The 228,388-nt window shown below is 48.9% G+C and overlaps 4 protein-coding genes across 18 annotated transcripts; 2 read left to right on the forward strand and 2 right to left on the reverse strand.

The window, feature by feature from the left end:
- The first annotated feature begins 27,326 nt into the window (after positions 1-27,326).
- Positions 27,327-33,046, forward strand: EMILIN3 (elastin microfibril interfacer 3). The gene is made up of 4 exons (XM_055301510.1): positions 27,327-27,751; positions 28,999-29,121; positions 30,275-30,498; positions 30,779-33,046. Exons 1-4 carry the CDS (start codon positions 27,588-27,590, stop codon positions 32,569-32,571), a joined length of 2,304 nt encoding a protein of 767 aa, XP_055157485.1. The 5' UTR covers positions 27,327-27,587; the 3' UTR covers positions 32,572-33,046.
- Positions 33,047-33,151: 105 nt separating this feature from the next.
- On the reverse strand, positions 33,152-50,008 carry LPIN3 (lipin 3). 6 transcript variants are annotated; one of them, XM_055301487.1, is made up of 22 exons: positions 49,886-50,008; positions 48,904-48,954; positions 46,143-46,294; positions 45,844-46,043; positions 44,393-44,488; positions 43,121-43,386; positions 42,837-42,929; positions 42,366-42,486; positions 41,886-42,207; positions 40,986-41,085; positions 40,686-40,846; positions 40,170-40,263; positions 40,002-40,071; positions 38,384-38,476; positions 38,263-38,306; positions 37,374-37,512; positions 36,240-36,388; positions 35,974-36,060; positions 35,343-35,495; positions 35,035-35,149; positions 34,839-34,942; positions 33,152-34,661 (listed from the first exon to the last, which is right to left on the reverse strand). In XM_055301487.1, exons 4-22 carry the CDS (start codon positions 46,033-46,035, stop codon positions 34,517-34,519), a joined length of 2,544 nt encoding a protein of 847 aa, XP_055157462.1. In that variant the 5' UTR covers positions 46,036-46,043; positions 46,143-46,294; positions 48,904-48,954; positions 49,886-50,008; the 3' UTR covers positions 33,152-34,516. The 6 variants fall into 6 exon arrangements, with proteins under 6 accessions (XP_055157462.1, XP_055157474.1, XP_055157456.1 ...); XM_055301499.1 differs by lacking the exon at positions 48,904-48,954 and having other exon boundaries at positions 43,136-43,386; XM_055301481.1 differs by lacking the exon at positions 48,904-48,954.
- A 157-nt stretch (positions 50,009-50,165) lies between these two features.
- Positions 50,166-180,809, forward strand: ZHX3 (zinc fingers and homeoboxes 3). 9 transcript variants are annotated; one of them, XM_055300223.1, is made up of 6 exons: positions 50,166-50,317; positions 113,656-113,773; positions 155,025-155,144; positions 158,272-159,582; positions 166,387-169,410; positions 171,410-180,809. In XM_055300223.1, exons 5-6 carry the CDS (start codon positions 166,539-166,541, stop codon positions 171,418-171,420), a joined length of 2,883 nt encoding a protein of 960 aa, XP_055156198.1. In that variant the 5' UTR covers positions 50,166-50,317; positions 113,656-113,773; positions 155,025-155,144; positions 158,272-159,582; positions 166,387-166,538; the 3' UTR covers positions 171,421-180,809. The 9 variants fall into 9 exon arrangements, with proteins under 9 accessions (XP_055156198.1, XP_055156206.1, XP_055156148.1 ...); XM_055300231.1 differs by lacking the exon at positions 155,025-155,144; XM_055300173.1 differs by lacking the exons at positions 155,025-155,144; positions 158,272-159,582 and having other exon boundaries at positions 113,656-113,847.
- Positions 180,810-181,468: 659 nt separating this feature from the next.
- Positions 181,469-218,942, reverse strand: PLCG1 (phospholipase C gamma 1). Of its 2 annotated transcripts, none has more exons than XM_055299875.1 (33): positions 218,884-218,942; positions 218,099-218,437; positions 196,624-196,776; positions 196,429-196,522; positions 196,224-196,271; positions 193,928-194,012; positions 193,754-193,837; positions 193,487-193,521; positions 193,190-193,262; positions 192,990-193,091; positions 192,639-192,757; positions 192,468-192,553; positions 192,270-192,390; positions 191,685-191,853; positions 191,427-191,549; positions 191,243-191,344; positions 190,976-191,163; positions 190,556-190,756; positions 190,363-190,482; positions 190,093-190,273; positions 189,067-189,144; positions 188,177-188,280; positions 187,858-187,954; positions 187,544-187,613; positions 186,846-187,003; positions 185,422-185,518; positions 185,049-185,273; positions 184,821-184,969; positions 183,974-184,088; positions 183,708-183,869; positions 183,505-183,593; positions 183,242-183,423; positions 181,469-183,070 (listed from the first exon to the last, which is right to left on the reverse strand). In XM_055299875.1, exons 2-33 carry the CDS (start codon positions 218,313-218,315, stop codon positions 183,028-183,030), a joined length of 3,870 nt encoding a protein of 1,289 aa, XP_055155850.1. In that variant the 5' UTR covers positions 218,316-218,437; positions 218,884-218,942; the 3' UTR covers positions 181,469-183,027. The 2 variants fall into 2 exon arrangements, with proteins under 2 accessions (XP_055155850.1, XP_055155844.1); XM_055299869.1 differs by having other exon boundaries at positions 183,242-183,426; positions 218,884-218,941.
- Positions 218,943-228,388: the final 9,446 nt, after the last annotated feature.

The raw sequence follows: 228,388 nt of genomic DNA on the forward strand, positions 1-228,388 counted from the left end.
GGAGACAAGAGGGAGGAAGTGCTGACATTGTCAGGAAGCGAAGGTGGCCGATCCAGCTAACTCCAGCCTAGTGCATTTGACATCAACTCTAGTTGGGCACGATTGTTGAAAGGATTTTTACAGATGTGCCAAGGGCTCATCAAGAAATCAAGCCACACTCCCCTCCATCCCCTCTGTGTGAAGAGCAGCTTGGTGTGTTTTTCACAGTGACAGGCACGGGGCGCCTGGGTGGCTCAGTGGCTGAGCATCTGCCTTCAGCTCAGGTCATGACCTGGGGGGCCCTGGGATCGAGTCCCACTCAGTGGGGAGTCTGCTTCTCCCTCTCCCTCTGCCTGCTGTTCCCCCTGCTTGTGCTCTCTCTCTCTCTCTCTCTCTCTTCTCTCTCTCTCTCTCTCTCTCCTTTGTCAAATAAATAACATCAAAACAAAACAAAATTTTTAAAAACCCACAGGGACAGGCTAAATGCAGAGCTGTGGGCATTTCTGTCCCTCCCCGAATGGCCATAGCCAAAGAGAACTAAGGAACAGTCTGTGTCCAACTGAGGAGGCGTTAGTGGCTCGTGGGCCCATTTGTCAAACCCCGGCAGTGTTTGTAGACTCCCACACCTCCCGGGCGGGCCAGATGACATACGGAAGGGACATGGGCCAGATATAAGGCAATAGGAAGTGGTGGGGATCGTGGAATCTAGGAGCCTCTTGCCTTGACTAAAAGGGACAGCTGTGACCAGCGATGACCAAATGATGCCCTGTGTGGGAAGGTGGGCTCTGTGTTCCCCGATACCCTGACTGGTTGTTTTTTTTTTTGTTTTGTTTTTTGTTTAAAAAAAAAAAAAGCAGAAGATGGAAATTCAACTATCTAAAAAGCCCTGATTTTTAAATGTATGCAGCACATTCAATTTTCAAAACACAAGAGCCACCGAGCAGGCGGGTATCTGTCTGCAGGTGGGACCCAGTGCCCAGAGCCCGGGTTTGGCGCCTGAGCAGTTGCAGGGCCACGGGCACTGGCAGGCTCCCAGGACGACCGGCGGGTGGCCCGCCAGGATACAGAATCGGGATGCATTCTAGGGAGGTGACTGCCCGGTCTCCCACGGGGGTGTCCAGCTGGCTCTCAGAAGCAGGACACCAGGAGAGGCTCAGGAGTCCAGGTCACTGCAGTGCTGGCGGCGAGGCGCCCCCGGAGTGGGGAGTTCTGCACCTGGGGAGGGCCAGGAGATGCTGCAGTCCCAGGTCGGGGAGACACAGGGCACCTGCCAACAGCTGACAGAAGGCCCAACCGGAGCAGCCTCGCAAAACCTCCTTAATCATTAGGCCCCTTGACTCTGGTCCTCCTGGGTGTAGGCTCTGTTGTGCCACCCCCTCAGGATGACGCTTGGTCCTCACCATGTCTATCCCCAGTGTATCTGCATTCATCGAAAATCTGCAGGGACCTCCAAAGAGTGGGTGACGGCACCTAGGGCCACCCTGCAGGTGTGAGTGGAGTGAGGCAAGGGGTGAGGGTGGTCCAGGTTGAGTAAGGCGGGCAGTGACTCAGGACTGCTGAGGTGTTAAGCCTCTTTCCTGGCTCTGACCAAGAGGAGGCCAGACCAGGAAAACTCCAGACACCGTTCCCACCCACTGCCCTCACCCCCATTCCCACTCCAGCTCTGATCCAGGCTTTTCCATTCACAGATCCCAAACTTTCCAGGCCAGCGAAGAACCAGAGGGGCTGCCAAGCCTGGGTGTATGCTTTAGGGAGAGGAGGGGGGGACACACGTGCAGGCCTGTCAGGTGGATCACAGCGGCCTGAGCAAGGCCCCAACCCCGGCCCCTGGGACTCCCAGGTTGGAGGACCCTCCTACTCTGCCTCAGCCCTTTGTCCAAGGTCCCCGTCAGGAAGCAGGATATGTGTATATAAGGAAGAGGGCCTCAACTCTGCCGCCCTGGTACTGGTGTGCTCCTGAGAGGGACAAGGGCAGACGGACAGTGGCCCCTGCTGACCAAGCCCCTGCGGCCACCACCTTCCCTTCCGCAGACAAGTTGGAGAGGATTAGCATCCCATGGAGGAAGGGGATGGAGAGGCGGCCCCTCCCGTGGCATTCTCAGTGCACAGCCCAGCACCCCGAAACAAGCCCCGGCCGGGCACGGGGCCGTGCTCTGCTGCCTGGAGCCCACAGGCCCAGCCTCTGCAGCGGGACGAGAAGACACAAAATCTCCACCCAAAGCGCTTCTTTCTCAGCAGAGGGGACCAGGGATGCCCTGTGTTCTCGAACCCCTGACCTTGTCATTGACAGTTTTCAGCTATCCCCGTATCCCGGGGACCCCTCTCCCTGGGCGCGGAAGCCGGTCAGCCAGGCCGCGCTCGGCTCTCAGAGACCGGATGCGGCAACAGGGAGCGACAAATAACTGCCTGGCTTCCCAGTCGGCACAGCGGACCTGGCCCGGGCACGTGGTGAGAGCCAAGCTGCCCGGGACTGCCCGCCCCCTCTTCTGGAGGAAGATTCGGGAGGTAAGAGGAGGGCGGCCGCGGGGGGTGAGGGGCAGGGGAGCGGGTGAACGAGGGGAGCAGCCTCCTGCAGCCGAATCCACGGCCGGAGCTCTCCTGGGGGGCCCAGGCCTTGCCCGTGCTGCCACCCGTGCTCCGAACCTCACTCAGGACCAGATCTTACCCCATCTGACGACCCTCCTCCCAACACCCTAGGGCCCCCAGGACCCCTGTGCCACCAGAGGGTGGTGCCCCCCAAACCAGTGTGAGGAGAGCAGGGCAGACGCCAGCTGGGTGCTGCCGGGAGCCCCCCACCACAGCAGCGCTGTGCAAACACCGACTTCTGCCCTGGGGTCTGGAGGCTCCGCGGGCCACGAGCGGGGGCAGCAGGGCCTTGGAGCCTCCGCCTAAGGCTGCGAGAGATGGCAGCTCGCACCCCCCCCAAGGGTGGCCAGACCCAGGGTTCCCGCAGAAGGCCCAGCGGGCCATGCCCGAGAGATGCCTGGCACGGGCGGGCACTCAGCTCCCTGAATGGCCCGGGGCTCCGCTCTGGGCCCTACTGCCCCTGTGCTCAGGCCCTCCCGGCCCTGCCAGCCTGGGAATGAGACCCTGAGCCGCTGTGTCCCTTCCTTAATAGTGGGGTGTCCTCGGGCCAAGCTCAACCTCAGGACCTAGGTCCCCTCTCTAGCTGCAGCTCAGCTGACTGTTGCTCCCATTTCGTCTTGGGGGTAGGAGCGGGGGTCCTGAGCCCCCTCAGGAGGTCCCCACCTTCCTGTTGGGCTATTCCCCACAAGCCTTCTTATAAAGAGTCGGCTGGGAGCCAGGGAACTTTTGGAAAGTGTAGGGGCCAAGCCAAGCTGTGCAAACCTGTCTTCCTCCCAGAGCTGAAAGGGGCCAGGTTGTTCCCAGACAAATGCAGAGGCGGGGGCGGAGGGGAGGGGGGAGGAAGGGGCTATTTTAGGAGGCCTTGCACACCGCAGAGCAGCAGCCAGGGGCGGGGCAGGATGAGGAGGCACAGCCAGAAGCAGCAGCGGTGGGGGGAGCCCGGTACCAGGTGTCATGTAGACTCACACACGAGATGTGCACACGCCCGAGCGCAGACTCAGTTACGCAGGTGCATAAGGCTGGAAGCACATGCCGATGTATGCCGTGTGTACAGAAATGTGCAGGTGTGTATGCGTCGGCAGCCCCACATGGAGCTGCGTGCTCGAACATGCGCACACATATAGACCACCCCGAGCATCAGCGGGGGACACACCGCGGAAGCTGTACACGAGGGGCGCGTATGCACAAACACCAAGCCAGAGCCAGGGGGGCCGAGACAGGGCGTGCCACCCTAACAACCCTCGGACCCGGCACACCCGCACACCCGCGGCCGCGTGCACACACCCGGGGAGGGAATCACTCACTTCATAGGAACTTTTGGATTCGGGGCAGCGCACAATCAGGACCTCGTGCCGGGAAAGAAAGCGCCTTTGTCTGCCGGCCCGGGGCTGTGGGAGCAGCTGCAGCCTCCTCCAGGACGGGGGCCAGGCGGGTTCCTGGCTTCTGGGTAGGAAGGTCAGGCGGGGCCGGGGCTGGGGGAGGAGGCCCTGCCCGAACCCCAGGACCTTGGCTTCTGCTGGTGCACAGAGCGCAGAAGGCCAGTCTCTCCAGGCCCCGCTCTGGCCCCGGCCCCGGAGTGCCCCGTGGCTCTACCCTGGCCCCGGTGCTACCCTGACCCAGACGGAGGCCCGGCTCTGGCCCCCCGGCTCAGGGCCTGCCCCATGCCAGCGGCCTCATTTTTTCTTAGCAGACTGAGAAAAGGTCAGGCTCTGGAATTAGAAAGATGTGACATTGAATCCTGGCTCTGTCACTAGCTAGCTGGGTGACTTTGAGAACAGACCTGACCTTTCTGAGCCCCCCTGTGTCCACTCGAGCCCCGGAGACAGTGCTCGAAGCCCGGATGGAGGCACAGCCCCTCACTGAGCCCGCAGCGGCCTCCTCTCCGCGAGGACGCTCTCCGGGCCCTGTCAGGCTGGTAGAGTGTCCCGCTGTCTCCTGCTGCTCTGGCCACAGGGACGAGCGTGGGGCCCAACCCGACCCACTGGCCACCTCTGCAAGCCCCCTCCTCCCTTTGGTCCCTTGCCTCCCTGGGGGTCCTTGCCCCAGAGGCCGCGGCCGCCCTCTCCCCACCCGGGCCCTCCCTGCACCAGGCCCAGCCCACTCCTGGCTCCCTTGGAGCCATGTCTTCTGGCCAAACTACCAGTGAGAACAGTCCCCATTTTGTAGCTCAAGAGGATTCTGTCTGGGGAGACTCTCCAGAGGCGACTTCTGCACCATCCACAGACAGTTCCGGGACCGTCTCCAGTCATTCAGTGGACACATTTACTGAAGGCCTGCTGGGCATTAGACACTATTCCGGCTGCTGGAAGTTCAGCAGGGAACAAGTAGACCCAGGCTTGTGCCAGCCATGAGCCTTGTGGGCTCATGTCCCCGGGGCCACACTGCACGCTATTGGGGGCAGGGGGTGCGTCTTTCACATTCTTAGAGGTTTCCCCACATCAGCATCCTGCGAACACGGGCATCACTTCCTTCGTGGTGTCACCACAAAGCCTGTGAATGTCACTCTCATAGCTCTTCCTCTCCCCTTGGGCATCTCTCAAGGGCAGGACATAGCTGGGACAGGGCCTGGCACAGCGAGGCCATGACTGCCAGACTCGGTAGTGGCTTTCAGAAGTTCAAGTGCGTTCGGCTACCTCTGCGCTGCCCCTCAGCGGGTCTCTTTCTTTTGCTTTGCTATATCTTGGCACCTTTCTTTTCATGTATTTCTCATAATTGCATGACAGCCAAATAACTCATATCCTTATTGTTAATAAAATTACCATTTTAGGAAATAATCTGATTGACCCCAAAGCTCAACCAAGCCAGCGTGGGGAGTATCAGTTCAAGTGCTCTGCTCTGTCACTTATGCTACCGCCATTTGTGCATCTAATATTGGTTGCACACCTGCTCCCTGCTAGGCCTGGAGCCGTGGCGGGTGGTGGGGGGAGCGCATCTCCAGAGAGATCCAGAGGAAGAGTCCAGCAGGGGACCAGGACAGGTAAGCAGAAAAGTGTGGTTTGGTGGATAAAAGGCCGGGCAGGCCCTGCGGGAGCCTGAAGGGAGTTCCTTGGGACGCAGGTAGCTCAAAGATGGTTTTGTGCAACAAGGGACATTTGAGCTGAGCTTTCAAAGAGCAGTGGATTTTTTTTTTTTTTTTTTTTTTTTTTTGCTGGTGCAGATGAGAGAGGGTGAGCCAGGCAGAGGGATCAGCATTTATAAAAGTCATGGGAATGGGAAGTGTCTGATGTGTGTGAAAGAATGGGAAATGTTAGATGTGCTGGGGCGGGGTGTGTGTCAGGCTGGGCTGGAGAAGCTGGCAGCAGATGGGACTGTGGGTGCCAGGGAGACTGGGGAACCCCTGCCACATGGAGGGCACCCAACCCTGGCCCTGGAGCTGCCCCACTGAGCTATTCGCTCCCATTCTGAACCCTCTGGCTCAGCCCCGCCCGCCCCACCTGCAGTCTGCCCTAGGAAACTCGGCTTTCACTGTGGTCACATTCCCCTCTATTCTTGGCTTAGAAGAGAAAAATTATGGGCAGGAATTTTTGTAAGATCTTTTTATATATTGAAATTCTTGATTCTTTGTTACAGCTATCTTGACTTTCTCTTTCTCTCTCTCTTTTTCTCTCTCTTTTTGCAGTTTGACCTTAATTTTACTTTGTTTTTGTGGGAAGGAGACTTATATATTTTTGTCGTCCAATTCTATCCATCTGTTCATTTGATGCTTTCTTAGAAAATTACTGCTTATCATAAAATCATATAGGCATTAGGATTCTTTATGGTTTAACTCCTAACATGTAAATCTTTAAGCCGTCTTAGGTTTATTTTGGTGTAAGGTAGGAATCTTATTTTTTCCAAATTGTTAGCAGTTGTCCATGGTGTCTGCACCAGTTTATTTTGTTCAAACTTCATTCCTCATCTTTTTAATTTTTAAAGTCATACCTGCAACCTAAACAAAATAAGAAAAGAGAGAGAGTGAGAAAGAGAAAAGAAGGAGCAGGAGAAGTAATCCAATTGTCATAGAAATATATGACTCAGAAGGTGAAAGCCTTCCCCTGGGCCCACCTCTCTGAGATAACAACCACCAGCAGCTTGTTATATAACCATTTATTGTTAGTGTTATATAACATTTATTAGGTTTCCCTTAAATACAGAGATATACAAAAGGAAAAAAAAACTAAAAGGAATCAAGATCTCTAGAGAACACAATAACTGACATCAAAATATATTGACACTAAAAAAAAAAAAAAAGTACTACAGATCTAGGTTAGAAAAGTCAACAGTCCTGGAAGAGACAACATGAAAACCCAGCCCTCCTCCCTCTCGGCGCACTGCTCCCCGAAGGGAGCCAGCCAACACTTCCCACTGCCTTCGATCTGAAAGCATTTCTGCACCACATTCCACATTGGCGCCCGTAGATGGGCCTGTTTCTGGACTTTGCCTTCTCTCTCTGCTGTGCTGTGCTGGTACCAGGCACGGTCCTGGGGCTAGCACTGTGTGCAGTATTAGAGTTCGACCCTGGGCTGTCACAGCTGGCACAGTCCTCCCTTCCCATCCTTCTTTGGCAGAGATACCATGATGGTGTTCCTTGGGGCTGCCATGACCAAGCATCACAGATTGGGGTGGGGGAGGTTGTCTATCAACTTGAGAAATAGGGGCAGCCCGGTGGCGCAGGGGTTTAGCGCCGCCTGCAGCCCAGGGCGTGATCTAGAGACCCTGGATCGAGTCCCACGACCCTGGATCAAGTCCCACGACCCTGGATCGAGTCCCACGTCGGGCTCTCTGCATGGAGCCTGCTTCTCCCTCTGCCTGTGTCTCTGCCTCTCTCTCTCTCTCTCTGCATCTCTATGAATAAATAAATAAAATCTTAAAAAAAAAACATGAGAAATATGTTTCTCTCAGTTCTGGAGGTGGGAAGTGTGAGATCAGGGTGCCACCAGCACGGTTGGGTGCTGGGCAGGACCCTCTTTGGGGTGGCAGATTGCCTGCTGCCTGCTGTGTCCTCAGGGACAGAAGATGGGTGAGAGTGCTCTCTGGTCCCTTCCACGAGGGCTCTAGGGCCATGAGTGCAGGCCCTGCCCTCTGCCCTGATCACCTCCCAAAGGCCTCACTTCCTAATACCATCCCCTTGGGAGTGAGGATTCCAACATATGAATTTGGGAGGACCAAACATTCAGTCCATAGCAATTATTATTCTATACTTATTTTCCATTTCAACTTTATATTGTAACCAACCACCCCCCCCACACACACACACAGTTTGACTGGAATTTCACTGGACTCACATTATTTTTATGGATTTATTTAGGGATGATTATCTTTTTTTTTTAAGATTTTGTTTATTTATTTGAGAGAGAGAGAGAATGAGCGAGTGTGAGAGAGAGAGCATGCGCTTGGGGAGCAGGGGCAGCTGGGGGAGAGGGAGAAGCAGACTTCCCGCTGAGCAGGGAGCCCGACATGGGGCTCGATCCCAGGACCCCGGGCTCAGGACCTGAGCCGAAGGACCGAGCTCCCCAGGCTCCCCGGGGGATTGTCTTCTCCATAGTAGTGAGTTTTTCTCTTGTGGGTAAAGGCGTTATGTGTGTCTACTTCGGGGTTCTGTGATCGTCTGGTCCAGGATCTTAGACACCCCTCCTCAGGGCACCTAAACCTGAACCCATCTCATGTTCTAGCTGCACCCACGGGGGGCACAAGATGGGGGGAAGGCTTGGGGGTCTGAGTCGCCGTCCTCTGGCACCCATGGGCCCTCGGGTCCAAGAGGGAGTGGCGTGCCCAGTGAGGCTGCAGAGAGCCCACCTCACAGCTCTGGGTGCCCCCCGGGGCGGATGGAAGCAGAGCTGCAGGGCGGGAGAAGCCGCAGGGGGAGGCGGAGAGGGCTCCACCATGGGTACCTTCCCGGGTCCCCGGGGTGGGCTGGGGGGTGTCGCGGATGCTGGCCAGGGGGCAGTGCTGGGTCACAGGGGCCCACTTCTTCCACTGTGACCACGGGGAGAAGGCCCAAGGCTTCCCGATGTCTCCTCTGTGCCCTCCGCTCCCCTCCCCCGGTGACCCTTGGGGGTGGGGATGGAGGCCCGGGGACCTAAGCAGATCAGCCAGCAGCTCCGGTGCACCTCCGATGCCAAGGCCCCCACCCCTCCGGCTGCGTTCCTGTGACTGTCCCCTGGGCCGCTGCTCCGAGGCAGCCGGAGCGCCCCGTCCAGCCTCTGGTCAGGGGCAGCTGCCAGGCAGGTGAACGGCCCAGCGTGCAGCGGGGAGGCCCTGCCAGCTCCTCTCCCGGGCCTGGATCTGCACGTACGTCGGCCTCCCCCCCCCCCCCCCCCCCCCCCGCCCCTGGCGGCTCTCGGCTTGGCTCGCGGTGTCCTCAGGGGGCCAATGGGCTTCTTGATTCCAGGCTGCACATCTGGAAGTTGACGCTATTAAAACAAACCCCATTATATAACAAATGGACATCTGGAACCTGTTAGCACTGCGTTTTTAGAAAAAGAAATTGTTTGGGATGTGCGCTCTCCTAAGAATGTGGCAAGGCGCCCTCTCGCTGGCTGTCCAGGAACCCAGAGACCAGGCCACCTCTCCGGAGCCCAGTTCTCGAGGTAACTCAGGCCGGGCCAGAGGTGGGCCCGGGCAGAGACAGGGACAGACTCCCTCTACCAGTCAGGCGACTTCATCGTCCCCTGAGGCCCACGTGCTTAGCAGGCCCTTTCCAATTTCATTCAAATATTTATTCAACACTTGCAAGCCTACTGTGTGCTGGCAAGTCCTTATCATCCATATGCCCACCCCCAGCACCCATCATGGCTTAATGACTCCATTGTGGCTTAAGAAAACAGATCGGGGGACCCCTGGGTGGCTCAGCGGTTTAGCGCCTGCCTTTGGCCCAGGGCGCGATCCTGGAGACCCGGGATCGAGTCCCACGTCGGGCTCTCGGTGCATGGAGCCTGCTTCTCCCTCCTCCTGTGTCTCTGCCTCTCTCTCTCTCTCTCTCTCTCTCTCTCTCTCTCTGTCATAAATAAATAAAATAAAGAAATCTTTAAAAAAAAGAAAACAGATCATGGTCGGTCCTAGATTCTAAACGACAGAACTCGAACAGCTCTGCACCTCAGTTTCCTCTCACTTCTTAGTCCCTGGAACGCCCTAGGAAATTCCAACCTCTCTCTGAATTATCTTCCCACCCTTCCCCGCCCCCCCCTCCAGACACAGGCATATGGAGGCTAAAAACACTGGAGGTCACTGTCCCACCGATGACTTTGGCGTGGGGTCATGGTGGTTCTCTCTATGGGCAGACCTTGATCTAGCACTGAAGCGGCTGTAGGAGAAATGTCTGGCTAATATTTTGAAATGGAAATTTTATTTGTTTATTTAGATATTATTTATTTACTCATGAGAGACACACAGAGAGAGGCAGAGACATAGGCAGAGGGAGAAGCAGGCTCCCTGCAGAAGGGACCCTAGGATCATGCCCTGAGCTGAAGGCAGATGCCCAACCACTGAGCCACCCAGGTGCCTCTGGAAATTTAAAAAAAATATATACATTTCCTTCCCAACATTTTAGGATGAAAAATTTCAAGCATACGGAAAAGTTGAAAGAATTGTACAGTAAGCACCCATATAAATCCACCACCTAGATACTGCAGTTGTCAACATGCTGCTGTATCTATCCATCTATTCACCCATCAATTAGTTCAAAAGCAATTTGCAGACATCACTATATTTTACCCCTAAACACTGCAAATCCTTAGTTAGAGTTCGATATTTGTTTCTGATTTTTTTTTCAGGTGAAGTTGACATACAATGAAATGTGTATTTTACATGTACTATTCCAATAAGTCTGATACCTGGGTGACCCATACCCCTATTACCGGGTACAATTTACTGTCAACCCCAGAGAGTTCACCACACTCCTTCCTAGTCAACCCCCACCACCCACTCCTCCCAGAGGCAACCCACCATTCTGGTTATTTTCACCATGCACTAGGTGGTATGGGCTGAACTGTGTTCTGCCAAAATTCGTATCTTGAAGTCCTGACCCCAGGACCATAGAATGGTGACTGTATTTGGAGAGTTTCTTTGAGGAGGTAATTATGTTAAAATGAGGTCATATGGGTGGGCCCTAATCCAGTATGACCAGTGTCCTCATAAGAAGAGATTGGGACACAGATGTGCACACACATGGGAGGAAAGACCATGTAAAGACACAGAGAGAAGACAGCTGTCTACAAGCCAAGGAGAGAGACCTCACAAGACACCAGCCCTGCCGACACCTGGAGCTCAGAATTCTGGCCTCCAGAGCCATAGGAAGGCTAAGTTTCTCTTGCTTAAGCCACTTTACCTGTGGCAGCTGTAGCAAACTAATAGGCCAGTTTTACACTGTGTATTCATTCGTGTCTGGCTTACTGTGTCCAGCATAAGGGCTTTGGGATGTATTGCTACACGAATCAGTACTGTGGCCCTTTTCATAGCTGAGTAGTATTCCATGATATAAATATCCCACAGTGTGTTCAGCCAGGGCAAACTATATTTTAACAGAAGAATTGTTTCATAATATTTCCCTCTAATGTATGTCTTTTGTGTCATCCCGGCGACAGAGCAGACAGCCAGCCCTATTCAGCATGCAGTTTCACAACTATACTCGAGGGCCCCTGAGGGGCTCAGTCGGTTAAGCATCTGCCTTTGGCTCAGGTCATGATCTCAGAGTCCCGGGATTGAGCCCCATGGGGCTCCCTGCTCAGTGGGAGAGCGTGCTTCTCCCTCTCCCTCTGCTGTTCCCCCTGCTTGTGCTCTCTGACTCTCTCTGTTAAATGAATAAATAAAACCTTTAATTAAAAAATTAAAAAAAAAAACTAGGGATCCCTGGGTGGCGCAGCGGTTTGGCACCTGCCTTTGGCCCAGGGCGTGATCCTGGAGACCCGGGATCGAATCCCACGTCGGGCTCCCGGTGCATGGAGCCTGCTTCTCTCTCTGCCTGTGTCTCTGCCTCTCTCTCTCTCTGTGTGTGTGTGACTATCATAAATAAATAAAAATTAAAAAAAAAACTAGGGATCCCTGGGTGTCTCCGCAGTTTAGCACTGCCTTCAGCCCAGGGTGTGATCCTGGAGACCCTGGATTGAGTCCCACGTCAGGCTCCCTGCATGGAGCCTGCTTCTCCCTCTGCCTGTGTGTCTGCCTCTCTCTCTGTGTCTTTCATAAATAAATAAATTAAATCTTAAAAAAAACTATACTCGAATGTCTAATCATCCTAAAATGTATATAAAACACATTATACTTCGTGAAATGAGTTCTTAAATATGAGATTAAAGTAGTAGCACATTACTTTTATTGCAGTGGATGCAGACCAAGCCATGATGTCACAGGGATGTCATCTGTTTGGTTACGCGTAACATAGTGATTATACTAGCTTTGGTGTCAGTGACTCTGGATTTGAGTCTTACTTGCTGTGTGACCTTGGGCAAGTCACTAAAACTCTCTGCCTCATTTTCTTCACCCCGGAAGTTTGGCTAACCATCTCTTCTCTAAGGGTTGCTTGAAGACTGAATGAACTAGTGAGTTTACGGTGTTTCCAGCAGCTGGAAAGAAGGAGGACTCAGGACACATTTACAGCTATCAAAGCCAGAGCCTCTCTGGTGATAGGGCAGCAAAAGTGGATTTCTAGGCCACAAAGAGTAGAAAGTGAGCTTTCTGCACCGCCCTGTGTGAGAGCTGAGCCCGAAGAGCAGGGCGGTCAAGACTGTGTCAAATCAGCAAGCCGCCAAGATCAATTAGCCCAAAGGGATCCCAACAGAAAGGGTGTTTTGGGGGTTCATACGACTGCCAAAACGCTCTGAGTTGCGGGCCCCAAAGAGCTCCCAGGCTGCACAAGTCGGGCACATGTCTGATGACTTCTGTTTGTTATTTTGTTCCATCTGAATGGGAAAGTTCAAAAGTTTGTTTCACTTTGTCATCATCACTTCTAGGAGAGGGTACATTAAAATCTTCTAACCTAGGAAGCCCTCCTGTATCATAGATACTAATTTACTACTTTTCCTCTAAGGAAGCTGAAAAAATGCACAATCCAAATCGCTACCATTCCCTTCAATTCAGAGGTCCTTCCTTCTGAAAGAAGTCCTTTTCAACTTTGAAGTCCTTAGGAATTGTTTCTTGGCATAATGTATCCACTCTGTCCCAAGTGGCTTTGAAACGTTCCTAATTTCTCTCAGATGAAAATCTTTTTTGGATTTTAAAGACAAAGAAAGCATCTATAGTTTCACTTTGAAGCGTTTCAGAAAAAAGTTCCTAGGACACCATGTGATAAAGAACTTTAAAACACAAGATAAGTTCAAATTTGGAAGCAAGGCTATCATCACTGGGACCAGCGAGAGCCGTGGGACGAGGAGGGTCATTTCCTGCAACCGGCTGTGGCCTCGTGGCCTCTGAACAGCGATCCTCCCAGGCCCAGGAGTTTTAGAGGAGTCACCTCGCTCCTTGCACACTTCATCTGCACCTCACTTCCAAAGCTCTGGAAAATTCTTTCAGGAGGTACACCGCGTTGTGCCAAGAACATAACAGAGGCCATTTGAGGTCTTTCATTACAGAACTTCATTCTTACCAGAACCCAAAGATGTGCAGAACCCCTCAAACTTCCTTCAGTGCCATGGAGTGTTCTATACTTTCCAGATGCATTACCATCAACCTAGTAGTAGCCTCAAGTCAATTCCACTTTGCTGCCATTTTTTTTTTGCAGGTGCATTTTTATAATCCTGCACAAAATGATCAATCCCAGTCGGCCCATCAACATCCATGAGACCCAAGAATTTCTTTTTAATGAAACCTCCTGGAGGAGAGCTGTCCTGCTTCCCAAGTATAAGTACACTGCTACAACAAAGCTCTAGGGAAGGCTACAGCCAGGAATGGCTGGTGGGTAGAGCCCGAGACTGAGGGTGCTGGTCCCTTCCAACCACACAGTAGGGCCCAGTAGCAGAGAGAGTCTTGGGTGCAAATGAAATCTGCCCAATTCCAGGAGAGAGCTTGGTACAGGGAGCCACTAGAGAGTTGGGGCCAGCAGCCTGGGGTGGTCTGGAAGGATCTAGAGAATTATTCCCTGTCCCTGGGAGATGGGGACACAGAACACACCCTGCCGGGGCACCTGCCTGTCAACTAGACCTGAGCCTTGGGGCGGTTAGAGCTACAAGAATGTATAGGGACGGACTTCCCTCTTAGCACAGCTTTTGCTGCATCTCATAAGTTTTGGTATGTGGTGTTTTTGTTCTCATTTGTCTCAGGATGTTCTCAAAATTCCCTTCTGATTTCCTGTTCGACCCAGTGGTTGCTCAAGAGCGTACTATGTCATATCCACGTATTTGTGAATTTTCTCATTCTCTTAACATTACTGATTTCTAGTTCCATTCCACTATGATTGGAAAAGATACTGGGAATGATTCCAGGTAAACAGATAAAGAAAATGTGGTATATGTATATACAATGGAATATTATTCAGCCACGAGAAAGAAGGAAATCCTGCCATTTGCAACAACATGGATAAGCCTGGAAAGCATTATGCTGAGTGAAATAAGCCAGACACAGAAAGGCAAATATGACAGGATTTTACTTAAAAATCTAAAAAAAAGTTGAGAGGGGACCAGTGGTTTCCAGGGGCTGGGGGCAAGAGGGGCAGGGCAAGAGGGCGGTCAAGGGTACCCAGTTATGTAGGACCAATAAGCTCTGCAGACCTAAGGTACAGCGTGGTGGCCGTTATTAACAATGCCATATTGTGTACTTGACGTTTGCTCAGAGTGTTGATCCTGAGTGTTCTCACACACACACACACAAAACCCCCAAAACAATGATTTAGATGGGCGTGATCATCAGCCTGATTGCAGCAATCACACTGCAATGTATATTTACCCCAGAACGTCACCTCAGCCATCTTATGTACAATTTTTACCTGTCAGTTATATCTCAATAAAGCTGGGGTGAAATGGGAACTTTTTTGTTTCAAATATTTTATGTATTTATTCATGAGAGACACAGAGAGAGAGAGAGAGACAGAGACACAGGCAGAGGGAGAAGCAGGCTTTCTGCGAGGAGCCCCATGTGGGACTCAATCCCAGGACCCCGGGATCATGACTTGAGCCGAAGGCAGATGCTCAACTGACTGAGCCACCCAGGTGCCCTGGAAATGGGAACTTAACAAGATTTATACGATACCCTGGGGAGAAGAAAGGCAAAGAGAAGACAGTGAGCCCCTGAGGGAACTGGTGGTCAGGAGAAAGCTCACCACCTAGCCAGAGCCGTGGGAGGAGGCAGGCCATAGCCTGCACACAACAGCACAAAGAAAACAACAATAACAACATTAAAAAAAAAATCAGATGCAAAAGGAAATACTTTCCCAGGGGTGCCTGGGTGGCTCAGCCAGTTAAGCATCTGTCTTTGGCTCAGGTCATGATCTCGGGTCCTGAGATCCAGTCCTGCATTGGGTTCCCTCTCAGCAGGGAGCCTGCTTCTCCCTCTCCTTCTGCTCCTTCCCCTGCTTGTGCTCTCTCTCTTTTTTTCTCTCTCAAAGAAAGAAAATACTAAAAAAAAAAAAAAAAAAAAAAAAAAAAAAAAAAAAAAAAAAAAAACTTTCCTGAAAATACTTAAAAATTTTTTTGTAAAAAAAAAAAAAAAGGAAGCATGATTTTAAATTTAACATGAACTGGAGGAGAGGATGGGAGCAGGGTCCAGGTGAAAGAGATCATGCAAAACCCCAAGCAGAAGTGGAGGAAGATAGAACTCGTGTGGAGGAAAACCAGAGCCTCGCGGGGGAGAAGCCTAGGAGACATAATATGGGAAGCACAAGCCTCCAAGGGGAGAGAAAACCTAGGAAGTAGAGGAGAAGCAATAACTTTAAAACAAGAAAGAAAATTTTCCGTGGATCAAAGAAAGACTCTGGTTTGCAAGGGCTGTTGAGTTCCAGGCAGGAGTGATGGAAAAAAGCAGACATCTAGGCACGGCCTGGGAAGAGTCCTGAATTCCATGATTAAAGGGAAAACTCTTACAAGCTTCTTGAATGAGGGAAGAAGTTATACGGGAGGAAGAGAATCAGACTGAAATCACACATCTCCTTTCAAAGCTAGAAAAGAGAAAAGCATCCTATGCCAGCCAAGGGGCCATCCACCTAGCCGGGACACAAAAGATGCCAGGCTCCAGGGAGGCTCCTTGGACAGGATGGGGGCAAATAGCAGAGAAAGGAACCTAACTGGGCAATAACTGAATCTGTCTGCAGACAAGGGAAATGCAGAAAAGAGGAAGCCATCACCCATGGGAAGCCGAGATCCCACCAGTTTACATGTAGTCAACTCCCAATGGGTACGGAGAGATGAGATGGAGTTTGTAGTATAAGCACCAAATAAGCCTTAAAAACTAAAACAAAGGGCAGCCCGGGTGACTTAGCAGCTTAGTGCCGCCTTCGGCCCAGGGCCTGATCCTGGAGACCCGGGATCGAGTCCCACGTTGGGCTTCTCCCTCTGCCTGTGTCTCTGCCTCTTTCTCTTTCTCTCTCTCTCTCTCTCTCTCTCTCTCTCTCTCTCTCTCTCTCTCTGTCTCTCATGAATAAATACATAAAATCTTAAAAAAAAAAACTAAAACAAACAAAAACAAAAAACCAGAAAAGAGATGTATTAATACCAATTGGTAGCCTGAAGCTAAAAGTGCTAAATGATGCTGGCAAGGGGTAGCAGCTGACAGGTGAAAGCATTTTAATACCTCATACTGGTGGGAGGGGAGGTGGGGAAGTGAGATGGGAAGAGAAACCCTTAGTGGGAGGGATGGACTGGTACCTGGCTGACATGAAATAAAACTTTTTGAAATTCCTGGAAAACTGGGATGCCTGGGTGATTCAGCATTAAGCATCTGCCTTTGGCTCAGATCATGATCCCAGGGTCCTGGGATCAAGTCCCATATCAGGCTCCCCGCATGGAGCCTACTTCTCCCTCTGCCTGTGTCTCTGCCTCTCTCTCTCTCTCTCTCTCTCTCTCTCTCTCTGTCTCTCATGAATAAATAAATTTAAAATCTTAAAAAAAAAGAAAGAAATTCCAGGAAAACCAGAAGAAGAGAAGCTCAGCTCTAGTGGAGGACGACATATGGTAGAGCTTCCAAAATGAGAAGGGAAAAGAGGAATGACCAGCATCTATTGTCACGTGTTCCATCCTTTTTTTTTAATTCGAAAAAAATATTTTATTACGGAAACTTCTAAACACACACTGCAAGAGAGGGAACAACAAGCAATCTCTGTGGACCCAAAGTGAAGGTTTGTTACTCATTTTTTTTCCCTCCAAAAAAGCCAGGGAAGTCTTGATTGTCTCAAAACGCTGTGACGTTACAGTTTTTATTTTTCCTAGCAATTTATTTAGAACTGGAACACTTTTGTAGATCTCAGCACTCGTCCTAACTGATGAAAATTCGACTTCTCTCTTAGTTCTTCTTCTAATCTCCAGCAACCCCGGAATTATGCCTTCACAAAAAGACTGACGAGGCATGCTCTCTTCCTGGTACACTTTGCAGCTTTCCCACAGTTCTTTTTTTTTTTTTTTTTAATAGTCGACAAATGCAAAAGTCACAAGATGCAAAATCTCTCTAATTTCCAAGACTCTTAAAAATCCTATAATTTGAACAAAACTTGTGTTTTCTGATGAATTCTATCAGCCAGCATTTACCTTGACTCAAGAAGCGGCACCAGGGGGATCCCTGGGTGGCTCAGCGGTTTAGCGCCTGCCTTTGGCCCAGGGCACAATCCTAGAGTCCCGGGCTCGAGTCCCACGTCAGGCTCCCGGCATGGAGCCTGCTTCTCCCTCCTCCTGTGTCTCTGCCTCTCTCTCTCTCTCTATGTCTACCATAAATAAATAAATAAACCTTTTTTTTAAAAAAAGAAGCAGCACCAGGCTTGGAATGGTAGCACGCATTTGATGCCAGGTGTTGGTGATTCTGAAAAAGTCCCTACTATCATTGAATCTGCTGGGCAGCCTCTGGATTCCTGGGGGAAATGACAACAGGCTGTATTTATTTATTTATTTATTTATTTTTAATTTTAATTTATTTATGATAGTCACACAGATAGAGAGAGAGAGAGAGAGAGAGGCAGAGACATAGGCAGAGGGAGAAGCAGGCCCCATGCACCGGCAGCCCGACGTGGGATTCGATCCCAGGTCTCCAGGATCGCGCCCTGGGCCAAAGGCGGGCGCCAAACTGCTGTGCCACCCAGGGATCCCAACAGGCTGTATTTAAATAATCACAATTACTAAGAAAGAACCCCCCAGCCAGGGGCAGCCCTGGTGGCACAGAGGTTTAGCGCCACCTGCAACCCAGGGTGTGATCCTGGAGACCCGGGATCGAGTCCCACGTCGGGCTCCCTGCATGGAGCCTGCTTCTCCCTCTGCCTGTGTCTCTGCCTCTCTCTGTCTCTCATGAATAAATAAATAAAATATTAAAAAAAAAAACCCAGCCAGCTTTGGTCAGGACGTTGAAGACTGAAGTGTAGGAGATGTTTGCCAGCGTGGCAAGAACTAAGCGAGACAGGTGGACGGCTGGTGACACTGGCCAGGTAGGAAGGTCGCGGGGAAACGTCAGGTTGCTCCCAAACATTCATGTTTTCCTCCATTGTTTCTTTTCTTTCTCATTGAAAATGGGTGATTTTCTTTTCTTTCTTTTCTTTTTTCTTCTTTCTTCCTTTTTTTTTTTTTTTTTACAGTGCCACAAGACAAATAGGAGAGCCGTGTTTTATAATATATATAACCAGGTGAGGTAATTTTGGAAGGCACTGTCGTGCTTCTGCTGATCCTAAATTTCTTTTCCTCCAGGAACCTGGGTCCAAGAGCACCCAAGGCCCTAGTCTGCCAGCTGCCCACCTCCCTCCCCAGATCTATACTTCCAGCCCTGGATAAGTCCTCCGAGCCATGGTTTTGCCCCCACCTTCAAACTATGGTATCTCTGCCACAGACCCTGGGGTTGAGCCTCTGCATTTCTCCTTGGCGTCACCTAGCTGTCCTTCCATCCCCACCCCACATCTCACCTTACCTGCCACACAGAGGCCCAGACCATCAAGGGGAAGCTCTTTCTGCTTCCTGCCACTCCCTCTGCCCCCTGCCCCCATAGGTGCTCAGCGTCCAGGCCATCTCCCTCCTCTCATCCCTCCTCCCTTGATCCAGGGTCCCAGCCCCCCAGCCCTTTTTGGAAGTCACTCCTTCAGCTGCCTTTGCTTCCTCCCTGCCCTCCTCCAGCACCACCACCAGCACCACCACTGCCCCACTACTCCCTGCCACCCCTGTTTCAGCCCAGCTTGGTCCCAGTAAAGGGCCTCCTGCCTTCTCTCTGGGTCAGGAAAGCCAGGGTCTCACCTATGGCTTCCCTGAATCTCCTGGAGATTTTCTCTCCCTTGTCTCAGCTGGCATCTCTCTCCCCGACTCCCCCACTGCCCCCCCACCCAGCCCTGCTGCTTCTCTGAGCACATCTTTCTGCTCTCCTTTGCTGCCTCTTCTTCCTTGGGTTTCTACCTTAAATGTCTCCAGCTTCCTTTCTACACCGCACAAACTTCTTGGGATACCTCTTCATTCTCATGGCCTTACCTTTTGCCAGTGAAGTAACTTTTCTCTAAATTCAGATAAACTGGGATCCCTGGGTGGCTCCATCTGTCTGGCTTTGGCTCAAGTCGTGATCCCAGGGTCCTGGGATCGAGTCCCACATCAGGCTCCCCGCAGGGAGCCTGCTTCTCCCTCTGCCTATGTCTCTGCCTCTATGTCTCTCATGAATAAATAAATTTTTAAAAATCTTTAAAATTAATTAATTAATTAATTAATTAATTCAGATAAACCAGACAGGGCAGGTTTTGAACCTCCCGTTTATTTTTTCACAAAAACTTCTTTTTTGGTCTCTCTTTGCCCCTATGAATTAAGAGTCGTTCAGCCTATCCTGGGGAGGATGACCCTCCCCAGGGCAAAATGAAGCTGTCTCTCACCTCTTCCTGGGAGAGCCATGAGCCTGGCCCTGGAATGTCTAAGGTCCAAACTCTCAAGGTAGAAAAGGTTTGAGTCCCGGATACAGTGGGCCCTGTGGAGGCTCTTCCTAATTATGGGAAAAGGAAGACGAGGAGGCTTAGGGGAGGAGAGGGGCCGGGCACCTGGACAGGAAGCCTGGAGAGACCAGGGAGAGAGAAGGAAGGAGGAGGACACGTCAGGGACCCAAAGCTAAAAGTGGGGGTTGGTGGCAGAGCAGTTGCCGGGGAGGTGCCAGGCCGGGGAACACGGGGCAGCAGAGGCACTGTCCAGACGGAACCTGGGAGGAACGAGGTGACCAGGACCATGAGTCCCCACTTCCCTGTGGCTCTGGTGGGAACCCTAGACACCAGTGGAGCGATATGTGTGGGGAGACCTCCTGACCTTGCACTGGAGGGCCCATTGAGCACGGCTCAGCCCCCAAGCTGGGAAGGGCAGCGGACAGAGGGGACACCCCAGATACATGCACATCACAGACATCTGTCTCCTCCAGGGCACCTGTAGGCACCTCCAATTCAGGTGGCTTCCCTCCAAATGTGTGCCTCCCCTCTTTCCTTGTCTCAGCCCAGAGCCACCCCGCCCAGCCACAGGAAACCTAAAGGCATCCTGCAGCCCCTGGAAAGCCACCAGCCTTTCCCGGTTCTAGTGTTTCTGGATGCTTTTGGCTCCCTTCCCCCTTCACCTCCGAGGCTGTCCGGGCCTGGGCACGCATGGCACCAGCACAGCCTCCTAAACAGCACTACGGCCCCTGTTCTTGCCCCCATGCTCCCCAACACCCACCCGGGCACCTCACGAGGTGCCTGAAGGGACCGTGGGGCCCTGAGCCAGACAGAGACCCGGGAGGAGGGGGTGTGAGGGAAGGAGGTGATAGGCACCGGGGATGACACAGTGGGGGCAGAGTTTGCCCTCGTCCCAATGCAGCCCTGGGGCAGGGGAGGGAAGGGAGGGATAAAGTCCCACCGTGGGAGCCTCCCGCTTGCCCTTTCCCAAAGGGACGGAGGCCAACGCCAGTGTAGCCAGGAATGTCCCCGGCTGCAAAGGCTGGAACTGGAGAAGCCCCCATTGGTCACATGGTGGGTGGCAAGAGCAGGTGGGTGGGCTGCCGCTCTGGGGAGTCAGAGTCGTCAGGCTATGGCAGCGAGCCCTCTGAATACATGCCAAATACACGGTCTAGCACCAAGTGTGAGTCGGGCGGGGAGACGGGCGTGGGACCCTGCCCGGGTGTGAGTCCACACCGTGACCTTGGCCCTGACCCATCTTTCCAGCCAGCCAGGGGAAGCCTGGCAGCCCTCCTTCCAAACGCCTGCCCTCTCTCCTGGCCAGCAGCTCCTGCCTTGTTTCCTGCACCAGCGTCCCCAGTGCATTCCCCTCGTAGCTCGAGTGACTGTCTAAAACCTCCAGGTCACCGTTGAGCAAACACAGACAGGAGGCGGATGTCCCCTGCATCAGGGACTGTCGGCCTGGGACGGGAGCTCTGTGCAGACGCAGTGACGGGGCGTGCAGGTGGGTGGACTCACAGGGGCTGAGGTCCAAGCGTCTCTGCGCACACGTCCCAGGTCCTCAGCCTGCACGCGGTCCTCCCTCCCCACACGCCCCTCCCGGGCCGCGTCACTCTCCTTGCCCCTTTCCTGACCCCTCCCGGGACTTCTACCAACCGGCAGCCACCTCTGCGCCCCCAATCTCGGGTGCCTTGAGCACAGCCTGGGGCCCACCTGCCTGTGCTTCTAGCACGGAGCGGGTGCCCAGCCAACGTCCTGGAGAATTAAGGAATTAAGGCAGAGCAGGTCTGAGACAAGGGCATTGTCTGGGTGGAGGTCAGGTCTGCCCATCCAGGCGTGAGTTTGCCATGGCAACGACCTGCCCGCCCACCCCTGGCCCCTGCCCGGCGAGGGTAGCCCCCCGCCCCGGGCCCATCGCATGCCTGCCCCCTCTGTTTCCAGCCGGTAATCCTGTGTGGTTTTTACTCCTGTGCTTCTGAATAGAAGAGCTAGAGAAGAACAGGCGTGAACCCTTCCCAGGGCCCCGTGGGCCCCCCACCCTGGCAGGGAGCAGCTCCCAGCCTCCCCTGGAATCCGCCCGCTGTGCCACCCAGGGCCGTTAGCACCCGCCATCACGGATGCCTCCACCGCAGGGCTTGGCCTGACTGTGGCTGTCTTGTGGCAGGCACGGGGATTGCAGACCCCTGTCCTGGACAGCCGTCCTGCCTCCCACACTTGGTGGTCACCTCTGCCCCAGGCCTGATTTTGTCTCCCCTCTGCCTGGCACCTTCCAAACCCTTCCCATACCCATAGCCCTCCACTTAGCCATCAGGCCTGTCAGCCTTGTGTCCTGAAAGCTTCTGGAATCCACCCCCTGTCATCCCCACCAGATCCTCGTCAGCCTCATGGCTGATGGTTGCAGCTGTGGCCTCCCTGGCACCCTCCCTGCTTGCTCTGTGTGGTAGCAGCCAGGGGACATTTTTTCAAGTCTACTCTGTATGTGTTGTTACCCTGGTGTTTGGTCCAGACTCTTCCCTGGAGTTTCCAAGGCTCCTCTTGTCTGGCCTCTGCCAACCTTTCTTGGGGCCTGTGCCCCACCGCCGCCCGGAGTTCTTGATATTCCCTAAACACACCAGGCAATCTCCTGCCTCAATGCCCTGTATAGCCCTCACCTACCACTTGGGGTGCTTTCTCCTCACAGATGAGCTGCAGTGTTGCTTGACTGGGGAGACATCTCTGACCCTTTCTTCCTGCCCCAGACACATCTCCTTGGGCCTCAAGACCCCATGCCTCCTGAGGGTCCTTTGACTGTATTGGCCTCATGTGCATCATCCTTCTCTGTTTACAGGTCTGTTTCCTGTCTTGAACCAGGTTCCCCAGAAGCAGAGCTGGAGACAGGGATTCAGGACCCTGTGATTCACTGGGTCTCAGGAGACACACATCAGGGAGAAGGGAGGGGTGGGGAAGGGCAGAGCAAGACTGGGATCTCAAGTGGCGTCTAGATGTGGCCTGATCCAGGGGGCTCTAGAACCTGACTGCACTGCTGGGCTGTCCCCTTTAGGTGAGAAGACCAGACTTTTGTAACCCGTAGCAGCCAGTCATTGGCTATGAGGCTGGAGGGCGTGTAACGTCCCCGGGGAGCTAGCTGTCGTCAGCCAGGGGCAATTTGCAGCAGGGGTGGCCATGAGCATTAGCAGTCATCATCACGCCCACAGTGGGGAGATGATGGATACGCAGGCTGGGTAAAGGGGGGTCTGGCAGGGTCCCAACAGCATCTGCCACACCCCCTCATCAAGGGGGACTTCTGAAGATTTCTGAAGAAATGAAGAATATGTGGGTTCCTGGCCTATCCAGCACTGACCTTCCCAGAGCCCACAGCTGCTCGGTCCTGCCTGCGGCAATCTCAAGTCCAGTGAGTGGAAAGAAGCCCAGACATCCACCCCCACCCAGGGAGGGACTCTGAGTCCTACCCCCTCACTGCGGGTCCCGTGGATGCCTGACCTCGCAGAAGAGAGCTTTAGCCAGTGTTCCCATTTAGTCCTCAGAGTTACCATTTTACGGATGGGAAGACAGAGGCTCAAAGGAGTAAAGTGACTCCATGAAGGTCAAGCAACTCATGTGTGGAGGAGCTGGGATTCCAACCCAGATCTGAGTGAGTCCCCACCTCGTTTCTCCCCCCCCCCCCCGCTGCCTGCCCACCATAAGAGACTGGCAGGTCTAGGGCCATCTCTGTGCCCCACACCAGGGCTCAGCTAAAGTCAGGGTCCCCAGGGGGTGCATCTGGTGTTGGCAATCCTTGGGAGGCCCATGCATATGTTTTGCATATAATTTGCATAACGATTACATCTGGTTTGCATGTGTCCACATTGAGGCCCCATCAGTACAATTTTTAAGTTGCTTCTAAGCAACTCTGACTCAATAGATGTCCATCCGGGCTTTATAGAGTCCAATTTCCACGATATCTGGTGTCTCACGCAGGCCCTCGCCTTGAAGAGGCACAGCAACCCACCACCCACCCCAGGGGTCCTGGAGAAACCCTGCTTCCGCCTAGCTAGAAGGGGTCACTCCAAACCGCTGCCCCCAGAAACATGTGTGGACTTGACAGTAACTGTTTTGGATGGTGTGGATGTAATCAAAACACCGACTGGGCTTTGAGCATGCTGATGTTTATGTTGGGGAGAGAGTGAGCCCTGGGGAAAGATCCTGGCTACACAGGACTTCCAAAGGCGGCCGCTTGCAGGGAGGCTGTGGGGTGGTGGGCAGGAGCAAAGGGCTGATGGGTCAGGGGCCCTTATAATTTGGGCTGGTGCCCCCACCAGTTGCCTGGGGGGCGAGGTGTGCTTCTCCCAGTCACAGGGGGCTCATCTGTGGTGAAAGGGGCTGTGCCAGAATGCTGGTCATTCCAGTGCTTTCTGTTCCTGTCTCTTTTAGGGGAGCTACATTCCATAAAACTTGGTGAGGCTCTCAGAGACCTCACGTGGAGGGCCTGGATAAAGCAGAGAGGACATCCTGGGTGGGGTGCAAGGAGCCCTGGAGAGGAGAGAGGGAATTCCTTGGACTCCGAGAAACGCATGGAGGTAGGGCAGGGTTGCTCCAGGTGGGCTGGACGCCAAGTGCTGGAGTCACGGAGTCACGGAGTCACGCCTTGCCTTACCATCAGCCCCATCTGTGTCTCCCGCCTCCAGGGATGCACTCTCCCATCTTCTCCCCTCCCCAGACGCCAGTGCCTCCCCTCTGCCCCAGGAAGCTCAAGGACACACGAAGGAGGGAGGCTACAGCATCTGACAGAGGTTCCCACTCATGTTCACCTACTGTGCCACTCACTGATGGACCCTAAATGCAAGTCCAGGCATCTTGTCTTCCTGTTGGCATCCTCCATGATTCCTGAGGAGAATGGTGGCCCGTGGGTCACCAAAGGCTCGTGAAGGTTGGGAGAGTATGCTTCTCTGTGTATGGAAGTGGGGTGTGTGTGTGTCACAGAGACAGACAGACAGAATGTGTCTGCATAAGGGCATGCGTGTCCCTGTGAACAGTAATAGTGATCTTGTGTGTGACCCCTCAGCCTGCCTCCATCCAGGTGCAGAGACTCCAGGCTGAGTTGGCGGAGGGGTGATGGGGGGACACGACTCCCTCCCTCCCTCCCCTGCCTCTGGCTTCCCTAGGTTTCCTGTATGGCAGATGCAAAGTGGCCTTGTCATCTGCGGGGGAGACCCCAGCCTCTGGCAGGACTGGATCCCACCAAGACCCTGAGCATCTCCTCCGCTGACGGCCTCCCCTCCAGCCCCTCTACAAATGTCCTCTGCTCATTCCTCATCCCCGCCCCAGGATGGGGCCCTGGGGCTGGTTCCCGAAACTGTTCTGGCTAATGAGGTTGTTTGATGTCAGCCACCTGGGAAGGGGGGAAGTGGGGTCCAACTGTCCTTTCAGCCCCTTGTTATATAGACTTTCCAAGTTCAGACTGGGTCCAGCCTCCTCCCTCCAAGTCATGGGCCCAGCAGCTGAGCTGGGTAGGGAGTGAGAGGCAGGGCTGGGGCCCCCTGGAAAAGGATCACAGCTTCTGTAGCAAGTCAGGGGTAGGGGCTGGGAGCAGGGCAGCCAGGCAGTCGGAACCCAGCCCGGGGTGAGGGGCCTGGTTCTGTTCATGTCCCACCCAGATGTTTCTCACTTTCTGAGAAGTGGAAATCCAGTGGTTACAAGGTCAAGAGCATGTTATGGATCCCATGTACCCTCCCCCCAGCAGATGGACATCTCTATTAAAGGCTGGAGAATGGAAAAGCACATTCATTGGATTTGTGGCAGAGGATGAAAGGCTGTCTTAGACATCATTTGCAGGCATCAGAAACCCATTGGAGCTAGCTCAAGTGAGGTGGGTCATTGGAAGCAGACAGAGGAAGCCAAGTACCAAATGGCTCCACCTGAACCTCTCCCAGGGTACCATAGCCCCTGGACTCGGCCCTACTCTCCTCTGGCAAACTCTTGTGTAGACTTCGTGTAAGTCCCTCATAGCTATGGATACAGTAGGCCATGGTCTGTCCCTGCACCAGCCCTCAGGGACCCCATTGCGGACTGAATAATACTCCCCCCAAATTAATGTCCACCCTGAACCTTAGAATGTGACCTTACTCAGAGAAAGGGTCTCTGCAGATGTAACTAGTTAAGATGTGGTCATATTGGTTAGATTGGGCCCTAAATTCAATGACTGGTGTCCTTTTTTTTAAATTTTTATTTATTTATGATAGTCACAGAGAGAGAGAGAGGCAGAGACACAGGCAGAGGGAGAAGCAGAGACACAGGCAGAGGGAGAAGCAGAAGCAGGCTCCATGCGCTGGGAGCCCGATGTGGGATTCGATCCCGGGTCTCCAGGATCGCGCCCTGGGCCAAAGGCAGGCGCCAAACTGCTGCGCCACCCAGGGATCTCCTGACTGGTGTCCTTATAAGAAGAGGAGAGAACACAGAGACACAAGTTAGAAGGCCTTGTGAAGACAAAGCAGATGATGCAGTGATGTGGCTCCACGCCAAGGAATGCATGGAGCCAGAAGAAGCTGAAAAAGGCAAAGAATTCTCCTTAGAGTCTGGAGGGAGTGTGGCCCTGTTGACAATCTTGATTTCAGACTTCTAGACTCCAGACCTGGGGGAGAGTAAATTTCTGTTGTCTCAAGCCACCAAGTTTGGGATAATTTGGTACAGCAGCCCTAGGAAACAAATATACCAGGCAATTCCCCTCCTGGAAGCTGAGTCCCCTCAGCCTGTGTTCCAAGGGGAACACTCAGTCAGCCCACTTTGGTCAGGTGTCTGCTTCTCCCCTCAGGGACCCGCAAGCCACTATGGCTGGGAATGGGCAGGGGGCACAGATGTACATCTCAGAGCTGTCCCCCTCTGGCATCCTTATATCATCACTCTACCAAGAGTGTGTGGATTTACATCTCAGGTTGGAGGAAGGCCTCTCCAGGAGTCAAGAGTTCTTTGACTTCCACACACCAGTCACCTAGTTGGGTAAAGACAGAAGGCTTTGGTCACCTGTGCAGATGAGACAAAGCCAGGAAAAGATGCCACCCCGTGGGATAACAGAATCGGGATTCAAGAAGCTCTTTGCAGGTTAGAAAGCCAACAAGATGATGTCGAATGAGAATGACCCTCAAGGCCAGCTCTTGGGGTCCAAGAGTCAATGTCCCAAGCTTGGGAAACACAACTGAAGCCTTTCTCAACAGCACCTCCTGGTGAGAAACACCTGAAGGTTGTCTTTGACCATCTTGACGGGTGGCTAATACAAAGCCAGTGTGCCGTGGTCCAGCGGGCTAAGTGCTTTAGTTACACAAGGACGAGCAGAGCCTCTGCTGCGGGGCTGGAGAGGTGACGGACCGGTGACGGGTGTCTGGCGCTCCGGGCAGCCTGTACCTAAAAGAGACGGAGAACCAGAGGGACGGCCTGGCCACCGACGGAGGGCTGGTGAGCAGGGAGAGGTTGGGGGGCGCCCCCCACCCCGGGGAGGGCTCAGCACAGTTGGTTCTCAGCTGCCCTGGTCACCTCCGCCGGCGGTGCGAGCAGGCGCAGCTAGCCGACAGGGGCCCTCCGGGGCCTGTTCCAAGGCGGCGGCTGCAGAGGTGTGGCGCGGGCGCGCCCAAGCACGGTGGTGTCAACTCCAGAGCCCGGGCCTGGTCTCGCAGCTGGCACGGCTTGGAGCCCGCGTGCGCCGCGGGAGGGCCGTTCCGAGAGCGCCCCCTCTCGCGGCGGCCGGGTGGACCGGCTGCGCCCCGCCCCCCGGGGCTCTCCCTCCTGCACCTCCCGCTGGCGGGCGGCCCCTCGGGCGTCGGCGCCGAGCTGGGGCGGGGGCCGGCGGCCGGCAGGGGGCCGGCGGAGGCGAGCGGCGCGGCCCCAACTTTATGCTAATCCGCGCAGAGCCCGCCTCCCGCCTCCCTCGGCGGCCCCAGGCGCGAGCAGCGCCGGCCACTCCGCGGGACCAGCGGCCGCGAAGCGCCAGGCGGCCGGGCCAGCGAGCTCCGGGGAGCGCGCGCGGCGGCCGGACCGGGCACCCCCCCCGCCCGCGGGGCCAGGTGGACAGCCGCGGGCCGCGATGGGCCGCCGCCTGCCGGTGTGGCTGTGCGCCGTCGCCGCGCTGCTGTCGGGGGCGCAGGCCAAGGGCACCCCGCTGCTCGCGCGGCCCGCGCCGCCGGGCGCCCCCCGCTACAGCCTCTACACGACCGGATGGCGCCCGCGGCTGCGCCCGGGGCCGCACAAGTAAGCGCGGGCCGCGCCGGGGCGGGGGCGGGAGGCGGGAGGGCGGGGGCCCGGGCGGCGCTCCCACCTGCCCCGACCGCGCGCGGGCCCGCGGAGAGCACCGGCGCCCGGGGCCGAGCGCGGGCGCCCCACGCCCCGGGAGGCCGCGGGGCTGGCGAGAAAGGGGGCCTGGCGCGGCGGCTGGAACCTGGCAGTGCCCGCGGAAGCCTTTCCAGCGAGTAACATTTTCCAGCTGCGCTGTGTGCAGACGCCCGGCGCGGGGACCAGGTGGAGGGAGGGAGGGACGGAGGGAGGGAGGGAGGGCCGGCCGCCCCTCCTCGCCCCGGCCCCGCCAGGTAGGTGATGGAGCCCAGCGCCCGCAGCCTGATCCCAGCCCCCCCTTGGAAGCCCCGGCGCGTCTGGGCCACAGAACTGGTGGGGGTGCCTGGGTCCTGGGCCCGCGCTCGGCTCCAGAGCCCAACAGCAGCCCGCGAGTGGCTGGCTTATGCCAGGCGCCACCTCCCAGGCCCTTGTACCCTGTGAGTGTGGCTCCTGCCCTGGCCCCGGCCTCAGCCTCCGGCTTCCAGTAACAAGTGGCTGGGGAACGGCCGGGTCAGGTGAGTTAGGGGCTCCACCTCGGGTGCTGGCTGACTTCTACTGTAGGAGCGCGCTCAGCCCTTGGCTGACACTCAGTGGGCCTGGCATATCAGAGCAGGCTTCCTGGAGAAGGCCGCACAAGAAGTGATCAGAGAATGAGAAACCAGAGCAAAGATGCGGGCCGGGAGCTGCAAGGTGGCATGCGTTTCCCAGGGAGTCAGGGGATGGGGGGATGAGAAGTGTGGTCTCAAAGGTAGTCAAGCACAAAGTTGGGATCTCAGAAGCCTTAAATGCCAAGAAAGAGCTGAGAGCCAGTGAAGGAGTTGGAGGAGGGTGAGAATGTGCCAAGGCCCTTGTTGAGGAATCCAGGGTGGGCCTCTTTCTCCAGGTAAGAAGGGCGGAGGTCAGACCACAGGAAGGGCTGCTCCTGGCTCACTACGGTGCTTAGCCCAGTAACCAACCCACTGGGAAGCCTGGGATCAGACCAACCAGCCATGAGTCTAGACCCTAGGTCTGGTCCTAGCTCCCAGGAACAAGGAGAAGAGACACAAGAGAGATGCGGATCTGGGTGTCTGTCCCCTGGGGAGGCCCATAGATGGGGAAGGCAGATATAGGAGCCTCAATGGGCCTGGCTCAGGCCAGATATTCCAAGGATGCCGTTCCCCTTGCAGGGCCCTCTGTGCCTACGTGGTGCACAGGAATGTGACCTGTGTCCTACAGGAGGGAGCAGACAGCTACGTGAAGGCCGAATACCGACAGTGTGGATGGGGGCCGAAGTGCCCGGGGACAATCATGTGAGTGCATCCCCATCGCATCCACCCGGGACTGTTGGGCACAAGCCCCAGGCCTGCCTTCCTCCCAGGGCTGCAGCCAGTGCCACCCGGGGTTGTAACTCCTTGGACTCCGAAGAGCTTATTCCCTCAGCTTCCATGCAGGCTGATTGGAGGGGGCCAGGGAGGTGACACGGCAGGCTCAGATTAGGGCCCACAGGGGGACCAGGGGAGGGTGCCCAGAAGAGACCCAGACCAAGGCAAGGAAGAAGCAGCAGAGTCAAAGAGCGTTAGACGTGAACAGAGAGGGCAAGAGGGTCAGACTGACAATGGTGGATGCCAAAGGGACCCCAGGAAGACCCAGGGAGGGGTGTGGAGAAGGCAGGCCAAGGGTGTGGGGATGGCAGCCAGGTTGCAGGGGCTCAGGCCAGACAGACGGGGCTGCGCGAGGATACGTAGGATGCTGCACAGGTGTGATGCACAGGTCTGCACTTGGAGTGGTTCACATGTATGTCTGAAAACAATCACATTTGCTCCAGTGTGTCAGTGGGTGAATAAGCATGTGGCTGAGCAGGGGAAGGAGAGGCACTGGTGGGCCCTGCTCTGCGCCCCTGGGCCTTCCCACCTGTGCTTAGAATCTGAGGTGCTACCCCACCAGCCTGGGTGGCCAGAGCTGAGTTACCAGAGTAGGCTAGGGAGGAGGGGAGAGAACCAAGGGGACCGATGAGAGCCAAGAGTGGCCCCAGCTCACTGAGAAGGGCTGCCCACCCTGGCCCCGGGGCAGCATCCCCTCACACACCCATAGGGAAGGGGCTGAGGCTGTGTCCAGATTCTTTGACGTACCACCAAAGGCAGAGTGGAATTTCTGATGGCAGTATGAGCTACAGGGGGATCCAGTGGCTTGGGGACATTGGGGCTAAATCTCTGCTAGTGTTCTCTCCAAGCAAACAGGATGGGGTGGAGCTGCACCTGCACCTGCACCTGCTCCTGCTCCTTACCCTTTCTCTGACCCTCTGCAAGGCCTGCCTCCTCCCCACCGCCCTGTCACTTTGTGCACAGAAAAAAGAAAAGCTTTGGCGGCGGTGTGGAGGGGGGCAGATAATCCAGCTCTTACGCCAGGAGGCAGGAGCCTCAGTCCTCAGGTACAGGGCCCTGCCCTCTCCCCTCGCTGGCCCAGGTACCGAACAGTGCTCAGGCCCAGATACAAGGTTGGCTACAAGACAGTGACGGACCTTGCCTGGCGGTGCTGCCCTGGCCTCACTGGAGAAGGCTGCCCCGAGCACCTGACGGACCACGGGGCCACCCCAGCCCAGCCAGAGCCTGAGCCCCAGATTCCCTCAGGGCAACTGGGCCCAGGGCCCCAGGCCCCTTCTTCTAGCAGAGTGGCCCCCAGCCCCTATGGTGAGTTTGCCGGTGGAGACCCTACCAGGTGGTCAGGTTTCTTGGGGGTAGCGGGGGGGGGGGGGGCTGACCAAGGTGGGCTGAGCTCCAGCAGGGCTGGGAAGGGCGCATCTCATGCTGGGCTTGACGCAGAGCTCCCAGAGGCCTTCCCAAAGCTGAGAGAGCTATGCTCAGTGGGAAGGTCAGCTTAGAACAGAAACTCTCCAGTGGCCTGGCAACAGGACAGGCTGAGGGAGGCAGGCCAGTGATGCCCCTGGGGTTCTCTCCTCCTCTTTCCCAGGAAGGAAAGGCCCAGGGCTGTTCGGTGAGCGGCTGGAACGCCTAGAAGGTGATGTCCAGCGCCTGGCACAAGCATATGGTACCCTCAGTGGCCTGGTGGCCAGCCACGAGGACCCCAACAAGATGACTGGAGGTCCCAGGGCCCCAGTCACCCCCGTGGGCTTCGGGGTCATCTCTGAGGGGTTTGTGAAGCCCAGAGACAGAGCTGGAGGGCCGCTCCCACCCCCCCTCGACGAGATCTTGAGCAAGGTGACAGAGGTGAGCAACACGCTCCGGACCAAGGTGCAGCTGCTAGACGAGGTGCACGGGCTGGCCCTCGGCCACGAGGCTCACCTCCAGCGGCTGCGGGAGGCCCCTCCGTCTCCGCTCACTTCCCTGGCGCTGCTGGACGAGTACGTGGACCGGCGGCTGCAGCGCCTCTGGGGAAGCCTGCTGGATGGCTTCGAGCAGAGACTGCAGGGTGTCCAGAGCACGTGCGACCTGCGGGTGCAGGAGGTGCGGCAGCAGTGCGAGGAGGGCCAGGCGGCCAGCCAGCGGCTGCACCAGAGCCTGGACGGCCGGGAGCTGGCCCTGCGCCGGGAGCTGTCACAGCTCGGGACCAGGCTGCAGGGTCTGAGCGTGGCCGGCGGGAGCAGCTGCTGCAGCCGGCTGGCCTTGATCAGTGCCCGCGTGGACAACCTCGAGAGGAACCTACGGGCGGTCGCTGAGGCTCAGAGGGGCCATGGCCCCCTCGCCACGGATGAGCTCGAGCGGCTCTCTGCTGCCATGCTCGAGGGGGGTGTGGATGGGCTTCTGGAGGGCCTGGAGACCCTCAATGGGACGGAGGGCCGGGTGCGAGGCTGCTGCCTGGGGATGGAGGAGGGTGGCTGGGAGGCGGGGGGCTTCAGGACCACGCTGGAAGAGCGGGTGCGGAGCCTAGAGGAGCGCCTGGCGGCGCTGGCCGCGGAGCTCAGCCACCACGGCGCGCCACCCCCACCGGGCAGGCCAGCCCGGCCCCTGGTGCAGACGGAGCTGGCGGTGTTGGAGCAGCGGCTGGTTTCCCTGGAGACCTCGTGCGCCCCCAGCACCACCTCAGCCATCCTGGACAACCTGGCGGCGGAGGTGAAGGCCTGGCAGAGCCGGAGTGAGGCCCTCCTGCGCCAGGTGGCCGGCCACGCCGCCCTGCTCCGGCAGCTCAACGGCACCGTGGCCGAGGTCCAGGAGCAGCTGGCCGAAGCGACGGGCAGCTCACTTCAAGGCGAGATCACTCTGCTCAAGGTCAACCTGAACTCTGTGAGCAGGTCACTCACGGGCCTCAGCGACTCCGTCAGCCAGTACTCTGATGCCTTCTTGGCCGCCAACTCGTCCCTGGACGAGCGGGAACGCAAGGTGGAGGCCGAGGTTCACGCCATCCAGGAACAGGTCAGCAGCCAAGGCTCTCGGCTGCAGGCTGGCCACAGGCAGGTCCTGAGCCTGAGGGGGGAGCTGGAGCGGCTCAAGGCTGGCATGGCCGACGTGGCCGGCGGGCTGAGCCGCTGCCAGGACACGGCCCAGGAACTGCGGCACGTGGTGGGCCACTTTGACCAGCGGGTGGCTCAAGTGGAGGGTGCATGTGGGAGGCTGGGCCTACTGGCTGCGGGCCTGGACAGCTTGCCCACTGAGTCACTCGGGCCCAGGGAAGGCCTGTGGGGCTACGTGGACCAGCTGAATCGCACGCTGGCTCAGCACGCACAGGACATCGCCCGCCTCCGGGATGACCTCCTGGACTGCCGGGCCCAGCTGGCCGAGCAGGTGCGGCCCCGGCAAGCCGACTAGGCGGGTCAGAGAGGACCTAACCCTGGATCTCACCAACCCTGGGGGTGTCCCTCCAGAGCCCAGCCTTGCCCAACAGTGCCTCCCAGCCTCTCCCTGGCCGGCATGGATGCCACTTCAGAGGCCACGGAAAGACTAGCCTTGGTCCAGCTCCATAGGACTATCCCAGCCATGAAAATCAACACTCGTACCAACTGGACGATTCAGGATCACGGTCAAGGCAAGGACATCATGCCTGAAGGCCAGGGCGGACCTAAAGGACCTCACAGTCCGGTCTGCATTGCTCTTCTGCAGATATACAGGGTCATCACCTCTACAGAGGCCCGCAGGTCCAGTCCCACATGGCGGCCTATCCACATCTTCCTCTGTCCCTGGGCAATAGCCCCCAGCCTGGGGAGGCTTCCGGTTCCCTCGTCCCCTTGACCTCTCTCCCTAGCCATCCGGGCTCAGTTTCTGCAGGAAGGTGGCGCCCACTGGCACTGTCCTCACACCTGGCAGCTTTGTGGATACAGTTTCTGAACCAAGGACCAGAGATTTCCACCCCCCACCCCCGTCCTTCCAGACCGAACAGAAACACAAAGACTCAGCTGAGAGTTCTTTTTATTCCTTTGGACCCTCCCCTCAAGTGAGGGCTTAGGCAGCTGTAGATTCCCTGAGCAAAGGACAGGTCCAGACCATGTGTTTAGAGACCCTCCTCAATTTATCTTCTTTTTCCCAAAGATGCTTCATAGCCTCTGGTCCCCATACCCCCGACTCCTCTCTATTGGGGGAAAATCCTGCCTGCCCCTGTCCCCATCCCCAGGTCAGGGCCTCTCTCCGGAGTAGCCCTTGTAGACACCATGGCCCAATTGAGGCCAGACTCTGCACAGGAGGCCAGGGGAGAGAAGGGCCTAGTTTCCAGCATCCTAGCAAAACCCCAGCCCCACCTGGAAGTTCACTAGGTGGTGAGATATTCAAGTACGACGCCACTTGAACACGCAGGGTTCATCCAGCCTGCAGAGTTCCCAGAGACCCTGATGCCCAGCTCTGCTGAGGCTCCTGGCCTCAGTTTACCCACAGCAGCACAGGCCCTCCTGTGCTACATTCAGGTCTCTGTAGCCCTGCCTTCTGGTTTCATCCCTCCACTGTGGTGCTGTTGGGGGAGGGCCGGCCTGGATTAAAGCTTTTAGCTCGTCTAAAGGAATTTTATTCCCCAAGGACAGTAGGCTGGAAGGCTGCAGTGGGCTGCCAGCCCAGCTTCCTGCAGCCTCTTGGGCAAGAGCTCACTCCGCAGCCACAGGGGCCCTGAATCAACCAGCAAAGTCCAGGGAGAGTGGGCAGGTCACCACCACCCGTCCTGGCAAGGTTTGAGGCTGTGTCCTCAGGGGCGGTGCCCAGAGGAACAGGAGCAGCAGCCAGGTACAGGCTAGGCCAGGTGGGAGCCACAGTCATGCCCCCATCCCTTGATGTCTGAGAATCCAGGGTTGGGGTGTTGAGGTACTGGGGTACCGGGGAGAGCAGCGAAGTCTTGCTCAAGGGCTGCGGGAGGGGGGCCAGGGTTAGGGAAGGGTCTGGCTGCAGAGGGTATGGTCCACGCTGCCCCCATGCTGCTTAGCCAGCCTCTCCTGTACGTATAGATTCTAAGCCTCACAGACCTCTCTGTCCCATCAGGAGTCGAGGCAATGTACAGGGTGACAGGGACAGACAGGTCAAGAGCATGGAGAATCCTGCAAGGGCCCAAGTGACAATCATTTAATTGCTACAAGCCAGAGCCACGCTGAGGCCTGGGGCAGCTGCCCCACTCCTGCAGATCAGCTGGCAAAGGCAAGAGACAGGACAGGGAGGAGGAAGGGCATCTGTGGCTGCCAACTAGCTCTCAGCCCCCTCCTCCTCTTCAGGGGACTGGCTCCTGGTCCCTGGAACACCCCATCAGTTCTGGGCCAGGAAGGAGGGGGCGGCTGGGGCTGGTTCAGGCCAGGGCATCGAGGTCCACAGGAACCAGTGGCTCCCGCCAGTAGCAGAAGTTGCTGTATTCAGGGTGGGCCAGGTCTGTGCTGGGGCCACGGCCCACAGGAGGGAAGACGAGCTCAACCACCTCACCTAGGCGTTCGTACCTGTGGGCCAAACAGGGTCAGCGGTGAGCCTGCACTGCCACCAGGCCCCAGCCCCCAGCCCAGCAGGCAGAGACTGCATCCTGCCTGGGAGCCCTGGGTGCAATCAAGGCCCAGAGAGAGGCTGAGGCATGAAGACTTGGGAGGGTACGGGGGACACATGGCAGGGTCTGGCCTCACGTGGATTTGTGGTTCTTCACAAGTTCCTGAATGAGCTCTCCCCGGGGATTGACCGTGAAGATGCGAGATTCTGGGAGGCCCACCTGCCGGTAGGCAGTGACATCCTATGGAGAACAGGGAGGGACAGACAGGACATCCAGGTGGGCTGGGAGACAGGGAGGAGGCAGCCCAGCCGGTGGGGAGGGGACACACTCACGTTGGGCCTGTTTCCGAAGGCAGCATAGAAGGGCTGTCTGTTGGGCAGGAACAGCTGCTGGATGTCACTCAGGCAGGCAATTTTGAACACCTCTGGTTTCTTCTCAATCACCTCCCTGGAGCAGCCGGGGCCATGGGCAGGAAAGGGAACCGAGGAGGGGCAGCAATCAGAGGATGGTAGGGTCAGGTGACTCGGGGTCAGACTCAACTGACACCCCAGCAAGGCCTGATGTTGGCCAGGCCTGAGCCGCAGTGAGCCTGTCACTCCCCTCAAGGGCCCCTGGGCTTGTACCCCATAGGGGTGGTTACCTGTGAAGGGCAGAGAAGAGGCTGCTGGGAGACAGCAGGATGGGGCCCTTGGGGAGGCCAAAGCCCCGCTCGCTCACCCAGCGCAGGTAACCCTTGGTGAGGTCTGCCATGCCGATGGCCCGCGCCGAGCAGTACAGGAACTTGTACCCATTTCTAGGGGTGGGGGAGAGGAGTGGCACGGAGCCATCAGAGACCAGCCACTCCCCATCCCCGCCCTACTCCCCTTGGCTTCCACCAGCTCAGCCCAACCCCAGGGTTCTGGCCTTCAAACCCAGAGGTCTTTGCAAGGAGGGGACTTAGCGAGAACATCTGAGAGAGGTGGCCTCAGGAGCTGCTGTCCCAGAGAGGAGGGCCTTGGACAGCATCCCGAGGCCCAGGTGGACCAGGATGGCCAAAGGTTTGAGCCAGTCTGTAGGCCTCCCCTACAGCATGAAGACCAGCAGTTAGACTCAAATGCCAGATGACAGGAGACAAGTCTTTCACAGGAGAATGGAGGACCATCCAGGGATGTGCCCGGGGTTTATTCCCTTGTGGGTCCCCAAGCCTGGCTTCCTGGGGCAAAGGCCACGGTGGCCTAAGAAGACATCCTGTTGTTCCCTCCCTGGGGCCCTGCCCCAGCCCAGGCACTCACAGGTGGATTTTGTGGTAGAGACTGGTGATGCCCTGGTGTGTCCAGTCTTTCCCCAGCTGCGGCAAAATGTGGCCCAGAGCGTCTGACCTAGAGCCACAGAAGAGGGGTCACTCCGAGGCAGCCCCACGTAGCCCTCATGTTCCACGACCCCCAGCCCCCAGGATGGCACAGTGGGGTGGAGGGCCTTTCTTGATGTCCCCCTTCCCCCAGCACAGAGGAGGCCAGTCCCAGGCCCGCCCTCTCTCCCCTGGCCAACCAGGCCTCACTTGGTAATGGTCCCGTCGATGTCCGAGATGACCACCTTGTCGTCCCATTTCCACAGATAGATGGTGGCCCTGCAGCGGCAGGTGCCCTGGTACTGGGTGGTCACACTGAAGACCACATCATTGGCACCTTCTTGCAGGTTCAGGCGCCGCTGGGGCCAGGCAAAGGGGGAAAGCTGTGACCTGCCACAGCCTGGTGTGTCTGCCACCCACCACCCCAAACCGTGGTCTTTGATCCCCACAGGCCTCTCATTCCCCTCTTACCTCCCAACTCAGAGAGCCTGCCTGAATTCACCCAAGACAACCACACACAGACACATCCATACGGGTAGAGGGCGGCCTCTGGGAGTGAAGGAGTGAGAGGGCGCTGGCTGGGGCCTGCATAGGCCCAGACACAGGAGCCCTGACCTCCCTTCCTGCCTCTTTGGGATGAAGCTCACAGACAAAGTCTGGCCCACAAGTCCCACCCAGGTTTCTCAGGTCAGCCCTAAGGCTGGCACTGCTCCTGGCAGGGAGACACCCTACTCCCTAGAAGGGACCTTCTGGAGATCCTCACAGGTGGTCTCCTGCCTGGGGCCAGTGTACTTGTGATATCCCTCCAAAGAGAGACCTGGTCCTGTCCTTGTTCCATAGAGAAGAATCAGGGCAGCTCTCAGCCACTCACAGTGACCAAGGCTATTGGGCCCTGGTTGACCCCAAAGTGGGTATCACACAAGTATAGATGGTAGCTGCTCTGTACCAGGCTGGCCCCCCTGGGCACCTCCCCGACAGAGCCACACTTAAGGGCCAGTTACTAAGCTCCAAGACAGGACGTGGGGGCAGGGACTGCCAAAATCTGAGGGACTGTCATCAGCCTTTGATTCCTTCAGCGTGGTCTCCAAGGGCTGACCCAGAGCCAGCAACCCACCACAGGTAGATACTTTAGACAACAGAGAAGGCTTTTCCAGTAAGAGCATCCAACAGAGAAAGGGGTTGGCACTTAAAGAAGTAAGCCCCTGACCCTGGAGGTTGTCAAGGAGAGGCTATTAGGGAGGCTGCCGAGGGGATGGATTCTGGGCTTTGGTAAACTTAAGGCTCCAGGGAACCCATGATCTCAGCCTCACCCCCCTGCCCAAACGCACCTCCCCACACACTCACGATCTGATTGGAGGAGAGGCGCAGAGACTTCTTGTAGGTGGGAGTGTAGGCTGGAGGTGAGGGTGGCAGGGACGGGGCCTCCAGGATCACAGGGCTCTCTGGGGCATCATCCTCACTACTCAGGACATCAGTCTTCTCCCTGCAGGCAGCCCGGCTCTCAGGCCACTTTCCCCAGCCAACGCCCTACACTCCCAGTGGATGTTCAGCTCTGAGCCCAGGCCGCAAGGAACCTAGGGCTTGGCCGTGCCCCTCCAGAGACTACCCAGGGGATCAGAACCTCCCCCCCAACCCAGATCTGCCCATTTGGAGAGGGGTAGCAGGCATAAGGATGCAGGCCAGCAGTATACACCCAGCAAGAAGCCAGCAGAGCTGGAGCTGGTAAGACCCAGTGTTCCTGGCCCTCAGAGCATGGCCAAGATAGCCCTGGAGATGTTTATCTGTAAAACCGAGCAGTGCGTCTTAGGGTTCATTAACAATCAAAATCCCACCTGCTTTGGCTTTAGCTGACCTGCTCTTGGCCATCACCCACCCAAGCTTGGGTGTACTGATTTCTTGAGAGGTGAATAAGACAAAGTCAGCCTAACCTTGGCAAAAAGGGGAGGCCCCACCCCTCCTTAAGACAGCAGTCCCTTGTCTGGGCCAGGAGTCTGGACAACTGTTCTAGCTCCACCAGTTCCCAGCTGTGGAACTTTGGGTGTATCTCTAGGCCTCGGTTTTCCCCATCTGTGAAATGGGGACATTTCTCAAGAAAAAGGAAGGGTGCAGAAGTCACTGGGCAGTGACAAAGAACTATAGCTGGGGGAGAGGTGCTAGTGCCACCCTGCCCCCACAGGGATCTTCCCGAGGCTTGGCTCCAGCTGCAGAGCTCCAGCCAAGAGGTCCAGCTCACCCCTGCTGCTCCCTGGCTGTGGTTTTCTCTGTCTGGGCACTGCGCTGTAGGAAGAACATACATCCAGTGAGCCCCACCTCCTGCGTGGGCTTGACCATGCCCTTTGACCATGAGCCTTTACCTCCTGGGCCGAGAAGTCCCTGCGTCGCCAGGAAAACCACCACCGTCCACCCTTCCGGGGCATCTTCTCCTTTTCCAGTTTGTCCACGGTGCTCTGTGGGCAGATAAAGACCGTGGCATTTGTTTCCTGCACCACAAAAACCTACCTTTCATTGTCCCCATGAACCGGAGTCTGAGGCTGACGCTAGAGCAAGGTGCTGCCAACATTTGGAGGCTGAGGAAGCATCTTTGTCTCCATCCCGGGATTCCAAGCAATGATTCATGGAGCTAAGTGCAGAGACCAAGGGCCATTCTGGTCAACCCTCCCCCATCCCCACTCTACCCCAGCCTTGACCCCCTAGCTCTGGTCCAGCCTTGGCCTGGCCTCCAGATCCTGTAGGCCAGTATTCCTACTAGAGTAGCTGAAGACAGTGCTTTGGGAGTTTCTCAGGATCTAGGACTCTCTGCATGATACCACCAAGTAACAGGAAGAACAGTCTATAGCCAGTACTCCCCTCAATCTCCCAGACCAACATAGGCAACCCCAAAGGTCAGTGACTCTGTCCCATGGATGGCCTCCCTCTCCGTGTGTTACCACCACTGCCTGATGGGGGCAACACGACATTGGGAAGATGCTGATTAGATTCAAGTGAGGCAGTCCCTGGGGGAGGCCAGAAGAACCTAGGCCGAGGCCCACCCAGGAGATGTATCAGCTTCCTACAGACAGAATGGTGAACCCAAGTTGGGAGGACATGACCTGGAGGTGGGTCAGCCAGGATACCCCCTTGATCTGGAAACAGGCTGAGGGAGTCTCCCAGGGGCCTCAGATGGTAGATCCGTCTGGGAGAGGTGAGGAGAACCTAGCAAGAGAGTAACCCTCCTCCTTCCCACAGGCTCTGGTCCTAGCTCAGACCCAGGGCCAGCCAGAGGACAGAGCCTCACCAAAGGGAGGCACCAACTGTCAACAACATCTGGTTAGTGATGTTCTTGGGCAAGTCTAATTAATCCAAGAACAATGGGCCAGATTAGGGCCCTGTACCACTCCCAGTGGGGTAGGAGGGGAAGATGCAGGTTAGGGAGGGTGAAGTTCTGGGAGGGACTGAAGAGGCTGGGTTCCTTCCCAGCTCTGAGCACCAGCACATGTTGTTCCCTGCCCCTCATCTGCCTACAGATGGCTCATCCTTCAGATCTCTGCCCAGGGGGCACTTGCTCAGCAAACCCCTGTTTTTGCTTCTTAGAGCACCCCAGTCTCTCCCTCCCAATACTCATGGCTGAATTTTATATTCATCTGGCTGTCTTATGATTAACCGTCTTTCTAGGACGACATGACTGTCCCCAGCCTGTGCCCAGCACACAGTAGGTACTCAACAGATGCAGGCCAATAAAGCAAGCAAGGGCCCGCAGCCCAGCCCAGAGAGGGGCTCAGGGTAGGGTAAGGTCTCCCAAGCCTTGTCTCTCAGATCTAAAAGTCTCCTGCGGAAGCTTATTACCCTCTCTGGTTTGCCCTGAGCTCCTGGGAGTCAAGTCCAACCCTGATAGGATTCAGCAACACCAGGACGCCAGGGAAGGGCGGGGCTTCAGGGGACCTGGGTTGCCTCTGTCACAGTGGGTCTCATAGCCAGTCAGCCCCAGACCGTTACCTTGGGCAAGTTTCTCTGGAAGGCTTGCAGGGAGAGGATCATGGGAGCAGCTACAGCCCAGTTATAATGCCTGGAGAGACAGAACAGGGAGTCAGGGCTACAGCAGCCACGGGGCAGGGGAGGGCAGGGTGACCCCGGGGCTGCCAGCGGCTCAGTCTTGGTACTCACTTCTCATTGATTTTCACCACCAGGTTTGGGTGCTCCAGGAGGCCAGGGTTTTGGACGAGGTCTTGGTAGGAGACGATGTGCTGGTTGAACTTCTCTGGGCACAACAGCAGAGAGTACAGAGTGAGGCTGACACGTCTGACGTGACCTTTTGCCCCAGCCCCACCCGGCTCCCCCACATTCTATCACTGGGGGGCCTCCTGCAGGTTGAGTCTGGGAGCCAGCAGGGCTCCTCCCCACCTGTGTGTTTTGCACCTGTTGTGCCCACCCCAGGCACTCACCATCCCGGATTCACAGGGTAAGTCACAGCTGAGCGCTAAGTGTTTGCTTCTTAGTTGGGAAGGCCCTGCCCTCGCTGGCTGCATGGGACCCCACAAGGAGGAGAACAGCAAGGGTGCCCAGCCTAGCCTAACACCTCTGCTGCCCCCCGTCCCCCCACTCTTGGGGCCTCCTGCCCTCCCCAGGTCCCTGCGGCTCAGTGCCAACCCTTGGAAGGGCTCCAGCCTTGGTCAGACATACCCAGGGAAATGTCCCGGCTGTCAGCTAGGCCACCACACAGGGACAGCTCTATCATGTCTACCATGTCCAGAGTGGGTTCTGGCTCCTGTTCTGGGTTGGGGTCTCCTAGGTGCTTCTGGCTGTTGGGCGCACTCCACCGTCTGGGCCCCAGTCCACAGTCACTGGGAGCAGAGGGACCAACAGTGATATGAATATAACAAGGCTGGGAGGAGGGGCCCACCCCTCTCAGGACCTTGGGAGCCAGACCCTGGCACCACGGACCCTAATTCCAAGACACCCTGGCACCCAGTACCCAAGTACCTCCGGGGGAAGTAAAGGGCGGCATTCTCAGAATCCAGAGAGGGCAGGTCATCCAGATAGATGTCACTGGGGCCCAGGTGCTGGCTTCTCTTCATGGAGCCTGAGGGCAGAGGGGACACCTGTAGTGCCAACATGTGCTTAGTAGCATGGGCAGTAGGTGTCCCCTTGTCAGTGAACACCAAAAAGCAGCGCTGTCTGATAGAACTTTTTGGGATGCTAGACATGTCCCCTGTCTGTCCAGTACTGCTGGCCCCATGCCACTATTGCTGAAAATGTGGTATGATGGAGAAATGCAATTTTATATGTTATTTAATTTCAACTAATTTTAACCAAGTTTTCCATAGCCATATTTGGCCAGCAGCTACTGATTTGGACAGTGAGTCCTAGTACCTTCCCACACTCTTAGGATAAACCCCAGCTCCGACGCCAGGAATGATCCAGCATCTGCTCATCTTGCTGGCTTCCTCCCCCAACCCCGCCTTGCTCAAGACACACCAGCTGCCTCCCTTCCTAGACATACAACCTTCCTCCCACTTCATGGCCCTGACACATGCTCTTCCTTCTACCCAGGATTCTCTTCCCTTGATCCTCACTTGGCTGGGACTTTATCATCGTTCGCATCTCAGCTCGCGCATCCCCCACTCAGAGAGGCCTTCCCCGTCCATGTGATTTAAGTAGCCTCCGTCCCCACCAATGATTCTGTCCTGTGTCACCCGTGACATGCTCTTCCCTGTTTATGCATGCCTTCATCTCTCTCCCTTGCTCGACTGCGAGCCCGTGAGGCCTGGTGACATGCATGGTGCCAGGCACACAGTAGGTGCTCAAAACATGCTTGAAAGTCCACCCAGTGGGTAACATGAGGCCAGGGAAAAACCCTGGGAGGGTCCAACCATCACTCACCTTTCCTCCCAGCAGAAACTGGGTCCTCGAGGCTGGCCCAGCTCCATGATTTTGAAGGAAGAGGCAGGCCTGCCTCCCTGCGGCTCGGAGTCTTGGTTTCTTTGGTCTCAGGAATGGGGAGAGGGGAACCCAACAGAGCAGGAGGCTCCCCATCAGTAGGAGGAAGGTCAGCAGCAGTCCCTGCTGGCAGGATAAGGGGTCCCGAAGGATCCACGCCAGACACAGAAGTGGAGGGGGTGCTGGGCTTCCCCTGAAGAGGAGAGGCTGCCCCGGCACTGCCATCAGCCACCTTCGAGGACTCGGGCCACTCGGCTTTGGCCACCTTCAGTCAGACAAGTGAGAGGATGGGGGTGAGCCAGTGCAGGTCCTGCCTCCTACACCCCACAACCCCTTGGGGGTCCACATCTCAGGTCCCTGCAGAAGATCACAGAGCCCCTGAAAGGCAGGGATGGGAGGCCCACACAGAAACACCTCACTCACCTTCGGCAGCCTCCCCCAGGCCCACTGTATATGGGACTCAGCTCGTGGAGGGCTGGGCTCAGGGGTCCGCAGCTCCAGCTCTGAGTCACTCTTAGGGGATGTCATCCCACCTGGCAGGAGGCTGCAGGAAGCAAGGACTTAGAGACCCTCAAGCCAGCCTATCACCCACCACTGCCCAATGCCCCCAGCCTGGGGGGAAAGAAAATATTTGTAATACCTATTTATGCCTGTGTTGGACCCAGAAAGTATAAATATATGAAGGACTCCTACAAACCAACAATAATGAGGCAGGCTAGTTTAAAAAAAAAAAAAAGAGCAAAGACTTGAATAAACACTTGGCAAAGGAGACATAGAAATGGCTGGTAAACATGTTAAACATGTTCTATGTCACTATTCATCAGGAAAATGTAAATAGAAAACACTCTGAAATCTTGGACTTGAGTCCTGCCTATGGGCCACCTAGATTCTCACCTGGCCTGGGGACCCCACTCGCCATCAGAGTAGGGGTAGATGTCTTTGGCTTGCGGTGAGGACTCCCCTTCTGACTGGACACTGCTGGGGGGGCTGCAGGGAAATAGAGAGTCACCGATAAGTCAGGGCATCCCAGACAGGGCACGGGGTGGTCAGGGGCTTGGGGAGGTAAAGCCCAGAGAAATCAAGGCCCTTGCCCAGGGTCACACAGCATCAGCAGAAGTGGTGCTTGGGCCCTGGTTGGCATCCCCACAACCTTGGCCCCCTGCCTGGTGGGCACACACCCTGGGGGTTCTGGCCTTGGCTTTTCCAGCAGGGACAGCTCACTCTCAGCGCCTGTCTCCAGCTCCTCGGAACTAGAATTGGCTGCCACCGTGTCCTCCTTCCGCCTAGGTTTCCTCCTGCGAAGTTTCTTCTTCCGCCCTGTGGAGGGCACCTCCTCAGGGAGAGCCTCAGGCTCACTGGCTGTGCTCCGCTGGGAGTCTGAGGGGAACCCAGACAGGGCCCCACAAGGGATGGGTGATGTGCAGAGACGGGGAGGCACGTGTTCCTGTGGAAGAGACCAGGGGCGTACAGCCTGGGTGGGGGGCACCATCACCACCCAATCGTTCTGAGTCCTGCAGGGGTCCCAGAGCCCAGGTGTGAGCTCCTTTGGGGGCCCAGGAAACAGGCACGGAGGCTGGTCAGAGACAGCAGCAGCATGGCCTTGCAGCTGCCACTGGCATCCTCGTTCCCTCACAGAGATGAAGCAGCCCCAGTCCTAGGGCTGCATGTACCCCTGGCAGTTCACAGCAGCCCGAGGTGCTACACGAACCACACTGTCCAAGCAGAACCCTGGGCCTTGGCTACTCATCTCCTCTGCCCACACCTGCTTTCCCTTTACCACTCAGCCAGACATCACCTCCTCCAGGAAGCTTGCCCTAACTATCCCCAGCCCCAGTTCCAACCCCCTTCACTGCCATGACCATATAATTTCATCATCTGCTGTGTATATGTCTGTCTCCCAGGCTCACCTGGAGGCGGGGGTGACCCTTCCCTCATCTGAGTCCACTGCACAGTGTCTTGCATACAATAGGGGCCCACTTAAAGTCTGTGAAACTCAAAGTGTTTAAACACCTCTGCTGCCTTGTGTTGGGTTTTGCCTCCCTTAGGAAACACCCTTCTCCTCATCCCTGACCCTCACGCTTCCGTGTTCTAACTGCACTGAGCCAGCACCAGATCCAGAACAATCCACCTCATGCTTTCCAGCCTCCCCCCTCCTTGACCCCACAGCCATTCAGCAGCACTCTCCTCCTTTTCAAGCCACCCAGGGGCCCAGCTCCAGTGTCTTCTTCTGAGAAACCTTCCCCCACGTTCCCCAGGGAAGGAAATCGGCTTTTGGTGCCCTCCTCCCAATTCTACCCAGGCTCCAACAGCGTGTTGGGAGTGCCAGCCCTAGCCCATCCCCCCACTTCAAACTTGCTGCCAGGGTGTTCCCAAGGGTGGGTGGGTGGGTGACAGGGCCCAAGGTCCTACCCAGGGGATGGCGGGGGGAGCAGATGCCCCAAGGCACTTACATCATCACTCTCCAGCTCCTGGACGAAGAAGGCCTCCCCACTGTCCCCCAGCTTCATGTGCAAGTCCACAGGCTCCCCATTGATCTCCATGTCTACCTGCAATGGGTTGAGGGGGCACAGAGTCCCCGCCGTTGCCTCTCACCCCACAGTCTAGTCTGCTGGCCTCCCTGCCCCCCATCCCCAGCCCCTGGCGTGCCTCACTGCTCCCCACCCTCAGGGGCTCTGCTCAGATTTCCCTTTGCAGAGAGCCTTCACTGAGTTCTGTACACACACACCCACCTCCCCATTCTCTGGGCTTTTTAAAAAGATTTTATTTCTTTATTTGAAAGAGAGAGAGCATGAACAGGAGGGAGGGGCAGAGGGAGAGGGAGAAGCAGGCTCCTTGCTGAGCAGGGAGCCTGATGCAGAACTTGATCCCAGGACCCTGGGATCATGATCTGAGCTGAAGGCAGGCAGTTAACCGACTGAGCCACCCAGGCAGCCGCTCTGGGCTTTCTTGCACGTGCCACTGTCTCAGTATTCTTGTGTCTGCCTTAGTTTCTGTTCTTCTCTCTGCCACACCCCATCAGAACAAGACATGACCATCCTGTCACGGCTGTGTCCCCTACCCCCAGAGTGCCTGCTGACTACATAAACAAGGGTACGAATGACCATTTCCTAGGCACTGAATGGAGAGTTTTATCTGGACTCTCCCATTTAACTTCCAGCAACACCATGTGGTGGCTCCTACCACTACCCCCACTTTATAGACCAGGAAACTGAGACCCCGGGGGTGTTAAGTAATATACTGGGAGGCGGCCAAGTGTGGCTGTGAGCCAAAGATTCCGAGTCCGCAGCCCCAGCTCTTCACCACCTACCTATACGGTCCCCTAGAAGCTCACACTTCCCTGTTAGGATTCCAGCAAGTTCCCAGTGGCCCCAATGTGAAAGGGATTTGGACCCATCGAACCTCTTTTCATATTTCAGACCTCAGTGCTAACAAAAAGCTGTCGTGTTCACCTGGGCCCAGAGAAGACAGTGCAGCTTTCCAAAGGGAGAGAAGCTAACCTTTTGGGGGCCACCCACATCCCTGGCCCTGTGACAGTGTTATCAGCTCCTATCACGTTCTCCCAGATTACCCCTCCAGCACCAGGTAGATGAGAGTGTGTCCATTTGCACAGGTAAAGAGACTAACCAAGGACAAACAGGTAAGGTCTCAGTAATCTGGAGCCAGGCTGGATGCCCCGGGACCAGGGACGGCCCCACTGTGCCCCTCCCAGGGGGAATGGGAGCCCTCTAGGACCAAAACCCCCACACCAACCCAAAACTTGCCAAGAGCGCGCACAAGAATGGAAGCTTGTCCAGAGGACAGATCCCCACCTGAGGGAGGTCTTGGTCCCCTCCAGGGACTGCAGTGACTGCCTGGGCTTTAAGAGCCCACCCGCAGCGGGCCCTGGCGGGGCAGCACTCACCACCTTCTCCCGAGACCGCAGGACGCCCAGCTTGCCGAAGCGCACGTGGAAGGGCGAGCAGCGGAAGGAGCCGTCCGCCTGCTGCACCACCAGCACATCGATGCCACCGCTCAGGGTGGCCGGGTTCAGGCCTCGGTATAGGTCCTTCATGGTCCCAAACACCGTCTCTGCCAGCTGCCCCACGTAGTTCATGGCTGGTGCTGGCAAAGGGAGCGAGTGCTGGGACGAAGGCCGGGCCCAGCTCCCTCAGTGGGGGGGCTCCGCAGCCTGACGGCCCACCCCCAGGTCCCCAGGCTTACAGCGTGTGGCCCTGGGAGCGCCTTTGCAGACGGGCAGCGGCTATAGGATGGGAGATGCGCTGCAGGTGTGGGTTCTAGCCCCTGCTCGCCCGCCGGCCTACTATGGGGCCCCCGGGCAGCTGCCGTCCTTCTGCAGGTGCCGATCTCCACATCTGTCAAATGAGAGCACCAGGTAAGGTGATCTGGGTGCCCCGCGTCTCTCAATGCCATGAGTAATGATGATGACCATGGTGTTCAGTGGCAGGGCTCATTGCATCTTCACAACAACCGGCGAGGCTGGCCAGGCAGGTGTCATTATTACTGTTTACAGACAAGCCAGCTGAGGCTGAGATGGAATGATTTGCCCGGGACCACAGCTCCTAAGGAGAGAAGCCACGATCCAAACCCTGGCCTGTGCAGCTGCAGACCCATCAGTGTGAACCACTGGGTTGTCCCAACTGTGGGAACAGGAGGAGGTCAACACCCTTCCCTGATGTGATGAGGGGCAGCCACATGATATATTAGGCCCAGGGCTCTGTTGGGTAATGGGTGACAGCCCTAAAGGCTGATCTCTTCCCAGAAAGTAGGGAGGAGAGAGTCTCAGTTCTTCCATCTGGGAAATGGGTTCATCTGGCTTGCTGCTTCCTGGTCTTAGGAGTCGGAAGGGGCCTTGCTGTGCCATCATGGCTGATCTGTGGAGAACCAGGGGTGGTGTATCTCAGGTACCTAAGGCTCTGCCGAGCTCTATTCCTGGGGTCAGATGTTTGAAGGAGGGCATCTCCTATAGCTGGGGGTAGAGTGACCTCCCAGTTTATGGCTCCAAATACCAAACTCCTTCCAGTTTCCTGGAACAGGCGGGAATTAAATCCATGGTCCATAGTGTCTCCACTGACTCCAGAGTCTCTAGGCCATAGTTCTCAGGCCTGACCCCGACTTCTGAGACCTTGACTCAGCTGGCCAGGCCCTGAGACCCACATTCAGGCCTTGGGCTGGCCCCTGACCCCATCAAAGCTGCCCCTCCTTCCCCCAGCCAGACCGGTCTCTCCAGCTTTCCCACACTAGGCAGAGCTGGGTAAGCCAGAAGCAGAAGGTTGTAGCAGCCGTGGAGAAGAGCCAGGGCCATAATGAGAGCTGCTTCCACGCTGGCACGCTGCCCACCCCACCAGTGTCAGCTCTTTGCCCCTTCCCTGCTGGCCAGGCCAATGGCCTACTGCCCCTCTGGCTGCCAGTATCCAGGCCATTCCACCTCCACAGGGCACTCCTATCTCTCAGACCCTGCATCAGAACCCCTGGAGGACCACCTTCCATGCAAGACCACTCCTCAAAGAAGTTAAGTGACTTATCCACAGGCCATAGATGGACGGGGAGGAGGGGAGAGTGATGACTTGTATCCTGGTTTCCTGACCCCATATCATGGTTCCTTTTACTCCATAGTTCCCAAACCACACCACAGTTGTCTGTAGGGAGAGCAGCCACTCCAGCCCACCTCTTGCACAACCCTGCAGTGCCTTCAGAATGTGGCCTGTGGCCCAGCAGTGTCGGCATCACCTGGGGGCTTGTTCGAAATGCAGAGCTTCACAAACAATTAGAATTGCTAAAATGAAAACTTGGGATACAATGAAGCTTATTGGACCCTGAAACTATCACTCAAATTCAATAAATATTTTTACCTGCAAAGCACCAGCTATGTGCTAGGTTAAAAATTTCCACTTTGGTCCCTCCCTACCACACCCAATTCTGTGAATAAAGGTCTAGGAAGATAGACCGGGACACATGATGGGCAGGGCTCTAGATCACTGTGCCCAGGAAAAGCAGAGAGGACTCCAGAAGTTTCCAGGAAAAAAGGAGCAAGCATGAGAGGGACAGACCAGGAGTAGGGGCAAAGGTCTGCCCAAGTGGAGGCTCAGATCTGAGCTATCTGCCCTGCTGAGGGCCAAAGAACTGGGTTCGGGGGGTGGGTAGTGACAGGCTTGGCTTGACCTAGTACAGAGTTTCTCAACTTCAGCATCATTGCCGTTTGGGGCTGGATAATCTTTTGCTTTGGGGGGGGGGGGACTGCATTCCTGGTCTCCACCCACTGATACCAGTATTACACTCCCTTCAGTTGTGACAACCAAATTGTCTCCAAACATTGTCAGATGTCCCCTGGGGAACAAAATTGCTCCTGGTAGAGAGCCACTGAGGTAGTAGGGCTGAATGGCAGAGATGACACCATCTCTGGGGGGCACCAGGTCCTACTCTGATCCACTCGTGGGGCATCCTCAGGCAAGTCATGTGCTAGCCTCAGTTTCTCCTTTATGAAACAAGGCCCCAATTTCTCAAACCCTCCTCAGCCTAGAATTCCTTCCTCCCCCTGCTCCTCCGATGTGGGATGGCCTGCACATCGGCCTGTCCAGTATTTGGGGAGATTCCTGTGAGCTAAGTCCTGGGCTCCCCTCTTCTATCTGCACCCATCTCTGAAGGCATCTGCCCTCCCCCAGGACCCAGCTCTGCTTCTTTGGTCTTCTCCAGAAGGGAGCTCTACTTGGCTCCCTTATACCAACCTTCCCTCCAAACTAACATGTTTAAAATCAACACTTCATCTCTCCCCCAGGGACCCAGGCCAGCTGAATTCCTCTCAGGACCCATGGGATCCCTCCCTCCCAAGTCGTCTGAATTTCCTGCTCTTCATGCTGTCCTAGGTCAAGGTGTTGCTACCAGATGCCCAGATCCTGGATGGCAACAGGACACTGTGGCTAAGATACCAGACTGTCTGGGTTCTAATTCCCTCCCTGAAACTTACGCTATGACCTTGGGCAAGTCACTTCACCTCTCTGAGCTTCGGTTTCAGCCTCTGAAATGGGGATAGGGGACACGTGAGTAATTAATGAGATAATTCATGCAAAGCAGTGGCACACAGTAAACGTCCATATATGTCACCTATGAACAGCAGCATCTTTTTTTAGCACTGTGACAGCCCCAGTCACCCAGGCTGGTCCTGAGGGCACCACAGGTCAGGCTGCAATGCACTCCCCCTGCCCACTGTCGAGAGGTTAGATTTCTTTAAGTATCATTTGAGGCCCTGCATGATGGTGGCCCACTGTTGGCAAAGTGAGCACATGGACTCTGGGGAGGACTCACAGGGTGCCCAAGCCTCAGAGCCCACTTTGGGAAGACCCATAGGCCTCCTAGGCCAGCACACAGCTCCACCACAGGGCAGCCAGAACAAGTTGCCCGGGGCCTGAGCTCTCAGCCTCTCTGGGCTCCCAGATTCGGGGAAGGGTGAAGGTATAGCTCATCACCTGCGACCAGAAGAAGCAGGAAGATAACCATTCCTACAGCCCTGGAAGGGGGAAAGCTCCACCCTGGCTCCCCAACAGTCTTCACAGCGACTATGTCTGACTCACCCCGTCTCTGCAGGGCGGGCAAGGGTCAGACCCTACTTTGCCACACAGGATACTCAGTACCAGAAAGGGTGGGTGACCTCCCTCTCCTTTTCCAGCCAAGGTCACAAAGCCTGGCGGGGGTGAAGCTGGGCCAGCCTCCCCTGAGAGGTTTTGGCATCTCCTCTCCTGATCCCGTATTTTGGATGTCCGCGGTCCCGCAGCGGCTGGGCCAGGGAGAAGGGCAAAGGGAGACGGGGCCCTCCACCCCCGAGCTGCCTTCCGATGCGCAGGGACGGGCTCAGGCCCGCGGACAGGAAGAAGCGTGGGTCAGATGGCAGGACAGACGGGCGGGGCGGGCGGCGGGAGGGGCACCTCCTGTCAGGCCGGGGCTCACCCTACCTGGGGAGCTGCCCACTGGACCTCCGGGTCCCGGAGCCGCCGCCTGAGTGCACGGGATCGGCGCCAAGTGTCCCCGGCCCCGCGCTCAGGGGGAGCTTCCGTGTCCTCTAGGAGCGGGTGAGGCCCCGGCTCCGCCCCTTCCACGAGCCGAGGCGGGTGTCTGCAGGCCCCAATCCGCCCGGGCTCCACCCCCCGGGAAGACCCCGCCTCCTCCCCGCCCCTCGCCCCAGGGCGCCCCTCCACCCAGACGGGCGGGGCGGGGCCGGGGTGGGGCCTGAGGGCCGCCCCGCCCCGCGCCCTGGAGCTGCGGGATGCGCGGTCCCGCTGGCCCGCACCTGTCCCCCTGCCAGGAGCAGCAGAAAAGCGGGGATTTTCGAATCGGGCCGACTTAGGCCGCCCTGGCTTTGGTTCCAGTTCGCTGCGTGACCTTGGGTAAGTTTCCCCCAATCTGAGCCTGTTTTCTGCTTTGGCAAAGGGGATATAGCCACCTTGTAGGATTTTTGAGATCACAGGAAACGACTTTGTGGGCCACCTGGCGCTCACACGTCCCCTCCTCAGGGGCAAACTTTCCCTGACCGTCCCCCCTCCCTCCACTAAACCCCGTAGACTGGACAGGAGCCTGGAGTCCTGTGGACTCACGCAGTCCACAGTTGGGATTTCATATTTGCTTGACTATTTGATTACTGTGTGTCTCCTCATTTGAAGCTGAGCTTTGTGAAAGTAGGTCGCGTTCATCCTTACACCCGAGCGCCCAGTTCAGTGCCTGACATACAGCAGGAGCTCAATAAATGCCCCGTCCTTCATTGCATCCATCTGACCCACGGGTGGAGCGACGGCGCGCTCAATACTGCCACCGGCCAGCAGAGGGCGGGCGGTGACCAGCCTTTTTGCCCAGCTGGCCCTCCTGGCAGCCAGCAGGCGCCGCGGGCGGGGGACAGGTGAGCCCAGGTGCGCTCACGTTTGAAAAGCCGGTGGGCGCGCGAGCCACGAGCGAGGAGCCGGGCTAGGGCGCGGCATTTCCTTCGGATCTGTGGCTCGCGAGGCCTGTCCTGGATCAGAGACCCTTCTGGCAACCTATGTGGATGTAGGACTCCTGCGAAGAGGATTCGCTGAGAAGCATCAGGAGGTGAGGGAGTTTGTTGTGAAGGGGGAGGGCTCCAAGGAAAAGTTTGGGGGGTGGGGAGGACAATTGTAAAGAGCCAGGCTTAGAGGGTCCTATGCGGAGGGGAGTGACAGGTGGCCGCTATTGTTCCGTGAGCCAAGATGCCAGGACATGGGCGTAGTGATTGGCCTCAGTGGTCCTCACTGTAGCAAAAGCCATTGAGTGTCAGTGCTAAACCCAGGCTGTGCTTGGTGCTTGGCTGGTATCTAGGAAGAGGCCTGCTGGGAGCGGAACCATCTCAAGGTGGCCTGAGGGCAGCGTCACCCAAACATATCTGTGGAATATGTATATATTATATATATCCACGATATTCAACCGTGAAAACCCAGGAATTCCTCAAGGGAGCCTGGGAGGAATGGAGAGGTTGGAGGGATGGCTACACCTGCCGCAGTCAGCAGTCACCGTACCTCTTTGAAACTCAATTTCCTGAGCTGCAAAACGGAGATAACCCCTACCTTGCCAGATCGTATTGTGAGGATTAAAGCAGGACGAACTACAGCAGTAGTTTTCAACCTTGGCCGTGCATTGAAATCACCATTCCCCGGGGCAAATATTGATATCTAGGGTACTGGGATCACCTGGAAAGTCTGCAGGTGATTGCAGTGTGCAGCCAAGGCTGAGAATTACTAAGCTAAATAAAAAGCTGGATACAGCACAGGGCACACACTAGGCGTTCAGTAATGTTTATCACATTGTTAAAAAAAAAATGGAACACATATTGTTTTCATTGTTCCTCATGAGAGAAAAAAAAAGTTGATATAAAGTTTGCTGCAGAAATTGGATTTCCGACGGGCTTGTTTCCGGAACTATGAATCATCTGGGATTTGGTGATTATGGGGGTGGGGGAGACAGAGGTAGCCTCTGGTAGTAGGACTTATCCCAATGACCAAATGAGCTGAAGGAGGCAGGGACCCCCCCTCCCCCCCGTTCTAGCTTGTGGTTTATATAACCATTTCCAAGGCATCTTGTGAACATGCAAGCAGTCTGGGTACTTGCATTGATCATTTCTGGGGTTAAGAACAGAGGTTATTTTCTCCCCTCTCTGGGTACACTCACCAGATGGGCCTATGCCATTGGCAACTGTTTGTTTCTTGAGTAACCCCACAAGTGCAGGTGGCACCTCCTTCTTTTTGGCCTTTATTAACCTTATGTGCTTCATTAAATTACAGACCTAATGATTATTTACTGTGCCTCACTATTTTTTGCTGGGCAAACCTGACATAAAGTGGGAGGACCTGCTCACCAGGCCTGCAGCTGTGACCACTTGTCTTGGCAGCAAGACTGGGCCCTGGAGCAGCTCCTCAGTCACTCCTGGTGGCCTAGTTGAAAGAGAGAAGCGAGGCAGAGGAACCTGTGTCTGGCTCCCTCTAGTATGGAGGCTTGGGGCCGGGGAGTGGGGTCAGGCCGTTGATGTCTGGCTAGGATTATCAGATTTAGCAAAAATAAATAAATAAATGATCCCCAATTAAATTTGAAGTTCAGATAAATAACAAAAGTTGTGTTTTTTATTTTTTTATTTTTTAGTGTAAGTATGTCCCATGCAATTTGGGACATATTTATACTAAAAAAATTTTCATTATCTGTACTTCAAATTTAACTGGATAGCCTTTTTATTTGCTAAATCCCAGGTCTCTACGACTGACCAAGAGCCAAGGAAAACCTAGCACAGTTAATTTGCTACTGTGCCTCCTGCTCATTGTTGCCACATTGAGATTCCACCTGTCACTGCTCTGCTCCAGAACTGTGCGTGGCTCCCATCTGCTTCCACAGCACAACCTGGACTCCCTGGCTGCTGCGCTAGGCCTTGTTCTCCTGCCAACCCAGCTGACCTGCCTGGGCCCTTACCCATCTCTACTGCTCATGTTTTCCCTCATGGCATGTGTCCCTCCCACTCCTAGTAGCAACTGCAAACACTTATCAGGTACCTACTGGGTGCAGGCACCATGCTTAATTCTTCATCTGCATAATCTCATTTGATTCTCTCAAACCTTCAAATGGCAGCGACAGAAGTTGTCATTTTACTGATGAAGCAACTGATGCACACAGCGATTCTTAAAATGTGGTTCCTGTGTCAGCAGCAGCACCTGGCGACTTCTTATAAATGCAAACTCTGAGGCCCTACTCCACCCCTGTGAATCAGAAACTCTGAGGGTGCAGCCCAGCCATCTCTATTTTGATAAGACAGCACCCCCACCAGTGTTACTGATGCACACTCGACTTTGAGACCTGCTGCTCAAAGAAGGGGTGAAGAGGTGAAGCGACTGCTGGAGTTTGTCACCAGGCAGAGGTCTAAAGGATGGCAGACGATCACTAGGCAGGGTGTTTATGATCTCACTGAGCACCATACCCGGGCCAAGCACTGGGAATGCTGCAGTGACCCCACAGTCTTGGGGTGGGTGAGGAAAAGAGAAAGGTCAGATAGGGAATTGCCACATAAGATGACCAGGCTTAGGTGGGCCAAGCCCAGGAGCCTATAGCAAGATAGAAGGGGTCAAGGCTTTCCCAAGTACATACCCAAGCTTGAAAAATAAGTTGTAACTAGTTAGATGAAGAAGGGTGGGAATGATGTTTCAGGTGTAGGGACTATATGGTACAAAGGCCCTGCAGAGCTACCTGGGGGTAGTTCACTCTTGAAGATGAAGGTGAGAAGAGTTGGGAGCCAGAGGGGAAGGTGGGGTGTGGGGCGAGGATCCTCCGCCCTCAGCAAAGGACAAAGGTTTAATGGGTATTTGAGAAAAGACCTCTGCTTCCAGGTGGATTAGGCACTAGGGAAGATGGGGGTGGAGGGTAGAGATGCAAGGGGTGCCTGGCCTTCCCCCGCCCCTAGATTCAGGGTGCTTCGGACATCCAAGGCGTCTGCTGAGGCTCAACCCCCAATCGCAGCAGAGGGCAGGTGCTCAGTTCCAAGACCCGCATCGCGGAGCCCAAGGAGGTCCCCTTCCGGGACTGAGAGGCTGGACTGGGGAAGCGGGTCCGTCACGGCCCCGCCCTCTGCGCCCCCCCCCCCGCCCCCCTGCTTCCGACCCGCCCCCTGCCTCTGCTCCGCCCTCCACCCCTGGCTGGAGAAAGCCTGGCTCTGGGGTACTGGCCTGGGTTGCTTTTGCCTCCCATGTTCCCTGTTCCTGCTGATGTGGCAAAGGCCACGGGGCTACTGGGCCTCTTCTCCCAGCTTTTCAAGGACAGGCCCTGGTGGATGTGGTCAGGGATTCCCGGGCTGGAGCGCAGGACGCTTCCACAGCTCCCCCCTCCGCCTGCCAACCGAGCCTTTGTTGCCAGCCTAGGACTGCCCCGGCCGGCCAGGTTGCCTGGCAGTGTGGACTGACGCTGGGCAGTTCCCGATTCCAACTGTCCTTCCCGGAAAAACGTCAGTTTGGCTGAACCTTAGAATCCCTTCGCAATTTCTAGCCTAGGGAAGAATACTGAAAGATCATTAACCACTGTGTGAAGTGGAGCTAAAATCTGTGCAGGACTTGCCAGCTGCCCCACGGGCTTGGCCTTCAGCAAGGGGACCTCCTGTTCTCTTTATTTGCGTACATCTTCTGCCCCCACCCGCCATCTGGCAACCAGGACCGTGTTTCATTATGCTTTGCAATTCAAGAAGGGTCTAGCGTGGTGTCCTCCACTTAAATAGATCTTCAAAAATATTATTTAGGGAAGATCAATTTCTGTTGGGCTCTAAATTATAGATAGATGGAGTATGTATAGTAGGACAAGGGCAGTGTAAGTGGGTGGAAGTGGTGAGTAAAGCCATAGATGCTAGGGAGAGAAAGTGAATGCAAGATGACCCATCTGGCCTTGAATGTTGGGCAAAACCATGGGCATCAAAGAGCCACGGATGGTTGTTAAGCATGAGAGCAACAACACTGCTGGCCATCGTACTAGATCTTTTGGAATGCCGTTGTACTGTCCTCACATTGTTCTTTCTACCTAGAAAGTTCTCCCCCTACCCCCTATCTATATAGTCAATGCCACCCCATTTTTTTAGATCCTAGCTCCATAGCTACTTACTGCCTCAGGGAAACCTTCAATGGCAGAGAGACTCTAAGGTGACCCCCTGTATCCTCATCTCCTGGTGGTCATGCCTTTGTGTAATGCCTTCCTTTTGAGTATGAGTGGGGCCTGTGACTTGCTTTTTTATTTTTATTTTTTTAATTTATTTTTTATTGGTTTTCAATTTGCCAACATATAGAATAACACCCAGTGCTCATCCCATCAAGTGCCCCCCTCAGCTGTGACTCGCTTTTGACCAATAGACTACGGCAAACGTGAGGGGACATCACTCCCTTAACTATGTAATAAAAGAGCCTTGCTATCGGGGCACCTGGGTGGCTCAGTGGTTGAGAGTTGGCCTTTGGCTCAGGTCATGATCCCGGGGCCCTGGATCAAGTCCTGCATTAGGCTCTCCACAGGGAGCCTGCTTCTCCCTCGGCCTACGTCTCTGCCCCTCTCTGTATGTCTCTCATGAATAAATAAATAAAATACTTAAAAAAAAAAAAGTCTTGCTAGCAGACTAGCTCTGGAGACTCTCCTTGCCAACTTGATGAAGTAAACAGCCATGTTGAGAAAGCTCACATGGCAGGGAGCTATGGGTGTTCTCTAGGACCAATGGCAGCCTCCTGCTGACAGCCAGCAAGAAGTTAGAGTTCTCAGTCCTGCAGGAAATGAATCCTGCCAATAACCTAAGGGAGCTGGAGCCCCTAAGTGAGAATGTAGTCCTGCCATCACCTTGATTGCAGCCTTAGGAGTCCCTGGACAGAAGACTCAGCAAAGCCATGCCCAGACTCCTAACTCAGAAACTGAGATAATAAATATATGTTGTTCAAGGTCTCTAAGTTGGCAGTGACTTGCTATGGAGCACTAACTAACTAATACACCTTCTGGTTAGGTTAACTCCTTGAAGCAGGCTCTCGTAGCATCAAATGCCTTTTGTTTTTAATTTGCGTTTTCATCCTCCTCTTTTATGTGACAATTTATTTTTTTAAATTTATTTATATATGCCATTTGATGAATGGTATATCTTCAAGAGGGCACTTTGGCCCATCACTTTGCCCCCAGAGTCTCTCCTGATGCCTGACATATGGAAGACCTACAGGAAGTGTTTCATGTGTTAGTGAGTCAATGCTTATTTAATCTTTACTACAATATGGCTAAGTGGGAACCGTTGTTACATATAAAGGAAATAAACCAGTTATTATCATATGCTTAAAAGTGTAGTGAACAAAATCTATCTTATACCTACAAATTTTGGTTTATACATGCCACCATACCATAATTTTTAGTATGACTACAGAATGCTTTGGGACCAGGGTGTAGATTGCATGGTAGGACATCCTTCATGGAGGATGTTCTAGAAAGCATAAACATCCAAAAATACTTTAGGTCTCCTTTGGTTTTCCCAAAGCCTTAACTCTTACTTAAATCATTCTTTGGATGATTCTTTGGAAACTCCTACTGTGTCCTACTGTGTCTTTTTTCTGACCTGACACAAACAGGCCCTCATTTGCCAGTGCTTTGCCTGATTCTGTTTGCCAACATCATGCTCATTGACTTCATAAATTCTACATCTTTGGCAAGATTTGCGGTTTCATTTTGTACTCCATTTGTGCTGTACTCCCAGAGGTCAAAGTCATCTGACTGCGGGATGCTATTAAACCCAAAATCCATTCTGTTTGTATCTCTGCTCTGAAGTCTCCCATAGCTCCTAATCTCATACCTCCCACCACCACCCTCCTCGTTCCCCACCCCCCCACAGCTGCCACATTCACCTCCTCACAGATCTACAAGCACACCAGGCACACACACACACCCCCGCTTTGCCCTGGCAGTTCCCAGAGTGCCCTTTCCCCAAACACCTTCCTGGCTCATTCCGTCACCCACCTCAAGATTACTCAAATATCGCCTTTCTACCCTGACCACTCCCATCCACCTTTCTTGTTCTAATCTTCTCCAGGAAAAAGGTGAACCACCTTTTTTACGTGCTATATATTTTACTTTTTTTTAAAATATTTGGTATTTATCTCCCCCTTTCCCCAGCATATTCGAGAATGTAGGCTCCATGAGGACAAGACTTGTCTTCATAATTATATTCTAAGAATGCTGTCTGGCACATAGTAAGTCTCCAGTAAAGGTTAGTGGGTGACCGTCCTCATCTTTGATGGGCTTGCCTCTAGCTCAAAGTCTCCATCCTCTGCTGCTGGCCCAGCTCCTTCTGGCCTGTCTCTCCAGTCCTCCAGCCCCAGCCTGGGTGATATGACTTGTCATGGGCATCTGCCTGATCCGGAGGGACTTCCTGGGGTGCCAGAGTGTTGACTTCGCTGTGTCCCTGCCATGTCTCCAGCAGGTGTGAAATACTAAATTCCTGTTTTTGTTTTGTTTAAGGGCAAGAGGATTAGGGAGGAAGGAGAGAATGAGGGAAGCAACAGTGGAGAGCATTGGAGAGAGGACCGTCACAGGTTTTCTTGGGGTCCCCACCCAGCCAGCTTTCCAAGCAGCTCAGAGGAGCAGCTGGCAGTGGGTGAGGTCTGTGTGCCACATATCCTGAGCTGAGTGCCACGTGGCAGAAGCAGCCCCGTTGAGTCATGGGACACATAGCCACACTACTTTGTAGAGTTTGGTGTGTGGAGTATTTTTGTTTTTTACAGCCCAGCTGTCTGTGTAATGACTTCCTTCCCTCGGCCTTGTTCACGGAGGTGTCCCTGAGCGACCAGCTGAGTCACCACATTCCTTGCAGCTTAAAACACTGGCCCCAGTACCAAGGCCCGGTTCCTTCGTGTAGATGGGACCTTTCAAGGCAGCTATGGAGTGCCCAGAAAGACAAGCTATAGAATTCCCATTTCGAACCCACACCCTTCCCCCAAAATATGATTAAAAACCAAGTAAAAATGGAGAGAAATTCTATCTGCTGTGCATGAGGGAATGACCACAGCCCTGTGTCACGGCCTGAAGAATTATTTGTCAGCGACCATGAAGTAGATACCAAATGAGGGAGGGAGAGAGGGAGGGATGAGGAACCTACGTTCATGCAGCGTGAAGTTAGAAACCCAAGTGAAGACTAGGAACTCGCCGTGCTCGGCTGGCAGGAATAGAAACTTGCTTAGCCCTTCTATAAAATAAGCAGATAGTTGTCAGTAACATTAAGGATGCATGGGGCACAGAGGTTAGCAATTTCATTCTTTGTAAAATATTTTGAAAGTTTGCTCAGATACACATAAGACAAGAAGGAGGTTATTTAGAATAGCATTATTCATGGCATGGGAAGTGCTAAAGGAAGGAGCTAGTAAACCGTGGCGGATGCCTACCTTTGGAATTCCACACAGCTCTGAGAGGTAATGAAATAGGTGTAAATACCGCAGCATCGATGGGACTTATAGTGCTTAGTGGGGAGAGCAGCCCAAGAGCTTGAAAGAATAACACTTCTCATTTTATTGAGGTGTGACTGATGTATAGTAAACCACACATATTTAAAATGTGTGGTCTAGGGATCCCTGGGTGGCACAGCAGTTTAGCGCCCCTCTTTGGCCCAGGGCGCGATCCTGGAGACCCAGGATCGAATCCCACGTCGGGCTCCCGGTGCATGGAGCTTGCTTCTCCCTCTGTCTGTGTCTCTGCCCGCCCCTCTCTCTGTGACTATCATAAATAAAAAATAAAAATAAAATAAAATAAAAATAAAAAAAATTAAAAAAATGTGTGGTCTAGGGCAGCCCCGGTGGTGCAGCGGTTTAGAGCCACCTGCAGCCCAGGGCGTGATCCTGGAGACCTAGGATCGAGTCCCATGTCAGGCTCCCTGCATGGGGCCTGCTTCTCTCTCTGCCTGTGTCTCTGCCTCTCTCTCTCTGTGTCTCTATGAATATAAATAAATAAATAAATAAATAAATAAATAAATAAATAAATAAATAAATAAATAAATGTGTGGTTTAAGCTTTGACATATGTAATTACCCATGAAACTACCACCACGATCAAGATAATATATCCATCACCTGTAAGAAGTAGCACTACATGGGTTCAAATGGGCAGATGTCTAACATCTGTTTTTTTTTTTTTAAAGATTTCATTTATTTGAGAAAGCACACAGAGAGAGGGAGAAGCAGACTCCCCACTGAACAGGGACCCTCCCCATGTGGGGCTTGATTCCAGGACCCCGAGATCACAACCTGAGCCAAAGGCAGACGCTTGAACAACTGAGCCACCCAAGTGCCTGTGTGTGTGTAATAGAATCCCATAGTTATAATAGTAAAAAATGTTTCGATATCCTGAAAAAAAAAATCTGGAAGGACACACACAAAACAAAATTATACTTGTTGTTGGGAATCCTATGAAAACTGCCTGGCCCTATTTGGCTAGTGCACCTTGCATTTCAGAATTGCCCACACCTCTTGTCCCACTTTGTGGTTTCTAGGTCTCTGGTGAAGGTTTAATATGCTGGAAATTCATCATTATGGTCTCTTAACTTTGAGTGACTTTATTAAAATGTTACTGAGGTCATCATAATGAACCCCAACATAAAGGGTGCCTGGCTCTTGTTCTCCACCCCCATATTGGACAGCTGCGTCAATAACTTCCTTCAGCTCACCCCCAGAACCATTTTCTCTATCATCTCTCCAGCCTGGAAATATTCCAGCAGGAGGGGGTTGTGGCTGGGAACAAAAGAGTGATTCCCCAAATTGTTTGTAAATCCATTTTTTAAGTAATATTTACACCTGAGGTGGGGCTTGTGCTCACAATTGTGAGACCGAGTCGCATGCTCCACTGACTGAGCCAGCCAGGTACCCCACAAATCCATCTTCTATTACTATTCTTCACATATAAGTACAGGACGGGTGAAGATTGTGGGGGCAGGGAGCATGTTGAATTTTGTCTGGCTATGCGTTTTATATAAAAGTCATTAATGTGCATGTTCTTTTGTATCTGGCTGTTTCCACTCCATGTTGTTTATAAGAGTCTTTCTCCCACGTTGTGTGCAGGTGTGGTTAACATCTTGTGCAGTATAAAGCATTCCATTGAATGAAAATACTAGTTTATCCCATCTACCAATTGACATGCCAGCTGTTTCCAACTTGGGACTATTGTAAATAATGCTGCTGTGAACTTTCTTGTACACGTCTACTGGCTCTACCTGGGCATGCATTTCTCATGCATATATTTTAAGCAGAATTGCTGGGTTATAGGTATTCCTATGCTTAAAAAAAATGCCAAACTGGGGATCCCTGGGTGGCGCAGCGGTTTGGCGCCTGCCTTTGGCCCAGGGAGCGGTCCTGGAGACCCGGGATCGAATCCCACGTCGGGCTCCCGGTGCATGGAGCCTGCTTCTCCCTCTGCCTGTGTCTCTGCCTCTCTCTCTCTCTCTCTCTCTCTCTCTCTCTCTCTGTGTGTGACTATCATAAATAAATAAAAATTAAAAAAAATTTAAAAAAAATGCCAAACTGTTTCCCAAAAATGATTATACAAACACACTCTTCCTGACAATATATGAGAGTTCCCCTTGTGCATTTACCAACAGGTCTCACCAGCAACTGATATTATCAGACTTTGTACTTTAGCCATCTGGTGGGTTTGTAATAGGTGTTCTCTCCAGTCCATTTCCCTGATTACTGATGAAGCTAAACACTTTTCAAACATGAATTGACCATTTGGATTTTCTTTGTGTGGAGCCAAGACCCTGTTCTTGCCCATTTTCCCATTGCTCTGTATTTTTCGTTATTTGTAGTAGTTTTTTTGGTATATTCTGGATATAAACCCTTTGCCAGATATGTACATTGTTAATCTTTCTTCCCTTTGGATAATGAAGTTTCTTGATGAACAGAAGTTCTGTAAAGAAGTCCAATTTATCAGTCTCTCACTTGTGGTTAGTGCTTTTTCTGTCTAATTTAAGAAAATTTTTCCTCCCTTGATGTCATAAAGATGTTGTACGTTATCTTCTAAAGACTTATTGGTTTACCTTTCATATTTTAGTCCATAATATAGCAGAAATTGGGTTTTGAGTAGGGTGTACAATGGGATTTCCAATGTCATTTTTCCCATATGGAAATTCAATTGACTCAACACTATTTATTCAAAAGATCATTTCCCCATACTGTTTTGCAATGCTATCTCTAACATTAATCTGTTTGGGCGGGGGTCTCTCTTCTGTTCATTGGTTTTTTTCTACTCTTATGCCAACACCAGTCTGTCTTAATTATATTAGAGCTTTATTATAAGTTTTGTTAGCTGCTAGAATAAGTCCTCTCCAACTTCTATTTCTTCAAGAGTACTTTAGCTGTTCTTGGCCTTCTTCAGTTTCATATAAATTTTTTGGTTAGAATGATCTTGTTAAGTGCCATGTAAAAATCACCTGGGATTGCTTTGAATCTATAGACCATGTGAAGAGAATGACAGCTTTACAGTATTGAGTCTTCCAATCTATTAAGATGCTATCTCTCTCCATTATTCACTTATTTATTGTCTATTAAAATTTATAGACCTTCTTCATGGTTTTCTCCATAGAGATCATACATATCTTTTGTTAGATCCATTTATAGGTACTTTGTATTTTTTTGCTACTTCAAAACTATTTTGACTATTCTTTAGAAAAACAATTTTCTGACATTTGCTGGAATACAGAAGTAAGGTTGACTTTGATAAGTTGATTTTGCAACCTGGAAAAGGGCCTTCAATCAGAACCTAACCATAGTGTCACCCTGATGTCAGACTGCCAGCCTCCAAAATGGGGGAAAATAATTCCATTGTTTATAAACTACTCTTTGTGACTTTTTTTGTTACAGCAGCCAACTGACTGCAGCCAACTGAGATAATTTATTGGTTCTTAAAGTTTGAGACTCCTTAGGGTTTTCCACCTACACAAAAATGTCATCTTTAAAGAAAGACAGTTTTACTTTTTTCTTTCCTATCTTTATGACTTTTTTCTTTTTCTTGCCTTATTGCCCTGGCTAGGATATCTTGTAAAATGTTGATGGGAGGTGGTGATAATTGAATATTCTTGCTCTGTTCCTGATCTGAAAGGAAAATGCTCTCTATTTTACCATTAAGAATGATGTTGGCTCTAGCTTTTTCCCCTATATCTCCTATATCAGATTGAGGAAGTTGTCTTCCATCTTTAGGTTATTAAGAGTTTTTGCTGTGGATAAGTGCTGAATTTTGTCAAATGCTTTTTTAGCATCTATTCAGATAATCAAGTTATTTTTCCCTTTTATTCTGTTAATGTGGTTGGTTGATTTTTAAATGTTAAACTAATTTGCATTCCTGAGATAACCTCCATTGGTTATGACTTATCCTTTTAATTTGTTGCTGTATTTGATTTGCTGACATTTTGTTTAGGATTGTTGTGTGGTTATGAGAGATAGTCTATATTTTTTCTTGTCATGTTCTTGCCAGGTTTTGGTGGTACAATTATGTTGACCTTATAAAATACTTTGGGAGTGTTCCGTCTATTTTCTAAGAGAATTTGTATAAATTTGTATAAATTAGGTATTCTTATTTAAAATCTTAGCTAGAATATTTTTACTTTTATCTTTTAGCCTATATGTCTTCATATTAAAATGTCATAAATATCATATAGAATCTTGTATTTTGTTTAAATTTTCCCTGTTGATCTCTCTCTTTTTGTTAGAATCTTGAGCCCACTTATATTTAACATAATTACAGATATGGCTACAAACCATTTACATCTGTAATCCTGTTGCTTCTTTTTGTCCTACCTGGGTTTTGTTCTCATTTTCCTTTTTTTTTTTTCTTTCTTCTCTTGGATCAGCCAAGTATTTTTTATTATTCTATTTTATCTTACCCTTTAGATTTTTCAACATTGTGGTCAAATAAACACAACATTTGCCATCATAACTATTTCTAAGTGTACAGTTCACTAGACTTAAGTACATTCACATGTTTGTGCAACCAGTTTCCAGAACTGTTTTCATCCTGCAACACTGAAAACTTAAAAAATGTTACTGAACAATAATTTCCTATTCATCTGTCCTCTCAGTCCCTGGCAATCGTCATTCTGCTGTTTCTATAGAGTTAACTATTCCAGGTACTTCATATAAATGGAGTCATACAGCATTTGTTCTTTTGCGACTGGCTTATTTCACATAGCATTATGTCCTCAAGGGTCATCTATATTGTAGCATGTGTTAGAATTTTCTCCCCTCCTTTTTTTTTTTTTTTTTTTTTTGAGAGAGTGTGTGTGCACATGCATGCACACGGTGGGGGGGGGGAGGGGAAGAGGGAGAGGAAGACAGAGAGGATCTTAAGCACACTCCATGCCCAGCACAGAGCCCAATATGGGGCTCCCTCTCATACCCCTGAGATCATGACCTGAGCCCAAAACAAGAGTTGGTGCTTAACCAACTAAGCCATTTAGGCACCCTGAGAATTTTCTCCCTTTTTAAGCCTGAATAATATTCTTTTTTTTTTTTTTTTAAGATTGATTTATTTGAAAGACAAAGAGTATGTGTGAGCATGTGTGTGAGTGGGTGGGGGGCAGAGGGAGAGGGAGAAGGAAAGAAGCAGACTTCCTGTTGAGCATATAGCCCAAAATGCCACTGGATCTCACAACCCTGAAATCATCACCTGAGCCAAAATCAAGAGCTGGCTGCTTAACCGCCGGAGCCACTCAGGTACTTCAAGGCTGGATAGTAGTCTATTGTGTGTATATACCACATTTTGTTTTTCCATTCATCCATCAATAGACATTTGGGTTGCTTCCACCTTTTGGCTATTGTGAATGTACTGCTATGAATAAGGGTATACAGATGTGGGTTTGAATTTCTGCTTTCAGTTCTTTTGGGTATATACCTAGAAGTAGAACTTCTGGATCATATGGTAGTTTTATGTTTAATTTTTTTGAGGAACCATCATACTGTTTTCCACAGCAGCTGCACTATTTTATATTCCCACAAATAACACACAAGTGTTCCAATTTCTTTGCAACTACTCCAACATCTGTTTTTTTCTTTCTTTTCTTTTTTGGATAATAACCATCCTAATGATTGTGAAGTGGTATCTCATGATTTTTATTTGTCTAAGCTTGGCTTTTTATCTCCATGAATGCAGTGTGTTTGGCTGTTTTTGGTCTTCGATAATTTCCTGTATTTGGAGTCATCATGAGTCTGTTTCTTTGTTGTTTTACTTATTTCCTCTTGTGGTATCTTGTCGTCTTATAGGCCTGGCTGTATTTGTGCATTAGGCATTGCAGTGCATTTAACAAATTGTTGCAAAAACGATTTTTAAGGTTAGAATGATGTGAACTTCTTCCAAAGAGATTTTCTTTAAAAATATATTTGATTGATTGATTGAGAGAGCATGAGCAGGAGGGACAGAAGGGAGAGGGAGAGAGAAAAATCAGAAGCAGATTCTGCTCTAAGTGCAGAGCCTGACATGGGGTTTGATCTCATGACCCTGAGGTCTTGACCTGAGCCAAAATCCAGAGTCAGTCGCTTAACAGACTGAGCCACCCAGGTGCCCCCTAAAGAGATTTTTTCCCCCAGGCTCTAGGAGCACTAATAGTTTAGGATCCTTTTGCTCTGTATTCAGAGTTTGACATTATCTAGTCCACTCAGATGACTTGAAACCATCTATGAAATGAATGGAACACTTCCAATTCACATCTTCTCTTAAATTAAAGCTCTTTAGGATCCTAGATTACAGCAAAGTGTCAAGAATCTTGTTGGCTCAGGGCTTGAATGTCACACTGAAGAATCTGGAGAAGGGATGGGCAGTTGCTGGTCAATCTGCTTCATCGGAGGGAAGCATATTGCATCTTAGTTCTGTGGTCCAGTGTGGGGAAAATGAGGAAGGCATGCTGAGCCCGACTGGGCTAGGGATACAGAACCAGTCAGAGAGATGGTCTGTCCTCACTGAGGTGGTATAAGGCAAGGGGTCTACCATGTGGAGTATAGCAGGAGAAAAGCCAAGACTGCAGAGAAGCTACAGGTCATAGTTCACCTGTGCCAGAAACAGGTTCTCTTCTCTGGTTCTGGGCAACCTTTTTGGCTAGTGATCCTTCCAAGCTAGCCAATGACCACTTGTGTAGTCTTGGCTGAGCTTAGACACCCTTAACAGCTTCATGAGTGTTCTCTCTGGGTCTATTCTGAGCCCTCCATTTTGGTCTTCACCCAGCATATTGTCCCTACTCACATCACTTCAGTAAAGCCTCATTGCTCTTAGGATATGACTTAAATTATTACCATAACCTTCAAGGCTGTACATGATCTGGCCACATCTCCAGCCTTATCTCCTCCAATTATCTGTCTCATTGTACATTTTCGCTCTTCTTTGATTAAACCACGATGTATCTGTGATGACCCCAGGGCCTATGCATGTGCTGTTCCCTCTATAGGGAGTATTCTTTTTTCCCCTATTTGTCTAGTGTTATGGACTAAATGTACATATTCACCCAAAATGTGTGGCTGTATTTGGAATATGACAGTAATTAAGATTAAATGAGGTCATAAGGGTAGGACCCTGATCCAATAGTATTAGTGTCCTTGTAAGAAGAGACACCAGAGAGCTTACTTTCCCTCTTTTCCTGTGCACAAATACCGAAGAAAGGTCATATGAGGACATAGCAAGAAAGCAGCCATCTGCAAGCCAGGAAGATAGTTCTCACCAAAAACCAAATTGGCTGGGACTTTGATGTTGGACTTCCAGCCTCAAGAACTGTGAGAAAATTTATTTCTGTTGTTTAAACCACCTGGTCTATGGTATTTTGTTACGGTAGCCCGAGCAGACTAATACATCTAATTTAACCCCTATTTTTCTCTTTAGATTTCACACCAACTATTTCCCTAAATATCCTTGAGCCAAAGCCTCCTATTAGTGGATCTCATGGTACCATGCCCTGTGTGAGATTTGTGTTTTTGATTATTTGACCAATGTCTGCCTTACTTTTTTTTTTTTTAAGATTTTATTTATTTATTCGTGAAAGAGAGCGAGAGAGAAGCCAAGACACAGGCAGAAGGAGAAGCAGGCTCCATGCAGGGAGCCTGACGTGGGACTCAATCCCAGGTCTCCTTGATCCCACCCTGGGCCGAAGGCAGGCGCTATACTGCTGAACCACCCAGGCTGCCCAGTCTGCTTTACTTACCAGACTGTAAGCTACATGGAGGTCTCTGGTTTATTCAGGACTGCGTACTTGGGACCTAATACGGGGTCAGGTGGATAGTAGGTGCACAATACACTTTTTTTGGGGAAAAAGTGGGGACAGGCAATGCCTGGAGCTGAGCTGCTGGACATTCAAACTCATCACTGATCCAGCAGAAACTGTATACTTTTATTTAAAGATTTTATTTATTCATGAGAGAGAGAGAGAGAGAAAGAAGCAGACACACAGGCAGAGGGAGAAGCAGGCTCCATGCAAGGAGCCCGATGTGGGATTGGATCCTGGATTCCAGGATCATGCCCTGAGCTGAAGGCAAATGCTCAACTGCTGAGCCACCCAGGCATCCCGAAACTGTATATTTATAATCAAGATGTGACAATAGCCTCAGGATTCTGCCCATTATGTCTGGCTCAGCTCCTGGGCTGGGCCAGACCAGCTAAACCCCAGTTATAGGGACAGGCAGAAGACTGGCTCTGCAATCAGGACTCACCGTTGTATTTTTCTTACAGTGTTCTCTCAAGGAAGTCATAACTTTATAAATACTCTTATACACACAATTTTACTCCCTCTACCCACTCCCACAAACCAGTTCCTTCTTAATCCCAGAAACTTGTGTTTCACTGGTGTGAAACACTGGCCCACTCAGGATGCAGAAACTACATCACTAATTTGAACAAAGAACATTGAATATGCAGAATTACTAACTAATGAAAGGTGGTTAGTGATCAACAGGGTCAAAAGAGAGCTCCAAAGAATACAGACATAGTAATTGTAGATAGCACCTACTATCTCTAGGGCCAAGACAATGTGCCTAAGGAGAGAATACATTTGCAAGTGCCTCTCTCTCAACTCCAAGGTAAGATTTGGGCCTTGTTGGAGAGAGCAGGAATTCAGCCCAGTGGACGGTAGAGAAGTTTGATGGATGACCACAGGCAATAGGTCAAAGCTGGCCATCCCGTAGCAGAAAAGCTTACTGGAGGGTGAGTGCCACTGGGTCTTCCATAGATCACTGGCAACCATGTGCTATAGGAGCCAGAAGAGCAGAGTGGAATCTGGAAGGTTCTGATTCAGGAAGCCCCTTATGCTTCTATGTTTTTGTATTTCTCCAACATTCTCTACTGACAAAGCCTAACCTTGTGCCACTGGCAAAAGGGGAATGTTTGCAGAATTCAGCTCCGGTATCACAGGGCAAGCCAAAGAAGGGTGGCTTTAGAGCCGAGAGGCAATAAGTTAGTACAACTGGATTCAGAACCTTTCTTTAAAAAATTGACTGGACTTCCTTTTTAACCTTTGAGTCCTTTTATAATGCATCACATAGCATGTTAATAGTATCATGGAGCATCCCATTCAATTGTTATAGGTACATCAGGGGTTTAAGTAAGTTACTCAAGTTCACATAGCAAGTGAGGGAGACAGGTTTTAAGCCCAGGAGTTTCAAATTTAAATCCTACTTACATACTGCATTAAACTGACTCCTGGATTCTTCCACTCCAGACTTTATAAATGCACATAAAGCTTCGTGGAAAGTGTTAGAAATCTATGAAATGAACTACGTGCTGTTGATTAAGTTTGGGGGTCTGTCGCTATCCTGGTTCTATAGGATTCTTCTCTTTTGAATCCTTGGTTCTCAGCTTGTTACTGTTCCTTTTCTGCACTCTGCCTGCATTGTGATACCTTGTTCTAGAAAAGAAGCTGGCATATAAATCACAGAATTTTCAGCTTCTCTTCCTGTGATTGTTCAAAGTTCAGACACCTTCCTCCTTGTGATTCTATAGTGCTGGCTACTGCTCAGAGCTGTGCAGTAAATAAGATAGAATAGCCATAGATGGAGGGCTTTTGGTTTCGAGTACTAGAAAACCCAACTCAAATTAGAATCAATAATACAGGGAATTTATTGATTTACCTGACTTTACTGGTTCAGGTAAGCCTTGATCAGCACCCCAACTCTGTTTCTTTTTATTCTACTTTTCCCTATTCCATGTGTCGGCTTCATCTTTAGGCTGGCTCTCTTCATGATCGTAAAATAGTTGCCAGTATCAAATGTTCCTCGCTGACATCCAAAGACACAGTGAGGATTTTATTCAATTATTGTGATGAGGTGAATATTGGATACTGATAGATGTAGATCTGGGTAATAGGTCTATTCCTGAAGCACAGGAATACAGCTCAAAGTAGATGAGATTAATTCACACTTAGCACAGACTCCACATTCACATGTGGGAAATGGGGTCTATCCCACCCAAACTGCCTCAGTATTGTACAATGGGCAGTGGGATACACTGGATGTTAGAAGGTACATCTCTAGGGCTAGGCTAGGTTTTACTGTGGTAGCAAACAAACCCCAATATTTTATACAGCAAGGTTTATTTCTTGCTCACACTACATGTGTACTATGAGTCTCCTGGGGGGGGGAGGGGATGACACTATTTAATGTCTTCTCCTTTTAGGACCCAGAATAATGGAGCTATCACCATCTTCTGTATTGTCTATTGTTGCTGAGGACGAGTATACAAAATTGCCCACTAGATCTTAAACTTTAGGCCTACATCTATTCCCACATTATTGACCCAAGCAAGTGGCATGGCCACTCCTGACTCCAAGCTGTGAGGAAGTACAATCCTATCATGTGCGTGGGAAACACACCAGAAATATTTGGTGGCGAGCATTAAATGTCCACTACCACAGGGAGCCATCAGAATACCCACAACAGAGGGCTTATGGAGACTACCCCAGTACTCACTTTCTGTGTGACTATCAAATATGTCCCAGGTGTTTTGCCATTCAGGGGAATTCATGGTTCTGCGAGGAACTTCTGTTAAAATATCTCAACTCAACATCATTCCCTTGTGTGTGTGTGTGTGGTCTTGATGCACAGGGGCTGGTTCCTGGTGAGCTACAAGACCTGTAAGCTGGCCATGATTATTCTGGGGGAGGCAGGGAGGGGAGGCACCTGAGATAAGTTGGGTCAATTAGAGCCTCTTCTCTGAGATTTTGGGATTAGAGGGATTAGGAATTTTTAGTCTCTGTAGTTGGATTGTATCATGTACTTGGGAGTAGTTGGTAGACCTATTCTTCCACTGTATTACCTGGAAGGAGAGAAAACAAGTTTGTGGGGAGAGTCTTACTGGCACCCCTTGCTCTGCTTCCAACCCATCCAGAAGTCTATCTGGATTCTTGTTGGCCTGAGAGACCCATCCCTTTGACCCCTAAAAAGCCCTAAGATAAATTCTCCCTTATTTTTCTTTAACTGCCCTCAGGGGTTACTGATACTCATGGCCAGCAAACTCTTACTGATACATGCTCTTTGCCTCTAGACCCTGACACAAAAAGGGGTCACAGGTGTAGTCTATTCCAATAAAATAGAAATCAGGTGGCAATTTTAGTGCATCAGCTATACTTCTGGCAGTTTCTTTCCTGCTTGAGAAAGCTCATTAGAATATGAGTGAAGTTTAGGTGATATTATTATAGGGATCACCTGGAATCTGCTTCGGTTATTTTTTTTTAAAGATTTTATTTATTTATTCGTGAGAGACACAGAGAGAGAGAGGCAGAGACACAGGCAGAGGGAGAAGCAGGCTCCATGCAGGGAGCCCGACGTGGGACTCGATCTCAGGTCTCCAGGATCACACCCCAGGCTGCGGCAGCACTAAACCGCTGTGCCACTGGGGCTGCCCTTCAATTATTTTTTTTAAAGGAAAATAATTTGTCTCCTTGAGTAAATATTAAGTGCATGCTGTTTGCTCTGCCTGGAGTCCTCTCCTCCTCAACTCTTTAGACTCAACTCGTGTCGGCTCCTGTGGGAAGACTTTCTACACACTCCTATATCGTATTAATTATGTCCTCCTTTCTACTTCCCAAAGCAGGTAGTGCATTCATGTAGTGTTATTTTCTTCCAGAAGTACTTCTTTGCATGTCTGTCTCATTTGAAATTCTGAGTTCCTTGGTGGTTGGGAGAATGCCTTGTTTACCTTCACATCCCACAGTACCTAGATTGGAGTAGGCGCTCAAAAAGCTTGCTGAGTAAATGAAGTTAAATTTGAGCAACATATTCCATATATACTGTTATTAATTCAAGAAATATATCCTGAGTCTCTAACAGTGTCAGGCCATGTTCCAGATACTGCAGATGAGCAACACAAGTCCTTGCCCTCAGAACATTATGGATGATATTCAGGTCATAAGGGCTATAAGGATAAGTAGAGCAGGATGAGGGGAGAGAGGATGATGGGAGTGGTGGGACTTGATATTTTAGTAGAGTGGTCTGGGTAAGTCTGAGGAGGTGACTTCTGAAAAATTTGAAATTTGGAGTAAGGGCACATGCCTTTCAGTATCCTGGGATTTGAAACATCAAATGCGCAGTCTTGCGGGAGTAGTGAGCCTGCATGTTCTAGAAGCAGAAAGGAGGCTAGTGTGACTGGAATGGAGTGAAGGGATAGAGTACAAGGAGACACAGTTAAAGAAGGGGAGGAGTGTTGGGGAGGGGTCACAATAGGCTCTTCGAGATCCTTGACAAAAAGATTTTGATTTTCGCTCTGAGATGGGAAGGAATTGGAGTAAGCTTTACAGAAGGGGGGAGAGAGATGTTTTGCCTTGAATTTTAACAGAATTCCTCTGGCTTCTTGAGAACAAGCTCTCTGAGAGCAGGGTGGAATCAGAGAACAAGTAGAATCTGTTCACTGTCATATTCCAGGAAAAAGATGATGAGGGCTCAAATGAGGATATTTTTTAAAATTTATTTATTTATTCATGAGAGACACAGACTGAGAGAGAGGGTCAGAGACACAGGCAGAGGGAGAAGCAGGCTGCCTGTAGGGAGCAGGAAGCGGGACCAGATCCTGCATCCTGGGATAACGACCTGAGCCAAAGGCAGGCACTCAACCATTGAGCCACCTAAGCATCCCTCAAATGAGGGTATTTTAAAGGTATTTGTTATTGAATTACATGTCGAATATGAGGATAGGAAAAGAGAAGTTGAGGATGACTTCAGGGTTTGGCTGGAGCCTCCAGAAGGATGGAATTGACGTTGATTGAGGTGGGGAAGACTGAAAGGGACCAATCGAGGGGCAAGTTCCAGAGTTTGGCTTTGGACATGTCAAGTGTGACATACTGTGCCCACTCTCTTTTATTTATATATACATATATAAAATGTTTTCACTATTTTTTCAGAGTCTGAAGGTTAAAATTCAACCTGAAGTTAAAGTCAGCTTTATTTGTTGAACACCAGGCACTGTGCAGAAAGCTTCACGGGTGCTGTCATTCAAATCTTTCAATCGGTTCTACTGGCTTAATTACTAATATTTTCATTGCTCTTTTATGGATTAAAGATTAAATGGCATGTCCAAAGTCACTCAGCCAAGGATTAATCTGTCAATATAATGCAGATCCAGGATGCCAAGGGATGTCAGGCTGCAGAGCTCTTGCTGTTTATTAATCACTGGATTCTAAAGGTGGGGATCACTTTCTGAGCATATATGCCATAGACATGGGCTCCATGACAACACAGGACCCTAGGATGTGACCCCCCCAAAAAAAATCAGAAAAGGGCCCACCGCCATCCCAGGTGTTACACGTGACACAATGGAAGCTGTGAAGAAAGAACAGCATTAGTGTACCTTCGGAGGCTGATGCTTACAAGTTCTCAAATACCTGAAGATTTTTTTTTAAAGATTTTATTTATTTATTCATGAGAAACAGAGAGAGAGAGAGAGAGAGAGAGGGAGAAGCGGGCTCCCTGCGGGGAGCCTGATGCAGGACTCGATCCCAGGGCCCCGGGATCACGACCTGGGCCAAAGGAAGATGCTCAACCACCGAGCCACCAGGCATCCCTCAAGTACCTGAAGATTTCACCTTAAAGAGCCATCAGAAGTTGCTGATGTTTAGAAATAGCAGGGATTAAAAACTGCAGGGGAGCAATTGGTTGGATCAGGGAAGAGCCAACCCTCGGCGATGCTTGTTGGGAAACACCACAGGGAGAGGGGCCAGGCAAGGGACCAGGATCCCTGCCCTGCCTACATCCTTTCCGAAGGGCGGCCTTGTGTGACCTTCCTTAGGTGGGTCTCCAGAAGGGCCAGGATACGGAGCACAAAAGCCGGGGGCCCCTGGGGCCGCGGCATCCGCCCCCTGCGCCCTCCTCCCCCGCCCCCTCCGGCGTCCACGCGGGGAGACGCGGGACGGCGCCTGCGCATGCGCCGGGCAAGGTCCGCTCTCCGCGACGTCAGGGGGCTCGCGCCCGCGTGAGGCCCCGCCCCCCGGGCGGCAGCGGCGACCTGGGCGGGGGGCCCCGGGCCCCGCCCCCAGCCGAGCCGAGCGGGGCCGAGCCGCGCCGAGAGGCCCCGAGCGCGGCCGAGCCGAGCCGAGCCGAGCGGCCCGGAGTCGGTTGGTGCAGCTGCGTCCCCGCCGCCCAGCAGTCCGCGGCTCCGGCGCCGCCGCCGCCGCCGCCGCCTCCGCGGGGCCCGCGCCGCCCGCCCGCCCGCCCGCCCGCCGGAGGGAGGGAGGGAGGCCCGGCCGCGGGCGCCGCCGCCGCCGCCGCCGCCGCTGCCAGGTGAGCGCCCGCCGCCGCCCGCCGGCCCCGCGCGCCCCCGCCGTGTCAGTCCCCGTGTGCGTGCGTGTGAGTCCCCCCGCCTGCCAGCCCTCCGCCGCGCCCCCCGCCCCGGCGGCCGCCCCTCCCCTCCCGTCCCCTCCCGTCCCCTCCCGCGCGCTGCCCCGCCGCGGTCTTTCTGTCAGCCGCCAGCGCCCCCATGCGCGCAGGCCCCGCCCCTTCCCCCTGAAGCCCCGCCCCCGCCCCATCTGTCAGCCCCCCCCCCCGCCCCCCCGGCGCGGTGCCCCGGGGCTCGCCGTGGACCCTGCGGGCGGGGCGGGGATGCGGGGCGGGGATGCCCGCGGCGCCCCTCCTCGGCCCCGCTCCCCGGGCAGCGTGCGGGGCGCCCGCCAGCTCCGCGAGGAGGCAGCTGAGCCGGGACTGCAGCCTCGCTCGGGGGCACGGCAGAGCCCTGGCCCCGGCCGCCCCGGGCCCCCCGGAGGCCGACAGCGGCGAGGGAGCGGGGCTTGGGGTTTCCACCCCGAGGAGCCCGTCGGAAGTGCTCGTGCAGCGGGTGGGATGGGGAGCTTAGGTGGGGAGTGTTAGGGAGCTCGAGTCCCTCCGAGCTGCGCGGTTTGCATTTCTGAGCAGTGATTGCCCTGGGCTGGTGCCCCGGGAGAGGCTGCTGCGGGGTGGGGAGGGGAGGGGAGGGGAGGGGAGGGGAGGGGAGGTGGAGGAGGACGACGGACGGCAGCCTCCTTTCTGTTTTTATCTGTGTCATGTGGGCACGTAGTATGTATTCACGAGACCCTACGCATCTCCGGCTTGCAGGGAGGCGTCGGTCGCTCCGCGTGCGAACGCTCTTGTAGGTTGTTGTCTCCACGTTCTTCATTTGTAGCAAACTTAGCATCGCGGTATTTCAAAACTAAGAGAGAAAATGCGTCCCCAAACACTTGGTTGGTATCCTGCCGGATAGTTCTCAACCACGGGGAAAGAGCCAAAAGCGCACTTCATTAGCTGGAACAACTTATTCGGGCTTAATTCGTTTCTAAGAGACCTACAGTGGAAAAATCCAGAAGCGGCAAAGTAGTATCAAAAGAGTCTTAGGAAATTAATGAAAGGGCCCTTCTATTGCCGCCCTGGAAAGATGGTATCAAAGTTGCTGTAGAGGACACAGCTACTATGTAATGATAAACATATTAACCAAGTTGGTTTTGTGACCTTGATACGTTGAGCAGCGCTTGATTCGCACAGTGCTTCTTTAATAGGCAAACACGGCATGGGAGTGGGGTAACTTTGGGAGAAAATGTTTCCCCGCGTTCTGTTTTGTTTTCATATTTAAGATTTTCAACCAGGGCAGCCTCCTGGTAGGAGTGTTCTGTTTAGTTTAGACATAACATTAAAAAAAAATCACAAAAGTAATTCATGTTTAAAGCAGAAAGCTAGAAAAACAAAGAAAGGCTTGAGGGGGAAAAAAAAAACCACCCATAATTCCACGAATGATAGGGAACCACAATTAGGTATTTATCCTTTTAATCTCTTGTTCTTATGCATAAGTATTTTTTTCTTACAGAAATGCTACCATACTAGGAGATTGTTTTATTATATACTTTTTTTTCCAACTTATAAATAGATTATGTAGAATCTTATAGATTATGTATGCCTCGGACATAAAGGCACGAGAGGAGGATGATGGACGTAGGGATTCAGTGGTGATTATACATAAATCTTTGCTTAATCTGATTTGCAACTTGAAATGGCTCTGTAGCCCGGGGTATTGTCTCCTCTTCTATAGATGTATAGTTGCCCTATTTATTACTCATAAAACTTGTGTATGAGTAAGAACTTATGTTATCTTTGTGATACTTTTAAAAAATAAATTGGATCCTCTGCTTAGAGCGATAGAATAGCTTCTCATCTTAAAGTGAAATCTGAATTCCTTGCCACGGCTGACTCGGCTGCCCCCCTGTCCTCACTTCCAGTTTTGCCAAACAGATCTCTTTGCTATTCTTTAAAAAACTTTTAAACATATGCTAGCCTCCATGCCTTTGCATTTGCTGTTCCCTCTGCCTAGAGCTCTGTTCCCTGGGTATCGTGGTTCTGGCCTCAGATGTAACCTTATCAGGTTTTTCTTGACCCCTTTGTGTAAAATACACCCACTCCCTTCTCCTCCTTAACTTTTTCTTCATAGCACTCACTCCTACTGATGAGTACATATTTATTTGTTGATTTATGTCTCTTCTCCCTCATTAACACAGAAGTGTGGCTTTTTTCACTGATGTGTCCTCAGGGCTCAGAAAAATCACCTGACACATTATAGGTGCTTAGTATTTGTTGAATGAATGAGTGAATGAATGCTCATTATCCGTCTCTTCCTGTGACCTTCCTGTAGCCTCCTAGGCTTTTTAGATAGGGCTGTCATGAAGTGAGATAACAATCCTTTAAAAGTCAAGATAGTCCTCTCCTTTACCTATCTGAGAAGAATTTTACAAGTGAGGCTTATAATCTTAAAAAGAATTGTAGTCTTGGGCAGCCCCGGTGGCTTAGCGGTTTAGGGACGCCTTCAGCCCAGGGCCTGATCCTGGAGATCCAGGATCAAGTCCCACATCGGGCTCCCTGCATGGAGCCTGTTTCTCCCTCTGCCTGTGCCTCTGCCTCTCTGTCTCTGTCTTTCTCTCTGTGTCTCTAATAAATAAATAAAATCTTAAAAAAAAAAAAAGAATTGTAGTCTTGATTTAACTTGAACAATCAAGGGAAGAAACATTTTTGGCAAATGTTACTGGCTTTCTTTTTTATGCCTTATCCCTTGTGTCACATTGGAAATCTTTGAAAAGTATAAAGTATCCCAGTTATGTTTACAGCTGTGATTTCAATTTGGTAGTTCTTAGTGATAGTATAAGCCTCAAGAGCATAGTGAGTTTTTTGTGTCAATAGATACCCAGAGATATAATTACAGCCTTAATGTGTTTTCATTTGAGGAGTAGCTGTTATATTTACTTATTTTCCTGGCAATTCTATCCTTTTCAACTCTTTGCTTATCAGTTTTTGGATGGCCTCACAGGTATGCTTAAGTTTTTTTTTTTTTAACATTTTAAAATAAATCCTTGATCTCTTGAGCATTTTACATCTCTCATGTGACTCTTGAACCATTTGAAAGTACCAGTTTTGTCTTTCAGGATGAAATGATATCTGTAGTGAAACGTATAATTGCATTTTCATTATAAGGATGGGAAAAATTGTATCTTGGGGTAGAATTTTTACAGAAAGGCTATAATGTGAGTGTAAGCTTTTTTAAAAAGCTTGAATTTCAAGTAGACTACTTTTTAATGAGTTTTTGAAAAAAATCCTTGTTTTTTGCTCATAAGGAAAAGGATTCTTTGTACACAATCCAAATAGAGACCTTCAAAACCATTTTTTCTTATGCCTCAAATATACAAGAACTTGGGGGGAGTCGTAAATGAAAATTTTCTTTTTTTTTTAAGATTTTTATTTTTTTGACAGAACAAGCATAAGCAGGGGGAACCGCAGGCAGAGGGAGAGGGAGAAGCAGTGTCCTTGCAGAGCAGGGAGCCCCGATGCAGGGCTCAATCCCAGGACCCTGGGATCATGACCTGAGCTGAAGGCAGATGCTTAACTGACTGAGCCACCCAGGTGCCCTGAAGATTTTCTTTTAAAGGCCTAAAGGGAATGCATTAAAATTTTATTTTTATTTGTTCCATAGGCATTTATTGAGCATGTAATTGGGGCAGTTGTATGTGTTTTTGCATAGGCTACATGGCCATGATGACCATGAGCACTTTCAGATTATCAGCCTGATTTCTTATTATTTCTTCTCTTTTGTCACTTGGCTACCTCCTTTCTGTCATCCTATTCTCTCCCTACATGATCTCATCTATTCTCAGGAATTTATTTATTTATTTATTTATTTATTTATTTATTTATTTATTTATTTATTTATTTATTTATTTATTTATTTTTTCCAGGATCACACCCTGGGCTGCAGGCGGCACTAAACCGCTGCGCCACCGGGGCTGCCCTATTCTCAGGACTTTAATACCCTTTGGATGCTAACTCCTTCCCTTGATTAGACCTCCTTCTCCACCACTCTCTGGTTCTAGTTTTGCATTTTTACCCACTGCCTTCCTGCTGTCTCTTCTTGCTGCCCCACCATGATCTCAAACTTCATCCAGAATGTCTCCTCTCAAACTTCCGGATTTATATTCCTCATTCCTGACTCCTGTCTTCCCTCTCTCCCAGCTTTCTCTACCCTCTGCCTTCCCTGTGTCCTTATTGTCCTCTCATTGCTTAAGCCAAACACCTGAAAATTGTCTTTCAGTCCATCAGCGCAGCATGTTGGCCTAGGCTCCAGAATACCTCAAACCCTCCCTTCCCTCCGTCCTCCTAATCCAGCTGCGAGAACAGCCTGCCTATACCTGGCCTCCCAGCTTCCGCTCTTGCCTCCTTTTAACCACTGTCCCCATTGCGGCCAGAATGGATGCTACTAAAAAGCCAACCAGATCACGTCACCCCCTTGCAGTGGCTTCCTACTGCACTGGGACCCACACCACACTTCTTATTCTGAGGTGCTCTGCCTCTGTCTCTCTGTCCTGCCTCTGCTCCTTGCTCAACTGTTCTTCTGTCAGGTAGGAACTGACAATGTGCCAGTTCTCCTCCTCTTCTGTACAGGCTCTTCCCTTTGCCTGGCACCTGCCCCTTCTCACAGAAAGATCCTTCTCAAGCATTTGCTCTCAGCTAAAATGTCCCTTTTCAGAGGGTCTTTTCCCGATCACCCCTCCCACAGTTGCCTCCTCCCTGTTGTCCCCTCCTAGTGCGTGTGTGTTTCCTGCCTAGTGTTTCACCACAATTCCAGGTATCTCGTTTATGCGTCGTCGCCTTTATCGTCTACTCTCCCAGGAGACTGCAAGACTGGTGAAGGCCGAGACCACCTTGGCCTGTTTACGGTACGGTCCTGGCACCCAGTGCTCTGCCTTAAATCCAGTGGGTACAGGTCCTTAAGACCTTTTGAATAATAGTTTTTGTAACAGCTAACCTTTTTTGAGACTCACTCTGTGCCAGGTCCATTGCTAAGTGTGATCACACATGATCTTTAAATCTCTGGGAGAACTAACTAAGGTGGCAGTGATTATTACATTATCATTTCTGCTTTCTAGTTGAAAAACATGAGCTAAGAGGAATAAATTTTAAAGCTATACAGCTAAGAAAGTGATGGAGCTGGGATTTGAATCTATATGATCTGACTGTAGAAACTTCCTCCTACTCATTATTGCCTTCTCATGTGAATGCAAGGGTATATGAATGTGAAATAGGCCATAATAGTAATGTGATGGTTCCAAGCATATAATGGGGTATAAGAATTGGATTAGGGTGCTGTATTTCTTGGGAAGTTTCTGTTAAAAACCCACTATGCCAAAGCATGTAGATAGATTAGTTTGAGTTCTGTTTTAATTTTAACTTTGTGGACTTCTAGCTGTAAGCCTTTGGGCAAATTACTTAACATGTCTAAGTCTGTTTTTTCAGCTGTAAATGGAGAAAAATAATAGTTCTTATCTCACAGGGTCATTGTGAGTAGCATAATTATACACATAAAACAATGAATGTTAACTGTTAATATAAGGAGGGAAAAAATGCTCAGGAAAAGACTTGTAGCCCCATCAACAAATGAGAGTTTGAGTAAAAGTGAAAGACTATTACCAACAATATTGTTTCATTTACTCTGCTTTTGAATTTATAAAATGATCAGGGAATTAAGTATTTGGCTTATGATTTATAATCATTCTGTTGATATTTGGCAACTTTATGTTTGGATTCAAACTTGTTAAATGCTTGAGATGAGATAGTTTTCTTGTTTTTAAACTCCATCTTAAGAAAAAGCCTCAGGGTAGAGAGATCTTTTGAGAGGCTGGCCATTTTTGAGAGTCTGGCTAGTTTTTTTGTCTTTCATCAGAAAGATACTCACTAGGGGTGCTCGGGTGTGGCTCAGCTGATTAAGCGTCTGACTCTTGTTTTCAGCTTGGGTCATGATCTCAGGGTTGTGAGGTTGAGCCCCACGTTGGGCTCTGCACTCAGTGGGGAGTCCGCTTAAGGTTCTCTCTTCTCCCTTTCCTTCTGTCCCTCCCTCCCCTTTCTAAAATAAATAAATAAAATCTTAAAAAGAAATATCAGGGCGCAGCTGAATTTTCTGGTGGAATGGCTTAGGATCAGGTGCTATTTTGGTGGCTTCCAACAACTCTATGAGGTAGAGGGTGAAGTTTGTCTGCTAAGACTAAGTGGGAAGAGGTCAGAGGGAAATCAAGGAGATTTGACATATAATCAATGTCAGGAAGAGTGAACTTGGGGCTATGTCTGTTATTTCCTGACACTATACAGGGCTCTGTTGAGGTAGGAGACTATGGGTGGGCTAGGGTATCAGTAGCATTCAGCTGCCTGGTTTTAGGAGCACAGAAAGCATATGGTTGGATTGCCAGGATTGTGGTTTGCTGGCAGAAGGACAGTGGAGCAGAGGATCTGAGGGTATTGGTCAGGGAGTGATTAACATGACAGGTAAGAGTTTTCAGGCTGGATGAGGGGGAGAAAAGGACTAGAAGTGTTGGTGAAGTCACAGAGTGGGTGTATTGGAGTGATGGAGTAAGAGGAGGCTATGGTTAGGGATATTGGAGTAGAAGATTTCAGAACTGGAGCAGTTAATTACTGGACATGATGGGCTCCTGGATTTTGCTATAGACATGAATGGTTAAGGTGAAGTGAACTCAGTATAAAGTCAAGGAGGACAACCAACTGAGAGGCTGGAGAGTTGTTTGGGTCATCCATGTGTCAGAAAACCCATCATGGAGATGGCAGGACATTTAGGGTGGAGAGAAAGAAGGTGTGCCAAGTCTGCCTTTACCAGCAAGAGAAGAGGTGTTGGTGGCCAGCCTGCAGGAGCCTCAGAAGATCAGGGGATTTTGCCTGAGGGCAGTAGAAGAACAATGACCTGGCAACTTCATTGGTTGCAAGGTCTCTCTGGAAGGAGTTGGCCTTGGCCCAGATTCATTATGCTTCGGAAGGAATCCCAATTCAAGTGGGCAGCACGCAGAGCATGTTGGATATGTTTCTAAACTTGGTCATGAAAATCATCTGAGGGTGTGTGTTTTTTAAAAATACAGATTTCCGGGCCCCATTCTGGGCCCACTGGATTAGAATTTATAGGAGAGAGGATGGAGAATGTATATTTTAATCTCTCCCTCTGCCACACACATACCTGCTAACTCTTTATGATCAGACAGGTTTGGGAAATACAGCTGTAGTGTTTAAGATTGTGCGATCTGGAAGCTGACTGCCTGAGTGTAAAGGAGGTGAGGCTGGTAGGAGTGAGCCTTAGCCCACGACTCTTAATAGCTTAGCTCTCCAGGTCCATCTGATAGCAGAAACAGTGAATTAAGGGCCCCACCACTGGAGGCAAGCATACGGACCATAGCAAGAAGAGACAGCGGGAGATGACAGAGATGGAAAACTGTACAAAATAATTCAAAGTATAGCAGTTTGGGGGACATTCATTGTAGAAGAAGCAGTCCTGTTTGCCTCAGGGGTCCTCGAATACATTAATTAATCATAATTGTCCTGTTCAACAGGAATAGGTCAGGTTGTGGTGTGGTTAGTTCTGAAGGCTGAGAAGGAGGTAATGCAGCTCAGAAAGTTTTCTGCCTTAAGCTATCATGATATAGTGCTTCAGTTAACCTTAAAATCAACTTATGTGACACATTTCTGTCTCTGAAGATATGAGACTAAAACATTTACTCAAGGACAAGCTCAAGACGAGTGGTGATTATCCCCTGTATACATGATTAGATACTTAATATCATGGATGGTGGTGGCAGCCCTACCATTCATTCTGTTTTTTTCACCAAGAAAGTACTCTTCCTTCTCGTGACAAGGAAGAGGAATCCTGCAAAAGAATAGCTGCTGGCAGGGAACTTGGAGTTAGCCATTCTTGGCTGACCATTTAGAATTCCCTGTTGGTAGTAAAGGAGGTTTGAGTTTGAGTTGCAATGTTTAGAATATTTAAACTTTATTTCCAGGCTGGTTTATCATAGCCAAACACTAAAGCTGCAGGGAAAGAATGTTGTCAGCCCTGCTAGGAGTGGTTGCTATGGACCTTGAGCCTAAAACTTGATTTGCTCTATCATGTGTTCCATTTCTTATTTCCTTTTAGAACGGCTGGTACTGAGAAGCCTGGCTTTCACACTGCTGAACTGGGCGCCAAACATGGCATAGCATCTTGGTTATATTCCTGTCACTTAGTACATCCTTCCACTTTTACTGCCTCATCTCCTTGGTGAACTACAGGGAGCTTCTTGAATGCCCATCTTGAGATCTAGAAAATGTGGCAATGGAGGTTTCAGTAATGCCAGTTTAACCAGAACTTTCCATTTGCAAGTTGAGATTTTTAAAAAGTAATTCCATTTAGAAAAAAAATAGAAATTGAAAATATTTTCCCTTTAGAAACACATTTAAAGCTGAGAAATATTAAGCAGAGGCCAATGAGTTTTTTAACACCACACTTATCTGCCCTACAGAGCTTAGAAACCCCTGAATTCTGTTGTATTATACCGTATTATGAAGGTTCTGCTGTATTATGGTGTTTTTTGTTTTTTTTTTATAAGATTCTATTCATTTGTTCATGACACACACACATGTACACACACACACACACACACAGAGACAGGCAGAGACACAGGCAGAGTGAGAAGCAGGCTCCCTGCAACGAGCCCAGTGTGGGACTCGATCCCGGGACTCTAGGATCAGACCCTGGACTGAAGCAGCGCTAAACCGCTGAGCCACCCAGGCTGCCCTTGTGGTGTTCTTTATAATATTTCAATCACTAAATGTACTCCGTTTGTGAAGTGTTTATGTGCCTACTGTGAACTAGGCACCATGAGGTTAAAAAAGGTCTCTGTTCTCAAACGTTTTTTAAAAGACAAGATGCATTTAAATCTGTAACCTCAAGCAGACTATGCTGCCTGCTGCAAAGGAGGTATAATCAAAATGTAGGATCACAGACGAAAGAGAGGTTATTTCTGGTGGTAAGTGGAAGTGGTGAGAAGGGATGGGAGGGTGCTTTCAGGGAGTGTTGTCTTCAGACAGGATCTTGAAGGTTGGGTTGAATCTGGAACTGCTACATTTGATACTCTGTTTACTAAGGCATCATTTATTTTAGCAAGACTATGAAGATACTTTGGTGACTTATAAATTAACTTTCAATCATCCAGAATGCCTCACTCCTTCATTATTTTGGATTAACTTGTCTTTGTAATTAAGTACAAAGTATGAAGGGATGTATAGTGGAGAAGGACTTTTATGGAAGCCCTTAAAAACAATCTTAGGGGCAGCCTGGGTGGCTCAGCGGTTTAGTGCCGCCTTCAGCCCAGGGTGTGATCCTGGAGACCCGGGATCGAGTCCCATGTCAGGCCCCCTGTATGGAGCCTGCTTCTCCATCTGCCTGTGTCTCTGCCTCTCTCTCTGTGTCTCTCATGAATTAATAAATAAAATCTTAAAAAAAAAACCAACAATCTTAGGATCATAGTGGATGTCTCAAATTCCAAAAGAATTGGAAATACAGCGCTGTAGTAGTGAATACAAAGCCAGAGTGATAATGGAAGGTATATGCTTAAGTATATGGTTTAGGATTTAGAGGAAGAAGGAACTCTAAGTGATGTTGGTGAGGACTTTATAGGAAAGGAATAGACTGCCACGTTAGGAGACTTCTGAATACTCACAGTTTCATTTCTGAGTGTCTTTCTCAGGGATGGTTGGCAATGAGGGCAGGAGAGCCCCATGGGCCGGGGGCGTAATAAACAGTAGGAGGCTGGTGCCTCCTCATTCTCCCTTGTTCTAGCATGGCTAAGCACAGAGGGTTTTGCAGAATGGCTCTACCCAGTCCAGGCCTCTGTGTCTTTTTTTTCTGGGCTTGGCCTGCCTCAAAGTTACATATTTCTGCCACAGAGTGAATGCTTTTTGGCTGACGTGTGTCTGTCTGGGTGAATCCTCATTCCTTTGGCAAACCCATTTCTTGCCATGGTAGGTTAGCTACAACTGGACCATTGTGCCACCCTTGCAAATGGTCATTGTTGGGTCTGAGACCTTACAGTCAGTTTTTCCTTTCCCACATAAGACTGAATTTTCACTCTTCTTGCCGGGTCTGTTCAACAGTTAATTTTCCAGGAAGCTGAAAACATACCATTTGCTACCTTTTGTAAGGTTTCAGGAAGCTGAAAATATACCATTTGTGCTGAAATGGGGCCCTGGCTCAGAATTCTGATCTTTTTGGAAATCAGTATAAACAGTTTTGAAAAAATCAGTATATACTGATTTGAAAAAAAAAATAGTATTTTCCTTGTTTATTCCTGATAATCCCAGCAGCTTTTTCTTTTTTAAAATATTATTTATTTATTTATTCATGAGAGACAGAGAGAGAGAGAGGGAGGCAGAGACACAGGCAGAGGGAGAAGCAGGCTCCATGCAGGGAGCCTGACATGGGACTCGATCCCAGGTCTCCAGGATCATGCCCTGGGCCAAAGGCAGCGCTAAACCACTGAGCCACCCAGGCTGCCCGCCAGTAGCATTTTAAAAGCTATTTTTGGCAATGCTGTACACTCCATTTTACCATGCAGGTGACTAAAGCAACTCTAAGAAAATAAATTCTGTCACTCACCAATAATGTACTTATTTTGTGCCTACTATGTATCAGGTTCTATGGTAGATAGCAGTGGGGAGCAGTCAGACATGGTCTTTCTCTGGCCTCCTGCTGCTTACAGTCTGGGAGAATCCATGGCTGGGAAGCCACAATAGAGATATAGGTACTAGAGGCTTGGAGGCAGAAAGGCTTGGTGTATAGTTCTGCTTTTGCCCTTTACCAATTACATGACTTTAGGCTTTTGACTCTATTTTCAGTCAACTGTAATAAAAAAAAATCTTTTAACAGGGTTTATAAGAGTTTTATCATAAATGACACTACATACAAAAGAGCTTTGAGAAGGTCAAGTTACTATATATATAGCAAATATAGGTGGGGTAATCGGCCCCTGCTTTGTCTAGTAGGAATGGCTAACAGGGTTTCCACTGCTCTGTGGCTTCAGAGAATGCCATGTACTTCAGAGAATCTGCAAATACAACACTGGGACTTTTGCTAATATTTCATTAATTTTTATGCTTTTATTATTTTTTAAAGATTTTATTTATTCATTAATGAAAGACATACAGAGAGAGAGAGGCAGAGACACAGGCAGAGGGAGAAGCAGGCTCCATGCAGGGAGCCCGACATGTGGGACTTGATCACGGGTCTCAGGATCACACCCTGGGCTGAAGGCGGCGCTAAACTGCTGAGCCACCCGGGCTGCCTTATGCTTTTAAATAATAAGAAAACCAGCTGGTTTTTTGGTGCCTGGTGTTAATATAGGCTACTTAGTCATCCCTAACAAGCTGTAGATTTAATACCTACTGGCATCATTTCAGGAAACAATGCTTCTAGATGTTTACTATCTAACCAGAAATTTATTACTCCAGCAATGGATGTGTGATTATGCTAACTAGTCTAACACCATGGACTTACACAGTCGGAAGACAGAGATTTCTCTGAACAATAATTAAAATAAAAGTATCCTTTGTGAATTGTAAAAGATATCTCTAGTTTTTACAGATTTAGGTATCTCAAGAGTTTTGAACTGCACGCTTCCTTTTCGTCTGACCTCCTATTGTTTAGGGGCCGTCTTCCTGCATACCGCTGAAGAACTAAGACTTTTCATTGCAGGGATTTTCTGTAGTAACCTAGACAAGACCTTAGTCTTTTGGAACCTCAATTTAGTTGTAAAATGTGCCTTTTCTCTGCCATGTCGACTTCACAGGGTTGTTGGGACATTCAGGCAGAGGATTGGAATGGATGTGCCTGTGTCTGTGATGGTTCTCATTTAGTCATAAGTATGGTGGTCAGTTAATTCTGGCAAATGAATACCATGGAAGGGCCATGTTTTGATTTATAGTACAGCCTTATTCAAGTTTCCCGATTCTTTCTCATTAAAATTCAGTGCCGTCCACACCTTTCAGTTTCATTCTCACTTAATAGCATTTCACTTTATGCCTGGCTAGCCATTCACCAACATTTACTGAGCAGGCAATGTGTCAGGCATTGCATAGCATGCTAGGGATGTAGAGGCAAGAGGGCCAGACCCACTTGCCTATTTGACAGGGGAATGAGCCCAAGACTACAGCATTAATTCTTGCCTGAATTTCCAGCCTGCTGGCCTTCCCTACAGATAGATTTCAGACTTGCCAGTTCCTACAGTTGTATGAACCAGTTCTTTAAATCTCTAAATTTGTGTGTGTGTGTGTGTATGCTTAACATATATACACACATGAATCCTACTGGGTCTGTTTCTCTGGAGAACCCAGGCTGATACAGTACTTAACAAATGCTCTCATTATTGATGCAGAAAGAAGAACAAGTGTGGTAAACAAAATGCTTTCTGTAGTTTTAGCTGTGTTGAGTTTGAGGTGCCCATGGAATCCACATGCAGATACCTGCAGGCCAATGTAGTGAAGTCTAGGAGAACTCACATGAGTGGTCTGGACTGCAGATATATAAGTTTGGAAATTACCAGTTTGTAGCTGGCAGTCGAAGCTATGTTTGTGGATGATTTCAAACATAAGTATGTTAAGGTAAGAGGAGGTATCAAGATGGAATCCCAGGAGACACTGACATATAGAGGAGAGGAAGAGGAGCCAGTAAAGGAAGCCAAGAAAGAGTAGACAGAGGAGGATAACCAGGAGAGAATGGGGTTGTTGAAATCAAGGCAGGGGAGAATTTTTCTTTTATTTCCTTCCTTCCTTCCTTCCTTCCTTCCTTCCTTCCTTCCTTCCTTCCATCCATCCATCCATCCATCCATCCATCCATCCATCCGTGAGAGACACAGAGGCAGAGAGAGGCAGAGGGAGAAGGAGGCTCCCCACCAAGCCGGGAGCCTGATGCAGGACTCAATCCCAGGATCCTGGGATCACGACCTGAGCCAAAGGCAGATGCTCAACCACCGAGCCACCCAGGTGCCCCAAGACAGGGGAGAATTTCAAGGAGGGAGTGCAGCACTGTTAAGTGCCTCAAGATCAGGAGAAATGTTGCTATATGTCTGTTGAACTTAGCTCCTAGGAGGTATCGTCAGAAGTGATTGTTTCAGTGTCATGATATATCACTGGGTGGAACAGAGGATTCATGGAGGTGAAGTGGAGATGCATGTCTGCTGCTCCTCTTTCTTCAGAGCTCACTTCTGAAGTGTGAGGCTAAGAAGGGATGGTGGGAAGGGATGATTTTAGGATGAGAGGGGCCCTCACATGTTTAGAGGCTGAAGAGAGGAAAGCAGAGGTTCAAGGGAGAGAAAGGACAAATGGTCGCTCAAATGCTCCTCCAAGGGTAGATGGTCAGTAAAGTTGCCAGAGGGGGAGCGCCTCTTTCACTTTGTATGGAAAGAGGAAAAGTTACTTGGGGATACAGATATGTCTACAGCAGGTAGGAGACTAGAAGTTTTGCCCTCATCAAATCTTCCATGTTTGCAGAGTGGACCTTTGGCAACAGCTGAGCCAGGATGAGCTGGTGCAGTAAGATCTCTGCAGATGGCAGTGAAGGTATAAAGTTGTTCTGTGGGGCTCAAAGTAGAGGCTGGTGATTGCTCCCATTGTCTGTTGAGTGAAAGCTTTGCCCCGGAGTCTGGTGTTTGTCCAGTCCTCCAGAGTCTGCTTTTAACTAGTTCTGCCAGCCTGCCTGTCTTGTCTGTGTCATTCTGGCACCCTTGTACTTTAGCCAGGAGCATTTCTGCTCTAGCACCAGCATTTGGCTTGGGGAGACTGGGAGCTATAGGGAAGATGCCATTGGATTTGGAGTCAGGGGTCCTGTGGTCCAGTCTCGACCCCTCCACTTACTAGTTATGGGGCCTCAGACACAGCTTAACTCTCCAGGTCTGTTTCTTCATTTGTAAACTGTTCATTATAACAACAGTAAGTGATGATGGTGATGGTTGTGTCAGAGGAGAAAACATATTTTAAAGTACTGTGAAGAGGGTAAGTAGTATATAAATGGAGCTGGTGTCATGAGGCCCATGAGTAACCCTAGCTCCAGGCTTTTGTATAAATGTTCTTTACCACTAGAGCCCTCCCCCTTCCATCCAACTATCTAAATTCAGCCTCTATTACATAGAGACACGCTAGCTCCTGTAACAGATAAACCCTGCTGGAATCTCAGTGGCTTAAAACAGTCGACATTTTCATGCCCATTTGAAGTCCAGTCAACTTGGGGGTGGCGGGGGCCCAGACTGATGGATGATCTGCTATCTTCAAACCAGAGTTTCCAAGGTTGCCTTGGATGTCCACGTCCAGCCAGCAGAATGGGAGAAGAGAAAATGTGGATGACTGTTATGCACCAGACTTAGGATGGGAGCTGGTGACCAAGGCCAAAGGAGAGAGGACTGAGAGAGGCATTTACTGGGTGGGAGGTGAATTTGGAGTGTGTATGTTTTTGTTGTGCGGACTGGTGGCGGGGGCTCTGCGAAGCATGAGGCAGGCCCTGGGTAGCGCTAGGGCAGAACAGACAGGCAGCTCCTCCTGCCTTGATGGACAGAGTGTAGGAAGGGCTAGGACTGGTTCCTGGGAAAGGCCAGCGCTGCAAAGGTGGAAGAGAAGTCCCTAGGTCAGGGGACATAGGACAACTGGGGTGTTTATATACCTTCGGAGACGAGCTTCCTAACAGTTGGGGAGGCAGATACTCTACCTTTTTCAAGATGAGAAGATTGATGAGGTGACGCCTTGACAGAAGTCACACAACTAATAGGCATCAGAGAAAGGAGCTGGGACTTGAGTCTCTGACATCAAAGGAGAGCCAGGAAGCACCCCAACCTCACCCCAGAGCTGGAAAAGCTGGACTCTGCGGTTGGTTGGAGGTGAAACCCTGGGCATGGGGTAGAGGAGGACCTCTGTGGTGGCTGCTTCTGTTATGAGTGACTCACCTTTTGGCTGCTTCAGTTGGAGGAGGGCAGACGAGACAGGAGCATTCCAGGCAGAAGGAGCAGCCTGAGTGAAGATCCTGAGGTTGAACTGTGCTTACGGACGGGGTTTGGGGACTGGAAGGAGGCCGGGTTGGTCCATGGTGAGCAGCAGGGGAATGTGCATGCAAAGGTGCCAGAGAGGGAAATGGGCCCCACATCACACAAGAAAGTCAGGCCACGGCAAGGAGTTAAGGCTTTATTCTAAGGGCAGTGGGAAACCATTGTACATTTTGAGCAAGAGGGCAGAATGGTCCAATTTAGAGTCTAAAAAAGACTACTGTGGCTGTTGTGGAGAATGAGTGGCGGGGAGGCCATGGTACATATTGAATGTAGTGGGTGAGGGAAGAGGAGGAATTTAGTGGAAGTGAGTCTGGAGCTCCAAGCAGAGGTTCAGGCTGGTAAAGAAAATTGGATCCTGTATTTCCTGTTAGCTCACTCCCTGTTCTTAGCCAAGCTTCCTGCAAGTAGCCTTATCCAGTGTCTACTTCCTTCCCTCATCCACTCAACCTCTGTGCTCTGGCTCTGTCACTGCCACTTCCCTGAAATGTCTTGGGCAAAGGGCACGGCCCTTTATGGTTAGCCAAGTCTTAGCCTTTAGGTCTTGTCTGACTTGATTTGCATCCAGTCACACCATGAGCTATTCCTGCCTTGGAATGTCCTTCTCCTTAGCTCCTTGTCTCTCTGATTCTTCATCCTGTGGCCCCTTTGCTGTCGCCCGACTCCTCAGCCCAGCCCTGATGTGCTAGCATTCCCCAGGCTCTGACCTTGGTCTTCCTGGGTTTCCTCTATGCTGCTCTGAATAGAGAGAGCTCTGCCCCTTTTCATTGCAACAATGCTTTTCTAGCTTCATCTCACGTGTCCCCTTCTCCAGGAAGCCTTCCCTGACCTCTCAGTCTGGGTTAGGTGCCACTTCTCCTTTCCTATTTCTTCTGGAGCATAAAGTCGATGTGATAGCACTTAGCACCCTGCTTATTTGTATCCCCAGTCTAATTGTGCTTCAAAAGGGTAGGATTACAACTAAAGGCCCTGTGATCTAGGACAAAGATTGCTTTCTGCAGTTTAGGTGAAAGCCACACTTTGTAATGAAGGCATCTACACCTGATATTGTGTCCTTTAGTAGAGCAGTTATTTCTCACTGGGTCTGAGGGCTGTGAATTCTGGAATAATATCTTCTGTGAACAGAAGGAATTAACTCAAAAGAATTAGTCATTGTCTCTATCTTCTGAAAGGAAAAGAAATCTGAGAATTTTTTTTTTTTTTTAAATTTTTATTTATTTATGATAGGCACACAGTGAGAGAGAGAGGCAGAGACACAGGCAGAGGGAGAAGCAGGCTCCATGCACCGGGAGCCCGACGTGGGATTCGATCCCGGGTCTTCAGGATCGCGCCCTGGGCCAAAGGCAGGCGCCAAACCACTGCGCCACCCAGGGATCCCAAAGAAATCTGAGAATTTAAGAATATGAATTGCTTCAGAAGAGCTTCCAAAGACCTGCACTGTCTGAAAATTTGGTTCCCCACACCCTCGCTTCTGCTTCCAAAAACTTGTAATATGTGCCTCGTAGTTTGTGATTCCACAGTTCTAGGTTCAGAATGTGGTGATGAGCACTAAAGTTCCCCAGGCTGAATTGTGGTACCCTTCAAAGGTGGCAACCAGCATGAATGAAAGACCAGCTCCTGCCTTGATCCCCTCCCTCCTGCCAACCAGCTGACCGTGTGAGTGAGAAAGAAGAGATGGATAGAGACAGCAGTGTATACTCAGGCATGCAAGGCCCAGCCCTGTGGTTTCAGCAAGGTGGTTAAGACCATGAAACTCTTGTCTCCTCCAAAGGACCTCTTCTCCTCTCCTGAGTTCTTTCTTTTTGTCTTTCTCTCCGTTCCAAACCTACCTTATCCTTTTTTTTTTTTCTTTTTGGCAGGTGGAACAAAGAAGATAAATGTTGAATCACTTTTTTTCCAGTGGCTTGATTTTTAGAATCTTGCTTGATTTTTTTCAATGTTCAGTTTTCTGAGCCTGACTTGAGCAAAAAGCAGAGATGCCTTTGACTGTGACCCTTGGTTTGATTACTCAAAAATATGCTACAGGTTGTACTTGTGCCTTGTTGATGTAGTGTGGAGCAGATTTGTTTGTAAGAAAAAACACTGTGGGGTTGTTATTTGGTTTTAAACTGTAGACATCTCTCAAATGAGACTGCCAAAGTATATTGAATAGTGGACTGAATTTGAGCCCCCAGCTTACTCTCACAAGGGTTTCTCATTATTAGGATGAGCAATGCTTACGCATGAGCCACGCTATATTGATTCTGGGTGTGTTTACTTCTGGTGTCCAAACAAGACAGTAGGATTGCATACTCAGATAGGAAGTGACATGAGGTTTTCCAGTATGCCCACTGGTGAGATGCCAACTCCCCTTCTCATGTGGGGGGTCTTATCTTCTCTGCTAGCCTAAGAACATTCCTCCTCACAGGAAACTATAATCTGTTTTATGACCTTTGACTCATTGGATTTACTTCGTTTTTTCCACTGTATACAACATATACAACCCTTCAAGTACATGAAGACTGGTATCATCGCTTTCATCCCCCAGGCCTTTCCCCTCTAGACTGTAGATCGCTAGTTTCTTGGAATGGTCTTTATTCCACATGATGTGATTCTAGTAGATCATTTCAAGGTTTTATTAGCTCAATCTCTTGTTGAATTTACTCTTAGCTGAAACCCACCTGAATAGAAGTTCTGAAATGTCTATTTAATGTATTCTTTTTATCTTTGTGATCTTAATGGGTAAAGCATTTTGCTACATTTAGTAATATTGTAATATGTTTTTCTCTAAAAGAAAACAGGCTTTTATGTCTGGGATGTAGGTACAATACCAGTAAGGCCACAGAAGTTGATTTCTAGCTACAGAAGAGGTAAGCAACTTCATTTGGGTTTAATAGAAGTGAGCATTGGCTGAGTCCTCATAGCATGCCAGCCACTGCACCAGGGACTGTTACATATATCATTCATTTAGTTTAACACAGCAACCCTGGTTGATAAAGATCACTAATACTAGATGCTGTTACAGACCTCATGTTAATGATGAAGAAACTGAGGCTTAGAAAAGTTGAGACTCATCCAATTTTCCCATGTTTCATTGTGACCCAGATCTTGAGCTTAAATACTCTACTTAATACACTACTAAACTGCTTCTCTAGCACCTTTTTGCTGGGTAAAGCTCTGTGTACAGCACCTTTCTCTTGTGTCTCATATTTAGCTCTCTGGTTTTCTTAAAGTGTAAATTTTGAAAATAAAGAATTGAATTGTTCTTTGCAGCTCACTAGGGCCCTTAGAAGAGTGTTCTACCTCAGTAGAACTGAGGTCCTTAGTTGTCTGTAGGTCTCCAGACCCAGTAAAAAGAGATTAAACCTCTAAGAGTTCTTTAGTCTTAGGTGGTCTCTGGTGCCCCTCCAGACCCCATATGACCATCTTAAACCAATCAAACTCTAGTGCCATCATGGTGGGCTAGGACTAAACTTTTGATTTGCCTTTGGGCAACTGGCAAGCACAGACCAAATGGGAGAGAGTACGGCTGTTGTAGTTCGACTGGCAGGCAGATACCTGTATTCAGTCCTGGCTCTGCCTCATGCACCCTCTCTGGGCCTGTGTCCTCATTTCCTGGGACTTGGGAGAGAGAGAAAGGCATGAGGATGGGGCGGGAGCCGGTTCCTTTGTGTTCTTTTTCCACTCTTTCAGAGGTTAAAATAGCTCTTTTGGTATTGGAGATTCAGTTCTTTCTTATGCCCTGTTTCCCAACTCCACACTTGAAACAGTGGCACAGTTGGAAGGATGGGACTTTGGGAGGCTACTCTTTCCCCCAGCCCTCAAGAGATTGGTGACTTGGACACCATTATTAACTTGGGATCAGACTGGGATCATTAACTGTTTGGACTGAGGAATTGAAATATGAGTCTACCTAGAACTTCTTCCCCAATTCATAGGGCCCCAATGGTTCAGGGATTGATGGTTTGTGTCTGTGGTCTGTAGGTATGTGTAGCAGAAGGTGGAGAAAAAAGTATTCGGTAAGCATCTCTTGAACATCACCATGTGTTAGGGACTTTCTCATGTCACACTCAACCTTTTGGGGTAAGTACTATTATTTCTGTGTTACAGATGTGGAAAATTTGAACCCAAGTCTCTTGGCCCTAAGTCAGCTCAGTCCTGGTGATCCCTGTGGTGACAGATGGTAGCCAGATATCCTTCACATCTGACTGCCTGCTGCCCACTCCAGAAAGCCACAGTTCATAGCATTTCTGGGAGAACACGGGAGGACTGTAAAAGAAGTGCTATATATATTTTTTTTCTTCACATCTGTGAACTTGAAGAGAAGGGGAAAAAGGAGGAAAAAAAAACTCAACTTGGCATGAATCATGCTAAGTGAGATCAAATAAGGTGAAAAGCAAAATAGAATCCAGAAATTTAGTTTTGCTTTTACTCAAAGTTCACAGGCGGCTGCTGTACAAAGTCCTTTTTACTTGTCACAACTTTGAGTATTTTTCATAACATGAACCTCATTATCTTTTATTTGTTTATGAACTTAATAGCTTTATAAAATACAAAGGATGTGTCACCTTTGTTATTTCATTTCTTGCTAATGTATAAATTATTACTACTATTTTTAAAGATTTATTTATTTCAGGGTACCTGGGTGGATTAGTTGGTTAAGTGTCTGCCTTTGGCTCAGGTCATGGTCCCAGAGTCCTGGAATCAAGCCCCACATTGGGCTCTTTGCTCAGCGAGAAGCTGGCTTTTCCCTCTACTCCCCACTTGTGCCCTCTGTCCCTATCTCTCTCTCTCTCTCTCTCTCTCAAATCCTTTATTTCAGTGAGAGAGAGGTAGACAGACAGCACGTGTGCAGTGAGAAGAGGCAGAAGGAGAGGGAGAGAAACTCAAGCAGACTCTCTCCTGAGCGCAGAGCCCAGATCAAACCTGAGCTGAAACTACCAAGAGTCACTTAACCGACTGTACCAGCCACCCAGGCACCCCTCATGTATAAATTATTACACTTAATAAGTTAAAATTCTTTCAATTCCTGATACATTCAGCGTGGTTTTTTTTTTTTTTGATTAGCCAACAGTGAAGTGGAAATTTTAAGTAAAAGAGGAATCCTAACACCCTAGAAAATTTTAAAATTTTCTTTTTTTCCCTAGTTTTTGTTGCATCCATGCAAAAGGTTTATATGGCTGAAATTATACAAGTTTACATTGTTTTCTTGTCATTATGAGTGTGTTTCTATGTTGCTGTATAATTTTCATAATTATAATAGTTTATCAGTTTACCTTAAACATTCTCCTACTTGTATATTATTATTTACCCTGTTTCATGTCATGGAATAGATTGGCAATTTTGTTGAATATTGGTTTAATATTTTTCTTTAAAAACATTGTTCATTTGCATCTTCATGCACTAGTTTCCCACCCTTCCCTCTTTTGTTCTTTCTGGCAGAGGAAAAGGAATTGTTGTTGTTATTATTTTTTTTAGAATAATTTCTCAGAAGTGAGATGAGCAACTCCGAAGGTATATCAAAGGACATTAAACATGGTAGTTTTAGGGATTACTGAGAGAATCAAGATTACAATTAAAATGAGTCATTAAGGGGATCCCTGAGTGGCGCAGTGGTTTGGCGCCTGCCTTTGGCCCAGGGCGCGATCCTGGAGACCAGGGATCGAATCCCACGTCAGGCTCCCGGTGCATGGAGCCTGCTTCTCCCTCTGCCTATGTCTCTGCCTCTCTCTCTCTCTCTCTGTGACTGTCATAAATAAAAAAAAAAAATTTGTTAAAAAAAAAATAAAATGAGTCATTAAGCAGAGTTGTCACTTAAAATGTTAATGTGGGTTTTTATTAAAGCCTACGTTTTAAAAATTACTAAAGGAGAAATTAAGTATCATTGATGTTTACATATAAAATTTAGCTGAAACCCTAAGTTGTAATTAGGCTTTTTAAAAAAAAATTGTTCTTGGCTAAATTGAATGCAGCATAATTCTGAACAGATCTTGTATTTGATTAATGATGTTGGTCCCAGTTATCCTGCAGCTCTGGAATATTAGTGTTGGCCTGGCAGTCCCCTGGGCTCTTCCCTGGGAGTAGTCATCCCCTCCCTGGCCCACTCTGCTCAGTTACTTTTGTGTGTGCACTCCTTCACAAAGCTGGAGCCCTTTGGCCAGAAGGGCTTCCTTGTATGGTGCCATTGCCCTTCCACTTGCCTTTCATGAGCCATAGTTCTGCTTTCTCAAGCAACAGTCACGTTTCTTCTACTGGTTTGAAAACTTGAGAAAATCAGAGATTGGTTCTGGTTTTTGCTCTCTGTGTCCTTAGCTCTTGGCATAGTTCCTGGCACGTAGCAGATGCTCAAAAACACATTTGCAGAATGAAATGTCTCGAGACAGTCTTTCAAATGTATGAATATAACGGTGATATCCCCACCTAATCACCTCTGCTTCAGGTTTAATATCCTCCAGTTCAGCCATTCCCCATGATAGAATTTCTAGAGCCTTTCCCCTTGTCCGTTGCTCACCATTGTCTGTGGCCACAGTTTGCTGTCAGTTATTCTGTTAGAATATGTGGCCAGATTGGCAGGCAGTTCTCCAGAAGTAGTCTGATTTGCAGTAATACATTCAAGTGAGCATTACTCCCCCCCCCCAAAATCCCTAGTTGTTTGTATCTTTTCATGTGATCTGCTGTCAAGCCTGGTTTCTTCTGAGAGGTGCTTGTGCAGTTGAGTGTTTCCTTTTAGATTAGTGTCAGTTGGGATTTGATGAGGGCTCTTCAATGTCCTCATGTGAGTCATCAGTAAAAATGAGGAACAGGGGTGGCCCACGGAAGTGCTCTGTGGAAACCTCCCTTCAAATTGACAGTAATCCCCTAATCCAAGGCTTTTCAAACTGTGGTGTGCATACAGATTATATGGGAATTTGGTTAAAATGCAGATTCTGATTCAATAGGTCCTTGTGCAACCTGAGAGTCCATCATTCTAATAAGTTCCAAGGTGATGCTAATGCTGTGAGTCTATCAAGTCATACTTGAGTAGCAAGGCAAGGTTTTTGGAGTTGTTCATGAAAACAAATCCCTTGCTGTGTAGATCACTGTGTTGTACCCATCAGAGCCTTAACTGATACTCTCTGATTGCAGTTACTTGAGCTCATACCCAGAGGTTCATCTCCTACCTCACTAGGTAAGGAAAATAAGAGTAGTGCTATTTTGCCAGCTTCCAGGTGGTTGTATGCCTCTCCCTGCATGTTTAATTGGACTCTTACTTCCAGCATATCCAACATATTTAGTATCTTTTCAAGTTTGTTATCTGGACGTTTGATAAAGTGATCATGTATACTGAACACATTTTTTAAATTATTTATCTGGCATACTTTCGTATACCAGAAAGTTACCCAAAGAGAAACTAAATAGATAGTTTTTAAAATGTTGGTGAGAAAGTATAGTGTTACTGATAAAATTCTTTTATAAGAAATATTATGGAGCATCCAATTTTTTTTTAACTCTATTGGAATTTGGAGAAAATGGATGCATTGTTGAAATTACATTCCTGAACTGAAAGATACTCATGCAGCTGGCAGCCCTTCAGTAATAGATTAGCAAGTGAGTTCTGTAGAACTCAGGTTGAGGAGGTCATGAGCATCTGATCCCCCTTTTCTCCAAGGTTTTAATCTCCAAGCTTAGGGGATGGGTGCTTTTCTTTTGCCTTTTACACAAAGCAGAAAACACTATGTCCAAGACTTTTTGGGGGGCATAAAGAGATGATTTTCATGTCAAAATTTGGATGACAAAGGCATTTACACTTATTTTGTAGAGCTCAATGTGATCTGCTCAGTAGGGTGTGTCTCTGTGTTAGAGATTCCCTATCTCTTTGTGAGATAGGCTCATATTTCCTCAAAGCTGTAGGATGAATGGAAAGAAGTATTCTGCTAATGTTCTTGAAAGAAAAGTTTTGCTTTGAATCATTCCACAGGTTAAGGTGGTGTGTAGAAACTGACTAGCGTTTCTAAGCAGTCCTAAGCAGACTTTTGGGATATCAGAGGATATGAGAGTACCTTTCAAAGTGCATTTGACCCAGTGCCCTAGTCATGGCAATTTAGAGCTTGATTGTTGCAATTATCACAATGCACATACACACACTCTTACATTGTACCTGTATAGACCATCTTTTCTTTTTGTTTTGAATATAGTAGGTGTGGCCTCCACCCTGAAAAGTATTCTGTTCACTGAATATCCAAAAAATGCCCCTCTCCCTGCACTCTCAAAGCCCTTAAGCCCCAAGTTCATCATTTGAGCATACGGGGGACAGGTTAGGAGTGACATGTTGCTGTTGTAGTTTACCCATGAATTTCCTCCCTTTCCACAACGATGTGTTTTTTTTCTTTAATGATTTTATTTATTCACGAGAGAGAGAAAGAGGCAGAGACACAGGCAGAGGGAGAAGCAGGCTCCCTGCAAGGAGCCCGATGGTGGGACACTATCCCAGGACCCTGGGATCATGACCTGAGCCAAAGGCAGACGCTCAACCACTGAGCCACCCAGGTGCCCCACAATGATAGTTTTCTATGATAAACCAGATTTCTTCCATCTGCTTATTTGCAGGCACATTGCAGCAGCAATCATGCCTTCTCTTTAACATTTTTTTTTCATTATAGTATTTTTCAAGTATGTATTATAAACCTCTATGAACTCATTACATAATCTTGACAATATCAACATCTTTATAATCTAATAATCTAGTTTCATTTATTGCCCATCCTTCTTCATCCTCTTCCCTACCCACCACCGTACACCCACCTCTCTCTTCTGGTCTTTTAGAGCAAATTCCAGATATCTTACCGTTTTACCTGTGATACTTCAGTAGGTAAGTTAACAGAGAAATAATTTTTTACAACCTTTTCATTGAAGTATAACATACATAGGGAAAAATGAACATAAGTAGAGAGGCTGGCGAATTTTCATAAGCTGAATGGATCTGTATAACCAGCACCTGGACCAAGAAGCAGAACATTGCCAGTACTAAGCAGTGGACTTTTCTGTGAATTTAATGTTCATCTCCAGTTTGTCCTTTGCTAAATATTCTGAACCTATTCTGGTGCATGATTGAAGCTTTTATGGTATGTTCATAATTTAATTAGGCAAATGTAATTAGGTTTTCATTTCAAATATATGAAACAGGTCCCTTTGCTTCTCTTTCTTTTCTTTCAAATGGGTCATCTTGAAACCCTCTTGTTCAAATGTTACCTTTGCCCGGAATGTGTTTGGACTTCTTATTACTAGTTTTTAGTTTATATGTGTCTTTTTTGCTAAAATTACAACTAGGATAGAGGTGAATATTTACATAAGAAATTTCCTTATTTGTTCAACAAACTTTTATTGACCACCTAGTATTTGTCAGACATACTGCTAAACATCAGAAAAATAGCAGTGAACAAGTGAGACAGGGTCATTTCCCTGTGGCATTTGCAGCTTAGGGGACAGAAAGCTTTCCCTAGTATCCTGGATCGTGTCAACAGTGTGACAGTACTAAATAACACTGTTGAAACTGCTGAAAGGAAAATGCAGAATCTTCAGTGTTTTTGCAGATATATCCAGTACTTTTATTGGTACAAATCAAGATCTTATCCTTGACATGTTACCCAAAGGAAGACAGACGTCTTCATGAATAAAACGGTATGTACTGAGGGACACTCTGATCTGTAACAGTGCAGTGATGTAAGCAGCCCTTTAAATTCAAATTTGAAATAAAACAAGGAGCTCCTTTATTTCCTCTCTATTTGACTGTGACTTGGGAGCCACTCACTCATGAACTTGAAATCGGAAGCACAGTTACATTAAAGAACACAATTGAAACTAAGTTACTCACCAGTGGCCTGGTGATGATTGAAAATGGTTATATTTTCAAGAATATTTGTTAGGTCCCATTATTTAGCATGTCCAAAAAATGAGTTGATTTCTTCTTACAGCTTTCCAAATATTTGTATCTATTCAACTTAATACCTTAATGTTAAAAAATTACTAAGTAAAAAAAATTACTAAGTATATTTAAATAAAACTAGAGAGTCTTGAAATTCAAAGGGGCTTTAAGGATAATTTGGGATAGTCACCTTTACAGTGCAAAAATGCCCTCAGCCTATGCCCAGCACCTGTGGTGATAGAGATAGATTAGGGGCCAAGGGCATATAATATAAAGGAAGGAATTTGTTATAAGATAGGAGTGGTAGGGATCCCTGGGTGGCGCAGCGGTTTGGCGCCTGCCTTTGGCCCAGGGCCCGATCCTGGAGACCCCGGATCGAATCCCACGTCGGGCTCCCGGTGCATGGAGCCTGCTTCTCCCTCTGCCTGTGTCTCTGCCTCTCTCTCTCTCTCACTGTGTGCCTATCATAAATAAATAAAAAATTAAAAAAAAAAAAAAAAGATAGGAGTGGTAATTACCTATGGAAAGCTTTTGGGCCCTCTCTGTAAGTACAGATTGGTTGGCTGGTTTTGTTTTTATCCAGGTAACATTCTGGCCAGCTATAACTTGTCTTCTACAGTCCGGTTTCTGCCTATGGACATCTAATGTATCACCTTTTTCTGTCTGCCTGTCTGTCTGTCGCCAAAACACAACGTGTCAGCTGTATCACCTTTTTGATAAACTTTGGCATTGGCTAGGGAAACATCCCAAGAACTTCTTAGTTTTCCAAGTTTGGGATTAACATTAAAGCATACAATTTTAACCATTTATTCATGTAACATATTTATTGTCTATTGTATGCCAGTCACTGTTCTAGGCAAAAGGGATGATAGGAATGAGCAAAAAGTCCCTATTACCATGGAAATTTCAAGTTCATGAATGAGTGGCTCTAAAGTTGCAGTCAGACATGAAATAAAGGAAATGGATAAGGTCTGAAGAAGATGATGATTTGGGGTTGGGACATGTTGAGCTTGGGAGGCAGTGGGCCATCCAAGAGCAGGTATCTCGTAGGCAGCCAGCTCTGTGCTTGAGAGAAAGCTGGCTTTGGGCATACAAGGTGGGATTTGAAGCATTTGGAGCAGAGGAGGTGGGGCAAGGGAGGTGAGTGGTTTGAGAGCAGGAGATAGTCTAGGATGGCATGGTGCTTGGTGGCTTTTAAGAACCAAATAAATATTTTAGAATTCATTTATTTGATCAACAACTGTAATCCTTTTAAAGTAATTATATAATAAGCATTACTTATTCAGTAATTGTATCATGAAGCAAGTACAGATTTCTCATTACTTTGGAGAAACTGTTTTCTGTTACAAAGTTTTGAGAAGTAGAGGTTTTATATAATGTTTCCTTTTTTTCTTTTTAGAATTATGTAAGTAATATACTAAAATACACACACGTAACAGCCAAAATATATGCAAGTATAGAGGGTAAAGTTTGTTCCTTTATCTATATCTCCTTACCCTTTTACCACCCAAGACTTTTTTCTATGACTTTCTGTATACTGTTCTCGAAGCAGCTATGTTCTGAACAGTCCATCTTGGAGATTAGAGAATGCAATTGCTCATATTTCTCTTTGATTTAGAGACCATTGATAAGTTAGAGTAATACTTCTTGATGACCTACTCAGGGAATGTACTTGCCTTTACCCTTAGTGGTGGGCAGTCTTTTATAGGAAGTCTTTCAACTGCATAGTTAATGGATAGCTGAAGCTACATATTATGGACTTTGGAAAGCACAGCTGGACAGATGCAGGTTGTGGGCAAGTCTCATTTCTGGGATATTAGAAAATCACCGTCCACATAAGGTGGGACATCTAAAGAGTTGTGAAGTATGTTTGGTGATGCACTGAATTTTGAGTGTTATTACTTGTACTAGTCAAGGGTTGATCAAAATAATTATCTTGTGAAAAGTAGTCACAAGGCACTATACACTTTATTAGATTTCTTGTTTCCTCAGTTTTACTGAGGAAATGGACCTCGATTTCTAGAGTTGACGTTCAGCTATCAACTTAGGGGTAGACCTCATTAGAAGCTTGGGGGGCCTAATTGTGCCTACTGACCTCTAAGGCATTGACCCTACAGTGTTAAATATGCATAAAAATATGTGCTTGAGGAAGATTGTTACTTGTTAGGGAAGATGAGAGAGAAATTATGTGTTTGCCCTTGGTGTTTGCAGCATATCACTGGATCTAGAATTTAAATGAAAAAATAGTCCAGAGCAAAAGCACCAAAAGAGTATTTTGTATTTTTTGACAACTTGCTGATTTCTGGTCCTCCTCATCTTGGTAAAATGATACCTTTAAGAATTTAGTTGTTTTTTTTTTTTTTTAAAAAAAGAACTTAGTTGTGGGATGCCCGGGTGGCTCATCAGTTAAGCATCTGCTTTCGGCTCAGTTCATAATCTCAGGGTCCTGGGGTCTCAAGCCCTGAGCATCCTGTTCAATTGGGGAGCCTGCTTCTCCCTCTCTCCCTCTGCCTGCCCTGCATTCGTGCTCTCTCTTGCTCTCTCTGCTCTCTCAAATAATAAATAAAATCTTAAAAAAAAAAGAATTTAGTTTTTAAAGTCCTAAACCTGGTAGTTATCCTTACAGCTCCATCCTTCATGCCCACTCTACTAGAAGGTCTTCTGATCCTGCTTCCAACATAGAAAACCCATCTCTAGGGCCAGTGCTCTAATGCAGGCCACTGTCACCCAAGACTTCTGCAGTTACCTTGTGCCTTCTCTTTCAGCTTCCACTCTTGCTTCTCCTCCACTTCATTCTACACCCATTTCACCTATCCTTTACTGCTCCACCTCCTACCCCATGGCAACCACCAATCTATTCTCTGTGAGCTGCTTTTTTTTTTTAATATTCCACATATAAATGGGATTCCTGTCACATCTAAGTGTCTTTGCCTGTCTGAGTTATTTCACTTAGCAGAATGCCTTTGCAGTCCATCCATGTTGTCTCAAATGGCAGGATTTCCTTCTTTTTTATGGTTGAAAAATATCCCACTGTGTGTATATACACGAGATTTTCTTTATCCACTCATCCATCAGTGAACACTTAGATTGTTTCCATATCTTGTCTATTGTGAATAATGCTGCAGTGAACATGGCAGGGTAGATATCTTTTGTGAGTTAGTGTTTTTGTTTTCTCCAGATAAATATACAGAAGTACAATTGTTGGATTATATGGCAGTTCTATTTTTAATTTTTTTGAGGAACCCCCATGCTATTTCCTTAGTGGCTGCACCAAATTACATTCCCACCCATAGTACATAGAGTTCCCTTTTCTCCACATCACCTTATTTCTTGCTTTTTAAATAATAACAATTATAACCCGTTATAACAGATGTGAGGTGATATCTCATTTCCTCAATAATTATTGATATTGAGTATCTTTTCACAAGCCTATTGGCTATGTGTATATCAGTTGTTTTTTTTTTTATTCATGAGAGACAGAGCGGGGGGTGGGGGCAGAGAGAAAGGCAGGCTCCATGCAGGGAGCCCGATGTGGGACTCGATCCTGGGTCTCCAGGATCACATCCTGGGCCAAAGGTGGCGCTAAACTGCTGAGCCACCCGGACTGCCCATCAATTGTTTTTTTTTTTTTTTTTTTTTTTTTTTATGATAGTCATACAGAGAGAGGGAGAGAGGCAGAGACACAGGCAGAGGGAGAAGCAGGCTCCATGCACCGGGAGCCCGATGTGGGATTCGATCCCAGGTCTCCAGGATCGCGCCCCGGGCCAAAGGCAGGCGCCAAACCACTGCGCCACCCAGGGATCCCTCAATTGGTATTTTTAAAAAAGGTTTTATTTATTTATTTGAAAGATAGCACGCACACACACACACACACAAGCCAGCCGGGGGGGGGGGGTTGGCAGAGGGAGAGAGACCAGCAGATTCCATGCTGAGCGGGGAGCCCAATGTGGGGTTTGATCCTAGAGATCCTGACCTGAGCCACCCAGGCACCCTTTAATTGGTATATTTTAAAAGCACCCCAGATGGTTCTGATGTGTGGCTTTGGTTGAGAACTCTGGTTGGGTGATTAGAGTAGCAGCTGTAGCAGATTCCCCCAGCATAGGTGGAAATTGTTCTAGGAGTAAATTCAGAGTACAAAAACTCTAGTCCTGCTCGGTGGCTGGGATATTGCTCAGAGTTCTAAGGGGGTGTATGTGTTGTCATTTGTGGTGCTATTTCTTCAGTCTCCAGTCCTAGCCCTTAGGTGGGTGGTCCCCTACTGCCGATCCCCATCTTTATTCTAGAGAGCTCTTCTCATAACTTAGCCTTCCTGAGAACCCTGGGGGATACAGTTCTTCTATGGATCTTTATTCTCCTACCAATCCCTGGCCCATTTCCACTTCCACATGCAGCTTCTACTGTCTCTGAATTTGCCCCCCCCCCCCACAGTTCTCTTGGGCACACTCACATTTTTGGGAGTCTTTTGCTCAGTTTCAGTTGCAGGTTCCTCTAGTGGTTAGCACTGTTACCATTCAGTTCTGATGGCTTGAGGGGGGTGAGCAGAATTCCTTATGGTTCTCCTGATGGCATGTGCTCTGTGGACTTATTTGTCTCTTATATTTTTATAACATATACTCTTACTGTTACAAATTTATAGTTTTTTATATTGTCATTTTAAGGAAGGGGAGAAGTATGTTCTAATGCTTCATTATTTGTCATGAACCAGAAGTCTCCAAACACTTTTTGGTTACCTCTGAAAAGTGTCAGATATACAAAGGATTAAGCAGACTCTTCAGAGATGGGGAGCTATAGTGGTTTAACCAAATGAAAAATGACTTTATTCCGTTAGTGAAAAATGCATTTAAAGTCACAAGATGCCGGGATCCCTGGGTGGTGCAGCGGTTTAGCGCCTGCCTTTGGCCCAGGGCGCGATCCTGGAGACCCGGGATCGAATCCCACGTCGGGCTCCTGGTGCATGGAGCCTGCTTCTCCCTCTGCCTATGTCTCTGCCTCTCTCTCTCTCTGTGACTATCATAAATAATAATAATAAAAAAGTCACAAGATGCCATTTTCACATATCAAATTAGTAAGGTGTGTTGAGGGAGTAGGTGTGGTGGGGGAGAGCTTATGAGGAATGGGAGGTATGTATAAAAGAGAATTTAATCCCAGCAAGGGTGTGGGAGTATGGACATTCTTATATACTGTTTGTGGAATGCAAATTGATATAATTCTTAATGTGGTTTGGCAATATGGGCCTTAAAAATGTTCATACTTTTTGGGGTGCCTTGGTGGCTTTTTAAGCATCTGACTATCTCAGCTCAAGTCTTGATCTCAAGATCATGAGTTCAAGCCCAGCACGGAGCCTACTTAAAAAGTCCATACTTTTTTTTTTTAAGATTTTATTTATTTATTTATTCATGAAAGAGAGAGAAAGAGGGTGGGGGTGGGCAGAGACACAGGCAGAGGGAGAAGCAGGCTCCATGCAGGGAGCCTGACATGGGACTCGATTCCCAGACTCCAGGATCACACCCTAGACCAAAGGCAGATGCTAAACCGCTGAGCCACCTAGAGATTCCCAAAAGTTCATACTTTTTTTTAAATTTTTATTTATTTATTTATGATAGAGAGAGAGAGACAGAGACACAGGCAGAGGGAGAAGCAGGCTCCATGCACCGGGAGCCCGATATGGGATTCGATCCCGGGTCTCCAGGATTGTGCCCTGGGCCAAAGGCAGGCGCTAAACCGCTGCGCCACCCAGGGATCCCCAAGTTCATACTTTTTAACCCAGGGATTTAAATGCTATCTATCCCAAGGAAACCTATGGAGAGATGTTTATCCCCACATTATAAAGTAAATAAAAACAAAACCACAATGAACATATTCAAGTGCCTGATACAGAGCAGTTGTTAAATTATGTACATCTGTGCAGCTAACAAAATTCTACAAACAAAAAGAAGTTAACAAAAATAAGCATTTAGATTTTAATGACATAGGGAAGATGTTTATGTGGTTTTTAAGGATGCTAAATGAAAAAATAGATATAGTCTAGATTTATCTAGAATATCAATTCTATAAGAAAATGTACAAAGAGAAGTAAACAGTAACAGTAACTGTTTTTAAATTTTGGATTATATGAAGTTCCCCCCTATATTCTTACATTCTTTTGTATTTTCCACATTTTTACAGTAAGTATAATAAGGAAAAATATTTTTTTTTAAAGATTTTATTTATTTATTCATAGAGATGGAGAGAGAGAGAGAGAGAGAGAGAGGCAGAGACACAGGCAGAGGGAGAAGCAGGCTCCATGCAGAGAGCCTGACGTGGGACTCGATCCAGGGTCTCCAGGATCACGCCCTGGGCTACAGGCGGCGCTAAACCGCTGCGCCACCAGGGCTGCCCGGAAAAATATTTTTTTAAAAATATTTTATTTATTTATTCATGAGAGACACAGAGAGAAAGGCAGAGGGAGAAGCAGAGGCTCCATGCAGGGAGCCCAACGTGGGACTTGATCCCGAGTCTCCAGGATCATGCCCTGGGCTGAAGGCGGCGCTAAACCGCTGAGCCACCCGGGCTGCCCTGAAAAAATATTTTTTAAATTGTCAGGTTGTCTCACAGAGAAATAAAGAATAGCCAATGATCACATGAAAATATTTAACCTTAGTACTAATAAAAAATGAGAAGAATGCTCAGTGACATGAAAATGCCTGTTGCATATATTTAAGTGGGAAAAAATAAGAATATGTACACTATGATCCCAATTTATTTTTTTTTTAATTTTTTTTTTTATTTATGATAGTCACAGAGAGAGAGAGAGAGAGAGAGAGAGGCAGAGAGAGAAGCAGGCTCCATGCACCAGGAGCCCGACGTGGGATTCGATCCCGGGTCTCCAGGATCGCGCCCTGGGCCAAAGGCAGGCGCTAAACCGCTGCGCCACCCAGGGATCCCCTATGATCCCAATTTAGTTAAAATTGTATGTGTATCAAAATGTTGACAGTGCTTGTCTCTGGGTGGTTGGTATCTTTCAGATGACTTTTCCTTTTCTCCTTGATGCTTATGATTTTCATTATGTGAATTTTCTGCCCTTATCATCTTACCTGTTCTTCTATATTTTTTGGTTTTCCTATATTGAATGTGTGTTGCTCTTATAATCAGGATAATTTTTTTCACACATTAAAAAATATCAAAGTGGTCACTCCATTCTTTACACCATGCTCTTCAAACATGCTTGAAATGTTTAACTTGGGTGTTAGTCAGAAATTTGAGGGAACTCTATGCAGTTCAGTCTTACAAATTAAATGTATACAATGATATAAATTTCTATAATACTTTTTATATGATTTTTAGTTTATTTATTCATGAGACACATAGAGAGGCAGAGACACAGGCAGAGGGAGAAGCAGGCCCCACACAGGGAGCCCGATACAGCACTCGATTCCAGGACTCGATTTCCGGAACTCCAGGATCACGCCTGGGGCCAAAGGCAGGCGCTAAACCGCTGAGCCCCCCAGGGATCCCCAATTTCTATAGTACTTTAAAGAGATTTATCTTTGTCTAAAGTATGTTTGAGCCCTTCAAATATCTTCTTATATGGTCAGCCACATAAGTGCAACATGATGGAAAACTGTTTTTTGCCATTTTTTATGAAGACTTTTGAGCTTTTTTATTTCTAAAAATTGAGATACCACTGACATACAGCAAAATGTACAGATTTTTAAATGTATATAGTCCAGTAAGTTTTGATGAATGTTTATACCTGCATAAATACCACCCCAATCAATGTGTAGATCCTTTTTGTCACTACTGCTGCCTTGTCAGTCTTCACCATCCAGAGGGAATCTGTATTCTGATCTTTACCACCATAGGTTAATTTCATTTTTTCTAGAACTGCATATAAATAGAATCATATAATATATTTTTTATGTCTAGCTTCTTTTGCTTAACATGATTTTGAGATTTCATCCATATAGTGCAATGGATTCTTTCTTTTTTGTTGCTGGGTGGTATTCTATTGTGTGAATACCACAATTTGTTTATCCATGCTCGTGTTTACAGATGTGTAGGATGTGTCCAGGTTTGGGCTATCTTAGAATCAGGGGTGGCTTTGTAGCTGTGTTATAAGCCCAAGCATGCCACCCTGCTTTTCTTTTCCTGTCTAGCATGCTTGCAGATGAGGCATTTGCCCTGCAGTTAAGGGCTTGTTTCTAGGAGCTTGTAACTAAGACCACCACAGAGAGGGCACAGAGCAAAACTAAAGCGGCCAGACAAGTCCAACGCAGATGCCTCAGGAGTTCAGCTCCTGGGCACAGAATGGCAGGCCTGTAGATGAACTGAAAGCTCCCTTTACAGGGCGGGAGACAAAGCTAAGCTGTGAAAGAGCTCAGGGTATCCAATCAGGGACCGAGAAAGCCCCTACTACTTGGAGACCAAATCACAGCAGCTGTTTGAGGTTACTCAGAATGCTGAGCATTGATCACACCGAGAGTGGGGCGGGGTGCTTCCTCACCCCAGCTGGCCCAGCAGCAAGTATTACCCGAGTGCCCATCTGGGCTCCCTTCTGCTGGGGCTTCTGGGGTAAGGAGCTCCAGCAGGGCTTGAAGCACTTGCTCTGCAGCCTCCGACTGCTCTTCCAATATGAGCTGTGTAAAAAACCCACGACCTCTTGGAGGTACGTGATCTGATAACTAGAAGAAAAACCTCCTCCCTAGGCTCAAGTGACTGTCATACATGCAGGTATTCAGTCCATTGCCCAAGAACAGGAATTATGAGTTCTAGGTTTAAGAGGTCCAGGATATGTATTCCTGGGACAGAATAGGGCACAGCACCCCCTCCTCTAATCTCATTGCTTGTGGAGTTCATTTCCCTCTGTGCTATCCCCAACCAAGGGGGAATATGGCCTTTATCTCATTTCCTTGGGCAAATGCCCCTTTATTACTACATCTGTCTCTTGAATCTTAACACACAGTTCAGGTTAACTGAGTGTAAATAGAGCTGAGGAAATGTGGAGGGAGAAGTACTGCTATTCAGTTAGTTTGTTGAAAACACTCTTAGAGGATGGGATATTGTGGGGGCCCTCATTAGGCAGTGGCAGGACCATGGGAGAGGTGCCCTCCACCTGCCATGCTGTAGAAGAATTTATGGCAAAACTCTTGCCATGGAAGTTATACTGACCAGCTTTGCTGGTAACTGTGCTAAAAGAGCCAGCTGACGCTTGGTAGCAGGCCCAGCCAGCAAGGAGTCCACTCCCTGTACACCCTAGGCCAGCTCTCCCCCCTCCCTGGACTGTTGTCTGTCTGTTTCCTTGTTGTGTCAGGTACTTACCTGATTATCTTCTGCCCCTCATTTCTTGTTAGGTCTGGTTTTTTTCCTTGACTCCGTTTTCCTTGCTCTTTTCAACTTAAACTTTCTGGTTAAAAAACAAAACAGATATCAGACTTTCTAACTTTGCATTAACTGACATTCCCTGCCAAGGCACCGCCTCTGAGCACCTGCCAGAAGAAGATTTTTTTTTTTGCCTTTGGTTTCATTATAGATGACAAAACATGGAGTTAGGTGTCTTTTCCCCAGGATTTGGTTGCTAGTTGTCTATTTCAAAACCAGACAGTATTTTCTGATTGAAGTTATTTATAAGCAGTTTGATTCTTAAAACTCTTTTTGATGTTACTGGAATCACTATGGACCATGAGTCCCGTGTGACCCATATGTTGAGAAAAGGTGTAAATTGAAGCTTTGAAAAGTTGGCACCAAATATGGAAACTGAAGCAACCACTGCCCATCAGACTGATAATCTACTGGTCTTAAGATGACTTTTACTTGTGGGGAATATATAATTTCCTTGAAATTAGTCTTAGAGTAATTTTTCAGAGTAATTTTTCCTGGGTTATTAGGTTATCTGCAATTATAATTTTGATACAAGAACAAAGAACAGGGATGCCTGGGTGGCTCAGTCGGTAAGTGTCCACCTTTGGCTCAGGTCATGATTTGGGGTCCTGGGATCAAGTCCCCACATTGGGCTCCTTGCTCAGCAAGGAGTCTGCTTCTCCCTCTACCTCTACCTCTCCCTACCCCTGGCTTGGGCTCTCTCTCTCTCTCTCTCTCTCTCTCTCTCAAATAAATAAAATCTTAAAAAAAAAAAGAAAAAGAGCAAAGAACAGATTGTGCCCAGACCAAGTTACATTTATAACTTCAAACAATTATGTTCTCATGGACTTTAGCAAAAAAAAAAAATCTTAGAGAAAAGACTTTTGGAAAGTCTTTCTCCCCTCCCTACCAGTCTTTGGGCCCTAAATAACCAAGTATGTTTGAACACATTCTTTGGCAAAGTAGTTAATATTTCATAATCAATTTTTTTGGGATTTGAACTATGTGGAATAAAGTTCATGATACCATTCTGTAAAGTATATTAATGTATTTTAAAAAAAGATTTTATTTATTTGAAAGAAAGAGCAAGAGTAGGAGCAGAGGGAGACGGACTTGCAGACACCCTTCTGAGCAGGGAACCTGATGTGGGGGCTCCATTCCAGGACCCTGGGATCATGACCCAAGCCAAAGGTAGATGCTCAACCAACTGAGCCACCCAGGCACCCTAAACAACTTATTCTTATCAGCGAACATACAAGGTTCCTGTGTATAAATTTCTCTACTAGGAACTGAAGATGATGAAAATCAATTTTAAATGAGAGAAGTGAAAATCATTGAGTTCTGGCCTTTTCTGTAGGCAAAAGCAAACAATAAGATCCTGAATAGTTGATACTGTGTCTCTGGAATATGAATATTTGGGCTCTCCCAGGCAAGTGTAAACTTCATATTTGTGACTTACTCCAGAGTGTTAGTAGATTACCATAGAGATACAGACAACTAAAGGAACTTACTGCATTACCTTATCAAGCATATTTTAAGATAAGTTAAAATTACATCATAGAATGGAAAGATATCCCATGTTCATGGATTGGAAGACTTGATATTATAAAGATGGCAATACTACCCAAAGTGATCTATAGATTCAGTCCAATCTCTACCAAAATCCTGGCAGCCTTTTTTGCGGAGATGGAAAAGTTGATCCTAAAATTCATATGGAATTGCAAGGGGCTCTGACTAATCAAAAAATTCTTGTAAAAAAAGGATGACATTGGAAGAACCATACTTTTCAATTTTAAAAATCTACAATAATCAGAACAATGTGATACTAGCATAAGGATAGACATAGAGATCAATGGAAATAAACCCATCATCTATATTCAATTGAGTTTTGATGAGGGTACCAAGACTATTCAGTGGGGGAAAGGACAATCTCTTCAACAGGTAGTGCTGGGACACCTGGATACTGACATGCTAAATAATAAAGTTGGATCTCAACCTTACACCATATACTAGAAGTAATTCAAAATGGATCAAAGACCTAATTGTAACAGCCAAAACTCTTAGAAGAAAACATAAGGGTAAATCTTCATGACCTTGGATTTGGTAATGGATTCTTAGAAATGACACCAAAAGCACAAGCAGCAAAAGAAAAAAAATAGCTAAATTGGATTGCATCAAAATTTAAAACTTTTGTGAATTAAAGGACACTATTAAGAAAGTGGCAAGAAAATCTAGAGAATTGGAGAGAACATTTGCAAGTACTAGGGCCCTAGTATTTATAATATATTAAAAACTCGTAACAACAGAAAGACAATCCAAGTAAAGTATGGGCAAAGACTTGATTGGATAGTTCTCCAAAGAAAATATAAAAATGGCCAACACACCTCTAAAAAGATGTTCAACATCATTGGTCATTAGGGAAATGCAAATAAAAAACGACAGTGAGGTACCACTTCATGCCTACAAGGATGGCTGTGATTAAAACAAACAAAAGAAATGTTGGTAAGGATGTGTAAAAATTGGAACCCTTATGCTTTGTTGGTGAGAATGTAAAATGGTGTAGCCACTGTGAAAAACAGTTTGGCAATTCCTCAAAAAGGTAAATATAGAATTACCATATTACCCAGCAGTTCTGCTTCTAGATATATACCCTAGGTAATTGAAGATATATATTCAAACAAATACTTGTACACAAATACTCATATTAGCACTATTCACAGTAAGTAAAGGGTGAAAACACCCCAAATGTCCATCAGTGGAGGAATGAACAAAATGTGAAATATTCATACAATGGGATATTTTCCAGTCTTAAAAGAAGAATGAAGTACTGATAGATGTTATAATGTAGAAGAACCTCAAGATATCATGCTAAGTAAATGAGGCAGACATAAAAGATCACCCATTGTGTGATTTACATTTGTATCAAATACCCAGAATAGGCAAATCCATAGGGACATAAAGCATATTGGTGGTTGCCAGGGGCTGGAGCAGGGGGATGGCAGTGACTACTTAATGAGTACAAGGTTTCATTGTGGTCTGACTGAAATATTTTGGAACTAGGTACAGGTGATGGTTGCAGAATACAGTAAATATACTAAATGCCAGTGAATTACACACTTTAAAATGGTTGAGTTTATGTTATGTGAATTTTAAAAAATTACATCATATAGTTTTTATGATCTCATAAATAACTCTGGCTTTGCTGTCATAGTTACCTTGTGACTGTTGGAACCCATGTGTTTGCAGGATTTGTACACTGGGAAAGTTCTTTCCAGCTGTGGGCAGGAAAACTCGAAGACAGATGATCTCAAGTGGGTTTCCTTCTAAAATAACAATTAAGAAATATAGTTTGGCTTTTTCATTTTTACCTGTAGAAGCTGGTAAAACTCCTAGAATGGGCCCTGGGTTGTTTTAAAATGTGATATGGACTAATGTTGGCTAGTTTCTTCACTTAGCTTGAAAAACTATGTTTAACTTTATATTATTTGGATATGGAACAGCTTTTGGTTTTATGAAAATTAAGAGTAATTTTAAAAGAGGAGCACCTGGGTGGCTCAGTCAGTTAAGCGTCTGCCTTTGGCTTGGGTCATTATCCTGGGGTCCTGGGATGGAGCCTGCATCCATCCTCCATTGGCTCCCTGCTCAGCGGGGTGTCTGCTTTCAGGTAGTCCACCCCCTGCTCCTGCTCCCATGTACACTTTCTCTGTCTCTCTCAAATAAAAAAAATCTTAAAGAATCTAAGCTATATATGTGTAATTGCAATAAGATTTTTCTAATGGTTTTCTGTGCTGCACTGCTAGAGATTTTTGTGACAATTTCTAAAATCATCAACCATCACATATACTTTTTATTGTCAGTGAATTTGGTATCAGGTATAAGAAAGTTCTGTTTTCAGATCAATCAAACAGATTGTGCAAAAACTAAAAATCTTAGTTTCTTATTTTTTATCTTTATAACTTTTTTGTTTTTTGAAGGAAAGACTTTAGGTTAGATTCTGGCAAAATACCTGTCATTGAGAAGAGCTTCTCAGAAAGGTAGAAGTGCTTTGCCAATGATCATAAAGCTTTTCTTTATGATGAATTGTTGCTTCTGTTCTATAATTCTACTTCTGCCCCTGTGTTATTTGTAGGCTTGTTTCTCCAGCAAATGTATTTATGCTAATTGTCTTGCACACCCCCACCTGGCTCAAAATATGCCATCTAGGCTGAGAGGTTGTAGACATGAAGCAAACAAAGCTAACTGGTTTGAAGGATTGAACCTACAGTTTTTTTACATCATTAGCATCATGTTCCACTCAATTGAACTAGAGTGTAAAAGAACAAATGCCTTGCTTAAACAAAGGTTTTGCAATTTCAAAGTTAGAAGGGATCTGGTAAGCATAGCAAAGTATCTAGAATAAATAAAATAAACTGAAGTTGTGGGTAAAATATTTGGCTTCTAATAATTATTGCTTCTGATTTCCACAAAATTAGGAAGATCTACTTCTTGTTATGTTCACTGTATAATGTTTTAAGAGATCAGTTTTTAAGTTGTGGAGAATTCAAAGTTAAATTTTTCAATAAGTTATTAGGAAAATTTTCCCACAAGAGCAAATTTAACTGGACATGGTGGTACTCTACCATGACAGCAATCAAGGTATACAGAGGAGGCCACCATTTACATGGGTTTCTGTTTGTTGAGGGACCCCGCCTTTGATTTTCCTTACTTAACCTTTCTGTGCCTTAGTTTCCTCACCTAAGCAATTTGAATGATAGAATCTATTGCATATGGGTGTTATCAAGATTGAATTAGTTAATGTAGTTAAAGCTCTTATTTTTTTAAAAAAAATTTTTTTTATGATAGTCATACAGAGTGAGAGAGAGAGAGAGAGAGGCAGAGACACAGGCAGAGGGAGAAGCAGGCTCCGTGCACCGGGAGCCCGACGTGGGATTCGATCCCGGATCTCCAGGATCGCGCCCTGGGCCAAAGGCAGGCGCCAAACCGCTGCGCCACCCAGGGATCCCAAGTTAAAGCTCTTAGAACAGTGTCTGGTACAGAGTAAAAGCTCGAGATATTAACATTAAAGACCTAAGAATAGGGGATCCCTGGGTGGCTCAGCGGTTTGGCCTTTGGCCTAGGGTGCGATCCTGGGGTCCCGGGATCGAGTCCCACGTCGGGCTCCCGGCGTGGAGCCTGCTTCTCCCTCCTCCTATGTCTCTGCCTCTCTCTCTCTCTCTCTATCATAATAAATAAATAAATCTTTTTTAAAAAATAAAGACCTAAGAATATGGGATGCCTGGATGGCTCAGCGGTTAAGCTCTGATTTCGTGGGCAGCCCGGATGGCTCAGCGGTTTAGCGCCGCCTTCAGCCCAGGGCCTGATCCTGGAGCCGCGGGATCGAGTCCCACGTGGGGCTCCCTGCATGGAGCCTACTTCTCCTTCTGCCTGTGTCTCTGCCTCTCTCTGTGTGTGTCTCTCATGAATAAATAAATCTTAAAAAAAAAAAAAAAGCTCTGATTTCGGCTTAGGGCATGATCCTGGAGTTCAGGGATCGTGTCCCACATTGGGCTTTTTGAGGGGAACCTGCTTCTCCCTCTGCCTATGTCTCTGCCTCTCTCTCTGTGTGTCTCTCACAAATAAATAGTCTTTAAAAAAATACATAAAGGCTTAAGAATAATGGTGAAGGATGAGGAGGAACTACTTTGGTGAGGTTTTTTTTTAAGGGCAGCCTTGTTTACATTCACAGATACTTAGTTTTGACCCTTTCCTGTGTGCCAAAGCACTGTTCTACCCAAGGTTCTGAGAGCCTCTACTATACTCACTGTAGGGCCACTTTACTGCTAATGGGCATCTTGACCAAAGAGAATGCTTTGGGAAAAAAGGGAGGGGGGAAGGGAGGGAGGGAGGGAGGAAGAAAAGAAAGAACTCAAAGCAGTGGTTTTTCAACTGTTTCCTGAGAAATTGTAAGATTGCATGAAGTGTCTCTAGTGGTTTGTTGCAAACACATAGTTACTGTCTCATGCATTTGCCGAGAGTTACTATGTGCCCATCATTGGCACTGGGCAGAGGGGGACTACATCGGGGGAAGGGTCAGAGACAAAGATGATGATAATGTGGTTCCTTGGCCTGGATCTCACAGTCCAGACCATTTTTTGTACCAGTAGAATCCATGCCAGGAAGGCCCCAGGGCTTTGAATGGAAGAGCATCAGAAAACAGCACATTCTTAATGGTGTGCATTCTTGGAGTTGTAAGGCCACACGTCAGCTAATTTGCTCATCTCTGTTAAGCCATCTCAAACTTAGCTGGAAGATGGACAGGGAAACTCATTGGTGGAAACAGTGTTAAAATTACTGATTTTATGAATCATCTAAAATTACAGATTTTATGAATCATCTTGTTCTGATCTGTTATCAGAGAGAATTGAGTTTGCCTTATTTCTATTTATATTTTTTCAGTTTCTACTAGCATTTTTATAGTTTCAAATTGCTAGTTTGTGTTTGTACAACCTCTTTATACTCTCCTTCCTCTCTGCCTCCGGCCTTGGTTTTTCTGTTTGTGTATAGTTGTGGTGGAAATAAATTAGGAAAGGAGATTGATGAGCTTGGATAAGTCTGCTTCCTAGAAGGTACTCTATCTCTTCTCACGAAGTGACTGTGCTGCTTCTTTTGCAGGGCGTGAACTGCAGCTGCAGAAGCAACAGGTGGACCTTTCAAGATGCATACAGGGCTGCAAGAAATGAGGGGAGAGGCTGGAGAGACCAATGAAGGGTCGAAGAAGCTTGTTTCCTGGGTAAATAGTATGCTTCTGAATTCTAACAAGTTTCTTGCCATATCAGTTACTTTGTAACACCTAAGTCTTCAGAGGTATGTTTAGTCTTTGCATTATTGTTAAATATTCTTTATTTTCTCATCCTTCCTGTTTTATTGCTTAGCTCTTTGATAAAATGATTCTCCTTTTTTTTATTAATCTAAAAATCTGCATCGAATATACACGTTAGGTGATTTCTTAGATCACTTGATAAGAATGTTGGCTGACTGTTGGGTATTACTGAAGTTGAGCTGTGTATTGTGTCTCTGTGATTTGCAGGTGTAGTTTGAGTGCAAGACTTAAACTTCTGTTTTATGAAATGAATGACTTGAAAAACTAGAACACTAGTCTGAATTCCAGTTATTTGAGCCGTGTGCTCAGGCTGCCCTCTGGAATAGGAAACATTTTTCAAAGCTAAATATAATACTAAAGACAAAGCAGACTGGCAAATAATCAATGTAAATAGATCTAGGCTTCACTGCTGAAGTAGATGTGCCCTGCTTAAGGTTTTTTGGGGTCATTTATTTATTGAGTTGTGCACTCAGTTTATTCTGTTATTAAGCCTCTTGGTTTGTGCTTAGATTTTGGGGGTTTGTTGTTGCTGTTGTTAAAGCTTTTTAAATAAAGGAAATATATTGCATTATTTTTCATTATAAAGTTAAGAACTTTTCTTTAATGTGCCGAGTAGAAAGTTTTGGAAAGAAAGGGAGAGGAAATGAAGTCAGAGTCATTGATGGTATATAATGCTGGAAGTTCTGTGCACATCATCCTGACTTAGACAACTCCATGGCAACATCACTCCTCCACAAGCCTGGAGCCACGCAGTCCATGGGAATGTTTCTACTATTATAGCTTCTGGAACTTCCTGGCTTATAGTGGGTTGCTGCAGGGCTACTATTAGATACATGATACCTTCCAGCATGCTCATTCTTTGAGTTGTAGGCTAAGTAAAAACTGTTTAGTAGCCATTTATGTGAATCCTCTAAATTGGAAATGGCATGAGACCAGCTTATTTATACACATTTTCTACTGCTCACCTTCACACCAGCTGTTCTAGTCACACTGATCTCCTCGCTCTCTCAGTCAATCCAAAAATGCTCTTGCCTCAAATCTTTTCTTTTCAGGGGGCCGCTTGGATGGCTCAGTCAGTTAAGTGTCTGACTATTGATCTTGCTCAGGTCATGATCTCAGGGTTGTGGGTTTGGGTCCCAAGTTGGGCTCTGTGTGGAGTCGGCTTGAGATTCTCTCCCTCTTCCACTGCCCTTCCCTGATGCTTGCACTTGCTCTCTCTCAAATAAGTAAAATTTTAAAAAAGAAACATTCAGCCACATGGTTCCTGTCCTCTTTCTCCTTCAGGTTTCTGCTGGGGGGTGAGAGGGATGATGAAGTTAATAGGGCAAAGCCAAATTGGAATCACCAGGAACTCTGTTGTGTAAGCCTCTGCTCTTACTACCTGGCAACACTGAGACATCTTGCCTCACTCCAGCAGAGCTCATTTGTCCCACTCCATTCCTACCTATCAAGTACCATGTTTTATTTATTCTACATATAGTGTTCTTGTTAAACTTTAAGATCTTTATTTTTTTAAAGATTTTATTTATTTATTCATGAGAATACACAGAGAGGAGAGAGAGAGACAGAGAGGCAGAGACAAAGGCAGAGGGAGAAGCAGGCTCCATGCAGGGAGCCTGACGTGGGACTCGATCCCAGGTCCCCAGGATCATGCCCTGGGCTGTAGGCAGCACTAAACCACTGAGCCACCGGGGCTACCCCTTTAAGATCTTTTAAAATTGATCTTTCACTTTTAAAGGCACACACCATTTGATTCAGCAATTGTATTTCTAGGAATGTATTCACATCTGACCTCATACACGTATGCAGGTGTTCCACCTCAGCCTCTGTTGAACCCTGCTGTGTGCTTCCTATCTTCCACAGCATTCGCACAGAGACTACCTCCGTCTTGCTGCCATTATGTTACTGTGGCCACAGGTCACGTCTCCCTCCAATAACTTGGGCAGCTGCCTGCTTCTTTGCCTAAATTGCAGTGTACTGGAGACATTTGCACAATAGCTGATTTATCTCCCTTCAGGTTTCTGCTTTTGAACTCCCATTCCTTTACATCAGTCTTTCTCTTCCCATTTGCGAATGTCTCAAACAGTTATACTTTTTGCTTTGGGTGTTTTTTTTTTTCATATTTAGACAAGTAAACATATAAGGTGGTATCTCTTCTAGGCTGCACACTAGAATCACCTCAGAAGCTTTATGAAATACTAATGTCTGGTCACACCCCCAGGGATTGTGAAACAGTTTGTCTGGGTTGAGGCATAAGCATCAGCATTTTATTTATTTTTTATTTTTAATATATTTTTTTAAAAATTCCAGTATAATTAACATAACAGTGTTATATTTCAGGTGTGTGATAAGTGATTCAGCAATTCTATACGTTACTCAGTGCTCATCCCTATCACCTATTTCACCCATCCCCCTCACTCACCTCCCCTCTGGTAACCATCTGTGTGTTCTTTACAGTTAAGAGTCTCTTTTTGTTTGTCTCTCTTTCTTTTTGTCCATTTGTTTTGTTTCTTAAATTGCATATATGAGTGAAATCATATGGTGTTGGTCTTTCTCTAGCTTATTTCACTTAGCATTATACCCTCTACATCTAAATTGTTGCACATGGCACCTCTAGAATTTTACATTTTTAATAGAAAATCCATTTATTGGGTTGCCTGGGTGGCTCAGTGGTTGAACATTTGCCTTCAGCTCAGGTCGTGATCCTGGGTCCAGGGATTGAGTCCCACTTCAGGCTCCTTGTGGGGAGCCTGCTTCTTCCTCTGCCTGTGTCTCTGCCTCTCTCTGCCTCTCTCATGAATAAATAAATAAAATCTTTATTAAAAAAAAGAAAATCCATTTATTTTTGTTTTAAAGATTTTATGTATTTGAAAGAGAAACAATGAGCAGTGGGAAGGGGCAGAAAGAGAAGGAGAAGCAGACTCCTCACTGAACAGGGAGCTTGGGGATGCCTGGGATGCCTGGGTGGCTCAGCGGTTGAGTGCCTGCTTTCGGCCCAGGGTGTGATCCTGGAGTTCCCGGATCGAGTCCCACATCAGGCTCCCTGCATGGAGCCTGCTTCTCTCTCTGCCAATGTTTCTGCCTCTCTCTCTGTGTGTCTCTCATGAATAAATAAATAAAATCTTAAAAAAAAAATGAATGGGGAGCCTGATGTGGGGCTTGATCCAAGACCCCTGGGATCATGACCTGAGCCAAAGGCAGACGTTTAATCAACTGAGCCACCCAGGCGCTCCTCTAAATTTAATAAACATAAGCCACTCCCCTACAGTTTTATTGCCTTTCTTTATGTCTAGTTGTTGTAACTTCATGCATTTTTCTTTAATTAAATTTACCATAGTATCACTTTTAGTCTCTTTATAGAAAGTTTTAGTAGAAATATAAAACTTTTAAGGTAAAAAAGGCAGTGAAAAATCAGTTTCCTATTCCTGTTCCACAGGCAGGCAGTTCCCTCTCCAAGTCAGCAACTCCCGTCCATTTCTTAAGGTTCCTTCTAAAGTATTTTGATTTTTGCTTTCAAAATAACTACTTCCTTCCTTAAAAAAAAGTTTCTCTGGGTTTTTTGTTGTTTGCTTCTCAATGTTATTAGTTGTGCACTTAGTTTTTATTTTTGTTTCTTGACAATACTCAAAGCAATGTTTGTCTTCTGTTCATTGTCCATAGATACCTTACATGATGATTTTGTTATATTTTCTAACTTCATTACTGTCATTTCAGAACTTACCTCTTTCAAGCAGAATATTGTTGGATTTTTGTCTTCTGTTCAACCAATCTTGAAGATGCTATGACTTAACGTCTAAATTTATCCTCTTCGATTCATGGCTGCTATTGCATTTGTTATGTTTTCTATATATAATTTATTTCTTGATTTTTATATTTCTTTGTTGTCTCTGTTCTATCTTCTGTTTTGGGGAAATTTTTTCTTCTTTCCTTTTAATTTTTAAATGAATTTTAAAGGTGAATAGTCTTTTGAGCTTTCTTATTGCCAGAAATAACATTTGTTTCTATATTTATTTACTATCATCAAAGCAAAAGCAGGAACTTTCCTTTGCTTCCATATAAGGAAACTCAGTTTCTCCCTATCTTGGTATCCCCTTCTCCCTATTTTTTATCTCCCCCTCCTTATTTTTTCCTTTCACATTTTACATTTGTTCTGTGAGGTAGACTCCTTTTTCTGGGCTTCAGCCTGTTACTCATAAGTGTTTTGCTATTCCTGATGCGGTGAGTTAATGACCACTGCAGTGTCACTCTGAGCTGGATAGACACTGAGGTAGGTGCAGGAGTTACAAAGATAAAGGCAGTTCTGACCTTGCCTTCAAGGTTCCCTTTCTGGTTGAGGAGGTGGCACACATGCAGACTAACTTGATGGCAGAAGACATAATATGTCCGGTATCTTGGAGACACAGAGGGAGGGAGGGCCGGATGGACATTTGGAGAGTGCCAGAGCAAAGGCATTCTGGGAGCGGCTGCTGCTATACCAGGAGAGCTTTGTGAGATGGAGGATGAAACACAAGGGCCACGACCTGAGGGTACTCAGGTTTGCCGCCCGAGTTCATCAGAGCCTGGTGGGAGAGGACACCAAGCAAGGGGATCTGGTTCCACATTGTGAAGCACCTTGAGTGCCTGGCCATCGAGCTTCCATTTGGATGCTGTGGGCCACCTTGTAGAGGCTTTAAAGCAAAGGAATACTGTGCTCAAGTTTGTTTTTAGGAAGATAAGTCTGGCTACGATGTGAAGCACAGCCTGCAGGAAGTCAGTCCAGCGGCTCTGGCAGTGATTTGGGTGAGAGGTGGTGGGAACTTGAACAAGGCAGCAGCAGTGGCAATGGAGAAGAAAACATGAGGTGTTTGGAAGCAGTACCTAAAAACGCTAGTATCTGACTCAGGTGAGATTGGGAATGAGAGGATGACTGGGAGAGGTTTGTTGATCTGTTTTAGGGAGGGTGATAGCAGACAGTGGAAATATCAGCCAACTTATGGAGTGGGGTATATGGTGCAGAGACTCATTGGAGAGAGATAAAGATTTTATTTTAGGATTTGTTGATTTTAAGAACCCTAGAAGAGATCTAGGGAAACATATCTAGGGGCAGCTGGAAACATGGGTCAGAAAGTCAGGGGTGTGGTGTGAGGGCTGGAGATAAAGGGTAGGACACACTTGCTCCAAGGTTGTCAGAGTCATGAGAATAGACATAAACTCACAGGTAGAACATGTAGACAGAAAATGAAAGGGCTTAGGATGGTCTCTGGGCAAAGACTGGTTCTTTATGTGCAGGAAATTGAGATGTACTAAGTACGTATGTCCATGAGACATACTGTAGTATTTGTCTCACACAGGGTGGTGAGAACTTTTTCAGACAGTGTATTTTATCTTCTCCATAGCCTGTGTTTGGAAATTATTACCACTCTACTTTGTGGGCCAGAAAACTAAGACTCCAAGGCATCGCTAAGCTAGTAAGTGGGATTGTTGTAATGAGGAGTAAATGAACTACTGCACCTGAAGTGCTCAGAATGAACAGTGTCCACTGCATGTTATGTGCTCTACTCTTGTTAGCAGCTCTTGTTATTTTTGCTGCTGCTGTTGTCCTGGGGGAAGATAGAAGCGATGAGGGCAGCCCGGGTGGCTCAGTGGTTTAGCACCACCTTCAGCCCTGGGTGTGATCCTGGGATCCCAGGATCGAGTCCCACATCAGGCTCCCTGCACGGAGCCTGCTTCTCCCTCTGCCTGTGTCTCTGCCTCTGTCTCTCTCTTCTTCTCTCTCTCTCTCTCTGTAAATTAATAAATAAAATCTTTAAAAAAAATGAGAGAGATGATGTTTTCCTGATTGCCATTTGGACCACACAAATAAGTGATGAATTTATAGACTATTGAAACCTTAATTGAAAAACTAAAAACAGGTAAGTCCTGGGGGCCAGATAGCATTCCCCCAAGTTCCTAAGGAATTCAGCAATGAACAACTTTAACCTTGGTCCAGATGTGGCATCTGGAGTTGCAGATGTCCACTGTGTGGCCTCACCCTCCCCATGGCAGTGTGGATTGCTTTCTCTCAAATACAGGCTTATAAAATTTTTATTTCTACCTTACTGAATAGTTCTTCCAAAAAAAAATTGTTATTCAATTTTGCTTACCCATCTGCAAATAAAAGATGCTGGCCAGCCAGCACACAAAAGTGACTTGCCTGAAGTCCATTGTAGGGTTAGGATTTCAGCCCATGGTATCTGACTTCAGTGGTATTAAAAGAGGAGAAAAGGTTTACTGGAATGTATATATATCAAACTATAATGCTATCTTAGTTCAGAGTGCTGTTAACAAAATACCACAGACTTGGTGGCTTATAAACAACAGGAATTTATTCCTCAGTTCTTGTGGGCAGAAGTTGAGATAAGGTACCAGCATGGTCAGGTTCTGGTGGGAGCCCTCTTTTGGGTTGCAGGTGGCCTTTTTCTTAAAAAGTATCCTCATGTGGAGGGCGGGGGAGTGAGAGAGGTCAGAGGTCCCATCTGTGAGGGTACTAATCCCACTTAGGAGAGCTCCACTATCCTAACCTAATCACCCCCTAATGCCCTGCTTTCTAAGACTGTTACATTGGGAGTTAGAATTTCAGCATGAATTTTGGGGTGGACACAAACATTTAGTCCATAATAAGTACCAATCTCTAAAAGTATGGTTATGAGCTCTCCATAATGATTTTTTTACAATAATATTTTTATGAGCAGAAAATATAACACCTTGAACAGGAGTAATTAAGTGTTTGTAGGACAGAAATAATATGAAATCGTATCAACTAATCTCTTAGAGTTTTTAAGGAAGTGAGCAGACTTGTGAATGAGGGAGATAGTCCCTTAAGAAAGAATTTGCAGGGCATCTGGGGTGGCTCAGTCCATTAAGTGTCTGCCTTCAGCTCGAGTCATGATCTCAGGGTCCTGGGACCAAACCCGCATCAGGCTCTCTGCTCAATGGGGAGCCTGCTTTCCCTCTTCCTCTGCAGCTCCTGCTGCTTGTGCTCTCTTGCTCCCTTGCTCTCTGTCAAATAAATAAATAAAATTATTTTTAAAAAAGACAATTTGATTCATATAAAATAAACTCTCACATGTTTATTAACTATAAAGGAAAGAAAAGATAGTAACTTTGTAGCAGAGAAACCAGGTTAACCAAATGATCACGGTCAACAATCACTGGTAATAAGAGCTATTGACATCATGAACTCTATGATATGCACTGAGGAGAGCACAACATCATTTCTGTTGTATTTTTGTCAAAAATGCATAACCTCAGGGGGAGGTGGTAAAATAGGTGAGAAGAATTAAGCAGTGCACTTGTCATGATGAACACAGGGTGATGTATGGAAGTGTTGAATTACTGTGTTGTACACCTGAAACTAATATAATGTGTTAACTAACTGGAATTAAAAGCTTAAGAAAATGTGTAACCTCAGTGTAATCATGAGAAAACATGAGGCAAATGCAAATTAAGGGACATTCAACAAAATAACTGATATTCTTTTTTTTTCTTTTTTTTTTAAGATTTTATTTGGGATCCCTGGGTGGCTCAGGAGTTTAGCGCCTGCCTTTGGCCCAGGGTGTGATACTGGAGTCCTGGGATCAAGTCCCGCATCAGGCTCCCTACATGGAGCCTGCTTCTCCCTCTGCCTGTTTCTGCCTCTCTCTTGCTCTCTCGCTTTCTCTCTTTCTCTCTCTGTCTCTCATGAATAAATAAAATCTTTTAAAAAATATTTAATTGGGGGGGAAAACATGTGCCCCAATGCTCACATGCTCCCAAGTGGGGGAGGGGCAGAGGGAGAGGGAGAAGCAGGTTCCCCACTGGGCTCAGAGCCAGACACAGGAGGGCTCGATCCCAGAACCCTGGGATCATGACCTGAGCCAAAGTCAGATGCCCAACAGAGTCACTCAGGCGCCCCTAAAATAACTGACAAATATTCTTAAGTATCAAAGACTCAAATGACAAGGAAAGATCAAGGTTCTGTCACAGGCTGCAGTAGACTAAGAAATGACTACATACACTAGGGATTCTGGATAGGATCCTACAGCAGGAAAAGGACATTGGTAGGAAAAATATTTGTGCAATTTGAAAAAGATGTTTATAGTATTGTACCAGTGTTAATGTCCTGGTTCTGTTCAATGCACTAGGCTGATGTGAGTTCATGTCAGGGGAAGCTGAGTCAGGGATATATGGAAACTCTACTATTCTTGCAACTTTTCTATAAGTCTAAAATTAGCTGAAACTAAAAAAAAGAAAACTTTGACAAGATTCGTTACCAAAGTTTTCTGTGTTCTCCCTCTCTCATTTTCTTTTCAGTAAAAAGCCATCATAGGTTAGAGAAACAATTTGGTCCTGGGTTAGAAACTGGCTTAAGAATAAGAAGCAAGCTTGGAGTTCAGTCCCTCTGAGTGGGAAAATGAGAATGAGCTTGCCGCAGTGTTGCTTCTGGGCTTATTTTATGATGTGCTGAATTTCCCACATCCTTCTAAAGCTCTTCTGATGGGAGATTTTTCTGAAGTTTTTATGAAGCCAAGTGGGCAGAAGATTAGTGCAAGATACTGCACTTCTGGGACACCTGAGTGGCTCAGTGGTTGAACGTCTGCTCAGGTCGTGATCCCGGGGTCCTGGGATTGAGTACTGCATCGGGCTCCCTGCAGGGAGCCTGCTTCTCCCTCTGCCTGTGTCTCTGCCTCTCTTTCTGTGTGTCTCATAAATAAATGAATTTAAAAACCTTAAAAAAAAAAAGATACTGCACTTGGAAAAACAAAAATCCAAATCAGACTTAAGAGTCATGAGTCCGGGGCAGCCCGGGTGGCTCAGCAGTTTAGCGCCGCCTTCAGCCCGGTGCCTGGTCCTGGAGACCCTGGGGTCGAGTCCCATGTCAGGCTCCCTGCATGGACCCTGCTTCTCCCTCTGCCTGTGTCTCTGCATCTCCTCTCTCTCTCTCTCTCTCTCTCTCTCTGTCTCTCATGAATAAATAAATAAAATCTTAAAAAAAAAAAAGTCATGAGTCCAAGGACATCAATTAGTACTCTAGTGTTCTCTGAGGATATCACTTCACTGTTGCTGAGGCCAAAATGGGCTTGAAAATCAGTGCCCACCCAGGTAGAGATGACCAAACCTAAGCAGCCCTCTGGAAGCATATGTAGATGAAAGTCTCTCCTTGGTCATTAAGAAGCAGGCAAATTTTAAAGCCTGGTAAGTAGAAAAATCATAACAGATAGAGGTTTTTGATGTGTTCAAATGAAGACTGTTGCAAAGAGACAGCAGACTAGGAGTCTGCATGGAGTCTAGGAGGATTTGGACTCTGCCAGGGTACAGATTGCTCTGTCCACAGGGTGGAAGACCCTCCACTGGCCCAGGACAGACATTTTGGTTGCTGCAAAGCTAGGCTTGCTACATATGCAGGTTGAAAGCCTTCTTTAGGAGCTCTACATTTTTCCCTGATTAGGGATGGCCTGATTTGGGATTCTGTTTCTCAGATGCTTCAATGTAAGGAAAGGACAGCTCTGTGTAAATGATAGGAGCAGAGACTCCTGGAAAGCTGTGCCCCCTCTAAGAATGAGGGGGAAGATCTAGTGTGTCTCCATTGAGTTTGGTTCGTATTAAACCAGTTCTGGGCCCACCCACTTAAGAATTTCATAATCTCAGTGAACTAAAAAAATACTGTTTTTTTTTTTTTAAAGTTAGGAATATTGTATTTCTGAACTTAGAAAGCTGGGGACTAGGCCATTTTCAGTTAACAAGTATTTTATGAGCACCCATTGTGTGCCAGGCATTGTGTTAGCCCCTGAGAATATAGCAATGATCAAGAGAGTCATGGTTGCTGCCTGGATGGAGCTCACAGACCAGGAGACTGCACCTCTTGAGTCTGAACCAGCCCACCTACCTCCCTCACATGGCTTGGTTTACACCAGATAAAAGTTTGCCCATATATAATTCTGGAATTTAAAAACCTCCTAATGCATATTTGTTATTTTAATTTCATTCCAACAGTGCTTAAAAGATGTTTTCATGTATACTTCATACATTTCATTTATGTAACTTTGAAGTAATATTTCATGCCTTTAATCATAAAGCACCATTTCCCCTCTCCGGACCACTCCCATCAGATTCTGATGTTGAAGATGCTTTGGGAAGGGCTCTGATTACTTATGGCAATCAGAAATATGTTTACCAAGGCATAGTGAGTGTGTAGAGGTGTAGTGTGGCCAGCTGGCAGTGTCCAGAGGGAGCCAAGTCTTCTCTGCTGCATAGACATTTCTCCCTTCCTGAATTTAATCTCTCAGGTCAGATTCCAAGTTGAATCTCAAAGCAATGAACCAGTTAGAGTGATGCTAACTAACTTGATTCCACAGCACTGTTATTCTCTTCCCTGGCCCTCCTTCCAGAGGCTGTGGGCTTTATTGAATAGAGATTTGTCCTCATGCCTTGAGTTGGTAAAATACTAATGATTAGGAATTTTTAGTTATCCTATTTAAAAAGTACAGTGAATAAGCAATGAACAGCATTTCTTATTTATCAGAGAAATCAAGGATAAGCTATTGGTTGACAATTAATTTGGAAGGCTCACCTCTACTAACCCGGTGGAGCATATAAATGGTCATTTTTTCAAAGTACTTTTGCAGAACAAAGTCTACATTCATTAGCAGAGCTTTCCACCATCTGATCCTGATCCCTTTCCAGCCACAAATTTTCCAACCCCCTGCATAGCTTCTATTACGCCCTAATAGGCTCTGTGTACTTCATATTATCGCATCATCAAGCTTTCTCTGTTTTTTTCTGCCTTCAAGTCTTAGATCATCCAGTTCCCACCACCACCCCTTCCCTTTGAAGATGCCTTTGGCCTTCCCCTGGCATTATTTTGAAAGAGAGGTACTAGATGCCCCCCCTTTTCTTTTTACAAATGAGGAAACTGAGGAACAAAAATGTTAAGAATTTTGCCCAACGGAACAAAGTGGTGGAGGTGGGATTTGAACCCAGGTAGTCAGTTAGGAGTCAAGACTTCTAACCACTACTTGATATGCTAGAAGCCCGTGCTCTTTGCTGTGTGCTATACTGGGATGATAATAGCTAGCATTTATCAAACACTGGCTATGTAGCAGGAATTGGGCTATGTGTTATATGTTTATTATCTTACTTAATCCGCATAGGGCTTGGGGCTGAGCACCTTGTAGTAGGCAGTACTACACTGTAAGCCTAGTAAGTGTTAACAGGTATATGAACAAGTGGATGAATAACAATAGGGAGAGGGATTAGGAAGAGAACAATGTGTGTTGAGTGCCTTCCGTTTTTTTTCCCTAGAGAATGTTTTCCCAGTATTTTATTATAAAAAATTTCAAGCCTTCCACAAAGTTGAAGAATTTTACAAGGAACAGCTATACACCCACCACAAGGTTTCGACCATTGACATTTTACTCTGTCCTATCCCTTTATCTAGCCATCTATTCATCATATTTTTAAATGTATTCCCCCTCAGTGCTTCAGCATACCTATCACAATGTAGAGGTCATTATTTGCTTCTATTATTTTTTTTCTTTTAAGGTAAGATTTTCACATTTCATTTTAGTTAAATTTTAACTGTACATTTGCTGAGTTTTGACAAAGGCATACACCTGTGCAACCCAAACCCCCCCCCCCTTTTTTTTTTTAAGATTTTTGTTATTCATTCATGAGAGACCCAGAGAAAGAGAGGCAGAGACAGGCAAAGGGAGAAGTAGGCTCCTCACTGGGAGCCTGATGCGGGACTCCATCCCTGGACCCAGGATGACGCCCTGAGCCAAAGGCAGACACTCAACCGCTGAGCCACGCAGGTGTCCCCCTTTTTTTTTTTTTAAGATTTTATTATTTTTTTAAAGATTTTGTTTACAACCCAAACTCCTACCAAGATACTATCATTACCCAGAAAGTCATGTTATGTCCCTTCCTAGTCAGTGCCCACCCCTACTTCCTAAAGGAGTATCTACTATTTTTATATTGTATATTGATATGCTTTTTTTTGTTGTTCTAGAAGAGTTTAAGGTGGCTCATTCAAATCCATAAATACAGCAAGAAAACATAAATGAGAACTAGGTGGAAAAAAGAAACTAAGGTAGGAATGCTAATTAGAGCTAGGAGAGCACCATGATATACCAGGCACATTTATAAGTAATGTATTGCTTAATCCTCATAAGAGGTATACATAACTATTTCCATTTTATAGATGGGGAGACACTATTTGTGTCGCTAGTAAGAGGGACACTCGGGAGGAGGTAGGGGGTGAGGTAGCTAGGTGATGAGCATTTAAGGAGGGCACATAATGTAATGAGCACTGAGTGTTATATACAAATGATGAATCACTGAACTTACCTTTGAAACTAATAATATACTATATGTTAAATAATTGAATTAAAAAAAAGTAATAGAGATACTCTTTGACACTGAAGTCCATGCTTTTTCCACTGTAGCCTCCCGAAAGTAAGACAATAGGTAAAATAAAGCTTCTTTTAAAAGTAAATATTATCCCCAATAATATGTGCTGAAGTATTAATAAAATATAGCAATGATCAAGAGAGTCATTGTATTACCTCGACGTGTTGGTAGATGGTGAAGGTGGGGTCATTACAATAGTCCTGCAGTATTTGCAAAGAGCTTTAAGGTCAAGCTTGGCTTTGAATTATCCTGTATGGCCCTAGAGATGGGCTTCAGTGTCCTCAGTAAGAGAAAAAGGCAGCTTTTCCAGAATTGGAGATAAAAATGGGAAGTCTTAAAATGGTCTCGTTAGTTGTCAAATAGGGCCATAAAACACTAGCAAGGAAGCAAGCAAGCATCTTATATATGAACAAGTCTTGGTCAGAGCTTTCAACTTTGACTTTAATAGGGTTCATTTGTTAGTTATATTACAAAAGAGTAAAGGTAATATTTGGCAAAAGTATTGTAAATATCTAATGGAGGGCCTGAAAATCATTGTATCTGCTACTGTCTACATTCTGTGTTGAATCTCCTTTATAATAACAGATAGGATGTAGAAGTAAAGGGTAAGAAAGAATTGAAGATTACTTAGAGGGTTTCTTACTTGAAATACCAGAAAAGGCATTAGGCCTTTGGTGGTAGGAAGGTAATCACAGGGCTTCTGGATAAAGTTAGGGAAAGACTTTGAAAAAAGACAGGGAGGGACCCTGGGTGGCTCAGTGGTTTAGCACCTGCCTTTGGCCTAGGGTGCGATCCTGGAGTCCCGGGATCGAGTTCCGCATCGGGCTTCCTGCATGGAGCCTGCTTCTCCCTCTGCCTGTGTCTCTGCCTCTCTATCTCTCTCTGTCTTTCATGAATAAATAAATAAAATCTTTTTTAAAAAAAACAGGGAAATGGTATTTTATTGATACCAACTTGGCAGTTTAAAATTGAAGAATTTCCTCCTCTGGGCTGTGCTGTCATTTTCGTTTGAATTTTTGTAACTCCTGTATCTTTGAGATTTTTTAAAATTTGTTTCAGGAGAATTTGTGATTGCTTGTTGAAGCATTTTTATGATTGCTTCTTTAAAGTCATTTGTAAGCTAATTTCTATATCAGATTCATCTTGGCATTGGTGTCAGCTGATTATCTTATCTCATTCAAGTTGTGATTTTCCTGATTCTTGGTGTAGTGGGTGATTTTCAGGTCTCTTCTGAACATTTTGTCTATTATGTTAGGAGATTCTGGGTCCTATTTAATCTTTCCTTTACCGGGCAGTCACCCTATTTAGGTTTAGCACACAGGTTGGGATCTACTTTTGTGGGTTATGAGTTCCACTGACAGTTTCTTTTCAGAGCCTTTGTTTTTGCTATTTTGATCAGCTGGGTTTATCTGGTGCAGCCAAGGCTCTCATTGGTCTCTGCTGGTGCTGATAGAGGGATGGAGCTTCCCCAGACCATGCTGTCTGATGCCTGTAGGTGGGAGTAGGGAGTCTCTATCCTGCTGGGATGAAGAGTGCTTCCCCAGACTGTTTTATTAGTGGTCTCCAGTCTATCTCTGTTGGTGCTGCCAGCAGAACTCCTGTTCTTTAATGGGAAAGGATGAGCCTACCTGGATTGTCTTCTGTTGCTAGGTTGGGGCTTGGGAAACATTGGATCTTGGCACCTCCTGTTGGACTGGGGGTGGACAGCAGTCGTAAGATGCTCTGCTGCTGTGTTGGTCCTTCAGTACTGGGGTCACTAACCTGTTGGCCTTCCTTTTTCAACCTTTCAGACTTCTCCTTTGGTTGCCTCTCAGGTTATTTCCAGGGTTTTAAGTTGTACTTAGCCAAGGAGGTTGGGGGAGAAACCATTTACACCATCTTAACTGTGATGGTGTTCTATTTAACCATTTGTTTTTTGGATTATTCAGTAGTTTTAAATAGTTCTGTAGACATTGTTAGGGGGCGGGGGCAGCTTCCAACAGCCTGGACATCTGAAAGGCTTCCTTACTGCACAGATCCACAGGCCTGGGCCTGGTTGGCTGCCCAGCACAGGCTGTTACTCATCTGTCTTCCGCTTGCTTGGCTAGTGATGTCAGTTCTTTTTGTCTGCTTTAAAAGCAGGCATTTCTTATTGTTGTTGTTCTTATGCTCACTGAATAATGCAATAGTTTGTCACACTTCTAGCATGATTAAAACAGATAAACTATTGCCTTTGTAGAGCCTTTCCTTAGCCTATCATTTTGGTCGATTTTGTTTCTCTTTTGGCAAAGATTTTGTATTAAATTCAGCCGCGCAATTGTATCTAATTGTGACCTAACTATGAGATATTTAATTTTTATGTGAACATTTCTGTTTCAGAGCTGCAAAAACAATGGCCAAGTTTTTTCACAAATTAGTGTGAAAAATGTTTTGACCTTTTCTACTTGTGAATGTGGAATTTGAGGTCATCTCAGTTCTTCCACAGTAAAATGTACCTTAAAAAATCAGAGTGGGAAATCCTTTATATTAGAAGCAACGGGTCCCTTTGTATAGTTTACCATAATAGTTTTGCACAAATAATTTCAGGTTAAAATTGCATACTATTTATTCCCACCCATTTCCTTTATTGGCTGTGACACACAGGAATTACGCCCATTGCTTGACTAACCTTTCTGACCTTTTGTTACTTGGCTATAAATTGACTTGGGTCTTTTGCAAAAACACTGTCAGGGGGGAAAAATCTTTTTGTTAGAACCCAGCCAACTCCTGCTTCAGTGCAGAACAGTTTGTTCTCCTGAAGAAATGAGCCAGTTCAGTGAACAGAAAAACATAGCCATAAACTGGCATCGCCAAAAACTGCAAAAGCGATTGCCTATGATCATTCCATAGAGCAGGGAACTTTGAGGCTCGGGGGAGAAAAATACAGTTTTGAGTTACAGGGGGTCTAGGCAAATGTAATAGACACGTTAGAGTTGTAACTTCTTGAGGGCTTCTTTTTCTGAGCTCTGGCAGTCACCAACATTTGAACATTTTAAATGGGAATATGGGGTTCTCCCTTTGCCTGCTGTCTGGTTTGCAGACTGCCTGTGGAGCATATAAGCCCTGCACTTGAGTTGATCTTCCCACTAGGTCTAGGTTGAAAGCTGCTTCTGTCCAACAATACAGACATTTCCTGAGTGACTGCTCCGTGCGACCCATGGAGTCCTAGGTCCATTGCCCAGGGAAGACCTTTATAGTGGCCTAGTGAATCATACAAAAACGTGGAAAACTGTGACAGCATGGCAGCTGCAGTAACAAAACTGTTCAAGACACAGACTCATTACTTGGCAGACTTTGCATCATTTGAGTGACGTCTGCAGGTTGTCTAAGGAGTTTGCCGCATAGATGAGAGGAGAAGGGTGTAGTGGGCAACAAGGGGAGTGTGTGTGAAGTTGAATGGTGACAAGACAGTGTGGGTGTCCACGTACTGTGAGCAGAATTGCTTGGTAGAAAGTATGAGGAGGGAAAGGAGTGGTGGATTGTGGAACTGGAGAGGGACGGGTTAGTTAGTGTGTGTCTAACGTGCCATGTGAAGCACTTTGGAGTTTATACTGTAGGCCATGGGAGCCGTGTCAGGGCTAGAAGCAGGGGGTTACCCTGGCGGAGTTGGAGTGGGAAGATGTGGGCTTGCAAGGAAGCGTGAGCTCAGGAAGGGATGGTTGGACCAGACTGGGAAAGGACCTGGACCGGCTGAGTGGGTACACTCTGGTGTGTGGGGCCTCACTAAAGGTGATGGGCAGTGTGCTTTGGAAAGGCACATGTGGTTGTGATGTGATGATGCAGCAGTACATATGAGGAAAGGTGTGTATGCGCAGGCAGTATCTGACACCGCCGCAGTCTGCACGTGGGAGGAGAGAAACCACACGTAGGGGCCACATTAATGTCTGGGAAGCATGAGGGGTGAGGAGGAAGGCAGGAGCCCCGACACTTCTGCTGAATTCTCAACATGCCTGGCAAGGATACCTTCACATTTACTACCTTGTCTCATTTCCCTGTATGTGCTGATAGCATCCCATTTTATAAAAGAGAAAACTGAGGTTCAGGAGATTAGATACTTCACCCAAGACCCAAGTGACCTGTACTAGGAAGTTGCTGAGTCAGGGTTGGAACTCCAGTTTATCTGGCTCCAACCATAATGACCTACCAGTTTTGCTCTAGCTGAGGCCCCCCCCCCCCCCGGTGTTAGCCCAGTCTCAAAATGCCTGCATGCTCTCTGTAAGAGCTATACCTAGAAATAATAGCTCTACTAGTATTTAGACTTGAATATTAATGAAAGTACAAACCTATTTTGAAAGCCTATTTTCCTTTTTCTTCTTACCTGTCCTCCCATGAAAATATCAGATACGTGATTTTACTCCTTAAAACCCCACCATTTTGGAGGAATTGGTATGGGGGAAGGCCCAACCAAATTGGCAAAAAGTATAAATGGCTGAATATCCTAAAAGAAATGTAATTTTATAATGTTCATGTGAGTGTGTATATACAATTCATATTAAAATGATAAACTGTGGCTTTCAGTAATCAGAGAAACTTTTAGGACTAGTATGAAGTTGATTTAATTTTTAGTAAATGTTTGCTTTTAAAGATTTCAGAAAATATTTTTCAGGTAACTGTACTGTAGCTGAAGGAGAGGTTTACTAAGTAAAAACCATCTTTAGTCAAGTCCCAGGGCAAATGAAGGATTCTGTCTGTGAAAAATGGATTCTACAGTCATGAGTCCTGGATCCTAGGATTGAGACCTCGGAGGCAGTTGGGAGAGAACCAAACACAAACCTAGCCTAGGCTGTATCAGAACTCTATTCTTGGTTAATGGATCAGCCCCTGGTTAGTTACCAGAGAGAAATACTGTCCCATTTGGGACTGGAGCCTTGAGGTTCCAGCATCAAAGGCTATAATTACAGAGTGTTGCAAGCTGTCTCTTCAGCATCTCATTTCACCCTTTTTTTTGCTTCTCAAAGTAGAGCCAGAAATAAAGAATGTTTTTGAGGTAGAAAAATGCTCGAAATGTGGGCAAGGTATCTAAATGTGAAGCTAGGTCTGTATTATGCGTTTGTGGCATCACGAGCGTAAGAAAATTGCTGGATTTTTAAGAAAAAATTAATCTCTAATGTGACCGAGCTGCAGCACTGTAGCATGCTCCCCTGCCAAAACAGAGATTATATATAGCGCAGGAAAAGCCAGCCCTGCTTTCCTCAAGTGGCTGCCGAGCAGAGCATAGCAGGAGAAACACTTATGTAAGCGGGTGCGCTCATTAGTTGGGCTGTAAATTCACACCGCTGGGCCGAGGCGGGCTCTTTGTCTGCCTTGCATTAGCTCTTGCTTGCTTCCTCACAGCTCTAGGGCCTGTGCCTGGCACAGAAGGAAATGCTGGAGACGCAGAACCCGAAACACAGCCCTTGACAGTCTAGTCTAGTGGAACAGACAGCAGCTCCAGCTCACACTGTGGGCCCTGGAGCCCAGAGGAGGAGCCCCAGCGCGGAGGAGACTTCCAGCCATGCCCGGGGCCTCTGGGCAGCTGGGGAGGCCCTCCATCGGTTGCCTCCGTACAGCTCACTTTCCTCCACTGTAAAGAGATGATGATAACACCCATACTGTTCACAGGTATCATGTGATGCCATGAAAATCGCACGCGGTAGCCCACGTGACATGCCTTACCCAGAATTGGCACTTTGTGAACGTTCCTTTCTCTGCCTCTTTCCTTTCCTCAGACCCCCAGACCAGTTCCACCTGGTTTTCTCCTTACTGAGGAACACGGACACCTTTGTGAACTCTATCAGGCTCTCACCCTCTCACCTCTGGGTGCTCCAGTCCACATTGCTCCCTTCTCCTGTTTCCTCCCTGGCTCCCAGGAGCGGGTATCCCAGGTGCTTTGGCCTAGCCTGGGCAGCCGCAGCCCAAGGGGAGAGTGCGGGCAGGGGAGGTGGCCACTGAAGGCTCAGGCACAGCTGACATTGTGGTCATAGCCACCTCATACATGGGCATCTCACACACTAGTGATTCTCCTCATCCGGGTCCTCTCAGATCCTCCTCCCTGGGTCTTTCTGTCTTGTTTCAGGTTACTGAAAGGAGAGAAGACTGAAGATTTGCCCTTGCCAAGTTGCTTAGATCTAGAATCCTTTCTCTCGTCCTGTAGACGTTTTGCTCCCAGCCCGGGTCCAGCTGGGCATTCTTCAAAGGGACTCCATGGTGGGATCGCTTTTGGCTCCATTTGTCCAAGTGTTGTCAGAGTCCATACCTGGGGGAGTTGATGAAAGGACACTGGGGCTCTCTGCTCCCTTTCCTATGTGGTTCATAGTTCCCCCTTCCTATTGTCCAGGCCCCAGTGGCTGCCACACCTTCATCTAAGGTAGTGGTGCTTGGCAGGACACAATTGGCAGTGTCCACAGACCTTTTTGATTGTTACAACAAGGGGGTGGGGCAGGAGGTGCTGTAGGCACCTGGTGGGTAAAGGTCAGGGACATTGCTAAATATCCTACAATACACAGGACAGCCCTCTAGAACAAAGAATTGCCTGGTCTAAAGCGTCAGTACCAAGGTTGAGAAACCCTGATCTAAGGGATTTCCCACACAAGGTAGGTTTGTTCTCTCTCTCTCTCTCTCTCTCTCTCTCTTTTTCTTTCTTTTTTTAAAGATTTATTTATTTATTTGAGAGACAGCAGGAGCAGGGGGAGATGGAGGGGCAGGGGCAGAGGGGAGCAGCAGACTCCCCACTGAGCAGGGAGTCTGCCGCCCGCCCCCCATTCCAGGACCCCAGGATCATGACCTGAGCTGAAGGCGGACGCTCAACCGACTGAGCCACCCCAGCGCCTTATGAACTTCTTTTTGCTTGTCTACCTCTGTGTCTGTGCTGGGGGTCTATTGTTAACCTCAAAAGCTCCTCCTCCCTGGTAGGTGCCCTTACCGCTCTGAAGTTTTTCTTCACCCTGCTCAGTCAGAGTAGGTCCTCACCTTCAGGTTTCCAGACTGCTTGTCTGTTTGTTGCAACACCTAATCACCCTTTGCCTTCTGAAAGTCCCCTTCAACTTGGCTTGTTCTTTTTTTCTTGAAGCAAAAGTAAGAGCTTGGTCCTAATGAGGATGACCATCCAAACTCCAGTTTATAGAATAATAGTATTCCAAGGCCCCACATCTTTTGCACTAGGAGAGTCCATGATACAATATGGAATGAACACTGGACTTGGCATTAGGGGATTCAGTCTAATAGCTAACTATAACACTCCAGCTCTGTGACAATAGACAGAACTTCCCTGAGTTTCAGCTTCTACACAGGTAAGATCAAGATAATGTTTATTTCCTAGGATTATTTGAGGCTGTGAGATGTTAGCACAGAGCCTGTCACACAGTAGTCCATCAAATGTAGGTTGAGGCTGAAAAATAAATCTAAGGTCCCTGATGTGACCCTGAATTGTTTCCCTTTGCCTTGATAGCAGCAATCTTAATTCCGGGTAGCACCTCACCATTACACCTGTGAGAATACATAGAGGCCCTACTGGCGTTGGGCCAGTAGCACATCTTTTTCGTTGTGAAAGTACCAGAGTGCTGAAATTTTCACCTGTTTCTCCTGAGTCACTGGCTTCTGACTTCCCACTGCTTTGATAAGGAGCTGTTTCTCTCTCTTGGAACAGTGGGGCCCTGGAACCATATCCTGAAGGTTGGGAGGTCTCCCTGACCTGGGTAGGGAGGTCTCCCTGACCTGGGTAGGCAGGTCAGCTGCCTTGTAAGGAGGCTGCTGAGGCATGAGAGGGACACTTCATCCAACCATTCGCTCCCACGGCTTCTTGGTACATGGAGACCAGCACAGAGGAAGTAGTAGTACGTTTTGTTCACACATTATATTACATTTACCTTTTTTCCACAGTGCTGAGAGGTTAGTGAAAATTTGATCCCGTGTGCAAAGGCATTTGTCATATATTCCTAGGGCCAGGGTTATAAAAACCATCTAAATATTCAAACAGTGGAAATCCCTTCTAGTATTTGCCCAGAGAATTTAAAACTTACTTCTTCTATATATGGCCTTATCTCTAGAAGAGAGAAGTAGTCTGTGCATATCAAAGAAAGAACTGATTCCATCCTTGACAATAGCTATAAAACATCCTAAGGCCTGCAGAAATGTCATCGGCTGTCCATTTTTATCAGTGGTTAATAATCAAGAAATGTTACATGAGTAGGTCATGAGTCAGAGGCCAGGGGATGGATGGTGCATGATCAGCTGGACATCAGTATCTATAGGGCTCACATAACAGCGGCTTATGATGGCTCCTCCTAACACGACATGCCTTCTTTGGTTTCCTCTGAATCCAGGGGCACTTAACCCTACATCCCAAGACTTAGCTCTTCACTTTAGTATACTTTCTTATGCTGTTCACTCTTACAGGATGTTTGTGTCTGTTTTCTTGCCAGCCAGATGTGCCATAGGTTATGAGTGTAGCTTTGGAGTCAGGAAGACCTGGATTTGAATCCCAGCTGTTGCCTATTGCTTGTGTGACCTGAGTGAAGTTATTTAGCTGTTCAACTTTGGTTTCTGAGCTTGGTAAATTGATTGATTATACTCAGCTCATCGGATTGTTTCAAGGATTAAATTAAATGAGGAAATAAATGGGAAGCAGTTGGCACAGTGCCTAACAGTAATTTTTTTCGGCCAGTGGTGGTGGTGATGTGGTTCTTCTCCTTGAGGGCAGAGACATTGTGGATTTATTAGCACTCTCCCATTTCTACTGTATTTCTTAGCATGGAGCTGAGCATTTCATAGCACTCAGATATTTTTTATTTGAAATAAGTGACAGGAATACACATCTGTATACAAACATATGCTCAAGTAGATAATCTGATAATAACAGTAACTTAAAAACCTCTAGCAGTCATGTTTTAAAATTGTTCTGGCTCATTCTTAAAAATTTGGTACACAAGGAGGGGTCTAAGATAAATTGGGGATCCCTGGGTGGCGCAGCGGTTTGGCGCCTGCCTTTGGCTCAGGGCGCGATCCTGGAGACCGGGTATCGAATCCCGTATTGGGCTCCCGGTGCATGGAGCCTGCTTCTCCCTCTGCCTGTGTCTCTGCCTCTCTTTCTCTCTCTGTGTGACTATCATAAATAAATAAATTAAAAAAAATTTAAGATAAATCAGTGCCTACTCTTTATAGTAAGTTAGATCATTTCATCTCAGCCCTTTTGCTTGGTTAGGATTTACTGAGATGTCCTCTGCCTTCTGGAGGATCAGTGTATAGAACAGCTGTTTGAGTGTGTTGTACGGTATCTTTCCAAATTTAGCCTACTTCCTCACCTTTGCCCATTTCCCCTTAAAAAGAGTTCTGAGACATGTTTCTCTTTGAGTTTACCTCCAAGAGACTTTGTCTCCATGTAAGAGTGAATGTCCATCTTTGTTAAATAATAGAGTGCACTCAAAATGCATTTTCAAGTTTGCCCTTGATACTAGGCATCTCCGAGTCAAATACAGTACCAGGTGAGATGTGGAGAACATTGTAATTTTACCTGTCTCTCTAGGACTCCCTTCCATAGTAAACAGACAATATTTGTTTTTGTCTTCCAGTAAAGAGGGCTCAGTCCCACCCTCAGCTCCAGGGATGGGTCTTGATTGTGTAAACGCAGTCAGGTAACCCCTCGAATGTGCTGCAGTGATTAACCCAGCGGCAGTCAGTGCCAAGATTTAGTGCCAGGCATATGACTCAGCTCAGGACATCAGAATGTTTGCTAAGGATTTGGTAAGAAAGCTCCCCAGTGTTTTGAGAGGCCTTCCCAAAGCCAGTCCTCTCCGTGTCCTTCTAGATGGTGTGGGACATGGAGCCTGGGACTGCCACATCCATCTTACTTTATTTTTTTTTTAAGATTTTATTTATTCATAGAGATGCAGAGAGAGAGAGAGAGGCAGAGACACAGGCAGAGGGAGAAGCAGGCTCCATGCAGAGAGCCCGACGTGGGACTCGATCCCGGGACTCCAGGATCAGGCCCTGGGCTGCAGGCGGCGCGAAACCGCTGCGCCACCGGGGCTGCCCCCATCTTACTTTAATTAGGGAAATACTCTTAGGATGCATAACAAAGTAGAGAGAAAAGAAAAGCCCTTGTTTTCGTTGTAGAGCAGTGGTATCAAACCCAACCTCTGGACTTCCCATTACCTGTGCCACTAAACTTCCTTCATGATGTAAGCCATTTGAGTTAGTGGATTTCATTACTTGTACCTTAGAATCGAAATGGCACTTGGTAGCTTTAATGCTGTATATGTTAGTGATTCTAATCTGTGGACCACGACAGTACCTTGGAGGAGGTGGGGGAACAGAGGTTAGAGTGCCTCATCTTGGCAAAGCGTGAATTGCTTATAGATTTCTGCAAATTAAGGAAATGTCTTGTGTATATATTAGTATTTTTCAAATTTATCTGAAGATTTTGATTAATGAAATACAAAGTTAGGAAAACTGAATGTATAAATTCCTGTCGTGTTTTCATATTGAATGGATGTTAAAATGGTAATGTAAATTTCTGCAAAAATGTTTTTTGGTAGAGAAGGCATTGCTTGGGTGTTTCCTTTTTCTTCCCTCCCTCTTTCTAGTTCCTTCTCTGAATCCTTTATTACCCTTTTTTCCCTCCTATTTAGTCTTGTTATCTCAACTTTTGTTAGAAATAGTTGAAATATAAATTCTAATTAATTTAGATGTCTACATTAAGATTCAGCTCAGCTTTTCAGACCCTGCACCTGTCAGCTCTACACACAGGCAAACAAATACAGGGTATTGAGTGCTTTAGTATCAAGGGAACTGAACTGAAGTTGAGTCTCATGCAACAAATTGGGTCTTGGATGGGAACACATCATTATGGCCCCCTTGTTTCTGCTAGTAAAGAAGGACACTGCAGGTGAACTCCTGTAATCAGTGTGTTTAATAGATACCCACTGTGTACATATCATCATTGCTGAGGCTGAGTGGTCCTCCACAGAGCCCTTACCTCAGATCTTGCAGTTTGAAAAGACATGTGCGCTAGATACTATATGAGCTAGGGCTATTTTTATAGAAAAATATATCAATGGACTATTCTGGAACATTTTAGAATTACTCTACCAGAGGAGCACCCTGGAACCTTGTGTTTGATAAATGTCAATCACTGCTCTTATGAAATATGCTCTTTGCTATTGCTCAGATGCTCTTTTCTTCACCTTCTCTATGTTGCCACAGATTCTTGGCCAGTAGTTCCTAGCTTTTTTTTTTTTTTAACCATATACAATGATTTTTTGACATAGAACCAAAATTTTGACATCCCTCCCAGCCATGCACACACAGGTACACACACAGAATCTGTTGCAAGTAGAACATAGCAATAATTCATAACTATAACTCTCTCATGGCAAAGAAGCTTCTATTGGCCTGGCATTGGTATAAGCAAGCTAGCTGAACCCTATTCATTTCTTCTTTTTTTTTTAATTTTTTTTTTTATTTATTTATGATAGTCACAGAGAGAGAGAGAGAGAGGCAGAGAAATAGGCAGAGGGAGAAGCAGGCTCCATGCACCGGGAGCCTGACGTGGGATTCGATCCCGGGTCTCCAGGATCGCGCCCTGGGCCAAAGGCAGGCGCTAAACCGCTGCGCCACCCAGGGATCCCCTCATTTCTTGTTATTAAATAAAGTATAGCTGAATGCAAGGGAGAGAGAATACTGAATGCAAGGGAGAGCGACTTAACATAAGGACAACCTTAAATTGTCTCCTAATTTGTTCCAAACAAAACAGAACTTACCAACTCTGGTATTTCATATTAGCAGTGACGTAGGCTTACTGAGATCCCCAGTATTTGCCTGGCCCGATGTCCTGCTTCTAGAAGGCCCGGCTGAGACCGCCAGCTGGCTGTGGAGCCCTTGTTCTAAGACTGTGCTGCCACTTTCTTGTGACACTAGAGTCAGAACCAAAAGGGGCTTGCTGCCAGTAACCCGAAGGGCTGTATTCAAGCACTGACCTATTTTTACACTGTAATCGGGTTGGGTTTCTCTTTTTCCTCGCGACGCAGGACTGGCTCATTCTTTGGAGTGCTTGAGAAGCCAATTCTCTGGTACTACTCTGGCTTGATTGTTTATCAGTTTGACATAGGCCACTCTTGACTGGGGACAGGAATATCTACCCCCTTCTCCCAGTGGGAGGATGGGGATTGGTTTATGAGGGTAAAATGAAAGGATAGGAAAACACGAACCAGGTGAGGATGGGTAGTTTATGAGGAGAGGCAGAACAAAGTGAACTTGACCCTGGAAAGTGTTTGGGATTACAGGTCCAGAGCTCTGCTCTTTACATCCTAATCATGCATATGGACGCATTTACTCATCACATTTTGCTTCAGCTCCGTCTGTGCTGAGTGATAGAGGTACAGTGATAAGAAGATACAGCCCTTGCCTCAGCCCACAGTTTCCTGGGGGGAGGGAGCTGGTTCCACAGTTACAGCACATCATCGTAGGTGCTACAAGGGAGCTGAGCTCAAGCAAGGCTCCTGGCTTGTTGGGCAGGAGCTTCCCAGCCAGGCAGGCCCCCTTGTCTCCTAGTGCTTTCCACTCTGGCCTGCTCATACCTCCATCAGGCCAGGGCCCAATCTGCATCATTTTTGTTTGTTTGTTGGTACTTAGATATGTGCTTTGTATAATGTGTAGAGGTCAGCTTATTCTGGTGCATTTCTCATGTCTCCTCAAGGAAGCCTTCAAGACAGGCGGGGAAGTGTGTTATATGGCCCTGTTCTCCCAGTGGTGACCTGCTTGGGGGATGCCTTCTCACCCTGTAAGACCTGCTCCCACAGGGTGTAAGTTCTTCTCTGGTGTTTCCACTGCCTTTCCCCCGACCTCCGACCTCCGTTGGCACTCACAGCTTTGAGCTTCAGCTTTCAACTTGTATCTGTTTACACCTGTATCTCTCCCCCACTGGGTTGTGAATCTTGGACACAGGCCTGTGTTTTCTTCGTCTAGGATATACTAGTTGCTTTGCAGAAATGAGTCACACGTGTCACGTAAATGAAGTTTCCACTCAGCACCAAGATGACTGAAGCTGCGGAGAGGACCTTGAAACACTCTTGATTGATTTACAGACTTTCTGCATTGGTAGACTATCTTGTACTTCATTTAAAATAAAGGAAGGGATATGCAGAACGTTTCAGAGCACATAGCCTAGGAGGATCTAAAAGTGGCCTGTTGGCATTCTTGAGACAGATGCTGTTAAGGAAGGGCCATGTACGCCATGACAGCTCAGGAGCACGCACTGGGGAGTGTCCCCTAACTGCTGTATGTAACGTCCTCTTGAGTGCAGGGCAAATGCACAGGATCTGGTAGGAAGCATTGCCATGCCTTATAATGAAATGTTCACGTGCCGGCTGATGTATCAGAGTCTGAATTCATTCAGAAGTTGATTGGGAGGTAGCCATGATCAGAGGTTGAGGTTGCCTGTGTCGAGGCTTCTTGCTTTCCAAGAGGAAAGTGCCACAGTAGGAGCTGGAAAAAGATGGAGGTAGCAATTAAATGAATACCAGGACTAGCCTGGTGTAGGTTTCCCTTGACTCTTTTTTGGTTTGAACCTTGTATTTTGAGAAATACTTTTCTATGTCAAGAATCTTTCCTTGATTGAAAGACAGTTATGTACACCAGAGGGTGCTGTGTTTCAATTTCATATCTTTCTTTTCCATTCCTAAGGTTGTATGTTATGGGATTCGTTTGAAGATTAACCAGCTGAGGATTTGCCCTCAACAAAAGATTGTTGAAGGCCCAAACATACCCCACCCATTAGCATAATTAAAGGCATTTGGAAGTGGCCACACCATAGACATTCTGAGTCAGCTTTGCTATATACTGCTAGTTGTTAGCTGTTAAGTTCTTTCTTTAAAACTAGACCACTTTTCTTAGGCTGCAGCTTAAGTCCATTTTCAGTGTTCTTTTTTTGGTGGAAATGGAAACCATCTGGCCACCATCATCTGTGTAATAACAATGATTGAAGATGGCCATTAAGTCACCCTTTGGCTTTTTCTCTTGTCTAAGCAGCATTGTCTCTGTTCCTGTGGCCATCCCCCATAAATCTCATTTTCCAACCCTTTAATCATTTTGGTGGCTTTCTGTGGAAACGACATCAAAGACTCAGTTCCAGTGCCTCTATTCTGGTGGGATCTGGGCTGTCAGCTAATGGATACAGAATGTGGTGGTTTTAACCATCCAGTTTCTGTAGCCAGTCCCCATATTTCCAAGCCATTCAGGATCTGCTAACCATTAGGGGGCTGGTTTACTACCTCTTAATTGTGACACACTTTATAAGTGTTACTAAGGTGCTGATTTGACTTAAAACACAAATTTAGCTTGTGAATAATTTGAGCTCTTTTTTTTTTTTAACCTCAGTCTGGTTTATTGCATTTAAGATACTTTTCTGAGCTGTTTGATTATTAAGTGGATATGTCGTCTCTCATTGGAGGATAATCTGAATTTTGTTGTGTTTCTTTCATTCATTTATCCACTCAATATGTTTGAGTGCCTATAGAATGTCAGGCCCTGTGCTAGGGATTGAAGATCCAAAGATGAACAAAACCTCTTCTCTAAGTTCAAGGAGAACTCATAATCTAGAGGAAAAATCAGACACAATACTAAAGAAAAAAAAAAGAAAGAAACAATATAAAGTGTGTAAAGGTGACTTAAGTCCAGTAGAAATTTTAGAAAAGCTTCAGTGAAGATGTCCTATTTGAACTGGGTCTGAACATGAATTAGTCTTCAGGGATAAGGGAGTTAAGGCTCTAGTGAGGGGACTCTAGTATATGTGAAGGCAAGGAGGCTGGAGTATCAGGGTGCAGTGAACCTAGGGGTAGCCAGGCCAGGCATGACCTTGAGTGGCTGAAGAGACAGGCATATGCCAGACTGAAAAACGGCCCGTACAAGCCAACAAGTATCCAACAGAAACATAACATGAGCTGCCATATGTTATTTTAAAATTCTAGGAGCAACATTTAAAAAAAAAAAAAGAAATGAGCTATCAAGCCTTGAAAAGACATTGAGGAACCTTAAATGCATATTACTAAGTGAAAGAAGCCATTCCAAAAAGACTAGTACTATATGATTCCAACTATATGACATTCTGAAGAAGGCAAGACTAGAGACAGTAAAAAGGTTAGTGGTTGCCAGGGGATGGGAGGAGGGAGAGATAAATAGGCAGAGCACAGAGGGTTTTTAGGACAATAAAACTATTCTGTATGATGCTATGGTAGATACAAGTCATTGTAAACTTGTCCAAACCCATAGAGTATAGAGCATCAAGGATGAATTTGTAATGTAGACTATGGACTCTGGGTGATGATGTATCCATGCAGGTTCATCAGTTGAAGAAACGTACCACTCTGGTAGGGGCTATGCATGTGTGATGTGAGAGTAGGAGTGATTTGGGAAACCTACTCAATCTCCCTGTGCAACTAAAGCTTATTCTTTAAAAAATCTATTAAAAATAAAAGATATGGGCCTAGATGGTTCAGTTGGTTAAGAGTCCAACTCTTAATTTCGGCTCAGGTCATGATCTCAGGGTTGTGACCTGGAATCCTGTGTGGGGCTCTGCGTTGAGCAAGTTTTTGGCTTCTCTCCCTCTGTCGCCCTCCCTTGCTTGTGTGCATGCACATGAACTTGAACTTTCTCTCAAATAAATAAATCTTTAAAATCTTGAACTTTCTTTCAAATCTTTAAAAAAATAAATAAAAAAGGAATTAAATTTTAATATATTTTTATTTAACTCAGTCTATAAAAAGTGTTGGTAGTTTGGGGTACCTGGGTAGCTCAGTGAGTTAAGCATCTGCCTTCAGCTGGAATCATGATCCTCAGGGTCCTGGGATCGAGTCTCATGTCAGGCTCCTAGCTTCTCCCCCTCTCCACCACTCATGCTCGCTCACCCTCTCTCAAGTAAAATCTTTAAAAAATGTTAATACTTCAACATATAATTAATGTAAAGGTTACTAATGAGATATTTCACATCACTTTTTTTGGTACTAAGTCTTTGAAGTCTAGTCTGAATTCAACAGTTATCAGTGCATCTTATTTTTTTTTTTAATCAGTGCATCTTAATTCACACTAGCCACATTTCGAGTACTTACTAGGCATATGTAGCTAGTGGCTGCTGTACTGGACAGAGCAGGTCGTGAAAATTGAAACCTGAGCTTGCCTGATTAAAAAAAAAAAAAAACCTCAGTTCTCAACCACACTACTCTCCTGATCCCTGAGTACTCTAGGGGTAAACACAAAAGGAAAGGAGCTTGCAAACTATCATTTAATCCCATGGTGTCACCTGTTGCCCTCTACATTGCTGGTGGCCCAAGTTCAGACCACTGAGAGCAGCACTGTCCAATAGAAATATAATGAAAGCCACATGTGTGATTTAAAATGTTTTAGGAACCACATTGAAAAAGTAAAAAGAAAAAAAAAGATGAAATTAATTTTAAGAATGTATGGAACCCAGTATATCCAAAATACTGTTTCAACATGTGTTTAATATTGAAAATTATTTATGATGACATATATAGACCAATGTAATAGAATAGAAAGCCCAGAAATAAACCCTTACACATATAGTCAAGTGATTTTTGATGAGAATGCCAAGATCATTTAATAGGAAAAGGGACACTTTTTAATGGTGCTGGGAAGATTACATATCCACATATAAAAGAATGATGGTGGACCCTTACCTTATACCATATACAAAAATTAACTTAAAATGGATCAGAGACCTAAGTGTAAGAGCTGAAACGATAAAAGTCTTAGAAGAAAACGTAGAGGAAGAGCTTCATGACTGATTTGGCAATGATTTCTTGGATATATTACCAAAAGCATAGGCAACAAAAGAAAAAATAGGTAAGTTGTGCTACATCAAAATGAAAAACTTCTGTGCTTCAAAGTACATATTCAACAAAGTGGGAAGCCAAACCATGGAGTAGAAGAAAATATTTGTGAATTATATATCTGATAAGGAGTTAATATCTAGAATATAGAAAGAACTCCTACAACTCAACAACAACAAGAACAAAGCCTGTTTTAAAATGGGTAAAGGACTTGAATAGACATTACTCCAGAGGAGTTAAGTACATGGCCAAAAGGCATATGAAAAGGTGCCCAACGTCATTAATCATTGGAGAAATGCAAATCAAAACCACAAGATACCACTTTATATCCATTAGGGTGGCTACTATAAAAAGAAGAAAAGCAGCTGCTGTGGAAAACAATATGGTAGTTACTCAGAAAGTTGAACGTAGAATTACCATATGATCCAGCAATTCCACTTCTGGATATATGCCCAAAAGAATTGAAAGCAAGGACTCAAAGAGCTATTTGTATACCCATGTTCATAGCATTAGTCACAATAATCAAAAGATGGAAGCAACTCAAATGTCCATGGATGAATGAATGGATAAATAAAATGGATAAATATATATACAAGGGAATATTATTCAGCCTTACAAAGGAATTCCAACAGATGGATGAACTTCAAAGACATTATGTTAAGTAAAATAAGCCAATAACAAAAGTACAAATACAATGTGATTCCACTTATATGAGGTACCTACAGTAGTCAAATTTATAGAGATAGCAGAACAGTGGCTTCCAGGGGTTGAGGGGGAGGGAATGAGGAGTTACTGTTTCATGGGGACAGAGTTTCCTGTTCTGCAAGATAAGAGAGTTCTAGAGGTAGGTGGTGGTGATGGTTACATCACGATGGGAATGTACTTAAAGCCACCGTACACTTAAAAATCAGTAAGATGGTAAATTTACACTATGTATTTTACCACGATATATTTTTTTAAATCCATGGTAAAGATTTAGGCAGTAAAATATGATGGCTGAATTTTTTTGCTTATTTTTTTAATTTGTTTTGAGGGTGAATGCCAAGGTAAGGAGAAGCAGAAACTTAAGTGTATAGTTTTTAAAGACCTACAGAGACTGGGGCACCTGGGTGGCTCAATTGGTTGAGCATCCAACTCTTGATTTCAGCTCAGGTCTTAATATCAGGATGGTGACTTTAAGCCCTGTGTTGGGCTCGATGCCTACTTTAAAAGTAGGGCATGAAGCCTACTTTAAAAAAATAAATACATAAAATTAAAAAATAAAAACTTACAGGGGCCAATGGCACTTGGAAGTGATGGATTTGGAGCTTGGCAGATAGTTTAGAGCTGGCAAGGGTGATTTGGATGTCATTTGAGTATAGGAGATTGCAAGTTCCAGGGCAGGGGCTTTGTTGCCTTGTGAAGGGCTTTTAGAGGTGTGGGTCTTAACCTCCTTTGGGTCCTGAATGACTTTGAGACTGGCTGAGAATTTGGAAAGAGCCACTTGACCGATGACCTTGGTGCAAGTAGGTTGGGCATAATGGGAGGAGGGAATGGGCCTTCAGCATGCCAAAGACCGGCTGAGGGAGGAAGTTGAAGAAGCGGGGTAGTGGAGGCTGGCTCTGTGGGGGCGGAGGGAGGACGAGAGAGGGCCAATTAAAGGGATGATTTTTATTCTTATGAGAGCTAAGTGGTATTTTAAGGAAAGTCAGATGAAATTTCATTGTCTAAGATTGTCATAGAAACATTACCACCAAACCAACATGTAGTATTAAAGTAGCCTTTAAAAATTGGATAAGCAGGGATCCCTGGGTGGCGCAGCGGTTTGGCGCCTGCCTTTAGCCCAGGGCGCGATCCTGGAGACCCAGGATCAAATCCCACGTCGGGCTCCCGGTGCATGGAGCCTGCTTCTCCCTCTGCCTGTGTCTCTGCCTCTCACTCTCTCTCTGTGTGACTATCATAAATAAATAAAAAAAATTAAAAAAAAAATTGGATAAGCAAATACAACTTATACCAAATCTGTGATGGTAGGCGCATTGAATCAGTTCTCATGTGTGCCCTCGAGAATTTCTAAGAAACTTTCTAAGAAACTAAGCTTTGATTTAAGCTCTGGAAATCTCATGAAAAGAACATAGATTTGCTTACTAGTTCACACCAAAAGTTACATGTCCCCAAATATTCTCCTGAGTGTTGGTGGTGAGCATGCATGTGTGCGCACGTGTACCATAGGAAGAGGATTGAGATGGAAATAGGGAGATCTGTGTACGTTATGCCTGGTGTGATGATGCCTGGGAATAAATAATTGTTTTATATTTGCGCAGTCACAGCCACTCTTACTTTCATGATTTCTCATTGACTTTACTGCTTGATAGACTAGTGAAGGCTCAGGTGCTGAGACCTATTACTCCTCATTACCTCTGCGTGATCTTGGGACTCTAAGGTACCTCAAGACAGATCCAAGAGTTCCCAGAAGGCCCCAAATGTGTCTTCTATCTGGCTCCCAACACCTGTGTTCTGCTGTCCTTCAGGACAATAACTTGAAAGTGACTATGACCCTGAGGAGTTCCAGGAAAATGTGGAACCTGTTAATCAAATCCAGTTGGTTCTTCTGACTGGGCATCATAAGCTGGTGGATTTATGTAGAACTGCTCTGGTTTTAAGTCGCAAGACTGATAAACCCAGTGAATGTAATTTCATCTTAACTGTCAAAGGAAACAGAGAACTTCCTGATGAAATGCCACATTCAAAACATTACTCCTGGGATGCCTGGGTGGCTCAGCAGTTAAGCGTCTGCCTTCGGCTCAGCGTGTGATCCTGGAGTCCTCGGATCGAGTCCCACATGGGGCTATCTGCATGGATCCTGCTTCTCCCTCTGTCTGTGTCTCTGCCTCTCTCTGTCTCTGTCTCTCTGTGTGTGTCTCTCATGAATAAATAAATAAAAATCTTTAAAAAAAAATTACTCCTGAAGTAAATGTGTTAAAACTGCCCTTGGCAAACTGAGGCATCAGCACAGTCCCACCTCATTCCAGGGGCTGGGCTTCAGGCTCCTGCAGCTCTCTCCTTTTTTTTTTTTTTTCCCCCCTGCAACTCTCTTCTGCTCAGGCCCTGGAGGACTGTCCTACTCTGCAGGGGCCCTGGAGATTTTCCAACAGACAGGGTGAAGGAAACACTTACTTTGCTTCCCTCTCTTTTTGACAAGGAAATAGATTTGAAGTTTGACCTGTCAAATTCACTTAAAAACAGAGGACTCTGGAGGGCATCAGGAAAGGTTGGGAACGAGCTTGAGCGAGAGGTAATTTGATGACGAAAGCTAATGGGCGAAAGCAGATGTGACTGCTACAGTGGGGCCGTGCTGCTCGCGTCATCGCCTTGCGGAGTGCTTTAAGAAGAGTGATCTGTATGTTGTCTGAGAGCATTGAAGGCAGGGTCTCGAAAAGATTCGTGCACAACAGTGGTCCTAGCGGCATTGTTCACGACAGCCAAAAGGTAGAAGCTGCCTGAATATCCATCGACAGAGGATACAGCAAATGTGGTCTCTGCACACAGTGGAATATTATTCAGCCTCAAAAAGGAAGGAGATCCTGTCACATGGTACAACATAGATGATAAACCTTGAGGATATTATTATAAGTAAAATAAGCCAGTCACAGAAACACAAATACTGCATAGCTCCACTTAGATGAGGTATTAAAGCAGTCAGACTCTTAGAAACAGAAAGTAGAATGGTGGTTTCCAGGGGCTAGGGGGGAGGGGGAAAGGAAGTTGTTCAGTGGGTACAGAGTTTCAGTTTTGCAAGATGAAAAGAGTTCTGGAGATCTGTCACATGGCAGTGTCCATATAGTTGACACTACTGTACAGTAAAGAAATGGTTAAGGTGATAAATTTTATGCTATATGTTTTTTACTGTAATCAAACAGGAAGCTGGATAAAACAAGTGATGTACCTTTTGCTGTAACACTTAATTGTCACCCTTCCATGGCTGGCCTCTGCGTGGGAGGTAGTAGAGTTAGAGCAGCAGCAGTCACTGAGGGAACTGTGACTTACCGAGTGCTCGCCATGTACCAGGAGGCAAGCCACAGCCTTTCATACCCTCCATATCGTTTCACTGAGCAGCACGTCAGCCCTGTGAGGTAGGCATCACTGACTCCGTTTACCAGTGTGGGGTCGGATCGTGAGGAGTGAAGTTGTTTGCCCAGGAATACATGGGTCATGATGGTGGTGCTTTGGAACAAACCCAGCTCTGTCAGATACCAGATGCTTAACCCCATTCTCAGCTCGCATTTATTCATCTGTTCATTCACTGAAAATCATTACTGTGTGCCAGGCCCCATGCTGGATGCTGAGGATACTGTTGGGTATATAAACCCTGACCTCACAGAGCTTAGGGCCTAGCTGGGGTGAGGGACAGCAAAGCAGGGAGAGATGGAAGGACAGATGCAAATGCAGTGACAAATATTGGTAAATGTTACGAAGGAAACAGGGTACTATAATGGTGAACTCAGCATGGAGGCTGGGGCCTGACTGAGACATTTAAAAGGGTGTTCAGAGAAGGTCTTAGAAGGGCTGTGATTGGGACGCCTGGGTGGCTCAGTGGTGGAGCATTTGCTTTTGGTTCAGGGCGTGATCCCGGGGTCCTGGGATCGAGTCCCACATCGGTTCTCCACAGGGAGCCTGCTTCTCTCTCTGCCTACATCTCTGCCCGCCTCTCTCTCTCTCTCTCTCTCTCTCTCTCTCTCGAATAAATAAATAAATAAAATCTTAAAGAAAAGAAGAAGGGCTGTGATTCTCAGAGAAGGGAGAGCATGCCATCACCACCAAGGCCCTCTGCAGTCTACAAGAGCCACATAGCTATGACCCCTGATAACCTGGCTAAAATAAAGGATTAGAAAGTAGAATTCAAAGGGGCGAAGGGAAGAAAGCCCAGAACTCCTCTCTCAGGATTGTAGAATGACCTATGATGAAAGAATCCCAGTCCTGCCAAATTCTAGCAGGTTCCCTTGTCCCACGGGGCCACTTCACCTCTCTGGGCCTCAAGTTCTCTTCTATATGGGGAGAAAAAGAACATCTACCTACATAGATTTCCGGTGGTACTAGTTAGTAATGGTGAGAGAATAATTACAACACTGCTTCTGTTTATTTCTCTTCTGATTGGGCTACATCTTGAATGCTTGTTCAGCTCTGACTGCCACATTTTGAGAGCCCTATAGACAAATTAGAATGTATCTGAAGAGCTAATCACTAGAGAAAGTGTGGAATGAGTTTGGGGTGCTTACACCACAGAAGTGAGGGCCGAGGAAGGAAATGATCACCTCCACTGTGTGAAGGCTGATAGGTGGGCAAAGAGGTTGATGGGTCACACAGTTCACTTGTTCTGTGTCCATTCAAAAGGCAGATCTAGGGGCAGCCCAGGTGGCTCAGTGGTTTAGCGCTGCCTTCAGCCCAGGGCGTGATCCTGGAGACCTGGGCTCGAGTCCCACATCAGACTCCCTGCATGGAGCCTGCTTCTCCCTCTGCCTGTGTCTCTGCCCCCCCCACCTCTCTCTCTCTCTCTCTCTCTCTCTCTCTCTCTCTCATGAATAAATAAATAAAATCTTTAAAAAATAAAAAAAATTAAAAAGGCAGATCTAGGGACACGTGGGTGGCTCAGCGGCTCAGGGCATGATCCCTGGGTCCCGAGATCGAGTACCATATCGGGCTCCTTGCATGGAGCCTGCTTCTCCCTCTGCCTGTGCTTCATTCCCTCTGCATGAATAAATAAAATAAAATCTTTAAAAAAAAGGCAGATCTAGAACCTGGGAATCAGGCTCAACTAAGAAAAGCTTTGTGATAAATAGTTACAAGTGTTACAAGTGATAACAGGCTCCCAGACCATGGATATACTCAAATGGAGACTGGGTAGCAGGTTGCTATAGGAGTTTTTATATATTGCATATATCGTCCATGTATATATTGTCCCATTCCTTTGCCTCGGATGTTTCTAAGTTACTTTAGGACTGTGGTTTTAAGCTGGAGGTAGATGAAATATATTTAAATGTAAGTATTATACTTAGGGTTGTAGATGAAGTGGCCGTGTACACCAGTACAGAAGTTCAACCAAAAGCCCTTCTGCATTTATTAGAAGTTTGACATGTAAAGGAGCTCCACGTGGCATTGACCTTCATCACATTCTTGTTCTCTCCCCAACCCCATTAGCCACTCACTTTTTCACTCATTGCCATTTGTAACAACCCACACGTTTCAAGAAATGTGCTAACGTTTCTTCCATTTATATATAAATTCAAATTTTAATTTTTTTGTTTTGAATACATAGCACATTCACATCGTTGAACATTTAAAAGGATTCACAGGGAACAGCTTCCCTGATTCCCTGCTCCCACTTTCCAGAGGCAGTCAGGGTTACTAGGTTCTCATGTATTTGTCTAGAGATGTTTTAAGTGTATACAGACACACACACACACACACACACACCCAAGCACACATCTATTTTTTTCTTCCTCACTTTGGTTTTTTTTTTTAAAAATGGTGTATAGGCACTGTTTTCTTTTTTTTTAATTTTTTTAAATTCATTTATGATAGTCACACACACAGAGAGAGAGGCGCAGAGACACAGGCAGAGGGAGAAGCAGGCTCCATGCACCGGGAGCCCGACGTGGGATTCGATCCTGGGTCTCCAGGATCGCGCCCTGGGCCAAAGGCAGGTGCCAAACCGCTGCGCCACCCAGGGATCCCCTCACTTTGGTTTTTTAAAAAAGATGTATTAATTAAAAAAAAATGTATCAAGATACCTTGAAGATTAATCCACAGTAGTATAAAAGCGTTACCTCATTCTTGTTTGCGGGTGGGTGCATATTACTCTGTTCCCAACTTTGTGGATAGTGAGGTTATTCCCATTCTTATGCTGTTACAGTGTTGACAGTGGATTACCTTAGACACACATTCCTGCAGACTTGCTGAAACAAAGGAAAAGAGCATTTCTAGTTTCATTAGCTGTTGTTACATAGTTCTCAGTAGAGGTTTTACTGGTTTTGACTCATGCAAGCGGTGTGTGTACTTTATTTCCTCAAACCCTTGCCAACACAGTATATTGTTAAACGTTCTGAGCTTTTCTAAAGTAAATGAAAGAAAGAGATGCTAAGTGATTTTAATTAGTATTTCTCTTACTGTGAGTGAACTCGGCATCCTTTCTCCAGTGTAAGATCTTGCTGGACTTTGTAGTGAGGCCACTGGCAAATGTCATCAGTGCAGTCTGAGCCTAGAAGGAGGAGGGGGAGGAGCGTCATATCCACAGGGGAGAGCCAGAGAGTTCTTTTTTGAATGAATGTTCTTGAGAGGTTCAAGCCAGCTCACTCTCCTGTAAGCTATTTAGCCTGTAAACTCTCTGGCCCATGCTGGAAAAATTCAATTAAAACAAAACAAATGTAATTCAGAAGTAAGAGCACATCCAGAACAAACCATTTATGTTGCTTTTTAAAAATCTTTCATTCTAAATTTAATAAAGTAATCTACTCTTGAAGCACAATTTAGGATGCAGGTAACATACCATCTAACTTTGGAAGGAACTGTCCCACACTTCCCGGTGCAGGTTCTGACTGGTTGCCTCTCAGGGTATCCTGGGTTTGCTTCCAGCACCCTCCTGTCCCCAGCCCCTGACCCCTGCCTGTCATCTTTCCGCCTTTCCCCTCCTCTCTGCAGTTTCTCTGTAGGTTTGAGCAGCTTTTGGCACAGAGCAAAATCTTTTCACTGGGAACGTTGGCCTTGCCCAGCCTCCCTGCTCATTAGCAGCCTGACCCATTACTTCTCTAAAACACTTCTGACCAAACCAGCTCCATCCAGTTTTACACCTAGAAAGCGACCTTCTAGTCTTAGCAGCACAGATTTGCTTTTGATTTTTGCAGGTTCAAATCTATCTTGGTTGCTGGCAATGCCATACTTCCAGTCTCTCAGGTCAGAGACCTCAGAGTGTCCACACGCTCCATCTAGTCCTTTAGGAAATCTTGTCAGCTCTAATTTCCAAATGTATTTAGGATCCAGCCACTTCTCTTCACCTCCATCTGTGCTATCCCGGTCCACACTGCTGCCTTCTCTTGCCTGGATTGCTGGCATAACCTCCTGACAGGTTTCCTGCTCGACCACTTCTTCCTGCAGTCTGTTCTCCACACAGCCAGCAGAGGCGTCCCGTAGCACGTTGGAGCCTGTCAGCCCTCTCTGTTCCAAGCTCTCCCCATGGCTCTGCCCATCTTAGAGAAACTCGGTCGTCACAGGGTTCTGCGCAGTGGGCCTCCTCACCTCTTGGAGTTATCTCCTCCTGCTTTCTTGACTACTCCCATCCAACTGTACTGGCTGCCTTGCTGTCCTTTGAACCAGCCAGGCACATTCCCACTTTAAGGTCCGTGAGCCAGCATGTGCCTCTGCCTACAACGCTCTCCCCACACATCCAGATGGCTCACTTCCTCACCTTCAAGTCTGCTGCAATGTCCCATTTTCGGTGAGAAGACCAATCCAAATACCATGTTTAACATTGCGACCTCATCCACGTCCCACCGTCCCTGCTTAATTTTTCTCCATTGCACTTAATACAACTCTTTTAACACACAATTTCATTTATTTATTTGGTTTATTGTCTCCCCACTGCCCAAACTAGAATGTGAACTCCAGGAAGGCAGAGATTTTTTATGTTTATTTTATGGTTTTATTTTATTTATTTTTTTTTAATCTTTATGGTATATTGTAGCATCTAGAACAGTGCCTGGCATGGGGCAAATGCTTGGTAAACAGTTGTTAAATGAATTAACTATTTTTCTTTTCCTTACCAAACTTCTTCCTCAGAGCCTGTCAAATCTAAACTAAATCAAACAAGTGGGGATCCCTGGGTGGCGCAGTGGTTTGGCGCCTGCCTTTGGCCCAGGGCGCGATCCTGGAGACCCAGGATCGAATCCCACATCGGGCTCCTGGTGCATGGAGCCTGCTTCTCCCTCTGCCTGTGTCTCTGCCTCTCTCTCTCTCTCTCTCTCTCTCTCTCTGTGACTATCATAAATTAATAAATTGAAAAAAAATTAAAAAGTCTTTAAAATAAAACAAGTGTGTTTTGGTAGTAATGATGTGAATTAAATCCAAGAGCACTGATCCATATTTTTTCTGAAGAAGCTCACAGTATAAATACTCTAGCATCATTTGGGTAACAATTTTTATGGAAGGACTAAGTATGACAAGAAATGCCATTAAGGAAAATGACAAATATATTCAGACTACATCTGGTGGATTCAGTTTAGATTCAGGTGTCACTCCTAAGAAGGTTATAGAAAAACAAGAGTGTATTCGGAGAAAAGCAGTGGGGTGATGCAGACATTCCAACCTATGACACGAAATACAGGAACAAGGATGACTGATTTGGGGGGAAAAGACTGCTAGGGAATATGATTCATTTTTTCAAATGTTGAAAAGGTGTCACTGGAAGATTAGTAGGTCTACAGATCTTCTCTATAGACCTGTAATCATTTCCTTATTTTCCTCTCCCCTATCCAAACCCCACAGCTAGCTTTTGTGGAACTTGAACTAGAATATAAGTATAAAGAATATATGAATATAAAGAATATAAGTATAGGGATGCCTGGATTGCTCAGCAGTTGAGTGTCTGCCTTTGGCTCAGGGCATGACCCGGAGTCCCGAGATCGAATCCCACATCAGGCTCCTTGCATGGAGCCTGCTTTGCTTCTCTCTCTGCCTGTGTCTCTGCCTCTCTCTCTGTTTCTCATGAATAAATAAAATCTTTTTTTTTTTAAAAAAAAAGAATGTAAGTATACATTTATTTTAAAAAATATAGATGTAGGCCACTGAAGGTGCCCATGCCAGTGACGGTCCCCAGAGCATCAGCTTCCTCAGTTTCATGGTAAATCATCCCACTCAGACTCCGTACACCAGCAAGACTGAGCTTCTTGTGGCCCTCTGAATGTACCATGTTTTTTCACTTCCCTTTATGGCTCCACAGAGTGTTCCCTGTCTGGAACACTCATTTCTCAACGATATCTACTCATCCTTTAACTTCTAATTCAAAGGCTGCCTCTTCTCTGAGTCCTCAGCAAGTCCTCCAGATAACTTAGATTGGTGGTATGGCTTTTCCTACACCCTCATTGAATCTTGTACATGCCTCCACTATGACGCTTGGCTTACTGTTTGACTTTGCTTGATTGTTTGTCAAGCTTCCCTTATACTGTGTATCAGTCAGGATGGGATGGTTTATGCCATAGTCACAAGCAAGTCCAAAAACCGTATAGTGGCTTAAAACAGCAAAGGTTATTTCTTGCTCACACTATGTGTACATTGTGGGTCAGCTTTTGTTCTCACTTTATGCTAACAGAGTAGCCACGGTCTGGAACACTGCCAGTTGTGGGCCAGACACAGATAGCGAGGCAAAGCATGAAACTTTCTCTTAAAGCGTTCTCCTAGAAATGGCACACTTGCCTGCATTTCATTGGTTATATCTGACTTTAGGTGAGCAGGGAAATCCAGTGTGTCCAGAAGGAGAGCAGGCTTCGGGATACTGGCAGATAGCCTCATAGCCTAGAGACACAGCAAAAAGCTTCTTGTGAGCAGGGGTGGCATCTTTCTAAAAATTTTTGTATATCCAGTATCTAGCACATGGTACTTAGCACATAAAACCTTTTGATTTTATTTATAGTAAGCTATTTTTGAGTGAAAAATTTAGAGAGAGAAGCCTACCAGAAGTCTCTCTGTCTCTTTGCTTACTGCAAGGAACCCTTCCCAACGTCTTTTCAACCTCAGTAATAGATGCTGACCTTTGTGTCTCTGGAAGTATTCAAGCATAGGCTTTCCTAACCAGTTAGTGATATTTTCAAGATGATTCATGCAAAGATGAGTGGTTGAAATATGCCATCTCTAAAATCCCTTTAATTCTGAGTACTCTGTATTTATATCGTAATCACCTTTCTGAGCTTGAGAAAGAATAAATTAGTGTTCACCAAAGAGGTGATAACATCTGACGGGAACAGTCTATTTCTGTTGGTGACTTGACAGAAACAAGAATTGTTTGAGGGGGGGAAACAAGGATAGAGCTCTGGCCCCGAGCCTTCAGCTGAAGGGTGATTACTAAATGCAAAAAGTATTGTGACCATCGTTTAGAGTAAAACTAGGCCAGCTCTGGGCTTGGCGTTGCTTTGATACTTGAGGGTTCAGGCTTAGAAACGGACTTGAATTCTTTGTAACTCTTTTCTTTGTTTCAGCAAAACCTGACAATTGTAGACAGCAGATCTGCTGGCCTGCCAAGGTCCTGCCCACACACATTCCTGAGAATGGACAGTTTCCTTGTGTTCTTTTTGTTATAGATTCCTGAAGACTAACTTGGTCTAATCACTTGGCCCCTCTCCAGTTATACATAAGAGTAAATAATGCATCCTCTCTTTGACAGTGTAGAATGTTATACATCTTAAGGATCATGGTAGCCCTGTCAAGTCATTGTAATTTAAACAAAATAATAATGACCCTGGAATAAATCAACTCAGAAACCCTTTGAGCCCTCTGTAAGAAGGCTCAAAATAATATAATTAATAACATAAAACTAATTAAATGTAGTGGGTTTATTATTCAGTTGGTATTCAGAGTGAATGGGGCTTAAAAAACAACATAGGATTTCTAGTTGAGATAGGCTTATCCACAAATCTGCTGTGTGATATTGGTCATGTCACCTCCCCTTTCTTGCTCACAGATCCTCAATGCTAAGATGGAGGAAAGGGCAATAATAACCAACTGAGGAGGCTATGGGGATGGATCAAAAGAAATGAAAGCACTTTGCAGGCTATGAGATAAAATTGTAGTAAATCCAGTTTCTTAGTTGATCCTGGAAATTTCTCAGCCTTTCTTTCCAGTGTAGCGGTGGCGCCATTGGTGCAAAGTGATCCTCATCTGTGTGGTATTATCTTACACTGCAGAAGTCTCTGGAGATGGAACCCATTGATTTAATTGGGAGTTTATGGCAGTGGTTCACAATACCAGCCACTGATCCCTACGGTTGGAATCACTTGACTCATGCTGAACAGTGATTCTGAAAGGTATTCACACATTCTATCATTTTTAGCCCAGACTGCATTTATGTGAGAATCTGCTGGGTGTTTTGTTTTTGACACTTCTGGTGTGTGATGGGGGGAGGGTTCATTGATCTTTTTTCAGCTACTGTGTGCAACTTCACACAAATGTGTGATGTTTAGGATACTTGTAAGTAGGGTATTTTTAAGTGTCAAAAGTCTGCATTTCCAAGATTCTGCCTCCATTTGCGCCTTTATGGAATTCAGGGTATCAAGAGTTCTACGAAGTGGTCATACCCATGAATCGATTGAAACTAATATTTGAAAACAGTCTGTCCCGTCCGTCCTGTGCACTACAAGATGGTTCATGTCACACTGAACTTCCCAGCTCTAAATGAGAGCAACTCAGCCACCCTGTATGCTGGCCACTTCATTTGCAGGGTGTACTGCTCATTGGCACTATTAATTTTTTTTATTTTAATTCTTATTGATAATTTTTAATTAAAGCAACACATGAGGGGCGCCTGGGTAGCTCTGTCAGTTAAGCATCTGCCTTTGGCTCTGGTCATAATCCCATTGAGCTCCATGTCAGGCTCCTTGCTCAGTGGGGAGTCTGCTTCTCTCTCTCCCTTTGCCCCTCCTTCTGCTTGCCCTCAGGCTCTCTCTCTCTTAAATAAATTAAAAAAAAAATCCTTGGAAATGTATTTGCACCAGTACCCATAGGTCTTAATCTTTTTAAATGGCTTCATTTCATTTCTTAGTGCTAGTTCTGTTGTTTGTTTTATCACCACCCAACTAATGGGCATTGTTTGTGTTATGAAATAATGCAGCAAATGACTGGATATCTTTGCAGTCATGTGTGTGTATTTTTGTACATTTTACAATACTTGCTTTACCTGGTAGCATTTTGATTGTGGTTGTAATTGCACTGAATTTAGAGAGTAATCTAGACAGGACTAACATGTACAATATTCTGAATCTGTGCCCTCAGGAATATGCTCTGACTCCATTTATTTAGGTCTTTTTTTGTTCTTACTAAAGTTTTGTAGTTATTGTTTTCTAGATTTTGCACATGTCTTATAAAGATTTATTCTGAGATCTTTTCCAGATTTGGTTGTTAATGCGAATGGGCTCTTCTCCCTACCCAACCCCCCATTTCCTTCTCTAATTGATTATTTTTAGCATATGGGAAACTTAATGATGTGTGTGTGTGTGTGTGTGTGTGTGTGTATGTATCTGTTGCAAATGTGTCTCATTATTTTTACCCTATCCTCTTACAATAGTTTTTCAGAAAATTTTCTCACTAGGCAGTCTCCTCATGTGCAAATAACATGTTTTTCTCATCTCTCTCTTTCTCTTTTTAATTGTCTGTTCCTTACATTAAAAAAAAATCATACTTTACTGTCTAGGATTCCATTACAATGTTAATGGTGATGAGAATTCTTACCTAGTTCCTGACTTGAATGTTTCACTCTTAGTTGTAACATTTGTTGTGGTTTCTGGTAAATATCCCTTATCTAAGGACATTTCCTTCAATTTTCCTTCATTTGCCTAATCTTTTCAAGAAGGAGAGTTTAGACTTGAACAATACTGTAGACCAGTTGGACCTAAGAGACATACACAAAACACTCAACAACAGAATATACACCTTCTTCTCAAGCATACCTGGAACATTCTTTGGGATAGATCACATATTAGGATAGAGTCTTACCAAACTTAAGAAGATTGAGATTTTACCAAGTGCCATTTCTAAACACAATGAAATGAAACAAATCAATAACAAAAAGATAATTGGAAAATCCGTAAATATGTGGGAACTAAACAACATACTCTTGAACACTTGAACAAGCAGTAAAATCAGAAGGGAAATTAGAAAATATCTTGAAATAAATAAAAACAAAAATGTAACATACCAAAACTTATGAATGCAACAAAAGCAGTACTAAGAGGGTTATAGTTGCAAATGCCTACATTAAAAGAAAGGAAGATCTTAAATTGACAGTTTAACTATACACCTCAAGGAACTAGAAAAAGAAGAACAAACTAAACACAAAGTTAGCAGGAAGAAGGGAATAATAAAGATTAAAGCAAAACTACAGAATAGAAAACAGAAAAAAATTCAATGAAACAGAGTTGGTTTTTTGAAAAGATCAACAAAATTCACACATCCTTAAAAAAAAAAAAATTGGCACACCCTTAGCCAGACTAAGAAAAGAGAGAGGAGATCCAATAACAAAAATCAGAAATGAGAAAGAAGACATTACAGCTGATGCCACAAAAATAAAAAAGATCATAGGAGACTATTATGAACAATGACATGCCAACACATTAGATAACCTAGAAAAAGTGGATACATTCTTAGAAACGTAAAACCAACCAGGACTAAATCATGAAGAAATTAAAAATCTGGTCAGACTAATAACTAGTAAGGAGATTGAATTGGTAATCGAAAAGCTCCCAACAAAGAAAAGCTCAAGACCACAAAGCTTCACTAGAGATTTCTGCCAAACATTGAAAAGTTGACTAAGACCAAACTTTCTCAAACTCTTCTGAAAATTGAAGAGAAGGGAACACTTCCAAACTCATTTTATGAGGTCACTGTTACCCTGATACTAAAACCAAAGACACTACATGAAAGCTACTGACTGTACCCCTGATGACTATTGATATAAATGTGCTCAACAATATGCTAGTAAATAAAATTCTATAGCACATTAAAAGGATTACGTACCATAACCAGGTGGGATTATTCCTGAAATGGAAGGATGGGTCTACATATGAAAATCAGTGTAGGGGCCCCTGGGTGGCTCAGTGGTTGAGTGTCTGCCTTTGGCTCAGGTTGTCATCCCGGGGTCTTGGGATCAAGTCCCTTATCAGGCTCCCTGGAAGGAGCCTGCTCCCTCTGCCTGTGTCTCTGCCTCTCTCTCTGTGTCTCTCATGAATAAATAAATAAAATCTTAAAAAAAAAAAAAAGACTTCTACACTAAAAACGACAAAACAGGCATAAAGAGGTTAAAGAAGACACAAAAAGGAAGACCTCTCATGTTCATGGATTAGAATTAATATTGTTAAAATGCCCATACTACTCAAAGCCATATACAGATTCAGTGCAACTTCTATTAAAAATCTTAATCGCATCTTTTTTTTTTTGCAGAAATAGGGGGAAAAAAATCCTAAAATTCATGTGGAATTTCAAAGGACCTTGAATAGCCAAAATGTTCTTGAGAAAGGAAAGCAAAGTGGGAGGTCTAACACATCCTGATTTCAAAATATATTACAAAGCTACAGTGAGCAAAACAGTATGGTACTGGCATGAAGATGAACATAGACCTCTGGCACAGGATAGAGAGCCCAGAAGTAAATTCTTGCATATATGGTTCAGTGATTTCCAACAGGTGTGCCAAGGCTATACAATGGAGAAACGATAGTCCCGTCAGCAAATGATGCAGGAGAAACTGGATCTCCATATGTAAAAGAATGAAGCTGGACTGTTAACTCAATCATATGCAAAAAATAATTCAAAATAGATTAAAGACCTAAACATAAAAGCTGAAACTATAAAACTTCAAGAAGAAAACATAAGGGATAAAGCTTCATGACGTTGGTTTGGTAATGATTTCTTGGATATGACATGAAAAGCACAGGCAACAAAAGCAAAAGTAGACAAATGGGACTACATCAAACTTAAAAACTTCTGCACCTCAAAGGGAACAATCAACAGAATGAAAAGGTCACTGACGGAATCGGAGGAAATATTTGCAGACTATGTAACACTATGTATCTGAGAAGGATTAACATCTATAAAGAAACCCTACAACACAACAACAAATAGCCTGATTGAAAAATGAATAAAAAACTTGAATAGAAAAAAAAAAAACTTGAATAGACATTTCACCAGAGAAGCTATGCAAATAGCCAAGTATATGAAAAGATGTGAGCATCACTAATCATTAGGGAAATGCAAATCAAACCAAATGAGATAACACCTCATACCTGGTAGAGTGGCCACCATAAATAAATAAATAAACAAACAAACAAACAAACAGAAAATAACCGGTGTTGGTGAAGGTGTGGAGAAATTCACATCGGAATGTAAAATGGTGTAACTGCTATGGAGAATATTAGTAAAGTTTCTCAGAAAATAGAAACTAGAATTACTGCATGTCTAGCAAACATACCTCAGGGTAAATATCCCAAAGCAACAAAAGCATGGACTTGAAGAGATATTTGTATCTATGTTCATGGCAGCATTATTCAAAATAGGCAAAACATGGAAGCAACCTAAATATTCTTCAACAGATGAATAAAGAAAGTATTGTATATTCGTACAGTGGAATGTTATTCCGCCTTAAAAAGGAAGGAAATCCTGTCACATACAATAATATGGAGGAACTTTGAGGACATATGGCAAGTGAAATAAGCCAGTCACAAAAAGACAAATACTGCATGCTTCTACTTTTATGAGGTATCTAAAGTTGTTGGACTCATAGAAGCACAAAGTAGAATGGCGGTTGCCAGGAGTTAGAGATGGGGGTAAAGGGGCCATTGCTGTTCAGTGGGTATAAAATTTCAGTTTTGCAAGATGAGAGGTCTGGAGATTGGTTGCACAAGAAAGTGCATATAATTTACTATACACTTAAAAGTAGTTAAGGTGGTAAATTTTATATTACATGGTTTTCACCACAAAAAATTTAGAGTATAATCTTACTAAATGCTATTTTGGTTTTTCTCCATTATTAATGAAATTAATTTTTTAAAGAAATTTCCTAATATTTTAGACACCCTTACAATCTTGATATAAACCACAGCTCCATCTGTGACAGATAAGCCAATTTCCTTAATAAATGGAGGACTCTCTATGATGCTAAGCAAAATAAGTCAGAGAAAGACAAATACCATATGATTTCACTCATAGGTGGAATTTAAGAACAAAGGAAAAATAAAAAGACAAAAAAATGGATACTATAGAGAACAAAGTGATGGTTGCCAGAGGGGAGGGGTGGTATGTAGGAGCAGTAGGGAAAACTGGTGAAGGGAATTGGGAGTGCTTATGATGAGCATGATGAGTTTTAGTATCAGGACAAAAAGTAATCACAAAATGTCAGTGATATGTGAAGAGATTCTCAGCCATGCCTGTAAAGAAATGCAAATTAAAAGAATAGTGACCAGTTTTCTGTGTCACTGTTAGCAAAATAGTGACAAATTAAATTAGCAAAAACTGGAAACTAATAATATGCAGTGATAAGGAGGGCACTCTCATTCTGTGCTGGTGAGAGTGACAATTCAGTATCTATTTGGAGGGCAACTTTGTATTTTACTAACAATAGTTTAGTCCTTAGAAATTCTTGTTTTTTTTTTGTTTAAGTGGGCTCTGTGCTGGGCATGGGGCCTGAACTCACAGCCCTGACATCAAGACCTGAACTGTGAGCAAGAGTTGGACACTTTACCAGCGGAGCCACCCAGGTGCCCCCTAGTCAGATATTCTTGAAAGAAATTCAGAATTGCAGAAATTGTCAAATGCACAAAAACATATACAGGGATAATTATTGAGCCATTGCTTGTAATAGTTGAAAAACTGGAGAAAGGGAAATGTTTATTAACAGCTAGATTGGTGAAGTAAATTCTGATGCATCCATACATTAGAGCGTTGTCTAAGAGAAACTGTAGCATGTCCATCCAGCAAACCTATTTCATTTTGACACTCTTCCCACTGTCGCGGGAAGAAAATGAGGGGCAGAAGGGAAGTGTAAAAATAAAACTCCATTTTTTGTTTTTTAAATTGGTTATAGTAATCTGTGCCTAGAAAAAATATTTGAAATAATGGACCCTAGATTGTTAACTCTAGCTATCTTTGGGGTGAATAGGGAGGATTTTCACTTTTCTTCATTGTTCCTAAGAGAGAGAAATTTCTACATAAAGACCATAATTTGAAAGAGGAAGTAAAAAAGATGCATTTCAATGTAAATCTATATTGCTAGCAAGTTTTTTTACAAAAGGGAATGCTACCTGCATGGTTTTGTTTTGGAATGAGTCGAGATTTATGTGTGGTCTAGTGTATCACATGACCAACTTCTAAATATATTTCATGACTTTTTAAAAGACTATGAAGCTGGAGGAGCGGGTGTCCCTGCTAGTTGGAGGAGGCAGCCGGGTCCTCAGTGTAACCCAGGAAACCGTGGGCCCCCCACTGAGACCGCCAACCTCTGCAGGTGCCTGAAGAAGGGGAGGGCCTTGGGAGCCCTGCCTCACCATGCACTATCAATGTAGCATACTGTACCCCCCAAATATGAAGTTGGTTACTGTCGAACACCGGACTGTTCCCATATCCATCAAACCAGCCTGGCGGCATAGTCCCGTTCTCTTCCCCCGGTGTTGTCGCCGCCGCCTTGATCTTTCAAAACCACAAGCAGCATGTTACAATCTCTCACTGTGGTTATGTTTTTGTAACTCTGTCAGCTGCTCCCATGATTCTTATTTTTACTGATAAATCATGGGCTGTTCAGGAGGGCTGCAGCCAGACTTGGAGAGAACCTGCTGAAAGTCGCATTTCTAAACATTTGAGTCCTCCTGTGGAGCTTACTATCCTTCCAGTTCCTTCCTCAGAATTAAAAAAAAAAAAAATCTTTAAGAATTTGATCAATAAACTCATTTTTTTCAAGCTCCACCTGTATATTTTTGGTGTTGAAATATAGTGATTATTAGCTGCAGCTTTTAAAAATATTTTATTTATTCATGAGACACAGAGAGGCAGAGACACAGGCAGAGGGAGAAGCAGGCTCCCTACAGGGAACCCGATACGGCACTCGATCCCAGGACCCCGGGATGATGATCAGAGCCAAAGGCAGACGCTCAACCACTGAGCCACCCAGGCGTCCCTATTAGCTGCAACTTTGAATTGAGTAACTCTGAATTCCCAAAGACGGTTTTTTTTTTTTTAAGTTACAGGCTTTTGTTCTTATTTCTTCATTAAAAAAATAATGACATTTTCAAGACAGACTATAGAAAAGATTATATAAAGAATGACAAACATGCGGTTGTCATCTGGATCTTCTCTGTGAATCTTTGGCAGCATAAAACCTTGCATTTATATCAGCCTATGTCACTCAGGGCTTGATTTAGGAAACACTGTGTTTCCACATGGTAATTAAGACCTCTTTTGTCAGAGCTGGTTCATGAATGTCTTCTGGTTGAATGGTTTTCTAGATAATTTAGGCTTTACCCTGTAAGTACCCCTTTTATTGGCTACCCTTTTAAAAGTATCTGGCAGATAAACCCAAACTTACCTAAATGGGTAACATTGCTAAGTATAGCCTCATGGTAAGCATCCTGGGTGTTCACTGAAGAATTCTTTCAACTTTTTCATGTGTTTGAAAATTTTTCTAATAAATATTGGGGGGAAAAGATCACTTTGGAAAGTCCTGCAGCCCTTATTCCAACAGTGTTGTGGTTCCTCAGAGAGCTCAGTGCGTGGAGTACTTAAGGCTGCAGGCCCTGGAGCCAGAATGCCGGGGTCCCTGTGCAGTACACTTCAGGCAGGTACTCTCCTTCTCTGAGCCTTGCCTTTCTTGCCTGTAAAATGGGAATGATTAGTTCCTGCTTCGAGTTTGCTGTGAGAGTGAACTGAGAAGATGTGTATGCAGAGCCTCCTCTAGTAGCGAACACAACACTTGGGCAGTGTGGCCACTACCGCCAGTACTGTTCTCTTGCTACTGCCTTCCGCGTTGACCACTGACTGACCCACTCAGAGCATCATCAGGAGTGCTATTCTCCATGATCATTGACTTGAAGGACAGTTTGGGGTACTTTGAGACCTAATTTTGAATGACAGGGAATTCTTCCCCAAATCAAGTCCATCTTTGTAAGTGAAATACCAGGAACGTGATTTACATCCTCCCCGGTAAAGCCCAGTCAAGGTGAAGCCCAGCCCCACCACACGCCTCAGTGATGGCACCGTGTCTTGGGTGTCTGTGTGCTGTCAGGGACCCCACACTCCTGCTCCTGAGTTCCGCCGGCCGCCTACCTCCAGGCGAACACATGGCCTCTTCTCTGTGTTGGTGCTGCTTTTAGCTGACAGGCCTGCGTCCTCTTTGCTCTCTTCTCTCCAACCTGACGTTCACAACCACTGCCGTTCACCTCTTCCCAGGGCAGGAGTAAACCATACCAGAGTAGATTGGGCAGTATCACAGAGAAATGACGTCCCCTGTGCAGGGACCTCCGAAGTGGGAATGATACCCCTCTTGTACAGAAGTGAGTGCTTTAGCACTCTGTCCTCTGCCCCTCTTGGGTTTGACCTTGGAGTGGTTTTTAGCATATTCATAGTTTTTGTTTTTTTTTTTGCAGTCATCACCCCAAAAGAAACCTCAACCCATTAACAGTCACTCCCCATTCTCCCCTCAGCCTTTGGCAACCACTAGTCTACTTTCCATCACTGCGGATTTATCTTCTCTGGGCATCTCATGGGAATGCAGTCATGTTATCGGTGGCATTTGTGACTGCCTACTTGGAGTGCACGTGTTCCCATCTATGTTGTGGCATGTAATGGGTACTTCATTCCTTTTTATGGCTGAATAATCCATTATATAGACATACTAGCTTGTGTCTATCCATCTGTTGATGCACAATGAGGTTGTTTCTACCTTTTGGCTATTCTGATGATGTCATAAGTACCTGTGTACAGGTGTTTGTATGAATATATTTTTACTACTTTTGTGTGTATACCTACCACTGGAATTACTGGGTCTTATATAGCATATTTAACTTTTTGAAGAACTGCCAAACTGATTTACAAAGTGGCTGTTACCACTTTACGTCTCCCCGGCAACATATGAAGGGTCTAATTTCACCACATCTTTGCCTATACGTGTCATTGTTATATGTCATTGTGACGAATGCCGTCCTGGTGGGTGTGAAGTGCTATCTCATTGTGGTTTGGGTTTGCATTTCCCTAAGGACTAATCATGTTGAGCACTTTTGTACATGCTTCTCAGCCATTTGTACATCATCTTTGGAGAAATGTCTTTTTAAATCCTTTACCTATTTTTTAATTGGGTCATTTGTCTTTTTATTGTTGAGTTTTAATCTTTCTTTACATATTCTGGATATAAGCCCCTTATCAGATACATGATTTGCAAATAAACTCTCCCATTCTGTGAGTGGTCTTTTTTACTTTCTCAGTGGTGGCTTTTTTTTTTCTTTTAAAGATCTTATTTATTTATGAAAGACACACACACACACAGAGGGAGAGAGAGAGAGGCAAAGACACAGGCAGAGAGAGAAGCAGGCTCCATGCAGGGAGCCTGATGCGGGACTCGATCCCGGGACTCCAGGATCACGCCCTGGGCTGAAGGCAGGCACTAAACCACTGAGCCACCCAGAGATCCCCCATAGTGGTGGCTTTTTGAAGCACAACCATGTTTAATTTGATGGCATCCAGCTCACCTGTTTTTTCTCACATCACTTACAGCTTCAGGTATTCTATTTGATGTCCTCAGTGAAAATCCGATTTGCTCACTAAATATGTAACTGCATTACTCTTAGTTTTCCTGACTTGGAATTGTGAAGCACTTGGTTTAAAATGTGTGCCAACAGTATATAGAGGATCATATAAATATTGATACTTATTGAGCTGGTAAATCCATTTCGGTGCATTTAGCCTCAGGAAATAATTTGATAGAGGAAATACATGCTATTGTATACAATACATGTATTGTAATGCCCAGAGGTCATTTCACTGTGAGAGTGGGACCCTGGAAGCCTGTTCAGGAGCAGAGGAGGGTGACTGATTATATTCCTAGTGCGACATTATGAAGCAGCTATCGAATGTTATCATTAAAATCTTATTTAATGAACATGTTTGTGCTGGAATCTTCAATAAAAAAAACAAAACACAAGCATGTGTCCAGTATGACAAAAATATGTATAAGATACCTGGACTAGGAGGAAGGGTATACAAAATTATAGGTGGTTTTATTTTCTTCCATTTCATCTAATACTGATATTTTATCTTTGCAATTAAAAATATTTTTAAAATGTGTGTCTAACATTTCAGATCAGTGAGGCAAAAGGTGACAAGCGGTGAGGTCTGGTGTGTTTATTCTTGTCCCACCCCAACTGGTTTTGTGGTAGGAATGATCTATCAAAGCTGTGATCATCAGGGTGAGGCTTGCAAACAGAAAAATAGTTGGCTGTGTGTATTTAAGAACTTGAATAGAAATATTTTCATTCTCTTCACATTTTCATATCTAAACACTGATGATGACGTGATTTTGGAATTAGAATTACTACTATTTTAGTCGTTATTAGCATTACAATTTGCTAAAAGAAAGGTAAGGGTGATTATGGTGATATTCTGTTAATAATAGGGGCCGCAGACACACTTTCCTCATGGCAGCTCATAAAAGAATCGTAATTATTCGAAATTTTCAGCATTTGAAATACATTTCAAATGGATCAAATATTTTAAAGTTATTTTTTTTTTAAAGGCACTAAAGGAAATGAAAAGGTCACCACAACCCAAGGTCACATGTAGAGTGCCTACCCAGGGGGAGGCCACAGGTTGGGGTGGCTGCGCACAGAGAAAGCACGTACAGCTTGCTGTACGCCAGACTGGGTCTGTGGATCCCCTGACCCTCTGACCTTGGGCTCTGCCTGCGAGATGTGGTCCGGGATGTAGCCAGTACCTGAGGCGAATGATTCTCCTTCAGTGGCCTGGGCAGCAGGCAGGGAAGGGCCACAGCGGGGGACCCAGCCTCTGTGGCGGCCAGCCTCCCCACTCCCCTCTTCACACACCGCAGCTGACTAGGCCTCTGGGCCTGACTTGGGAGAGGCAGAGGCGGCGTCTTGTTCTTATATGTGGGAAGGCTATGAAAAGAAAAGCCCTCGTTGGCCCAAACATTTAAACAAGGATTACACTAGGATGTTTTGTTCTCACTCTGACATGGTCAGAATTAATTTGGAGGTCCAAAAGAGGATTATTTTGTTGTTATTGTTGTTGCTTGGTTTTTGAATCTGAGTTACTTAATACAAGAATACAGAGGGAAATACAAAACAAAACACATGGCTTAAGTCTGTCAAATAGTATTGGAACATCCCCAGGTCATTCTTCAGGGTACTGTTTTGTTGGTGTTTGGGGGGCTCCACATTCAAGTTGCTGGTGAACTTTCTCAAGAAAAGGACCCGATGGGAGAAGGCAAGCAGTGGGGTGCATCTAGGTATCAGAGTACACAGTCCTTAGAGATCATGATCATTTGTTTTTCCCCTTCCTCTTTAGGTTTAATAGGAAAAGCTTGCTTTCTGCAGACAACTGAAAAAACTGCCTTTGGAAACTGTTTCTTTGGCCGGCATGGAGCAGCTGGGACTTACACTGTGAGGCCCTTGACGGGACAAGCTCTCACCCACTGGTCATCCAGAGTGATTGTCACCATGGCCAGCAAGAGGAAGTCCACCACCCCGTGCATGATCCCTGTGAAGACCGTCGTGCTGCAGGAACCCGGTGCGGAGGCCCAGCCCGCCGCAGCTCTGCCCGAAGGACCCCCGCAGGAGCTGCCCCCTGAAGTGCCGGCTACCAGCAGCGAGGTCGCCCAGACGGCCAGCAGTACCGACGGCGCCGCCCTGGCCAATGGGCACCGGAGCACTTTGGATGGCTACTCGTATTCCTGCAGATACTGTGATTTCAGATCCCAGGACATAACCCAGTTTGTGGGACACATGAACTCAGAGCACATGGACTTTACTAAGGACCCAACTTTTGTCTGCACTGAATGCAGTTTTCTGGCAAAAACTCCTGAGGGGCTTTCTCTACACAATGCCAAGTGTCACTCGGGGGAAGCCAGCTTTGTGTGGAATGTGGCCAAGCCAGACAATCATGTCATCGTGGAGCAGAGTGTCCCTGAGAGCACCTGCACTCCTGACCTATCGGGTGAGCCCAACACTGAAGGGACTGATGGACAGGCTGAAATCATCATTACCAAAACCCCAATCATGAAGATAATGAAAGGCAAAGCTGAAGCCAAAAAAATTCATACACTCAAGGAGAACCTCCCCAGTCAGCCTGTGGGTGACACGGCCTTACCAAACCCCTCAGCTGGGGAGAGTGAGGTGAAGGAGGGGGATCACTCCTTTGTCAACGGGGCGGTCCCGGTTGCTCAGCCAGCCAGCAGCTCGGCAAAAGGGCCGCATGTGGCCAATGGTCCCCTGCTGGGAGCGGTGCCGGTTCTGCCGGCTGGTCTGGCACAGTTCCTGCCCCTGCAGCAGCCGCCCCCCGTGCACACCCAGCACCACGGCCACCAGCCGCTGCCCACTTCCAAGTCCCTGCCCAAGGTGATGATCCCACTGAGCAGCATCCCCACCTACAATGCGGCCATGGATTCCAACAGCTTTCTCAAGAATTCCTTCCACAAGTTCCCCTACCCGACCAAAGCTGAGCTCTGCTACTTGACTGTTGTCACCAAGTACCCGGAAGAGCAGCTCAAGATCTGGTTCACAGCCCAGAGGCTGAAGCAGGGCATCAGCTGGTCCCCCGAGGAGATCGAGGACGCCCGGAAAAAGATGTTCAATACGGTCATTCAGTCCGTACCCCAGCCCACAATCACTGTCCTCAACACGCCCCTGGTGGCCAGTGCCGGCGGCGTGCAGCACCTCATCCAGGCCGCCCTCCCGGGCCACGTGGTGGGGCAGCCCGAGGGCGCAGCGGGTGGCCTGCTGGTCACACAGCCACTGATGGCCAATGGGCTGCAGGCGCCCAGCTCGGCCCTGCCGCCGGCGGTCACGTCGGTCCCCAAGCAGCCCACCGTGGCGCCCATTAACACTGTGTGCTCCAACACCACGTCGGCCGTGAAGGTGGTCAACGCAGCCCAGTCGCTGCTCACGGCGTGCCCCAGCATCACCTCCCAAGCCTTCCTGGACGCCAGCATCTACAAGAACAAGAAGTCTCACGAACAGCTGTCCGCCCTGAAAGGAAGCTTCTGTCGGAACCAGTTCCCGGGGCAGAGCGAGGTGGAGCATCTGACCAGAGTGACGGGCCTCAGCACCCGGGAGGTGCGCAAGTGGTTCAGCGACCGCCGGTACCACTGCCGGAACCTCAAGGGCTCCAGGACCATGCTGCCCGGTGACCCCGGCGCCATCATCATCGACCCCGGGCCCGAGGCGCCCTTCTCCCCGGCGGCAGCCAAGGCCCCCGAGGTGCCCTGCGGCCCGCCCGCGTCCACCCTGGCTTCCCCCCCTTCCGCCAGACGCCAGGCCTGGCACCAGACCCCCGACTTCACGCCAACCAAGTACAAGGAGCGAGCCCCCGAGCAGCTCAGAGCCCTGGAGAGCAGTTTTGCGCAGAACCCTCTTCCTCCCGACGACGAGCTGGACCGCCTGAGGACGGAAACCAAGATGACCCGGAGGGAGATCGACAGCTGGTTCTCAGAGAGGCGGAAGAGAGTGGGTGCCGAGGACACCAGGAGGGCTGATGGGGGCGCTGCTCTGGAGGAGGAGGAGGTGGTGGCTGTGGCTGCGGAGGACGAGGCGGGGGACGAGGAGCTGGTGGGGGACCTCAGGGTCCCCGGCGAAGATGGCTCCCCGGAAGCGCTCGGCGGCCACATGCTGGCGGAGCGCAAGGTCAGCCCCATCAAGATCAACCTCAAGAACCTGCGGGTCACCGAGGCCAACGGCAGGAGCGAGCTCCCGGGGCCGGGCGCCTGCGAGCCCGAGGAGGAAGGGCCCGGCAAGCCGGCCGAGCAGCCCCCTGGCAAGGCGAGCTGCAAAAAGACCGCCCAGCAGCGGCACCTGCTGCGCCAGCTATTCGTGCAGACGCGATGGCCCAGCACCCAGGACTACGACGCCATCATGGCCCAGACTGGCCTGCCGCGGCCTGAGGTGGTGCGCTGGTTTGGGGACAGTAGGTACGCCCTGAAGAACGGCCAGCTCAAGTGGTACGAAGACTATAAGCGGGGCAACTTCCCCCCAGGCCTGCTGGTCGTCACCCCGGGCAACCGGGAGCTGCTGCAGGGCTATTACCTGTCGCACAAGACGCTGTGCGACGAGGACCTGCAGAGCCTCTGCGACAAGACCCAGATGAGCTCCCAGCAGGTGAAGCAGTGGTTTGCGGAGAAAATGGGCGAGGAGACCCGGGCTGTGGCGGACACAGGCGGTGAGGACCAGGGCGCCGGCGAGCCCGCGGCTGGGCACAAAGGGACGGGGGACGCGTATTCGGAGGTGTCGGAGAACAGTGAGTCGTGGGAGCCCGGCGCCCCTGAGGTCGGCTCGGAGCCCTTTGATGCCCCGAGTCCCCAGGCTGGACTTCAGCTGGGTAAGGAGCCCACAGGGGCCAGGGTCATCCTCTGAGGGGAGGGTGGGGGGCCTCCCTGACAGGCCGCTGGGACGTCTGCCCTCCTGAAGCTCCCTGGCAGTGGGACCCAGTGGCTGGGCTGCTTCAGCAGGCGCCCTGGGAGCAGAATAGGAATGTGACCTATGATCCGATATATTTCCTGGGTCTTTACACCTGTGCAGGGGAAGGTACACAGTGAGCCTACAAGGGTGTGAGCTTTTCTAGTCATTTCTCAGCAGTGGGAGAATAGGTCAAAGCGCCATCAGAGTCAGGCAGGACCACAACCCCTGGGTAGGAGAGAGCAATGGGACTGTTGGAGAAATTCAACTCAGGACTGCGAGCAAAAGGAAAGCGGCGCTTGGATTGCCCTTAGGTAAGGGAAGTGCTTTCATTTAAATGATGAAAGTTCCATAATTTACATTTCTGTTGCTCTTTCTGATTCGGAGTAATGGAAAATCATCTTCTCTCTTAGACATACATGGAATCAAAAGCTTGAGTTTCGTTCCTCAGTTTCTCCTGATCATATCCCTGGTATTAACCCTCAAAAGAAAACTTTATTCATGAGAGACACACAGAGAGAGGCAGGGACATAGGCAGAGGGAGAAGCAGGCTCCCTGCAGGGAGCCCGATGTGGGACTCGATCCCAGGACCTGGGATCACGCCCTGGGCCAAAGGCAGATGCTCAGCCACTGAGCCACCCACGTGTCCCTGAAAGAAAACTTCAGAAGATGATTTTATTGAAGATAGTTTTGAAGCCACGGACAAGTCCCATTGTGGGTATCGGGTCCCGACCCTCAGAGTTCCCAGCCTCCCCCTTGCCTCCCCATCCTTGGGTGTTTGCCTCCCCAGAGGCCTCATCACAGGATGACCAGGAGCCACAAGACTTAGCTCTTCACAGGGGGCTGTGGAAACCAAACAAGTGTCTGGATTCTCAGATTCTCCGATTTGGGGACCTTTAGAAGTTGGTTCTAGGGCCTGATATTTCCAGACTTGATCTTGTTTTCCTGAAGGGCCCCATGAGTCAGTGAAGCCCTCATGGGGAGTGGTGGGCTCCAGGGAACAGGACTGGCTTCTCAGGGCTGGTGTCTTGGGCACCTTCTCCAGCACGGGCCTGCCCTTGGGGAATGCCCGGGGAATGCCCACCCCCGGCTTGCTGGCAGTAAAACAAACTGATTCCTTTTTCTGTTTGTTTAAATTAAAATTTCGCCGAAGTATATTCTTGGGTAGCTGGAGAGAGAGGGTAGTGGTTGGTTATACAACCTTGTGAATATATTTAAAGCCATTTAATTGTATATTCAAAGATGGTTAAAATGGCAGCTTTTATGTTATGTATATTTTATCACAATTTAAAAAGAAAAAGCTAACCTGGAGGTGGGATGAGTAGGGTTGAGTCACAAGCGCTGGTCCCCCTCAGCTCCTAGGTCCACCACTGGGTGAAGTGTTCTGTCCCCGGCGGGACAGCAGACGGGGCACTGTGGCCTCATCCTCTTCTGTCTGAAGCAGATAACCCCTGGGTTCAGGAAGGGCTTGTCTGTTTGTACCCGGTTTCTCTGTGGCCAGCCTCGGAGCAAGGGCCACGTCGACAAGTGTCACAGACGATGGGCCTCTGAACAACCCCGCAAACTTTGACCTCAGGGGTAGAGGACATCTGCAGAAGGTACAGACACTAGCCCCAGCTGCTGTCGTGTGAGAACATGGATTCTGGAGAGCTGGCGGGGAAGGGCAGGAGAAGGCAGATGGGGACGGGGTCCCAGGTGGCAGCCGCCTGGGGTTTGGCGGTGGGTCCCTGGGGAGCCTGTAGGTCCTTACCCTGCACACTCTCCTTCACCGGCCCTTGGGCTGCAGGATTGGGAGGTGGCTGGCAGGAGAGCCTTGCTCCCGGCATTGAGAGGTCCCCAAAGCACAGCGAGGACCAGGCTGCCTCAGGGGCTGTGCAGGTGGCAGTTGATGTGGAGGTGACAGGCCTGTGTTTTCTCCTCAGAAACAGACTGAATTTGAACTGATTACTCTGAAGGACTGGCCAGTCCGGGACGCCGCCTGCCATGTGGAAGGGTTCAACCTGACTCTCCGCTGCTGCCACGTGCTGTCCCCATGCCCATCGCTGGGCATGCGTGAGAGCTTCTGGAGGCCTCGCCACCAGCCCAGAGCGCGCCGCCACCTCCGGCCTGCCGCCACCGAGCAAGCCAGCGGGGAGAGTAGAGTTCTTGTCAGTTCTTCCTCCCACGATGTAGGGCCTTTCCTTTGCCTTCCAGTGGATAAAATAGTTCAGATTTCATATTCATAGACACGGAATCAAGTTTTTAACATATAAATCCGCCTATACACATTTAATAAAACATCAGATTATAAACACTTTCATTACATAGAAACTTTGGTTAGCAAGCAGTACATTGTCTTTTACATCATCTCTGAAAACGCCCTGTGTCTGTTCTCTGGAGATCCCTGGGCCGCGTGTCCCCTGCACAGTGGGCAGGGCGCACCAGTCTGAAGCCCCAGCCGTCCCTGTGCACCCCTCAAGGGAAGGCAGTACCTTTGCAGAGGCCTCCACCCCGGCGGCCAGCACCGGGCCACCTGCTCGCCTTGCCCCGTGGGCGGATCAGCGGGGACCGCCCTCACCTGTGAGCTGAAAACCCACTGCTCACCAGGTAGCCTTTGCTCACCGCCCTCGTACGTGGTTCCAGCTGTTCTGCTTGTTTGTGGGAGTTTGAATCATGGACCAGAACTTTTCAGTTATCAGATCAACTTAAAGAAGCATTTGTTGTTAAACCTGATGTACTGACCTATGTGCCCATGTTCTTGTTTCTCTTTCAATCTAGATGTGTTGAGAGTGAGAGGAAAATTGGAAAAAGAAACAGGCAGGGCTGAAAGTAGAGGTGCATGGACCCAGCATGTGGCTCTGGCCGCTGTGGTTTTTTGGAGCCCTTGACCCGCACTCACTTCAAGGCTGCCTGTGTCTGGGAAGGAAGACCCGCACTCGGCTGGGAGTAGGAGTGAGCGCTGCTGGGATCTGGGGACTTGGGGCGGTGCTGCGTACAGAGACCAACACGTTGGGGTTCCTGGCAGCACACCTGGAGGACTCGGGGCCCCCCGCTGAGGGCCTGCCTGGGTGCTGGATATCACTAGACAGGCCTTGCTGAGGATGTTAAGTTCTGCACTATGTCCCCAGATTTGGAAACAAGATCGTCTACTTAAGCCTAATCCTCATATTCATTTTTTTTTTAATTGAGAAAAATCACAGGAAAAGGTGCTTTTGAAACACTGGGAAACTGGCTTACAAAGCTGTACTACATGGTAAATTCCCATTTCCCCCAAACTGGCTGCTCTGATTGCGGCAAGTGAAGACGGGGCAGCAGAAGTCATGTCCCCCGCAGCTCCGCTCACTTCCCGGAGACCACCTGCCTCCCAAAGCACCGAGGCCTTGTAAGCCTGCTCCTCCCGGTCAGGGCAGGGTGGGCGGCACCAGGGGCCCCCGAGAGAGGGCAGGGGCTTGGGCACAACAGCCCATGGGGGGTGGCACTGTCCTCCTCGCCCGCCCGGGAGCTGGACCAGGGGACGCATCTTGCTGGCTTGGCTCCAAGGGGAAGATGGAGGTGGCCCTTCTGCCTTCCAGGAGAGGGCTTTCCCTGGAAACCAAAAGCCCTTGAGCCCCCGTTCTTCTAAAGTGTCTTCTGCTCTCCTGGGCCCAGCAGGGACCACCTCGTAGTTGTTTCAAATGTGACATGTGAGCACTTGGCAAGTCTGTGCCCCTTGTTTGTGTCCTTTCCATCGGAGCATGAAGCTCTTTAGCCCCAAAGACGTCTCGGCAGAATTGGCGAGCGATTGCCTTCCTTCAGAGAACAGACACCTGGAGCTTTTCCTTTAGCGTTTATGTACGTGCAGATTAATTTATATATACACATAGATACAGGACAGATACTCATCTGATATTTTCTGATAAAGTGCACATCTGAGGTGGCTGTTGGGGAAGGTAGCCTGTGTTGGAGGGAAGGCCGGTCCCCTGGGAGCAGCTGAGGCCGCCCGGCCGGAAACCGTCTGAGTGCCTGAGACCCCATCCTGCCGCCTCACTCCCAGAGCCCCGCATGCACTGCACAAGGGGCTTTACAGAGGATTTTCTTGGTTATTTAAGTTATACTCCTATATCATTTACAACCCAAACAGCAAAAGAAAAACTAAATTACATGGTGGACAAGTTCGTGCAGGACGTAGCAACCCGGCTTCGGCACCAGCCCGGCTTTAGAAGGTGGAGAGGCTACAGGCCTGCCCGCCTGGGTGGGTTTTCCTCAGAGGTTAGCCCTGCCCAGTGGCCAGGGCCATCCCACAATGGCAGGACTGCCCAGGTAAGGAGCCCCGCAGACGAGACCATCCTTCCTCCTCACTGCGCTCTGGACCAGGGCAGACGGTGGGGTTGGAGCCCTATACTTGCAAGAATCAGAAGAATCAGACGATCAGAGGTGATGGCAAGAGGGCCGGCAGGGTCGGTGAGCAGGTGCCCAGGGCTCTGGGTGCTTGGGGAGCACAGCCAACCTGGTACACGGACCCACACAGGTCCGGAGTTTGGGGGTGTGGGACCGCAGCAGCAGGCCCTCACTGTGGTTTTGCATGCTGTCGAAGGGTGTCTGTGATTGCGCCTCAGGCAGACGGCGGTCTGTGGGCTGAAGAGTTGAGAGGTGGGGTTAGTCTCTCCTGAAGAAAAGCCTGTTGTATGAGGTGACTCATCTTTCCCCTCTTTGTATGCACGTGGACTCGTCAGAGATAGTAAAATATTTCAGTGTTTCTTGTCACCTATGTCTGGCACATGTTTGGTTTCTTATATTTTTTACATGGGGTTGTAGATTCTGTTGTAATAGGTGAAACCCGATCACCATTCTGATAAAGGAAGTCTGGGTTTATGATACACACATACTTTACATTTTTGATTACTTATTTTAATTCTTGACTATTAAAGGAGGGTTTTGATTTGAGAGGAGGGTTCTCATTTTCAGGAGCCTCCGGTTCCTGAAATAGAGGGCCTGGTTGGATGGCCTGTTGGCATTTGGGGTTTGGTAGCGCTGTGTGACCTGGGGCTCCTGGCTTGGCCGAGTGACTGGCGGCTGTCCCGGGGGACCAAAGCGCCTTGACCCGAGGCCCTGCTCCCTGTTCCCCAGAAGCACGGCTGTGGGAGCCGGGCAGAGCTGGTGGAGCTTGTGGGCTCCCAGTGCATGGATGGCGGCATCCCAGCTGGCCGTGGGAGGCTGTCCCACCAGGAAGTCTCCGCATGGTTTCCAGGCTGAGATGTGGCTCTTCAACCTCAGTCAGTGGCCCAGTGATAGGTCTCGTGTCACCTCCTTTTCCCCTCTGGCTCTGGGACATCTGTGCCAGGCTGATTCCAGGGAGGGTGGGTGCTGGCCTTTCCCTGCACATCCTCACGCAGCTCCCGCCTGTGCTGCCTGGTCTCCGGCCCTGTCGCCTCTGTCTTCCTCTTCTCTTCTCAGAGCAGCTTTGTCACTTTAACCGTTACAGCCCCAGGTGATCCAGGCATTTTGTGAGGGCAGAGAACCGGCCAAGAAGAAAGCCTGAAACCAAGTCAAACCTGGAATTTGGGCTTTTTCTCATCTCCCCTTTTTTCCTTGCTCAGAGTTGATCTGGGGCAGGTTATTGGTTTGGCCCACCTTTTGTATTAAGTTTAAATTCTCCTTTAGTCCCTCGATGTGCAGGGGAAGAAATGCTGGAGAAGAAAGATCCCATAGGTGCGCGAGGATCCACGTGACTGAGTTCCGGGCCAGAGCCAGCGGCTGCCTGAGCCAGGAGGCTAACCGGCCGGGCTCTGCGCCCTCCCATCTGGAGCCCCGTCTCCACGTCTCCTGACTCTGCTTCCTTTGCGCCCTTTCCTGAGGAGCACAGGCTCGCCCGGCCTTCCTGCCCAGACCTTGGGGGCCAAGTGGGTGTGGCTGGGGGAGCACCTGCCCTGGAGAAAGCAGGGTGGGGGAGCCCGAGCCGCCCCCTCATCGTCCTCTCCCCCAGCCGGACTGTGGTCTGAGGCCATCATGATGTTTCTCTGGCCATTTGTCACAGCCAAGCTGTGCGACACCAGGGCTGAGGAGGCTGGAGGCAGCTTCTTGTCAAAGTGGGGTTTGTGCTTGGGCCAAGTGACCGCGGAAGTGACGACTGTGGGTGCTTCTCGCTGCCTACCCAGCCCCGCTCCACTTCCAGACGGAATGGAGAGGCCTCGGTTAGCGTTTGTTTCTGCCCGAGTCTGCGGTGCTCCTGGCACAGGGTTGTCCTGGAAAGGGGTTTCTGGAAGTGACCCAGCAGGTGTGCGCGGGAGTGAGGCCAGGGGTCAGGGTATTTTGGCCCTCGGGGGGATCAAGAGCCTGCTTTTCTGTCGTCCTGAGCACACGTCGAGACGGGCCGCTGACCTCCTCTCCTCTGCACGGGGTCCTGGTCCTTCCCCACACTGGAGAGCTGACAGCCGGCCCCAGCGGGCAGCAAGCCTTCTCCGCCAGAGTCCAGAGCAGGGGTGGAAACCAGCGTCTGGCCTGGGCCAGCAGGCCTGGGTCACCACATGGACGAGGGTAGCAGCAAGCACCCGCTGCCTTGATTTTTAAAAATCCTATCTTTTGGTTCGCAGGCCTGCCAGGATCCACAAAGAACCTCCTGCTTGGCTGTCACCGGCCCAAGGCTTCCGCGGCCCCCACAACCTGGCCCTGGTGGCTGCTCGGTTCGGAGCCAGAGGGAGGGTGCGCACAGCCGGCAGGACTGTTCCAGGGGCACGAGCTGGCCTTGTCTGTCGGGGGTCTTCCTGCTGCCCACCGGGGGCAGGTGATGAGCGTCTGAGTGTTGACTTGCTGTAGGTGCCTCTCCCCCGGAGCCCGGCTCTGCCGCGTGCTCACATGTACACCCGAGCACTCAAGCATTAGGGGCTTTTCTTGGCTGATGCTCTAGGCCTGCCCTTCCTCTCCAAGACAAGTGGGTGACTTAGAAGGGTTTGAGGTGTTCGGCTGGAGCCGAAGGTGGATTGTCCAGGGTAGAGGCTGTTCAGAGTCTGAATGGAGAAAGCTGCACACGCAGGATCTCTCCCAAGGCCCAAACCCCAGAGGAAATGCGCTGGCAGAGGGTGAGACTCTGCTCCCTGGGTGGCTGGTCTGTGATTTGCCTTTACTTTTTTTTAAATTTTTATTTATTTATGATAGTCACAAACAGGGAGAGAGAGAGAGAAGTAGACACAGGCAGAGGGAGAAGCAGGCTCCATGCACCGGGAGCCCGACGTGGGATTCGATCCCGGGTCTCCAGGATCGCGCCCTGGGCCAAAGACAGGCGCCAAACCGCTGCGCCACCCAGGGATCCCTGTGATTTGCCTTTAAAGAGAGAGGTTGTCACCCATCCCTGGTCCCTGCCCGTCCAGCAGTCTCCTGGCAGTTTGCTTGAAATGCTGGTGGGCCGGGAGCGCCAGGCTGCCAGGAACTGGCTGGAGGGGGAGCCCGGCTGCCTTCAGCAGGACCCTGCATGGTCAGCGGGCGCTCTGTGTGACCAGTGAGAAGGGGTGCCGCCCCGTCCCCCGTGTATGGGGGTTCCTGTGGTGCCTCTGGGCAGCCTTGTCGTTCAGCTGTGTCGGGGGGACCCGACTGGGCCAGGGTGGTTACTACAGAGGAAACACGCCAAGCGTCCTCTCCCCCCTGCCGGCTGTTGCTCACTGAAAGTTTACTGAGCAGTCCTGGCGAAGTCGGGGAGGCTTCCCCAGCTGCGGGGTCCTTCCCGGCGGCCCCGACTCCTGGTTCTACCCCTCCCACCCCCCCCCCGCACCTTCTGGTCTTCGATGCCACAGGAGGGCTGGCAATGGCTGTGAGTGGTTTGCCTTGGTGCGCCTCCTGTCTCCCAGAGGCGGCACAAAGACATGATCATCATGGTGCTAAGGAAGAGGCCACTGGCCCTGCTTGTCCAGAGGCAAATGGGAACTTGACCGAACTATCCAAGAAGCCCCCGGCCCCGGCCGCCAGGTGTGAGACCAAACTGAGGGGCATACTCGGGGTCTGGCCTGGGTGGCGTGGGAGATTTTTACCCCCGGGGGGGTGGGTGGGGGGACGTGTCTCTTTTAGAACGATGTAACTTGCCTTTGGACCGCGGCTGTGCCGAGGCGGAGCAGTGGGCTGCCCTCTCCGGGCTGCGTCTCCAGGCCTCATGAGGTCCCCTGTGGGGATGCTGCTATTTCTAAGATGCAAATTGCACATTTCCTAGATTTTGTATCTGTGGATTTGGATGAGGGAGCAGAGCCAAATTGCTTATACAATTTGGTATGGGCCGAAATGGTACTTCAAATCTTTTGATTGTTCCTAAATAAAAACCTAAATTTCACATTTCACATCTGCTGAGTTTCTTTTGTGGGGGAGCCTGAGAAACTAAAAACACCTGACATCTGATTTATTCAGTGGGCAAGCCCGACCTTAAACTCAGCCCATTTCAGGAAAGCTGCACTCACCGCCTCCCACGCTGCTGTGTCCGTGGCACTGGCTTCCACGTGCTGAACTGTGACGTTCTTAGAAATTACGCTACCTAGACAAAGGCAGAGGAGTCAGACGGGCAGTCGTCAGGCGTCTGGTGAAAGGACGCTGGCAAGTCCTTCTTTCCTGTCTTTTCCCCAGAGAAGAGCCCTGTGTGCTCAGGAGGGGCCTTGGAGGAATGCTAAAAGCCCCATTTCTAAGATTCAGAGCACCTAACCTTGGGTGGTCGAGGGCCTTGGGGTGGTCCGCCGGGGCAGAGACATACCACGGTAGGCCAGCGGCTCTTGCCCCTGGTGGACCCCAGGGCCTGTCCCTGACTGTCCCCTCCTGAAGGCCGGCTTAGGCCTTGGGAAAGCAGCTTTGTGTCACATGTAAGGCAAGTGCTTGGGAGCTAGCCCCACCTGGTGCGGGACCCTGAAGCCAATCAGCCAGGCCCCCAGGGTGGGTGCAGACTCAGGCAGTGGCTTCCAGGCCACACTGATGGAGAGTTGGTAGCAGAAGCCCACGGGGTGTTGCCAGGAGCTTCCGTGGGGCTGCTGCATGGTCCACAGGCAGGAAACAAGCCCTGCCTGACCCCTGATCCCAAGTACCCAGGGATAGGGGACCCCAGGGATAGGATAGTCCCCAGGGATAGTCCCCCGAGTGGGGGGGGGGACTATAGAGGCCCCAGTGAGGGGTGGCAGCCTGACGCAGGGCTGGACCCCTTGAGGGAAGGCAGGACCTTACTTTGTTCTAATTTGGTGGGATAGGCTGCCGCTGTTTGGTCTCTCCCTTCCAAAGAACAGCCATGGTGGGAGGATAGGGGCTCAAATCAAACGACGGTGGAGTTCCTAACCAGCCCCAGCCTTCAGGTGTTGTTCAGGATGTGGTCAGGAGGGGGGCCTTGTGTTCTCTGCTCAGGGCTACAGATCCTTGTTAAGGGCACTGTCCTCACCTGGGGTCCGAAACCACTCCTGCCTGCTCGTTACAGGGCAGCCTTTTGAGAGGTGTTCTTGGCCTGCCTGCTCTTTGCAGAAGCTCTAGAAAGCCCGATCTTGCAGGTAGTGCTGTGTGCACGTGTCCACTGGATGAGAAGTCCAGGCCTGCCCCTTGGAACGCAGCCTGCTTGTCCCCGGTCTGCCAGCCAGCCAGCCGGGGGTAGTTCCTATCGGAGACAACAGGGGACTCTGCCCAAACCGGGGTCTCATTCGGTTCATCTGAGCAGCTTTTGAAAAATACCTGCAGGGCTCTGGGTACTGGTGTTTTTCAGGAGCTTCCCAGGTGATGCCTGACCCAGTGGGTGGGAGGCAGTGCCACCTCAAGCTGCCTCCCCACCTGCTTGTGGGGCCTCACGCAGCAATCGATGAGGTCAGGGCTGGCTGGAGGAAGCGGGGTGAATGTGATCAGTATATCTGCATAACTGGGGGTTGTCATGTTTGCCGCTAGGAGGAAGGATCAGGGCACTGGCATCGAAGAAAGGCAAGGGCAGTGTCCCAGGGGAGCTGGGGGGGGGTGGCAGGCAGGAGACAGGCATGCTTCAGGTCTGAAGCCACCACAGGGGCAGCAAGAGCTTTCCTCCCAATGTCATTCTCCAGAAAGACACCTGTTCAGTAAGTGAACATATGTCCTGATTAAAATAAAGGTGATCAACACCAGTAAGCCAAGCATGTCCTGTGATGACAGGCGGCCCCTAACTAAAGGGCTGGCACAGAACCGCTTCCTTCACAGGAAAGCGCTCCCCTGGCCACAAGAATCTGAAGTGAGAAAACTTGGTCCAGGGAAGTCCAGGTTAACTCCCCCCACCCACCTTGTCTGTGGGAAAAGGACCATCCTTCTGAGTAGGTCAGAGGAGCTCAAGGAAGAAAGCCAAGGGGCCAGCAAGAGCCTGAGCAGTAGGCGCTCCGATGCTGGCAAGCCAGTGCAGTGGAGGAGCAGGAATGCTCCCAACTGATCCAGTTCTCCGGGGTGGGGGTGCTCAGAGGGGCCTACGGTATCTGTAACCTGGGAAGTGTTAGGTCTTTATGGTCTGACTTGTCAAACAAGAAAGGGATGATTGGAACCTAGAACTCCTAATCACCATTGGACTGGACTTAAAAAATCTTGGTCTCTCCATGCTTCGTTTGGTATATGCATTATCACACCAGGGGTGTAGTAATTACTATTTTAAGAACCAACTGATTATATGTGTCTGCATCTTTTCAGTGACCAATCTTTTCAGGCTCCCCGGGCTGGCTTCTTCTGCCTGCCCCACCCACCCACCAGGCGGGCAGCTGTGTGCACGCATTTCTGATCCACGCCAGCACAGAGCCAGGGGACGGTAAGGGCAGGGCCTTTTCAATCAGGTCTGGGCACAGAGATTTGGTTGCAAGCTCTTGAGGATTTTCAACCTACTTCTGGAAGCTGTAGGTTTTTTTGGAAGGAGAGGTGTCTATGGAACTGGGAAGGGACTCTCTCTGGTTGCTTCCTGTTCACCTCCAGAACTGACAGGACACAGGAACTCGGGCTTGCACGCAGGGAGGCCAGTGGCTACACTCTACCCCCACAGGCCCTCTGCAGAGGAGTCAGAGTCAGAGCAGAGCATGGCCTCACCGCACCTCAGAGCCCAGAGGGGAGGATCTGCTTGACCTGGAAGTTGCCAAAAACCTCCCAACCTGCCTGCTCTGCAGAATAACCACCTAGCAACTTGTCCAGAGTCACCAAGTCTCCAGACAACCTGCTCTCCCGAGCCGCCCTCCCCACCATGAGGGCACCCAAAGGGATGGGGGCTGGCTTATTTGGCAGTCAGACCCTAAGAAGCTGGCATGAATGGCCGAGCACTGGCCGTGCTGTGGGACACCATTGTGCCCATGGGCCTGGCCCCCCTGTCCTCCAGTGGGGCTGCCTTCCCACACCTTCCCCCAGCTAGACAGCTAGAAGTGGCTGGCTGCACAGCAGCTGTCCCCACACCTCCCACAAAGCAGGCAATTCCTTAACCCTCTTTCATTCCTAAGGGAAAGCATACAGAAAACCACCTGTCAGAATAGGCTTTACTCTTTCTTCTCTTCCCGCCCCTACCCCATCCCTGACAGCCTTATGGTCCACAGTCCCAGCGGCCCCACAGCACAGGACAGGTATGTCCACAGGACAGGTCACAGCCTCCCCCTCTCCCGCCCTCCCCTCCCCTGGGCTCTGCCTCAAGACTTCCCTCCCATGGTGAAGAGCAGGAGGAAGTAACTTAGTTACGTATGATACTACTGAGAAGGAAAATAGTACTGCCATCATTTAAAGTCCTTTTCAGAAGTAAAGCTTTTCCCATAAAGTTTAAGATTTTTGTTAATACTTAAATTATAAACCAAACACTGGCAACCATATAGAGATATGTTTGCTATGGACAAGACTGGGAGGTCATACTTGCAAAGACAACTTTGGAATTAGGTTTAAATAAACCAATACATTTTCTCAGAAATTGTATGATTTCCTTCGGTTTACAATCCATGATATGGAAAGTTTAATAGAATGTTAAATAATTTACCTTCTACCCTAAAAGTAAGCTATAGAAAACGGAATCACTATTAGGATCGAATAATAACAAGGCTTTAACGGCTCAGTGGTTTTTCTTAAGAGTATATAAATATATAAATCTTGAAAAGTAACACTGTTAGTTGAGCTGTAAAATCCATAAAAATAACAGTTCTGCCACAGTGCACAGACAAGTTCATTCATTTTTGCTCCCCACCCCAACCAAGCAGCTTTCTGGTTAGAAGTGGAAGACCTAGAAAATCATACACCTACATGAAATAATGAAGATAGTGAGAAATGGGGTGTGCAAAAAAAATAACCTTTAAAATTCCATCTCCAACATCACAGATGCCCAGTAACAGGACTTTCAACTGGTTTAACGAACACTCAGGATCATCTCCGCATCCTCCTGCAGTGCTGTCTGCAGACTTCGATCCCAGGTCTTCTGCTGCAACAGGGAGAGTGGTCTTCAGTCTGAACTGGGACGGGGGTGGGGTGGAGTAGGGGTGGGGGTCCCCTAGCCGGCCTGCTGGAGGGCGCCTGGAAGGAGGCATGTCTGTGTGTGCAGGGGCTTCCTGAATGCACTGGGGAACATCCTTGCTGTGGCCCGTGACCTGCTCCATCCCGGCCATCCTGGCCCCACCGGCACCGTCTCCGACAAAGGCCTCCAGGCTGTCGATGGCGCTCTTAGACCTTCTGCCTTCGGGCGGCTCCCTTGCTGTGTGGCAGGACTTGCCGTGCAGCTGGGCCAGCACATCCCCAAACTCTGGCATCCTGGTGAGCAGTTCTGGACTCCAGGTTCGCATCCAGAGCATCAACCTTGGGGCCAGCCCCTGGCTTCGGGCAGCAGGCAGGTGGTATAGCCCATGGCAGTACGGGGCGTCCAGGTCCTGCTCCTCCTCCTCCCATGATCCTGAGGTGCTGCTGTCCCTCCTCCAGGCAGCTCCCTGGGGCTCGGCTCCTCAGGCCCCTCACCCAGTGGCCCGAGTGGCAGCCTGGGCTGCCCACTGCTGCTATTTCTAACATGATCCCCTGTATCTTGCAGGCTGGGCAGTCCCCGGCCACGGGCAGCGCGCCCTTGTGCTGTGTCGTCTTCCTCGAGCAGGCGGGGCCCCTCTGCAGGCAGGTCCTGTGCTCCTCTGCCCCAGCTCCGGGGGGGCCAAACTGCGGGGGGTATATGCCCCCACCCCTGCCCGGCTGGAGATTTAAAGCTACAGGACAATGTAAACTTGGGTTTGTTTCCCTGGCCAAGTGAGGCGGCTGCGGCTCCTCTCTTAGAAAGGTCAGCCATTCCTCAGAGCCTCCCGAGCTGCGGGCTGAGGCAGCCTCTCTCTTCAAGGGGCTGCAGCCATGGTCCCGGCCCCACGGATGGAAGGCTCCATCTCCAGAAGTCAGGACCAGATATGTGTGCTTAATTAATTTGAGACACAGTACAGTTTTTGCCTTCACCCAGAGCTGCGGCAGGGAGGCCCCAAACAGTGATATATCTCATTCATGGCTTGGCTTTGTCTAGCAGTCACTGCTGGAATCCAGGTTCCAGGCCTCAGGGCCAGGAAGGCTGCCACGACAGGCCACTTCCCAAGAACCCAGCTCATGGCACTCCAGGAGGCACGCGGCACCTGCTGCTCTCAACGAGGCTGGCGCACAACTAGAGGCGGTTGTCTCCGTTGACCCGTGTCCTCCGTGGGGCCCTGGACAGAAAGGAGGGCGTGTCCTCATCAGCAGTGGGGCCTCCAGTCCAGTGGGACAGCCCAAAGCCAGACAAGGGTAACTTCTACACAGATGCAAGAGAAGGACCCAGAAGGGGCAGCAGGCGCTCCTTCCCATCACTCCAGTATGCCCCCCATCCTCTATCCCCTCACCTCCGTTCCCGACTGTCAAAATGGTCTGCCAAGTGCTCCTGGGAGATACGAAAGTCCTCAAATGGCTGCTGGTAGCGGGCCTCAAAGGAACCTTCACGGGCCCGGCCATGGAACAGCTGGCCTGAGGCATCAGAGCCCCGCTCCCGAAGAGACATCCCAAAAGGACTGAGGTCCCCATTCTCCTGCTTCAACAACAGCAGTGCACGAGGGGTCAGCACCTCCTGGGGCCTGGAGAGGCTCCCCGCCACCCCCACCACCCTTACCTTGGCAGGGAACACATCGATCTTGACAAGCAGGGAGGCCAGCTCTAGGTCCTCACTGTAGTTGTTCTTCAAAGGCACAGCTCTGTATCCTGGAAGGAGGAAGGCCTGGCCCTCAGCCCAGGAGGCAGCTGGGCAGGGGGAGCCCCCCACCTGCCCCGGCCCCCGGGCTAGAGCCCAGGCCCTGTCCCTAGGAAAGGCCTCACCTGTCTTCAGGCCTTTCACCGGGAATGTAGCCTGAGCCAGGAAGTTCTGGTCACTAAACATGTCTTCCTCATACACCACAAAGCGCAAAAAGGCGAATTCCGGGTTACTGATCTGGAAGTGGAAGGGCTTGGCAGGCCACACAGGGTTCAGTCCATTGTCCACTGTAAAAGTCAGGGTAAAAGGCCTCAGGCCACCGCCATGAGAGGACAGGCTTGCTGGCGTGGAGGGGCCTTCAGGGTGGGGTGAGTGGGGAAGGCAGACCTACCCACGAACTCTGTCTTCTGCTTGATGCTGTCGTACTCTGCTCCGGCCACTTCAATCTCCACGAAAGGACACACGATGCCTCGGCCGTTCTTTGGCAGGTGCCGAGCCCCCAGCACCTGGAAGGCAGGCCAAGATGGGCCCGGGACTCCCCTTCCCGCTCCCTCCGGGACCTCACCATGCAGTGGAGGCAGTGCGCCCTCTGCTGGGCCCCACAGAGGCGGCCTTATACGTGGCTCACTGAGAGCAGTGGCTTTGGAAACCTACCTCATTAAATCCATGTCTGTTTTAACATGGACATCTTTTAAACGATGTCCCCACAGGAAAAGAAAACAGAAATGTCTTCTCAGGGAAGGAGCACATGCTCACCCTGTGCTATCCTCAGCCCTCCTTCCAGATTTCTCAGCCCCCAGACCCTGAAGTCCACAGCACAGGCTGCCCGGCTGGTGCTCAGGGACTGTTCTAAAACAGAACTGGGGGCAGGCGTCATTGTCACTCAAGCCCAGTAGCCCCAGCGAGTGGCTGACCGCTAGCATTAGCTTCCTGCTCAGCCAGGCAGTGGCTACCCGTAGCTTGGCCTCCTCACTGGACAGCCTGACTCTTTAGTGCTAAGAACTGGCCACATTTGGCCCACCTGCCTTGGGCCTTTGCCACTCTGGGCCTAGCCCCACGGAGGAGGCTGGCACCTGCCTTTCTGCCTCAGAGGATGGTCACTCCTTCCTCGAGCTCAGAAAACAGTCCACTGCCCCCTCCCCAGTCACACTGACACCCCATCCTTGACTCAGGAAACGAGCCCCAGCAGAGCAACCCCAACCCACCCTGAAGCCCACAGCTCAGTGAGCACCACCCACCTCAATGCAAATGGCATATGGTTCCAGGCCTCGGAGGCTGCTCTTGTCAAAGGGATCAAAGGCCTCGTCCCGCATGGTGCTCGGCTGCAGCACGTAGCCACAGTGGCCGCCGGCCATGAAGAGGGCCTGGTTCATCTGCATGGGCTTGTCTGGAAGAACCGGGTTACAGTGGACTCCAGCCCCACAGTCCAGCGGAGCCCCTCCCCGCCCCAGTGGGCAGTTCCTCACCTGGGGTCTGGAAGTTGAGGGCTACGAGCTGACTGCCACAGATCCACATGGGCAGGGGGTCATAATTGGAGGAGTCCAGCCGCTGGCCCTTGGGGTAGATGCGCGAGAGCTGCAGCCGGTTGTATTGGAGGAACTTCTTGCCTTTGGCCTTGTTCACATATTTCTCAGCCTTGGTTTCCGGAAAGGATGACATGTCCCGGTAGCAGGCACGTTCTGTGCCAATCTCTGGGCCAAACAGGGAGAATGCTTACAGAGCCCACCCACCCAGGCAGCTCCCCCAACCTCAACATAAGGGACGAAATGCTTCTCTTCCACCTGCCAGGAGGCAGGGGGCGGGCACCCAAACCCACCCCACCGAGGCCTCAGCCCTTACTGTCTTCATCGAAGGGAACCGGCCTGCAGTAGACAACCAGCTCGGAGAGCTCCAGGGCGATCTTCTTCCTGCGCTCCATCATCTTCCCCTCCGTGAGCTGGTGACACACGCAGAGCCTGTAGCCCCAGGCTGGAGCCCCACCCACACTGCAGGTGCTCTCCAGGCCCTTCCCTGTCCCCTACACATCTCCTAGACCCCACTGGCCTCTGTCCTCAAGTCCCACCCCAGAATCATCCTTCCTCTTCCCTGCCCTGAAGGCCACACTTGCCTCTAAGACTCTCAGAGGGTGGGATCCTCACCACCACCCATGCCTTAGCCACAGCTCAGGGCCCTGGGCTTGGCTACGCTCTCCAGTGATGCTTTGTGATCACTGGGTACCCAGCCTCCCTCTTGTGACCTTGGTGGGGACGCAGGCCTCTGGCTCAGTCTTTGGTGTGCTCTGCCCACCTCCCAGGCCTAAGAACCTTACCACCTCCCCTCCCCCAACCCCAGTGCAGCCACCTACCCACCACAGCCACTCACAAGCTCGACCCATCCTGTCCTCATGCCCCCAGAGGCCATCTCTCTTCCATCAGGGTCTCCTACACCCACACTCTTACTCCCTCCTCTTTCAGCCCAGTCCCCAGAGTCCATCTCCTAAACCAGCAGGTCTGCCAGTATAATCCTCAGCACCTTCCATTTTGTATGGCTCCTGGGTGCCTGTTCTTCAGAAGAGCCACAGACCTGTAAGCCCTCTACCCCCACCGACAGCCGGAGGAAACGGCCATCACATAGAATTCCCTCACCTCTTACAGTGCTTTCCTCTCTCCATTCCCCAGGTTCAGTGGAAGAGTCCTCCCTCCACCCTCCTCCCGGCTGGCTCCCCTGGCCCTGGAGGAGGCGCACTGTCCGTGCCATTCCACACTCCCGGACACCCGCAGCCATGCAACCCTGGCCACCACACTGCCATGGTTCCTGGTAGTGGCACCAGGACTCTTAACTGCTGCCAAAACCAATGGGCACTTTCATGTTCTTACTGTGCCTGTCAGTACCTCCACTGCCCCTCCACACATCAGACTCCATTCACCCCCTCAGCCACTTCTAGCTTCTCTGGCCCACCTTCCTGGCTCCTCCTCCTGCTATCCACACCTCAACATTAAAGCCCTCTTCCCACTCCACACCACTCATCCCTCCTGAGCCTCCAGGTACCTGGTTCCTGCCTCCAGCCCAGGACTTCTCTGGCCCTGTGTTTATCCTGGTGCGTGTTAGACCCACAGGGGTGTCCTATGGCTATCTCAAACCCAGCCCTGAAGGAGCCACAGGACTGGCAATGTGTGTTTTCTGCAGATCCCAGCCTAGAGGTGGGCCTGGTGCCGCAGGCCTCGCCCCCAATAGGCTCACATGCTGCCAGCATGAGCCCCTGCGCCCCCACAGACGCCTCTCACCCTGGCGTCTGCCGTCTGGGCCACTTCTCGGATCTTCTTCACCCAGTCCTGCAGCTCTTCCTGTGAATCAGCAGCGACATCCAAGGACCAGTGTGCCACTGAAGCCATGCTGATGGAGAAGACGAAGAGCCGGTTGTTCTTGCCCTCAGGACGGATGGCTGGGAGAGCGAGAGGAGAGAGCTGGGAAGGTGTTTGTTTCTGTGTCCCCCACACCACAGCCCAGGTGCTGGCTCAGAGTCCCCTCACCACCCATCCTCCTCCCCACACATCTTGAGGGAAGCAAGGCTGCTGGGCTAGGCCCATTTTCCAGCTGAGGACGCCACAGCTCAAAGAGAAGTCGCTGCCAGAAAAGGCGGGCCAGGGCTGTCTTGCCTGGGTCACGTGCCCTGCCCCACCCCATCTCCATGCCCAGCACACCCTGTGACCCCAGCTCTGTAGACTGCAGAGGTCTGAAGACTGCTAGCCCTTTGCATTACCCCCCCAGTGCCCAGCACAGGGTGAGTGTGTAGGGCTCAAAGCCAGAGGTGAAGAGAGGAGTCTAGGGTGTCAAGCGGGAATCCAGGCACAGGGAATCCAGACTGCGAGAGCAGCCTCTGTGATGGGCAGGCATTGGCTTCTTCCCTCAGAACACCTAGAGAGCCACCAAGGAGAGCCTGACAATGAGGAACAGTGGGCTGGAAAATCAGATGGGGGCTCACCAATCTGACAGGCTGGCACATCCAAGACCCCACGGAGCAAGTCCCCCAGGGGGCTGTTCTCATCCAAGTGCTGTGGAGAACAAAGCCCATGGGGCCATCAGCATGTCTGCTGTGTATGTGCGTGTGAGGGAGGGCTGCAGGCAACACACACGTCTTACAAGTGGACACGCGACGACATGAACGCACGGACCCCATAGCGGGGTGTGACTGGACTGTGGGTGACTGGTGGCTGTGCATGCACACCATGTGACTGGTGTGTGCACAAGAAGAGTCGGGACGGGGACCCTGTTCCAGCAACATGGCTCTGTTCTCACCTCCCTCTCAGGCTCCAGGGCTGCAGGGCTGACCATCTCTTCTACGTAGTTTGACGGGAACCAGAGCTGCTTTTTCCCCCCGTAGTCCCCCCGCCACCTGTAGAAGCCACATGGTGCTGACCCCAGCAGCCACCCAGATTCCCAAGGGGTGGGAAACCCATCGTCAAGGCCCCACACCTACACCAGGGTGCAGCCAGCAGTGCTGACGCACATGCAGGGTGGACTACAACCATACGGTGGCAGAGGTGCACAGAGGGCCCCCCACCTCCCAGCCTGCCCCCCACACACTGCAGGCCCTGGCTCCAAGGACCTGGCTTACCAGCCGCCTTCTTGCTTCTCCACATTCTGGATGATGGCGCTCTTCGTGAATGTCAGTTCATCATCCCTCTGAGCCTTGTAGTCAAAGAGGGCTTTGACGGCACACTGCAGGGGAGGGAAGCATTGGTCAGGGCAGGCGGTCCCTCCTTGCCACTCTCCTGACCTGGGGCGGCCCACCTTGCTATGATCCTTAATAATGGCCCTACAGGCGGCTCCAGATCAGATGCGACTGAGGACAGGCCCAGGGCTTCTATCACAGAGACTCCATGGGGTCCAGATGAAACCCTGCAAGCCCCCCAGCCTGGGCCCTGGGGAGAAATTTGAATCTGTCCCCAGGAGTCAGGGCTGGAGGTACCCTTAGCGCCTCTCCTGGGACCTGAAAGCCTATGGGCATGGATGGGACCCTATCATTCCTCATCTGGAAAGTGGGAGAAAATAACCTTCCTTCCCAGGTTCCCTGGCCACTGAGGGAAGGGAATGAGGAATAGGGCACAGCTTCTTTACCCCTTAGAGAAAAAAGCAAAAAGAGGAAGATCCTCTCTGGCAGACCTTCACAAGGTGAGGGACTGAGAAGCAAAGAACAAAGATTTCTGGCCAGTGTGGCCTTCCCCTGCCCTGCTGCCACCCACGGAGGAAGCAGGAGTTACCCTGGGGAACAACCTGGAAGGGTCACTGCGGACCCCCCAGGGACAAGTTCAGGGAGGGGGTCGGCCCCAGGAGAGCTGTGGTCGTACACAAACCACATCTCTCTCATAACCTCTCAGGCCTCGGAAAACCACAAGCACCACTTCTCCGCAACGACCACAGATGGGCCCCTGAGCAGAGAAATGCAAGCCCTAAGCAGCTGGGGACCCTCCCCAGCTTCCTGGGTCCAAAGGCCTGAGGCTGTACCTTAAAAGTTGGCATAGGATTTGCCTCCACATAGAAGCCAGGGTTGCGTCCCTCATACAGGGCTCCATAGTCAGGCTCCTGGAAACAAAACCAAATGTGAGATGTTCACACCCAAAGAGGACAATGGCTGCCACCTTGCCTGTGCCCCTTCAATCAGCATAACAGTCACCATGTGTCCCACCTCACTAGGCCAGGTCTGCCCCCTTCTCTGGGGTCCGGTCCACCAGCATCTCGGACCTCAGTGGGCACAGCCTGGCCCTCTCCTCCTCCATGTTCTTACCCTTGAAACCCACCTTGCGATTCTGAAACCTCTCTGTTCCTGAAGGCCCAAACTGCTGCTGAGCTGTTTGCAGTAGAGTCCTGCAGGGACCCCGCACTCAATGTTCTAGTTCAGTGGCTCATCTACTCCTCCCTGTGCACCCTGGCCCCACACACCAATCTACCAGCCGGGCCCCAGTATGTGTAGTTCTATCCCTGGACACCCATGCCCGCCAATGGCGAGTCTCAAGTGGACCTCCCCTCCTACACGCCTTCCTTCTGTCCTTTGGTTCCAGCCCTGAGCCCTCCCCGCCCCCAAGATCATCTGTGCAGCCTTCCATCTCACTTGTCTTAACCCAGTGCCTCTCCCCTCTACAGCCACACTTCTTGTAGCCAGCTCTCCCCTGCGCTAGTGACAGTTGAGTTTACACCCAGCTGGGTAAGCCTCTGGCCTTGGGACTACCGTTCCCTGTGTGAGCTCCAGGACTTCACCACACACCCAGCTTGCGGGGGCTTAGATGCCCACCTCTAAACTCTTCACCTAATGCATGCCCATTCTTAGAGACATGTCCTCTTAGATGACATTCCCTCTAGGACACTGTCCTGGCCCTACACCATGGCCCCCAGCCCGGCAGAGTGACCCACCCTGGAGCTCCTCCAACTCCCTGGCTTCTGTGTCCCACACAGCCAGACTGTCCCATGACTACCCCCAGCAACTAGCCCAGGGCTGCACTGCCTGCCACGCCCCCTCAACCACTGGGCTCTCACAGCTGTGCCTATCTTCTCCAGCGCTTCCTCATTGATGGGATAGCGCAGCTTCATTTTGCGGTATAGCGGGTGCTTCTCATAGTAGCTGATGAGGTCCACGAGGCTGTCAAACTCAGAGTTGCCCAGCATCACAGTCTGGCCCTCCTGCTGGACGCGGCAATGTTTGATCTTGCCCTCGGCCCTTAACAGAACAGTCACACAGGGTCAGGGCATCCCAGACCAAGGCGTAGCCCCACACCACCCAGAGCACCCCAAGGCCACACCCCTCACCGGAAAGAGATGGCATAGGAGTTGGGCTCATTCCGTTTCCTCACCAGGAAGGCCCCATCCCGGGGAACACGCATCAGCATGTGCTCGGCCTGAGCTCTGGTCAGGCTGGCGTGGTACCACCTGAGGACAGGCCCGAGTCAAGCCCTGGCCATCACTGCTCAGGTCCCCACCCAGCCCCCAGCCCCTCCCTCACTCTTTGCTCTCGTGGGCATTGGTCTGCGGGACCGGCTCTGAAAGGCGCATCTCAAATTCGTTGCAGCGCAGGGGCACTTGCTGGTAGTGCGTGATGAGGTCATAGAGCGAATCAAAGACCAGGTTGTCTGTCAAGAAGAACTTGGGGGCCCCAGCATCCTGCCGGGAATGAATCCGACAGTGCTGGACTTTCCCGTTCCTCCTGTGGGAAGATGGGGAGGCAGTGAGAAGCAGGCTTGGCCTGGAACATGGCGCTCCAGCCCCAGGGAGATGCCCAAGGGGCTTGGGTGCCAGGCAGCCCTGCGGGAGGGCTTCAGATCACCCAGAAAACTGTATGTGCGTGTGCATGCATGTGAGTAGATCACGTTCCATGTGACAGCCTGCAACAGGAACCAACTACAGACTGTGGTAAGTGGGTTACCAGAAAGAGAGGGTATAGTCGCCCACGAAGGTCTCGCTCTCCCGCACGAGGAAGGAGCCATCAGGGGCCCCGGTCTCAATGCAATACTCGGTGAGCAGGCGCTCGGCAATGTGCCGTCCATCCCGTCCTGCCCCAAGCTTCCCGTGGAACCACTTCTCACTGGAGTGCAGCTCTGTGCTGCCACTGGCCTGTGAGGGGAGGGCAACAGCAAAGACACTCAGTGACTCTGACCCCAGCCCAGCCCCCAGCCCTGGGCTGGCCCCTCACCTCCTTGGGTTCCTCCTCATCCTCATTGCCCTGGTCACTGCTGGTCTCCTCAGAGTAGTAGATCTTGCTGCTGGTCAGAACGAAGTAGTGGGGGTACCACTCCTGGGAGAGACCGAAGTGGGGCCCGTGAATGGAGGCCTCCTCCCACCGTGCCCCTCCAGCCTCAGCCAGGCCTGGCCCTCACATGGTTCACTGGGTCCTCCAGGTAGAGGATGCCATTCTTGATGGAGTTGCTGATATCGTTCTCGGAGTACATCACTGACGTAGGCACCTCTTCGTAGGCACTGCCCTCTGCCAGCTTCTTGTGCTATGGGGGCAGGCCAGGACATGACAGTGCCAGCCCAGTCCCAGAGTCTCCCCACCTCCTCACCAAGGCTGAGCCTGCCAGTTAGAGCCATGGCCTGGGCGAGGTGCTGGCAAGTGCTGGGCCTCGCACTGTTACCTTGATGAGGATCTTCCTCTTGAGCTGGTTGGGTGAAGGGAGCCCGTCGGCGGCGATGTCCACAGGCTTGGTGAGGAGTGTGTCCCCAAGCACCTTCTTGAAGTACTGCGCCATGTTTCTCTGCTGGGCGATGCTGCAGTGGTCTTCGATGGACAGGATGACCGGATACCTGCAGGGCAGTGGACCAGTGCAGTGACAAACACCTTACAATTTCAAGGGGTGTCAATGCTCAGTCCAAATGGCCCCTCAGGAAAGGTGTTAGGAATCAAGATCCTGGAGGCCCTGTTGCTAGGGAAGCTGCCCAGAGAGGATGCTGGCCCTGGCCGCTGGATGGAAGTATTTTCTGAGGAGGGTAGGACTTCAGTTTGCTCCACAGACTAGAGAAGAACCCAAAAAGGGGGCAGGCTGAGGATGTAGGAAACAGGGTGGGGCTTAGAAAGAAGGGCTCCAGAAAGCAGCAAGAAAGGAAGGGAAGCCAAGAAGGACAAAGATAAAAAGGGGAGTGGGGACAGGGCATTGGAGGGGACCCTCTCTCCCAGGCGAGAGCTGGAGCCAAACTGCCCCCTGCCCCTCCCCTCAACTCACTCTGAAGCCACGAAGGCATGCTCCTTGATGGTATGTAGAACATCTGAGAACTTGATCTTGGTGGTAAGGGTGTGCCCATGGTAAATGACTGGCATCCCATCTGGGCCATCCCAGCAGTCCACTGGGGATGAACATGACCACAGTCAAGAGGGCAGGCCTCCCAACCTACCTACTCCCCCAGCCCCGGCCACCACGCACACTCAATGCAGCGACAGCCCATCCGCAGGCAGCGAGCATAGGCTTCCAGGGAGGACTCGCTGGAGAACTGGTCCCCAGTCAGGTACCTGGACAGGGAAGGAGAGGTAAGGGTGGTTGGGTGAGTGCCTCCCTCCCAGGGGTGGGCCGGGTGAGGCCGAGTGAGCCACTCACGTGTTATGGGAGGAGGAGATCCAGTAGTGGGACAGAGGGTTGTTCATGGTGTCTGGGCACACCGCATCCAGCTGTGAATTCCACACGCTGTTCTCTTTGGAGAACAAGAAGGTGACAAACTGTCCAGGAAGAGGAAAGAAAGGAAAGACAGAGTGAACAAGCCCCTTACCAGCCCACTGGCATGGCCACGGTGGGAAGGAGATGATGCTCATCAGTGTCTATCATGGTGGGCAAAGTGGACAGTAGGGAGGAACAAGGTGGAAGCCCTAAGGAGAATCTGGCTCCTGAGACCCAGGTGGGGTTCTGGTGAGTGCCCCCCTACTCTGAGGGAAAGGTGAAAGTAGGGTTCACCTCGTCCAGGAAGAAGTAAGGCTCTTCAATTTCTCGCAAAGGATCTCGAAGGAAGCTGAGCATGAACTCCTGCACCTGAAGCCGGTCAACAGCCCACAGCTCCTGGTGGGGATGGGTTGGGGAGGGGTACGTGAAAGGCTGTCAGTGATGAGCCCAGCCCCCCTTATCCAGGTACCATGGCCCTGTCTGACCAACCATACCCCCTGGTACTCGAGGAGGAACTGCTGGAACTCAGGAAGGGACACACGACAGAGCTCCGGGCGCTCCCCTGCCCTGTGGAAAAGAAGGGAAGTACCTGGCAGCCAGGTGGTTAGCACAGCCCACAGATGACGAGGGGCCCCATGGAAGGCAGAGTCCAGCTCCCACCCAGCAGAGTTGTCCCAAAGGGTCCAGCATGACTCATCCCCTCCCAATGCCTCCCACCTGGACCAGGCATCACCAAGGGAGAGATGGAGGAGGCCCGGGGGAGAACCCTGCCGCCCCGCTTCAAAGCAAACCTCAGGGCACTGGCTTCCAAGAAGGGGAGGTCCATCTGCAGGAGACAGAAGCTGGTCAGAGCCAGAGCCCCTGGGAGGCCACATGGGGAAAGGGCTTTCAAGAAGAAAGGCCAGGGCAACAGACAGGGGGAGGCCTCCAGAGGAGAACAGCTGGAGAGATGGCACCCAAACGCCCTCAAGCAGGGCAGCGGGGCTGATGTGGGTGGGGCAGGGGCTAGGGCAGGAGGTTGGGGGCAAGGGCCAAGGGAGGGCAGGTGGCTCATGCACCGTCTTCTGGGCGCTGTACATGAGGCTGCGGTACAGTTGAGCAAACTGCCCGTAGGTGATGTCACTGCTGCGCTGCTCCAGGTCCTACATGGATAGGGCAGGACTCCGGTCAGGCCCACAGCCAGGAGCTCCCAGGCCGCCCCCACTGCCTGCAGATAGTACAGGGGTCCTCACCGTCAGACGCTCTCGGAGGAAGCGCATGTTGGGAACCCGGTAGTTGACCTGGGACAGCATGTTCTTCAAGTCCTTGGCTGATATACTGAGGAAACAGGGACATCCCCAGGGTCCTGGCCCAACATCTCAGGACCTCTGACTTGTGGGCTGAGCCCACCTGGGGCTGGACAGGTAAATACTCCCCTGGCACCTGGAGTCCTGAGGCTGAGGCTAAACCAGAACCCTTTGGGCGATCAAGGGAAGTCCCCCCTCCTTTCTCTGGGGCTCAGTCTCCTCATCTGAGCAAAGAAAAAGGTCATGATTCTGGCAAGAAAGGAGTGAACAGGCTCAGAGGGGTGGGTCAGGGGAGCCAATCTTTAGGTCTCAGCACTCAAGCCTATACCCTCTAGTCCCTGCAACAATCCTAGGGGCTGATGGCTCACCCAGGACACAGGAGACAGCCTCCCCTGCTGAGCCTCCAGGCCCCGCACAGCTCACTCATACATTCCTGACTAGCGACCCTGAAAATGCTGGGAATTTGTCCCTCAGCACCTGGCATTGGGGGCATGGGGGTAGCAGAGGGGTATTTCCTGCTGGTGACTAGACACTCTCCTGGAGTCTGATAAGGAAGTATCCCTGCCCTCCAGAGTGCCCTGCCCAGGATGTGGGACCACGGGATACTGCTGGGCCTGGCAAAAGGATGAACAGATGGGGGAAAGGGAGGCCTTCTCTCCTAGAGGGTGCCCCCCACTGTCGTGCCCAAGAGCCTGGCAGGCAGTATCAAAACTCCCCTCCAGAACTCAGTACTACACTGTATGCTCCTGGCTGCTACTGGCAACTGTGGTTCAGCAAGTGCTTGCTCTGTGCAGGCACCCAGGAGGGAGGCTGTCAGGTCCTTCCTTTGCAGGTTAGGAAACTTGCTGCATCACCAAATGCTTCCTTTGTGGACTCTATGCCATCAGCATTTCAAGCAAGCTATTATCTGTTCCACCAAAACACCTGTCTTGACTCTGCTGACAATCTCTCCAACTACCACTCCCTTCTCTGCTCTCTTTCACAGCAGCACCTTGAGGGAGCCATCCATGTTCCCTTTCCTTCCCTGAACTGCCTTCCCCTCTCCTCAAGGTTACCAACAACCTCTGCGCTGTCAAGTCCAAGGGGTACCTGTCTTCAACACACTTGACAATGCCTGGCACAGCTGACCACTCCCTCCCTCCTGGAACTTCTAAACTCCACCTTCCAGGCTTTTCTCTTACCTCACAAGCTGCTACTTCCTTTGGCTAGCTCCTTTTTACCTCCCTGATCCCCAATGTCCAAGTGTCCTGGGATCAGCTACTGTCCCTCTTTTTTTTTCTTGCTACCAGTATGGGGTGATCCCCAACCTCATGGCCTATATATAAGGATCATCTCTATGCTCTCAAGGGAACATCTCCTGCCCCAACTTCTCCCTTAAACACACACTACCCACCAGCCAAGGCAACGTGTCTACCTGGATGTCTAAGGGCATCATAAAACCTAACACGGCTCAAATGTATCCCACCCCTAAACTCCCCCAGATGTGCTATTCCCATGGCCTTGCCCATCTTAGTCAATGGAGCTCCACCTTTCCAGATGCTCCAGCCAAAAAGTTTACTGTTACCCTGGGACTGCTCTCTTTCTCTTGCACACCAAAATCAATGTTAAGAAATTCTATTGGACTCTTACCTTCAAAATATGGTACAGACCAAATCTGACCACTGGCTATCACCATCCACCCTGACCCAAACCCTCTCATCTTCCACCCAAAATGCTGAAGCAGCTGCCTGCCCGAGCTCACCAGCTCTGCCAAGCCCTGGACTCCCCAGCAACAGTTGGCAGTCCTGTGCAACCAAAGTCCGGTCACGGGACACTTCATTTCAAAACCCTCCGTGGTTTTCCAGCTCTTTCACGGCAACAGTCAGAAGCCCTCACCATGAACTGATCTTTGTCCCCTATCTCTTCTTGGCCCTCTGGCTGTCACACAGTAGCCTCAAAGCTGTGAGCTTCCAGGCACTCTCTCCCACACTAAAGCCAGGCTAACCCTCTCTGCAGGACACCCAGAGCCACTCTGCATTTCCGGTCTCTCTCTTTGGCCTACCTCACTAATGTGTGCTAAGGCCATCACAGGGGCCTTTCTGCAGGAAGTTATCTGTGCCAGAATCACTTGCCGACCCCCACCAACCCTACTAGAGGTAGGCCCCCTAGGTCCTCTGGTTCTCCAGGCAGCTGCGCAGGGCACAGCTACTGTTCTGGCTGCCCCAACCCACCAGCTGGGTTAGAGCCACAGCCCCAAACCTACCGATCCTCACGATTCCGATCCACTGAGTAGAACTGCTTCCGCAGCCACCTGGTGGGAGAGGAGCCTGAGGTGAGAACTGATTCTCCAGCTGGACTAGGTCTGGGGAGGTCAGTAGGCAGTGCCTGGGCACAAAGACCCGTGTCCTTGCCTCTGCTTCCTAGAACCTAATGCCCCTAACCCTAACCATGTCAGCAGCAGTTCTTACCTCTCAATCTGCAGAGGTGTGGCTGCCTGCAATGTATCCTCCATCAGCCAAGTTAAACCCTTGATCCACATGTTCACTTCATCCTCAGATGTAGCTGTGATCAAGGGGTAAAGAACAGAGCTGAGGACACACGCTTCCTGCTGAGCCAGGAGCCAGTAGAGCCAGTAAAGCCTCCTCCAGCACCTTGACTCCTACCTTGCAGGCTCAGAGTCTTCAGGCGGAATTCCATCCCATACAGGATGACGAAGCAGTGTGACTGGTCTGGTCGGAAAGCAGGGTCCTCTTGGTAGCGATCAAAATCCCGTGAGGTCTTCCCTGGGCGGATCTCCTTGATTTCTCGAATGTCAACTTAGGAAGGTAGAGAAGAAGCCAAGGTCAGGCTGGGGTCTCTGAGTCAGTGCTGAAATGAGGGCAGCCTGGTTTCCTCACTCATTCCCAGGCTCTCCCTTAGGGAAGGACCACAAAGGGAGACACCTCATCAAGGAGCAGAGCCAAGAGTACTCACCATCCCATTGGTGATAAAAGAGAGCTAGCTAGGCTGAGTCTGAGGACAGACCTCTGCTAGAAGTTGAGCTGTCTGGGGAGAGCAGGGACCCCCATCCTGTGTACCTTCCCTTGCTGAGAATGGAGGCAGATCTCTCTGACCTGAATAAAGTCTAGACTCGAGAAAGAGAACTGGGGAGGGCATAAAGCTGTTCTGTGAGGACTACTTCCTGACACAAAGTACACAAACCAAATTGTAAAGTCCAAAGGTAGGGCAAGGCAGATCCAAGGATGTCTCAGGATCCATGGGAGGAATGAGGGATCAGGCCCAGAGAACTGATACCCCCCTGAAATGGCCCACCACCCCAAAAATTATTGAGCAAGTCTCAGCAAGAGGCCTGGTCCCCCAAGGCAGTGGCCATCCAAAGGTAAGTTTCCTGATCCTGGCTGTCAAAGGGCCTGCATGTGCTCCTCTGCCCTCACACAGCACAGAATGGGAAAGCACAGAGGGCTTAATGGCAGACAACCTGCCATGTCCACTAACAAGGGAAATGATGCTAAGTGACTTGCTTAACTTCTCCTAGTCTCAGTTTTACCATACATAAAGTCAACTGAAATTTTCTAGAAGGCAGGGTGGTAGAAAAAATATGCATGGACTCTGGGACCAGACTGCCTGGACTAGAATCCCAGGTCTACCTACCATTAGCTGTGTGATAACACAGTGATAACTGCTCTGATCCCGCACCTTCATCTGTTAACACAGGTAACAAATAACGGTGAGGGTGCTGGTAAGATCAACAAAGTGTCTAGCCCGGTATGTGGCACATAGGAGCTCAGTGCAGGTTTCCTGCTTCCTCCCTCCTTGCTAGGTATCACCCACAGGATCCCCCAGTGCTGGCTGAGATCCTGGACAGGGGGAAGATTTTCCAAGCCAGATAGAGAGACAAGACAGATTTAGGGAGAAGCTGTTCAAACAGAAGAAACCTGGCTGAGCCACCAGAGAGGACTCTTCCTGAGTACTCCCTTGGCACCAGAGCCCCTTCTAATGCTCTCAAACCAGACTGGCCCGGAAGATCTGGAGCCAGGAGCAGTGCCAGCACATTGCCTGGCTAGTGCAGAGCCCTCCCAGCCCAAACTGTGTATGACCCTGGCTAGAATGTCCCAAAGGGCCCAAATCTCCAAGCTCTCTTCCTACTCCTTCTAGCCACAGCTGTGCTCCAACTAGCCCACCTCAAAGGCACTGTGTCTAGCTCCAACCCCAGCTCCTCACCACAACATTACTGGTTCTCACTGGACCTTGCTCTCCTTGCTCCCTTGCCTTCATCAACCCCTCAGGCCTGGTCTTCCCACTAAAAGCCCTACCTTCCCTGCCAGCAGCCCTGCCCCTGCCCAGTCCTCTTCACCAATGAGCCACCCTTCTTAAGTTTTCTGAATCTTTGTCACACTGTTCTGACCCTCTTGTGATTGCTTACTAAGGAGAATACGTTCCTTCTAAGGCCTTCAAAGCCTTCCTGGTGAGGATCAGTGATTTTCATTCCCAGTTCTTCCCTCTCATCTTCTCTCCTTCATCTAAACTAAGTTGGACCAAGGGCAAGAACAGCCAGTGCTTTGTGTCCCCCAGTTCATCCTGGTCCCAAGGGTGGACTGTCTACCTCTCAGGCTCCATTCTCTACCACCGAAGACCCAACTCAGAAGCACCCTCCTGCAGTAATCATGCCCTTGACTCCTCATGACACCACATGTGTGAACATTCCTCATCTCTCCCAGGCCAGGCAGGGCCCGTGCATTACTGGCTGAAGGACTGAATAAGCAAATGAACAAAGTAGGCACACAGGTGAGAAGAGGGGCCACAAAATGGGAGTCAAGTTTTAAAAATAAGTTACACTCAGGTAGAAACAGGGAGAGTGGGGGGAACTGAATCACAAAAACGCAGCCCAAGAAGACAGTTTCCAAGGATGGAAGGAGGAGCCGAACAGGGGAAATGCCCAGATCAGAAACTGCAGAATAACCACAAACCCTGCCCTTTGAAACAGAAACCAGTATGCTTTTCCGGTGCAGAGCTGCTGTCATCCCCTCCCACACCTCTCACACAGGCACACAACCTCACAAACGCAAATGCATCTAGGCCGGGGGTCTGAGTGCTCCACAGCCTGGGCCCCTCCTCTCAGTTCCCTGCCCATCATTAGAAGTAACCCATGACATGGCTACTGCTTGGCAGGTAGCTAGAGGGTCAGTTCAAAGCCTGAGGTTAGGACACATGTAGCTGCACAGGCATGCATGCACACTTGCACACACACACACACACACACACACACACACACACTCACTGCCAGCAGGTCCCAGGAGAACCTCTGGCCTGCCCTGTGCTCCTGGGCACATTCCTATGAGACCAGGCTGGAGGCAGATCAGGCTCCTGCTCAAGACAGGAACCAAACAGGTGCAGAGCAGGTCTAGGCCAGGAGTCCAAGCTTCCCAAGGTCCTGCTTGGCCATACCTGGTCCCTTGTAACCCCGACCCCCATAATGAAGTGCCAGCCTGGTCCTAATGCCGTCGAAGCACATCAAGCCAATGGCAAGCTGAAAGGATGTGACATCAGGGTTAGATGCTCTACTACGCTCTTAAAAGCCATTTCCTGTGCCACCTCCCAACCCCACTTTCCATCCTATTGCCTCCCAGACAAACACAGAAGGGTCCCCTTTCCTGAGAGAGCCAGGGCTGGTCCCCCAGGGACTGCCATCAGGGGAGGACACTCCCTGGGACAGGCATGGCCTCTGCCCTAGTTGGGAATAGGTTGGGGGCGGGGGGTGGGAAGCCAAGCTACCCTAGCTATCTCAATCAGAACCGCAGTGAGACAGAGACCCTCCCAGGACCTGGGAGCTTCAGGAGGAGAGAACTGCTTAGAAGAACAGGAGAGTAGCACCCTGTTCCCAGAGACCTGTGACCCAGCACTCGTTCCCCACTCAGAATCATGGGAAAACAATGTTCAAGGAACACTAGGGAAAAGAAAAGCCAGGGTACTGAGAAGTTCTTGCTAGGCTGGAGACAGGGAAGTGAGACAGGGGAACTCTTTGAGGGACAAGGGCAGATTCCCACAAACAGGGAGCCAAGCTAGCCTCCTGTGTAGCAGAAAAGAGTGTAGGGCTTGACCAATGTCAAAGGGCCATCTTCAAGCTCACCCCAATCTGAGAGGGCCTAGGATTCCATCAGCACCATCTGGCCAGCTCAGCCCATCCAGAGGCATGGTGTGTTCATTCCTCCAAGGACTGGGTCCCTGAGGCCCATGCTTCAGGAATAGCATGAGTATTACCATACCAAAGCATGGCCATGGTAGACACAAGACTTAATCACCCACACAATCTCATGAAGATACAGAGACCAGTCCTCCTCAAGAGGCTTTGGGGTAATGAGGGATGACTCATGCTGGGCCAGGAATGGCATCCCAGGCCAGCTCTGAGAGCTGAGGACCTTCTGATGGCCAGGCTGCCTGGTGTTCTGGGCAGAAGCCTGAGGGTCCTGGTGACAACCTGCCTCCTCTTGGTCCTTCAGGAAGCCTGCTCTAACTGTCCCCTTTCTGAAGGCTGCTCACACCTAGCAGAGGAGAACCATGCAGGTCTTCAATCCTAGCTGTGCAGACCTAAACAAGCCTTCACTCGTTTGGCCTCCACTTCCCCAACAGCAAACTTGGAATTCCTCTTGCCTCACAGGGTTGCAGTAAGGGCCTTGCAGGAATCAATGATCCCAGTGATGTCTGAAGAAGTGTGACCCCTGTGCATCTAGTGCATCAACATGAAGCCTAGACAAGCCAGCAGCAGGGGGATAATTGCAGCCACATGCCAGGGCTTTGCTGGAGGTGCACCTGAACCCAGGAGAGGTTGCCTCAGCCCAAGGGAAGGAATCCAAGCAACGATTTCCCTAGCTCAAAGGGGGTCTTGCAGGGATGGGGCACCATGAAGGGGTGAGGCTCCAGAAGCCAGAGTTCAGATCAGTGCATGAAGACATGCTCTAAGCCAGAGGCCACGTCCTGAGCCTGCAGCACCCAGTCAGCTGTAGCCACAGCACCCTACCACCTCACATATGATGGGGTATTAGAACGGGAGACTAACAGATTTGAAATCACAAAGATTGGGGATCCCTGGGTGGCTCAGAGGTTTGGCATCTGCCTTTGGCCCAGGGCGTGATCCTGGAGTCCCAGGATCGGGTCCCGCGTTGGGCTCCCTGCATGGAGCCTGCTTCTGCCTCTCTCTCTCTCTCTCTCTCTCTCTCTCTCTCTCTCTCTTTCTTTCTATCAAGAATAAAAATAAAATCTTAAAAAAAAAAATGAAATCACAAAGATCAATTTTCAAATCCTGTTTCCAAACATATAGCTGGGCCTCTCCGGCAGGTCATGGATAAAGTGAAGGTTTTTGTTAGGGGTGGGACAGCCATTAACCATTTACATACAACTACGTAAAGATAGTCACATGGAAGGGTCAAGCCTGTCTTGCCTTGACCACCCCCAACCTTGGATTGGTTTCTGTTTTGATTTTTAGGCAGAAGGAAACATGCCTCCTGTAGCCTAGTGGCAGGGGCCAGCTCTAAGCACAGAGGCAGAATGCCACAAGACTGAATTTGCAAAACGAAAGCTTGCATGACCAGGCAAGGAAATCCTCCCTTGTCTCCTCTCGACTCAGGGACAGGCATCTTGTCGGAGACCATGGAGACTAGAGATCAGCAGTTACTCAAAGCAGAGTGCCCAGGTCAGTCAGGCCTGGAGAGACTGCCTTCAGGACAGACTAGTAACAGCAGATGCTTTCCCTTTAAGAGCCTCAGTTTCCTCATCTGAGCCACACAACTGATCCCAAGCACTTTGGGAGGTGGGCTCCCACCCAGCAAAGAGTACTGTTGCTGCTCTCAGGACTTCCCTTTTGAAGGAAAGTAGGTCCCCAAGCCTGGGACAGCACCCACTCTACTAGGTAAGGAGAGGACAGGGTGCCAGGAAGGGGACGAGCTCAATGGCAGGCAGCCAGTCTGCAGTCTGTGAAGGGACTGAAGACAATGACTTATGTTAGGTTCTTCTGAGGGTAGGGCTCTTCTGGTTTTAGAATCCTGTTTCTCAACCCCTCCTAGGTATCAGGCTGAGCCACAAGTGCCCACTAGTCATCCTCTTGCCCAGTGCATCAGGATAGCCACGGCAGGGAGATGCACAGAAGCAACATTCCTGTAGACCAGGGGAAGTCCTGGGACAACGGGAACCCCAGGGAAGAAGAGAAAGGGGGTAGCAAGGGTGGGGCACCAAGTCTTTTCCAGGGTATCTTTTTTTTTTTTTTTTAAGATTTTATTTATTTATTCATGATAGTCACACAGAGAGAGACAGAGAGGCAGAGACACAGGCAGAGGGAGAAGCAGGCTCCATGCAGGGAGCCCGACGCGGGATTCGATCCCGGGTCTCCAGGATCGTGCCCCGGGCCAAAGGCAGGCACCAAACCGCTGCGCCACCCAGGGATCCCTTTTCCAGGGTATCTTAAAGACTATGGTTCGTGAGAGCCAGCCAATCCTGCCCCATATCAGACTCTGACCATGGCAGGCCCTGGAAGGGTTAGAAGGGAGCCCAGTATCAAATCCAAGATTCTAAATTAGACCCACATTTCTTGGTCAGGAACCAGTATCCCAGCATCCCCTGCCCCAGTGAAGGCACCTTCCAAACAGCCCTACACAGATAGAGGTCCTCCAAACCTACTGGCCAATTAACCACCCCTCAGACAAGGAGAAGGTACAGAGAACCATGAGCACAGAGCACTGGCAAGACAGGTGGGAGGCACAGTTCCACTTCTGAGCCTCATTTCCCTCATCTGCAAAACTAGATCACCACTCTTCACCAGCCCCTTCTTCCCTGGACAACTGTGAGATCTCAGGAAGAGACAATAAGGCAGTATCACCAGAAAGAGACAAGAGGACATACTGAAAATTAGTATTAGCCCCCTGACCCCGCCCATCCCCCGCAAACGAACATAGAGCCAAAAATATCACCACCAGCACAGCAAAAAACCAGAAGGAAGTGGCACATATCACAAATTTCTGGACACGAAACATACTTTCATTGAAATATTTTTAAGAGAGCTTCTTCCTTTTACAAAGTATGTAAACTAATTGATGTAAACTGCAATAGAAATTACCCATAGAGAAATACATGTATGTACATTTTGCAACTTAAAAAATTTTCAACTGGGATCCCTGGGTGGCGCAGCGGTTTGGCGCCTGCCTTCGGCCCAGGGCGCGATCCTGGAGACCCGGGATCGAATCCCACGTCGGGCTCCCAGTGCATGGAGCCTGCTTCTCCCTCTGCCTGTGTCTCTGCCTCTCTCTCTCTCTCTCTGTGTGACTATCATAAATAAATTTAAAGAAAAAAAATTTCAACTCATGGTAAACATGAAGGGTTCTTTTTGTTTGTTTTTTTAAACTAGAGAGCTTGAAAGAGCTAAGCGAATGTTACCTGGAGAGATCCTTTCCCCTCTGGAGGTTTTCATTACCCCAAATCCCGGGATATGAACCCCCAGATCCTCTCCAGGTCTGTGTGCCCAGCCCCGCAGAGCGCATTGGGAGAAGATAGGGAAAGCCTATTCCTCCTCAAAAGGGGCCAGGTCCAATCAAGGCAACGAGCTGCAAGGACCCCAGCCCCTCAGCTCTCAGCCTACCCTACTCTCTCCAAGCCTCTACACCTGCCAGGCTCATCTTCTCATGTAAGTCTCTGTCAGGCCCAGGCCAGTGGTATACCTGGTGCTCCACCATTCTTGTCACATTGTCTAGTGCTGCCAGGTATCTAGGTCATTGACCTGTGAGCTAGCTCCTAAAGGAAGAAACTACATTTGACTCTTCTCTTCATTCCCCAAAGCCAGATCCTGGGGAGGCCTCAAAATGTATACAGAGTGCTAAGGAATAGGAATGAACACATGAGTTAAGATTGCAGAGTTCATTATCTAACAAAGGCAGCAAAGGCCACAAATTCTCAAAGATGGTATCAGGGATGGCTTCCTGGAAGAGGTGGTACAGTGGGGGCAACAAAGGCAGAGGAGCTACAACAAATATGCAAATGCAGAAGCTGGTGAGGTCTACTATGGAGACAGGAAAAAGAAGGACCAGTTGTAGTTGGGGGCGGGGGGCATGGCCTCTGAGAGCCAGGACAATCTGGAAACATTGGGAAGTCCCCACACATATGTTTCTGCAGCTGGTGGGAACCATGGGAAGTTAATGGAGCTTTGAGGAGCAGAAAAGGCACTGCTCCCTGAGCACCCTTGCTCTGTTTGGCTCTAAGGCAAGGCCACCAGGAGATTTAGAAGAGCAAGTCCCAGGGGTCAGGAGAGGTGTGCAAATCTTCCGCCAAATGGGGCACTTGGTTCAGTGAGTAGAGCATGTGACTCCTGATCTTGGAGTTATGAGTTTGAACCCCACACTGAGTGTATAGATTACTTAAAAATAAAATCTTAAAAAGCCTTCCCCCAAAATGCTCTCTCATCATTACCCTCTCCAAACAGCCTGGGGTAAACAGATGCACCATTCCCAGCTGCCCCACCCCTCAAGTCAGCTACCTTTCATCATCCAAAGACTACACACGCAGGGTGAGGGAGCACAAATGGAGCTGAGCCTTCTCACTCAGAGGATGCCAACTGGAGAAAGGAAGCCACATGGGGAAGAGATATTCTGTGGCCAATTCCTGGCCCCCTACCCCTGCCACCCCTACATGCAGGTTCCTGCACGGTGCCTCAAGGGTAGGGCAGACACTGCACCCCAGAGCCCCCTTCAGAGGGAGCCAAAAACAAAGGGGCTCTGCCCCCAGAGTAGCTGTACCAACTAGAAGATACAGCTTTTATAGAGCCCTCAGACCTGTGAAGGGAAAGGATGGCAGTAACCCAAGGAGAAGCAAGGACAGAACCTAGACACAGGTGGGAAAAGAACCTAGCTCAGCTGGAAGCAGTGGCATCGGATGCGCCAGTGGTTCCTATGCTACCCAAGGCCTCTGGAAGAAGTAAGAGACCCCCCCCAACCCCATGCACACACTCCCCACCGTCCATTTCCCTCTCTGTTCTGAGACTATGACCTTCCCCCTCCCTCCCTTCCAACAGAAATAGAAGCAGCTCCCAGATCTCACCAGAGAAAGTCAAAAGTGGAGGGTGGGTAGCTACCTACCTCCATTTTACAGACAAGGTTCCTGGCGGAGAGACTTGGGGTCAGAGGGTCATGCAACAAAGAAAAGGTGAGAATGGGACTTATCTCCTTCCTATTCCTGTGTAGCAGCAGAGGAGAGAGGCCACAGCCCCTTCCCAGGGTGTACACAAGGAAAATCTGGCTAAACCCTGGGAGTCCAGGGTGTACCAGGGCAGAGCTCAGCATCTGCCTCTCTGGCTGGGGTTTCCTCAGTCACTTCTCCCTCAGCACCTGACTGAGAAGAACAGCCAGGCCTGACCCAGCATCTGGGCTTTCTCCCACCTTGATAAACAGGAAAAAGTCATTCAGACAGCTGGATGGAGGTCTGCAGGGTCCTCCTACATGGGACCTTGAACCTGTATATACTAACTGCTTCAGGTTACAGCTGTAAAGGATCCTTGCCAGCACATGACTTATCTAGAGTCTAGATTCTAGATGAATCTCCTCTTTGGAGCAATGAGAAAATGGAGGCTCCAAAGGGTCTTGACCCAGTCACATGGTGATTCATGGCAGAACTGGGACCCTCTGCATGGCCCCAGAGCCTTCACACTACCCAGGCAGTCTTGCCTATGACACTAGACTAATCCCACCCATTTCAGAGGTGGGAACAGCATGCCCAGGCCCCAAAGGAAGGAAGGGAAAGGAGGCCCCACCCAGAGAATGCAAAACCGGAAGAGAGTTGAGCAGTTGCCTATTATGCTTGTTCATTCATTCCATCATCTACTCAAACACGTACCAGGCACCTATCTCCTTGATGTCAGGCCCTGGGTTGGGTCCTGGGTAAACAGAGATCAATAAGGCACTTGAGTTCCTGCCCTTCAGAAAAGCCCCTGGCTGGTGGAGGAAACAGATGGGGAAGTAGATAACTATGAGGTCGTGCAAAGATGGAACAACAGGGAGATGTCTGTGGTGCTGGAGCACAGAGAAAGTGAACTGCGCTCCTTGGGATTTCTCAGATTGCTCTGCAGAAGGCTGATCTGGAGGGCTGATCCACATGTCAGGCAGAGGGGATCATGGAAGCCAAGGCATCACTGGAGTGGTTGGGCTGGGGGTGGGGGGAGGGTATTCAGCTTCATGGAAGAGGGAGAGGGACAGTGAGCCCACCCCGGCCTTTGACGCCACTGCAGGGGAAAGCTGGAGTACGGCTGGCCCCAGCTTTGCTGCACAGGCCTATGTAACCCCCCAGGCAGTTCGTGGGTCAGCCCCCCAGGGCAGGGATCCTGTGCACCCTGACCTCTGCCTCCACCAAAGGCTGCTGTTGCCCAAGTATTTTCTAGATATCTTGTGTGTACCAGGGCCCCAGCTAAGGACAGGTAGAGGGCCAGTTCCTAGAAGTGTCCAGGACCTCAAAAGTCTAATGAAATGTGTGTCTCCCCACCACCGACACCCACACAGTATATTTAGGGCAGGTGGGGAATAAGAACACTGAGTGGAAGTCACTTTTCCATCCTCTTTCCTGACCCTGAGAGCAATCCACATGGTCGACCATACCCTCCCTTCTCCTTGAAGCTCTGCCCTTGGCTTCTCTCATGACTTCTTCTGGTTTCCCTCTTCTTCTTGGGCTTCAGGCCTATCTGCATTACATGCTGGCCTTTGTCAAGGCTGAGGCCAAGGTCCTCTCCTTTCCCAATGCTCTACCTCCTCCAAGTCAGTCGACAACGCCAACAGATTTCAGTGCCTCCTCTTAACAACCAGTACTCACCTCTAAGCTTCAGCTCCTTCAGTCCAACTGCCTACTTGACACCTCCACCTGCTCGCCTCAACAACACCTCAAAGTCAATCCCTTAAACCAAACAAACCAGATTCCCTCAAACACACTCTTTAATACTCTCTCACCAAAACCCAGGCCTCCTGCCATACTTCTTGGGTCAGCTAACAGCATCACCCCCAAGTTATAAACAGGAAACTTAAGAACCATCCTTTAGGGATCCCTGGGTGGCGCAGCGGTTTGGCGCCTGCCTTTCGCCCAGGGCGCGATCCTGGAGACCCGGGATCCAATCCCACGTCAGGCTCCCGGTGCATGGAGCCTGCTTCTCCCTCTGCCTGTGTCTCTGCCTCTCTCTCTCTCACTGTGTGCCTCTCATAAATTAAAAAAAAAAAGAACCATCCTTTAGCGTCTCCTTTTCTCTCATCATCTCCAATCTAATCCTTGGACGAGCCCCCTACTACTGACTTTGTCACGACCATGTTTACTAAGCATTTAAATGAGTGGGAACCCTGTGTGTATTTTAAGGCTGTCTGAATGACAATCTTCTCCAAAGGAGTGTGAGCTCCTTGAGGGCAAGGGCCACGCCTGGTCAGCTTTAAGGCCCCACTTAGGGCCTAGCAGGAAATGGAATACATTAGAAGATAGAAAAATCTGGGGTCTCCCTCCCCCAAGGAAACAATAGGGGCCTCTGACTGAAGATCTAAGGGACAGGGGCTAAAGTGGGAGAACAGAGAGGGGACAGCAGAGGCCTCCTCTGCAGAGCTCCTTGGGAAGCCCCAGGCCAGCCCTGGCTCCCCGCCTCTTCAGTTTCCGAGTTACCACCACCACACACCCTGCTCCATCTTAGAGGCAGGAGGTAGGAGGGAGATGGTGGGAGTGCATGGGGGTGGCACCAGCCCTTAACCTCCCAGCAGAGTCAACTTTGACCAGGAGGTTGGAGACCTGCTAAGCAATGAAGGAAGTCATAAGGGCAAGGTGTGGTCACGCAGACACCCTCTTCTGCACACCCCACTAGGCCTTTCCCATTATAGAGCTGCTGGGCCCAACCACCCTTCAGCATCTGGCCACACTCCCTGGGGGCCATGCCAGCCCAAGCCAAGGCACTTTACTTGCCCTCCTTTTGCTTCCTGGGGAGGCAAGGCCCTGTTGCTTGATGACCTCACTCCAAGGTGATTGGGAACTCACTGCCTCCCCAGGAAGCCCAGCTAGGATTCTTCGAAGCTGCCTCTCCTGTCAAGAGGAATGGCTACCTTGGGACTTCTCCTTCCTGATTTTAATTTCCTAAAATTAAATTTAGAGGGTAAATTTCCATTCTACCCTCTTAAGACAGTTTCTGGCCTCACCTCCCCCAATAAGCTCCTCGCTGCCTCCCACTCTAGCCTGCAGAGCTTCACCCTTCCAGTATGGGCCAATTCTCAGGCCAGGGACCAGGACATCCTTATGGAAATGGTACAGGCACCAGGTGTTCCATTGTCATTAGAGGGGATGTTCTCTGTATTTCACTGTCCGCCTCAAGAGGCCCCGAGTAAAATCCTTGACAAAGTGACATACATTACCCTTTTTTTTTTTTTAAAGATTTTATTTATTTATTCGTGAGAGAGACAGAGGCGGAGACACAGGCAGAGGGAGAAGCAGGCCCCCCAGGAGGAGCCTGATGTGGGACTTGATCCCAGCTCCCAGGATCACGCCCTGAGCCAAAGGCAGACACCCAACCACTAAGCCACCCAGGCGTCCCTACATTTCCCTTTCTAACCTCCTTGGTAGATGTGCTCAGTGTTTCTAAGGCTGCTTTGGGTAGAGTGACTAGGGTAGGAAGAGAAGAGCTGCCTCCTAACAGGGGAGGGCCATCAGGTGGAATGGGGGTAAGAGGTCTCCAGAGTCCCTGCACCCCAGCTGACTTCCTGCCCCCAGCAGGCTGAAAAGCCTTTGGGACCTGTGGCCACCTCCTCTTCTCCTTCCCAGGGTTAGTCACTCTAAGAACTTGGCCCGCATTCCTGGGGCCTTGAAGCTGAAGTCACTCAGTCCCATGGGGTTAGAATTCACCCACCACACACCCATAGCTTCACAGCCAAAGGCCCAGTGTAGTCAATGCCCTACTCCCCCCATGGACAAGGCTAAGCCAAGGACACTGTGACCTGGAGGCATCCCTTACACGACTACTTCCCTCAGGACATTTCAGCTCAGCCATATCCCCAGGTGTCCAAGAAAACAGGAAGCTAACCCCAAAGTGAACGGCCCACCCCTACTGAGTTAGAATTAGATCTCACACAAACAAGTGGTCAAACTTGCTGTGGCCCAGCCCCTCACCAATCTCATCAGTGTTCACTGCCAGGGCTTGGAGCTTCCGTTAGACCACCCACTCTTCACCATGCCCACGCCTTGCTCCCAGGCACCTCACAGCCTTTGTACAGATTCTCTAACCAATGCTGGCTTGCCAGGCAGCAAGAGGAGGGACGCCACAAGGGCAGGATGGGCTGCGACAGAGAGGAAGCTGATTGTGTCTGGACCCTTAGGTTCTATAGTACTTCAGGCACAGCTGTCTCCTGCTGGCTCCCGGCTTTCATGGTTTTCTGCATGTTCTAGATTGCAAGCCTCCCAGGATCAAAGATCAAGCCACCTCCTTTTCTACCTTGCTAACCCCACGCTCCTCTGTGCCAGGCAGGGGCTCAGAAAGGGAGATGCCAGTCTTCTGCAAGAGAAAGCCCCGCCCATTTATTCTGCATCCTGAGTCCTGCTGAAGCCAGGGCCACCCGCCAACACCGGGAAGGGCCCGGAAGGAAGCAGCAGAGCCTATACACAAAGCCTACATGTGGCTATAAAAAGGAGCCCTCCCTGCTTCCCCCAGGATGGGCCCGGTTCCTAGGAGGTGATGAGTGGGGGAGAGAGCTAGTACTTGTGCCTGGGCATACAGCCACTGCAGCCTCTTAAGGGCTAGCCAAGCACCACCTCGAAAGGAACTAGTGTTACAAGGAGAGGAGGGAGAATGTTAAGAACTAAGTGAGGATAGCAAGCAGAGACTCTCAGAGCCCCATCTCCTGGGACCACAGACTCCCCAAAGCAACCACGTCCCCAATGCCTCTTCCCTCAACTCCAGAGTATCCACAGAAGGCCCCTCTCCCATAGTTCTCTACCTCTCCTGAGGCTCCCTGTGAAGACAGCAGCATTATCTAGCCAAAGAGCTCTAAGAATGCTGTGAGGAGGCAATGAGAGGCTCTACCTCAGGGGTGACAGCAAGAGAGCTGTGACTGTCACAAACTAGGCTCAGGAGCAGCTCAAGGAGGGGCACAGCAGGGAGATGACAATTAGGCAGAGGCACAGCTAGCATACCTCAAGCCTAAACACAAAGGTACCTATTGCCCAGACACGAAGGCAGCAGTCTATCTGCCACAATAGCATAGCCACCCACGCCACTGCCCACACCAAGCCATGGAAATGAAGGTCTCCCCAGCCTCTGTTGTCCAAAGCCCTCTTCAGCCTAGTTTGTCGAGTGTTTAGGCCCTGCACCAGGAGTCTGACTCAGAGCCACTAAGGCCATTCTCTAGGAATAAGTGGAGTGGCTTGTCATGGTCACACACATGTAGTATAAATGAAAAATGAGCCTCAGCTGTTGTCTGCAACTGAGAGATCTGCGGTTGCTCATTATCAGAGCACATCCTCACCTCTCCTGACAGAACAGCTTCTGGCTGGTTTTCTCCAGGCCCTGTAAATATTTTTTCTGTCTGGCTGCTGCTGTCTTTTCTGGCTATACCTATCTTAATCTTTATATTTATTACTGGACTCTGTGGTGCCTAGCATGTCAACAAATGCCAGAGTCCAAAGCCAGGGAAGCACAGCGGTGTCTAGTCTGTTCAGTGTGCTACAAAAGACCCAAGAAGGTTGGGGTTTGGGAGTTCTTTATTGTTTCAAGGAAAGAGTAGTTACAGTGATAAAGCACACCGGGCACAGGCCTACTACCACTTGAACAAGCCAGAGGTTGCAGTTCTCATGTCCAGCTTACCAGGCCCAACACACAGAAGCACACCCACAGTAAATACAGGCAAATGAAGCAACACGATGGATGAATGTATGCACTTGAACTTGTCATCAAGGATCCTGGAGAGGCCCTTCTCAGAGTACCATGAGCATGGCGCCTCAGGTCTCCAGGTCCCTGCAGAGGCTCAGGTGCAGTCATCATCATGAGCAGTAACAAGTCAGAGCAGGGCTCTTCTGTCCCCCTACCTCAGATCACCTGCTGCCTTCACCCCCAGCAAGAGTGTAGGAAAGCTTCTTGATGGGAGTGTCAGGTAAGATGAAGGCAGCAGATAACCTAGAGGCAGAATCTAGGTCCAGTTTGTCCACAGACAGAAGCCTGGGCTAGACAAACAGCACACTGGGCCAGAAGGCAGAGTGGAGATCAGATCACTCTGTCCACATAAAAAAACATGCTGGTCCTATCTTCTTGTCATTTTCTCAAGAGTAGAAAAATAACCCAAATATTGTAGTGGGAATCAGAGATCCTAGGCTCTGATCCCAGCATTGCCATGAACTTGTGTGACCTTACCCGGGGGAGCCTTGGTTTCTCATCTGTAAGAGACAGCTAACCATTTTTGCCCTCCCTTGATTCATGGAGCTGTGGCAGCACTCAACACCACAGATGAGAATATGTTCCATGAACTCTACTGCACTAGGAGAAATATCGGATTTTCCTCATGCCCCAGCCCTCTGTGCACAGACTCGGAGGGAACAAAGAAAACAAGCAGGAAACAGACTTCTAGCCCAGACTGTCAGAAGAGCCACCAGTGGCCACATCTGGTGGTGCAAAGAACTGGAGTTCTGGGGACGCCTGGGTGGCTCAGTCATTGAGCATCTGCCTTTGGCCTGGGTCATGATCTGGGGTCCTGGGATCGAGTCCTGCACCAGGATCCCCACGGGGAGCCTGCTTCTCCCTCTGCCTGTGTCTCTGCCTCTCTCTCTCTCTCTATCTCATGAATAAATAAATAAAATCTTTTAAAAAAAAAATAAAAAAATAAAAAAAAATAAAAAAGAACTGGAGCTCTGTAGTTAGCTAAGGTGAAAGCAAAGTAAACAAATACTTATTAACTGCCCATGAGTGCAAAATGCTGTGCAGAGAGCACTTTCATATGAAATCTCTTACTCTCCTATACGACCTCATTTCACTATTTTAATATACAGCTCTGTGAGGAAGAAATTACTTTTACAGCTGAAAATCAGTTCCAGATAGGTTAAAGTTACTCATCCAACGTCCCAAGAAGAGCTGAGACTCGAACCCAAATCTGACCCTCGCCACAAATTTTCAGTCATATGGAGCCCAATTACCAACAGCTGCTTGAGGCCACTCATCACCTTGGCTCTGCCTAGTCTTATCATCTGTTACCATACTGCTCTGAGTTCCCTCCAGGGAAGCACGGGGACCATGCTTCTCTGAACAAAGCATTCCGCACGGAGCACCAGCACATTCCCCTCCTCCTCTCATCCTCATTTCTCCCCAGACTCTCCTCCGAGTCCCCACCGACTTCTCCAGTTCTAAGGGAGTAGAGACGGGGAGGAAAAGTCTCCCATCCCCTCCTATCAGGCGTTTGCAACATTAGGTAGGTCTCACTTCCTCCAACTTATCCATCTCTGACCTCTTTGAAACCACATCAGAGGAAAGATTACAGAATGGGAAGAGGTGCCATGAGTTAATGAAGAGTGATACGAACAGTGACAGGAGAGGCAGAGACCAGTCTTATCATACTGAGGTGATGGCATTAAAGCACGTCCTAGAAGAGAGGGGTCTTTAATCAATGTGCTCAGATAGCATTTATCAGGGCAAGACATGGGGAAATAGGCCAATATGATACCATAGCGGCTGCTTTCAGCCAGCTGCTGTGTCACCTTGAAAAGTCAGCAGCTGGAACGAGCCCCGACAACAGCGAGCCCCGACAACAGCAGGGCTGCTGAGAGCTTGGAGTGAGAAAATGGGTGGGCCTCTTCATCTCCCAATCAAAGGTTTGGTGGCCAGGCTCCAGCCCCTCAATGTGACAGGTACATGGGCTCCCTTCACTACTGGGTCCTCCTGGGGAACTTAATCTTCATCCTCCTCTGTCAGAGCTCCCAACACACCATACTCCATGTGAAGCACTCTATGAAGACTTTCCTCAATCTTCAAAAAACCCTTATGAGACAAACTGTTACTATACCTCCCTTTTGTAGACAAAGAGCTCAGAGAGAAAAATCATACACTCAAGGTCACAAAGCAAGTTAAGTGGCACAACCTACTCAGTCTGAGTTCAGAACCCAAATGCTAAACTACTGTGCTCCACTGGCTCATCTCTCAGGACCCACCCTCCACCTCTGCTGCATCCCTGCCCTGCCTCGAGAGGAAGTCTTGCCCCTGCTCATCAGCTCTCTCCTGCAAACTGCAGTGGCTTTACTGGTTTCCCTCACCCTCTCCCAGATAAAACGCAAGACAGCCCTCCTTGAGCCTCTGCTGATAGAATAGAGTATAACCCAAGAGCATGGCACCCTGTGGCCCTCCCTAAACTGCTCCCAACGAGCCCCAGCCTTACCTCTACCGCACTAAATACATACCTGATCCTGCACAGGGATCCCCCATGTTCAACCTGGGCACAGGCAAGTTCCTCAATCAGTCAAGGAACAGCTCACAAGTCACCCTCCAATTCCCCCCGTGCCCACCAGCAGCTCTGAAGCCTGACCTGGCTCTCTCCTCTCAACCACAGCTCACTAAGACAGCTCACTACTATGCACTCACAGGGCTCTTGGTATAGACCTTTATTATGGTACATACCACACACATGGTTATAATTATATGTTCCCAATTCTGTCTCTTCCAAGAATGTGGGAGTTCCTCAAGGGCACAGTCCATGTCTTATTCACCTTTAGTGCCTAGCACTGGGCAAACAGGGGTGTTCAAACAGTATTTATGGAACAAAAAATGCCCCTCATTTCAAGAGACTACACAAAACAAGGTTAGTGGCCAAGATCTCTGGCCAGTATACACACGTACACAGACACACACACACACACACACACTGTCTTGAACCCAAGTCAGACTGACTACTCTAGGCACAAATCTCCAGTTACTCTGGGTCAATTACCAACACTGCTCACAGCCATTCTTTTTTTTTTTAACAGCCATTCTTTATCCTTGGCTCTGCCTAGAGTCTGGTCACCTGTTACTATACTGTTCTCAAGGACACCACCTCACCCCGCCCCCTGAACAAAGCACTCCACAAGGTATGCAAGAACATTCCCCTCCTCCAATGCACCCCCACTTCTCTGGGACTCTCCTCAGCTGGAGGTGTGTGTGTGGTGGGGGGCAACACTGGGTGTGCTCAGCTCTCCAGTCATCTGTGCAACAGGCTCCTTTCGCAGGTTCACAGGAAAGAGAGTGCCCCAGCTGGAGGGGGGGGAGCGCTGGCAGAGCCGGTCTGGAAACCCACACACTGGAGCAAGGCTTGGGTGTTGAGGAAACACTAGGAGGTCTGACTTCCCCTGGAAAAACTACAGTCAGACAGGAAGCACACAGGCAGGGATGGCTAGCTTTGCAGATCCGGACACGTGTTTTTGCCCCTTTCCCACTGGGAGCAATCAGCCAGTACAAAGAAAACCCCTGCAACACCCGCCTGCCTGCCTCAGGGACCTCAGGCCCAGGCGGCAGAGCAGGCTTCACAGTCTGTCTCCTCACCAGCCTGACAGCCACAGAGGTCAAGCCCCAGACAACTGGCCCCAACATCACCTTCTGAGCCTGACTGCCTTGTCTGGGCAGTTTGCGCTCTTCTGCCACCAGGAACTCCCCACCCCATCAAAGGTACGACTAGGAATTATTGTCTGTTTTAGTTTCCCTGAGGGGAAGAACCTGGTTTTCATTCACCACCTAAGGGGGCCCAGCATCTAGAAGAGTAGGAAAGGATCAAAGAGGAAAGAAAGCGTGAGCCTCCAAAAGTCCTCAGTGATGAGCGTGGCTGTCACAGAGCCCTCCATGGAGCCTCCACCCAGGCCATGATGCCCACATGACTTTTGACTGAATCTACTCACCCCAGAAAGGCATCAGAAGGAAAAGTGTAGAGCCAGAACCTAGAGAAGCTAAGGGTCTATAATGCAGGTCCAGGCACAAAAATTTCTCCTTAGAGGAGCAACAGAGACAACTAGGCATGTGGCCTGAGGCCCAGGGGCAGCACAACCCTGGAGCTGAGAGTCCTCTTGGGATGGCCAGTCAATGACTGGGGAGCTGGGTCCAGCTGAGGCTGTCACATACTGGTACTACGATCCCATGGCAGACACAGCCCCCTACCTCCAGGACCCTTGTGAAGATTAGCCAAGAAAATATGCCGAAAAGTCTCTGTAGCAGTGAACAGGAAGTAATTGCTTTGTATTCACTTAAGTCAGTATCTGCAACATAAAAAGCCAAACATCAACCTGGTTCCTGTCACATCACCAGGACAACTGGTACCAAAGCACTTCCCCACCCCTCTTTTAAGCCAAACTACCATCCTAGAAATCAGCAAGTGCCAGCCCCACTTCACAAGCGATAAAGTGAGAAGGGATGGGGTTAAGTCAGAATGAGGTCTGACACGTTGAGTGCTGCGCATTTCCTTGAACCACAGCATCCCTCCTGCAGGTCCACAGTGCCTCTCTCTCCTTGGCCAGACTACAAGCACTACATGGAACCCTGGCAGAGTCAGCAGGAAAAGGCCAGATGGTAGGGGACACAGCTGGCAGTCCAACCTTCCTCAGAGCCTGTGGGGGGTAGGGTGGGGGGGCTGCAAGGATCAGAAGTCACCAACAAAGTATACCACGAATGAGCAGAAGTGGGGGAGCTTCAGTGAGAAGCTCCATTTACAACGTGTGAACCCTACACAAGCATCTACTAGCATTTTTACTCAGACTCCTTCAATCTGGGCCTCCAAAATCAAAGGGCCAAGGCTCCTATATTCTTTGCCTACACTTGCAGCTGATGAGATCACTGAATCTGTACTTCTCTAGCTGACCTACCCTGGGAGCTGGGGGCCATCAGATCCCCTGCATTCCTGTTGCCAACCCCCAAAGACCTGAGACACCATGGACTAGACTCACTCTTCCCCACATCCCTCTGTTCAGGCCCCAACTTACAAATAAGTCAAGTCACACCCGAGAGTCAGATGTGCAAATCTCTCTAGGTTTACTCCATGATTTTACGGTCATGTACTATTCTATGTATGATAGGTGGGTGGGTGAGGAGAGGAGTTGAAGCAAAACAAAACCATTTCTTCCCTTTAAGTGAAATGTGAACTTGGTTCCCATCCTCCTCCCTCCCTATACCCTCATGCTCTCCTACAGCCATAGTCCACCTCCCTCAACATTCATAGTCCAGGATGGAGGAGGGCAGTCACACTCTTTTACTTTTATTGTTATTATTAAAAACACCTCACACTTATTAAACATTTACAATGTATCGAGCACTGTGCTACATGTTTTACACCAATTCTCATTTAATCTCCAGAGCAACCATATATAGCTTATATTTTACCATTCCCACTCTATAGATAAGGAAACTAAGCTCAGAGAAAATAAGTAACTAGCTAGATAAGCAAGTGGCCCACAACTAATCAATGGGCTTAAAATCCAGCCTTGTCTTCAACCACAGAGCTGCACGTACTGCCTGCTGATCACATGCATGGTTTGAAGTGCAGTCTGTTACCCAGGAAATCTCTACTGGGGAACCTCTGGTCAGTGCCACCAACTGAGCAGAGCATAGGGAACACTATAAAAGCAAGGAAGAGGCTGTGCCTGGAAGTCTTGATGCCTGGGTGATGTCCCCAGGACTATCTATCTGGCTCTCTGCAGTGTCTATCATTCCACAATTTTGGAATCCAGTCTCTCGTATCACTAAAATCTTCTCTCCATAGCTGGCAGGGCTGATGGAGGCACCGCGGAAGGCAGCTGCCATTTCTGAGTTCAGCAGCTGTATCAGATCTGGAGTTTGTAGTTGAGGGTGGCTGCTTCACCACAAGACTTTCCTTCCTCCCAATCTCCTCACCCATCTACACACATGTACCCGATACCCAAGGTCTGTAGGACCTTCCTATGGGGGTGTCACTTCCTGACGCCCCTCCTCCACATGGACCTAGTTCTGAGTCTCTGTGGGGAGTCCTTGCAGGAAGCAACCCACAACCTAGGGTTGCAGACACGCTACCTCTCACACTTGAAGGTGGGGGAATGGCGGGCAGAGCTGGGTGCCCACCCGGCCACAACACAGGCATGTATTAAGTGTAGTAACACTGAAAAGATCTGGGCTTTTTCAAAACCCCCAATTCCCTCCTCCTGAGACCTGTCCCAAAGCAGCCAAGTTCAGGCCTGAGAAGGCCAAGCAGCAGGAAACCAAAGGTAGCTGCTCCCAGCTCCCCGAGGCCACGCAGCACAGGACTCAGGACACCAAGGGCTAGACCCAAAATTGGCTGCACACTCTCGAAAGTACCTGACTCTAAGGCACGGAGGGTGGCCTTTCTGGGCCACGCTCCTGAGGATGTGCTTCCAAGGGTAAGAGAAGCCTGGCCTCTTTACCAAGAGTCTCGGTCCTGGCTTTGAGTGTCGGCCCACCCACGCAGACCTCTGAAATTCAGCTTCGAGACAAAAGCAGCAGCGGGGAAAAAGCAGCCGCTGCCTTCCCTCAGGCTTTTCCAAACCAAACAAGACCACCTTGCACCCTCTCCGAGAGAGAGAGAGAGAGAGAGAGAGAGAGAGAGAGAGAGAGAGAGAGAGAGAGAGAGAGAGGGGGGGGGGGTAGGCCCGGCTCTGACCCAAAGCCAGCCCTACCCCAACATCTGCCTAAGTTCTACTCAGGGAACCCAAAGGTTCCTTTGCAAATGGAGCCCAGCCCGGGGGGCCCAGAAAGTTTCACCACGACTACTCTTCTGGGGAAAAAAGGTGGTGGGCGATGACCGTCCGGCCTGGCGCCCGACTCTGGGGCCGGGTGGGCTGCCGCCGCCTGGGCTTCCCTCGCCCAGTCACCAGCACCGCCGGGGTGGGGGGCACCCCCGACGCCTGCCCCGCCGGCCCCCAGCCCGCTAGGACTTTTAGGCCTCCGGGCACAGCGCCTGGAGCACCCCTCCCCGGGCTGGGGGAGGGGGCGTCCTGTCAGGTGACCGAGGACCCGGATGCCCCCCGCCCGCGGGGACCACAGGGGCCGAGGCCGAGGCGGGGGCGGGGCCCGGAGGCTGCGGGGGAGGGCCCCAAAGTTCACCCAAGTCACTCCAGAGGCGGCCGGGGCGCGCGGGAGCGGAGCGCGGACTCGCGCGGGCCCCAGGGAGCGGGCGCACTTACTGGCCCCCTCGATCTTGTCGGCGCCACGGCTCCACGTGATCTGCCGCGTCTCCAGCTTGACCTGGAAGGTCTTCCGCTCCGGCCGCTGCGACTTCTTGGAGTAGAACAAAGTCATGACGGTGCCCACCTCGAGGCTGCGGCAGAGGTGCAGCACCTCGGCGTCCGAGGGCGCGCCGGGCCCGCAGCCGTTGGCGCACGGGGAAGCGGCGCCCGCCATGGCTCCGGCGCTGGGGGCGGAGGCCCGGCCGGCGGGAGCAGGCGGCGGCGGCGGCAGCGGCGGCGGCGGCTGAGGCGGCTGAGGCGGCTGAGGCGGCCCGCGAGCGGGCCCGGCGGCTGCTCCTGCGGGCGGAGACGGGGCGGGGCCTGAGGCGGGGGGCGGGGCGGCTCCTCAGGCCCCGCCCCGGCCCGCGCGCCGGGAACAAAGGCGCCCGCGCGCCCGTGGGAAGGACCCCCGCCCGCCTCCCGCCGCGCCTGCGCCCCGCGACCCCCGGACAGGCCCAGGCAGGGACGCGGGGCGCAATGGCGGCGGGGGCGCGCCCGGCGCTCGCGGCCCCGCGGCCCGTCGCTCCGTCCGCCGCCCCTCCTCACGCCGCCCCGGCCGGCCCCGTCACGCGGCGGCAGCCCCGCGCCGGCCCGTCAGTCAGTCGCACACGCACGGGCGGCCGCCAGCCCGCTGTCCCGCACAGGCCCAGCCGCAGCCGCTCCTCAGCCCCGCTCCCCGCGCGGCGGCCCGGAGGAAAGGGGAGGGTGCAGAGCGCCCCGGCCCGCCGGCCGAGCCCGGTTACCTGGGCGGCTGCCCGGCGGAGGGAGCCCGCCAGGCCAGGCCGGGCCGCCTCACACCCGCGGCGGCGGCGGCGGCGGCGGCAGCGGCGGCGGCGGCGGCGGCGGAGGCGGGCCCTCCGCGCACCCTCTCCGGGGAGGGGCGCGGGCGGAGCAGCCTGCGGATTGGCTGGCGGGCTTTGACGGACAGCAGGTCTGCCCCGCCCCGCCCCTTGGGCCGCTCACGGCTGCCCCGCAGGCCGCTCCTGCGACCGCCGGACCCTCGTCCGTCCCGCCGCTGCGGCGAGCGTGGCTGGCGCTCGACGGCCCGGTCCTCCGGAGCGGCCCCCGGGCCTGAGCGTGCCCTGTCGGGCCTTCAGGCCTGCGGCCCCCGGCGGCCTCCCTGTCTGCGCGGCTCCTCGCCCGCCGCCCGCCCCACCTCACGCTCCGCCCCCTCGCGCCCCTCTGGCAGAGGCTCTCCCCAGGGCTTGGGCTTCCGCGGCCTGACTCCGCGTGTTTTCCTCCTGCCTCCCCCCCACCCCCCCGGCCGCTGCCCGCGGGCCCCGGGAGCCCCTCTTCCCTCTCTTGGGCTGGCCTGGTCCTGAGCCAGTCACCCAGGCGACCCGACCTTTCCCAGGGCTTCACTCCCAGACCAGCCCCGCCCCGGGCTGCCCCGCGGCCCCACTCACCTCCCTCCTCAGACCGCGCCCCACCCCCTTCACTTTCTCTCCGGGCCTGGCGCTCGTCTGCGAACGTGCTTGGGCCAAAACCCTTGGAGGGACCCTCGACGCCTCCGTCGGCCTCGGCCTCGGCTCGGCCTCCCAGCCATCTCGCAGGCCTGTCTGCGCTCCCGGTGGCCCTCGCCTCTCCACCCGCCACGCCTGACTTCCATCTTCTCTCATCCAGACTCTCTTCTCTCCCTGGTCTTACCTGCATCTATCATCCATGCTTTAATTATCTTAAAAATAAATTAAGTCCCGATCGGCCACCTCCGGCCCCAAACCCTCCACGACTTCCCTTTGCCCAACCAACCCATGCTCCCTCTTGTCCCAGCCGGCCCCGTGTGGTCTGGCCCCCTTTTTCTCTCTGCCACGCCGGCTCCCAGCACCTCCCCTTCACTCTCCATGCACCAGCCGCAAGGCCTTTTAGTGGTTATTCGAATGATTCACACTCTGCCTTCCCGAAGCCATTCCCTCGGCCTGCCCCTGTGATGTAGCGGCCCCTGTCACAGACCAACTGAAGACACCTGTGGTCTGACCGATGTTGAATCAGGCGGAGCAGGACAACTTCGGAGGCTGGAGGCCCAGCAGAGCGCCCAGCAGATGCCAGGGAAGGAGCCGGGCTCCTGGAATTCGTGAGTAGGTGAGTGTGTGCTCAGCCAACCTACCCAGCTGGGTGGTGACTGGTGTCTGGGGCTGCCTCTGACTTGGTCTTGCGGCAGCGGTAACCTGTGCGGGTTTGTGTTTTGGTGCCCTCAAGGGTGTCTCCTAAGAACCTGCGAAACCCCTCACAAAACGGAAAATTTGTAGGTTTCACCCACCTGAGGGGAGGTGGAGTGGCTGAGATGGACTGCCATCTAGTGCCCACCCTTTAAAGTGGGAGGGAGGGCACTAAAGTTGACCCAATGCCTGGCCGAGCGCTACAGGGCCTACAAGTGTGATCACACCTGATCCTCATAATTACCCTCTAATCAGGCGTTATTGTCCCAGATACACTGATGAAGAGCCTGAGATCCAGGTAAGTTCTGCATCTTGCCCCAAGGCCACATGAGTAACAAGTGGGAATTTGAAACCAGGTCTGTCTTGACTCCACACGTTTTTTTTTTTGTTTTGTTTTGTTTTTGCTTCACAAGAGAGCCTTAAGTAGATCCTGGCAGCCAGCAGTCAGTGGGCACGGAGGCTAGCATGACTGGGAGCTTCACACAGTGTTCGTGCTCTTAGAGTAGGGCTTGGACTGCCTTGGGCTTAAGGTGGTGGTGCTCCTGAGCTGCCCCGTGCTGGGCTTTAACACCATGGTTTGGGAGAAGAAAAAAAAAAATCCAGAACCAACCAACCCTCCAGGCATTCAGACATTAAGCCAGTAAACAGTATGGACAGTTGTGATGGTAGGTAAGGAGGAAAAGCTCAGAGGCCTATGAGATAAAACATGAGGGACACCTATTTTAGATCTCTTAGTTGAAAAGGAAGGGCTCTAGGACTCAGTAGAGGTCTACTACTGGATGTGAATAGATGGCCAGGTGAATTATTAGAGGTGGGTTGGAGGAAAGTACTTTCCAGGCAGAGGTAACAACATGTACAAAGGCCCTGAGGACAGAAAGAGCTTAATGAGTGTAAGAATAAGAAAAAGGCTCGAGTTTACTGAGCAAGGGGAAGCAGGGCAGGTGATGAAGCCAGGAGGGTAGGTGGGAAATGAGTGGGGCCTCCCCCTGCTCATTTGATCTTGTCCATTTGTCCGGGATGCCCCCTCCTAAGTGCTGCAGTGCTGGAGCTTCTTGTGCTGACTTGGGCAGCCTGCAGGCTGTGATAAACTTTTTGAAACTCTGTTTCTCCATCTTCTGAGAGCTTCCTAGCATGCGGACCATGCTTCCTTGCTTTTGCTTTTGCCTCCAGGGCCAGGCCCCCAGGGGCTCCAGAAATTTCTGTCAACAGGAGCTCATGTTTTCAGTCTGCTGCCAGGCCCTTAATCAGAAAACAAGGCCCCATTTCCTCCTGGGACTTCTGAGCTAGCATCTCAGACCTCAGGTGCCTCCCTCCACCAAAAGAGATTCAGGAAAAGCAGGGCATGCAGAGGGTGTGGCTGGTTTGGGCTTCCCCCAGCTCAGCATATATATGGGTACGTGGGTGTTACTGGCAATGAGTGCAGCTGCGCTGGCTTGGAGGGAGCAGCCCAGAACCCACACAAGGCACACGCCCTGACATCACCCAGGCTAGCCCTGCTTGGGCCTATTTCTGTCATCACTCTTGCTTCAACATGCCCCGGCCTACTCCATACCTAGGTGTGCCTGGATTTTGGGTAAGGGTCTCAGCTCAGATGCCCGTTTGGCCCTGTGTGTGTGCCTGACCTCATAGGTCTTTATTTACCAAACACTTAGAACAGCACTTGGCTATATAGTTATCCTATATAACTGTTTTACCCACATTGGCTCGGTTACTTATTACAGCATTATGAGATAAGTACTTTTACTATTTCCAATCTACAGATAAAAAAACTGACGTACAGAGAGATTGAGAGGTGCTTATTTATGGACACAGAGCTGAGAGATGGCAGAGATGGGATTCAAACCCACGCAGCCTGGCTCCAGAGTCAATGCTATGTTGGCCTCTCATGTAGGTATGAAATATTTTGTTGTGTATTTTCACTCCTTTCCATAATACCCCTACCTACCTGATGTGTTTTCTATTTTTAGTTATAGATCTTTTTTGCCTTATGATGGGGTTGCATCTCAGTAAACCCATCCTAAGTTGAAAATACAGTAAGTTGAAAATGCATTTGCTGTGCGTAACCTACTGAACATCATAGCTTAGCCTAGCCTGACCTTAAATGTACTCAAAACACTAACATTTGCCTACAGTGGGCAAAATCATCTAACACAAAGCCTATTCCATAATAAAGTGTTGAATGTCTCATGTGATTTACTGAATACTGTAGTGAAAGCGAAAAGCAGAATGGTTGTATGGGTGCAGAGTGGTTATAAGTGCATGGGTTATTTACTTTCTTGATTACATGGTTGACTGCAAGTCATGGCCGATGCCCAGCATCGCAAGAGAGGATCGATCGCACTGCATATGGCTAGCCGAGAAAAGATCAAAATCCAAAGTACAGTTTCTACAGAATGCATATCATTTTTGCACCATTGTAAGCTGAAAAATCATGAGTCAAACTATCCTAAATCGAGGACCCATCTGTATTTGGTTAAATGTTGTTACAGATTGGGTTCTTTTGGAAGCAGACTCTGTGGCAGAGGTTAGTGTGCAGAATGTTTGTTAGGGAGTGCCTTTGGGATCAACACTGTGGAAGAGAGAGAAGGAAATAGGAAGGGGCACAGGGAGAAGTTTAGCTGTGATGGAGGCCTGGTGATAGCCTCAGCCATCCTCCAGAGAGCTCTGTTGACTGGTGCTGGCTTGAAATGGCTGGCCCTTTGTGGTTCCACTTCACTCTGCCCTGGGAAGAGCACACACAGCCTCAGTCACATGGCTCTCTGCAGCTGAGGTGCTCTTTGAGGACTGGCAGGTCTCCTAGCAGTTGGGGCAACAAGTGCTTCCTTGAAGGAGAATCTGAGTGGCACATCGCTGTGCCCACCTCAGATGTATTCCTTTCCAGTCCTTTGAAAAGGTTGAGTATTTAAAACAAAGGGCAAAAATACTGCACTGTAGAATTGGAATATGCTACTATAAGGAGGAATAGAATATGGCGAGTGTAGGTTAGCATAACTGCTGTTACTGAGAATCATGTGTGGCTGAGCTTCCTGGTAGTCAAAGCAAAAATTCTATTTTGGTAACTGATTCCTTGGGGGAGAAAAATTTTCCTGGGGTTAAATGAGAAGTTTCTCATATGGACACTTATTTGACTGAAATAGTGGAGAATGTTCCCAACAGATTAACAGCAAATGCTGATACAGTTTTCATTTGTTCCTTATAATGACCTTACATGAATATAGAAGGTATAAAGTAAAAGCATAGCTCAGTGAAGCCCCTTCCACAACTGAAAGTAGGCAGAGATATAGACTCACAGTCTGATTTGTTTCATTGCATAAAACATTATCCCTTTTCTTTAAAACAGTTCTTAAAAATTTTTGCTTGGTAGTTTATGTTAGGTGTCTGACCAGCCCATCTCTGAGTCTGAGCTGGCTAACCTGTACCTCCATGTACAACTGGTACTTAATACTCACCTCAGTACCTTGAGCTCCACCTACAACCTGCAGTTCAGGCTCTTGACCTCTGGCCCCAGTATATATTATGGTTCCAACTTAGTTGTTGGATCTCAGGCTTCTTTTCTTTTTTTTTTTTTTTTTTTAAGATTTTATTTATATATTCATGAGAGACACACACAGAGGGGCAGAGACACAGGCAGAGGGAGAAGCAGGCTCCATCTCCATGCAGGGAGCCTGATGTGAGACTCGATCCCGGGTTTCCAGGATCACACCCTGGGCTGAAGGCGGCACTAAACCGCTGAGCCACCCGGGCTGCCCTTCTTTTCTTTTTATTATTTATTTATTTTTTTTTAATAATTTTTTTAAAATTTTTACTTATTTATGATAGGCACACAGCGAGAGAGAGAGAGGCAGAGACACAGGCAGAGGGAGAAGCAGGCTCCATGCACCGGGAGCCCGATGTGGGATTCGATCCCGGGTCTCCAGGATCGCGCCCTGGGCCAAAGGCAGGCGCCAAACCACTGCGCCACCCAGGGATCCCCCTTCTTTTCTTTTTAAAGACCTAAGTTTATTTGAGAGAGTGCAGGCCCGTGAGAGCATGCAGGTATGAGCAGTGGGGAGGGGCAGACTCCCTGCTGAACAGGGAGCCTAGAGGGGGCTCCATCTGAGGACTCTAAGATCATAACCTGAGCTGAAGGCAGATACTTAACCGACTGAGCCACCCAGGTGCCCCAGAGCTCATACTTCTTAGGTCATATTTTTTCTACTTCCCTCCATACCTAGGATGGACTCTCAGCCCCTCCAGAGCCTTGTGTTTTCTATCACCCAAGGCAAAACCAGTCCTTGTTCAGCCACTGCCAAGACTCCACTCTCTGCAGACTCTGCTTCCCCTTTGCTGGTGGGCTCATAGAGTGGGCCCCAGGTGTACTTTGTTCAGGGAGGTGGCAGGGATACAGTAATTGCTTCGCTGAAGAAAGAGAAAGGAAGAGCCCTTGCTAGCCCAGGCTGACCTGTTTTTCTTTCTCTTCCTTTCTCCCAACAAACTCTTCTGATGTTCCTCTATAGGAGTAAGACAGCAGAGATTAATCAGATCAGGTTCCCACTCCAGTTGTGGTTAAAGAAATGCCAACAGAGGGACGCCTGGGTGGCTCAGCAGTTGAGCATCTGCCTTTGGCTCAGGGCGAGATCCTGGAGTTCTGGGATCCAGTCCTGCATTGGGCTCCCTGCATGGAGGCCAGCTTCTCCCACTGCCTAGGTCTCTGTCTCTCAATAAAAAAAAAAAATAAAAAAAAAAATAAAAAAAAAAAGAAATGCCAACAGACATCTGTTGGTAGCTGTGGAGTACAGCTCAGTGAGAGAAAATGTATATGCCTGAAGAATGGAGACTCCAGATAGGTGTTTGTTTTTGCAGTAGGAGCATTCCAGATGTTTTATGGCATCTTTGCAACTAAATTATAAGCCTCTTTAGAGACACATGATGGAAATGGCCAATATAAGTTTATTTAGTTATATCAACGTTTTAAATCACATATTATTTTTTGAAAAATATTTTATTTATTTATTCATGAGAGACACACACAGAGAGAGAGAGGCAGAAACACAGGCAGAAGGAGAAGCAGGCTCCACGCAGGGAGCCCCACGTGGGACTTGATCCCAGGTCTCCAGGATCACACCCTGGGCTGAAGGCGGCATTAAACCGTTGAGCTACACGGGCTGCCCTTAAATCACATATTATTTGAAACAGTATATTAATTTATGAATATTTTTCCCACTCTCACCATTGCAGTAATAAACTTGTGTTCAAACTCTCTATGAATTTTTTATTTCTATATAGTTGTCACCATTAGAGATACTTTGAGTCATCTAGTTTCTGGAAGCACATCACCTTCACTGCTAAGTTGTTTGAGAGTACATTTGAAAAATCCGTTTGAGGAATAACTTACATATTTTAAAAAAGACACATTTCTAAGTGTAAAGTTTGGTGAGCTTTAATGAAGGTATGCCTTCATGTAACCTCTACCCAAGCAAGATAGAGAACATTTCCATGAAGTTTCTTGGTACCCCTTTGTAGTCCGTTTCCCCTGCCCCCTATCTGGCAATCATTAAATGTGCTTTCCATCACCAGAGTAGTTTTTACCTATTCTAGAATTTCACATAAATGGAACTAAGGAGTATGTACCCATGGTCTATGTTCAGCATGTTTCTGAGACGCATTCGTGTTGTTGAAGAGAGAATACTTTTTAAATCAGTATATGATGCCATTACTAGAAATTTTCATTTAAGCATAATTACCTTTTGTGTAATATTAAAACAGCTTTCTTTTCATTTCTCCCACATATATATATATATACTTTTTTTTTAAGATTTTATTTATTTACTCATGAGAGGCACAGAGAGAAGGGCAGAGACATAGGCAGAGGGAGAAGCATGCTCCATGCAGGGAGCCTGATGTGGGACTCAATCTCGGTACTCCAGGATTATGCCCTGAGCGGAAGGCAGACGCTAAACCACTGAGCCACCCAGGCATCCCTATTTTTTAAAAAAAAATTTTAAGGATTTTACTCATTCATTTATGAGAGACACACAAAGAGAGGCAGAGACATAGAGGAAGAAGCAGGCTCCGTGTGGGGAGCCTAATGCCTCAATCTCGGGACCCCGGGATCATGACCTGAGCCAAAGGTAGATGCTCAATGACTGAGCCACCCAGGTACCCCTCCCATAGGTATATATTAATGATCTGCATAATAACTACTTACTGTATTGCATTAAAAATTTTATGGAAAATTTCAAATGTATATAATTATAGACAGGATAGTATAGTGAATTTCCTTGTACTCCTCAGTGAGCTTCAATTATGAACTGTTGGCCATTTCATTATTATTACCCCTTCCATATTATTTTGACACAAATCTTGTCTATAATTTTATATTTGTTTTTCTGAAAGACTGCTAAATATGTGTGTGTGTGTGTGTGTGTATATATATATAATATACCATTACCAAACCTATATATATATAAAATATACCATTGCCAAACCTAAAAAATTCAATGCTGCCTTGCTATGAAAATGACCTTTAAGAGGCTTGTTTGTATGTAATAGTTGGGATTGTGAGAAATAATTACTAAGTCTGTGGTAAATTTCTTTGCCTCCTTGTTTACTGATTTTGTCAGGGGACTACTTATAATCGTCCAAAACTAGCTTGACTGAGGTCATTTCAGGGTAATGTCTTTTCTCCAAAAAGTGCTTTTTGGTTCAAAACAAGTTGAGAGAGCATCCCATTATGAAGAATTTTGTTAAAGACTGAAGTATAAGTAAACTTTTCTCAGAGAAAAAAAAAATTTATAAAGTTTCTGCAGAGCAAATACCTGATTTGGAGTAAAACCAGGAGGTGCCATCATGGAAGCTAGGAAGAAGTGCTTGGAGAGGGGAGTGTTCACCATTCCATTTATGTGTGATGTCCCAGAAAAGACAGATTTACAGAAGAGAGGAGTGGAGGCTGGAAGTAGGAGTGGGGATTAACTTTAAGTGGGCACAAGGGATCTTACTGGGGAGGATGATCTTCTAAAACCGATTTATGGTGATGGCTATAGCCCTACCCTCCGTAGCTACTAAAAATATACTTGGAATGGGTGGATTTTGATATATATTTCAATAGAGCTATTAAATGGAAGAGTGGTTAAGTGTCCAGTGCCACAAAGTGCTTAAAATACACAATGCAGAGCCCATTTATTGGTTTGGCCACTCATTTGTTGGCCATTGTGGTCAGAATTCAGGAGGGATTCAGGGGACAAGGTGGGACAGAAGCTGCTTGCAGTGGGTGGAGGAATGATGGATGACTCACCCCAGGCATTTGTATGTGAAATGGGAGAGGGAAGGGGTGGTGGTTGGAAACAGCTAGGAGTTGTGAGATTTTTTTCATTTTTCAAATGTGACGTAGGCCTAATATGGATTTGACAGAGAAGGGACAAGAGCTGCTGAGCAGATGTGGGGGTTAAGGAAGAGAGGAGCCAAGCAAGCATCCAGATACCTGGCTTGCATAGCACATGTAAGCCAACCAGCTTTGCCCACAGCTGGACTTGAGCATCACAGAAGAGCCTGATAGGAGGGAGTTTTTCAGACCCTGCACGTCAGACTTGCTGGATAAGGCTGGAAGTGTAAGGAGGGAACCAACCTTGGAGGAATAAGGGGGAGGTGGGGGAGTGGGTCCTCTCCCAACTCCATGCTCAAGCATTTTTCAGAGCCTGTCACTTCTGGCCCTCACCTACCTATCCATCCTCGTCCTTCATCCCCACTGGCCAGGTCAGCTTCCCATCCTCTGGTCTGCTCTCCCAGGCCTGCCATCACCAAGGGTGCCCTTCACAATCCTTCTTGACCAGGATCTAGTTGGCATGCACCTACCCTCAGAAGACTTGTAGAAAGGTTCCTGTCGGGAATGGTAGGCACGAGTTCCTGCTCATCAGTAAAATCTTATGCCTGCAAGGCCTCCTGTCTCTAATTTCTAGTTCTGGACCAGGGTTTGTCACCTGCTTGTGGACAGTCCTGCTCAAGTCCCAAACTTCTGGTTCAAGCTCTCATCACCTACGTCCCCCAGCCATGAAATATATCAATTCTTGCCAAGATCCTCCTATACTGCCATTCTGAACTTCCAGTGATTTACCTA

Source organism: Nyctereutes procyonoides, unplaced genomic scaffold (genome assembly GCF_905146905.1).
Source record: "Nyctereutes procyonoides isolate TBG_1078 unplaced genomic scaffold, NYPRO_anot_genome, whole genome shotgun sequence".
Classification (NCBI taxonomy): Eukaryota; Metazoa; Chordata; class Mammalia; order Carnivora; family Canidae; genus Nyctereutes; species Nyctereutes procyonoides.

Coding starts and splice junctions, on each gene's coding strand:
- EMILIN3 (XM_055301510.1), top strand. CDS start 27,588: ATGGGCCGCCGCCTGCCGGTGTGGCTGTGCGCCGTCGCCGCGCTGCTG. Junction 27,752..28,998: donor CTGCGCCCGGGGCCGCACAA/GTAAGCGCGGGC, acceptor TTCCCCTTGCAG/GGCCCTCTGTGCCTACGTGG. Junction 29,122..30,274: donor AAGTGCCCGGGGACAATCAT/GTGAGTGCATCC, acceptor TCGCTGGCCCAG/GTACCGAACAGTGCTCAGGC.
- LPIN3 (XM_055301481.1), bottom strand. CDS start 46,035: ATGAACTACGTGGGGCAGCTGGCAGAGACGGTGTTTGGGACCATGAAG. Junction 42,487..42,836: donor GAGTGGGGTCCCCAGGCCAG/GTGAGAATCTAG, acceptor TGCTTCCTGCAG/CCTCCTGCCAGGTGGGATGA. Junction 35,496..35,973: donor CTCTACCACAAAATCCACCT/GTGAGTGCCTGG, acceptor CCCCACCCCTAG/AAATGGGTACAAGTTCCTGT.
- ZHX3 (XM_055300173.1), top strand. CDS start 166,539: ATGGCCAGCAAGAGGAAGTCCACCACCCCGTGCATGATCCCTGTGAAG.
- PLCG1 (XM_055299869.1), bottom strand. CDS start 218,315: ATGGCGGGCGCCGCTTCCCCGTGCGCCAACGGCTGCGGGCCCGGCGCG. Junction 196,523..196,623: donor GAAGACTCTGAGCCTGCAAG/GTAGGAGTCAAG, acceptor CCTTGATCACAG/CTACATCTGAGGATGAAGTG. Junction 192,391..192,467: donor GGGCTGTCGCTGCATTGAGT/GTGCGTGGTGGC, acceptor GTTCATCCCCAG/TGGACTGCTGGGATGGCCCA.